We start from the raw sequence: 288,358 nt of genomic DNA on the forward strand, positions 1-288,358 counted from the left end.
AGACTAGAAAACTGTTTTTATAGGAAAGATTTACTTCTTCATTACAAAGTTCAGATATTTGTTACTTAGGTGAAGTGATGATGTTTTGGGGGAAAAAGTATGCAAAGCTGTCTTCGTATTATAGTGTGTAGCCAGCTCTATTCTTCTTAAGAGGCCTAGCTGGGCTTTGGAGCAAGTCAGGATCACCCGTAGTCAGAGCTGTGTGTGGAGTGGGTAGATTATTCCTATCCTTCTCTTTGTCTGCATTAATTGTTACTAACTGAAGGGCACCTGGGTGGCTCAGCTGGTTAGAAGGCTGACGTTTGATCTTGGCTCTCAGGTCTTAATTTCAGGGTTGTGAGTTTGAGCCCTGCACTGGGTTCCTTGCTGGGTGTAGATCCTACTTTAAAAATAAATAAATAGGGGCGCCTGGGTGGCGCAGTCGGTTAAGCGTCCGACTTCAGCCAGGTCACGATCTCGCGGTCCGTGAGTTCGAGCCCCGCGTCGGGCTCTGGGCTGATGGCTCAGAGCCTGGAGCCTGTTTCCGATTCTGTGTCTCCCTCTCTCTCTGCTCCTCCCCCATTCATGCTCTGTCTCTCTCTGTCCCAAAAATAAATAAACGTTGAAAAAAAAAATAAATAAATAAATAAGTCACAAATTGGGATAAAGTCATTTCTCTTTGATGGATTAATACTGAGCATGGTAATTTCAATGCCTAATGAGTGCCTTCTCCTCTAATTGACAGGGAAGCACCCTTTTCCCCATCTCTGGGAGAATACATCCCAGAGTTTAGATCATGGTGAGTCCACTTTGTGACATGATCAGTCTTCCCAAATTTTTGAATGATGACTGTGTCCACTTCCCTTCTCTGTTTGTTCAAGATTCTGTCAGCATGAGGTGCTCCCTGCAGGCAGTGGCGCTCTGGGGGAAGAAGGCCCCTCCGCACAGCATCACTGCCATCATGATCACTGATGACCAGCAAACCATTGTGACTGGAAGTCAAGAAGGTCAGCTCTGTCTCTGGAATCTCTCACCTGAACTAAAGGTTAGTGAAAGTGATTAACATTGAAACAGAAAGCACTCCCAATATAAACACAATTTGATTCTTCCTGCAATGACAGTGGACGTTTTGCATGATTGTTAAGTAGGTGATTACTGAAGTAATAAATTGGTTTTACTTCTGAATTTGGAGAAAATGAAGTACTATATGATGGATCAAGATCCTATTTGAAAATTTTATTATGAATATTGCTAATCTTAGCTACCAGCTAAGTGTTATCACCCTTGAAGCTGTGCTGAGTGTTACCATTTTACATCCTGAATTATATGTTTAAGTAACTGAACTACAGACATAGAAGTATAATTCTAAAAATTATGGCTCGTTAATCTAAACAAAGGGCACCCTTGAAAACCGCTATTAACTAAATGAGTAATATCTTAATTATCTGGGTGTTTCTGTCAGTTTGGCCTTCTTGCTATTCTTTTAGTCTCTGCTTGCATGTGATTTTTAAAGATCACATCAAAAAGCTCTAAATCCACTTTACTATTGTCGTCTTCCTATCTCAGAACCTGACCTCACCTAGGTTTTGGCCCATTGATTGGCAATTAATTGTCCCTGTCCCAAGTCATAAACATTTAACATATTGGAATAGATATTTGCTTAGTGCTAGCAGCCTCTAGACCCAATTTGAACATTTAAACTAATTATGTACTTAAAGTATACTGCCCTCATTAAGAAGCCTTTTAAAGATCAAAGACTATTTTTAGCCTTTAAAGTTTGTCACTTTAAAACCTAAATTAACAATTAATTGTAATTCTATTTTATAGTGTAATTAATTAACATCTCCCATCACGGAAGAGTTACACTGCAGGACTGCCAAGAACTGCATAGCAGAGCAGCTCAGCTCAATGTTTATGAACATCCCAGAAAGAAGGAACTGGTCTTATTGCAACAGTTGAGCTTTGAAAAAAGTGGCCCACCACATGTATTATCTCTTAGAGTTTAAACTCACACTTCTAAATGGCTTCAAATGTCTTGCTACTGTTTTTAATATTTCAGTAGAGTGGTTTCTGGCTGGAGTAGTTGTGTTATATAATAGGTAGGATGCAATAAGCTTAAGAAATTTGGAATCTTAGCATTTGTATCTTCTTACATACGTTCCTTGTATTTATTCAGCATTTATTCAACATGCATTTATTGACTACATATAAGTTAGGCAGTACGCTGTGTACCTTGGTTCAAACACGAGAAGACTTGGTGCTGGCCATCAAAGGGGCTGCAGTGCAGTAAAGGAAGGATATTGGCTAATGCTGTGCATTTATGTGATAATACAAGGTACTCTGAGTACCTTGATGGCTGAGGGATTTAGATTTAAAAAATTAACTAGCAAGAACTAACACCATGTGCTAATTAAAAGCAGTGGCAAAATTAAGGGATTTTGAGATGATTTATGCAAGAAGATGACATAATACTATATTATTATATTTGTGATTTAGACTATCATTTGGTATTAATGTCAAGGGCATACTGACGGCAGAGGGAGAAGAGATAAAGGACAGTGACTATGGTAGGAGCCTCTATGTTAATTTAGGCAAGAAAGTTTTTGAGTATGAACAAAGTCAGTGACAGAGGGGAAGAAAAGGAGATGAAAACTGGGAAGATACTAAGAAGAAAGAATGGGAGGAACTGAGCAAATGATTGGAGTGTGGGTAAATGTACAGGAACAGTCAAGGTTACCTTATAGATTTGGGGTTTGAGTGGTGGGTGGGACTGGTGGTGTGATGGTGTCCTGTATTTGTATAAGGAATAGAGATGATTAAAGAATAAGAACAGGAAGGGAAAGGAGGTGATTTAAGTTCTGGACATCTTGGAGCATCCAAGTATTTATTAGGGGATTAATAACATAAAAACATCTCAGTTTTTCCCTGTCCATGGGTGGTGGGACTGTAGGGTACCGGGAAGCTAGAGAATAAGTACCTCCCTGTCCTGGGCTTCTCAACACATGCATCCCAAGCTCAGGGTCCGACTCCCAAAGACCTCTTCGTGGGGTCTCCCAGTGAGGAGCTTCTCCAAGGTTTCATGCTAAGAACTACTTCACTTGTGTTTTCTGGTATTTTTAACACTTTTAAGCATAGAGAAAGGTGAGTTGAACATCCTTCCAGATATATTCCCTGAGTGTTGCTGTGTTCTATTTTTCTTCCTATTTAATACTCAGAAAGAAACACAACAATGACAAACTGAAGAGTAGCAATATTGTGTATAGGAAGAGAATGGAGAGATTGATCAGGTTCTAGTTCTGATATTTACCAACTATGATGTCAAACAAATGACATATTCATTGAGCCTTGATTTCTTCATCTGTGAAATGGGGGATGAGACCCTGTTCATAGTTGCACTAGTGCCTGGATATGGTGGATGCTCAGCAAGTTGTGTGTTCCCATTTGTGCTATTGGAAGCTCTTGGCATTGGGTGGGGTTGGCAACGCTTCATACAGGTAGAGCCCATGAATGGAAGTAAAGGTGCCGTGGATTTCATCATGACAATGAGCAGGTATGATGGTGGATTTTTGTTGTTGTTATTCCTCACAGCAGTTCCAGAATATGATAAAATGAAGAGATTATACCGAAGAGTAAGAGCTTATTCAACTACATGTGGGGAGTTAGTAGCAGAATGAGGACTCCATATGCAAAGCAATGGAATTCCTTTATGCTGTTTTATTCATAGTGGATTTTCTCTAGGAGAGGGAATGTCCTTGATTTGCCCCGTTTCATTGCTTAATTTGGCCTGTAATATATGGAAAGGTGTTAAATGCCTGGGGGTATGTGTTCTCAAATGTGATGATGGGGAAAGACAGTATGTTATTTTCTGAGATGGGACCTTCTGGATTTTCCAGGAAAAAGGTGGAATAAGAACTTGGGTTTTAAATGGTTCTAACCAACCACAAAACTTCTTTGTAGTACTGGAAATTTAATCTAACATCTTTTAGAGAAGTATTGCTGATTATGATAGAAATAAGATGAAGGCAGAGAACAATTGTGTTTTGAAATAATTTGTACTCATTGATATGATTTGGTTATCATCTATGGATATGTTTACGTAGTTCAGAAAAAGCATAATGAATATGAATTAATTTGGAAATAGATTATTACCCATAGGACAAGTTTTATTACAAATTTTCTAGTCATTCAAATTAAATTTTTGGTCCCTACTGACAACCTCTTCTCCATTTGAAGGGATCTTGCATGTTTCCTGTTTTGTAATTTGATTTTCACAATCTTGTTTTTTTTTTTTTAAATTTTTTTTTCAACGTTTATTTATTTTTGGGACAGAGAGAGACAGAGCATGAACGGGGGAGGGGCAGAGAGAGAGGGAGACACAGAATCGGAAACAGGCTCCAGGCTCTGAGCCATCAGCCCAGAGCCTGACGCGGGGCTCGAACTCACGGACCGCGAGATCGTGACCTGGCTGAAGTCGGACGCTTAACCGACTGCGCCACCCAGGCGCCCCATCACAATCTTGTTTTATAAAAACAAAGAGCACTGGACATCTTTCACACATGAGATAATGGAAGAATTAGCCTTCAATGCCATATTTTTAAACTCATGTTTAAAAATCGGTGTTTTTAAATAAGAGCTTAGTTAAAATCTGACTTTTAGAGTGGAAAAATTAGTTTTTATTAGTTTTTATTTCTGAGGCAAGAAGCCACATAAGGTTACAGTAAGGTTTAATGATTACAAAAAGGGTAATGTTTTCTTTGTATTATTTTGTAAACTCATTTCTGCATTCTGAAATTTGCGCATTAACATGCTGCTATCATTTGAGGCACATTTTGTGCATAATAAACATCAACACTGACTTACTTGTATTCAAAACCTAGATGTTGTAAAACAGGTCTGGTGATTGTTTAGTTGTCAAGATGGATATAAAACCGAAAACAAAAACCAAAAAAATGTGTACGACACAATTCCTGTATCTGGGTATTTTTTTAGGGGTGCCTGGGTGGCTCAGTTGGTTGAGTGCCAACTTAGGTTCAGGTCATGATCTCACAGTTCATGGGTTTAGGCCCTGGATGGGTCTCTGTGCTGACAGCTCAGAGCCTGGAGCCTGCTTCGGATTCTGTGTCTCCCTCTCTCACTGCGCCAACCCCAACTGTGCTCTCTCTCTCTCTCTCTCTCTCTCTCTCTCTCTCTCTCTCTCTCTCTTTCAAAATAAATAAACATTAAAAAAGATTTTTTTTTATTCTGTGGATTTTCATGTGGCATAAATCAGTTTTCCTAAAATGTATGTAGAGCAAAAACATAACAGGATTTTCTAATCAGAATTATGAATAGTCACATAAAATGATGTTTATATTCTTAAGAAGTTTACAACTGTTTAAAAGCTTACCCTGATCATTTTCAGATTTCAGCTAAAGAACTTCTGTTTGGTCATTCGGCTTCTGTAACATGTTTGGCAAAAGCGAGAGACTTCTCTAAACAGCCCTATGTCGTTAGTGCTGCTGAAAATGGGTATGTAAGATGTGTGCAACTTTGTAACCATCTGTATTCTCTCTACCTTTTTAAAACCAATTAATGGGATACAGAATTCGGGAGTTGAAGGAAATCTTAGTGATTATCATGTTCCTTTTACATATAGGAAAATTTTGATCTTGAATGGTAATTTGTGTCATGATCCCAAGGAATGTGATCAGTACTATGTTTCCCAATTTAATACTCTTTTTTTTTCCGGATTAAGATCAGAATAAACACCCCAACTTGTGTATCAGGCCTTGTGGCAGCCTCCCTGTGTAAAATATACTGGCAATGCCACCTGTTATAGAATCTGAAAATGGAAAAGTCTGGGTGCTTGTCTTTTTTCAAGTTGTAACTCACTTTGAGCTCTTAAGCAAACTATCCAAGCCTTCATAGTTTTGTACAACAACTCAATAGTTATACTCCTTATGTAATACACTCGTCTGATATCACTATAGAAGAAACAGAAGAGAGGACTCAGTGGTAAGTGGGATGATGGGAAAAAAGGGAAATAGAATGTGATTTGGGTGCAGTTTCATGGAAGCAAGCTTTATTCCAATGAAATAGAACTAAGCTGTAAGAGAAAAACCTCACTGATGGAAGATCTACTGGGCTCAGCTGATGAGTTATTTGCCAAAGTAAACCCAGGAATGCAGAATCGATTCAGCATGCATTTGTGAATTAGGGATTGGATTACAGGTTGAAACAAGAGAAACCCCTCCTTTTTGTTTTTAATCTGAGAAGAAATTACATGGCTCTGAATTCTGAGAACGAAAAGAATAATGAGTGTCCACCTTGTAGAAACTTAATAGTTTAACAAAATGCTAGTGAAACAGATATCAAAGCTGTTCTCATAGCTTATAGCAAAGACATAATTGTTAAACCTAGAGAGATTGAATTTTGGATGAGGCTAAAGTGAAATGCACTGGTACATTCTTTTTTTTAACAATTGCTAGTAGCTTTCATATGCTAGGACTCCCATTCCCAGTCTAGAGAATTTGGGAGATGGCAATTTTTTATTTTTCTGAGTCTACTTGGAGAATTGAGAAAATTAATAGCTAAATGAGAAATAGCTCTGGAAAGTAATTGAGTTCCAGCTTGAGGTTTTTGCCCATAGTAGTATAGCTCCAAAAAAGAAACTAAGGTTAATGGGCATATTCTTGATGATAGATGAATTTAGCTGTATGACCCTGCAAATATGATTATTAAAGAGCCAAAGAGTCTGGTTTGGTCTTTCTTTTCCAAGATGATTTGAATTTTCTAGAATTCTGTTCCTTCAAGATGCAAAACTTAGCCTGCATCTGTGAGATACTTTTTAGGTAGTATCTATATTTCAGCTGTTGCATACTTAGCAAATCTTGGTTTAATCTGCTGGAAGTTATTAGTGTACTAGGCTTGGTCCATTATGCCTCAAACAATGACTTTAGCTTTGAGTAGACGTGGGAATGACTGTGGACTTAGCATTTCTGCTTCCAAGTTGATCAAAGAGGCACAAAATTGCTTTGACTTAGTATTTCATTTTTCCCCCAAAGTATGATGTCATCAATAGGCATAAATCCTAAGATTCAGGAATCCCAATGAATCCCAGGATACATGAAAGGAAATAGATACCTGGAGGCCTGATGTTGAAACAGACAATGCCAGAGAATGCCAGAGAAAAAGAAAATCCTGAAAGGAGTTAGTGGGAAAAAGCAGATTTATAAAGGAATGTAATTAAGCTGACTTCTCAACAGTAAAATGGAAACTAGACAGCAGTGAAATATCTTCAAAAAGCTGAGAGAAAATAACTGCCAACTTAGAATTGTATCTCTAGCGAAAATGTCTTTTAAAAAAATAAAGTCACAATAGGCATTTAAGACAAATGTTAAGCATTTATTAAGTATTTAAGTAATTAGTACTTAAGTATCTATATTATAAGTATTAATATAATGCTAACTATTTAAGTAAGTATTTAAGACAAATACTAAGAATGTTCACTGCCCATAGACCCTCTATAAGCACCAGAATTGTAAATGACATTCTTCAGTAGAAAACACAATGATTTCATACAGAAGAGCTGAGATGGAAGAAGGAATATTGCAAAACACACACATTTTAGAAAATGCAAATAAATATAGATTAGAAGACAATAATGTTTATATATACCTCCCACCCCCCCACCGCCATATATACACACAATCTATAAATATGTCAATTCTAGTCAACAATCACATAGGATAGTGTAGTGATCAGATTCCACATGTTCTTGTTCTAGAGGTGGGTAAAGATGTTGAATAACTTTAGGCTTTAAGCTAGATGTACAAAAAAAAAAAAAAAGCTAGATGTACATATTTCCAGGGTAGCTGCTAAAAGAACAGATAGAAGAAATCAAAATAAAAGAAATAGAATACAGAACTTCCAATTTGGAAAAGAAAAATAATGTTATTTAATCCAAAGGAGACAAAATAAATGGGGCAAATAGAAAGCACAGAATAATGTAGTTGAGATAAATCTGACTAAAACCATAATCTCAACTGAGACCGAGCCCTCTAGTTAAATCACATAGATGGTCATACAATTTAAAAGACAAAAACAGCATAAGGACATAGAAAGGTTAAAAGTAAATGGATGGAAAAAAGATTTACCAGATGAATAATGACCAAAATGTTGATATTTGCTATGTAAATATTTTGTTAATAAATACATGTAGTTAATAAAACCTTAAGGCAAAAAAAAGCCTTGGCATTGATAAAGGGGGTTATTACTTATTAAAAAAACTTTTAATCACAAGCGAGAAGTAAGAAAGTTGGGCAAGTACCCAGTCTTAGAGTCTTCCAGGGCAGTGCTTCTCCAACCTGAGCTTGCAGTAGGACCACTTACAGAGCTGGTTTAAATAACAGACTTCTGGCCCCACTTCCAGAGATATGGGTTCAGTAGGTCCAGGCTAAGGTTCAAGAACTTGCATTTCTAACACGTTTCCTGGACAATGCTGATGCTGCTTGTTCAGAGAACACATCTGGTATAGTGAGTACTGAACATGGGGGCAGTGAGAGAAAGTGTGATGTCAAGAATGACTTGGGAAACTCATTGGTGATGATACCATTCACTGAGAATAGAAAACTAAGGCAGGCAGATGTTTTGCTTCATTGTGAATATGAAGAGTGTGAAGTCTTGCAAGTCATTTAGGTAGAGACATCTAATAGCCAGTTGTGTATGGAAATGTAGAGCTCAGTGAATTGGTCTGGGATTCCAACATCATATGGGTGCTACCTGAAGTGATGGGTAGATAATTCACCCAGAGAGAGTGCGAAATATGAGATGGTAAGAAAGCCTAAGACAAAACTAAGGGAAACCAGCATTCCAGAAGCAGAATGGAACCTGAGAATGCCAATGAAACCCTAAAAGTATAATGGAAGATAAAAGAGAGTTTGAAGAACGTAAGGGACTTGGATTCAAGATGGCAAACCATGTTTATCTCCTCTCCCTCTAGATGTTTTATTAAAATTATAATCGTAACAACTTTATAGGCAAATAAATATAAGAATAAGCATGGACCAAAGAAAATAGTCTATTTCTGAAAGTAGAAAAGTGGATATAAGAGTGGTGACTGATCTGCTTATCCACTGGATGAATTTTTATTGAGCTGCTGAGGTAGAGATACAGATTGAGTAAAAAGGGGGGGGGCTTTTCTTAAGGAAATCAGTGGGAATTTAACAATTTTCTAATTTTATATGTTGCAGATACTTTCCTCTGTGTTCCTCTTTTAACTGAAATTAAAAAAATCAAAATTTAAAATTTTGGCAATTGTTAAACAATTTTTTTGAGTTAAGCTTCCTTTTTAATTGAAGATGATTTAATCTATGTAAAACGTTGGTAACAGTATTTCAAAAGGAAAAGAAGCACACATTTTAACAGTTAATTTTCCTGTGTTCTTATTAAATATGTAACTTGTACTGTCCAGCTAAAATGTCAATGCTATTTTTGAAACACAACACATTTGCTTTCTTTTCTTAAAAAGAACTGCTAAGCATAAGAGTCATTTTTGCTTTGTGGTATTTTTGTATATATATTTTCTTACTTTAAGATAGAAAATAAATAATAAGCAACAATAGGGAAAACATTAGAATCCAAGAGAAACATTGGTATCATGGAGAGAGCTTTTACTGATACAGGCTCCACCTTGGAAATGGGATTTTTTAGCATGGCTTGATGTCTGTCCTAGCCACAGTATTTTTAAAAAGTTCCTCTGATAACTCTCATGTATAGCCAGTTGAGAACCACTGTTTAGAGATAGCCTTATCTAAAACAGATTAATGAGGAGCTTGCAAACCTACATTGGGACTCCAACACAGAGCCATGGAATAGAATCTCTATGATATTTTTGAAATATGCACAGGCGATGTACAGCTAGAGTTGAGAACCATGTTAATAAACTCCAATTCCTTATGAGCTAAACTTTTATATTAATAGTGACTTAAAGTTCTATTTTTTTTATCTTTGACACTTTTTTTTTACCTTTGGATATATATTTCAATTTCTACCTTTTTTCCTAGTTTTATTTCACACACACACACACCACACACCACACCACACACACGTGTGCACATTTTCCCTTTGTTTTATTGAGTTACATGAGTTTTCATATGCCTCAAATCCTTTTTGAATACGTTTGGATATAAACAAGAGAAAAACTATGGATATTTGTGTTATATCTAGAACATGATTTCTCACCTCATTACCTAAGGACATTTTGGAGCAGGGAGAATTCTTTGTTGTGGGGCCCTCCTGTGCATTGCTGGATATTTAGCAGCATTCCTGGCCTTTCCCCACTAGATGCCAGTAGTGTGTTCCTGGTTGTGACAACCAAAAATCTCTTATCATTGTCGGATGTCCTTTGGGAGACAAAATCGCCCCAGGTAGAGAACCACTGATTTAAAGATTGATTTCCAGTGTTTGGCCAGAAAAACAAAAAGGCTGGCAAACACCAAATGCATCTAGCATTTACTATGATTAATTCGTATCTTTTGCTTCTTAATAGCAGCTTCTCCCTTAAAGCTAATAAAGCTATCCTTAATTTTTTCATGGAAAGTTTTGCTTATGTGTTGGAAGTGTGAAAACTGAAGAATATTACCAAACAACTCTAAAACAGCCATTCTGGTTTTTGTGAACTGAAATCACATAGATTTAAATTGCCCTGTACTTGGATGCATTTTATCACTGTGTTTCCTAATGGTATGTACATCTTTGTAACATATATGCAACCAAGTCAGAGTTTTGTAAACAATTAGAATTTTCTAAACATGCAGCAGCAAGTGTGATTTCAGCATTTCAGGGTAAGCAAAGAAATAAACCATTATCAATTATAGACCAAATATAGCCTCTTGGTGGCACTGTTTATTTTTATAAAAATGATACCTCGGCTCCAGAAGATGCAGCCCTTGATGCGTTATGCTTTTCAGAATATGTAGTTTAAGTTCAGTGAAATAAACCATTTTCAACAGGATGCAGTTTCCATGGAAAGATTGTTGTACTGTCACTCTAACAGACTGTGATAGCTGTATCCACACAATTTTTTTAGGTCAGGTTGGTGCTAAGGTAAGGTCTGTAGGCTGGCGGCAGGGTGTAATTACCCAAACAAAAAGACACAGATACAGTATGTCATCCCTGCTAATGACACCAACATTTTCTTGCTCAGTAATCTGTAACAAAAAGCCACATAAACGATCAGGTTGCATTTAAGTGCAGCACTACAGAAAAACTTGGTGGCACAAAAATTATTTCAGCCAATTGACTGGAAATGACAGAGAATAATACCAAGTTATCTCTGCTAGGGAGATGTGTGTTTGGAATGTCACGAACGGACAGCGTGTGGAGAGGCCACACTTACTTAGGAACCTGCAATACACCATACAACAACACATCACCACAAACACACACACAACTGTGTAGTACATTCAGTCCCTTCAGAACATTTCTGGATTCTACAATTCCTTTAGAGCATTTTCTAGGCACACATTTAAAGAAATGTCTTTGGGGGGATATTCTTTTCTTTAATTTTCTTTTGTCCCTGAAATAGAACATTGTCAGTTATCATCTGTTACTTTGGCATTTTCCCCCCAAAGTTAACTATTCAAGAATTGTTTTCCTGATTCTTCCTTTATTTTTGTGTCTTTCTAACATAGGTACATTTGAAAGACAGTTTTTTTTTCTTAGTTACACTCCAAACACACACACACACACACACACACACACACACACACACACAGATACACACGTAGAAAGATTCGGTTTTAATGACAAATTATTTTATAAAAGCAAAAAAGGTTTTCTTGTCTTTAATTTTAACTATTTTTAGGTGGATAGGTTCTTAATTTCTGAATTTCTTATTTAGGAAAAGAGAGCAAAAGGTATAGCCATACCTTTATTTCCTAGTATTTAAAAGAGATTTTACCTTTTGGTAGATGGACTCCCAGCATACAGGTAAGGCAGTTGCATTATACCAATGGTGGTGACAGTGTTTTTTAATGTTTTACTCATTGCTTTTAGCATTGAGGATTTGCACTGCAATATTCACAAACTCCTTTCTGGTGCCAAAATCTTAATAGTGAGAGAGTCTGTCTGGAGTAGAATGTGTTACTCAATCTTTGATAAAAGCTGTTCTCAAAACTTTCTTGGCACTAGAATTCCTCACACACTCTTCAAACATTTGTTTCTTATTAACATGAAGCAATGTTGCCAGAAGAACCTGATTTTTGTTGCTATTTCTACATAGCATTCTAGAAATAAACAATTGTGAACTTTCTATGATTGGAATAAGAGTCATTCTTCCTAAAAAGATCCCCCTTTCTCAGGAAAAATACTGAAATACAAAGGAGACTCAAGCCCCAAATCAATACTTTAGCAATGTGGAATCATTGAACTAAAAGAAATTTAACTTGCTATTCATTCAAGTAAATAGCTTCATTGAATAGATGATAAAACTAAAATCAGAGGAGTCTTCACCATAGCCCAAATTCTGTTAATTGCTAGTGATAATTAAACTCTGGCTTTGAATTCCATTTCCATAGTATTACCATGCTCCTTCCGGATGACAGGGGAAGGCTGGCTTTTGTGTTGTGGAGAATATCAAGATGTTCTTATCATCGATGCTAAAAGTTTGGCTGTTATTCACACTTTTATATCATCTCAGTCTCCTGATTGGATCAACTGCCTGTGCATTGTACACTCCATGAGAATTCAAGGTAATAGTTGGGTCTTACAGAACACTAAGAGAATGCATATAAAAAGATCACTTTTGAACTATGTGTTGAGCTACTGGGCAAGAGCTCAGAATACTTCTTTATGTTTACCTGTTGGTGGGGATAGTTCTCTAAGCCAAATAAAAAAACTGAGAACACCCAAGCCAATGGTTCAAGTCGTTAGAAAGTCAGCAAGAGGTCAAGATGAAATGAAAAGAGGAGACCGTGTTTCCATGACCCAGTTCATCGGTACATTTCAGGAGTGACAAGCAGGCATTTGTGGTGGATTAGCAAGACGCTTGGAACTTTTGCTTTGCTGTGTCTTCTGGATGTAGTAAAGAAGATAATTCGATTTCTGTAATGAGGGAAGGTTGGCTCCGTACTTATTTCTGAAATAAGAAGATGTAATGTTGACAACATAATCATTTGCAATGTGGCTCTGCTTTTAGTGGCTCTCTATTTAGTGGCTCTCTATTACATGGGGGTCATTTTGACATTTTGAAACAAACTTAAAATGTGATCTAAAATGTTTATTTATCAGAAAAATAACCCTAAAGTTGAATATGTTCCACCTACGTAACTCTATATAATCCTTAAATGACTGTGAAATGATCTCTACAGCAACCACTTATAACAGTGGTCAACTTTTATGTGACCTTTATTGTTTTTACAGAAGATTCTCTCTTGGTGGTATCAGTAGCTGGTGAGCTCAAAGTATGGGATCTCTCTTCATCTATCAACAGCATTCAGGTTGGTTTGTGAAACTCTATTCTTTATTCTCCAATTTCAAGCATATTTATTGTTTTTTTTTAATTAATTATAAAGGTGTTACCTGCTCATTGTTAAGAGTTCAAATAATGTAGAAGTATATAAATTTTACCTCTGTGTACTCCCCCCATCACTCCTCTAATTGGTAACAATTAGACTGTCTCCTTCCAACCTGTTCTCAGGGCATATACAAATGTTTTTATGGGCACGTGCATGTACACACACACACACACACACACACACACCACACACATTGATTACATTTTAATAAAAATAAAGTCCATCATAGAAGAATATCTTTCTGACCTTACAGCAGAAAGACCCCCTTTCTTCTGAGTGTATGTGAGCAGTGGCAGGAAGATGACTGTGAACAGCTGGGGTCACATGCACTGGGAGTTGAGTATATTCACCTGTTCCTGCATCAGGCTACAATTTGAGGTGGTGGGCAAAAAAACAGTCATATTCTATATGCTGATGATAAAATTGTTTCAGCTGCCCCATGCTCTGAACTCTCCTTTGGAATTTCTTGGAAATTCCTAGAGGAAGCCTAGGAATTGTGTTGCCATAATGAGCCCAAGAAACACACACCAGCATCATCAGAAACTTACTGTGAATATGGTATTCTAGATGTTCTGTGTTGGCCATGCTTTTGTTTTTCAAAGTACTTATTCATTTTCTTTTTTAGCAGTTAAGGTACTGCAGTTGTTTTTTTTTTTTAATATGTTACTTTTTTTTTTGTTTTGTCTTTCCACCACATCTGAAAATGAAAACTTATTCCTATCTTTACATTCTCAGCATCCAGCACAGTGCCCCACAGAATGCTTGTAGGAATGATTATATATGAGGAATCCTTTAATCCAAGTGGGTTTCCTGTTCATGGTTTCTCTTGTGAAGTGATTTCTTAGTTCAGGGAACTCAAAGGAATCAGGTAGTTGTTTTCTGTTTTTTTTGTTTGTTTGTTTTTTATAAAAATGGTCTGATCTACTTCAGGTGTACAGCAGAGCAAGTCATGTATAAATTACCTAGAACCGGCACTAAAGTGTTCTCATTCCTTCTGAAGGAAAAACAAGATGTCTACGAGAAGGAATCCAAATTTCTGGACTCACTGAACTGCCGGGCAATACGATTTTGCACATATACGGAGAGACTTTTATTGGTGGTATTTTCTAAATGTTGGAAGGTATTATAAAAATGACACGATAAATTGAATTAGTTGTCTTTTATGACCCATTTGTATCAATTTTCCTCTCCCTGCACTCAGCTGTTTTGCTTCTCAGGCTATTATATATAAAGTAGATCCCAATTTTATTAGTAACAGACCATAACAATAATGAGCATTTATCTCTGGATTACTTTAAAAATTTGATGCCTGAACTTTAAAATTAAAAAGCAAACTAAACCCTTTCATCTACATACATTGATTTATTTATAGGCTTTGTTCCTTTTCTGCATAGTTGCTATATTCATTTTTAGAGAATCTACTTTCTTATGAGTATATTCACTGATCTCTCCATCAAGAAAGAAGAGCTAAGTTATTATCATTTGATAGCATCCCTTTTTCTTTAATGTTTCATATAACTGGCCCAGCTAACAAAACTACAGTATCTTACTTATAGTTGATACTATATTTTTGAACAAAAATATAAAATATGTAGTGTATCAAAATGTTTCTGCTGTGTAAACTTTTTGTGTAACAAATTTTTAAAAGTTGAAGTTGGACTACCATATAGAAGGAAAAATTAACATATAAATTTTGGGATTTTTGGCTTCTGTGCTTAATGGGCACATTCTGGAATGGTATAAAGTTTATTCATTAAACCTACCTTAGGATAAATGAAAAAATAAGTACTAGTAAAAAATTATCTTGGTGCATGAGTACAGTGTGTCCTGTTATTAATATCTAATATATTGTTGCATTAACACTGCCATCTAAATAGTCTTGATAAGCATAATTTATCTTTCATCTCATTGACAGATTAGATTAGAAGCTTTTGTTAATGTACATCATTAATTTTGTATTTTAGGTTTATGACTATTGTGATTTTTCCCTTCTGCGGACCGAAGTTAGCAGAAGTGGGCAGTGTTTTGCTGGGGGAGAGGTGCTTGCTGCTCACAGAATCATCATCTGGACAGAAGATGGTCACAGTTTTATCTATCAGCTGCTGAACAGGTGGGCTCAGATGGGAGCGGCATACAAAACATTCAGGTAGAAAATGAACTTTGGGAGGTTTATTATGGAAAAATCCCTGCATGCTGCCCATGATCAAAAACCAGAACAAAACAACTTTGGCACTAGAAGATTTACTCTGGGCTTGGGAGGCTTCAGCCTTTGTATGAAACAGCAGGGGATGAAGGAATGAGATTAACCATGTATAACTTGTACAGCTGGTGCTGGGTTTTCAAAAAGTCACTTGTAATTATTAACCCAACAATTTCTAACTAGAGTTTAGAAACTTGAATGGTACCATCCGGCTTTTGAAAGTGGGAGGAGGAAAAAAACGAATAAAGAACCTCAAAGTTCTCAACTCTGCTTTTTATTTTTCACCATGCAGTGGGCTTTCAAAAAGCATATACCCTGCTGATGGAAGAGTGCTTAAAGAGACCATTTATCCTCATTTACTGTGCTCTACTTCTGTGCAGGAAAATAAGGTAATGCAAGGAGAGAGTGACTGCCTCAAAGCTGCTTCACTCTGCGTCTTAGATAAGTGTTGCTTTGTCTGTAACAGAGAGTCAGACTTGAAAAAATTGAATGGAAGAATCACATGAAAGTTGTCAACGAGAAAATCAAATCTAATTGTTAATGGGTACTGAAGAGAAAACTTTGCCTTCGAAAAAAATTTAAAGCTGGAGTAACTAAATGATATATATTTGTTATAGAAAAATTATGAAAGTTAAAATTAAAATTAAAAGTTAAAAGTGGAGGAACTAAAATTCATAATTTTGCCACCATAAATATTCACAAGGAATATATTTTATGTATTTACTTATTTTAATGGGAAAATTTTCAAATATTTAAAAAGTTTCAAGAATAGTACAATGATCGCTCATCTACCCTCCATCCTCTACCACCACTCATCTACCAATTGTCAACATTTTGCCATATTCATTCTCTCTCACTCTCTCGCCCCCACCCCCCACCTTGCCACACACACACATTGTTCACTGACCCTTTGGAGAAATTATTTGATATGAAGTTATTAACATTTTGATGTGTCTACTCCAGTTTTTAAATTTTATCAAATGGTTTATATCCTGCTTTTTTAATCTCAATATTATCGTTTTCGCTTATGTTTAGCTATTCTTCTGAATAAATTTTCTTGGTAAAACAAGTATAATTGTGAGTCCTGGCAGACTTGAGGATATAATTGTGTCTTTTACTTGACTGAATTTTATCTTTACACTCTATGAAGTCTGATCATTTAAAGTTGTTTTATTTAGTAGTGCTAACCAAAATGAGGTTTGTTCTTGCTGTTATGATTGTTAACCTGTGGACTTAGTCATCAGTTAATTATCCAAGGAGGTATTTCATGGAGGATAAGGACTTTGGATTACTGACGTGTCAACTAAGGAAACGTTATTTTTTTTACGGACTGATGGTTTGCTTAATTTCGCAGTTTAGCCACTGGAGAACCTATAGTTCTGTAATTGTACCTTTAACATATCTATAGGGTTTTGTTGCAAAAACTTGATTAAAAAACTGCCAGCCCAAAATTAGAAATCTAAGTGCCACTGGGGCACAGGCAAACTTCAGAATTGTGGCATCAAACACTATTTCTAAAGTCATCTGTGAGTGGCAATGGAGTCTTGCTTCACTGTTGATTATAAGAGCAGTAGTGTGGCTTACTTAGAAAAGCATTTTTAGTTATTTTGTAAAGGACCTGCCTGCCCATTCTTTCCTTTAGCACCAGAATGCACTTTTTATAAAGCAGTTTTCCCCAAAAGCTAAAATGTAGGTAGTATCCTTTAAGATCTTCTAGTCGATTCCACATATTGGTGCTGAAGAAAAACACAGCAATTGCAAATTAACTTAAAAAGATACTAACCTTAGGGGAAGCCACCTTATTTTGTTCCTCAAAATATGAAGACATAGATCTATGGATTGTCTATCAATAATTTTTAAATATTCTTTTTTTTAAGTTTATTTTTGAGAGAGAGAAAGAGGACACATGCTATTGAGGGAAGGGGAGAGAGAGAGAGAGAAAATCTGAAGCAGGCTCCAAGCTGTCAGCACAGAGCCTGACGCAGGGCTCAAACTCACGAACCACGAGATCATGACCTGAGCTGGAGGTGGCTGCTTAACCGACTGAGCCACCCAGATGCCCCGCCAACAATTCTTGTTTAGACAATGACAGTTATTTATCTTAAACATGGGAAATACTAGGAAGCCAGTGAAATATGAATAGAATAATCGGAAACTTAAAGAAGCTAGTCTACCCACCCTCACGCTCTTGCTTGCCCTTTGTCCAGCCAGAAGTTAAAGTCTGACATTGTTTTCCTTATTCAAAACATCGCCAATATTCACTAACTATAAGATTTCTTAATCTCTCCTGAAGTTAGAAGGTAACATCTTGATGGGGTGGGAGATAAGTTTGATGAGTACAAGGAGCTTAGAAAAGGGTATTCTATAAATATGTAGTTAAGTAGACTCTTCTTTTGGAATGGCACCAATAGACATAAATCTCAGTGTGTAACAGTAACATGTTCCCACAGTTACCATTTGTGATGTTCAGAATATATCTGCTGATGGAGTTGTAGTAGCAAAATGAGACTCGCCCTTCCTTTCAGTAGCTTTGTGAGAGTCTCCCAAGGTTCTAATGACAGCTGATGATCACTGAGGCCTGTGGCAGGGGTCCTGGTTGTTGAGATAAGGTACTGGCTTTCAGAGTCTTAGCTGTGGAGTAACTCTGCAGTGCTGAGTTAAGGGGTAGTTGAGGCAGAGATAGCCTGAGGATTGCATGTAAGGAATTTGGGTGCATGAACTAAGAGTAATAACGATGATGCTGATGGGTAATTTTTTTTTTTTTAGTGCTTGTTATTATCAAATATACACACTCCTCCATTTACATGCATTCCCACCATGGCCTCACTTTGCAAATCATGTTCAGAAAGGTTAATTCCTAGGATTTGAACCTGGGCAGTTTGGCCCAAGTCTGGCAGTTGGACTTTGGAGCAAGTTTCTCAGTTGTTCCGAAAAGTGGATAATAAGAATGGTTCATAGGTACTGAGTATGTGCCAAATGCAGGGCACCATTCTAAGCACCTCACCTTTATCAATTCATTAATCCTGACAGCAATCCTATAGAGTAGGTGTTTTTACTGGCCTTCTTTCACATTTAGGGAAAATGAGACACAGAGAGGTTAAGTAAATTGTCTAAATCAAGTAATTGGTGCTTTTAATAGAGTTAGTATGTGCTAAAACCAGGAGTTGAACCCAGGCAGTTAACTCAAGAGAATTTGCTGGGGTTTTTTGTTGTTTTGTTTTTGTTTTTTAATGCTTAATTTATTCTGAGAGAGAAAGAGAGAGGGAGCAGGGGAGGGGCAGGGAGAGAGGGAGAGGGAGGATCCCAAACACCAAACAGGCTCCATGCTGTCAGCACAGAGCCTGATGTGGGGTTCAGTCCCATGAACTGTGAGATCATGACCTGAACCACAATCAAGAGTCAGATGCTTAACCAATTGAGCTACACAAGTGCCCCGAGAATTCGCTCTTAAGGGCTACTTTATTACCTCCTGCAGGGCAGGTGTTCCTTGTGATACACCCTGGGTACTGTGGTGACAAATCAGAGTTCATATGGTAAGGGGCTCTGAGGGGAGTGTCCAAGTGAATAGCAGAATCAGAGAAGGATACTGCAAAGGACGAGGGCAGAGGTGACAAGGTGTGGGTGTGAGCAAGTGATGAATGGCAGTGGCATAGTAGGTACAGAGGGAAACAGCAGCACCGGAGCATATGCTGTTGGGGGAAATGAGGCATGCTGCCTGCCACCAACCACAGGAACTGAGTAACGGCTCAGCTTCTCTGTATCAAAATCATGAGGGAGTGGAACTAGTCAGTTCTAAGGTTCTTCAAGGTCAAGAGAGTTTGAGAAGCTAGTTTGCTGGTTTACCCAAATTGTATTGACACAGTTTCTAACACCTACAAAAGTGATGGATTGAGAAGTATAAGACTTGAAAGTGCCTTCTAAATCTGTAGAAGCAACTTCCTAGGAGCTGTTTTCTCCTCTGCAGTGCTCTCATGTTGGAGGACTACCTTGGTTGTATGCTCTTGGATTCCTTTCTTCCTCTCTTCCTGTCTTAGTTTTCTTTTCTCCATAACAGGAATAATGGCAGTGTTTACTTACTCTGTAGCTTTGTTGTGAGGAATAAATATAGCAATGCTTTGGCCTTTAATACTCCTCAGATACATTACAGAACTTTTCCAATAATACATCAAAGTCCTGACCTTCAAACATATTTTCTAATGAGGAACTATCTGTCACTTTCTTAGACTTCTTTACTTCTAGCACCAGCAGTTGGCTTTCTTTCCAGGGTGACTTTTCTTTGTACATCAAAAGAAGTTTTTGTTTTTATAATCTCTTAATCCTTTTGATGCCTTGTTCATAATCTCTATATGTAAGTCTGCCCAAAGAACATCTGCACTGCACTCAGGCACTAGAGACTCTAGACCCATTACACTGATAAAAGCATGTCTTCCAGAACTCTGGTGCTTAATATTCATACTCTGCCTCAGCAAAATTATAACCTTATGTACATAAATATATATTAAATAAACTATAACTATATACTTAATTATATTAGTTTATTTGTTTATTTACTTGTTTATTTATATGGACTCATTTTTATTTCTGATCTCCTAGAATGTTTAAAATCAAATACATTAAATATGAAAAGTAGTTAACAGAAAGTTGAAAGCATGTTAATAACACAAAATTACCACACATATATTACTTGTTGCTATTGTAATTGACAATGGAACTTAAGGGACCATAAAGAAATCAGGCCTCCTTAGTGGACAGTAGGGTATGGTCATGAAGACATGGACTCTTTGCTGTCTATAACACTTTAGGTAAATCAACCTCTCCACTCTCAGTTTATTCATTTGGGAAATGGAGACAATGATAGTGCCAACCTCAGAGAATTAATGTGAGGATTATTTAGCAGAATAAATGTAAAGCCTCTAACATTATGTGTAATACAGACACAGAATATTAAGTACATGTTAAATAGTCTTAGTAACTCTCTGAAGTCTAGCTGTGGACTTTGCTTATTTATAATTTTTTTTTTGTCTTGAGTAAGAGGTAATGTCACTTAAGTTACCTGAAATTTTTGAAAGATCAGGAAGCAAATGGAAACAGTTCAGTTAATCTATGAAGTCTTGTTCCTCCATTTGAAAATAGTGGTTGTCATTTTATATTCAGATATTTTTTTCTACATAAAAGCTAACTTTTTGTTTTGGACCAGGGCCTTTCCTTTGTTATGGGCTACATGAATGAAAGGAAAGAGCCTTTTTATAAGATACTATTCTCTGGAGAAGTCTCGGGAAGAATTACTTTGTGGCACATTCCTGATGTTCCTGTATCCAAGTTTGATGGCTCTCCTAGAGGTAAGACAGTTTCTAATCTATTTCTAATCACATGTCTTCTGAGAACTAGTTTATAATTAACTCAGTGTTTTTTCTCATTTGAGTAACATGAGGCTACAAATAAGACAAATTTTCTCATGTACCACACTATGCATTAGGTGCCAACATAAAAGGAGGTATAAACATGATGTTTCTAGATCTTATACAATACAACCGATACAATTCAAATTAACATCAATTTAACAGGAATGATGTTTTATTCAAATGAAATGGATGCTTATATATGGATGTAGGATAAGTTGACATGCCATACTCATGTTTTTGAATTTGTCATGCCCATATCCTGTACCCTTTACAACCAGTTCCTCTATTGGTATTATTACAGCTGCTTGGAACAGGAGGGACAGATATAAACTTGGCCACTAAACCACTTGGCTCTTTGAATGATTAGATGATTTAGCATTTGCTTATTTTCATTTTTCTTAGAATACAAAACTGAAGTCATTAAAGGAAACATTATTGTGGAGAACCTTCAAGCTCCTGAGACTTAGGTATTCCAAAATGAGGAAGCCCATCTTACTCTTTTCCCCTTACTCCCAAATCATTAAGTCATCTGTGAATCATTGTCTTGGGCACAGCAGAAACACAGCCCTCCACATTTGAATTCCAAAGCACAACTTTCTGTTACTTAACAAATTCACTGGCATAATTTTAAGGTTCTTTGTCCCAAATGTTTTCAAAACGGTTCCTAATAGTCCTAGGTTAATAAGAAAATGGCCAAAAAAAAAAAAAAGATTTAGAACCTGGTATGGTGTATGGAAAAGTTTCTTACAAGTTCAATTTTAAGAATTAAAATGTATACCGTGCCCCTGCTAAGGCCACCTAATGGTTGCCCTAGGATTTCTCATGTATGTTCCACCGCCAGCAGTGGAATTTAAGGAAGCATTTATGTAACCTTCTTTATAATTAGAACAATAGAGAAGAGAAGCCAAGATGGCGGAACAGCATGGAAGTTTTTTTTGTGTCTCGTGTGAATGAAATAGAGCCAGATAAACACTAAACTATCCTGCACACCTAGAAAACTGATGGGAAGATTACACAACAATCTGCACAACCTGAACCACAGAACACAGTGGCGCAGAGAGATGAACTGGGTGAGACAGAAGCCGCGGAGGGAAGAGAGTGGTTTCTGCTTGTGGAGGGAGGACGGAGATGGTGGGGAGAATACGGGAAAAGCACCCCACCACCACCACCAAAAGCAGCTGGAGAGAAAGTGGAAAAGTGGAAACAGCCGCAGGGACTGAACTAAAAAGGGAGAAAGGAGAAAGGAGAGGGGTTAAATTCCATTAAGAATGTATAAACAGGGGGAGTGCAGAGTCTGAAACTCCGCAGTTTGATAACAGCAGGTGCTCTGGTGGGAAGGTGAATCCCCAGGAGCAGAGTGAAGTCTGGGAGGTCTTTGGACCACATGAGGAGAGGCGGTTCCCCTGCTGGGAGGACTCCCCACAGGCAAAGGTCCCATCAGACCCTGGAGAACAACCATATTCGCTGGTGCTGGAACAAGGTTGTGAAGAGTGAAGCCTGGAGCCAGATATGTGTTGTGATTTTCCATAATCCCTGAAACGCTGCTGCTACATGATCATGTGAACTTTTTCTGGGCTGGGCTGTCACCCAGCGGCAGTTTCTGGGCATCAACAGCAGCACAGTCCCGTGAACTTTCCTGGGTACAGCCAGCACCTGGCCCTTACTTGGTGAGACCCTCCTGCAGAGGGGTAGAACGGGTCAAAGCTGCAGTCCCCCAGAAATGAGGGGTCAGGAAACACAGCCGCATCTGAGATAAAACTCAGGAGGGAGGTGCCACCTGGCAACCTGATGGCTTGGTAATGGACAGTGTAAAAGCAGGGAGTAGACAGAAGCCAGAGACAAAGGATGGGTGCGCCATTGCTAATCGGGGAGAAGAGAGTTCTGATACTAAAGACTGGGTAGCTGGGTGATGCCATTTTCACCCCTTCCACACATGTACATACAGACCTACATGGGCCACAACAATCCACCTGAGTAAGCTAAGCAGTGTCATCTAGTGGAGAGTGGAGCCATTTCACTAAGCCCCGCCCAACTGGGCCAAGCTTGCTCTTCAGGAATACCACACGTCTCCATGCCTGCTTAGTTTATGGACTATAAATTGCTTCATAGTCTGACTTCTAGGGGAAAATGATGTAATTTCAATCGTATTTCAGTCTGTTCACTGGTCCATCTATTCAATTTTCTTTTTCTTTTCATTTCTTTTCTTTTTCTTGAATACAGAAAGAAAAAATTATTTTATTTTCAATTTTTATTAAAAATATTTTTCTTTAATTTTTCTACTATATTTTTTACTTTTTGTAAATTTTTCAAATTCTATTTTACTCCCATCGTTTCATTTTATTCTATTTTATTCTATTCATTATTTCAAATTTTCAAACGTTTTCCTTTTTTTTTCTTTTTCTTTTTCTTTTTTCTCCCCCACTTTTTCTCTAATCTATCAAGCTCCTTTCAACACCCAGACCAAAACACACCTAGGATCTAGCATCATTTATTGATTTCTCGTGTGTGTGTGTATGTTGTTTTTAATTTTTTAATTTTAATTTGTTTTTACCTTATTCCTTTTCTTCCTTCAAAATTATGAAACAAAGGAATTCACTCAAAAGAAAAAGCAGAAAGAAACAACAGCCAGGGACTTAATCAACAGAGATACAAGCAAGATATCTGAACCCGAATTTAGAATCATGATAATAAGAATACTAGCTGGGGTTGAAAATATAGTAGAATCCCTTTCTTCAGAGATAAAAACAAAGTAAAAGCTAGTCAAGATGAAATAAAAAAAATGCTATAACTGAGCTTCAATCTCAAATGCTTGCCAAGGCGGCAAGAGTGGATGAGGAAGAGCAGCAAATCAGCGATATAGACAACAAACTTATGGAGAATAATGAAGCATAAAAAAGAGGGAGACTAAGGCAAAAGAACATGATTTAAAAATTAGAGAAATCAGTGATTCATTAAAAAGGAACAACATCAGAATCATAGGGGTCCCAGAAGATGAAGAGAGAGAAATAGGCGTAGAAGGGTTATGTGAGCAAATCATAGTGGAAAACTTTCCTAACCTGGGAAATGACACAGACATCAAAATCCAGGAAACACAGAGGACTCCCATTAGATTCAACAAAAACCAACCATCGACAAAGCACATCATAGTCTAAATCACAAAATACTCAAGGAAAGAAAGAATCATGAAAGCAGCAAGGGGAAAAAAGTCCTTAACCTATGAGGGAAGACAGATCAGGTTTGCAGCAGACCTATCCACAGAAACTTGGCAGGCCAGAAAGGAATGGCAGGATATATTCAATGTGCTAAATCGGAAAAAATATGCAGCCAAGAATTCTTTATCCAGCAAGGCTGTCATTCAAAATAGAAGGAGAGATTAAAAGTTTCCCAGGCAAAAAATAAAGGAGTTCATGAACACTAAACCAGCCCTGCAAGAAATTTTAAGGGGGGCTCTCTGAGGGGAGAAAAGCAATAAATGAATGAATGAATGCACAAATTATACATACATACATACATACATACATACATAAATACCAAAAGCAACAAAGACTAGAAAGGACCAGAGAACACCATCAGACACTCCCAACTCTACAGGAAACATAATGGCAATAAATTCATATGTTTCAGTACTCTCTCTAAATATCAATGGACTAAATGCTCTAATCAAAAGACATAGGGTAACAGAATGGATAAGAAAATAAGAGCTATCTATATGCTGTTTACAAGAGACCCACTTTAGACCTAAAGACACCTTCAAATTGAAAAGTAAGGGGATGGAGAACATCTATCATGCTAATGGTTGACAAAGCCAGAGTAGCCATACTTATATCAGACAATCTAGATTTTAAAATAAGGACTGTAACAAGAGATGAAGAAGGCTGTTATATCATAATGAAGGGGTCTATCCACCAAGAAGACCTAACAATTGTAAACATTTAAGCTCCAAATGTGTGAGCACCCAAATACATAAATCAGTTAATCACAAACATAAGAAACTCAATGATAATAATACCATCATAGTAGGGGACTTCAACACCCCACCTACAACAATGGAGAGATCATCTAAACGGACAGTCAACAAGGAAACAATGGCTTTGAATGACACACTGGACCAGATGGACTTAACATATATATTCAGAACATTTTATCCTAAAACAGTGGAATATACATTCTTCTCCAGTGCACATGGAACGCTGTCCAGAATAGATCACCGGCTGGGACACAAATCAGCCCTCAACAAGTTCCAAAGATCGAGATCATAGCGTGCATATTTTCAGACCACAATGATATGAAACTCGAGATCAACCACAAGAAAAAATTTGGAAAGATAACAAATACTTGGAGACTAAAGAACATCCTACTAAAGAATGAATGGCCTAACCAAGGACTTAAAGAGGAAATTAAAAAGTACATGGAAGCCAATGAAAATGATAACACCACAGCCCAAAACCTCTGGGATGCAGCAAAGGCAGTCCTAAGAGGGAAGTATATAGCAATCCAGGCCTTCGTACAGGAAGAAGAAAGGTCTCAGATCCACAACGTAACCTTACACCTAAAAGATCTGGGAAAAGAACAGCAAACAAAACCGAAAACCAGCAGAAGACAGGAAATAATAAAGAGTAGAGCAGAAATCAATGGTAAAAAACCAAACCAAACCAAACCAAACCAAAACAAACCAAAACAAAATAAAACAAAAACAGTAAAACAGATCAATGAAACCAGAAGCTGGTTCTTTGAAGGAGTTAACAAAATTGATAAACCACTAGCCAGTTTGATCAAAAAGAAAAAGGAAAGGAGCCAAATAAATAAAATCAAGAAAGAGGAGAGATCACAACCAACACAGCAGAAATAAACAATAAGACAACATTATAAGCAATTATACACCAATAAAATGGGGAATCTGGAAGAAATGGACAAGTTCCTAGAAACATATAAACTACCAAAACTGAAACAGGATGAAATACAAAATTGGAACAGACCATTACCAGTAAAGAAATCAAATTAGTAATAAAAAAATCTCCCCAAAAAACAAGAGTCCAGGGCCAGATAGCTTTCCAAGGGAATTCTGCCAAACATTTAAGGAAGAGTTAAAACCTATCCTTTTGAAGCTGTCCTAAAAAATAGAAATGGGAGGAAAACTTCCAAATTCTTTCTATGAAACCAGCATTACCTTGATTCCAAAACCAGACAAAGACCCCACTACAAAGAAGAACTAAGACCAATTTCCCTGATAAACATGGATGCAAAAATCCTCAACAAGATATTAGCCAACCAGATCCAACAATACATTAAAAAAATTACTCACCACAATGAAGTGGTGAATCCTACCTGAATCCCTACCTGGGATGCAGGGCTGATTCATCATATTAATAAAAGAAAAGACAAGAACCACATGATCCTCTCAACAGATGCAAGGAAAGCATCTGACAAAATACAGCATCCTTTCTAGACAAAACCCTAAAGAAAGTAGGAAAAAAGTATTATACCTTGAGATCATAAAAGCTATATATGAATGCCAATATCATCCTCAGTGGGGAATATCTGAGAGCTTTCCCCCTAAGGTCAGGAACAAGACCACTCTCGCCAGTGTTATTCAACATAGTGTTGGAAGTCTTAGCCTCTGCAATCAGACAACACAAAGAAATAAAAGGCATACAAATCAGCCAGGAGGAGGTCAAACTTTCACTCTTTGAAGATGACGTGATACTTAATATGGAAAACCCCAAAGATTTCAGCAAAAAACTGCTAGAACTGGTCCATGAATTCAGCAAAATGACAGGATATAAAATCAATGCACAGAAATCAGTTGCATTCCTATTCACCAACAATGAAGCAATAGAAAGAGAAATCAAGGAATTGATTCCATTTACAATTGCACCAAAAACCATAAAATACCTAGGAATAAATCTAACCAAAGAGGTGAACAATCTACACACTGAAAACTATAGAAAGCTTATGAAAGAAATTGAAGAAGACACAAATAAATGGAAAAAGATTCCATGCTCCTCAATAGTAAGAACAAATGTTGTTAAAATGTCGATACTACCCAAAGCAATCTACATATTCAATGTAATCCCTATCAAAATAACACCAGCATTCTTCACAGAGCTAGAACAAACAATCCTAAAATTTGTATGGAACTAGAAAAGACCCCGAATAGCCAAAGCAATCTTGAAAAGGAAAACCAAAGCAGGAGGCATCACAAGTCCAGACTTCAAGCTGTATTCCAAAGCTGTAATCATCAAGACAATATGGTACTGGCACAATAACAGACACTCAGATCAATGGAACAGAACAGAAAACCCAGAAGTGGGTTCTCACAAACATATGGCCAACTAATCTTTGACAAAGCAGGAAAGAATATTCAGTGGAATAAAGACAGTCTCTTCAGCAAGTGGTGCTGGGAAAACTGGACAGAGACATGCAGAAAATTAACCTGGACCGCTTTCTTACACCATACACAAAAAGAAACTCAAAATGGATGAAAGACCTCAATGTAAGACAGGAAGCCATCAAAATCCTCAAGGAGAAAGCAGGCAAAACCTCTTTGATCTTGGCCACAGCAACTTCGTACTCAACACATCTCTGGAGGCAAGGGAAACAAAAGCAAAAATGAACTATGGGGACCTCATCAAAATAAAAATCTTCTGTACAGAGAAGGAAACAATCAGCAAAACTAAAAGGCAACTGACAGAATGGGAGAAGATATTTGCAAACGACCTATCAGATAAAGGGCTAGTATCCAAAATCTATAAAGAACTTATCAAACTCAACACCCAAAAAAAACAAATAATCCAGTGAAGAAATGGTCAAAAGACATGAATAGACACTTCTCCAAAGAAGTTGGACATTCAGATGGCCATCTGCCACATGAAAAATGCTCCACATCACTCATCATCAGGGAAATACAAATCAAGACCACAATGAGGCACCACCTCACACCGGTCAGAATGGCTAACATTAACAACTCAGGCAAGAGCAGATGTTGGCAAGGATGTGGAGAAAGAGGATCTCTTTTGCACTGTTGGTGGGAATGCAAGCTGGTGCAGCCACTCTGGAAAACAGTATGGAGGTTCCTCAAAAAGTTAAAAATAGAACTACCCTATGATCCAGCAATTGCACTACTAGTATTTATCCAAGGGATACAGGTATGCTGTTTCAAAGGGGCATATGCACCCCAATGTTTATAGCAGCAATATCAACAATAGCCAAAGTATGGAAAAGCCCAAATATCCACTGATGGATGAATGGATAAAGAAGATGTGGTATACACACACACACACACACACACACACACAATGGATTTCACACACACACACACACACACACACACAATGGATTATTACTTGGCAATCAAAAAGAGTGAAATCTTGCCATTTGCAACTACGTTGATGGAACTAGAGGGTATTAGGCTAAGCGAAATTAGTCAGAGAAAGACAAATATCATATGACTTCACTCATATGAGGACTTTAAGACACAGAACAGATGAACACAAGGGAACAGAAGCAAAAATAATATAAAAGCAGGAAGGGGAACAAAACATAAGAGACTCTTAAATATGGAGAACAAACAGAGGGTTGCTGGAGGGGTTGTGGGAAGGGGATGGTCTAAATGGGTAAGGGGCATTAAAGAATCTACTCCTGAAATCACTGTTGCACTATATACTAAATAAGTTGGATGTAAATTAAAAAAAAATAAACAGTAAAAAAAAAACCCACAATAATTAGAACCATAGATATCTATGACAATTCTTAATGCTCATCTAAGGTTTGGGCTCTAGGTTTTTCACAGTCACTGTGGCACGTGTACTGCAAGATCAAGGGTGCCCTTTAATAGAGAAATAGGTTGGCTTTAACTCACCCTCTTTGCTCCTAGATCCAAGCCTCTCTCCCTTCCTGAGCCTACTTGACAGCCAGTTCAAATGCTTGGGTGGTGAACTATATAGAATGGTAACCAGTGCTCTTAGTAATTCATAGATAATTGGGGGCTTGGTATGATTTAGAGATACCCATACCCCTAATATTTAAAGAATACATTTATTCCATTTTCCTCACACAACTAACAGACCCTCAGTTTTCCTTTTTAACACTGCTGAGACAAATAGAGAACTCATGAGACTGGACCACCACTTTACATCACTGCAAGAATTTCTCTGTTCTTTTCAGTTGACCTAGGTCTAAAATGAATGCACTAATACACATCTATTCTGAGGCTCCTTGAAGGACAGAGGACCAAAGAGATAGCATTTTGAGTAAAGACAATACATGGCAGGAGAACTTTTCTGCATATAGCCACTGTTCAGATGGCAAAAGAGCTCTGTGTACCCCAAGGGATGGTCCCTTGATAACAGTTTCCATGTCTATGATGAATTTAAAAGCCAAATTTTCCCTTTTTGTGTGTTTTCCCTTTAGAAATACCAATAACTGCCACCTGGACCCTTCAAGATAATTTTGATAAGCATCATACCATGAGTATTATCGACCATGTCCCTGGGGCTGGAACGGTGGTAGTCACTTCATCAGAGTATGTTTCAAGTCTTGATAAACTAATATGTGGCTGTGAAGATGGGACCATTTTGATTACACAGGCTTTGAATGCTGCCAAAGCAGGACTTCTAGAAGGCGGTTCTTTATTAAAAGGTCATTGAATTTTATGTAACCTTATTTATTTAATTTACTTAAGCTTCAACTTTAACAAGCTGTACTAAGAAGGTTGCCGAAGCTTAAAAAATGTGCTGACATTTACTAATTAATGTGTACATATTTGAATGTTAAAGTAAAACACATGTCTGGATTTTTTTAAAGTCATTGATACAATGAGAAATATATTTCTTTTTTCCCTTGATCTTTCTGCGCCCTTCACCAAAAGCAACTGCTATTAAGTTTCCTTATACCCTTCTTGAAATTTTCTCTGCATATGCAAGTACATAGCAACATAGCAATATGCATTCTTTTAATTATATTATACAATATATTATATATTATACAAACTATACACTTTACAGAAATACCCTGAAACATAACTTAAAATATTTTGGAGCACATTCTTTATGAGTTCATTTTAAATGACTAATAATAATTAAATTTTCATTTAAAAAATCTCTTAATAATGGGTGTTTCAGTTTTTGTAGTCTTTGGCTACAACAGAAAATGCTGAATTAACCATCTTTGTACATATATATGGTCATACCTATAGTATTAGTTGCAGTTACTGGATCAACACTTAGGAATATTTTTAATTTTGAAAATTTATCTAAAAATGTTCTCCATAGAACATCTGTGTACAAGTGTGTCCACTAACAGCCTATGAAAGTGACTTTTTCCCCATACCTTAGCCTACTTTGTGTGCTATTAAACTTTTTAGTATTTGCCGATCAGAACAAAATGGTATCTTCCTGTTTTAATTTTTATTTCTCTGTTAATGAAGTGTAAATATGTTCTTACACATTTTTGTGTATCAAAAGTGAATACCTATTAAATAAAGACTGTTATGCAGAAGTTGTCTTATTTACATAAGACAAGGAAAGGAAGGAAAATGTAGGAAGTGATTGAGATTTGGGGATGTGTAGATAATATCTAATATTTTTTAATGCATGGATCCTATTAGACTGTTAGGTCCTTAAGAGTTAAGGCCAAATCTCAATTTTTAAGACACACCTTGTTACCTTGCCTACCACCTGTTCTCAGCTTACTTTGACTACTTACTAAATGTTACTAACTTGTATTCAGTGATTGCCTAAAAGAGAGGAGGGATAGCAATGAACCTAGGAGAGGTTAGTACTGCTCAACAGCTCAACAGCTACGATTAAAAGTTAGTGAAAAAGCTTAAGACCTTAGCACTTTTTATGTAGGCTGATTTTTCTCATCCAGAAAGCAAGCATAAAGCTAAATTGGACTTGAATATCTGAATTAATATTCATTAATTGGTTTGCTAAGGGGATATAAACTGAGGATGTGCCTCCTGTAAGTGAAATAACTAATGATTCTTTGAAGTAATAATGATTCTTTGGGACTCTTTTTTAGTTTGTGTAAAGAGGGTTTGTAGTCTGTGGTCTTCTCTAATTTTTTTTGTATTTAAAATTTTTTTTTTAGTTTTAACTAATGATGAAGAGGCAGTATGGAAACTGAGTGTCAGTAGTCCTGTGTTCTAGTACATCTGTGGTATGAAATACCCACATTCCTACCAAGTGCTAGGAAACGAAGGACATTATCTTATTTATTCTACACAAGAGTCTTGTGTGAAACAAGGCTATTATTGTCCCAAGTTTTTCAGATGCAGTACCTGTGGCTTAGAGGGGAAAAGCAACTTGTCATGGTGACCCATCTAGTAAGTGACATACCTAGAAAACCAAAGCATTCATGTAATAGCAAAGCTATGCTCTTAAACATTATGCTGTGTTTTTTCACACTTGGATTCAAGGCACATAACTTCTTTGAGCCTCAGAGACTTTACCTGTAAAACGAAGAGGTAGAACCAGATAATCTAATATTTTTGGAGGCAAAAATGTTCTGTGAAACTTTGCTTTTCTTTTATACTAGACTTGGTTATGCTTATTGAAAGGGCAGCAGTGATGTTCTGAGATTAATTTTTGTAGAAGCGAAATGGATGAATTGTTCACTCTTTTAGAACAGCCTTTGTTATTTGATGGCACTGGAATTAGTAACCTGCTAACATCCTTAAAGAATTGGTAGACTTCGAACAACCGGCTTTAATGCTTCATCAAAAGCATGACATAACTTATGAGGAGACGCTTGCCTTTGAAATGGTCCACTGATTGGTCATTCATTTTTTTAACCAACAGCCTCGCTTTAATTATGTGTATCTTCTTTACATTAAAATTTTATAAAAGAAAATTTCAACACTATTTCTTGAGCAAAAATAATTTTTTCATTATTTGGTGTTTCGTTGTTTTCCAGATTCCCTTCCTCATAAAGTTCTCAAAGGCCATCACCAAAGCGTTACGTCATTACTTTACCCACATGGTCTCTCTTCAAAATTAGACCAAAGTTGGCTTCTATCTGGGGACCAGGACTCATGTGTCATCTTGTGGAATATCTTCACTGAAGAAGTTTTGCATAAATTCTTTTTGGAGGCTGGTCCAGTAACAAGTCTTTTGATGTCACCAGAGAACTTCAGAGTAAGTTAAGACAAACAGTAAAACATAACATAATTTTTTTTTAATTTTTTAAAAATTTACTTAGAGAACATGAGATGGGGAGGGACAGAGAGAGAGGGAAAAGGAGAATCCCAAGCAGGCTCCATGTTGTCAGCATGGAGTCCGACGTGGGGTTCAAACTCACAAACCACAAGATCTTGACCTGAGCCAAAATCAAGTCAGACGCTTAACTGAGACACCCAGGTGCCCCTAATTTAAAAGTTATATAACATTGCATGGGGCGCCTGGGTGGCTCAGTCGGTTGAGCGGCCGACTTAGGCTCAGGTCATGATCTCACAGTCTGTGAGTTCGAGCCCCGCGTCGGGCTCTGTGCTGACAGCTCGGAGCCTGGAACCTGTTTCGGATTCTGTGTCTCCCTCTCTCTGACCCTCCCCCATTCATCCTCTGTCTCTCTCTGTCTCAAAAATAAATAAACGTTAAAAAAAATTAAAAAAAAAGTTATATAACATTGCAGAATGTTTAAAAACAATGGGTTTTTACAATGGGAACCCATGTTCCCACAGAAAAGAAAAGTTCTATATATTCTTAATACAACGGTGTAAATTTTATGAATTCCTTTCTAAATTTTTATATGCATTTTACTATGATTACAGCTTATGCAAATAATTTGATTCTAAAGATTTTGTCAATTCTTGGCTTTACAAAAGTCAGTTAATTTACTTTCTTCCCCCCCCCCCAATTCTATGTCTTAATTTTAACAGTTTTATTTTTTAATTTTTGTTATTATTTTTTTAATGTTTATTGTATTTTTGAGAGAGAGACACAGTGCGCATGTGTGTGAGCAGGGAAGGGGCAGAGAGAGACGGGGACAAAGGATCCAAAGCAGGGCTCTGGGGTGACAGCAGAGAGCCCAATGTAGGGCTGGAACTCATGAACCATGAGATCATGACCTGAGCCAAAGTGACACGCTTAACTGACTGAGCCACCCGGGCGCCCCGTATTATTTTTTTTTAAGAAAAGTAATTGACACTCAATATGGAAGCAATTAAATATATAGGATTCTATACATTAGAAAATAACTTTTGCCTTCAATAATTTACTTTTATAACAATATTTATAGTTATTATTTTCCTTTTCTTAAATAGGTTTTTGTTTGCTCTCTTTCATTTGTTTAACAAATACAGAGCTTTAACAAATTTCTGAGCATCTACCTTGGGCAGGACAAAAGGAAATATTTACAGATAATATTTTCTTATGCAATATGAATTTAACTTCAGTTTCCATAAAGCTGACATCTTTGTTAAAATATGAATGATTAACTTTTGAGTTTCCTGAGTTTGTCAATTACTTGCCAAAATTGGCAATTGACTTGCCAAAATTATTTCTCTGTAATAATATTTAAAAACTCAGCTTCAAAGTAAACTCAGAGCAAACTTACACTGTATTTTTGTAGTAAGGCATCATGAAAGAAATAAATCAGTGAAACAAAGTTAAGGGACTTAAAAAAAAAGACTTATATATGGTGATTTGGGATACTTTGATATGTCTTTTATTCTGAAGTTCCCTCCTTTAACCATTTTTTTTTCCTCAAAGCTCCAGGACAGTAGTCAAATCCTGACCTCTTTTACTTTTGCCTCAGTCATAAATGACTTAATTCCAAGGACCATAATCCATTGAAACCAAGCCAAATAAAAAGGAGGTTTATTGAAAGGGCCTAAGAGGCAATATTTTAGACATACAAGACAAAACACTACAGCAAGGACTCTGTGCAGTTTGAACTTATATTCAGAAACCAAGGTTACTCTTCAAGTTTCCTATCCCAAAGGAGTCTGTTTTCTGTGATTTCTCCTTTGTTTCTTTTTTAATGTTTGTTTATTTTTGAGAGAGAGAGAGAGAGAGAGAGAGAGAGAACAGGGGAGGGGCAGAGAGAGGGGGACAGAGGATACGAAGCGGGCTCTGCGTGCTGACTCAAACACGTGAACCATGAGCTCATGACCTGAGCCTAAGTCAGACATTTATCCACTGAGCCACCCAGGTGCCCCTTGTGATGACTCCTTTCTCTTGCTTGTTCCTGTAACTTCTTTTAGCAATTTCAAATGTGTAGAAAAGAGAATCTGATTGTCCTAGTGTGGGTCTCTAGTGTATATCTACCTCTGGCTATAGGATCTGTGTTCACATGTTGTGTGTATGTTCACATGTTATATGTAAGTATAATTTTCCTGAAGTACATTGGGCTCTCTATTCTAGAATCTGTGGGCTGTGCTGGTTCTCTAACAGGTAATAGTAGTAGGGAGGCAATGCCATCTGCCTTATTCTACGAGTCTGGGTTCCCCATATATCACACCTGTCATTTTGTGATTTTTTTTTCCCCTTGGGATTTTTGTAGTCTCCTTAGAAAGAATTAGGAAAAATAACTTGCTCCCCAACACCCCACAGAAAGAGATCAGTAATGGGCATGGGGAGGTTCTCAGGGGATCCCAACGAGAGCTTTAAACACAGCAGCTGAAACTCTGGCTAGGTACCCTAGTGAAGGTAGGAACATCCACATTGCAAAAAATGGTTAGAAAGGAAACAAAGACGCAGAAGAACCACTACCTACTCCCCATCTCCCCCTCACCCCATCCCACCCACCCCCCATCACAGGCTGACTAACACATGGCCCTTTGGTGAGGCACAGACCTGCCCTGTAAACTCCTCCCAGATTAGCCTCACAGCAACCAGCATGGATGGTCTTTGTCCTAAACTGTGTTCAAGGTAACCACATGCTGACTTTTTAAAAAGTATCTTAAGAATCTTTGTCCTGTGAGCCTATTTTTGATCCTTGTGTCTTTGAAGCTGTGCATTCAGTTGGAACTATCTAATGCTTACCTCTTTTAGATTGTGTCTACACTGAGTTTCCTGTTTGGATTAGAATCTGAATAGTTCTGGGAACACCAAATCACATTCTGAGGCTCTAAGTGGAAAATATCAGCTCATGATACCCTTGGGCCTAAGCTTGTGTCTACAAATAGCTTCTTTTTGTGGCAACAAATTAGTTCTGGGGTTTATTTTATTCTGCATTATTTCCGATGTCTGCCTCGCTGCCTGAATTTGCTGAGTGATGGTCAAGTCCTTCATTTATCTTATAAGTAGATTTGGCTTGGAATTCTCCTTTTTCACTGTGTCTCTTGACTTTCCTAATAAGTTGCTGAATTTAAAATCGACTTGGTGTTTAAAACCCCTCTTTATAGTGTTATGTGAAGAGGTCCTATAGAAAACAAAAATGTCATTTTGTAAATGGTGTTTAAACAAAATATTTTTATGTCACTAGGGGGGGAAATCTCATTTAATTTTAAGAAAAGCATTTGATTATTCACTTACAAATAACTCTGTTTTATTTTGTTCTATTTTGTTTTCCCATAGCTAAGAAGTGATCAGGTAATTTGCTGTGTGTGCAGTGACCATTCTGTGGCTCTCCTTCACCTTGAGGGGAAGAGGTGCCTCCTGCATGCCCGGAAGCACCTTTTCCCTGTGAGGATGATAAAATGGCACCCAGTTGAGAATTTTTTAATTGTTGGATGTGCTGACGACTCCGCTTACATCTGGGAAATTGAAACAGGTAAATTGGAACACTACCCCTTTGATTCTTTACATATTTATGCATCAAAGCATTTGGCTGGGTGGAGAGTTCCAGAGACTACATGTTGACCACCTCACCTGCTTTAACCTTTGGTTGGGCTGCGTTTAATGGCTTTGGTTGAAGGCATGTATGGAAAATAAAACACAGTGGCCCAAGTCAGATCTTGACCAACTGATGATTAGCTGACAGAGCATTGCACAGGAATGAGCCGGATATTTCTGGAAGCTATAAATAAAAACATAAGTTATCTACTTTAATTATTAACAAGAGAGAAATTTAGTGTCCTACTAGTCTCAAATTATCATTAAATTCTGCCTTCTTCAGCATACTCATGATCTCAGCAACATTTTGAGCTAATTGATGATCAGTAATAATGGAATATAATTAATTACAAAACTGCAAAAAGTTGAGTCAGGGAAACTGAAAACTGAGTGGCTCAATTGAACTTTTGACGTCATCGTGTGGAGAATGTACAGTTTGAACTTCAAGGTTTAAACAAAAAGTTTTACAGTGTAACTTAAGATTGAGAGTAACACATTTCAGGCAGATGCTGGGAACTTATCAAATAAGGCAAGGTAATTAATGAACGGGAGTCAGGGGAGTGTGCTTGAGAGTACATTTCACTGAAACCATAGCATGATATTTATTGATTAATCAGTGGTGGTTTTATGTTGGGGGTTATTAACAGACTGGATAGTTTATAATATTATAGTTTAGAGTCATACTTCACCAAAATAATTGCTATTTTCTTTACATTTGACTTTCATGTGTTAATGATGATGACTAATGTACTGGTGTATGGAGGGTGCAATATAATTCTGTCTTACGTTTGTACCTTGCTTTACAGCTTTGATGGCCTTCCATATTCATTTCCCATTAGATTATCACAACTTCTAGTGTAGGTGGAGGAGGTTTTATTCCCCATTCTATTGATGATGAATTTGTAACTGATTTGTACATGTGCAAGATTACATTGCTAATAAGTGGTGAACCAGTATGAGGGCCCTGTCTTTCTTTGCACAATATGCACAAAATTAGGAGAGTTTTAGAATTCTTAGGTAATCTATCAACCTGAGTGACAATGGAGTATAATGGATAAAATGAGCTCTAAAGCCTGGGCTTGCTTCCAGGACCTGCTAACAAAGGTTGGCCTTGGGCAATAACTTGGCTTCACTGCATGTCAATTTCTTCATCTATGAAATGGGAGTAATGATACCACCCTCCTGTCAGGATTAAATTAACTAATACTCACCATGCTTGTAAACAGTGCCTATAGATGCTAAGGCCTTAGTAATAGTTAACTATTATTAATATGATCAAAGAATGTGGTAAAATCTTGATTTCTGCTTGTGGAATCTAAGTCTGTAAAACACATGCACTTAAAAATGTGTGCAATTGCATTGTTTTCAGTTGTGAATTGTGAATACTGGCTAACCAAACCTATTTTTCCTAGAAAATAGAATCTAGTGAGAATAAAGAGATTTCTGGGTACTGACAAGTGTTTACACTTCCATTGCCCCATCGGGATACCTCTCGGCCTGTGCAATTTTTTATTTATGTAGTTTTTGATGGGGTGGTCAGTAAAGGGGGGAAGCCAAACCACTAGTACGTCTTAAATCTGTATTTATTCCCACATCGCATTTTAATTTTATTATTTTTATACTCCCCAATCCATAACTAAATATTGTAGAACATTTGAAAACTACAGAAAAAAATAAAGAAAAGCAAATAATCCTATCCCACTGCCTAAAGATAACTGCTATTAATATTTTGATCTGCTTTGTCACACATCTTTCTATGTCAATAAATAGATGCGTATATTGTGTTTCAGTCATGGTCCTGGCAGAAAATTGAATTTAACCTGGGTAGGTCAAATGGAGAGACTTTAATGAAAGGACTATTTATAAGGGTGTGGATGGGACTTAGGGAACAGATAAGGAATGGATAGTGAGGCTCCCATCACCCAGACACTGGTAGTATCAGGAAACTCTTATCACTTCCCTAGGGCTGAAGCAACAAGAAGAGAAAATAGTGTTAGTGGAACCCTGTGAGAGTCGAGCCTATGGAAGAGTGGTCATTCATTCCCTGAAGTCATGGAAGACAAACAGCTCCTCCCAGAGATGCAGGACTGAGACAAAGAAAGAGTTGGAAGAAATTATTTTCTCTCTCCCTCTGCAATCACATTCATTAGTTTGATCCAACTGCAAGTCGGAGAGGAGGGACATTCAGTTCTAGGCATTAGGCAGGGGCACAGAGCAGATGCAGAGGAGTAGGGAAAGGGTGGAGTAGGTTGTCAATGGACAGTAATTGGCATTGTGGCCACTATGGACCACCATACTCTAGCTTGGGAATCTTCTATAGCTGGTCATGTATATTTTTTCCTTTAAAAAAAAGGTTTGTTTTAGAATTTCCATATCAGGAGCCCCTGGGGGGCTCAGCCAGTTAAACATCTGACTCCTGGTTTTGGCTCAGGTCATGATCTCGCAGTTCATGAGTTTTGAGCCCCGCATCAGGCTCTGAACTGACAGTATGGAGCCTACTTGGGATTCTCTCTCTCCCTCTCTCTCTCTCTGCCCCTCACCCACTCACTCTGTCTCTCAAAATAAAAAATAAATAAAATAGAATTTCCATATCAAATAATGTGTACACGTTTAGAGCCAAATAAAACTATGAAATGTTTGTTTCAAATGAGACTGTGAGGCTATTTATCTCATGGTTATCTACATTAATACTTCATAAACAACCTTAACTCAACCTTAGATGGAACGTATAACTGATGAAAATATTACTAATAATTACATAAATGCATTCATATTTGTGATGTGCCTCTTCAGTTTTTCAAAATATCCTCCCATTAGCAATCTCATTTGAATCCCCAACACTGTGCACATGGCTGACACCCTAAATTTCCTCACCATGCTCATCCTTTCTGGATAAGTTTATGTTGTTCCTTTTAGTCTGTGTTTGGTATTGGCTTTATTTTGGGTTGCCTTTAACCTCTGCAATTCCAATTTTGTTTAAAATGTGATGAACTACTTTTTCTTTCCTTAGCTGGATTTCATCTGACTAAAATACTTCCATCACATTCACTGTGCTAGATGTCTGTTGCATCATTTCTCTGTAGAAGTGAGAAAATTCAGGATCAGAAAGCTCTTCTGTTTATAGTTTCATAAAATTAGTGGAAAAATACCAGCTAAGGCCAAAACAATTCGAAAGAGGCCTATGAGGCTATAGAATGTGCTTGCTCACTGATTTACCTGGCACATGGATACGTAAATGAATGAATTAACTAACAAATTTTCTTGGACCTTAGATTGAGTAAAAATGAGTTTACCTTAACATTGACCCATGTAGTGGCTTTTACATCATGGCTGCCCAACTGTAGGTAGCTTTCTTCTCCAACTCTCCCCTAAGATTTCTGGAGTTTATGGGGCCTGTCTCATCTCCTCAGGTGTAAGTCTGTGTATTTTCTACTCCAGGCAATTTTCCTGGGTTTTTTTTCCTTTAAGCTTTGCTAGAAGGTTCATACTTAGTTCCATGTGTGACTAGACTTACTCCCTGCTCCATTTCCCCAGTACTCTGCCTCCTCTAAATACATGAAGGAGGGATAAACTGACAACAAAGCATTTTCCAGATCTTCCAGCATTAGAGCACTCCAGAGCTCATAGAGAGAAAATACGAGGTGTCAGTGGGATACAGATTTGCGGGAAAGGGGCCTAGAAAGAAAAGGCAGGGGAAGGGGACTGAAGCTAAAAGTAATTCATTCTCAACTGTGCCAGAAGCCCGCTTTGGTAGAAGGTCGAGGGTGGGGCATAGGTCAGTCCCTGTGCCACCTTCCCCAGGTGTGGAGGACAGAATATGAGAGTTTGTCAGTTTTTCACAACCCTTTAAAACAGCCTATTTTCACTTTATTCATGAGATTTATGTATTCATTTATTTATTCTCTGGGGTAGGATGCACAAGCATACTCTAGAGCCATATGTCCACATTCCTATTTTATCTCGAAATCCTAAGAAGTGTTTCTTACTGTGACAGGTGGCATAGTCGGATGCATGCCAGGGTAAAGTTTGGAGCCATAGGTGGGCATGTTCATCCCCGGGGGAGGCAAACAACCAAAGCAAGGAAGTATTTATGTAACAGTGAAGGCCCTCATCTTCTGGCTAAAAATGCAGCGCTGCCAGGTTGGGAGTGATGAGGGCATCTAGTTTCTCTTATTGATTTGCCGGATGTCCCATGATGTTTAGGCCTGATTAGGAAGGGAAAAAATTGGAGATGTCATTTTGATTAATATTTGAGCTCCCGCAATGTGTTTGGCACTGACAACTCTGGGCGGCTTTGTCACCCTCGTTGCTGTGAGACACAATAGGGATAATGTAATACTGATTTTGTTCCCCTAAAATACACACCAGAAATAAATCTCAGCTCTGAGCTCATTATTCTTTTAAGAATTGAATTTAAAATAATTCTGAGGACTTTACTGTTCACTGTACTAGATTTACATAATAGAAAACTTGTGTCATGAATTTCTCATGTGTTACTAATATAACACTTGTTATTATTCTTGAAGGTCTTCTGTTAAGCTTATGGTCTGTGTTGCAAAATATGCCATATTAAGGAATGTGTGTGTGTGTGTGTGTGTGTGTGTGCGCGCGCGCGCGCGCGCGTGTGTGTGCGCGCGCGCATGTGTGTGTGTGAAAATGAAACCAAACTTACTTGCATGAAAAAAAAAATTCTTGATAAGATATGTCAGGAAAACTTCTGCAAAGAACTGGATAGTAAAGTTTTTCAGTTTTGTGGGCCATATGATCTCTTTTGTAACTACCAAACTCTGCCCTGTGGCACAAGAGAAGCCATAGAAAATATATAAAAGTGTCAGTGAAGCTGTGTTCCAATAAAACTTTATTTACAAAAGCAGGTAGCAGGCTGGATTTGCCCTGCAGTGTGCTTTATAGACTTTTAAGAATGATGATAGTTCTTTTTAAAGATCGTGATTTTCATAATATCTCATTCTAAAGCAGCTTATAATTTTTAATCCATTATGCCATGTTAACTCTGTATGTTTATACCCATTTTGCTAGTGAGGAGATGGAATGCAGAGAGATTTTTTTGAGTCTGAAGATCCCCTGACTAGGTATAGGGCACCTGCACTAGGATGTGTGTCTCTTTGGGTTTGTTTCCCACTGTACTGTACACAGCAACACCTCTTGCAAAAGTGGGTCAGCTTTTTGAGACTGTCAAACAGGGAATTAGATAAGGAAAGGTCCAAGAAGAAAAGAAATGGCTGCCAGGAAACCTGCTGATGCTCTCCTCAAGGAGAGGGTCTCTGGCTATCTCTCACAGAGGCTGGCTCTCAATTTACACACTGTTCTAACAGCTCTGGTCATCTGATTTCTCAGATGACAGATTAGAAACAGCAAATTGCAAGTCCAGAGAGTGTTAGTGGCAGGCACTCTGACAGCACAAGTGACAGCTGATGGGAGGGAAGGAGAAGCAAACGTGTATCACTGCTTAGGGCAGTCTTTCCTGTGCCCATAGGAGGATAGTCACCCCAAAACATGATGAAATGTTTCCCCTGTTTGCGAAGCTCATAGATACGCTTGCACGGGTTATGGGCAGCTGCCAGTCCATTCCCATGACTCCTGCTGTGTGAGTGCTCCTTGCTTCAGGAAGAATATTGAAAGGTATTCCACCAGTGGTAGACTGCAGTCCTAAGGAAGTCTGAGAAGTGGCTTACAGCCCAGAGTTCAAGGGAGACTGAAGTTGTTGCCAGTGACTGGGTAGAACTCAGGGTCCATGTGAGTCTATTTTTGTCCATTTATTCCTGTTTCTGCTCAGGTAATGTGAGCTGTGTGACCTTGAGCAGGAAGCTTTACTCCAAGAGCCTGGCCTGAGGACCCAGCCTCTGGTTATGACATGGTTTCTGTGGGAAAACACATTCTGAATCTTAAAACAACTATCTTATAAACAGACCATTGGAACAAAGCCTATGCATACGAAATTAAGGAAGTCAGGAAGAAGACAGTACATCTCAGAGTTATTTTTACCACAGGTGTTAAATTTTCTTTCTTTATTTCTTTTTCTTAGTGAAATTAGTACCAGTTAGAAAATTATTTAGTCTATTATGATACCATATACATGAAGCATTTATTATTTTGTGGCTTCAAAATACATAGTCTTAAAAATATTAAAAATAAAACTATTAAGAAAGGTAAGGTAAGGTTTGTCAAGTAATAGCTAATAGGCCATAATTTTAGAAAATATTTAGCATTTTATCTTCTACTATAGATCTGAGTTTGCTTTAATTGTTTAGGGTGAGGGATATATACTTGTATGGACGACACAAATTCCCAGAAATGTGTAGTCATATTATTCCCAAGAGAGTAGAATCATGTGGTTAAATTCTTACTTTGCCACACCAAAATATCATACAAGGTCACTGCATGGAGAAGTAATTTTCCAGCCCACAAGTATTACCTTGTTTCCTTTATTTATAGTTGTATAGCATATAAAATATATATTTTTTAATTCCACTAGTTACCAACCATACCATTCTGATGGGCAGTTTTGCTTGGTTTTCTCATCAAGGTCACCCCTCTGCAGATACAGGTGCCTTGTCAGCACAACCAGATGATGACATTCATTATGTGTGTGTGTTAAGGGTAGATTTTGGGTATGCAGCATCCGGCAGGTAATTGTCTCCCCAGTATGTTATTTTCTCAAAGCCACGCTATTTTGTTGTGGTAGATTACAGATGGAACCCTCTTGGGATGATTGTTTTTAGAAAAGAAAAATAGGATACATTAAAGTGCAGGATGGGATTTTTCCTACATCACCTTTTCCATGCCCTTTTCTTCTTTATTATAATAATTACTGATGTTTTTACTCAACATGTATTTTTAGTTTGCTGCCTATTTTTTGAATCTTTATTTCCTCCTCTCTGGCCCTTGTTATCACAGCTACACTATAATTTGAGATTTTGATTCATGTAATATTGTGTGTGTGTGCATGTGTGTATATGTTCATGTGTATGTACACACTTTAGTATATGAACTTTGCAGGTTAACTACTAAAATATTTGCTCAATTGTCAAAGTTTAATGTCTCAAGTGGGAATTAGCATCCAGAGAAGTTATGATCATGAGCCCTGGGATTTAGACTGCTAGGTTAGAATTCTTGTTCTCTACCCTTTCCAATCAGTGTTACTCCAGTCTACTTTGAATTCCTCAAAGATTCACCATCTCTTCATAGAATTTAGCACTAAATAAATATTAACTGGACTTACTATAAATCCTTCATATATTACCATAGCAGTTTGCATTTATGACTCATTATTCACTCCTAATGTATCAAATGAATGTTATTGCCTAATATTTAGATACAGTAGATTCTGCCTCTGTTAATTTGTTCACTCTTTGGCAAATCATTAAATTAAATTGATCAGAGCCTTACTTGATGTGACACTTAACACAATGTTGCAGAAAAGACGTAGGACATTACTATATGTAAGAATACTGGATTTATTTTTATTAATGTCACTTATTTACTAATTTATTATTTTTATTAATTATGTATATGTTCATGTATTATAAATATATACACGTATATACATACATACACGTGTATACATATACACATATATGTGCATACATATAAACACATATGTGTATACACAAACACATGCATGCATATAAGCACATGTATGTATGTGTGTATATATATGTATGCACACATACATACATATATATCTACATACACATACACCACATGGTTGCTCTAATAAAAATGAAACTACAGCAAGAAATATAAAATAAGAAATGAGACTTCATAAAATTAAAACCTTTTGTGCATCAAATGACATTATCCAGAATGTGAAAAGACAGCCTATAAAATGGAGGAAATTATTTTCAAATTATATATATATATATATTAATATTTTAATGTTTATTTACTTTTGAGAGAGAGAGAGAGACAGAGCGTGAGTGGGGGAAGGGCAGAGAGAGAGGGGACACAAAATCTGAGGCGGGTTCCAGGCTCTGAGCTGTCAGCACAGAGCCCGATGCAGAGCTCAAAACCCACAGACCGTGAGATCATGATGTGAGCCAAAGTTGTACGCTTAACTGACTGAGCCACACATGCACCCCTGCAAATTATATATTTGATAAGGGTTTACTATCAAGCGTGTATATAAAGAACTCTTACAACACAAAGACAAGCAACTCAACTTTACAAAGGAAAAAGAACTCAAATATTTCCTTCTTCAAGGAAGCTATGCAAACGACGGACAAGCTCGTGAAAAGATTTCAACATCATTAGCCATCAGGGAAATGGAAATCAAAATCGTGATGAGATACCACTTCACACTTACTAGAATACTTATAATCAGGAAAAGAAAGAGGGGAGGAGGCAAGATAGCGGAACAGCATGGAAGTTTTTTTTTGCATCTTGTGTCCATGAAATAAACCATCCTGCACACCTAGAAAACTGATTTGAGGATTAACACAACAATCTGCACAACCTGTACCACAGAAATAAGCAGGTACGCGACACGGAGAGGTGAATGGGGGGGGGGGGGGGGAGAGAGAAGCCGCAGAGGGCAGAGAGTGATTTTTGCTTGCAGAGAGGGACAGGGATGGGGGGTGGGGGGGATATGGGAAAAGTACCCTCCCCCCACCAAAAGCAGCTGGAGAGAAAGTGGAAAAGTGGAAACAGCTGCAGGGACTGAACTAAAAAGGGAGAAAGGAGAAAGGAGAGGGTTTAAATTCCATTAAGACTGTATAAACAGGGGGAGTGCAGACTCTGAAACGCCGCAGTTCGATACCTGGCTGTGCTGGTGGGAAAGGCGAATCCCCAGGAGCAGAGTGAAGTCCAGGAGGTCTTTGGGCCACATGGTGAAAGGCGGTTCCCCTGCTTGTAGGACTCTCCACAGGCAAAAGTCCCAGTGGATCCTGGAGAACAACCACACCTGCTCGTGCTGGAACAAGGTTGTTAAGAGTGAAGCCTGGAGCCAGATGTGTGTTGTGATTTGCCATAATCCCTGAAACGCTGCTGCTACACGATAGTGTGAACTTTTTCTGGAGTGGGCTTGCACCCAACCACAGTCTCTGGCATCGGCAGTAGCGCAGTCCCACGAGTGCTTCTGGGGGCCCGGGGGCACCCAGCCATTGCTCGGTGAGACCCTCCTCCAGAAGGTCTGAGCGGGTCAAAACCACAGTCCCTCAGAAGTGAGGGGTCAGGAAAAACAGCCGCATCTGAGATAAAACTCAGGAAGGAGGTGCTGCCTGGCAACCTGATGGCTTGGTCACGGACAGTGTAAAAGCGGGAAGGACAGAAGCCAAAGACAAAGGACAGGTGTGCCAATGCTGAGCAGGGAAAACAGAGTCTGACACTAGAGGCTGGTAGCTGGGTTACGCCATTTTCAACCCTCTGGTGCATGCGCACACACCTACAAGCGCCACAACAACGCACTCCGGTAAGCTAAGCAGCGCCATCTAGTGGAAAACAGAGACGTTACACTAAGCCCTGCCTAGCGGGGCCAAGCTCGTTCTTCAGGAACACATGTCTCTTTGCCTGCTTAGTTTATGGACTATAAAGTACTTCAAAGGTTGATTTCTAGGGGAAAACGATGTAATTTAAATCGTATTTCAGTGTGTTCACTGACCCATCTATTCAATTTTCTTTTTTTTTCTTTTTTTTGTTTTTCTTTTTCTTGAATAAAGAGAAAAAAAATTATTTTTATTTTCAATTTTTATTAAAAATATTTTTCTTGGGGCGCCTGGGTGGCGCAGTCGGTTAAGCGTCCGACTTCAGCCAGGTCACGATCTCGCGGTCCGCGAGTTCGAGCCCCGCGTCGGGCTCTGGGCTGATGGCTCGGAGCCTGGAGCCTGTTTCCGATTCTGTGTCTCCCTCTCTGCCCCTCCCCCGTTCATGCTCTGTCTCTCTCTGTCCCCAAAATAAATAAAAAACGTTGAAAAAAAAATTAAAAAAAAATATATTTTTCTTTAATTTTTTCTACTATATTTTTTACCTTTTTGTAAAATTTTCAAATTCTATTTTACTTACATCATTTCATTTTTTCTACTTCATTCTATTCATTATTTCAAATTTTCAAACGTTTTCCTTTTTTTCTTTTTCTTTTTTCTCCCCCCACTTTAATCTATCAAGCTCCTTTCAACACCCAGACCAAAACGCACCTAGGATCTAGCATCATTTATTTGATTTGTGTGTGTGTGTTTTTAATTTTTTAATTTTCAGGTTTTTTAATTTTAATTTTTTTAATTTTTATTTTTTTTACCTCATTAATTCCTTTTCTCCCTTCAAAATGATGAAACAAAGGAATTCACCCCAAAAGAAAGAGCAGGAAGAAACAACAGCCAGGGACTTAATCAACACAGAACAAGCAAGATGTCTGAACCAGAATTTAGAGTCATGGTAATAAGACTACTAGCTGGGGGGGGGGGGGGGCGCCTGGGTGGCTCAGTCGGTTGAGCGGCTGACTTCGGCTCAGGTCATGATCTCACGGTCTGTGAGTTAGAGCCCTGTGTCGGGCTCTGTGCTGACAGCTCAGAGCCTGGAGCCTGTTTCAGATTCTGTGTCTCCCTCTCTCTCTGCCCCTCCCCCTGTTCATGCTCTGTCTCTCTCTGTCTCAAAAATAAATAAACGTTAAAAAAAATTTAAAAAAAAAAGAATACTAGCTGGGGTTGAAAATAGATTAGAATCCCTTTCTTCAGAGATAAAAGAAGTAAAAGCTAGTCAGGATGAAATAAAAAATGCTATAACTGAGCTGCAATCTCAAATGCTTGCCAAGGCAGCAAGGTGGAGGAGGAAGAGCAGCAAATCAGCAATATAGAGGACAAACTTATGGAGAATAATGAAGCAGAAAAAAAGAGGGAGAATAAGGCAAAAGAGCACGATTTAAGAATTAGATAAATAGGGGGTGCCTGGGTGGCTCAGTCAGTTGAGAGTCCGACTTTGGCTCAGGTCATGATCTCATAGTCCGTGAGTTTGAGCCCCACATCGGGCTCTGTGCTGACGGCTCAGAGCCTGGAGCCTGTTTCAGATTCTATGTCTCCCTCTCTCTCTGAACCTCCCCTGTTCATGCTCTCTCTCTGTCTCAAAAATAAATTTAAAAAGTTAAAAAAAAAGAATTAGAGAAATAAGTGACTCATTAAAAAGGAACAATATCAGAATCATAGGGGTCCCAGAAGATGAAAAGAGAGAAAAGGGGTAGAAGGGTTATGTGAGCAAATCATAGTGGAAAACTTTCCTAACCTGGGAAATGATACAGACATCAAAATCCAGGAAGCACAGAGGACCCCCATTAGATTCAACAAAAACCGACCATTGACAAAGCATATGATAGATTCACAAAATACTCAGGCAAGGAGAGAATCATGAAAGTAGCAAAGGAAAAAAAGTTCTTAACCTATGAGGGAAGACAGATAAGGTTTGCAGCAAACCTATGCACAGAAACTTCACAGGCCAGAAAGGAATGGCAAGATATATTCAATGTGCTGAATTGGGAAAAATATGCAGCCAAGAATTTTTTATCCAGCAAGGCTGTCATTCAAAATAGAAGGAGAGATTAAAAGTTTCCCAGACAAACAAAGATTAAAGGAGTTCATGACCACTAAACCAGCCCTGCAAGAAATTTTAAGGGGGACTCTCTGAGGGGAGAAAAGCAATGAAGGAAGGAAGGAAGGAAGGAAGGAAGGAAGGAAGGAAGGAAGGAAGGAAGGAAGGAAGGAATACCAAAAGCAACAAAGACTAGAAAGGACCAGAGAACACCACCAGACACTCCAACTCTACAAGAAACATAATGGCAATAAATTTGTATCTTTCAGTAGTCACTCTAAATATCAATGGACTAAATGCTCCAATAAAAAGACACAGGGTAACAGAATGGATAAGAAAACAAGATCTATCTATATGCTGTTTACAAGAGACCCACTTTAGACCTAAAGACACCTTCAGATTGAAAAGAAAGGGAATGGAGAACATCTATCATGCTAATGGTCGACAAAGGAAAGCCAGAGTAACCATACTTATATCAGACAATCTAGATTTAAAATAAAGAGTGTAACAAGAGATGAAGAAGGGCATTATATCATTAATAAGGGGTCTATCCACCAAGAAGACCTAACAATTGTTAACATTTAAGCTCCAAATGTGTGAGCACCCAAATATATATATCAATTAATCACAAACATAAAGTAACTCATTGATAATAATACCATCATAGTAGGGGACTTCAACACCCCACTTACAACAATGGAGAGATCATCTAAACGGACAGTCAACAAGGAAACAATGGCTTTGAATGACACACTGGACCAGATGGACTTAACAGATATATTCAGAACATTTCATCCTAAAACAGCAGAATATACATTCTTCTCCAGTGCACATGGAACATTCTCTAGAAAAGATCACATACTGGGACACAAATCAGCCCTCAACAAGTACAAAAAGATTGAGATCATACTGTGCATATTTTCAGACCATAACATTATAAAACTCGAAATCAACCACAAGAAAAAATTTGGAAAGATAACAAATACTTGGAGACTAAAGAACATCCTACTAAAGAATGAATGGGATAACCGAGAAGCTAGAGAGGAAATTAAAAAGTACGTGGAAGCTGGGGTGCCTGGGTGCTTCAGTCAATTAAGTATCCGACTCTTGGTTTCAGCTCAGGTCATGATCTCACAGTTTTGTGAGTTCAAGCCCCACATCAGACTCCAAGCTGACCGTGCAGAGCCTGGTTGGGATTCTCTGTCTCCCTCTCTTTGCTCCTCCTCCATTTGCACTATTTTTGTCTCTCTCAAAATAAATAAATAAACTTAAAAAAATTATTTTAAAAAAGGTACATGGAAGCCAATGAAAATGATAACACCACAGCCCAAAACCTCTGGGACGCAGCAAAAGCGGTCCTAAGAGGGAAGTATATAGCAATCCATGCCTTCCTAAAGAAGGATTAAGGTCTCAGATACACAACCTAACCTTACACTGACTCCACGATCCACAAATTCCTTTTTAAAGAGAATGCTAAATGAAATGAAGTGTTTCTTTCCACTTTGAATGTAGCAAATGCTTCACAGCAATATTAGCATTACCTGTGACACTGTAAACAATAGATGTCACAGATACTTTCATATTGCACCACAATTGTCACCAGTACCTCAAAGTACCATTTATGTTTCCCACTGCCATAAACTTTTAGGTATACCACTAGCTGTTGTCATTTCATGCTTTAATAAAGAAGCATATAAGTTTGGTTTTTAATATATTTTGATTATTGTGTTTCAACATAATTGATATCCTTTGTAATACTATGTATTTTATTTTTGACATTTTCCTTTCTTATTTTTTTATTTTTTAATGTTTTTATTTATTTTTGAGACAGAGAGAGACAAAGCATGAGCAGGGGAGGGGCAGAGAGAGAGGGAGACACAGAATCTGAAGCAGGCTCCAGGCTCTGAGCTGTCAGCACAGAGCCCAAAGTGGGGCTCGAACTCATGGACTGTTAGGTCATGGCCTGACCTGAAATCGGATGCTTAACCGACTGAGCCACCCAGTGGCCCCTTACTTTTGACATTTTAAACGAATATTGTGAAAAAAAGGCTGGTTCACCACCTTTCCCCAGACTGCTGAAGGGGTCCATGGCATGAAAAGAAGTTAAGAGGTTTCTGTATGTGTATGACACATATACATATATCAGAGCAAAAATACAATAATAAGTAATTTAACCTTATTAAATCAAATCCAACAATGAACACTGTATCACTGAAGAGTAGCATATAAGGCTCATTGTATATTTTTTACATTGATATAAATTATTACATTACATTATTAGACACATGTAAATGCATACACACACAAACACACGTGAATGCATGCTCACACCTCCTACACGAAACACACACACACACACACACACACACGCACACACACAGTAGTCTTCTATAATTCTAGCTAGTGAACATAGATCTCTAGTTTGGTGAAATTATATAAATGTTAATTTGATCTTATAATTTCACAATCTTTTCAAAGTGCGGAAATTCCACAGATGTAGAAAAACTCAAGAAAAAATGTTATCTACATGAGGTAGTTTCTACTGTGCCCTTTAAAATCTAGATATTGCATTGAAAGGCTATTAAAATAAACACAAATAATTTTTCCCCAAATTTGGATTTGCTTCTTTGACAATTCTTACTAGTTATAAACATTTGAACAATTATCTACATTTTATTACAGAATTATACTTCCTATGAACATGGTTCTATATTATTTTTAGATATCCCTGACTTATTTTTAAAAATCTACATTATATGATGAATTGTTATCTGGTAAAACACATACACAGGTGTTTATGTGTATGTATATGTGTGTCCCTTTTAATTAAGCTATTATTCAACCTACCTTTTTTTTTTCAATCTCCTATCATGTTAATATGTATTAAGCATATTGTTGTGATATTTGCATGATATCTTTGGAACATTTTGTATGCTCCGAAACTTATATGAAAATCAATACAGTCTCATTCAAATGATAAAGCTAAATATTTTTTTCTCTTAAAGTTACTTTGACCAATTAAGTAGTACCCTTAACTGCCTTATTGTTTACCTTGTCAATTGCTATCTTCCTGGGTTTTACTTTGGTAAAGAAAATACTTGCTATTACCACTTTTAGCTGATTTCTGCAGTCTAATTACACTTTTGGATCAAGTGCTTGTTGGATACTTCTGTTACATATCTGAATTTAATGTTCTCAGGAGCTTATTCCGCAGCAGCAGAACACATCGGGATGGTTGCTCTGTGGCTCCTTCTTAGTTTGTCCCCTTCTGCAAGCATTTTATATGGACACCTGGAACGTTAGTGGGTTTCACAGCTGCCATATTTGGCAAAATAAACCCAAAGGAGCCATCTGCCCCTCCTCATGCTGCCTTTCAATTCCCTAGCAACTTCCCAGTAGCCAGCTGCCACAGAAATGATTGGAAAGCAAGACTCAGTGGACTGTAATGATTGTTATTCTCTGGGAAAGTAGGTTCTCTGATCTGGCTAAAAGATAAAGGATATTGGATGCACTTTATTCATCTGAATGTATCAATAATATCCAACCTCTACCACTAACTTGTTAGGATTTGATGGGAAGAGCCTTTTATGTTTCTAGGGACGAATCAGGTGAAAACGAAATCCAAAGGTCAAATCCTTGACTAGGAGTGGTGAGCAGAGAGTTTGACTGTGGGAATGCCAGATTTTCTCTTGTGTGCTATAGAAAAGGTTGGTTGCTAATCTCAGCCTGTCAAAAAGTCCTGGGCATGGATTGGTCCACTATTTTCCCCAGTCCTTTTCACATTCAAGTGCATGTGGATTCCATTCCCCCTCTACATCCACGTGCTGAGAAGACAAAGAGCTTTTTGCAGCCACTTGGAAGCATCAGAGTAACAGAAGCTCCATTGAGGGACACAGGATGTCATCTTATAGTTAGTTCATCATTTAAGTGGATAGCAAATTATTTTTGCAAATTTAGTTAAATGATTTGGATAAAGTCTTTTATTTATCCATTTGGATAAAGACTTTATCCAAATCATTTAACTAAATGATAGATCAGAACTGAGAACATTTAGGGCTTAGGATTCTAGGAAAGTAACTGGAATAAGAAGATTTCACACACACACACACACACACACACAAAGATTTGATAAAACAATTTACTTTGAAGCCATGATTTGCACTGGAGGTTTAATTTTTTTTTTAATCATCACATTTTTCTTACTTCCAGAAGCATAATTTGTAAGTCTAGTTTGAAAACCCCATTGTTAATATGTTCCTTATTTTATGGCCATAATTTTTTATTAATTTTGTTGTCTCCATTTCTTACAACTATGATCATTCCCCCAAAATTGGTCTATTAGCAAAGCTATCCATCATCACTGATTTCATAAAGGAAGTTGTGTTTTCTTTAAAGCACTAGATTTAAAAGAATCTTTAGCATATCACAATTTAATTTAGATGACAGAGAAAAAACAATCGGTACAACCTGAGGTTTGGAATTAGATGACTTAGCTTACCTGTATAGATAGAAGGAGAAGTCAAATGCATGATGTGATATCCTACGTTATCGTAAACTGAATATCCTAGCAACTCATCTCAGAGATTATCTGTTTCATTACTTCTGGCCTCCTGGCTACTGATTATTTTCAGTACAGCTTCACATTCTTTTTGCCACAATTTAAAATCTCAAAAGCTCTGAAAAAAGTGTTTTTTATTAGTTTGTGGTAAAGCAACAAAACCAAATCTTAACTCACATGAGGTTATTTATTCCACTGAGTGTAAATATTCTTTTTCACTGCAGATAAATGACTTGTTTGATTACTGTCTGCTCTACAAGACTCTCCTACAGCTATTTAACAATAAACCTATGTGCATTATCTTATCTCTCCAAAATAAAAAAAAATCCTGAATTCTAAAACCTTGTGGATCTAAATGTTTTGGATAAGGAATTGTGAGCTTCTATTATCTTTGTCATTCTCCTCAAAGTAAATGATAGTTTCCTACAAATTGCCATCTATACCCTGTGTCTTTGCTTTCTTGTCTCCCCTTTATTGAACGTATTTTAATCTGGCTTTTGTCTACACTATTCCTCTTCTTGAGGTTCCCTCACTGCCAGGTTCATTGTCATCCTCTGGGTGGCAGGTACTTGACTTCTCTGCAGTCACTGTCACCAATGTCCTTCTTGTCTCTTTCTCTCCACCCGCAGCCTTCCATGGCATCCCCTTCCCCTGATAACCAACAGCGCCTGTTTCTCAGGTTGTGCTGATTCCTCAAGCCCTCTCTATCATTCCCTCTGTCTCTTCTCAGTGTACTTATCTTTTTGTTTGTATTTTCCTTAAGCTGTCTCATCAACAGAGTTGCTTTTTGTGTGTGTGGTGAAATATATGTAACATAAAATTTGCTATTTTAACAGTTTTTCAGTGCACCATTTAGTGGCATTAAGTGCATTCACATTGTGGAACCATCACCACCATCCACGTCTGGAACATTTTCATCTTCCCCAAGTGAAATTCTGTACCCATTAAGAAATAAGTTCCCACTCCTTCCTCCCCTCAGCTCTTGACCATCATCATTCTACTTTCTCTATATATAAATTTGATTACTCATATAAGTAGAATCATACTTATATGATATAAGATATAAGTAGAATCATACAATATTTGTGGGGTTTTTTTGTGACTGGTTTATTTCACTTAGCATAGTGTCTTCAAGGTTCATCTGTGTTGTAACATGTGTCAGATCACTCTCTATTTTTAAGGCTGAATAATGTTCCATTGTTAATTTCTAATTTAGAATCTAATTCTAATTCACTGAGTAAGATAATGGCTGATGCCAGAAGATCTATCTATATTCTTTAATATATAAATATATATATTTATATGTAATGGAATATCACACAACTATAAAAAAGGATGATATCATGCTATCTGTGACAGCATGGATGGACCTATAGGGTATTATGCTAAGTGAAATGAGTCAGACTGAGAAAGACAAATACTTTATGATTTCACTCATATGTGAATTCTAAAAAAAGAAATTGAATACACAAACAAAAAGCAGAATCAGACCTATAAATATACAGAACAAATTCATTTGCCATAGGAGAGGGAGATAGGGAGATGAGCAAAATGGGTGAAGGGGAGTGGGAGATATAGGCCTCCAGTTATGGAATAAATAAGTCATGGGGAAAAAAGCCACAGCATAAAAATATAATCAGTGATATTTTAATAGTGATGTGTAGTGTCAGATGGTAGCTACACATTCAGTGAGCATAGCGTGACTTATAAATTTGTCTAATCACTATGTTGGACACTGTCAACTCTACTCAAATTAAAAAAAATAAACATATTCTGGCTAAAGGATAAGGAAATGGTTCTATGTAGTTAGGAATCCACCAAAGGCCCCTGGCTATGTAAGAAACCTAAACAGTTCATTTGATGACAGTCCTGATCAGTAATCTCAGAGGGAAGTACTGTTTCCTGGGCCCAATACTATCAACAGTGTCTGGTGATGAACTTTGATCATTGAAAGATAAATTATATAGTGCATTTTATTTTGTAAGCCTCCAGTAAAGCATGGAATTATATATTTCAAAGGTGCCAAGAACGTTTAAAAATAAAATGGTTTAGAGACATAGATTTAGACATAGATTTAGATTGGGGTTTTTATTATCTTTTGCATAAACTATTGAAAATTTCCTAACTGATTACCTTGTCAGTCAAACTCTTGAATTCTCTTCTCCATATTGCCAGCCAAACATTACCTACTTTATTATTATTATTATTATTATTATTATTATTATTATTTTAGAGAGAGAGAGAGAGAGAGAAAGAGGGCCTGGGATCCCTGGGATCATGACATGAGCTGAAATCAAGAGTTGGCCACTCAATTGACTGAACCCCCAGGCGCCCCAAACATTATCTACTATTTTAAACTCAGTGTTAGGGCACCTGGGTAGCTTGGTTGGTTGACGTCCAACTTCAGCTCAGGTCATGATCTGCTGGTTTGTGAGGCTGAGACTTTCATTGGGCTCTCTGCTGCCAGCACAGAGTCGGCTTTGGATCCTCTGTCCCCCTCTCTCTCTGCCCCTCCTCTGTTCATGCTGTCTCTGTCTCAAAAATAAATAAATAAGTAAATAAAATAAAACATTAAAAAAAAACCCTCAATGCTGAACATGCTAGTGCTCATGGTCTGTGGTGGAGCCTGGAGCCTGCTTCAGAGTCTGTGTCTCCCTCTCTCTCTGCCCCTCTCCTGCTTACACTCTCTCTCTGAAAAATAAAATAAAAACATAAAAATAAATAAAATTAAATAGAAGTTAAATAAGATGTATATTAAGTGCTAAGCAAAGTGCTTTAGCACTTAAAAAGCCTCAGTGGTAGCTAATAGTAATTATGGTGATAATGATGATAAAGAGGAGGAAAAATATGTATCTTACATATGATTTTTTCTAAAATAATTGAGTGCTTTTTAAAGTTTATTTATTTATTTTTGAGAGAGAAAGAGTGAGCAGGAGACAGGCAGAGAGAGAATCCCAAGCAGGCTCCAATTGTCTGTGCAGAGCCCAGTGCAGGGCTCAAACTCAGGAACCATGAGATCATGATCTAAGCCAAAATCAAGAGTCAGACATTTAATAGACTGGGTCACCTAAGCACCCCTAAAAGGCATTTTTTTTCATGTGTTATATGATTGTTTATTACCAGCTATTTAACAAATATCTTCATGGCTCCTAATAGAGCATGAGGATGAGAGAAGGGGTTATTAAAAAAGAAGTAAATGTCTAACCAGTCTTCACATTTATTAGTTTTTATGACTTGATGACTCTATGTGACTAGTTTATGAAGCAGGAAATTTCACATGAAATAATTAAAAAAAGAATAACAAATTTGAGGTCTAAATCTGGTCCAAAGTAAAAGCATTGCTGCAAATCCTAATTGTATTAGCTTTCTGTTGCCGTGTAACAAATTTCCACAAATGTAGTCACTTAAAGCAACGTCCATTTACAGTCTCGATTCATAAGTAGGAAGCCCAAGTGAGATCAGCTAGGTTCTCTGCTTGGTCACAGGCCAAATTCAAGGTTCAGCCACCTGGGATCTCAGCTGGAAGCCCTGGGGAACAACTCACTCACTTTCAAGCTCATTCAGATCCTTGGCAGAATTTAGTTCTTTATGGCTGTAGGTCTGAGGTCCTTGCTGGTTGTTCACCAGCTGTCACTGTCTAGAGGCCACTCTGACCTTTGTATGTGGCCTTCTCCATCTTCAAACCAGTAGTGACACTTTGGATCCCTCTAATGCTTTAAATCTCTCTGACTTCCCCCTTGATTCACCAGCTAGAGAAAATTCTCTGCTTTTAAAAGGCTCACCTAAATAGGCCTGACCCACCTGAATAATCTCCCTATTTTAAGGTCAGCTGATTAGAAGCCTTAATTTTATTTGCCATGTCACGACATAATCGTTGTAGTGCTATTCCATCATAGTCACCAGGGAGGGCATCACATGAAGATCTGGCCACTGGGGATTATTCTTAGAATTCTGCCTGTCATATTGGTGTTCAGGTAGGATTCTTTCTGGAGGTTCCCATGGCCGAGTGAGTCCATGGGATAGAAGATTGAAGAGATGGAAAAGATTATTGGGTAAAGGAACAGGGAATGAAATTTTACAGATGGCCTGGGGAGCCAGGACTATAGTGAGGGTACACAGAGCATTGGTGCTTTCGAACTAAACCCTGACACGCCTGCTGGAGCTCTGATCACCCATTATTTGCCTCAGGGAAAGACTCCCATGTCCCAAAGGGAAAACTGATTGCAATTAAATGCTTTTGCCTCCCAGCTCCACTGTACCCACCCCCCTAAAAAAGGAGACTTTTCATATGCCCTCACCCATTATCCAGCACCTTTTTCAGGAGACTGTACCCCATTTTTTTCTTTCCCAATATAATTCCTCTATCCAGGCAAAATTCCAGATCAACTCAGCAAGATATTTGCCTAAGTGAAGAAATGATAGAATCAAATCTCATCAAGGATATTGTATTCTCTAATTAACTTAACCTTCCACCAAGAGCATGAGAGGGGGGAAAAAATTATTCTTGAAATATTTTAAAATTAAAAAATACACATACCAGCTTTAAAAAAAATCAAACAAAACAGAGTGAATGACGTTTTGCAAAACTCAGAAGCAGTGCAATTTTAATGTTTTGTATATGATGGGTAATTATAAACTTAATTAAATACATTCTTCACATCATAATACACAAACACTTTTCTGTGCCTATCACCTCTTAAATTGTAAATTGTATTAAGTTTAGAGTGAGGTTAAAAATTCAGTTAGTCATAGGAGATTCTATGGTGTTAGCACATGTTTAAGTAAATACCTTGTAAAGAGAATGTTAGTTTAAAATTTATTTAAAATGAATGCATTATTTGTATTCTGTATACATCTCAGCAACCATACACCCTTATGTGTGTCAAGCCTTTTTTTTCTTTCAGCCCACCCCCACCCCTTTATTCTGTTTTTCTGGAGGTCAGCAGTCAGGATTCAATGTGAGAGTTGAGTGTGGCCCAGCTGATAAGTCCCAGTATTGCTCTGAATATGCTGGAGGCAGTGACAGAGCTGGCGTTAAGGTCGTGGTGGTCAGGGACTTTGTAAAAATGTATATACCCTTCAGGTGTAGAAGTTTGACTCCAAGCCAATTGTAAGTCTGTTATCATATTAGGACCTCTGTATGGAACAAAATGAGCCACATCCTTGACAACCTATTTTACAGCTGAATATATTTTATTCAAGTATATTAAGGAGTGGCCGTATGTACCTTTATGCCTAATTTAATGTTTTCAGGTCCTTTCCTTTTCCCCACCCTTCCTTTACTTTCTAGTTAGCTACGTTTGATACCTTCAGGATTCTCCATCTCTGGTCAGAATCTCCATCAGTTATACATTTTCTGGATAAGATGCAATAATTGTGAAATGGTTTTGTTAGTAAGGGGACACCCAGTCCATCTCCATACTCTTCTGTGAAAAAAGGCAATGAACTTCGTGTGTAAGAAGATAAATGATAAATCTTACAACAGACCCAGTGGTCAAATTCCTTGATAAGTGGATTTTGATGACAGCTGTCAGTTAGCTGTTTTGCTGAAACCTGATTTCATGAATTTGACTGCTAAATTTGATAATGAGGCCTTTTTTATTTTTTTTACTATATTCTGTTTTAGAGATAGGTACTCTGAAATATTTCTGTCCTCTCTCTCACAACCCAATATCGTGGTGGAATCAGTTATAAAATGCTGGCCTGAAAAGAGACTTAATTCTATAATGTATCCACGTACATATTTTTTGTTTTTGTTGTAAGCGTTCTTCATATAAGTACAATTTATATTCACTGCTAATTCCATAATAGGAATTATTTACCAAATTTTGATTTTTCACAATCCCCCAGTAAGCTGAATATTTAATTGAAAATGTTTTTAGGAGTATGTGGGTGTCTCAGTGAGTTAAGCATCTGACTCTTGATCTTGGCTCAGGTTTTGATCTTGGGGTCATGAGTTCAAGCCTCATGCTGGGTTCTGTGCTACAAGTGGAGACTATTTAACCAAAAAGAAAAAAAAGTTTTTTTTTTTGGTGAAACAAATTGTTTAAGATTTGTAGGTTTAACTGATGGTTACCGAGGGTGGAGGTACTTAGATGAAGGGGATTATGAGTACAGTTATTCTGATGACCTGAGTAATCACACAATTGTTAAATCACTATATTGCACACCTAATATGAACTAATTTAACGACATATGTTAATTATTCTGGAATTAAAATAAAAAACACAATAAAATTTGTAGGTTTACAATATATATGGTTTTAGTGGCCTGGGAGGATTTTATGTTCCTGTAGTAATTTTATTCTGAGGAAGATGTTCTCCTGCATTGTTCTGAGGAAAAGCACCATGGATTATAGTAAGTTAGTCACTGTGTCACATTTATTTATGTGTAACTTTAAGTAAATAAAATGTTTCTGTACATTGTGATACAATGTTACTCTATCTGGGTATTATTTTTGAATCAATTTATTTCTGATCATTTGCAGACAGATTCATCAGGTGACTATGATTTCTTTTTTAATGATTTCTGTTCCTTTTGGGATAGTAGCTATTCCTTTTCCCACTGATTTAGTGGGTCTAATTATTAAGTATTAGGATAGAATTTGGCTGGTTGGAGATTTAAAATAAATAATTTAAAACTATCCATTAATTGGTAATAGGCCACGATAATTTTGTTGATCTTGGAAAGTAACTATTAGTGAAAGCTGAAATAACTGTTTAGATAGAAGATAGCAAACATTAAAAATATGGGCCAATTACAAGAGACATAAAATCAAAGGAGCAAGTTTTGGCTATTTGGAAAGGAATTAATGGTTGGAATATTACTATTCCTTCTTCCCTTTCTTTACGTAGACATTCAAGTCTGTTACATCTTTAAGCCATATTTTATCATCTGAAAGTATTCTCTTTACTCTGCCTTGCTCTTCTCCCACAACTGAAAGCAGCATCCTTCATGGTAACACATCTTGCTTTAAGATAGCTTGGTACTTCAAAATCAAATTTCATAACAGGCACATCACAAAGTGATTAGTTGCCATATATTAAAACTCATATATCAAAACAGGGAAAAAAAGAAACCCTATAGGTATCCTATATGCATCGAGAATCCTAATGCATTTATTTATTTTTTTAAGTTTATTTATTTATTTTGAGAGAGAGAGAGAGAGAGAGAGAGCAGGGGAGGGGCAGAGAGAGAATCCCCAGCAGGCTCCGCATTGTCAGTGTAGAGCCCGATGTGGGGCTCAGGCTTCTGAACCATGAGATCATGACCTGAGCCGAAATCAAGAGTCAGACACTTAACCAACTGAGCCAGCCAGGTGCCCCTGCAATGCTAATGCATTTAAAATATGGCTGTCCTTTAGAAACATACTGATTTACAACGGTTTCTGAGTCTTCCTCTTTTCCTCTTCTTTCCTCTTTGTGTACAGAAATTTCTAAAGGTTTTGTGCTGGTGTCTTGACACATCTCACTGCAAACTCTCCTGGAGATGATATTCTTTCGTTGAGATTTAGTCCGCACCCAGTTGCTGCTCATGCCTCAGCCTTTGTCTCTGTGCTTCTACCACTACCTGGAACTCTACACTGTTAACTTTACATATCTGTTTGGATGTTCTCCAACTTGGCCTTTTCAACAATAGAAGAAACATCTCTGTTCCCTCTTTATTAGGTCCTTCAGGTAGCTAGGAAGCAGTTTGAAGCCGAATTAAGTTGGTTTTATCAGAAAGAAGTACTTATTGTAAGGACTCAGGGGTGTGCTGCAGAGACTTCAGAGGGGCAATAGTCCTTAGAAAGGACTAAACACAGAACTAGAAAGTTGAGGGTCTGTCTCTCTCTCTCCCTCTCTCTGCCTCCCTTTTCTTCCCTCTCTGTGCATTTTCTGTCTCTTCCTGTGCATTTTCTTAGTCTTTTCTCTCTGTATTCTAGCATATTCTGCTCCTTAGTCCATGGAGCATGAAATGACCACTCCATAAGTCAACATGTTGGATTTAGAGACTGATTCACTGTTTCCAGTTCCAAATTCTCGAGGCATCAGGAAGGACCTGGCAACATAGTGGAGAGGTAGTGCAGGTACCAGGCATGTGAATGACACACTGTTCCCAGGGCTGACAATCTCTTGGTGCTGGGGTCAGCGTTTATAATGAGTATAGTTTGGCATTAACTCCTGTCACACTGGACCCTGTTATGCTCTGATGCCTTCATAGCCTTCTCCTTCCACTGCTATAGGGAAAGGGTAACATTTAACTTATTCATTCGGTGAACAGGTATTGAGCCCTGCTTTGTTGCAAGCGCTCATAGAATATATACTTGCCAAAATGTGTATCTATGTATCTATCTATATCGATATATAGATATATATAGATATCTAGATATAGATAGATAGATATCTAGATATAGATAGATAGATAGATATTGATATAGATAGACATATCTATCTATCTATATCAATATCTATGTATCTACCTATTATGGTAAGGAGGCAGCCTTGAATTTAAGTAAGCTAATAAAATACACCAATTACAAATGTGTTAAGTTCTGTAAAATAAAGGGAAGAAGCTGACATAGAAAACAATGCAAGAGAGGATAAGGATTTTCTTTAGAAGGCATCTCTGAGGAGGTGAGATATTCAGCTAATACTTAAAGAATGGCTAGACCTAGCAGGCAAGGATTTGTTTATTCCAAGGATGTTTTTAAAAAGATCTGATTTGTGAGCAAGGGGAGGATGACATGGGAGGAATCAGAGGCAAGAATATCACTTATAGGTCAAGGAGTTTGGATTTAATCCCAAGTGTAGCCACAGTAAAAAATCATTAGCCAGGTTGCTGATGTCATATAATCCATTAAGAAGTATTTATCTATCCTTTAATTTAGGCCAGACTTCAGCCTGGTTTACTAAAGAGGATTAAAAAATAAATCAAATATATAATCCTACTGATTGTGATTATAACCTAGCCTGAGAAACAAGGCTGATTGAAGAGACATTTGAGTCGCAGGTAGGAGACAGTGGGGGCCCACTGTGGTCATATGCCCAGTGACCTCAGGCCTGGGTGTCAGGCAGATCCCAGAGCCACAGAGCCAAGAAAGTTTGTTAAACTGCTCACAAAGGTCTGAATGAGAACTTGTCATGTGTCAGAGGGGGGCTATCATGTAGCACAGCAAACACTGTGTGCCAGAACCTTCTAAGCCTTTTAAAATATCTACTCAATGGGCACCTAAGTGGCTCAGTCGTTAAGCCTCTAACTTCAGCTCGGGTTGTGATCTCACAGTTTGTGTCACAGTTTGAGTCTCACATTAGGTGAGCTGGAGCCCTGCTTCGGGTGAACACGAGCCCCTCTTTGGGTAAAACACAAGCCCTGGTGAGCCTTGCTTCTCTTTCTCTCTTTCTCTCTCTCTCTCTCTCTCTGTCTCATTGCCCCTCGCTCATGTGCACCATCTCTCTGTCTCAAAAAATTAATAATAAAATAAAATAAAATATCTGTTCAATATAATCCTCATAGTAACCCTGTGAGGTGAGAATTATTATTTAAGCCCATTGCACAGGTGAGGAAACAGAGGCACAGAAATGTAAAATGACTTGCCCAGAACCACACAACTGATAAAGGAAAACCAGGATTCACGTGCAGGGCAATCTGGTGCTGAGTCTTCTTGTAGCCACCGTGCAGTGATGTCTCCATGCTGTCATCCTTGACAAGTAGAGAGGACAATGGCTGGACAGGGTTGAAAAGGGGGGGGGGGGTCACAGGGAAAGTTTTGGTTAGGAAAAAAAAGTGATTAGGTATGCACTGTTGGATTGGTGGTAATAGCAGGACATACAAGTGGAAATATTGTCAGTATGGGCCTAGGGCTCTGCCGGGAGGATCTTGCTACTCCTTGTAATTCTGTGCACTTGCTTTTCGAAGGAATAAGCAGTTTGGGGTCAGTAAAAGTGTTTCTAATGCTTACTGGTGTCATCTTTCCTTTGTTAGGACGCTAATTGTTGTAAGCTGTCTTAGGATTGATTCCATCCTCAAGGGTACTATTATTAGTTTAGGATTAGAATAAGTTGTATTAAAACTCATACATTAATGACAAAATAATAGAAAAAAATACAAGATACATAATTGCCTAGAAAGCATTTTAATACGGTGCGATTTTACTTGTAATAGATTTTATGGTATTTTTCACATAATATCTACCCTGAAAGAGGAAATGATCTTATCATGCAAGTTAATATGTAATTCATACATGTCTGTCCTTATCATGTTCAGATTGATTCAGATACAGAGTTAAGTGTGAGTTAGCTTGTATTCTCGATGTAGCACAGTGCAAAGAAAAAAGAAAGTTCTAGTAATCATTGAGTTCACTTTGGAAAGCAAAAGTTCTCTTGAAATTGCATGTTGAATTAAGCAATTTTGTAAACCTTCACTTTCTGGTATTTCTTTAATATCAAGAAGCAGTGACTATTCTGTCTGTTGCCAGAGACAGCTTATCAGAGTTACAAAGGCATGCTCTGTTGGACCTTCTCAGGGTCATGCCATCCCTCCTAGGTTAGTCGTTTTGCTATAGACTCTTCTAACAATTTAAATATGTCCCTGGAGTTATGTGAATTCCTTAATTTCAGGATGTATTAAAAAGAACATTCTGTATCAAGAATGTTTTATCTTGGTATATTAATCTGTCTAATCAAGAGGGAGAAATGACCCAGTAATTTGAACAGAGAACGTTTAATATGAAGAATTATTAACTATCACAAAGAATTTGATGAGGAATTGGTTGATAACAGCTAAAGAAAACTCTAAAGAATACAGGAATAGAAGATTTAAGAGGCAACCACTACTCCTAGAACTGAGATAAGCTGCCCATGGAAGAGATTCCTTAGGGTGAAGATCTTGATTTTACTGGAGAGGTCATAGCTGTGGTCACTGGAAGGTAGAGAAGCTGGTGTGGTGTGGTGGGGTGTGGTGTGGAGGAGAGGGGTGTGGTGTGGAGGAGAGGGGTGTGGTATGGTATAGTATAGTGTGGTGTGGTGGAACTTGCAAGAAATATGCTCCCTAGGGTGCTAGGGCAACCTGTTCACAGGGAGATGTCTCACTGGGAGTACTGTGTCATACAACCACACAAAGGGTGTGCCAAAGGGGGCTGCTGCCTGCTGGGTGCTGCTGGCTGCCAAGTACTACAGGCCTAGTGCTGGGGAAGCCGCTCACGCTGGGGAGAACCTTTTCTTCTACTAGGATTTTCCATGATGATTTATCCTCAAAGGTTGACATTGTACCAGCTGTTGAAGGAGAAATGTTTAATTTTTTTCTAATGTTTATTCATTTTTGAGAGAGAGAACATACAAAGGATGAGCGGGGGAGGGGCGGAGAGCAAGGAAGACCTAGAATCCGAAGCATGCTCCAGGCTCTGTGCTGTCAGCATTGAGCCTGACGTGAAACTCGAACCCACACACCATGAGATCATGACCTGAACCCAACCAACTGAGCCACCCAGGTGCCCCAGGAAAAACATTTAAAAGAACACATATCCATTTTCACACAGCAGGCAATGAAGGATGAACCTGGGACTAAGCAGCAATGCATTGATATCTGGCATACCTGGGAATCCCTATCTATCCATCCTCAGGGTTTTGACCAAGGGCTTTTAAAAGCTATTGTCCTTCCTTATGTCTTATTTGTGCCTCACATAATTATCTTCACATATTTTACAGTTAATCATGATGGAAACTATTGTTCACAAAACCAAGTGTCCACCATTTTGTTAGAATGCGAGATTTTTTGTTTGCAGTGAAAATAGCTTTGTGTTATTTTAAATATTATAGCAGATTAGTTTTCAGATATTTCTTGCCTCTGCACAACCGTTAGATGTTAAGTAAGCTAGAGAGGGGCCAGGACTGATCCATTCTTGTTTAGTATAAATTGCCAGCATCTGGCACAGTGAATGACCCATAGTAGATGCTAAGTTGATTATTTATCTATCCATGAATGAAAATAGATTACAACTGCCCAAGTTCATGGGTAAACTGTTTTCATCACTGAGAAATACAAGAGATAGTTATGTTTGTGTAAGACATTAGGTATAGAGTAATAAATGTGTGTATCTAAAATGTATAGTATAGGCACATATCATATGTATCAAAGTACAGTAAATTCTTTCCCAAGAATTTTCAAAATCATTTTTAAAAAATCATAGTTTGAGAAGCCACAGAAAACCAATGAGGAGAAAATATCCATGGTGATACCATATGCAAAGAGAGATATCTCAGAAAGTCAGTGAATTTTGTTAGGTGTCACAGTTACAAGTTCTGGAACATAGTCCTTTTCATAAAGGAGTAAGAAGTATTATCTTTGGTTTGAGAAACTTTTGTTATTATCATCCTTGGGAGAAGGGGTTTTCTTGTTCCTGCCTGCTTTATTTGTTCAAGATATACCAATCTTGACTGGACCAAAAAGCCTAGAGAAATAACATGCTTGTGAGTTTGTATGCTAAATGTGTCAGTTAATGAATGCAGAAATGTTATAATGAAAAAAAAATCATTGTTAAGAGACTAGAGATGAAACTTCAACCCAGTATTTTAGCATTGTAGCTGTTGTGATTTAGAATCCAAAGTACCAACTAATGGTAGTTTAGTTGCTATAAAGGAATGATACGGAAGAGAGAAGGAAAAATGAGAAAAGACTGGGTAGTTGTAATCTTCTACTTATCTAAAGACACAGTGGTATGGAATTCTTTCTATATTCTTATTGTAATTCCCTTAAATTTATATTTTCTGAATACTATTAGTAAGAATTACCTTTTTCTTTCTTAACAATTAGTACAGCTACTTTCTTACTGATAGGGAAGGAGTAATATGAGACAAAATCTGTATTAAGATTGTATGTCAAGTTAATTTTCTTTAGCATCTTTACTTAGTAGGATATAGGTTATATATTTAACATAGATTGAATAATGCAAAGGAAGAGACAGTGGTCATGATTAATTCATATTTATTTCAGTGAGAGTTTGGCATCATATTTTATAAAAGCACTAACTCCTTGTGAATTGTGTTCTGATACTTTTGCTCTGTTTTGTACTTGTTCCTTTTAACTTTAGATTGAAGTTACAGAACCTTGAAATTCTGGAACTGGAGGAATGGCAGAGAAGAGGGCAAAGAATTGTTGTTGTTGTTGTTTTTCTAATAACATAAACAAACGTCAAAGGACGTAATAGCAACAATAACAACAACAATAACGAATTTCTAGAGTGGCCTGCATTCCTGAAGTTGTGAGGGCCCCTGAGTGAAGGAGGTAGTAATACAAAGTATCTGTGTTCTTACGTGTTCCATCCACTTAAATTTTGTATATATATATTACCAACAGAATCTCTTTTTTTAAGCAAAAACCACTGTGGTTCTCTGTTGTTTGTGAGTTGAAACACTAGGGGACAGCACTAAAATATTCCATAGTTGGTTGTTATTGATCACTTGCATACTGTATAATAAGTAAGAGATTTTACTGTTAAAGACATTGAATGCCCTGTTGATTTCAGTGGGTAAAAACGCACAAAGGGGAAGATAAGCTTTCAAGTCCATAATTTCAGCCTTTGTAAGATGATGATTTGAATAATTTAAAGAAAGCTCCTAGGCTGCTTTTTCAGTTGTTAAGAAGGCATGATAACTTAAAGAATTGTGATTTTTCTGATAAAAGTGTTTTGTTCTTTTCATCCTTTTGGGATAAATATTTTGCATATTTTTTAAAATATGCATATTTTTAAAAAAATTTCTAATCTTGTTTTTCCAGGCACTTTGGAAAGACATGAAACAGGAGAAAGAGCAAGAATAATTCTCAATTGTTGTGATGATTCACAGCTTCTAAAGCCTGAATTTGCACTTCCAGTTACCTCAGAGACACATAAGCACAAAAGTGTAGAACAGAGACCCTCCAGCTCCTGTCAATTTGGGCCAATACCTTGCCCTGGTCTGCAGGTGGAGTCTTCATGGAAGGTAAGTTCAAACCAAATTGCTGCTCACAGAAAACATGATCAACTTCGAGTAAGAAATCATATGCCTTCATGAATATGAGGCAATTAAATATCAGCACAAAAACAAGAACTTAAGAGATGATTGTACCAGACAGACATATCTACCAAATGATCTTGGGTGAATCATTTTAAGTGATTATTATGCTTGGTATAGCATTCTTTATGAAAAGATAGGTTCCAGCTATCATAATTGAGTCAATCTTATATTAACTCTTGACTTCCACATGGTTTTCAGTTGGGGGAGGGGCTGTATTCTGGGCTCTGCATCCATTTTTTCAGTCGAGTATAGATGACCTCTTCTTTAAAATGGTTATTACAGATAAACCAAAACAGTGTTACAAAAATTGGATCATTGTATGGACAAGTTTTTTGATATACTCAGCACCTGTAGGATCACCAGCTCTTTAGAATTCCAAGCCTCAATTAATACACAGTGATGGAGTTTGCATTTAGTTTCATAAACCAAGTCTTCACTGAAATTTGGATCAGCTTTCTTCTTTTCAGTTTTAAAATGATATAGTATTTTATCTGATTTCTTTAAGGAACTTTTCCATCTTTTTTGTCATCTACATTTCTAAGTTATCCCTTCATCATGTTGTTGTAATTATGTCATTTATATGTATATATCTAATGGAGTATTTTTCATGTAAACATATTTTCCTAACATTATCTATGTCTTTTTAATGACTACATCATGCTCTATACTTTGGGTATACTATTACTGATTAGATTATTTTCCTATGGATTAATATATGGGTTGTTTTTTTATGTTTCACTTTCATGAATAACATATCTATGAACCTTAAAGCTTTTTTCATATTCAGTATTAATGGGATATATTTCTAAAAATGGGATCTCTAAATCAAAGTTTAGCTAATATTATTAACATTTTTGATTATTTTAGTAGTGTTATGAAGACTGCTAAAATATTATTAATAAAGACTTTAAATAAGGTTTTGTTTATCTCACATCCATGTGTATGGTTAGAGGCAAAAGGATGTGTCATCTTCAAGAAAGATCCATGGGCTGCTGAAGCTATGCCTCAGAGTACAGGGGGGAGAGGCAGGGGTCCAGTGTGCTTTTTGGGTTCAGAGCTTTGATTTAGATTTATCAGTCTTTTGAGAACTGAACCACACTAACCAAACACCCAAGCAATACATATATAAAGTAGAATGACAACTGTCCGATCTACAATGATAAATATAATTGACATTTTGTTCACCCCTCAGCATATTCTCACTGTAGCAAAGCTACAGGTAGTTGGGGAGAAGAGGGAGATGAAGTTTTCACACAGGGCTCCTTGACGAGCATGGAGTCAGAGGCAGGAGGTGCTCATTCACTGAGCTCTGAGAGTCTGATATACGTGGAAATATACAATTGGTATACATTGATATAATCTGATATACAATGATATATCAAGGCTGATAAACATTGAAAAATTCCTAAATTTTGGATTTTTAAAGTCTCCATTTAGGCCACCCACTTTTGTTTATACTTTCCTCCTTCAGATGTTAAAACTAGTCATCAGGCTTTACAGCTCCTCGTTGTTTGTTTTCTCATTTAGGCAAATTGGCTATAGATTGCCAAATGTGCTTTTCATGTTTTTGAAAGGGGTCATATTTTATGAGGAAAGTTATGTCAATATGATGAAACTTTAACATTCACAAATGAAAATTACAGTCATAAGGCCTTAGTCTCCAAAGGTGGGAAACTGAATCATATGTGTTGTAAGATTGAGGTCAAAAAAGCCCAGTGAGTGAGCCCAGATGGCCACCAAGCATTCCCATCTTAATGTGGCTCTGTTGCTTTCTATGCATAATAGACTGTGCATCTTATAGTGGGAATTATAGGCTAGAATAGTAGATGAGAACTTGGGGATGTCTCTGGACTCGTGCATGTCAGATGCCTAGGGTCTGCAGGAGCAAATCTCATTCATCAAGTGCCTATTTTACTAGTTTAATTCCCACAAGGTAAACTGATTACTATTTCTTTCAGTTTCTTGGAGGACCTCAGAGTTACCGTTTAGGTAGTGGTAATAGTATATATAGATTTCATTTTCTTTATGTAATTTTGTTTCTTTCTTGACTCCAGGAAGCAATAAAATGCCAGGGTCTTGTTTTCCTACTCTTAGGCTTGTTCTGGCTTTATTTCCTTGCTACTGCCCTTTGCCTTTGATGACTGTGATTTCCAACCTTCGTTTTCTTCAGAGCTTAATCAGACAGGCCTATCTCCTCCTTTGTTCTATACACCATGCTTCTATTATTATTGAGCTTACTGCTAATTAGAGCTTTTTTTTTAATTTATGCTTTCCCTAAGTTATATCTTCGTCAATTAAGTGCTGCGTATCTTCCTTTCAGCCTTTTTGACTTAAGCTGTTGAGATTATTGTATCTTACTCTTATTTACAAATTGAATATGCACGAAATTTCAGGAGTGCTTATAAATTCCCCATTCTCCTTATTGTTGCTATAATAAAATGCTTCGTGTATTTTCATAAGAGAATGAGTTAGTTTTGAAGAAGAGGATTTGAATCACACTTGTTTTATAGGTGGGAAAATGAGGGAGAGTAACCCTGTGAAATGCACAAATGTCTAAAAGTTACTTTGTGTTTCAGAACTTTTTTTATGTGGATTTTTGTGACATGCACTGAAGTTTTTTCAAAGGGTACAGTGGACTGTTTAAATAGAAAAATACCATGTTAGATCTGTGTGGTGAGCTACTTGTGTTTTGAAATATTTGGGATTTATTTGAATTCTGTATTCAAGTTTTCTTCTTGCGTTTGAAGAGTGCATATAGATTTGGAAACAGATTTTACAGAGAACAACAAATACAATACGACGCTTTGAAAATGGGTCCAATGAAATGCTAGAGGAGTTGAATTTGTGCAGCTAGACAAAGAAAAATCTTTGGGGTAGGAGAGGACCAGAGTCTTAAAGGATTTAAAGGAATACAATATCATATTAGTGATGGGGAACTGCTTTTCTCCAAGTCTGCTGAGGATAAAACAAGATAGAAACTGTTTAAATTGCAGTGGGAGGAATTTAGCTTCAAAGTAGGATATAAACAACCTTACTAAAATCATCTCTACATGGCAGAAAGCTTAGTAGCTTCATCATATTTTAAGGAGAGAGAAGGTCTGTTTTGTCTGTCGGTTGGTTTTAAACTCCTTTGTTTTTTGTTTGTTTGTTGTTGTTGTTTTTCATTTCTTGTCTATAAATGAGTAATAAACAGGATTATTTTAACTGTCACAATTTAGACCCATTGTAGTGTCCAGGAAATTTCTTTAAAAAAAAAAAAAAGATTTGCTATAGAATGGGGCCCCAAGAGCTCCCCCTAGTTGATTGTTTAGTGCTGCACTCTTTAATATGGTAGCCATTGATCACATGTGGCTATTGAACACTTGAAATCTGGCTAACACACATGTTAAAAATGACCTTTGTATATATAGGGTTAAATAAAATATAGTAGTGAAATCAATTTCACCTGTTTCTGAGTGTGTGTGTGGGGGGGTGGGTAATATGGCTACTGGGCAGTTTACAGTTATATATGTGGTTTGTATTTTATTTGGATTGGACAATGTTGAACTCCACTAGGAATAAGCAAACTTTTTTGTAAAGAATCAGGTGGTAAACATTTTAGGCTTTGTGGTCCAGATTTTCACTGTTGTAATTACTCAACTCTGCTGTTGAAGCACAGAAGCTAAACAATTCTTAAGCAAATGAGTTGGCTTATAGTTGGCCAATTTATGATCTAGATAGTCTTCTCTACAGTTAGAGGTCATGAGGCACTAGGAGGAACTGACAAAACAGCCAACACTTCTCCTCTCCCTAGATATCTGGATTTTTAATAAAACAACTTATTCCAACTTACGCACTATGTGGAATGCAATCCAAAAGACTTTGCATCGAGTCTGTTTCCTGACAGAAACCATGACATGCATATGTTTTGGAAATCTGCCTTTTTAGGAAAACAAACGTGCACATTATAGCTCCCAATCCAAAGAAGATTTTGTTTTTAATTTTTTTTATGTTTATTTACTTCTGAGACAGAGAAGAGAGAAGTGAGACAGAGAGAGACAGAGCATGAGTGGGGGAGGGGCAGAGAGAGAGGGAGAGACAGAATCAGAAGCAGGCTCCAGGCTCTGAGATCTCAGCACAGAGCCAATACGGGGCTCGAATTCACAAACCGTGAGATCATGACCTGAGCCGAAGCCCGTCGCTCAACTGACTGAGCCACCCAGGCGCCCCCAAAGAAGATTTTTTAATGGCATTTCCTTTAAATGATGTACTTACACATACATCTTTATCCAAACATAGAAAATTGATTGTAAAGAATGCATTTACATTTGTTTATATTCCAGTGAGCTTTCTAGAAATATGTTTGTATTTTTTTAACCTTTACTTGACCTTAAGTGATGTCTGTTTTGTTCCATTTGGTGAAAAATCTTATTAGAACTTTATCCTGCTACGACTCGTAAAACAGGGATGCTGCACTGGTAGGCCACCAATAAAAAACTGGACCCCACTACTAATCACTTTATCAAAATGAAATGTTAGTTCTTTCATATTTTATGACACGAAAACGTAACCAAAATAGATTTAGAGCAGTTTTTAAATAATGCCTTAAAACGTCACCTGCAAATTTATTTATAAATATGAAATAATAATTCATGTGACATTACATGTTGTACATTAGCTCAGTTTTATTGAATTATTTATATTTTACTGCCAATATTTAAATCACTACAGAAAAGAACAAATAGTATGTATTTGAAAACAATTCATTGCATTGCAATGGGATAAACCCTTAATAAAGAATGATAATTTTTACTTTTTTGAAGAGTGATTTTTGGTATATTTTTTAAATATAACACACAGTGTATAGCTATTTGTTTTCTAATGTAAAAAATACTTTGGTTTTGTATAATTTTAAAAGAAAATAAATTTTTATTATTAGATATGCTGGCATTTCACTAAAATATAGGAATTTCTCTCTGGACGAAGATTTTTGTTCTGAGTATTTTCATCTAGTGAATCTCAGCATAAAATTTGAGCTTCCTAAGTGACAACACACTTCCTAGTAAGATAGGGAAATAGTAGCAGAGAAATATACCAAACTGATTCGCTCTTTGAATACATGAAGAGATGCAAATTTTTGACAGTGTAACCACTTCTATAACATGTAATAGTTAAATAAAAATTTCTGTAATACTGAATAGCTTTTTTAATGGCTCCTTTATGAAGACTGTCACTTTCTCACTTTGTGGCATCAGTTGAAACTTTTCGATGCAAAGTTACCTCAATGGTGAGGGAAAGTATGAAAAGCATAGCACAGCTTTCTTTCAAAACTAACTTAGGAGGTCTCTGAGTCACTGTGAAAAGTAGGAAACACGCCATTAAATGACTCCAGCTGTCTCTCTTCACCCAGAAGCAACCATGGATTTCCTCACAGGACTTCAAAGCCTTGCTTGTATCTAAACATTCGTTGGCCATGTAAATTAGAGGCACAAAAGGAGAATGCTCGTATTTCATGGTGCGTGGCTGGTTTAAGTCCCGCATTGTGCTGCACGTGCCGGTGGGGAGTGCCAGGAACAGAAGGGCACTGTTCTGACTCGTGTGACAAATGTAGTTAACACCAGATCCATATTAATGTTGTCAAGTTCCCTTGATGTATTTAAACAGATTTTAATTATTTTCAGCGTCCAAAGGCCTGAAATATATAGCCTAATGGTTCTTCAAAGAAAGCTTACTTAATGTGTGAATGTAAAGCCTCTCATAAAAATGAAACTTTTATATTGGCCTTAGTCATTGACATAGGTTATTCATCAAGTCAGCAATTTGTGTGGCAAAGTGCCATTTGAATAGTGTATTGTTAGGATACTTATGGTCCACTTGACAAGGGCTCTTGCTGTAAATAGTGCAATTTGACTCCAGCTGTTAAAGAGTGGCTTTGACAGCAGCCAAATAGAATGGAGATGCCTTACTGCACCGCCGAAAAATCAATATTGGGTTCTTGTTCATGGTAACCTGTTCTTTTCTCTTCTGTAGATTTATAAACGACTATCAAGGGCTTATAAGTGGAAGTTTAAATATTATTTTAAATGCAATTCACTTCGAGTTTTAAATTAAGACTTGTGATAAATGGTACAAGTGCAGAGTTTTAGGATATTATTTCCACCCCCTGGTTCATGTTTAGTCACAATTACAGTTAAGTTGAATTTGGATTCTCTAGCTTCAATGGAAGAGAATTAGTGTAAAACATGGTCTCAAAATTGTGTGCCTATTGTATGTTGCCAGTGCAATTATTTCTTCTTTTTGATTTTCTTATCAATTTATCTGTGTCCCTCCCACCTTCTCTGCGTGTATACCTTTTTGTGTGGACAGCAGGGTTCTTTGTGGCTGTGCCCATAGCAACACCCACAGATGTTGACAGCCAGTAATGTCCCCAGCGTTGTCAAAGATTTCCCTAAAGCATAGTCTTGCTGGTTTTGAAGAGTCTTCTAGCAGTTTTCAGCAATACAAGGTTGCTATGATACCTGGCTGCTGGTAAAAGATACTGAATCTGTTAATTTCAGTAACTACGCTCGCGGAATCTTTTTGCATTGGGTTTCTCTGCCCTTGCTAGCTGTTACGTTTAAGATTACAGAAGAGGAAGTGAAATTATAAACTCAAGAAGAGAAAAAAAATGTTTCAAGAGTTCACTTTGAATTCTAATATTGAATAAAAGGAAAATTTTCTAGGTATAAAAAGCTTTTAGCTGACTGTTGATTTCCTAGCATTGCAGGTATTATTTATTTAAATCATTTCTAGTTCTGTGTGAATATAATTTTAATTTTTATTGCTGTTTACCTGAGATGTCATAAGCCTTCATCAAAGGTATGCTGAGCAGGACTTGAAAGAGCTGTCATTTTTAACATGAAAAATGCTGGTATACCACATACTTTCTCAAATGTCTTTTCCAGTGAAGGCTGTTAAAATAGCTGTCTTCCTATTACTGACCAACTCTGCATTTATCGAATTTGTGGCTGAGGTAGCAACTGAAAATTCATAAAGCTGATAATATAATTGTATACAAAGACCTTTAAGGCTGATTCAAGGTCAGTGTTATTGTTTTTATAATTGCTGATAGGCAGTCGTGATTTCTGGGAGAAAGGATTTGTTCTGCATTGCTTTTAGCTGGTTCCAAAAAAAGGTTCTCTCTTTTGTTAATTCTAAAGTAAACCTTTTCAGTGAATAAATGTTTATATCATTTCTTCAGTACTAGTTTTCTCTTAGATTTAGCTTAGTTCCTCTGTCCTCTTCCCCCAAGTATTCATCAGCCCTGTAAGAAACACAGAAATCTAAGATCATAGATCTTTTTTGAATTAAATATTCTAGTTGTTGTTATCAGTTCACTTGCAGGGTGGATACTCCAGAATAGAAATGTAAGTAAAAGTTAAACACATCAGGCATTGTAATTTTTTAGCCTAACGTTGGGACAGCGTGGCATAATTTATTAAAGTATGACTCTAAATTGCCTCCATTTACATTAATAATTTTGTATAGGTGTTATAGAAACTATGAATTCTGTAATCTTGTCCATATCATATTACTGCCCCATGACTGTTTAGGGACTTTTTCCTCCCTCATTTCTTCTTTTCTTTCTTACTTTCTTCTCAATTGTAAATTGCTTTTGCTTTTTGAAAATCTGTGACTTTTCCAAATTTGTTAAGACCCTGCTTCTTGTAGGACCCAAAAGTCTTCAGCCTACTGAAAGAGGTCTATATCTGCTGGGATCAAAATTCATCTCAGTGGATTTGGACGTTCTGTTGTTGGACCATTTGCCAGTTCTGATGACAAAGTGATGGTAAATGTTATCTTTTTGCAGAAACTTGGAGTTTCCTCAGTGACCAAGGTATCGTCCTAGATCAGGAATATCTTGTGTTTATATCCTCTTCTTTATGACTACCACAATGGATGGTATTTTCAGGTGTAAAAAATGAAGTTTCTAGAAATTCAGATGTTGAGTTAACTAAAAGGGTTAGTGGCTTATAACAGGAAAGAAAAGAAGAGAAATAAAATCTTTCTTCTTGAAAGCTGGTAATATCACTTATTGACTGAGAGTACCATCTGGACCCATTTAAAGGAATCCCAACAGGAACACTACTTCTGTACCAATGACTTATGTTGAAACTGGTCCTGAGAGAGCTACAAAGGCAAAAATGTAACAGGAAGCAGTTCTCAGAAAAGAAAGTATTTATTCTCATGGAATGTTTCCCCTATGTTAGTAAAAACAAAATGTATTAAGACTTTAGCTTTATTCACTGGAACTAAAAGAGCATGAACTTATTGAGGAATATATCCTGCTAATATCCTCATCCATTTTTCTGTATTGCATTTTTAATAGTGACATCCTTAAAGGCATAACCAGTTCTCTGCATCCCCAAATGGCACTTATGTCATTAAACTCACATAATGACATAAATGACATTATTTGCAATTCTCTGTATACAATGAAGCTCATATTACTCTGGAAACAGCTGTTTTGATACTAAATTAAAACATCCTGCATAAGCTTTGTGTCCAAGTATGATCATTCCATAGAAAAAAATGGTCATAAGAAACTGCTGTGAGGGGCACCTGGGTGGCTCAGTCGGTTAAGCTTCCGACATTGACTCAGGTCATGATCTCTCAGGCCGTGAATTTGAGCCGTGTTGGGCTCTGTGCTGACAGCTCAGAGCCTGGAGTCTGCTTCAGAATCTGTGTCTCCCTCTCTCTCTCTCTCTCTCTCTCTGCCGCACCCCCACTCAAGCTCTGTCTGTTTATCTCTCTCTCTCCCTTTCTCTCTCAAAAATAAATAAACATTTAAAAAAAGAAAACAAAAAAAGAAACTGCCGTGAGAGCAGTGGCTTCTTATGCACATACTGAACTCCGTGCAAATTCGCATAGGAATGGCACTTGTAAATTTTGAGTTTTTTTGGTCTTCATGTGTTGTCCAAGACCTTCTGGTTTCTAGAGAGCCATTAGGAAAGCTCACAAACTATAAAGTCATACTCACCTTTATTACTTTCTTCCTGTTTGCACTAGAGGTCTCTGGTCATTACACAGAAGTTGGTCCTCTCCATTTACTCTGGCAGCGAAAGTTTTGTTTTCCCTTTAGCCCCCTGAAGTAAAATATTAATCTGAATGCATAAAGAGTAGTAATGGAGGAGCACAAGTTCACCAGATCCTTTATTTCTGGTTTCGGCACTGTGCCATGTTAGAGCGAAAAGTGATCAAGTTGCTGTTTTCTCTTTTCTTCTCTTTACCAGGAGGATGTTAGAGCCCAGTCTCGATTGAACTATACAGTAAATTAGGTTTAGATATAGAACTGGGCCTGTTGGTTCCTGTCTCTGCTCCGTTAGTCCCAGTGTAGCTGAATGCGCTGACGGATGGACCCTGCAGCCAGGCTCTTACTGGCCAAATTTCTCTCACTGCCGGGCTCCTGTGTTATCCTGTCTTTACTTTCCTACCCATTTCCTTGAACGTTCATTGACAGCTAAGCCAGGCATCTGGTATACTAAAAGTCAGTTTGGGGTTGTTTCTATATCCTTGAATTTTAGGGTTCCCTGCTTTTGCTGTGATTAGTTGATAGGATTTAAGCTTTGCTTGGATCTCTGATTTTTCTTTTCTCCGAATACCCTACTTAGTATACCTCTTCCTTACAAGTTGCCTTTCCAGGAACCAGAAACCTCAGGCTCGGCTCTCACAGATGACCACTCCGGCTTCTGCCTGAACTCTTCAAAATGATGGCATTTTAGTTTCCTATTGCCATGGAACAAATTACTACAATCGTAGAGGCTCAGAGTCATACACATTTACCATGTCATAGTTTATCTAATCGTGTGCCAGGAGTCTGGCATGGCCTGGTTGGATTCTCTGTGCAGGGTCTCCCATGGCTGAAATCTAGGTGTGACCTGGGGTTGCTCTGCCACCTGAGGCTGGGGGCCCTCTTCCAAGCTCATTCAGGTTATTGGAAGAATTCAGTTCCTTGTGGTTGTCGGACTGGGTCCCTGTTTTCTTGCTGGCTGTCAACAGGGACCACACATACCTTGCCAGATTGCCCCCTTAATCTTGAAGCCAACAGTGGAGAAATTGTTTTGTATCAAGTCCCCTTATAGTCTGAATCTCTTACTTCTCCCTCTGCCAGCAGCCAAAAATAACCTCTCTGCTTTCAAAAAATCTATGTTATTAAATCAGGGTGACTCATATAATCTCCCTATTTTAAAGTCAACTGATTTGGAACCTTAATTACATCAGCACAATCCCTTCACAACAGTACCTAGATTTGTGTTTGGTTGAATAACTGGAAGAAGATATATTTTATGAGGTGCTGAGAATCTTGGGGGCAGTCTTACAATTCTGCTTATAGATGGAAAGTAATTCTAACTCAGGGTGGCTGCTGTTTCTGTTTTTGTTTTTGCTTAAATTTTCTTTTTTCATTTTATTCATTTGAATGAGAGAGAAAGAGAGAGAGAGAGTGAGAGAGAGAGAGAGAGAGAGCGCACGCAAGCTGGGGAGAGGGACAGAGGGAAAAATAGAAAGAACTTTAAGCAGGCTCCATGAAGCCTGATGCAGGGCTCATTCCCACGACCCCAAGAGTCAGACACTCAATCAACTGAGCCACCCAGGTGCCCCAGGGTGGGTGCTGTTTTAGGACTATTACCTTCTCCTCATTCTGAAACATTTAACCCCTGCCTAAGTGCCCTGATTAGCTGTCCTATTACTAATCATTTCTGAAATTTGAATCAAGACTCTTAGGACCTCTTCATCCTGTCTGTTCCTTCAGGGAGTTGGCCTGTGCTATAGGAGATCTCTCTCTTCTGTCTCTTAAGCCAAACCCTGTTTTACCAAAACCATAGCATGGCAGAGATTATGTGATCATACAGCAGAGTATGGAGAGAATAACATGGGTCCTGTCTCTTTCTACAAGATTATATCATGAGGCTTAAACAAGAAAATAATTTGTCAGTGGGTATGACTCTCTGAATCTAAGAAGATTTTCACAAAATTTGTTATCATATGATTAGCAGTCTAACATCTTTAATCACCAAGGGCCTATCTTGGTCCTCTATTAAATTTATAGATGATAACAAGTTGTCTTTACAGTCTCTTAAGCATTATTTTCCTTTTTGCCTTTGATGTTTAGCTATGTTAATAATCAGCTTAACCAATCTTTAGAACATTTTTTTACCTTAGGTATTAAATTTCTGGTGTTATCAAGGATGCCTACAATTAGTAGGACAGTAGCAGAAAACTACCAGTTTTGAGTATATTACATTCAAAAATTTAATTTTCCTTTTTATGGTAATTCTGTTATTCATGATAAATTCTGCCATGAAAGACACACCTGACTTAAATGATAACCCCTCTGTGGTACTCAAGGAAACAGTTGGGATAAGATAGAACAGATTTCATGAGTTACACCAGAAATGAGTTTGCAGATAATGAACAGCACCCACATGATGGTTTGCATCACTGTTCTTCCGGCCAGTTATGGGACTACAGCTTGATGGGTTTTTGCCTTAACCTAATATTCTATATCCACTGATTCTAGGACTAAGCTCTTGAATTTTAAAATATATGTTCTAATTCTTTATCAGAATAAGAATTCATGAATTAATTAAGCCTGAGGATTTTTGGCCCTTATTTTATCTATCTGAAAAGAAACCATTATAAGTGGTGCTTAATTCATAGGCAAAGCATGAAATATATCAGAACTAAACAATATAATCTACAAGATATTCAGTACTTCATTATGTAGAAATGATATATTATGCCCCTTTAAAACTTTTACAGCCCTCTTACAGTTTCCTGATGTCTTTTTAATAAATCATTTAATATGATTGCTTTTAATTGCCATTTTCAGGATATGCTGACTTTCATTAAGGGTAAACATTCAACACCATATTATAATTAAAAGTCTCCTAAAAAGAAAAAAACAAAACAAAACAAAACTTACTTCACTTGCTTGAAAATTAGAGCAGGTATAGTCAGTAGTTCTTGAGTGATACTCGGGAAAGAATTTAAATCGAGTTTTTGCTATCCTCTGGTGACTTTGTTTCCAAATTTTGTGTCCAAATTCCGGACATAATTAAAACCTATAAAATATCCCCTTTAACATTTCAAAATGTTCATAAAATTCACATTGCTAATCAGTGTTATTATTATGTAATTTTTCTTGTATCTCTTAAGGTGGGAACTATATATTTTCTTTTCTTAGCAAGAATACCTTCTGAGTTTTAAATTTGATTTTGACCCTTGTCTTGGAAAACAAGAGCCTTGAGAAGAAAAGAGCTTTGGAAATGGACATTCAATTATTATTAATCTCAGTTATATTCATCCTCAGAATAAAATCCAAAATTATATTGAAAAATGTCACCTGTAGATTTGGGACCATAACACAAATATTTAATTGCAAGCTACTTGGCCTTATTTAAGAAAAACAAACAAACAAACAAACAAACAAAAACACCCAGTTCCTGTTTCCCTGACAGCTAGTTAACTGCCAGAATCTTTTCTCTCTGGTTCTTTACCTTGAAGTGTAAGCTTCAATATCACTTCCTTTAAAGTAAGTATCAGCCCACGTTCCATTATTTTCTTTCTCAGCATCCTTCTTATTTCATTTTGTGTCTTCTGCACCACCACCCCTGCCCCCCGACAGTATAAGCTCAAAAAGGGCGGTGACCTGCTCTGCTAGTTTAGTACAGTATCCTCATCACCTAACACAAGGCAGGCATTCAGAAATATTTGTTGAATGAACACCTGGACTGACAGCTGATAAAGTATAAACATGAAAAATAGATGGTAAGAAGGTGGAAGATACAGCCTTTTTTGAATTGTAAGAGAAAAAAAGTTTAAATGACTTCTAGAAATATAATATGTATTTATTTTGCTAGACAATTGCTTTAAGTCCAAATTGGGTTTACGTATTATTTGATCTTACGTATTATTTGACCTAGCAAAAAAAAATTGTCAATAACAACATAGGAAAGAGGCTGTGGAAACACAACAGCTACCCCACCAATATTTAAACACCAGCCCCAATCAATTCAAAAGTTTATAAGGCATATTGATATTTAGACCAGTCCAAATCAATTCAAAAGTTTATAAGAAAAGATTTATTAAATACTGGTGATGAAATTTAGGATGTGTAGCACATTGGGAGGAATGATTCACTGTGGGTAAGATGGGCACAATGGTGAGCTGATATAGATTCAGAAAGATTAAAAGGCAGTGTGGTTAAATGGTTTCTTACACCACCAAAGTTTATATTATTGCCCTGTTCACTTGCCCTTAAATCTCAGACTCTTTTTTCTAGTAACAAAGTTATCTAAAATAAGCACTCAAAAATAGCCTGAGGATTGTAGCGTATATCATAGGCCCTCTGCTTCCCTCAAATAATTACTTTGCTAAGCCCTCCCCTCAATACAAAACCCCTGAAGCCAACAACAATCTAATCAACAGGTTTGTAATAACTTTTAGAAATGTAAGTGTAATAAATATGAAGAGGCCTGATTTATGTTTCATTTCCCAGATGCAGAGTCTCTGGCACAACCTTGCATCCTTCAAGTGGTACACATTGCTTCCTACTTGCCTAGATTATTTGCAAATTGCTGAACCCTCTCTCTGAGAGGTTGGTGAGGGGGGATGATTCCACTCTGTGATGTGTATGACAGTCAGTGCTTTTGGTTAACTCTTTTTTGTGGGAACATGGGGTAGCGTGCTGGATTAGCAGTCCCAAGAGATGCCAAGCCTCCTAAGATTTGCTCTTCTTCCCTGTCTCCTTTCCTCCAGGGAGGAAAGCGTGTCAGTAAATGCAGACAAGCCAGTTCCCCTCCACATGGCTGCCTGGCTGACTCCACTCTCCATGTGCCTTATCTCATGTATAAGAGATGTTCTTCTCTCCACCTAGTCAAATCCTACCCATAGCACAACATATACATGCACTATTTAATATGCACCTACCAGTTAAACACCTGTAAATGAACTATGGATTACCTAGTTATTTTGCAACTATTTGTTTTTCTTAGCTTCTCAATTAGGCCTTAAGATCCTTAAAAACAAAGAACTACTTTGTATGTTAACTTAAATTTTGTAGCATAGAATACAGAAGAAAATATTTATTCAGCAAATATTCATTGAACACCTACCACGTGCCAGACACTTTTCCTGATACTAGGAATTTTCAACAAAGTCCTGGTTGTCATGGCACTTCTGATTTGTGTTTTGAATAGATCACTTTGGTTGCTTTGGGGAAAATTGGATTAGAGGATAGGGGTTTGGAGAAGAGAAAACTATTGTATAGGTGCAGCAAGAGAAGGAAATTACTAATGAGCGCTGAGTTTCTGAACATCAAATGGGAAAAAGCCATGATACAGCATGTGTGTTTTGTACACCTACAGCCCAAAGTGCTACCGGAGCCTCTCTATATGGCGAGACCAATGCTAGCCACAGAATGTGGAAGCGATATTAGGTCTAAATCTTGATGGATGAATAAGATTTTGCTGTGGGGAACAGCAGATCCAAACCCCAAAATATAAAGAGGGGTGGTGAACAGGGGACTGATGAGAAATGACATGACTGGACATAGAATACATAGTAGGAAATGGTGGAAGATGACTGTATCTTCGAGTCCTGAAGGAAAAGAAAAAGAAGTCTTTGAACCTGGCCTTGGACTTCTGAGAACAACTTATATTTGGAGTGGAAAATCCCATAAAACAACCAATACAAGCTTTAGAATCCTCTGTTAAAGTATAACTTAACCTGAACTGAGGATATTTAACAACTTAAATTGCCTGCTTTATATTTATATCGTCATACTGCCTACAAAAAATATTTTTTATCTATTTAAAATTCCTGTGAATTTTGAATAGTCCGGGGACAGGCAAACTTTTTCTTAAAGGACCAGATAGTTAAATCTTTGTGAGCCCTAGAGTTTGTCATAACTACACAACTGTGCTTCTGCAACACTAAAACAGCCACATAGGATACGTAAACGAATGACTATTTTTGAGTTCCAATTATATTTTATTTACAAAAAAGAGGTGGTAGGCAATATTTGACCTATTGGTCATGATTTTCTAACCCCTGCGGTAGGCAATATTGTGATTAGATTCTATTATAATTCAGTGTAATAGGCTACAAGAAGAGAAATGGAAGCTTTCCACTGGAAAAACGGTATTTGGTTATTGTCATTAACAAATATTCTTACAATGCTCCCTCTTTGCTAAAAGTTATAACAGTTTTAAATCAATTTTGGAACCCTGGGTGGTGAAATCCATTTTGGCTTTTTGAACATTTTTGTCATATTTCCCTTAATGCTTATTTCTTCAAGGTAGTCTACAAATTTGATCTTGTCAATCAATTACTAGAAATGCAGTTATTTATTGCGAAATGGTCATTTGAAAGAACTCTTTTCCATAAACTTTAAATTATATATTTCTGAGTGAGTGTATTCTGTAGGTATTGATTTCAATTTAATAAGTATATGTTAAATTGAATTGACTAAAATAGCTAGTGGTCACACAGAGATATACACCTAAAATAAGTGTTCGACTGGTTATTTATTCTTTATGTAAATACACATAAGAATCATTCCAAATAGAGGAAGCACTTTTTCCCCCTTTGGTCTACTTAGTGGTAAACCAATTCTGATTAAGTTATGTTTCCTTCAACCTACATCCTTTTCTGACCTTTTGGCCAATAATAAGCTTATTAGCATGATGTTTGGAAAGCATCAGCATGGTAGCACTGACTTACATGTCATAGTTGGGAAGCAAAGGTGTTTGGAGTAAGTCAAATCAGCACATCTACAGCACATCTCTTTTAATTAGTTTTCATCTCTAGGGGGTAAGTACAGAGTAATTTAGCAACACGTACTTGTTGTCTTAATTGACAGTTATACACAGAGAGAGGTACAAAAATTGAAGGAAACAATTGCTATTTAAAGAGAACATATAGGACATATGGGAGCATATTTTTCCTGCCTCATATATTTTAGCTTTTTAATGAAATTGCTTAAATTGCTTTTAAATTCAATACTGAATACTTTTTTTTTTTTCAATCAGTGTCATTGAATTTTTTTCTAGGATGCAGATTAAACCAAAGTTGAATTATGAAGGATTTATTCAAACATTTGTGAACACCTTTCAGAAATGGGGGCTAAGGGATGGTTTTATGTCTTTCTAGTAGTTTCTAAGAAAAGCATACAGCACATAAGCAAATGAGATCACATTTTATAGGGCGGAAAGAGCACCAGAGTGGAATAGTCAATTTGTGTTCTAATTTCAACTTTGGCACTTCAGTAGTTGTGTTGATTACAAGGTTCCTGGCACAGAGCTCCCAAAACCCTTGGAGTTTCCTGCAATGAGAGTCCTAAAACTGTCTTTTGTTATTCATAACAAGCCTTTCAAACACACCTGAGTTTATGTTAATGAGGTCAGTTTTGGAAAGGCCCTGGATGGGGGCTGGTTGCCAGGAACCAGGCAGGTGCTTAGACGGTTGGAATTTTCAGCCCCACCCAATGACCTCAGGACAGGGAGAGAGGTTGAAGGTTGAATTAATCACCAACGGTCAATGATTTAATCAACCATGCCCATGCGATGTTGTCTCCATAAAAACCTAAAGGTCAGATTTCAGAGAACTTCTGGATTGTTGAACACAGATATGGGAGCCGGATGCTCTTAAAGAGGGAGTGGAAGCACCCTGCTCCTTCCTACATATCTTGTCCTTATATAGCTCTTCAACTTGACACCTCATTTGTATCCTTTAATATCCTTTATAACAAACTGGCAATCTAGTAAGTAAACTGTTTTCCTGAGTTCTGTGACCTATACTGGCAAATGATCAAACTTGAAGGGATGGTCATTAAAATTCTCTGTTGATAGCTGGTTGGTCAGAAATACAAGTGACAACCTGGATTTTTAATTGATATCTGAAGCGGGGCAGTCTTGTGGGACCAAGCCCTTAACCTATAGTGATGTTATGTGCAGATAGGTAGTATCAAAATTGAGCTAAATTATAGGACACATGTCCCATCTGGTGTCTGAGAATTGCTTGGTATGGGTAAAGCTTCTCACACATCGGGTGTCAGAACTATTGAAAGTACAGAAGTTTGAGTATGATAGTAGCAGAGAAAAGAGTAGAGAAGAAACACGATAGTGTTTTTCCTTTGTAGTTACCTATCTATTCATTCATCTATTAATAAATCAAGTTGCATACGGTCTAAATCAACATAGGCTAACAACAATGCCCCAAATCTCATTAGCTAAAAACAACCCAAGTTTATTTCTTCATTTACTCCATGTACCAATCTGAAATCAGAAGGGGGTCTCTCTGCTCTTCATGGTCATAACCAAACTAATGAAGCAGAAGCCATGTACTGGGAAAGACAGATAACTGAATTATTTAATAGTTATACTAATGGCTACACAGATACTAACTTCTAAGACACTTTTATCTATAAAATTATAAGAAGTTTTGTGGAAATGCCTAGTTCCTTTTTTTTTCAATTTTTTATTTAAATTCCAGTTATTTAACTTACAGTGTAATATTAATTTCAGGTATAGAATTCAGTGATTCATCACTGACATATACTACACCCAGTGCTCATCACATGCTCATCACACTCTATATAGAGTCCATTTCCTGGTTTGCCTCTCTCTTTTTCCCTTCTATGTTCACTCTTTTGTTTCTTAAATTCCACATATACGTGAAATCATATGGCATTTATCTTTTTCTGAATGACTTATTTTTTGCTTAGCATAATACTCTCTAGCTCCATTCATGTCATTAAAAATGGCAAAATTTCATTATTTCAAAAATTCACATCTTCTTTAGTCGATAAAACATTTGGGCTCTTCTCATAATTTGGCTATTATTGATAGTGCTGATATAAACATTGGGGTACATGTGTCCCTTCAAATCAGTATTTTTGTATCCGTTGGGTAAATGCCTAGTAGTACAATTGCTGGATCATAGGGTAGTTCTATCTTAACTTTTTGAGGAACCTCCATACTATTCTCCAGCATGGCTGCATCAGTTTGCATTCCTACCAGTAGTACAGGGGGGGTTCCTCTTTCTCTGCATCCTTATCAACACTTGTTTTTTGTGTTATTAATTTTAGCCATTCTGAGAGGTGTGAGGTGGTATCCCATTGTAGTTTTGATTTGTATTTCCCTGATAATGAGTGATGTTGGGCCTCTTTTCATGTATCTGTTAGCCATCTGGATGTCTTCTTTGGAAAAATGTCTATTCATGTCTCCTGCCCATTTCTTAACTGAATTATTTGGTTTTTAGGGGGTTGAGTTTAATAAGTTCTTTATAGATTTTGTGTACTAACCCTTTGTCATTTGCAAATATCTTCTCCCTTTCCATAGGTTACCTTTTAGTTTTGTTGATTGTTTCCTTCACTGTATAGAAGCTTTTTATTTTGATGAAGTCCCAATTGTTTATTTTTGCTTTTGTTTCCCTGGCCTCAGGACACATGTCTAGTAAGAAGTTGCTATGGCTGAGGTCAAAGAGGTCAAAGAGGCTGCTTCCTGTGTTCTCTAGGATTTTGATGGTGTCCTGTCTCATATATAGGTCTTTCATCCATTTTGAATTTATTTTTGTGTATGGTGTAAGAAAGTGGTCCAGTTTCATTCTTCTGCATGTTGTTGTCCAGTTTTCCCAACACTATTTGTTGAAGAGACTGTCTTTTTTCCATTGGATAGTATTTCTGGCTTTGTGGAAGATCAGTTGACCATACAGAGGTGGGTCCATTTCTGGGTTTTCTAGTCTTTTCCATTTTTGTGCTCGTACCCTACTGTTCTGATCACTACAGTTTTGTAATATAATTTCAAATCTGGAATTATGCCAGCTTTACTTTTCTTTGTCAAGATTGCTTTGGCTTTTTGGGGCCTTTTGTAGTTCCATAAAAATTTTAGGATTGTTTGTTGTACTTCATGAAAAATGCTGGGATAGGGATTTGATAGGGATTGCATTAAATGTGTAGGCTGCTTGGGTAGATAGAGATTTTACCAATATTTGTTCTTCTAATCCATGAGCATGGAATGGAAAAGACCAGTTTCTTTTCAGATTTATACTTCAAAAAGTTAAGAATCTCCTTGGATGTTATGATTATGGATAAGGTTAACTTTCTTTTTGTTTACCTGTATTTTTAATACTGTGTAAGTAGTATTACTGTTGTTTATTAAAGGCAGAAACAATATAGCAAAAGTTGAATTTCTTTTTTTTTTTATTTTTTAAATTTACATCAAAGTTAGTTAGCATATAGTGCAACAATGATTTCAGGAGTAGAATCCTTAGTGCCCCTTACCCATTTAGCCCATCCCCCCTCCCACTATTCCTCCAGCAACCCCTGTTTGTTCTCCATATTTCAGAGTGTCTTATGGTTTGTACCCCTCCCTGTTTTTATATTATTTTGGTTTCCCTCCACTGTGTTCATCTATTCTATGTCTTAAAGTCCTCATATGAGTGAGGTCATATGAATAGCAAAAGTTATTTTTCCACAGTTAAGTTCTTATTCGAATGACCCTTATTTTACTAATTTTTTAAATCTATGAATATATGTAAATATCTTTAGCCTCTTCAGTAATTCAGAATTTGATGTCTGAGTCAACATTTGATATATTCTGTATTATTATGATTTTATAATAGTGACACATATCTTTTCAAGTTTCCAGACTGAGTCATGTTATTTTTTAGTCTTTTTGTGTGCAGAAATGATTCTGCTCCTTCACATTTTGTTCCTGGGATCTGGTCAGATTTATCAGCATTCTAATGGAGTCCTCGCTATAGTTTTGCACCAATATAAACAATTCTTTCTATTTTGTCTCTAATAATGTGATGCTCTATATTTTAGGGGAATTTGGGGGCTTCAATAGAATATTAAATAGGTTTATCAGCTAAGACCCTTAATTATCTCTAGATTTTGTTTTTGTTTTTGATTTAATATCTTAGCTTGAGCTGCTCTCACAAAATACCATAGACTGGGTGGCTTGTGAAAAACACAAGCCAAAAACAGAAGTTTATTTTTCATAGTTCTGGAGGCTGGGAAGTCCAAGGTCAAGGTACCAGCTGATACGATTTTTGGTGAGAACCCTCTTCCTGGTTGTAGATGGCTCTCTTTTTGTTGTATTCTCATGTGGGGGAAAGAGAGCTAACTGGCTCTCTGATCTGTTCTTGTAAGGGCACTAATCCCATACACGAGCCCTCTACCCTCATGACCTAATTACTGTCAACATCCCCACCTCCCAATACCATATATTGAATTAGCATTTCAACATATGAATTTTGGGGTGACATATTCAATCCAGAGCATTTGATTATGTGAATTAGTTTCCATAATTCCTATGTGGCCATACCTCATCTTGCCTTTTTTTTTTTTTTTTCCTGAATTCTCTAAGAGTCTTTCTGGAAGTTGATTTCTGTCACTAAAGTATTTCACTGTTTAGAAAGGCGATTGTGTTGTGCATTTGCTTTTCAGAATTACTTATAAAACCCTGAAACTTCAAAGCTCGTATTTGGTTTTTATCCCTTTTCAGAGGGTGAGGACACACCTGTGATTGTGGTTCCTTGTAGGGAGGATGCATTTGTCCCTGATATTTGTCTCTATTCTGTTAGTCTGTTCCCAATCTAGGGTGCCCTGAAACATCTTTTCTGACCCCCCACCCAGGTGATTTTGTTTATCTTCTTTTTCTTTCTCTATCACTCCTTCTCTCCCTGAACTTGTTAGCTCTTCAAAAGTGCTGGGTGGTTTAACTCTAAATCAAGTATACCTATTATTTCTCACTTGCCAGCAACCAAATCTGTTTACCTTACAGAAATTTATTTGATTGCTTAGAGGTTATTTTGGAAATACTATAACAAAATAATAGCTTTATGGACTTTAGAAGCACAAAATATAGAAATAAAAAGCTTTCTTTCTAATGTTTATTTATTTTGAGTGAGAGAGAGAGGGAAAGAGAGAGAGCATGAGCAGGGGAGATATAGAGAAGAGGGAGAGAGAGAATCCCAAGCAGAATCTGCACTGTCAGCACAGAGCCCAACGTGGGACTCAGTCTCAGGATTGTGAGATCATGACCTGAGCCAAGATCAAGAGTCAGATGCTTAACTGGCTGAGCTACCCAGGTGCCCCAGAAATAAAAACTTTATTTTTTTATTTTTTATTTTTTAATTTTTTTTTCAACGTTTATTCATTTTTGGGACAGAGAGAGACAGAGCATGAACGGGGGAGGGGCAGAGAGAGAAGGAGACACAGAATCGGAAACAGGCTCCAGGCTCTGAGCCATCAGCCCAGAGCCTGACACGGGGCTCGAACTCACAGACCGCGAGATCGTGACCTGGCTGAAGTCGGACGCTTAACCGACTGCGCCACCCAGGCGCCCCAAGAAATAAAAACTTTAAAGAATTCAGTAATATTCTTATGACTGGGGCTTTGGTCATTTTTTTTTTGTTTGTTTACTACAGTTAGAAGGATTTTTTTTAAAGATTTTATTATTTTTAAGTAAGCTCTGCACTCAATGTGGGGCTCAAACTTACAACCCCAAGATGAAGAGTTGCATGCTGTACTGACTAAGCCAGCCAGGCTACCCATACAATTAGAAGTTTTTAAGAGCTGGCACTAATAAATTGAACATGAAAGTTAAAAAGCAAAAACAAAAACATTTCTTTTTTTTTAGTAATTTAAAAGTTGACTTATAGAGTTATAATTGTGATTTACAGAAAAATAATGACATTTCAAGAATGATACAGAAATATAGATTTTTAAAAAATAAACATATTCGTTGCCAGTTTCCTTTAAGATAGTATTACCACACATCCAGTTTCACTGAGACATTCTAGTACATGCTTATTTTTCCAATGTAATTAATAGTGTACCTTTTCACTCTCAAAAGTGGCTTGGTATAAACTATAAATTATATGGTCACTTGTAAAGGAGACTAGGCTTCTGTTTAAGTGAAGAAAATTTTCTACATCTGCTACTTTAGGTTAAACTAAAAATTTTCAAATATTCAAATAACCATAATGATATGCTAACATGAACAGACTGATGAAATATAAAGCTGTTGCTTAATCATTTTTCTTCCACCTCCAGATATGTAAAAATACTAGACTCTTCTTCCAGCAAGTGAATGATGTAAAGAGAGAAAAATTATGTCTAAGGCAAATTAAAATCTGCATTTTTACTTCATGCAGCACTTATGTCTTAGTTTTTTCTGTGTATGGTATAATTGTTTTGATGCATCATTAATTTAAAATAGAAAACATGTAGTAATACCATTGCACAGTAATGAAAAGTACACCCTGCATTTTAAATAGGCTATTATGATACTAATTAAAATATAACCAAGTAACCCTTATAGAATTCTGCTCTTCCTCAGATGAAAAAACAAAATCTACAATTAAAAAAGAAGCAAGCAATTTTATCCATTAGCCAGAGTCAGAGTGTGCACTTTAAACCTGGAGATTTTGTAGGATACACTAACAGTATTTTACACTCATAAACCAGTTTGAAGCCTGAAACACAATTTCATTTATCTTCATATTCTAAGCTTTATAGTGTCGCAGAAAGTGTCCATCTGTTCAGCTGAGATTGCTTCAAATAGTGAGTGGTCAGAAAGACTTAGATGATAAAGGTCAAAAGAGCCTCTTGACCCTGTGATACTTGCCAAAGCAATTGGAGCGTCGGGACTGATATACCGTTAGATACAGTTCGCTAAAGCAGGCTCCACTTTAATTGGTAATGATAGCAAGAATACACAGTAAAGTCATTGCTGAAAGAAAACAAAAAGTATCCAATATAGTAATTTATTACCAGTCAGTGTGTTTCCCCCACCAGGTTGTTTTACCCCTGCAGTGGTGAGAGAAAGCAAAAAGGTACTCTAACACTTAGCTGAAAATGGATGCCCTGCTGATACCCGGGATGTGTGGTGGCCCCATGATTGCCCATGCCATTAGCTTGGTAATGTTGGCTCTATTGTAAACTCAGCTCCCCATGTTCTTCCTGTGCATCAGCTGCAGATTGAAGGCTTTCTCCTTTGTCTTCTATTTGTGCTGCCAATCACTCTGCTCTCCACGACCCTTTGGAGGGAGACAGTTTTTACTACCAACTATCTCCAGCAACCAAGGGCTCAAAGGATCTAAAAATGAATTGCTGGCACTTTCATTTACACCTTGTTGTTTGATTTATGCATTGTTGGGTTGCTTGTTCTTTCCTATTGTTCCACCAATGGTTCTGCATACTTTTGTAAGATCTATGCATTTTGTAACTGGTATATCCCTACCTGCTTATGGTTTTCTGTAAAATGAAGTCATTTGTTATAACTGTTGAAATGTGTTTGGTGCAATATGAGCAAAGCCCCGTGTAGATCTTTTTCATTTAGTCAATCAATAAAAAAATCCTTTTAAAAATAGTTACTGGTTTCTGTCAATGAAGATAAAATTCCCATGGAGAAATATAAATGAGCTCTTTTGAACATCTAGATTTTTTTCCTTAAAAATATCTTAAGATAAACTATATATAGCATCGAGAAAAGATAGATTAAAGGAGAAAAATTTCTAATTGCAGGCACAAACATAATAAAATAAATCTTATCTCACATTTCCAGTTGTATATGGGAGATGCAGTTTGTATTTTAGTTTGTTTTTTTGTGTCTGCTTTAAAGTGTTTACTTCACCCTAATTGAATGAATAAAAATCAGTAAGCATATGGATACTCTTACCTTCCTCAAATACTTGATTTTACTTCAAGGATCACTTAATTTTATGACTGAGATATACCCCATTTTCCTCAGGTTATGATAGAAAATTTCTTCCAGGAATAATTATATAGAAAGCAATATTAACTTAACATTTAAACACAACACTTAAACTTGATTATGTTTTTATAACTGAAGGTCCAAGTAAGTGCATTAAAAGTTTGTTACCGTGTATATTTTTAATGGATAAAGTAGTCTTTCCCACATTTATCTTCCATGTATAAAATTCAACAGCATGTTATTATAATTCTCCATGAAACTTTCTTTTCAATTAAAGTTTAGACATTTTAGGTTAGATCATGGAAATTACTAAATTGTTGAAGTGTTCTTTTCTTTCTTTCTACACGCAAACATACACATTTCAGCTTTTAATTTAAGCAAACACTATTGAGGATTATTCTGAATTAAAACTAGACACATGAGCAGTTAGAAAGCTCCAGACCAGATTCAGGCTGTCCTCCACCAGCTGCTTTTATTTTGACCAGGTTCTCAGCACTGTATTCGACTGCCCCAAAGGCAATTTAGTGGGAAGCATGCCCTAAGCCAGCTCCTACCTATTTTAGAAACCAAAATGCTTTGTGCTTCGAAAGAACTAGGAGCTTCAGCTTTGAAGGCTAGAATGGAGCTTTACCACCTTTTCAAGGCCAGAGGAAGGCATTTCAGGGAAAAAAATAATTCTAATATCCTGTTTCTGCACTTTGAAGGATGATTTGACTTGCTGAATTAAAGTCTTCTACTCAATAAGCACTAAGTTATTATTACATTAAGTAATTAATTTGCTGCTGGTATGGAGACCAGGCACTCATCATGCTCCATGTCTTACGGATTCATAAACCAAAAAATGTCCTAAGTCCATATCGAGGTTAGCTCTGAATTCAATTTTTTACACCAAGTATTTCTGAAGTGAAAATGTGTGAAAGCTTTTGATACTGGATAAATGATAATTTATCATTACACTTATTAAACAATTCCTTTATTTTTCTTTCTAACTTGTATTTTCCACCTTCGAATCAAATTAAGGACAAGGCAGCAGGCACAGGGAGGAGCCCATTCATCAGGAATGTGTGTCTTATTAGGAAAATAACTAGTATGTTAGGAAAGAGGGTAAACCAATGTGGGACTCTCCATCAGCTAATGGAAATGTGTATATTAAGGGAGGTAGCAGAGTTCCCAGAATAAGTTGAATCCCAATGGTAAACAGCCTCAGAGACAAGAACATAGGTAAAATAGCATTTAAGTTGTACTTTCCATGAAATTTTTATGTGGTAATGTGTATTAAATCAGTTAAAGTAGATGGCATGTCTTGATATATTTGAGAGGGGGAGAACAAATAAAACCATTTTTTTTCCTGGATATCATGTCAGTAATATATACGGTAATTTGACTTTTTCAGGTATGGTTTGTGTTGTAATTTAAAACTTTCCAAAAAACAATGTAGCAGTATTGGTTTTCATGTATCACTAATGGATCAAGGCTGAATTTTAGGAAATGAGTGCTTGACAGTCCAGGGAGGACCCTGACATTTATGGATAGTGAAGAAACCTCTCTCACTGTTCAAACCACAGCCCTTGTGTTAGCTTCCATATTATGATGCTGCTGTTTTGCTCCTTTCTAGATCGTAAAACAGAAACATGTGTGTATGTCTGTGTGTATAAATTGCTCTTTCACATAGATATGAAATTATATTAGAGACTATTCTACAAGTTGCTTTATTATGTCAAAAATATTTGGCAGACATTCTCCTATATTAGTATGTACATACAGACCTGGTTAGATTTTTACTGACCCTCCGATAAATCCTATTTTAGTTTTTTCTCTCAGAAACTATTTGATGAGGAAAACTACTGAGGGTTATAAATTAATGTGCACTCTTTACTAGTTTATGTTGTTAAAACAGACCCAGTATTTTTTTCAAATATCTGTTATTATTGCATAAATTACATTTGAAAGACAGGGATTAGTGTGGGGTGGTTACTCAGGGGCGCCTGGGTGGCTCAGTTGGCTAAGAGTCGAACTTTTGATTTCGGCTCAGGTCATGATCTCATAGTTGTGAGATCAAGCCCTTGGTCAGGCTCTGGGCTGGGGTGGAGCATGCTTAAGATTCTCTCTCTCCCTCTCCCAGTGTCCCTCCCCCATTCATGCGTGCATATGCTTTCTCTCTCTCTCTCTCTCTCTCTCTCTGTCTCAAAAAAAAAAGCAATAATAATACCAATTTAATTTATAATAATATGCCATCCCTACTATTATTAACGTGTTTCTTTTTTTCTGACAATATTAGCAAATATCACAGGTAAAGAAAAAGAAAAAATAGGAATGGAAAGAATGAAACGAATCCTCTTCATTCAAATATAATAGCGGATAATCTATATAAAACATGAATAGAACAGGAATGCCTGGGTGGCTCAGTCGCTTAAGCATCTGACTTGATTTTGTTGTGATCTCACAGTTCGTGAGTTTGAGCCCCGCCTCAGGCTCTGAGCTGGCAGGGTGGAGCCTGCTTGGGATTGATTCTTTGTCTCCCTCTCCCCTACTTTCTCTCTATCTCTCAAAAATAAATAAATAGGGGCACCTGGGTGGCTCAGTCGGTTGAGCGTCCGACTTCGGCTCAGGTCATGATCTCACACTCCGGGAGTTCGAGCCTGGTATTCGGCTCTGTGCAGACAGCTCGGAGCCTGGAGCCTGTTTCCAATTCTGTGTCTCCCTCTCTCTCTGCCCCTCCCTTGCTCATGCTCTGTCTCTCTCACTCTCAAAAATGAATAAATGTTAAAAAAATATATATATAAATAAATAAATAAACTTTTAAAATATAAAAATGAATAGAACAGAAAATCTAATGAAACAAGAAATAAAGTTAAGCATGATAGTGCCGAAACAAATTTTATGTGCTAATACAAAAAGCAAAAGTCAGAAAATAACAATGAATATAAAAATTCCATTGATATAGCAATAAAAAAAGTAACAGGGATAAATTTCATAAGAAATATGTAAGAACCATATGAACACATGTTTTAAAAATCACCCAAAGACAAAAAAAAGTCTTGATTCAATAACATTGTGGAATACCAGAGGGAAACCTCAGTATTTTAACGATTTCCATAGTCACAAATCTGTAAATTTAATAACAATAACTTTCAAAATCTCCTTGGTGAATTTTTAGGACCTTAATGATTTGATTATAGAATTCTTCTGGAAGAATAAATGTATAAAATGAGGTAAGAAAAATTAGCAAAAAAGGAATGATGGGCATGGGGTTTCCTTCTCCGATATTAAGTACATCTATCTATCATCTATCCATCTATCTACCTATCATCTGCAGTAGAGTTCAGAAGTAACTCAAGAACAAGCAAAAGATAAATGGGAAAGGAAAAAAAAAGTCTAGGAATAAGCATGTATATAAATCATAAGCTGACCTTTGGGAAAAGTGCCATTTAAAAGTGTAAAGTTAATAAGTAGCTTTTGTACAATTGAGTGTAATTCTTGGATAAAATATAGAGTGATATCCCTACTGTCTACCTTTCACAAAAATAAACTTCAGATGAATAAAAGTTTTAATATAGGAAGATAGATTACCAGGAGAAAATAGGTAATGATATTTTTAGTAATTGCATTGTGAAGGTCCTAAGAGTAGCAAAATTCGCAAAAGATACATGAAATAAAAGTTGTAGTTTTTACTATTTACATTTTTTAATTGTGGAAATTCTCAAAATCTATAAATTTAAAGCCTAATGAGACTTGAAAATATTTAAATATATTTGAGGATTAGTATCTTTACATACAAAAGGGCTCTTACAAATTGATAAGGAAAAGATAAATGTAAATTAGGAAACAGGCCAAATATTAACACTTAAACTACAGAAAAATACCAATAGTCGTTAAGTTTTTCTCACTGAAAAACATCAATACAAATTTCCTATCATATTAATAAATATTAAAAGAAGTGCTAAAGTCTTTAATGGTATGACAAAATAACTTAGATACATTCACTTTTGGTTAAAGTATGTTTTGAAACAATCTTGCTGGAGCATAGTCTAAGAATTTAACCGACAATTTAAATAGTTTTCCATCTGAAATTTCATTTCAAAGACTTTTAAAAAGACCTAGAAAAGCGTTCTATGACTTTAAGCACAAACATGTTCAGAGAAGTGAAAGAAAACCGTGGTTTTCATTTGTAATCTATAGGGAAATGGCTTACTTAAGGAACACATTTGTCCTTTTCCAAATTACCCCAAATTCTGCATCAGTAAAATTTTTGAAGAGTTATAGTCCAAAGTCAGGGCAATGACATCCAAGTATACCAGGAGCCAGGAGTGGAGGCACACTAACAGAAGCTCTGGGTAGACAGGAACCCACTGACGAAGGCAATCTGTTATGGGGCAGGTTGACTCTTGACTGACCCTGTAATTAGGTGCTTAAATGGGCTAGTGTTGTGAGGCACTTATTTTTCACTTAGGCGACAGTTTCTTAAGTGAATTTCTCTGGTCACACAAAGGTTAGAGATGGGTTTATGGAAACGTGCATCACTAACACCCAAGGGCTGAATCCCAAGTTACCCTAAACAAAAGCATCCTTAATGTATTTTTTTTTATGTTCTGGATTTTGCTTTTTTTCAAAAAGACCTGGAATAAAACTTTCAAGTATTATTTTTCAGTATTGAATATTTACTAGAAGGAGAATGCCATGCAGTCAGTACATTTACCCTCCACGGTTATATGACTCAGCTTGTCTGACTCTTTTAGGTACAGTGAAGTATTCTGTAAAATACCTCAGGTTTTATGATGCTTAACAGAACCAATTCCTGCTGGTGGAATGCACTGAGGCTGAGGCATGGTCAGCTTCTTTAGAGATTGGAATGGATGAAAATAGTGATGTGTGTGTGTGTGTGTGTGTGTGTGTGTGTGTGTGTATGTGTGTGTGATGATAAAGGCGAATGTTGTAAAAGAAATAACAGCATCATGAAACACCGAAGGAAAGCAAGATTACAATTAAAAAAGGAGATTAGAAAAGGGGAAGTCTCTTAGGGAGGTGAGTTTTCTTTGGGAGTAGATTTTCTGTAGATGACTACTGGGGCATTTTCAGCATAAGGACACACGGAGGCAGAGAAATCAGAAAAGACTGAAAGGCCAAGACAAATGATTAATAGCAGCAGAATCAGGCAGCAGTGGCACGTGCCCATCACAATTAGAAGAGGAGGCTGGAAGGGATCTGAGTGAGGTCACTCAGACTTCAATGTGCATGCTTCAGGGACCGTGTCTGTCCTGCTCACCATTGAGTCTTCACATGGCCCAGCGCCTGGCACACAGTACATGCTTAGTGAAGAGTTGATGGGTACATGAATAAATGAATGAGGGGACACAGTGTGAGAGACACTGAAGAAAGAGAGGATTTAAGAGAAGAGGAGGAAAAGATGGTATTCTGATGTAAAGCCTGGTTCAGCAGAAGAACGTTGCCACCAGCGTGTTCAGGAGATGAAGCCAACTTTCTTTATTGAGGAGGCTGGTGTTGCAGGAACTATGGTTTAATACATGTTTTAGATAACAAATAATACCTCCGTGATATTTTAAAGTTAGAAACAGTTTCTGACTTTTCAGTATGCTTCCCTGAAACTTGGTGAAATGTGTATGCCAAAGAATGTGATTAGGAGGAAGTATACAACCTTGATTACAAATCTAGAAGGGTATTTCATTTGTTAAAATACCACTAAGGGCACCTGGGTAGTTCAGTCGGTTAAGTGTCCAACTTCGGCTCAGATCATGATCTCACAGTTTGTGAGTTCAAGCCCCAAGTCAGGCTTTGCACTGACAGTGTGGAGCCTGCTTGGGATTCTCTCTCCCCCCCCTCTCCCCCTCCTCTCCACACTCTCTCTCACCCTCTCTCTCTCTCTCCCTCTCTCTCAAAAGTAAATAAATAAAAAAAATACCACTCACCAAATGTCTTTTTTTTTTTTTTTTACTTCCAGGACCATGTTTAAATAAACCTTTGCCATGTTGCTGTGGAGTAGAAATCTGTCATTGTTCTTTCTGGTGTGATTTTTCTATCCCAGGGTAATCCTCTGTTGTCTGCTTGAAAGGAAATCAAAGCTCTGCTAGATTGAAAGCAAACCTGAGCATCTCTGACTTTGCTAAAGCACCAAGAATATTTGGCAGGGACAGACTTGCCTTTAGAGGGCACCCACCAAAGTGGCACTTGGCTTTTTCCCTCATCCCTGAAAAAAAGACTCTGTCTCATGTTCCAGTGAGAGACTGCACACACCTATCCTGTGATCTTTTTCTGGCTCTTTGTTGGTGAAGTCCTGACAGTAAAATTGAATTTTTGTTCACTTCTTGTCTGAGAGTGAAAGAGAAACCAACTGCTTTCATTGATCAGTTAGTACTATTTCATGCATTCATTTTCCTGGTTGTGTAAGAGACATAATTTTTTCATTCCATGAATATTCTTGAATACTATTTGCAAAATATTTATTTGCAAAGTAGGAAAAGGAGGAAGAGGAAAGAAGAAAGAGAAGGAAAAGAAGAATCTGACATGAATCCTGCTCTCAAATAGCTCACACCAGAAAATACAGTTTCTGGGGTTCAAGGAGCTTCACTTTGGGGGGAAAATTAAGCTTCCACACATGAACACTTTGTGACTACTGTCTGAGGATAAAAGCGTGGTACAGAGGGGCGCCTGGTGGCTCAGTTGGTTAAGCGTCTGACTTTGGCTCAGGTCATGATCTCACAGTTTGTGAGTTCGAGCCCTGTGTCAGGTTCTGTGCTGACAGCTCAGAGCCTGGAGCCTGGTTCAAATTCTGTGTCTCCCTCCCACTCTGCCCCTCCCCCTTTCATGCTCTGTCTCTCTCTGTCTCAAAAATAAATAAACACCAAAAAAAATTTGTTTTTAAAAAGTGTGGTACAGAGAGTGATGGCTCAAGAGTTGAGGGAGGAGAGAGAGAATATGGGGCTGCAGTGAGCAAGGATACAAAACTGAGGGAGGTAGGATTTGGTGTAGAGCTCAAGAAGAGGACAAGGATCACCACTGAAGAACAAGCAGAGGGGCGCCTGGGTGGCTTAGGAGCTTAAGCATCCAACTCTCGTTTTTGGCTCAGGTCATGATCTCACAGTTACTGAGTTTGAGCCCCACGTTGGGCTCTGCACTAGCAGCTCAGAGCCTGCTTGAGATTCTCTCTGTCTCTGCCCCTCCCCTTCTCTTTCTCACGTGTAGAAATAAGTCAAACGTGCAGGAGGATCAGTCAGAGAAATGGGACCAATTGAAGGAGGAGGGGTAGCAAAGGTTCACAAGAGAGGGAGAAAAGGGCTTGACTGGAAATCTGGGTGTACCAACCCAGTGAGTTTGGACTTAATTCTACAGGCATTTGGGAGCTTTTGAGACTCTGAAACTAATATGCTCCAAGAATTTTCCTTTTCTTTATTTTTTATTATTCATTTATGTTTACCCTGAATTACTGCAGCAGTGCTGTGCAGGCTGGGTTTGAGGCAGGCTACAAGTAGATGTTCTGGGAAAAGGCCACGTAAAATGATGAAGGTCCATAGACTCATATGGTAAAGATGTGGAAGGAAAGAAATGTTGTGCAGAGAACACGTTTTCATTAGTATAAAGAAGATCTCAGATGGACATGTAAAAACAGTTTTATTTCTCCTCAATTATAAGATAATTTGTCCAGTATAAAACTAATAAGGATGCAGCAATAAAAAAGAGTGCAGTATTTATACGTACTACAACAGGAATGAATCTCACAGCATTATGCTAATGTGAAAGAAGCCAGATGCAAAAGTCCACATATCGAATGATTCCATTCACATAACATGTCCAGAAAAGGAAAAGTCCTTTCTGGAGGCAGAAAGTGTATCAACGGCTGCCTGGGAGAAGGGATAGGAATGGGTTGTGGCAGCAAATAGTCCCAAGGGATCTTTTTGGGGTAATGGAGATGTTTTAGAACTGGATTGTGGTAATGGTGGCACAGCTCTGTAAATTTACTAAAGATTATTGAACACTTACAATGATGAATTTTATGGTATGCATATAGCACTTCAATAAAGGTGTTAAGAAAGACAAAAGGGATTGTTAAAACATGAGTTTGGAGTTAAAATGCCATGGCGCTGCATGTGAGGCTTTAATTTTTATACGAATTAAGTAATAATAAAGCATAACTTAAAGCCAGGCCACATCAATGGATGCATTGAAACAATAAAAAAGAAATAAGCAAGCAGCCTGAACATGAGGATGGATTATATTCCCAAAGTTTATAAATTGGTTGCTTGGAGCTTTGACTGCATTTTTTCAAAAAAAAAAAAAAAAAAAAAAAAAAAGGCAACAATGGCATCAAGGGTGTTCAATTTCTAGGCCAGCTCATTAAACTTCCTTCCTGTCTGTGTGGACGTAGGGCTATAGAGGGTTAGGTAAAACTTGCCCCAAGGTACCATTAATTTAACATTTTCTTAAGTGAAGGGATCTACCTGAGTTTGCTCCATAAGCTGAGATCTGAGTTGAAAAATAGTCTTATAGGTATAGTTGTTTCACAAACTGTTGGCATATTTATTATTCATAACTGTTTCATAATCTGCCTTTACAGCATTTTTAATATAGTTATCATATTTTCTTAATATTTCTAATAAATTCTTTTTCATTTATTCATTTTATTTTTGCTTTTTTTCTTTCATATCTTCTTGTTCATTTTTGTATTAATTCTTTAATTTTTTTTGTTCATTTTTGTCAGTTTATTCTATGGCATTGATTTCACCTAGAGTAGATATATGTCGCAGCTTTTATTTTTTAGCTGTCTTTCTGATTATTAGTTTTCCTACACTTTGATATTTTGGTTTACAAGCTAATATCTAGAGGAGATTTTTTTTGTGTGTTTTGATGTTTTTTATTTTTCTCTCTCTCCCTCTGTGCTCAGCTGATAGTCTCTGTTGGTTTTACTGTTGCTTTTGTCTACTTCCTCAAGGTCCTGAGTTCAGAATGAGGCCTGAACTGTACTGATAGTGGGTGTATGTCTGTCTAATCACTGAACTAGCTTTTGGGTTGATTCAGATACAAGTGATATCACAATTTTTCTAGGTCATCCACCCCTGCCCCCAGACCTGACATTATCCTTAGGAGTCAAATTCTAAAGCCCAATCACCGGCTTGTAGATCTGATCTTAGCAGACCTACGACTTTAGCTCTATTCAGCATTTTGTGTTCCTGTTCTGTGTTTGGTCTTCAGAGATGTTTACTTTCTTTTTGAGCTTGGCTAACCCTTCTTGTGTGTCTTTTAAAAAAAATATTTCGGGGCGCCTGGGTGGCGCAGTCGGTTAAGCGTCCGACTTCAGCCAGGTCACGATCTCGCGGTCCGGGAGTTCGAGCCCCGCGTCGGGCTCTGGGCTGATGGCTCAGAGCCTGGAGCCTGTTTCCGATTCTGTGTCTCCCTCTCTCTCTGCCCCTCCCCCGTTCATGCTCTGTCTCTCTCTGTCCCAAAAATAAATAAAAAACGTTGAAAAAAAAATTAAAAAAAAAATATTTCATCTATTATTGGTATACCTTTGGAAGAAACAGTTTGCTTCAAATTCTATACACACACACACACACACACACACACACACACACACACACACTGGAATACTGCTAGGCAATTAAAAAGAATGAAATCTGGCCATTTGCGACAACGTGGATGGAACTGGAGGGTATTATGCTAAGTGAAATAAGTCAGTCAGAAAAAGACAGATATCATATGTTTTCACTCATATGTGGAATTTGAGAAACTTAACAGAAGAACATGGGGGAAGGGAAGGAAAAATAAGTTACAAACAGGGAGACAAACCATAAGAGACTCTTAAATACAGAGAACAAACTGAGGGTTGATAGGGGTGGGGGGTTGGGAGGGTGGGGAAAATGGGTGACGGGCATTGAGGAGGGCACTTGCTGGGATGAACATTGAGTGATGAATCATGGGAATCTACTTCCGAAGCCAAGACTACACTCTATATACTGTATGTTAGCTAATGACAATAAATTATTTTTAAAAAGTCAACTTATATTTTTAAAACCTCTACATTTTTTTCATAAAGCAAAAGCAAAAAAACTACCTGAAATTTTTAGTAGCAAAGATGTAGGCAGGTAGCATAATTTCTTTTTTTATAGAGGTACCATGTCCTCTGCTTTTTGTGGCATAAGTTTTGAAGATAACTTCTTATATGTTAGATTATATATTCATCTACACTGTAAAATTATTTCTCAGAAAATTTTCTACTTCAGGAAATTACGTTACCTTTTCAGTAAAACTTTTATCATCTTTTATTGAAAAACTTTTATTGTTATAAATCTTTTGATGTGGATACTTTCCCTTGAGGATAGACACATTTTGTAAAATTCCTAATATTTTTTTCTTGCATAAGCTACACCTGTAATACATCAACTGTGACTTCCAATTTTTGTTTATTTGATGAATAGAAATAATTTAGAAATTTTCAGAGCAACTAGCAGAATACTTGTATATATTTTTATGATTAGGTTCAAATCTATTAAAGTGGCTTCATCCATATCTCATTAGCCAGTAGTTTTTAGAGTAACCCCTCACCATAGAGTCTTTCAGATTACCACACTTTATTTTTTTTAGGTACTATATTTTACATGCAGAGTGCTTCAATGTTTACATAACTTATTAAAATATGCAATTAAAGTTATAAGTACACCTGGGAAAAGAAGGTTGAGAACAAGAAGAGGTGAAATTACTGAAAAGTAAATATTCTAGTTCCTGTGATTAGCACACAGAAAGTAGAACGTTATCAGTAGTCAGAGGAATTGAAAATGACAAGTTCATCTGATGAGTTAACTATTAAAATTAAAAATGAATTTTATTTTTAACTTTAAAAATGAAATTAAATTGTTAAAGTAATGTAATTTATTTTATATTAACTAAGTTTAGATTATGATTACAATTATACACTAATTCTTTTTTTTAAATTAATTTATTTATTTTTGAGAGAGAGAGAGTGGGAGGACAGGTGGAGGGCAAGAGAGAGGGAGAGAGAGAATCCCAAGCAGATTCCTTACTGCCCAGCACAGAGCCTGAATGAAGCAGGGCTCAATCTCATAAACCTGTGAGATCATGACCTAAGCTGAAACCAAGAGTTGGATGCTTAACCGAATGAGCCACTGAGGTGCCCCACACACTAATTCTTTAAATGACTATAGAACAAATTGTGTGATTTGTCTTGTGTAATTTTTTTTTCTAATTTAATTGTATGGCACACAATATGTCACCCTTCATTTTTGAATTTCATAATATAGAGTTATTTTATAAAAAGTATTGAAAATATAAGTTTCCCACAGGCCTCTCTTATATACTTTATATTAAAAGATTTGTCATTTGAAGCATCTGAATTAATTTTCTCTTCTTCAGTTGTTAACTGCTCTCCTCTGCTGCATCCTTGTCAGTGGCATTGGGTGTGACGCAGATAGTTCTGGCCTCCCTGTTTGCATGCAGTGTAATCATTCATTTTTGTTTTTATTTCTATTATTTTTAATTTTTTTAATGTTTATTTATCTTTGAGAGAGAGAGAGAGAGAGCGAGCATGGGCAGGGTAGGGGCAGAGATAGAGGGAGACACAATCTGAAGCAGGCTCCAGGCTCCAAGCTGTCAGCACAGATCCCAATGTGGGGCTCCAACCCAGGAATGGTGAGATCATGACCTGAGCCCAAGTCAGACGGCTTAACCGACTGAGGCAACCGGATCATTTACTTTGATTTTTAGCAGCATTTGCCATCTACTCTGTGATTGGATTGCATCATTTGATAATCAGTGACAGCCTGACTAATGGGTGGAGGTGGGACTTTATGTTAGAAAGGAGGCCGTGTTTGGGTCCTGGTTTTATAAGTGATCAGTTCATTAGGGAATGTTTTTATGTAATGATGGCTTTTTCATTTTTATACATTTCAATGAATATGGTGTTTCATACGATGAATGCTTAGCTAATGAGACCCCTTTGTACATCTTAGAAATCATAAATAAGAAACATTATTCTATTCTTGGGGAAATTCAGTCATATAATATCATCAGAAGAATAGTCAGGGGGAAAAATGTACTTGGAAACCCTGACTTGGCTATTTAGCAAAAGGTTAACTGAGCAACTCACTTTACTTCTCTATTCCTCATTTTCCCTTTGTTTCAGATCAGATAATTTCTAAATTCTTCCGGCTCTAACACAGCCAGATTCCAAGAATATTTTTGCAGCTATCATCTATATGTTTTTTCACATAGTGTTTAAATATTTAAATTAATTACTATTGCACAAAGTCACAAAAGTGAGAAGATGAAGGTGGTTCTAAGCATCAGTTTTACCAAACTTATTTTGTGGTTGTGGTAGGTTGGGCAGGTCAGATTCTTTCACAACAAACTCAGTGGGGGATCCAATATGTTTTCAGAGAGAAGTTTTATCAGAACATGTTGTCAGACAGTGCATTTCCACCTTCAAAGGCAGGGGGTAAAACCAGTCTTGTTTAACCATTTTGTCTTTCTGAATCAGATAGAAAAAGATGAGGCACAAGCTGAACACAGCAGGACACAGGAAAAAAAATAAATAAATGAGTAGACTTTTTAAAATAAAGATGTTAGACTTATACCTTAACATTTATTACATTTTTTCCCCTAAACTTTTGGGTCTTTTTGCTTCTCCTTTTTATGTGTATATTAGGTTGTTGAGAGTTTGAATTTTGTGTTGTTGACCTTAGTTTTACTTGTCATTTATTTGGGTTCTTGCGGGTAGTGGAAGAATAATTTGTGTTCCGCTGGCCATCTGGGATTCTACTTGCAGGCTTTCTGACTCAGTAGCTTTTCCCAAAGTCTGTGTACTCAAACAAAGAGCTGGGCTCTGTGTGCCTCTTCCTACTCCCCACCTGCTGTTTAGAGCATTCACATGTAGATATATCAATACCATTTTACTCCCCAGGCTCACAAAGTTCAGAGGTTGGAATGGACCATTGTCTCTTAGTGCTACCCTCTCACTGTCCTGATTGTTAACAACACCTGTCCTGCTTCAACCTGGAACTTCAAACAGTGGAACAAAAAGCGATGGGATGTTTGGGAAAATACTAGCACCTTCTCCATGTGTGCAAAGACTGGACAACACATTTTGGGAAACTGTCAGAAAATCACAAGGCATTCTATAAACAATACATGAACTAATAACTTAAAATTTATATTTAGCCCGTACATTTTTGCAGCGCCATAGATTGAATGAAATACTTTTCATATGTAGTTACTTGCTCTAGACTTTTTAATTGTAATCAGACTGATGAATGTCTCTAAAACAGTTCTGTTAAAATGATAGTTTATATAGACTTTATCATTCTAAAAGTAACATAATTATATTTATATTTTTGCACAATATTCAGTCATGATTTAGCATTCTACTTTGAATAGAATCTGCATTTGTGGAATATATAGTATATATACTACCATACAAATACGAATATAAATAAGGTTAACATTTTTTATAGCCTTTGCTAAACATTAGTAAAAATTGTGCATGTCCAATCTATTAATGTGAAAACAAGAATTATTATTATTGGCATTTGTTGTCACTCCATATTACTTAGGTTCAAAATGATGCTAATATTGTTTTTAAAGTCCTTTGGTGACATGACTTTGAGGCAGTGAGAGACAGCATGAGCAGGGGAGGGGCAGAGAGGGAGAGAGAATTCCAAGCACTGACAGTGCGAAGCCAGATGTGGGGCTCCAACTCATGGACCATGAGATCATGACCTGAGCAGAAATCAGGAGTTGGGACACTTAACCGAATGAACCGCCCAGGTGCCCCAAGGTTTAAAAATTTTTAAACAATGATGATTATAGAATTATAATTATAGAATTATAATATTCAATAATTTAAAATATAGCAACGTTTTATACTTATAATCTAAATTGACTTGTTTCCAAATGAAAACCAACTTTGTTGTATGTTAAAAAAAATTGGAATAATGTTTATGATTTGAAAATTTTCTAAAGGGACAGCAATGTAGGATCTTTGTTTACAGCAGTGCAATTGGTCTATTTTGGCTGTATGGATCACAAGATACAAGGAGAAGACCAGACCAGGGAACATGTCATATTGCTAGAATCATGGCTACGATTTTGATTGTCCTAGTAATTGAGGAGTCTAGACACTGGCCAGAGATTATAGCTTTGGGGAAGTGGAGCTACATAGGAGTGTGGCAGTCTGTCTTCCACATGCTTGATTAACCCATAATTCATAAGTAATCATAGCTAGTTTGTTAATAGGTGACTTCTTCGCTTAAACACCCCTTTGAGGCTCATAACTGCGATTAGAATAAATCTGAGACTCAACAGAGTTTGCAAGGCTTTAATGTAATCTGGCTCCTGTCCTGTCTGGCTCATCCTCCACTCCCACATTCTGCTCTCCAGGAGTACTAAAATTGCCACAGTGCATGCTCTCTACACGTATCCTCACCCCTCCTCCAGCCATCACTCCAGGGGTCCTCTCATGTTTTTCTCTTTGCCTAGAGTACCTGGTCTTGCATTTTTCTTTAGTTCATTTCTTCTGAATCTTTCAGATTGCAGTCTGTTGTCACTTCTGCTTAGACTCCTTGTGTTATCAAGGCCGGATGTGAGGTAACTGCTCCAGACCTTCATAGTTTCCTACATTTGTCCTTACTTTGTCCTTATCCTAGCTATGTCATTCTTGCTGGGACCTACCTCTCTCCCCTCTGAGTGTAAAAAGTGGGAGCTGCATCTTTGCAGATGCTGAGTCTTGTTCTGTATTCTGTGGACAGCTACTCATACCAGGTTCTACTCAGTAGGCACCCAGCAAGAACCTCCTGAATGTCTGCTGAATGAACAGAAACAGAAATAAACCCAAAACATGGATCTGGGAATGGTAGCCTCCAAGAACACGTGCATCTCAGTTAGAGAAAATGATACTGAATGTTTTTAAGACTCTTGATACATGTCATCATGTTTTGGAAAAAGAAGAAGGCCATCTAGATGTCATCAGAGTCCTGTTAAAATGAACACTGAACAGCATGGGATACTCTACTTTTGGTTTGTTATAAGTTTGAGAAAATTTTAGCAAATTTAAGGGTTCAAAACCAGTATAATATGTAAAATTTTATACTTGTTTCCTTTTTATTGAGACAAATGGCTTAAATACTATGCCCTGCTGTGATATTTTTGGTTTTATTGCTCATTTTATTTCTTGAAATATTAGTATTTTACTATTAATTTTTATGAGTTGTTTATATACCTAAAATACTAACCTTTGATTATTTATCTAGTAAATCTTCTTACGCTTCTAAATTTAATCTGGTTAATGTATTTTGGGGGGAGTAAAGCACAATGTTAAAAACATCTAGGTAGCCTTATTACTTTTCAAATATAATTTTGTTTAGTATGGTAAAAATGCAGGTTTTTGTAGAAATTTGAAAAATCTATATAATCAAGGGGCACCTGGCTAGCTCAGTTGGTAGAGCATACAGCTTTTAATCTCGAGGTTGTGAGTTCAAGCCCCATGTTGGGTGTAGAGATTACTTAAAAATAAAATCTTTAAAAAAATAGACAAATTAAAAGGAGATGTTAAGAAATCTCTGCAATTTTATTAAAAATGGAATTGTGCCTTTTAAATCTAGGTATTTTTCCATAGAAAATATATGTGAATTTTTTGCCATGGCATTATATACAAAAACTCTTTTTAAGAGCTGCTTAGTATTTTAATGTGTGCAGATATCATAATATATTTAGCCAAATCTATACTATGGGGCATTTATTTTCAGCTTATTGCTATAGAAAGTTCTACAATGAATATTCCTTCTCATGTAATTTTGTGTATCTTTGTAATTTGACACTTAGAATAAATCATTTTTAAAAGAATTTCTATATTCAGTGGTATATAATATGTTTTTTAAAAGTTTATTTATTTTGAGAGAGAGAGAGAGAGAGAGAGAAAGAGAGATCATGCATGCATGCACACAGAAGAGCAGGGGAGGGTCAGAGAGAGAGGGAGAGAGAGAATCCCAAGCAAGCTCCATGGTGTCAGCAAATAGCTGGATACAGAGTTCGATCTCATGAACCATGAGATCATGAGCCAAAATCAAGAGTCAGATGCTTAACCAACTGAGGGACCCAGGTGCTCCAAATGGTATATATATTTTAAAGTTGTTGATACACTGCACCAATTGCCTTTCATAAAAGAGGTACCAACTTACACCCATTGTATAATGTAACAGAGCGCCCATTTTCTCTATTGCTTATTGAAACGAAATACAGTAGTTCCTCCCTCATCCGTGGTTTCACTTACCCATGGTTCAGAAGCAGATGATCCTTCTCCTGACATATTATCAGAAAGTCAACAGTAACCTCAAACTATGCCACAGTGCCTATGTCATTTGCCTCATTTTACTTCCTCTCTAGGCATTTTATCATTTCACATTATCACAAGAAGTAGGGTGAGTACTGTACAATAAGAGATTTTCAGAGAGGGACCACATTCACATAACTTTTATTGCAATATATTCTTCTAAAGTTCTATTTTATTATTAGTTATTACCATTAATCTCTTCCTGTGCCTAACTTACAAATTAAACTTTATCATAGGTATGTATGCATAGGGAAACAGTAAATACAGGTTTCAGTGCAATCTGTGATTTCAGGCATCTACTAGGAGTCTTTGGAACATATATACTATGGATAAGGAGGAGCTACTGAATTTTATTTTTTTAAAAAAATTTTTTTTTTCAACGTTTTTATTTATTTTTGGGACAGAGAGAGACAGAGCATGAACGGGGGAGGGGCAGAGAGAGAGGGAGACACAGAATCGAAACAGGCTCCAGGCTCCGAGCCATCTGCCCAGAGCCTGACGCGGGGCTCGAACTCACGGACCGCGAGATCGTGACCTGGCTGAAGTCGGACGCTTAACCGACTGCGCCACCCAGGCGCCCCCTGAATTTTATTTTTTGACACTATTTACAAACCCAATTTTTATCTATCAGTGGGGCTAATAAACATTTATACTCCCTGGGTATCTGACAGTCACAGATACAGATTCTCTTTTGAAGAATGCATCTTCAACCCATGACTCAAAGGATTCTCACTGATAACGTTTCACGCATGCATACACACAGTTACAAAACATAAGGAAACAGAAAAGCACCAGCAAAATCAAAAAGCAGAGTCACACAAAGATTTTAAAAATAGGAATTACAGATACACCATACAAAAATAAGTACTTAAAAAAAAAAAAGCAGGGCTCCTGGGTGGCTCTGTTAAGTGTCCGACTCTTGGTTTCGGCTCAGGTCATGATCTCACAGTTGGTGGGTTTGAGCCCCACATCAGGCTCCACACAAAGTGTGGAGCCTGCTTGGGATTCTCTTCCTCTCTCTCTGCCCCTCCCCTGCTTGCTCTCTCTCTCTCTTTCTCTCTCAAAATAAATAAAGAAATAAACATTAAAAAATAAATTAATAAAAATAAAGGTTTAAAAATATGAGTAAGAAATAACTGTAAAAATGTGTTTTTTAAAGGGACCAAATAGAACTTATAGAGATTAAAATGCAAAAATCAAAATTAAAAACTCAAGGGGAAATTAAATGTGATAGTAGAGACAGGTAAGAAGAAAATAGGCAAGATAAAAGAGAATTCTGAAGTGATGCTCAGCATGTGGCACAGAAAGACACAGAGATTAAAAAAAAATGAAAAAAGATAGAGTGTCTGACAAACAGTCAGCTCATCAAAGTCCTGTACAGAGTTCATGGGATGGATAGAAAAAATATGCAAAAAGGTAAGTCTGAGAACTTAACAAAATTAAAGATAGGAATACTCAGATACAATGTAGGATTGGGGGAAAGCATCCCCATCTAAAAAGAATTCTAGTGATTCCATGACTCTATGCAGAATATTAAAGACAAAAAGATCTAAAAAGCAGCAGAGAAAAGACAGATGGAGTGACAGACTACCAGCTGACACCTCAACCGCATTAAAGGAAACCAAAAGACTACAGAATAATGCCTTCAAAAATGCTGTGAGAAAACAAGTCCAATTAAAATAGTATACTCAGTGAAGTGACCTTCCAAGAAAAACATTATTCCATTGAGATGATCTACAAAGTCAAAATTTGATTCTTTGAAAAGAATATCAAAATTGACAAACTTCTTTGTGGATCCTGAGAAACTAACAGAAGACCATGGGGGAGGGGAAGGAAAAAAAAAAAAAAGAGGTCAGAGAGGGAGGAAGCCAAAACATAAGAGACTCTTAAAAACTGAGAACTGACGGTTGATGGGGGTGGGAGGGAGGGGAGGGTGGGCAATGAGCATTGAGGAGGGCACCTGTTGGGATGAGCACTGGGTGTTGTATGGAAACCAATTTGACTATAAATTTCATATTTAAAAAACAAAAAAAAATTGACAAACTTCTGGCAAGAAAAAAAACAACAGAAGCAACAAACTAATATCAGAAATGAAAACAGACCCATAGCTACAGAAAGTTTTAAAAAAATGATAAGCAAATAATATAAACATCCCTCTGAACAATCATTAAACGAGCAAAAGAAATTAAGCATGGTCTAAGTAAGCGTGAGATACAATCTGGAACTTGACAAGCATCCTCAAATTTATATGAAAGAATAAAAGATCATAGGAAGAACAAGATAGGAGAACCTATCCACCCGATCTGAAGTCTTTTTGTAAAGCTATGGATACTATGGAATGTCCTGAGTCCTAGGTAAATTGATTCAAGTCCCAGGCAGCAGATCAGTGAGAAAAGAAGAGATTCACAAATGATATTGGAATATTGGATATCAAGGTAAAAAGTATGAAAATAATTTCCTAGAGTAAGCACACCACAAAAATGAAAAAGTATTAAAGAATCAAAAAGTGTGTGAAACTTTAAATTTTGGGATAAGTATATGCGAATGTTTTTATTTCCTCTGAATAGGGAAAGTTTTCATTTTTCTTTGTAAAGAAGACACAGAAAGTAAAATCTTTAAAGTAAATGTTTCCTAAGTTTGACAGTAGTAAAATAGGAACTCAATGTTTATCAGAGAACACTTTTAAAAAATAATGTAAAGACAAGCCACAAATAGAAGGTATGTGGATCACATAACCAGCAAAAGATAACTTCTGGAATAAATACATAACCCTAAAATCAATAAGAAAAGGATAAATAGAAGGTTTACAAAAGCCATAGGTAGGTACTTTATAGAACAATCATGAAAAGGCCAATGAACTATTGCCTTGATACTCAGTTAATGGTAATAATTAAAGAAATGAAAATTAAAACTACAAGGGATACCAAATTATACCCCCTATATTGACAAAAATAAGATCCTGTATTAATGATGATGTGGCATAGGGAAACTCATCATACAATGGTACTGAGATTCACAGATTGGTACAAATCACTTGGAAGAAGAATTTGGGATAATCTCCTAGTTAAAGAAGTGCATGTCTTATGAATTATCACTGTCACTCTAGAAATTTTTGCAAATGTGAACCAGAAGTCTTTACCAGAAGAATATTCACACTGTAGCTTTTTTTTTCTTTTTGCAATAGTAAATCTTGCAAATAATTTAAATGGCCACTTAAAAACAATAGATACATAAACTGTATTATCATATAGCATAATATTTTACAGCAGCAAAAATTAAAGAACTACAGCTATAATCATCGAATCCTAAAAATACAAATTTCAGCATAATAAAGCAAATTGGAAAAAATGTTAATATTTATATCAAAATTCAAAAAACCAAAAAAAAAATAGTCAGTTGGACTATTTAAGGTTAAGACATTAAATGAAACCAAAGAGGGACGCCTGGGGGGCTCAGTTGGTTAAGTGTCCAACTTCAGCTCAGGTTATGATCTCAAGGTCCGGGAGTTCAAGCCCCGCATCTAGCTCTGTGCTGACAGCTCAGAGCCTGGAGCCTGCTTCAGATTCTGTGCCTTCCTCTCTCTCCACCTCTCCCCTCTCTCAAAAATAAATAGACATTAAATAAATGAATGAATGAATGAATGAATGAATAAATAAATAAATAAATAAAACCAAAGAAATCATAAACATGAAATTCAAGATATTGGTTACCTCTGAAAGTAGTCAAGGGTATAGAATCAGGTCTGGTTCTATTTTTTAGTTGGATGGGGGCACTTTGTTAACATTCCTTTAATATTTCATAAGCATTATTTACTATGCAACGTATAAACTATAGAAAAAATAACATAGGACAAAAATGTAGCACAATGAATTACCTCAAAGCAGACACCTACATAATCACTACGTAAATCACTACGTAGATTAAGTAATAAAATATTCAGCACTGTAGAAACTATGTCCTTCTTATCCTCAAAAAGTAACTACTATCCTTATAGATTTAATATCTGTGCATACATCCTTAAACCCTAGGGTGTTTTTCCTCTATTTTTTTTGTTTGTTTATTGAGAGAGTGGGGGAGGGGCAGTGGACAGAGGGGCAAAAGAAAGAATCTTAAGCAAGTTCCATGCCCAGCATGGAGCCCAACTTGGGGCTTCATCTCATGACCAGTCTCCAGATCATGATCTGCGCCTAAATCAAAAGTAGGTTGCTTAAATGACTGAGCCACCCAGGTGCCCCTGCCCCTGTTTTCTTCAAACTTAACATGAATAAAGTCATACGGTTAATTATTTTGTGTCTGGCTTCTTTGGTCAACATTATGCTGGTAGAATCACACATTCTCCACGTTGTTGAATGTCTATAGTTTTGTCATTTTCACTGTTGCTTATTTTTTCATTGCCTGGATACATCACAATGTCTCTATTCATTCCATTGTCGGTGGGCATTTAGGTTGCTTCTAGTCTGGGGCAATTATGAATAATGATGCTATATAGTTATGCCCATGTTTCTTCATATACAACATTGATGTTAGGTCCTAAAAGAACTAAATTAATGGCTTACATGTTATTTTGTATGTACTAAACATTACATAATAATAAATAATGTAAGAAGCCTTCTTTGCCAAATTAGTAGGTAATGAATGCTATTACTATTTTAGTTTCACATTTTGGTTACTACTGGTAGTAAACATTTTATTTTTTTTTCTTTTCCTACTTTAATTTGGATGTTATTTTTGTGAATTGCTATTGATGTTACTTGCTCATTTTTCAAACTGTATGGTACTATATTTTGATTTGCAAAAATCGTTTATTAATAATTATACTAAACTTTGTACTTATTAATGGAAATACATTTATTTTTTTTTAATTTGTCCCATTTTTTTTCACCTTTAAATTGTTATAATGGTTGGTTTTTTAAGCTTTCTTTTTTATGGTCATAAATTAAAGATATCACTGCAAAAAATTGCAAAAAACCCCTAAGGTATAAAAACCCTTTTAATTCTCTCTTTCCAATTAACTATTGTTAATTTTGGTGCATGCCTTTTATGACTGTATATAAAACATATATTTTATATATATAGCGTGTGTGTGACTACATATTATATATATGTTGACTATATATATTAACTGTACATAATGTATGCATACATTTATTTATATATTATATAAAATATGTAAATATGTTTTAAATATATGTGTATATATACATATACTTATGTATATTTATATCAATATATACAATTATATAGTCACACACACGTAGTTTTACAAAAGGAGGATTATTTTTTCTGCTTAACAGAGCACACAGCACATTTTTTCCTCAATAAATAAAGTTTTACATCATCATTTTAAAATATTTTAATGTTGAGGCACTTGGGTGGCTCAGTCAGTTAAGCATCCGACTCTTGATTTCAGGTCATGATCTCACAGTAGTGAGACAGAGCCCCACTTTGGGCTCCCTGCTCAGTGCAGAGCCTACTTAATACTCTCTCTCTCTCTCTCTCTCTCTCTCTCTCTCTCTCTCTCTCTTCCCCTCTCCCCATTTGTTTTCTCTCTCTCTCTCTCTAAAATAAAAATTTTTAAACATTTAAAATATTTTAATGGTATTCCATTGCATACATACGTTAATCATTCATTCAACACATACTGACTGAGTCCCTTAGTAACTGTATAGCAGCATCATTTTATAGGCCTTGGGGGCAAAACAATGCACAGAATTCCTGCAAAGGTGGAGTCTGAATGCTACTGGGGAAAATATACAGTAAACAAATAATATTTTATGTTATACAAGGTAACCAGAGGTACTAGGAAGAAAAAAAACAAGGAAGAGGATGGAGACTAATGGGTGTGAGGGGAGAGGGCACTCAAGGAAGGCCTCTTAATGAACAGAAACATAACTGAAGTATGAGAGCCCACCATGCCAATATTTTGGGCAAAATCATTTTAGGCAGAGAAATAATAAATGAAAGTTTGTTAGGCAAAGCTTACAAAAAAATAGTTATATGATATTGGTTAACATTTAGGTTACTTCCAAATATTTAAAATTTTAAACAAATTTGGTGAGAAAATTCTTGTCAAGACTTCCTAAATTCTTGCAGATGTTCTATTTTTCTCCTTAATTTTCAAACCCACTTTTTCCCTGTTGTATATTCATGGCTATGCTGATAGAAAACATGAAATCATATATTAGAGGACATAAATCTGATGCCGTCTTACTCCATAGGCCTAATTCACATTTTTTAAGAGGAAAAATAAAAGTCTTAGGAAGAAAAAATAACTTTTTATGAAATATTAGAATATAGAATGTTTAATTTAGAGGGGAATGTTTAGAGCTAAGACAAAAAAAATTGAAATGATTTGCCTTTAGTTGTACTGCTACTTAATACTTTCTTTTTATGCCATTTTAATATCATAGACACTTTAATAAAATCACTTAAAAATAAGAACTTTGACACACATATATTTTTTTAAATCTCCTTTAGGTTGCTGATGTCAAGCCTTTCTCAGGACCTTTTAATGTCTTGCCTGTGAAGACAAGATGGAGTGACATTGGCTTTCATATCCTTCTATTTGATCTGGAAAACCTTGTTGAACTTTTGCTGCCAACTCCAGTCTGTGACGTTGACCCTTCCAATTCATTCTATGGTAGTGAGATCCTGAGAAGAGCCAAAAGCACAGTTGAGAAGAAAACACTGACTCTGAAAAGAAATAAAACTGCCTCTGGTTCTCTCTCAGCAGAGGCACAAGCCAAGCCTGTCAGTGAGAACCCAGCCCAGGGAGAGAATACTGCCAAATCCTTAGGAGATAATGAAGGCATTAAAAGGCAGAAGAAAATAAAGAACTCCAAAAAGATGCACCCCAAGCCATCAAGAAAAGTGGATGCCAACATCACGATAGACACAGCTAAATTGTTCCTCTCTTGCTTTTTGCCGTGGGGAGTAGATAAAGAATTTGATAATCTGTGCATTAAGCATCTAGATATTTTAAAGCTTCAGGGTTCTGTTTCTTTAGGACTTGCCTCAAATGAAGATCACTTCTCATTGATGCTGCCGGGTTGGGATTTATGCAATGCCGAAATGAAAAAAGACTATTCAAAAGTAAATTTATTTTCCAAAAAAGTTTTGGACTTGTCAAATAAATACACGTCCACTCTTCCAAACCAAGTTGGGATGCCAAGAGGACTGGAAAATAATTGTGATTCTTCGCAAGAGTCAAACACCCTAAACACTATAGTTTATTTATTGAACAGACTATTTGCAGTTAATAAGTTAGTTAACACACCTTTAGAGTTGGCATGTGGAATTGACAGGTAAGACATGCATAAAGATTTTGACTATTGTTATTTGGGACATTAAAAATTATCATTATTTGCTGTATTCATTCATCTCTCTAACCTCCCGCCCTCCTTTCCATCCTCCTTTCTTTTAGTCTCCTAAGTGAAGACTAAATATGCAGCAACTCCTTTAGCTTAAAACACATTTAAGAAAAATCTTGCTATTAATTCATTGAGATTAGAGGATAATCTTGGCAATAAATCTATATATTTTAAAATTTATTCATTCAACAAATATATATTGCTTTCATAATATGTGCCAGGAAAATCATAGTGTTGGATGATGAATGAAATAATAGATAGGTAGATAGAAAGGTGGATGATAGATAGATTGATTCATACACACGTTGAAATCCATTTTACTTGCTGTGAATTAAATATGAACAAAGAACATTTAAGTAAATGCCAATAATAATGTATTTCATATATCATCAGAAAAAGTTTTAAAATTTCATACCTGAAATCCCACCATTTAATTTATACTTTGGTGTATTAAACTAGAGGAAGCTATCAGTAATTCATTTACAAAAAGTACAGTTTAGTAAAAATAGCTATTGTTTTTTGCATGTTTAATATCTATTAGTCACCATGTAAGCACTTACATGATTTCATTTAATATGCAAAGCTGGCATATAGGTATTATTAATTTGCTCCTTGTAAAGATGAGGGCATTGAGTCTTGAGAATTTATCTTCAAGACAAATTCACCTCCTTAGAGGCTGATTCAAAGCAGAGCTCCATTCTAATTCCAGAGCCGCATTAATTACTAAACTTAACTCTGTGTGTTTACCCTCTTCCACTGCTAAAATTAGTATAGCTTTTCATTGTATGATGTTAGAGGATTGAATTCAGGTGCTTACTGAATATATCCTTAGCACTAGCCTACAGAGGAAGTATAAATAAATGTCTTATTTGGATAGGAACTAATTCAAATGATACAAATAATACACATGAAATAAATAGAAACACTGAAGTAGGGCAAAGGAATGAAGAAAAATATTTGTAGTATAGATAAGTATTTTGGTGGCCAGAGTAAAGAGAATAATTAGTGTGAGATGAAACCAACAGAAAGCCTTCACAGAAGAGACATTGTCTGAAGTGCCTACTACATGGTGGTAAATGGTCCTTGACATTTCTGTTATGTGATAGGAGCTCAGTTCAACATGTATCTGTGCCAGGCACTATATAATAGGCACAGTTTCTGCCCTCAGTAGACCTAGCAAGTTGGGTAGCAAGTCTATGTGGATTACATAGGATTCAGTGTTATGCTTCCTTCCATTATAATGATTCTATACTATAGCATTTCCCATTTTCTGTTCTGTGGCCTTAAGAGGGAGGAAACAGATTGGTAAATTTCTGTGATTTGCATACTTAATTTTCCTCTTTTCTTTTTTTCTGTTTATAAATATAAAATATAAATGTTATATATACACACACACATTTAAATTTCAAATAGGCTTCTTTTATTTTCCCTTCTAGTACTAAGAAAATTACAAAGCACTTAAATATGGTTAACAAAAATCCCGTCAGCCTGAAGCCAGAAAACCTGGGAATAAATCCTGGTTTTGTTGTTTAACTAGCCATGTCGCTTTGGACAAGTCACTTAGCCCCTCTGGGCCTGGCTTTCCTCGTGTAGGATATGAAGTGGATGGGATAGGTGACTACTAAGATTTCTTCAAATTCTTAAAAAACTAGGCTGCTAACAAATTATATTTGCTTAATCATGACCCCACTAAGTTGATGAGTTACTGTTTGCTGGAAGTTTTCATTCTGAGTTTGCTCCTGATAAGAAGTACAGAATGTAGAGGATATGTCTGGTGTCCTAAAGGGAGATTAAGGGCTTTCAGCATGCTTTCCACTAAATGGCCTTAAAATTGTTGTCATACATTAGTTAATTCTTTACAAAATTCTTCATTAAGAAAAAAATCATTGAGTAGAGGTGTCAGGATTAGAGACTGCCTCCGTAAAATAGTCACTTCAACTTTGATCTGCTGTCAGGGACTGTATGTCATTTTTTAGGAAATCAAAATAACGTGTATTGGATTTGTCACACCAAATCCTTCCAACAGATTTGGCCGTTTCGCTAACATTTCACTGTGGTTGTAAAGGTTGAGAAAATCCTTGTGTACTTAACAACTGGGTACATGACGTAAATGCATTTTAAGGAAAGAGCCATCTGCCTATGAGAGTATTCCTGAAGAGTATCTCAAAGTTCCTATGATTAAATCACTGGCACTAGTGTAAAGCCTGCCTCCATCAGGTCCTTACTGTACCTGGGGAGAACTCTTTGGCAGATATCAACATTTTAGGATTGAAAAATTCATTGCATTAGCCACAAATTACAGGATTTAACATAGTGGGACTCCTACAAAAGTGAGTCACAAGGTAATTCTGGTATAAACTAAGGTTCACAATTCAATAGGGATTAAGGTTCCGGGTAGGAACAAAGTGGGGAAATAAAGATTTACCAAAGACATTAATGTGGACAACATTGGTAAAAATAATCTGTGTTCAGTTCCTGAATTTTTTGAAGTGGTCGTGCACTCTTCAATTGATTTCTAAAAATACTTTTCATACATCTTTAATAATATCCTTTGTTTTTTTCCCCCACAGGTCTTTCAAAATGGAATCTGTGCACAACAAGGCAAGAATTCCCGGGAATGAGATTTCGAATATTTCAAGTTTCTATGGTTACTTACGAAATGGTAAGGGAGTTACAAATATAGCCTCATTTTTTTTTCTTCTATGAAATAAAATAACTTGCCTATCCATAACTGGATAGCACTCAACAATTTAGAAGGAGCATTACGTGTATTTATTGTTTGATTTAGTCTTCATTTCACATGGCTATACTTTTATATTCTGCCTGTATTTTAAATATACATGATTTTTTGTTAAAATAAATAACATTATAAGACATGCAGTGTGATGAATTTCATCAAATGATCTTTGAAATGCCTGAAAATCTGAAACTTTTCAGCAAAAGAAATATTTGGTTATTAAATTAAGGTCACATGTGATTTATGGGAAAGATTATTACATCAGTATCTTTATTAGCAAATAAGTGATTATTATATTAGAAAATTTTATAGCTTTTTCAGAAGGTTACAGTGGTCTTCGAATTCTTCTGAGAAATAGTCTTAGTGCTTATATTTTCTTTTGATGCCAAATCGCTAATTTATCCTCAAAATCTGCTTTTCTAAATTAAAAAAAATTTTAATGCTTATTTATTTTTGAGAGACAGGGGTGGGATAGGAGCATAGAGAGAGGAAGACACAATCAGAAGCAGAACCTAGGCTCTGAGCTGTCAGCACAGAGCCCAACATGGAGCTTGAACCCACAGACTGAGATCATGACCTAAACTGAAGTTGAACATTTAACCTACTGAGCCACCCATGTGCCACATCTAAATTTTTGACATCTCAGTAAGTGGCAAATCTGCCCGTCTAGTTGTTCAGGCCAAGAACTTTGGTGTCGTTTTGACTTTCCCCTTTTTCTCATACCCCACATTCCAATCTTTTATTTATTTATTTTTTTTAATTTTTTTTTTTCAACGTTTATTTATTTTTGGGACAGAGAGAGACAGAGCATGAACGGGGGAGGGGCAGAGAGAGAGGGAGACACAGAATCGGAAACAGGCTCCAGGCTCCGAGCCATCAGCCCAGAGCCCGACGCGGGGCTCGAACTCCCGGACCGCGAGATCGTGACCTGGCTGAAGTCGGACGCTTAACCGACTGCGCCACCCAGGCGCCCCGCAATCTTTTAATAATAAACATGTTAGTTCTACCTTCAGAATATATTCCAGATTCTCTTTCTCTCTACCTGCATGACCACCCCTGAGCCTTCATCCCCTCCTGCCTGGACTACAGTAACAGAAGCCTCCTAACCACCCTTGTGCTCCTATTCCTGCTTCACACACTGTTCACAATCAAGCAGCAAAAACGACCTATCAGAAACTATGTCAGAACCTCATGCTTTTGTTCAACACATTTCAGTGGCTTCTGTTTCACTCTGAATAAAAGCCAGTCTCTAGGACAGCAGACAAGGCCCAATATAACCTGGCTGTTCTGCCTCTGTCATTGCACACACACCCTCACCTGACTTCATCTCTTTGGGGTTCCCCTTGCTGAGCGTGCTCCAGCTACACTGGACTTTTTACTCTTACCCAAACATAGGGCCTTTGCACTGGCTATTTCCACTCCCTAGAATGTTCTTTTCTCAGATTCCAGAGGTCAACCTGCTGCCCCCCACCTCCACCTTACATCCTTCCTTCTTGCTCAAATGCCATCTCATCGACGAAGGTGCCCTCCTTTTTCCCCAGCACACTCTACCCCATTCCCTATTTTACTGTTTTCCAAAATTCTTTTCATTTCCTGATGTAATATATATATATATTTTTTTCACTTGCCATCTACGTCCTGCTACTAAAATGAAAGCTCCATGGGGGTTATTATTTATTTATGACAGTTTTTTTCACTGCTGTGTCTCCAGTTCCCAGAGCAATGCCTTCAAGGAATTAAATACCTTTGGATTCATGGGTAAATAGTAAATAGTGGCTGAAGTTTAAGATCTAGTTCTGCCACTTACTACTTATGCAATTTGGGGCATTTCTTTTACTCCCTTAAAAGTTTATTTGCTACATTTGCAAAATGGGAATGAGATTCTGGACTTGACATGCACTCTGCCTCCAAAGTTGTACAGTATATGATCAGTACATTAAGATGCCCTGAACAATGGTACATAGGGGCCCTCTCAAATCTATTGAAAAGAATATTTTGAATATTTTAAAGTGAGAGTTTATTAATAGCTTCCAATTTTTGAGTAACTAGTATATTCAAAGAATTATGCTAATGATTTTACACATATTATCTCAATATATAAACAATCTCACACAGTGGGAGGGACTATCTCTGTTTTACCCTCAGGAAAATTGGGGCTCAGGGAAGTTAGATGACTCACTCAGAGGCAAACAGCTGTTCAGCAGAGAGGCCAGGACTCTGACCCCAATGACTTGCTCTTTCCATTAATGTCAGTATACTTCTCAGTTATGATTACAACCAGTGTCCCCTTCAAATGGTCCCAGTCTGGATTGCCTGCCTTCTCCTTAAACTGTAGCCCTTAACAGGACATTTATCCTCATTTTAATTTTTTATGACATTAATAAAGGGATTAGAATTCAAGGCATAATATGAGTGGTTTCTGCAGAGACCAAGAGAATTGCTAACCAGAGCCATGGAGGCTCCAGGTGCCCCAGCCAAAGCCAAGAGCAACTAGTGTCATTATTAAATAATCTCCCTCGTGTTTAGAGGTCGTATTTATAGCATTTAAGATTCACCTAGGTCCTAAGGAAACATGGTTTTGTGTTTTAATAACTGGAATATGGGAGGTGAAGGGAAAGGAGGGATTCATTTTATGCTATTAATTCAATAAAGTCAAAGCCTGGAGAATAAAATAATACTTTGAGGTGCTCATTCTAAAGGGTTGACAGGAACCAATACCCACTTCTGTCAGCAAAAATGGTGACTCAGTAATATTGGTAAGCCTGGGGTGTTTTCTTTTTATCTTTCCCCCTGATGTTGCAATTAATTCTTTAGCTTACTGACATTGGCAAGAAAAGTTGGCTCTCATTTCTACCTCATATTAAAATTTTAACATCACATTAAAGTGCACTGTGAAGTACCCCATGATGCCAGTAAGTAGTTACAGTTGAGACCCATACTTAGCTTTGATGGTGGAGTCACAAGGTCAACAGAATAAGGGGGGGTGGGGAAGGAGAGAGATCAAAAGAAAATTTTCTTTTACCTGCTGTGCTCCTGAAGAAATGGAGAATATGACTTCAAAATCATAGTGTTCTATCATACTTACATGTTTTATGCGCCCATCTTGGTCATTTAAAATTCACATCATATGTTCCTTCAGGGAAAAATAATGATAATAATGAGTCAGAAGTTTCTTATATATTTTTTTAATATTCTCAGTTGACTGAAGATAGAAATATGTTCAATATTTTCTATCACATTTCCATTGACCACTAATATGATATATAAAATATATATAAAATACAAAATATTTATAAATTAGATATTTGTACATACACAGACACATATATTAATATGTAAAATGGTGATTCTATGAAAACCATACTGGAATAATACTAACTTAAACAGTTAATACCAGAATTTCAAACACATATTAATACATTAATTTAAATAGACAATTACAGTAATTTTCCCTCCAATGCAAGCCATCATCATTTTTCCTTATCTCACTCCTAGGATCTGGCACCTAGATAATATACTTTAGCCATCAGAAAGCCTTAATTGATCAATTTTTCATTTGGATGATAATATGTACATTTTCAATTAATGAAAAGGCACTTATTAAGTGCTCTTTTGTGTAGGGGGCTGCTGGACACTCTACCGATCAATTTAAATAAACCAAGCTCTAGCTCACTCTTAAAATTTCACACTGAACATTAAGGCAAATAGATAGAAAGGACATTCAAAAGGGCAAACTTAAAAGAAACAATACATAACAAAATGAGTCAAATTAAAACATAAGTGCTATATCTACTGATCAGAGTAGTATAACTGGGTAAGGACAAATCAAAGGAAATCTTTTATACGATTTCTGTGTGATAGATACTGATTCATAGCAAGGTAGTATTTCAGGACCTATTTGCATGAGAAAGGAATTGTAAAAATTTGGCAATCTGTTTTGGGTGGGAGTATTAGTCATTGCATTCTGCTGGCAAAAACTACAAAGATGGGTTTAAGGTATAAAGATGAATTTGATTTGATATGAATATGTATTAGTATAATCATTAGAAATACATATAAATTAATAAATGGTTCTTGACTCTGGTTATACATGAAAATCATCTGAGGTACTTTTACAAAGTACCAATGCTTGCCCTTCTCTCCCCCCTGGGACCTAAAATCAGAATCTCTGAAAGATGGAACCTGGACATTGGTGTTTGTGGAAAAAAATGCTTCCCAGGTGATTCTAACATGCAGCCAGGATTGAAGATCATTGGGTAGCATCCATTTTTTAATACTCTCAAGCTATAAAATGTATTCTATGTATTTCTAGGTAAAAGTGAATCCCATATACCTGAAGCTGACATTTCACTTTTGAAGCTAATTTCCTGTTGGAGAGACCAGTCTGTGCAGGTATGATATAGTGCATGTTCCTGAAGTTATTAGAAGAGTTCCTTGCTATTCCTTTCTATCCAATGAGTGGTTCATTCATACTCCTCTTAACCTGAGAGAACCAGTAAATGGGTACTGCTCTCCTCACAAAATATTTCCTCCCAGGCATTTCATTTAACAGGACTAACACAGAGACTAATAATTGAGGGAAAAAGTGGAAAAAGACATATGCAAGGATGCACCAGGTTAGGAGGTATGAATAGAGGGGCCTGAGGAGGGGATGTTCCTGTTGTTACAGGTAACTTACTGCCTATTGAAGTGTCATATTGTGGCAGAATTGTCTATTATTTGATTTCAAATTGTGCCATGACAAAAAAGTCCCTCAGCTTGAGAATTTGGTGTGTGTACTTAGGAATCATTTTTCTATCTTGAGAGTACCTCATCTGTAAGCTGCTTTAGAGAGCTGGCTTCCTCATGGCCCAATTTAAGCCCTTCCATCTCTTATAAGGCTTTTGGGGATCCTAAGAGCTTACCAAGTGGCTTTGTACATTGTACAATAAATCTAATCTGAGCATTGATTAGATGAATATTTATTGGAACTTTATTCTTCATTAGTTTAAGAAATGTCAAATTTGCAAAACAAGCATAGCAATAATTCCAATTACAAGTGTTTATTCTTAGTTATAGGAAACCAAGTAAGTTACTCAGAACACACTGTGGAATTGACACCACAAAACCAAATAAACACAGTTGGAATGGCTATTGAAACTTCTTACCGTGGCCTACAGGTTTATACATGATTTGCCACTAACCTAACCTCTTTGCTCATCATTCCCCCGATGCTCTAAGTAGCCACATTGACCATTTTATTTTAAAAATACAGAAAGCTCATTCCCACCTCAAGACTGTTCTCTTGGGCAGGAATTCTCATTTTTTCATTCATTATTCAGGTCTTTGCTCAAAAGCCAACTGCTCAGAGAAGTCCTCCCTGATTACCCACCAAATGTCACCATACCCTCCCCACCCATGCTTCCCTCCAGTCACCATCACATTACCCAGTTTTACTTTCTTTGTTGCAATTGCTTTTAATGGAAATCATACCCTTTGCTTTTTTGCTTGCTTACCTTCTGTCTTCTTGCTGTTCTAGAAACTTGCTGAGAGCAGGGACTTGGTGTGTCCCACTCACCCCTCCTTCACCAATACCCAGAAAAGCAGTAGTCACAGCAGCCTGTCAATAATAGTTAACGAATGAATGGATAGCTATTCAAAAAGCCTCTGTGACAATCAAATAAACATTAGTACATGTTGACTTTACCAGCATATTAGTAACCACACTAAGAGTCTCTGTTAAAGATAAGATTTCCACTCCTACCCCCAGCCTAACAATTCCTCAACAAGGGGAAAAAAACCTTAAGGAAAAGAATTTAACAGAAAATTTATCCTGAATTGCTCTAACTAAAGATATTTTGTAATGGCTCATTTGACCTTCAAGTAAATTTTAATAGGGTTTGGACAAGTTTGGACTAATGGACCTTTAAGGTTCTATGATTCTATGACCTTGTGTAAAAGTTTGGCAGTGCGACAAATGTTACTAGAACATTTATTACTCACTCTATAGGAAGTCTAAGCTTCAAAGCTCTCCTCTTGACTCTGCCACTAACCTGATAAATAACCCGGGGATATAGGTTTAATTGTTGATTATTTATTTTATGCTTGAGATTCTCTCTCTCTCTCTCTCTCTCTCTCTCTCTCTCTCTCTCTCTTTCCCCCTGCCCCTTTATCCCACTCATGTTCTCTCTCTCTCTCAAATAAAATAATTAAATTTAAAAATTTTGTTAAAAAAGAAAGAAATCCTGGAAAAGCAACAGTTAGGTTTTAGAGTTGCTAATTTGCTGATACTTCTCTAAATTCTCTGGATTTTATAATCTAACACCAGTGGGGAAATCATGACATCCAGGCCTCTGGGGAGTATTGCTTTTCCAGGAGCTGCTGCAAACACATGAAAAATCAGTGTCAACCTGAGTGTTGAGAAAATGGTTTTCTACTGGAAAATCTGGACATTGGAACCATAAGCAGGACACAGGGGCTCTTACGAGTCTTCATGATGCTCTGCTATTTTACAGAACTTCACTGAGTCAAAGTTTTAGTAGAAAACCATTAAATTTTTTACCTTGCCTATGGCGTAGTAGTATTTCTAGAAATAAGTATGTGGCCCAGATTTGTGGTTGTCTCTTTCCAGCCAGTGGATTTGTAAACCTTCTCTTAAACCTCTGTACATAAAGGTGTAATACTTTGCATAGCTGTCTTTTCAGAGAAAATTATTTATATGCATTTAGAAGACAGCTTTATAGTCATAGTGCTTTCAATTCTCTCATTACTTAAATCAAAAAGTTACATAAAATGTTGTTTAAAAATTTTATATTTTGTTGGAGTAAATTCTGTCTTTACTATTTATAAAATGTATCTACTATATTTATATACTAGAGGGATTTAAGTATTGATAGTCAGAAATTATCAATAAAGCCTACTTTCCACACTTTCTACTTTTGAATACAGAATCTATTTCAATTCCATTGGCATTTATTTAGTACCCACTGTATACCAGATATACACCAGATACACACAGATATACCAGATATACACCAGATACACACAGATATCACCACTGTGATAACATTATTACATGCTTATAAGATGTACCATCTGTCTGTGGATTGGAGGCATGCTGAGTATTGATTTCACACTGAGCACAAAGTGTGTGTTTGAGTTTGTTTCTAATTGGGTGTACACCATTCAGTATTCACTTTTAAGTTTTATGGTTCTGAGTATCCTACTGATTATGGTTTAATATGTTTTATTCGATTATTTATGCTTCCTCTTATTATTCAATGATACTCATACTCTTTACTCTTGCAATATGCATTGGTAGTGACAAATATGTCAAAAAGCCCCCAAATTAAATAGTTAAAAAATATGGTCATGATATATAAATCTATATAAAGTAATTAGGAACATTCAGTGAAATTGCATACATCCCTGTATATTTTTAGGAAAGAATATTGACCCAAGTTGTGATAGGATATTATATCCAGTGTATAGGACATTCTAACTGCAATTGTAAGTGCTCCTCAGGTATGGTAATCCCAGTGTGAGAAGGGAGACATGATCCCATGGGAGCATGTGGCCAAACTGCCCATTTTGAAGGATAGACCACAATCCAGATCTATTCCAGGATATCCTTCAGTATCCTCCTGATTCATAGGTGGAGACAGAAGCAAATTCCATACAGGTTTCAGTGATTGAAAGCTCTCATCATAGCCTCACCCACCATCACAGTCTTTGTTTTATAAGTGAGCACATGAAGTCCCAGAGTAGTACATGACTTGGCAAAAGTTTCCTTTGTGATAATTGTCATAGTTGGATCAGAAACTCGAGCTTTCTCATTTCTGATTCAGAGCTCTTTCTGCCACATCTTGGAGGCAGTGCTATCAAATAAAATGTGTGACAGAGTTAAAACGAAAAAAATTCAGTGATGTAAAACTGTTCATCAATAATTGTCTGTCCCATCAGATGACATACCTAATAAGCATGGTTCTCTTAATATAATATGGAATAATATGTTAGTAAATATCATATCTAATAGTTAATATATATCTCATCACACGGTAGATATTAACAGCCATGGCTCACCAGTATTGTGATATACAGAACTGCATGCTGAAACCATGGTGTGCAATGGCTATCACCATGTTGAGTATTTCGTCACATGATGTGCATGAGCAAGCATCATGTCACAGGCTATACTGTGACAGGAGTTACTGCAGTATTAGTAGCCTTGATAGGCAATAGTAAAATCACATCTGTCATTAGCCTTTTTTCCACAACCTGACCAAGCATTTGAGTATGAGCATTTGAGGAGACAAGAACAGGGGGGGTGGTCAGGGATCAGGAAGCTGCCCTGAGACTTTTGTGTAGCTCCCTATATTTAAAAGTCAAGTGCCTTTATCCTGCCCTGGCAGTTCGGTGAACATGTGCCATCAGCATAAGTTCTCTGAGTGTCCCTGGAGCCTGGAGATAGCACATGCTACCACAACACTTACAAGAGACTGAACAAATATTTAGATGAATGCCTTTTCTGCTTTTGGTGTCGGCATCTCCAGATCAGTAGGCTCAGTTGGTGCTGTCCCAAAGCCCTAGCTCTAGGCATCCTGTGGGTAGACTGGGGATAATGCAGAGGGGATAGTGGCAATGGTGGATGAGTAATCTTGACAGAGGTCAGGCTTTTGAGGTGAAGAGGAGCAGGCATTGGGGTGTGGCTGTAGGAAAGGTTTAACCGTCAGCCAGAGGAAGATAATGGGAAAGTGTCCCAGGGTCACCTAGGTCAACGATGTCCTTCCTATTCTCTCACTGACTCAGCTCTTGGCTTTCCTTGAGTTCTACCTAACTGCTGGACCTTGTCACCTATCTTGCCAGGAAGAGGCCAAGGTACATTGTCACTGGCTTTTTACTGAGGAGTGAGAGTATAGAACCTTGGGAGGACATATACTACAAAGGATGCAGAATTAGGGGTCAGAAGACCTGTCCACCATATCTTTGTGGAACTTGGGATGTCATGTCTCAGGGTTTTCATTGAAAAAAATGAAGACATTGGATTAGATGCCCTGTGACAAGCATTCCCCTCCTGGTTCACCCAATCACAGATCCTTCGCTGGACATGTACAATAACTGGAAGGCAAGCTTTGCAGTAATTTTAAACTGTGCAAAACCATGTGCACATATACACAGTTTAGTGAGATTTATTCTTAAAATCTTGCCTTTAGCTTTCTGTATTAAACCTAGTTAAAGTGTTTTTAGCTAAACAGTGCTTTAGAGCTAGACATTATTTGAGGAGCTAAACTTGTCTTTAAGAACAGTATAATACATTCACATTAATTTTCTTTGCCTTCTGGTGGAAATGAAAATACCTTAGGAGAAAGAACAAAGAACTGCTTCCAACTTTTCCTTTCAGAATCTCTTTTTTTTCCCATTAAAAATCTGTGCAATTTATTTTTTTCACAATGTGTAAAAAATTTATTTTTATTTTTTTATATTAAATATAATTTATTGTCAAATTGGTTTCCATACAACACCCATTGCTTATCCCAACAGGTGCCCTCCTCAATGCCCATCACCCACTTTCCCCTTTCCCCCACCCCCATCAGCCCTCAGTTTGTTCTCAGTATTTAAGAGTCTCTTATGGTTTGCCTCCCTCCCTCTCTATAACTCTATACCCCCCCTTCCCCTCCCCCATGGTCTTCTGTTAAGTTTCTCAGGATCCAGAATCTCTTATGTTTGCTGAAGGGTGACGGTTTCGGTTCCAGTGCTTAGTATCTGCATTTCAATGGTTTCAGAGGCTAATTGTAGTGGAATGGAGCATTACAATTTATGTGAAACCTATTTAAGTCAGTTTTATATAAGACCCCAAGCATTTGTAATAATATTAAAAAATATATTTAAAAAAATCTTTATAGGTAACTGAAGCAATACAAGCTGTTCTCTTGGCAGAAGTTCAACAGCACATGAAGACCTTGAGTAAGAGAGCAGGCAACAGTCAACCAGTGTCCATGATAGAGGATGTTCACTGTGAGATGAGACAGATTCTGCAGGAGACGGAATGGACCCGGGAGGAGGTAGAGTTACACTGTACTACAGACACCTTGCCTCTGCAAAGTAAGTGCAAAATTTATGGACATGCACTTTCATCAGAACTTTTCTACTACTTAGAGCGCATTGAGAATATGAGTTCACAATATATCATTTCTGCAAAGACCGAGCCAAGTGCCCTGCTTCTGACCTATTCTGCTATCAATTTCTTCTTATAATTCTCAGGTTTCTAAAAAATTTCTAAATTCTGTTATAATCAATAAATACTTCCCAGAACAAAAATTTATATTGTTTATTAAAATGTTTTTAAATGAAGTAATTAAAAATGAAAACAGGATTAACACTATTGGCTTAATGGGATATACATTTTAAGAATACCTTGATAGTAATGGATCCTAAATTTGTTTTCATTTGATACCTTGATAATAGCCATGTGCCTGGTTTCTTTTCCTTTTTAGAAAATAAGAAATGTAGTACAAACTGAAATTAAACTCATTGATAGGTGGACCACTTGATTTTATAACAAATTTTGTCATTGTAACTTCATGATGATAATGTGTATGGTTCATGGATAGCAATTGAATCTCAATTTCTGCTGCAAAATGTTACCTGATTTTTCAGTCCATTAACTGTGACTTAAAAAAATAAATTAAAAAAAACAATTTTTAAAAGTAAAAGTATAATTTAAAATATAATTATAATTTTCAAACTCAGTAAGCTTTTGCTTAACAAATTAATTTATGATCAAATATATATATTTTTTCAGGGAAAACACGTTACAAACAGGTTATTAAAAATTATTAGGTATTTCTTTTAGCTTTCAAAAAGAGATTTTCTTTTTATTCATTTGGGACTCAGAGAAATGGTACCATATTTAAAATGTTAAATCCTAGGACAGGTGTCATTCTTAAAAATATATTACATTTAGTTCTTATTATTTTTATAAGATTACTGATTGGATAGCATTATGTAGTGAGAGAGGATATGTAGCAGAGAGAGGCTTCTTCTGGAAGGCCAAATATCAAAATAGATAGAATATTTCCTAATGCCAAGACAGGCACTGAGGATGGTCAATTCAATAAGCAATTTGATAAAGCTCAATGGCAATTTCAAGTCATTTGTTTGTCTGTTGTCCAGAAATTAGTTTTAATTATCTGATAAATTCACCCAGTTGCAGGAGCTCCTTTTTGATCATATCACATAATTGTAGTTGTATTACACCTTTCAAGCAAGAAGAGAAAAATTCCTTTCTAAATTAATTTTCAGTGAGTGCATGTGGGTTCTTGATTCATTCGGCAAGCACCCACAGGGTCATTAATACATTTCTTCCAACTCCCCAAAGACAGCTAGTATCATTCATCATGTGTTAACTGTCATTATGTGGCATTTATATGCTTTATCCCTAAGTTTGACTGTCTAACTTATCCTTTGGCCCATAGCCCTCTTTTCTTGTTGAGAAATTCATGGCAGGTTATCAAGGTCAAACTTTTGATAAGTTTTGCTGTCACATAGCTTATCCATTATTTGAAATTTCACTAGATTGGGCCCTGTTCTGTCCCCAACTAATTCTTGGGTATTGGAAATATACGGTGGAATTTAGTCTTATTATGACTGAAGACATCTGGAATTTAAGTTAGATAATTAACTATCTTAATATCTAAGATATTATTGATCATTATTGAATGATCCTTTGCCAATGTTAAAAAAAATTAGAGTTCGTGATAATTCGTGGATGAAATTTGGAAGTTTTATTTAAAAGAAATAAGACATTCCCAAAATGCTGAGCATGTATCTTCTTGGGAAATAGGGTCTGTTGGAAAATACTAACCATAATTGAAATTAATGGAAACATATAACATGCATTGAAGAGGAACATTTCCAAGCAATATTATGTTGGGTATTAACATTCCCTTTCTTTCTCTCTTTTTGGAACAAAACAAAACACCTATGTTTTAAAATATTCAGAGGAACTTAGTCACATTACAAGAAAAGTTTTGGACCTTTATTATGTGGTATATAATATATTACTTGTTGGAATTTTAAAAATAGGTAAGGAAAAAGCTATTTTATTTATTTCAGATATTCTAATTCAAAGGTTAAGGAAATGATGTAAGAACTACTCACCAGGTGTGATTATTCCTCGAATTTTACAGGCAGATTTACTTTGACCCAGTGTCACCACACCTATCACCAAATATTCTTATGATAAATGATTTATGTTGTTTTATTTTCAGGTCCTTGCTCATTTGTCCTCTGTGAGCTCCCATCCACCTGCCCACCCCCCTCCCCCCAATTTCTTTTATTCTTTCTTGGTTTCTTGATTTCTTAATGCATCTTATTTGTAAATCATTTGGAAATTAACAGATGAAGCCCTTCTTATGAACAGATACTCATAAACTTCTTTTATGCCAAAGTGGGGTATATTGGGTTTATTAGCATTATAGCAATATGGCAATAATATATTATAAGGAAAAATAGCAACAATTATTGTTTTCTTAATACACTCCAACACTATGCTAAGTACTTTATGAATGTTAACTCACTTTTTCCTTTAATTCTCACCTAATTCACATGAACCCTGTCTCTCTTTCCAACATTTGAGTCATTTATGTAAACAGTTTTACATTTTTTTAAGTGTACATGTTCAGGGAAATGAAGTTTCTGAGTAGCTCTGAAAAGAAACTACTCACTGAAAAAGAGAGATTCCCATGGTGCTACCTAAGCTTATCTTGAAAAATTACCTCTGTATGTTTTATGACATATTAATTATGTATCTTTCACAGATACATTAAAATAAATAGTATTTGTAAAAAAGTCTATTCACTATGCCAGCTTTCTTGAATGCCACTGGTGGTGTGTATCTTGTACTTTGAGACATTGTTCATATTATGATCCCATTGTTCAAAACTGAATGAAGTGGGGCTTAAAAGAGTTTATGTGCCTTGTCTAGAATCACAAAATAAAAACGGGGAGGCAAACCCAGATATTCTCTTAAACACTGTGTTCTAATCCAGTCAACTGCATTTTCCATACTGGCAGCATGAAGGAAATTTGCTCTAAATCAGCATGATCTGAAAATTAAATAATTTATTGAATGGTTTTCTTAGATTTTTATTCTCCTCTCATAAATCATACTTTCTATTACCAAAGAAAATGCAGAGTGTTCAATCATTGCCATCTCAGCCCTCATAATAAAGAAAATCACCAGGTTTCTTGAACTATTTGAACATGAGATGCATCTACAAAGCAATGGAAATCAAGTGAAGTGAGAACTGAAGTATAATGTGTGTTTGAACTTTACAATTTTGTATCTTATTTATTTTCAGTGTTTTCACTTGTTATATTTCACAGCATGTATTTTACTTGAGATATTAATATTTGTGTATCAGTATTTTATGGGAGAGTGCTGGATTTTATCTGGGTTTACATTTTACAACAGTTACATTGCTCTCCTCCTTAATCTGTTTAATAGGAATTCGCAGAATTAACACTCACATTTGAAACTAAGATTCATTGCTTTAAAAACAGGAATAGTTTCTATTATTAAAATGCATTTGAAAGTTATTTCCTTTTATTGTTTTTAATGTTATCTGGATCAGTTGAAACAAGTGCTCTAAATTGTTCCATCAAATAAATTGGTTGAAATAGAAATGGAGGCTTTGTAGATAAAACTGCCACTTGGAAATTATTGGCTGAATTTAAATTCATGTTAAACTGTGTGGTTGTGAAAATGATGCATCAAATATGGGTATTGCAAATAATCTTTACTACATGCATCATTTTCAGAGACTTATCTACAAAATTAAATAATGAAAATGTACTCTTTGTTTAAATAAAACCATGCATTTGTGGTAAATAAAGGTAAATAAATTCAACAGAAAAGTTTTCTAGTCCTGGTGGCCATCAGCAAAAGGACTGGATCAGGACAGGTTTCCTTCTGCCTTTTGAATTTCGCAGAAGGAAATCTGTCTAGTGGTGGAAAGGCTTTGAAATAGAGTTGACTACCTCACAGGGAAACTTTCTTGACTTTCTTTATTTTATTTTATTAAAAATTTTTTTAATATGTATTTTTGAGACAAAGAGACAGAGCGTGAGTGGGGGAAGGGCAGAGAAAGAGGGAGACACAGGCTCCAGGCTCTAAGCTGTCAGCACAGAACCAGATGCCAGGCTTGACCCCACGAACCACAAGATCATGACCTGAGCCAAAGTCTGATGCTCAAACCAACTGAGCCACCCAGGCGCCTCTTGACTATCTTTATTAATAGCAAATGCAACTTCCACCCTCTGTGAACTCCCCAGGCTAAGTGAGAAGGCCAATGCATTCCTCTTTAAGGCTACAGAAGCCATTTAGGATAGGTCTGTGTGATGAGCATAAGCAAGAAGCAGAAATGTAATGGGAGATACATCATTGAAGGCCTTGAGTGTCATAGTAAGGTCTTAGGCTTTCTCTCTGAGAGAGATAGGAAACAATTTGAGCAAACAAAGGACACATATTTTAACGTTGTCTCCAGTTCAAGGACCAAGGAGAGAAGCAAGGAGACCAGTTGGGAGGCCATTATGATAACCTAGATGATGGCAGCTTGGAACAAATATGGTGGCTTGGATGAAGAAGTGATCAGATTATGAACGTATATTGAAGTATAACTTACAATATTTGCTGATGGGTTAGATACAGATGAATAAGATCATGAAAGTCTATACTTACGTTTTTTTCAAACAAAAAATATTTGATATATGGGTTGACTTGGGTATCCTGACTTGACTCTTATGTCAGGTAGTGCAGTGTCACTCACAAGTGGTATTCCAGGTGTGCTGAAGGAAGAGTGGAAGACCTACTTTACAGAAGGCTGTCCCTACTGTGTTCAGTTTCAAGTGTCCCTGCCTAGATGACCCACAGATTTTATTTTCTAGTATTAACTAAACTAACCCTCAGAAAATGGACAAGAATTTCTTGCCAAGAAACCATGGACTGAAGATAATACTGGTAGTGCAAGCTTAAGCAAATAAGATGTAAGTGGCATTGCCAAGTTTATCTTAAGCTCTATCAGGAGGTGTGTGTGTGTGTGTGTGTGTGTGTGTGTGTGTGTGTGCTGTGTGTGTGTTAAAGACTTCTTTTTGAAATTTATAGTTTTGTGTATTTCGTATAATACACATAATGTTGATATACTAATAGCATGTATATTATTCATAAACAAGCATATGTGTGCATATATAATAAAAAGCATATATATATATGCATATATAATATATTTATTTAATATACTAAATAAATGCTTCAGAGATCCTCCTTGTTATTTTCTGCATGAAAGTACCCCAACCATAGCCCTTGGGTGGATTAAGCGAAGAAGGCAGATGTAATAAGCTTTTGCTTATTCAGGGTGGGTAACCTGATATTCCACATGGCACACTGTGCTGTCTCCAAAACTTTGAATAAAGCTTCCATGCATATCTCCTCTGTATCACTCCTCTATGCCTCTATGTCCCGATCCAAGAGTAAGGGGTGTCACAGTGAATCAATTGAAAATCTCCAGTTGAAGACACAAACTAACATCAGGGTAGCCATGAAGTGTGTCCAAGGCCACAGGAGCCTGCAGGAGCACATCAGAGAGGCCTCAAACCCACTCTTTGAGGTTTTAAAGGCTTCTTAGAAAAAAAAAGATGCCTAATCCAAGACCTGAAAGATGAACATGATTTAACCAAGTCAAAAGTTGGAGTGGGAGATGGTAGCTGTTTGCTAAGAGTACTAGAGACACGTATGCCTTTTTCTTCCTCCCAAGAATCATCTGATTAATACATGTGTGAATGAGGAGCCTGGACATCAGAGAGAAACCCACAGGCCTTTAATTTCTGCTTTGGAAAACATCTGTGTCCTCTTTGAATCACACTGTGCCAATGCCTTCCTTTTCTAAGTCTCAGCCTTCCAGAATAAGGACAATAATAATGACATGACGAACAACTAACATTAATAGCTTACTGTGTTCTTAGTGCTTCACATACCTTAAATTATCTGATCCAGGCAACAGTTCTGTGGGGAGAGGTAGTATCATTATCCCCATTTTACTGATGAAAAAAATATATAAAGAAGTTAAATATCTTGCCCAAGTTCTCATTACCAGCAAATGACAGAACCAGGAGTCAAAACCAAGCAGTCTGGTTTCAAAATGTAGGCTCTTTGTCCCAATTAACCACAATTCTCCTTCACCGCCTCTAAACTTGGCAAGTATTTACCAAGTGCTTCCTGTAGGACAGTTATAGAGATAGGTATTACCTGGGTTGGGGCAGATATTTGGCAAAACAACACGGGAAGAATCTCATGAAGAAATTCATCAGAAAATATAAAACACCTAATTTCTACTAACCTTTGGGTATGGCACTCTAAGCTATTCCATTAAAGACATACTTAATGCTAAAGACTTTCATTTGGAATATAAATTTACATAAGTTTTAGTGGTTAAAAAACAGAAGGTTTTATATCTGGGAACTAGAAATGCCACATAATATCTTACATAAATATCAAGGTATTCATATGTTAGATGAAGATGAATTTATTTGTGATAAGCGATTAAATTATTTAGCACCTAGAATACATTACATACCTTTCAAAAAACATGGTTGTCATTTGGGTTTAATATATGTCCTGTATTATTTTTAGCTTCCTGTAAAATTGATGGAGAAATTTCATCACTTCCCTTTTCCCCCATATAAATTCTTATGAACTTCTCCACTGTGTCTGCCCTCTCTGTATCATCTTAAAGATTGCATTGCCTTAGAAAGACTGATAGAGTTCACTGTTCTTTTTCCAAAAGTAGTTTCATCTTTCACAGAGATTGAGATTGATGATTTTCATCTTGGCATATGAACTAGAGTATTTCATCGTCTTTTTTCCTCATGAGCAATCAGAATGCCAAACTGGCCCGACTGCACAGAGACAGTAGCATCAAGGAATTGACTTAAATATTTCCTTGGTAACAGTTGTGCAGGCACCACTTTATTGATTATTGTCTGCATACCCATTTAAATTTATTGACAAAGAAAAAGTGATCTAGATTCTGTCGCTGAAATCGACGTGTTTTGTACTATTGTTCTCCGGAGCTCAGACTGGTCTCCCAACGCTGACCCCTCGAGGACAGAGGTCGGGTCTATTTATCTTTTTTCCTCCCATCCCCTTGGATGGTCCTTTACCTAGTAGCTGGTAATAAGTATTTATTGAGTGGATGGATAAATGGATGGGCCATGGAAAAGCTTGCACTAAAGATTCAGCCAACTCCTAATTAGTGACAGAAAGAGGAAACAAGGAAAATCAGCTGATTGCATTTCTTTAGCAGCCAGATATACATAGTCTTGAATATTCACTGAAATTGTGTTTTCTAAGCATCATCATCCTAGGACCGTATGTTATACACAGCAGGTTGCAAAAATTTAAAAATAGACACATGAATGGATCTAGTTTGTAACCATCCAGAAATCTTCTCTTTCCTTATGGCTTATTGTTTGGCTCGTCACTAGTCATTTTGTCATGATCTAATTTCAATCATCTGACATTTTTAGAGAGCCCCAAGCCTTGCCTAAAACTTGTCTTCTTATTCCTCATGCTGCTACACCTTCTCCATGAGACTATTTAAGGAACTGCTGCATCAAACACTATTTCCTCAGTATTTGGATTCACAGGCTGGGTTCTGACTTATCTGCCTCTCTTTGGACTTCTAGCTCATTCGTGATCTCTTGTAGCCGGTAGCCCTTATGCTGCTAACTAGGAATTCTATTTACAACCTACTCAACCGGGTCAGCCTCCTCCCCATTGATTTGATCCCTGAGCCTGGGACTTGGTGTGATATTAGTTCCTCCATCAAATCCAATCCCTTTAGCCAATATGGATGTGCATCCCTAGTTCTAGAAATTTTGGTACAACTAAACTCCTTGAGATAAAAAGCAGGGATTTATTCAGCTTTGTATTCTCAGCAGATAGCACAGTGTCTGGCACATGCCAAGACAATCTGGCTGAAGAATGGTGGCTGAAGAAAAAAAAAATTATCCATTCATCTCCACATGCCATTGGAATATCCCATTCAATAAGAATGTCATTGTGACATTCTGGCAGGAGCTTTATTTTCCATTTTAACTCATCAGTGCATCTGTCCAATTTTAAGTCTTGGAACAATTTGAATTAATTTCACACAAAATCTCTCATTTAGTACTTATTATATCTAAAGTTCAATGGAAGGTACTGGACTTTTCAATTACATCACTTTTTACACTTCTTGTATATCCTTCTAAAGTAGTGTATATCATCTGGCACTCTAATTGTTTGTTATTTGCTTTCTTTCCCACCTCTCTAAACTCCTTGAGGGCAAAAGTTGGAACTTATTAATCTTGTGCTCCTAGCTGCTAATGCACCACGTGGGGCATGATGGGTGCTCATTAAATGTTTGTTGCCTGAGTGAGCAGATGAATGATAAATGACAGTGGCAGACATGTATTAAAGAACTAGTCTATAAGGCAGAATGGAAGAAATGCTAAACAATATGTTAATGGTCTCTAGGTAGGAAGAGAATGGAAAAGATCATTATAGGGATGATTTTTTTCCTAAAGTGTTAATTCAGAGGCATTTCTTCAAATTTATCTATTCAGTTTAAGAGCAATTTATCTGTCTAGAGAGCCACCAGAAAAAATTAATGCTGACAGATGTCTGAAGGCAAACAAACAAACAAAAAAAACAAGGCAGAGTACTTCATTTTCAATAATAAGCTACAAGAAATGGAGACAGTTCAAAGAAGAGTTGTTACCTTTTTTAAAAAAATCTTTTACCCATTACAGGTGAACACGGGCCTTTTATATCTATTCTGGAACACCTGTCTGCCAGCCAGGCAGCCCTGCTTATCTGGGGGCAACATAAAAGCACTCCCTAGCGGAATATACGTAAGAGCATGGTAATGGTGGACATTTTTCCAGCCTCCTATGTTTCTTTTCATCTGAATGAGGTCTGTTTTGGAATCTTAGAAAAAGTTTAAGTATTATGGTTTTCAACTCTCTCAATCCTAGCACAGACTACATAGCCAATAGTATGTGATGCCCCCTTATAAGCCTAAATGAAGTTCTTAAGTAATATGACTGCTCTACAGTTTACAGGAAAAATCAAAAGAATAAGTAATTTATAATGAAATAATATGGATCTCAGTAGGTAAAAGTTTGGGCATGACCACACTAAAATATATAATAAAAATGCTGGCCTGGACACATCCCACTGCTGTTAATGCAGACTCCCACACACATGTGGTAGTGTTGTCAGTGACGTGGGTGTTCAAATGGATTTTATTGGCAAAGATGTGGACAACAGCAGCAGAAAAATTTGGCCACTTCTTATACAGGGTTAAAGGCCTTCTTAAAAATTTGGGGGTATATTAAAACTTTGAAAGGTCTGTGTAAACTAGTTAGATTCTGGGCTCAGGAAATTATACACAGGGCTTTTACTTTCATAAATGTCCATTGGAATATGTGAAAAACATGTGAAATGTCAGGACAATTTTTCACTGTGAAGGACTATCCTGAACACTGCAAGGCATCTGGCATTTCTAGTCCCTGACCACTAAATGCCAGTGTCTCCATAATCATTGGGGAAAACTGGTGTTCCTTGGCCCAGCAGTTTCCAAAGCCTTCCCCCAGGGGGGCAGTACCAACCCTGCCGAGAACTACTGACTTCAAGAAAGGGATTGATTCTTCTACATTCTGAGGCTTTCCTTGTTTCTGCCCCTCCCCTCTTTTATGCACAGAGAGATAAAAATCTAATTAGTAACCTCCAACTAATTCAAGGAGTTCCTTTCTTGGATCTCTCCTGTTTGTTACTTCCTCTGTGCTCCACCCACTTTGTGTATACTTCTGTCATAGCACTTCCCAGGCTATGTAGTAAATTATCTTATTGCAATTGTCTCTTCCATTAGAAAAAGATTTTCTTGTCCTATTTTTTCACTTTTATCTATATGTCCTACAAGCTTAGTTCCAGGCCTGGCATAGAGTCAATTTGTTGGCTGATTAAATGAAAAATGTGTCTTACTAAGCTACTAAGCATACTCCATGGAAGTCATTGAAGAAAAGTCCAAAATTTTCAATTGAAATTATTTTACAATACAGAATAAAACTGGTTTATCTTAGAATTTAATAATTCGATAAACTGGAAGCACCTGGCTGGCTCAGTCAGTGGAGCATATGACTCTTGATCTCGGGGTCATGAGTTCAAGCCCCATCCATGTTGGGCACAGAGGCTACTTAAAAATTAAAAAAAAAAACTAAACTAAACTAAACTAAATGAACTATTTCCTAATTTGTAAATTGAGAAAACTGGAAATGAGAAAAATGGTTGAAAAAAGATACATAAGTTCATTTAAATGATAAGGAACATAATTCCAAAACCTTGGCTTAGAATATACTAATTTTTAATGTGTCTCATCCATGCCATTAATACTTAAAGTATATTAAAATTATATTTTGAAATGCTCATATCTCTTGATATATACAAGATATATCCCTTGGTGTCTCTGCACCAAAGTAGGGAATAACCAATTGGATCAGTCCATCCATCCATTCATCAATTTAATCTGTCTCTTTTGAATATGTTATATGATAGGAATTGTGTTTCTCAAGCTATCTACTAGGAATCTGAGCAGACTATGATGCAGTTTCTACTTTCCAAAAGGCAAAGCCCTGTAAACATAGTGAGACCATGATGTGGTGTGAGATACTAAAGTTCCCATTATTGTGCAAGCATGGAGAGCCGCCAGGTGCCTGAGAATGATTTTTTTGTAGGTTTTGCACAGGAGTAGACATTCACATGTACTTTGGAGAATAGCAGTGTTGCAGACATGGAGAGATGAACTGCTTAGATCACTCTACTAGAAAGGTCTACTTGTCCAGCTGTGAAGAATGTGGCTAGTTGACAGCTTCCAGCTATTGGCATCTCCAGGATCCATCCCCGTTTTGGAACAGACGTGGTACTCTTCTTGGGACAATGACTGAGGAAGGTAGTGGTACAAGAGCCTAACTATTTTTAGTCTATACAGACCTCCTCTAACAGCCAGTCTTTGCTTTGGAGTTTCCACTGGGATGAAGGAGACTTTTGTCAGATCTGCATAGTGAATAGAGAGCTCCTTGCCCAATTCTGCTTTTGCCTCTCCCCCTTTTTTTTCTTTCACAAGTCTTAATCTCCAATAAACCTTTTGCATTCCTAACTCCATCTTAACATCTGCTTCTGGAAGGACCCAAGTAACACCATTGAGAAGAAGCTTGGTGGAGGATATCTCAGGCAAAATATTTAACATGAGGACAACACAGAGGAAATGGGGATAAATTTGGTGTTCGCAAGATAACAGGAAATGAGGATGCTCTGGTTTGGATTTGGAAGCTGAGGCACCTAGAATGTAAAGGTTGTGGTTTGGGGCTTTTTCCTCAAAGATAAAGGGAAGCATTAAAAATGCTTTTAAGAGGAGAAGTGAGATGTTTTAGTGTAGAGAGTGAGTAAAGCAGGAGATAGAAAGAAAGCCCGTGTTTCTGTTTAGAATTTTATTTGTAAAGCAGAACTTACTTTTCTTAACTTTTTATTGCCTCTTCATGAAGCTAGGTTACTGAGGTGGAACATGAGTGCTTCATGTCTCACAGGGAGAAAGAGGGTATGTTCACATTACAAAGGGAAATTTTGCCTCCCTGCTTTTACACCAAACACTAAATGTCAATCAGGATCATCAGAGTCCAGATCCCATCAGTAACACCTCCTGAGTTGCTATCGTTCTTGTTGCTATTTTAAAGGTATTTATCTTCCTTTATATATGACCATTATCTCAATCTCCACCCTCCTTAAATCAGTTCTTATTTTTTCCCCAATTTTTATGCATTAAAATTTGGTCTGACTTCTCATCTCTTTTGGATGCATTTGTATCATTACCATTTATTGACAAGTTTGGGTTTCACCATCCATTTTTTTTTTCGTGTATGTGGATTTATGTAGACATTATTGACCTCCTTTTCTACAAACATCCTTAACTAAAACATTAAGTAAGACCAGGCTTATTAAGTGTTTGCTATTAGACAGTTTCCAGGAATAGGATGTGTTATTTCTCTTTACCATTTAAAAACTCTTGATTTAATGAATAGAATTTTAGCAAAGCAAGGTAACTTTGAAATGTGCTTTTCCATGTGTTTATATTAATATCCAATGAATAATTTCGCAGGTTAAGCTTCATGATCCATCTCTTCAAGCCATCTACTTAAGTCTAGAGTCATTACATCACCTGCTTCCCTTACACCATTGATTTATGTTTCTTTCAAACTGCTGAGATTGGGAAGTATCATTTATTTTTTATATGACATACCCTGCACTATGAAACAGTGTTTCAGAAGGTAATGGCAAAATACCTGTAACACAGGACAGCACTGCCTACTCACACCTGTGTGAATCAGTAACATACCTGTTAACATTTGTCTGTTCTTGTAATATCGGAAGGGAATAGAAAGTTTTAATTGTCCTTTTTTTCTGTAGTAAAGATGTCAGGGGAATCTATGTAATAGTACAACTCAGATAACATAAGGTGTCTGTGTTTAATATTGAGAGATACAAAGGAGTTTTTAGAATTTTCTTAGGGATCACACATTTCAAGCTCTCTAAATTAGCTAAAGTCTATTTACATTGTACTGTGAATAAATGGCCATTTCAGGACCCCCCAAATATCTATTTGAACATTATTTTTAGAAACAAAAAAAAAATTAGCTGGATTATTTTCAAACTATTAGCATGATTTTCCTAGACTTAAATAACACCTTACGTTTTTCAAAAGGTTTTGGCATGTATTTTTATTTCTCTTAGCAGATGTCAAATGAGGTGAGCCTTTGACCATTTCAGTGAGAGGAAAACCAGAGCATGACAGACTTAAGTACCTTTGCTATGTTGTTATGACTCATTAGAAAACAGCCTTAGACCAGATCACATTCTCCAATTTGCACATCTCAGATTCTTCTCTATAAATCGTACTACATCATGGGCCATCATGTGGAAATGGAATTTATAAAAGAGTAAGCTCATTTATTTATGAAAATTGATATGTTTCCCTCTAGCTTATTAATTCAGGCCTTTCCCTAGGAGAACATTACCATTTTTATATTTCCAATGGCTCATTTTAGAGGAAAATATATTGCACATTTTAAAAAATGAGTTAAATTATTTCTACCGTTAATGGTAATCTACTGTTATGATATTCATATTATAAAAGCCAACTATTAGTCAAAAATATAGTTTGATGAATGTAGTATATTTATAAATTAAAGATAGTCATTTCATTTCTTCCATAGTAAATTTGCTTTAAATATTAGTTTATTATATATGTTTACTTGTATTACAAATATTTCCAGTAAGCAAACACAAATCATTTTTATATTTAGCATTTAAAATGTATCTTAACTTGACCATTAAATCATCTATTAAATATTCAATTAAAGTGGGTTTTGATCCATTTTTAAAAATTAGTGGTCAGGTATTCGGGGAAACAAGCTTGCAAGATATTTCTAAAACACAATTCACTTCATTTCTTGTTCTGTGTATTTTGTCAGAGAACGCCTTAATGTAACAGAAATCAGATTTGGTGTGTATTTTTACACCAAATCAAATTGTGCAGGCGCCACCCTCAGCTTTCTCCAAAACATTATAAAGGATAAGATTCCACCATAATATAGCTTAAGAAAGCGGTAGCGCCCTGGACGAAGTCCATACGTGAAAAGGGGAAGCTACAGGAGTATGTTTTCCTGGAAAACCATGTGTCTTATAACACCATTACAGACTGGACTTAAAAGTTTACTTAGCTGAGTTCTGTCTTCTTCTGGAATCTGTATGTAAGGGATGTATGGTTTCTGTAGTTATTCTGTAGGCATAAATCATACGTATAAAAGGCATTGAAAAAATGTAAAAATGAAACTGATATAGTAGTGACTAATGGTATAAAGCACTTAGATGCTCCAGTTATAACTATATGAAGAGGGTGAAGGCATCATAAGTCATCTTATTTATTACAACTGGCAGGTTTCCCTTCCTCGTGGTATTGCCTGTAGTCTCATTTTCCCTGTCTCCTCCATGCCCAATCTTCATTTTCCCAAATTTACAAGCCATAATTATACATTTTAGTGTTTTTAATCTATTCTTTTAATGTACAGCAGAAATTCAAAATTATTCATTCATTTTATCAAATCAGATATGAAAAAGTCAATTAAAACTCCATAGGCTTTTTCTAGTATGAAGTGCTTTTTTAAAACACAATTTCCAAAATATTCCATTTTTGATTCCTGGAGAAAGAGAAAATACGCTCTCCCCATATACATAGTTGTTGAAATATCACAGAGTTACTACAAAGTAATTTCTACACTATAAAGAAAATTATATTCTTTTGATCTTTATATGCAATTATCTGTAATTAAAACTTGGCAAAATATTAGAAAAATAAAGCCAAGCTTCACTAATAAGCTCCTATCTCCTATGTAAAGCATGAACATATGTAAAGATTTTTATCAATGACTAGTTTCTTGTTGTTGAGAAAAGATCTAAGTTGGTGTTTAAAAGCTTTCATAAGCATCTGAATCTTTTGTAAAAATAAAGCAATCAATCAAATAGACAAATGTTATCTTATTAGTTTAATTTATAATAATTTACATATTACAAAGTTAAACACTTAGTTCAAGGATATTTCAATGAATTATGAGATTTGAAATTAAGATGGGTAGAGGATAGTCATATAAAATTTTTGTCTCCCCATCCAATTTATTAGGTATATTGCTTTGGATACACTATAGTGAAAAATGATGATTCATCCTGGTAAGCAGATTAGTACTTCAATAGCACTTGTTTGTGTGTTTTTACATGAGTAAAACTGCCTACTACAAACATGGAAACACACATGCAACCTCTTTAATCAATGGTGCGTTTATAAATTTAAATATAAGTACATAGATAAATCTTGGATCTGCACAGAAACCGTTATTTGGCAGCATAAATCAATGTGTTTATAGTTTCAAAGTGTATTAAAAATTAGTATAAAATTTGCCTTTTAAAATCACAATTCTTTAATAATAGCTAGGGTACTTATTTTAAAAGATGGTTTGAATCCGATGATTATGTAGTTCCCTCTGAGAAATGCTGAGATTCTATGAAATGCAGGTTGGAAACCGCTGGACACTATCATGTGGAGAGGCTATGTCATTTCTTCTGTACACCCTGCACCTAGTATGTTGCAGCGTGGCAATGCCACATACTTGCCTAATGACCCCTGTTCTGTTTTTTCAATGGCTACTTTTAGTTTTATGTTTTATTAAAAATAAAGACTGACCTCGTGGCTTGAAGAGCCTCAGCTGTTGTCTAGCTGCCTTGTTTCAAGACTCAAGCTATAAACCACAAACTGTGTCACCTAGGAGTGTGCCCTTACACTTCTCCTGTCTCAGTTTAGTGCCCAGTTGGTGCCAAGCAAGCTGCTGACTTGCACAGAGAGGAATTCCAGGAAGTCGTCGGAGTGGGCCATTTTCCAATAATGCTCCCTGGCATGGACCCCGTGAAGGGTTCTTTTACAAATGGTTATTACACTGAGATCATGATGAGATTTCCTAGAAGTACAACGCAATGCTTTTCACTAAAATTCCTAATTTGAAACTTTTTGTAAAAACGGAGGTTTCCCTTGCATTTTTAATGTCACATAACCATATGTCAGTACATTTTAGTGTCCCCTTAAGATATGGAAGTGCTTAGATCTCTTGGAGATGCGCTTTTTAAAATTAATTATTTTCACTTCGTATCTGCTTTAGATGTCAGGCTTAAATTATACTGGATTTTTATGTCTTTCTTCAAGATGGCTAAAGAGCACAGTCTTAGTCTAAAGCACATAATAATGGTCTTCAGCTATAGAGGTGATCATCATGCTACACAGAGTAAAATTCAGGTGTAGAAAAATAACAGAGTCCTCAACTCTATTTTGGACTAAGAACTGACTGCGGCTGCTGGCCCTTACTCCTTGATCTTTCTGTTACAGGGATCTGGTGTTTACTTAATTTTGAATGTCTTTTTTGGTGGAAGGAGGGGATTAGAAATTAGTATAGTACAAAGCATATGAGTGGTACTCAGATAATAGGAGTCACAGGACCTTTGAGTCAAGATTCTTTGTAGGTCACTTAGTCTAAGCCCTTTGTTTTTCTGCCCAGAAACTTGAAGATCAAAGAGGCCCAGTGACTTACTTAAGGTCACACAGCTAGTTAAGGAGTGAGACAGTATTCAAACCTAACTCTTCCCAATTATTTGTTGATTTTTTTTTAAATGGTGCCATTTAGTGTTTTCTCTTTCCCTCCAGATGCTCTCATTTGCCAGTCAAGTTTGATATTTCCCCAATAAGTGGCAGAGGAGCCACACACACAAAAGATATGGAAACTACCTATAAATCCCAATTAGTGGGCTTTAGAGCATCAAGGTCTAGATGAAACTTACAGGATGGAACTTTTTTCTCTTTTCTCCCTTCTTGTAAGCTTCCATCTTATTTCAGCAAGACTATAACTAATTTTGGCCAATGTATTCTTAGAGTAACATGTCCTAGAGGAAATTGCTTCCAACAGCTAAAGTGGTCCTATAAAAAACAAATCTGTTCATATTAACTCTCCTATTTACAACCCTACAGTTGTTTAGTGCCCTCCTTCTTCTCTAGGCTCAACCAAACATTCAGACTCACAAGAGGATGATGCACCACACCTCACCTTGTGTACTAAGAGGGACAAAGATCAAGAACCACCGCTGTCTTCAGGGCAGCAATGGGCCTTCCTCATCTGGGGTTCCTTGCAGTTGTCCAGAGGCTCACCTCTGGGAGTCACCCCACAAAACAGCTTTATAACTCTGGCAATAATTCCTTAGGCATGGCTTGCCAAGTTCACTCTCAGGGAAGCCTCAAGTTATCATAATGAACACTTCTATGGTTCATGTATAGTCCCTCATAGTCCAGATACAGTTTACCAACAAGGGGCCAGTTTTATGATCAGTAATGTCACCCTGAGATGTAATTAACATTCAACCTTTATCAAGTTGCCAAGGGAATTCAGCTAGAGCTAACCAAAGGTCAAGTTCTTTTCCTTGACCAAAGGTCAAAGGAAAAAAAAATATTTATTTTATTATTTTTAAACTTTTTTGTGGTGTTTTTAAAAAGTCTTTTTTTTTAATGTTTATTTATTTTTGAGAGAGAGAGACAGAGACAGAGAGAGACAGAGAGAGAGAACGAGTTGGGGAGGGGCAGAGAGAGCAGGAGACACAGAATTGGAAGCAGGCTCCAAGCTCTGAGCTGTCAGCACAGAGCTTGACAAGAGGCTCGAACCCATATACCATGAGATCATGACCTGCACGCTTAACCTACTGACCCACCCAGGCATCCTTAAAAAAATTCTTTAAACCCACATGGCTTCCCTTTTCTTTTAGGGTAAAGTGCATATTATTTAAATGATTCACAAGGATAATTTTTACCTGGCTGCTGGATACCTCTCTAGTCCTATCTTGTGCACTCCCACCCACCTCAAACTTTACAATGTAGCCAAACCAAGCCCTTTTGGTTCCTCTAAAGGACCTGTCCCCACTTGGCTCTCGGGCTTCACATATGCTATTTCATCACTCATTTATTTACTTAAAAATTTTTTCAGTGCCTCTCATGAGCCAAGCATTGAGCAAGCCTCTGAGGATACAACGGTGAAAAGGACAGCCTTGTGGAGTCTAGAGCCCCTCCCTGAAAGTCTTTCCCCTCTCCCACTGTTGCCTGAGAACTTCATGTTCCAAATGGAATATTACATTCTCTGAGATGCACTCTATCTTCCCCCAAAATAGGTTGGGTGGCCTACCCTATACTTCTGTCACTGCACTGACTGCCCTGTAGTTGTCATTGCCTGGTTTCTGGTCTACTTCCCATGAGACTATGAGCTCCATGATTGGAAAAGAATATAACGTGCTCACCATTATATTTCCAATGCTTAGGTCAGTGGAAGGCATTTAACAGATTTTTTTTTCAGATTCTTAATAAATATTTGATAAGCAGATGTGAAAATTCTAGGAATTCTAGAAATACAATATGCATTTAAATCCACGAATAATGTACTTCTAAAATCAAAAATTCAGGCCTGTTATAAGTACTGAAGAACACATTTTGGAAGCAGATACTCACCAAAATCTGTGATATATATGGAATATCTTTATTTCAAGAAATTGTATTTATGAATTAAAAAGAAAAGCAATAATATAGAAAATTTAGCAAATATATTTTTTTAACGTTGGCCACTGAGAATCAATCAAATCAAATCAAATAAAGCAAACTATTATAACTGGGTTATTCTAAAATCTAAAGCCAATGTTAACATTAGTGGAAAATAAAGTGGTCAACAAGGGCTTCAAAAATTCAGAAACAAGCCTAGGATTCTTATTTTCACTTAATGTCTTTGAAGTTTGGTTTGGCAACTAAAGAAAAGAAATTATTTTCCATTAAGAAATCATATACAGATGCAACTGTGAGGATAAACATCCTTTCCTGGAACTATTTTTCCTGGAATTTATCACATGAATTCCAATATAAGGTAGTATTACATCACACAGTAGAATATACCTCCAGTTTTCCAAAAGTTATGAAAAAATGCTCTCAAATATGGTAATTTATTATATCAGCCATCTATAAAATCAAAGAACATGATATTGAGTCATAGCTCAGAAACCATATCTTTGATTGACTGAGATAATGTAGTCTAAGACATTATATTCTGATGGTCTGAGAGTGCAGGATAGAATTTGGAATAGTATAGGTCAATGGATAGTTAACATGCCCATTTAGGCTTTTTCTTTCAAATATCAAATATCTTAAATGAGCTTTGGAGAGGTGCTGGACTACATTCAATTTGCAATCAAATTCCCTTAATAAGATTTTACAGTGCAGAAATTCTTCCTTGCTGATTAAACTGAGAGCCATAATTTTGTGAGTCAGGTACTGACCAAAGTCCTTACATAAGAGAAGACAGCACACTGGAACCCAGCCATGAACAGCCTGGGTGCTTACAAGTAGCATCCTAGTCTTTTGGAAAGAACAGTGGATCTTTCATGCTCACATGCGTATGGTAGTACTTCTAGACTGCCAAGTCTTCAAGATCTGTAGTACAAGTCCAAACTGCTTCCCTGTATGTGTATTTTGTTTAATTTACACAGTGCTTCGTAGGGGTAAAGAAAAATAATTTAATTGACAACATTTAAAAACCAGGAGATTTCACAAAATATTTTGGATTTCTGGGCTTCCCATGAAAAATAGCAAGAAAGGCCATATCGAGTTGTCATTTTAGCGTGATGATGTTAAGTTGGAGAGGAGTAGCAGAGGGCTAGGAGAAACAACCTTTCCCTTAATTTTTTTTTTAATGTTTACTTATTTTTGAGACAGAGAGAGACCATGAGCAAGGGAGGGGCAGAGAGAGAAGGAGACACAGAATCTAAAGCAGGGTCCAGGCTCCGAGCTGTTAGCACAGAGCCTGATGCAGGGCTTGAACCCACGAACCATAAGATCATGACCTGAGCCAAAATCAAATGCTTAACCGACTGAGCCACCTAGGCACCCCAAGAAACAACCTTTTCCAAATGAGTGTGCGCTCCAGGTCATCTCAGTCCCCACAAAACTGCTGTATTCAGTTTTTACTAGGTTCTCACAGGAACTGAGTTTTTGCCTTGCTCAATACCATGAAGAGGCAGCGTTAGCTTGAAAAATTCTGTGTGTGTGCATTGGTAGGGTTAGAGGAGGAAGGGAAGAAGAAGGGAATCATCATTTAATGGGCATCTAAATTTCACCTAATAAGTAATAGTCACTGCACAAGTTACCATACATACAAAAAGCAATGAGACATGAAGTACATTAAGTGTGTTCTTTGCTTAAGTCACTAGGAATGGCTGCCCTGAACCCACCTGCTTATGGAGAGTTACTTACTTCTCTTTTCTGAATAACCTTAAATTTTCATTTCAAAATGTTTATCTTACTGATATCTCAAGGAATCTGTGAAAAATGCTAACAATGGGGATTCCTTTCAAGTGTGATTATCTTGGGAGATGTGGAGAGGCATGCACTGATTGACTTGACCCTAGCCAAACTACTGTATTTGAGGTACAGCCCTTGGTGCAAAATCTGACAAATTAACAATTACACAATGTCTTAAGAGCTATCTGAGGGGTGTAATTACAATGTATTCTCATGGGTGAATGGAGCAGGCTTAATGTTGGGGTGGAGCCAGTTTGTGAATGGTTTTGTATGTTATACTGTAGGAAGTTGTCAGGCTTATGATTTAGTTATTTCTGAGTACGGTAGATGGATCAAAGATCGAAGGGGCTAAAGCAGGGAGACTAGTTGTCTCATTGGGCTCTGGAGATGTCTTCTTCCAACCTGCTGAAGTTATTGGCTGTCAGTTCTACCCTCTGAGATAGTTGAATGGGCTAAATGATTGTGTAGGCTTAACATTAGTAATTAAATATCTGTGTCTCATGAGCATTTACAGCAGCTATTAAAATGCAAAGGGTTAACATTAATCCAATTATGGGCCTCAATGTTCAAATTCAAATTTTTACCATTCCCCAACTTTAGTAGCAGCCCAAAAATTCTTTGTGCTTTGCACACATTATCTAATTTGATTCCGATAACCACTTTGTGAGCTAGAACTATCATCTCCATTTTATAGATGAGAAAACTGAGTTCAGTCTCCCTTATAAGAGATCTTTTTGCATAAAAAAAGCAACACACAGGCTCAGGCTATACTTTTAAAATATCAACATTTAAGACTTTTAAACCCTAGGTTAATTTTTACACCTGGTAATGAAGCTGTGTTAGGGAATATACAGGGCTACTAGATTTCAAAATGAGGATGTTTGTGTTAGTAATTAAAACTTTATTTGTAGAACAAGCACAGTTTATTTCACTGAAAGAGCATGTAACAAGTACTATTGATTATAGCCTAATACATAAAGTGTCAGTACCCAGATATAAGGCACCTCCTTGGCATATTGTAGAAACTGGCCACGAATCACTTCCCAGGAACATCAAAGATTAAGTTAACATTTACATCTTTGGGTGCCTGGGTGGCTTAGTTGGTTAAGCCTCTGACACTTGATTTCAGTTCAGGTCATGATCTCAAGGCGGTGAGATGAAGTCACGTATAGAGCTCTGTGAGGGGCGTGGAGCCTGCCTAAGGTTCTCTCACTAGCTCTCTTTCTCTTTCTCTCTCTCTCTCTCTCTCTCTCTCTCTCTCTCTCTCCTTCTGCCCCTCTCCTCTGCTCTACGCTCTCTCTCTCTCTCAAAAAACAAACAGACAAGCACAGCAAAAAAAACACATTTACACATGGAAGTGCATGTTCACTTCGATACAGCTAGTAGTGATACTCCTGTTGAGTTTGGAACACGTTACTACTCACATCAAAACAAAACAAAACAAAACAAAACAAAACAAAAAAACTACCACTTATTTCTTTATATTGCTTTTGAAATATGTAGGTATCAAAGCATAGCATATATACATAAATTATATACACACATATGTACATATAAATTTAAATACATATGTACAATATTATGTTTAATTTTCAGCAGCTTGGTTAGACACATTCTAGGACAGTATCCAATGGAAGTTTTCCTTGCATTGAAGTGAGGGCCTAATGTATGAGTTATTTTAAATCCTACGCAGCACTGCCATCATGGATACCTATGTTCTCCATCTCCCTCTCCATATATACATTTCCATATCTGAGTACAGAAAAAATAATTGGAATATATCCTATGGAAATTTTCTGTTAATTTGTTTTATAGAAATAAAAAAAGGAGGAGAAAAAGTTCTGGGTTTTGTTTTATTTATTATATAAAACTAATATTTTGGTTTACAAGTTATATAATGAAAGAATTTTTTTCAAGGAAAATTTGTGAATATGAAAGTAGACTCTTGGAGAAGTTTTAATAAGATTAAAGGCGCTAGAAACAGTTGAATAAGAAATCTAATTTTAAAGACACTAAAGCAACATAATTTTTTCTTCTCTATTCTGAGAGGCATATTTTATACATTTTCTCCACATTTTATCATTTCAGAAATCTGGTGCCTCTTATAAATCTTAGAACATAAGTTCAATGAAAATAAAGATTTTATCTATGTTTGTTAATTCTATTTCCCTCATACCTATGTCAACACTTGTCAACATTAGGCTGTAAATAAATATTTGTTGAATGAATACATGAATCTAAGTTAAAGACAGTTACCAGTCACCTACAGAATTAAGGTCATTGCCTATGCATGAAATTAGCCATGTGTAGAAGGGATCTCCTCATGTAGTTTTCACCTTGGCTGAATTATTTGCATTAGCAGCACTACTTTTGGCTAAATTTTAAAGTAAGTTTGGATTTTTAACTGTCACTTAAAGTATCTTCAGAAGCATTACACTTTGATGTAAAACCGAAATGCAATGCCCTTATATACAGAAGAATGCCTGTCACACCAAGAGATATGATTGAAGACAGTAGAAATAGGTAAATCTTTTATAAGAGACCATCAAATTTTCAATCTGGAGCTATCCTTACAATCGACTCACTCATTATAAAGGGCTAAGAAGTTTCCAGATGGCGTTCAAGAGGATCTGCTTAATACCTGGGAAAGGTCACTTAATTAAAAATATTTTAGAAATAAAAAACTGTGACATTAACACAAAGGAAATGCAAGTGAAATAACTGATGTCCAAATTGATAAAGCAGTGAACATTGCAAGCAAGAATAGTGAAAAGCAGTTTATCAAATGATATTGTACGGAAAGACAACAGCCAAGAGTGAATCAGAAAAATCCTAGCCTCTGAACACACACAGTATAGACTCTAACATTATTAGGATATTGGAAAAGAAAGGGAATTGTATTATAAGAATAGCATGCCATTGTGAGATACAAAATGTGGACAGTAAATGTAGAATTTCTTTCAGCCTAACAAGGGTTATACAATTCATGACACATTTGGAATTGATGGTATCTTACTATAAAGGAAATATACACACACATTCACATAACACATTTGGGGATATCATTTGGGACAAAATAACGTACTTAGCAAATGAAGAACAAAGTTAACTCAGTTAATGTTTGAATGTCACAGAAAGAAAAAATAAAGTTTTCTTTTTTAAAATTTTTAAAAATTTTTTATTTATTTTTAAGAGAGAGGGAGAGAGATAGAGCGTGAGCAGGGGAGGACAGAGAGAGAGGGAGACATAGAATCTGAAGCAGGCAGGCTCCAGGCTCTGAGCTGTCAGCACAGAGCCTACCGCAGGGCTCGAACCCACGAACTATGAGATCATGACCTGAGCCAAAGTAGGACGCTTAACCAACTGAGCCACCCAGGCACCCCCAAAATAAACAGTTTTCTAGCACAACATTTGCTCTCAGAGTTGGTTTTCACTGTTTGGAATCCATGAACTATGGGAGAAAGTCTCTGATCAAAACTTTGCCACCTTTATCTCCTCCCTGCCCCAAGTCGATGAGCCCTGGTATTCCATATAGCAACATAATACTGCTGTCCTTTCGTTGGATTTCCAATTAATAAAAAAAAAAAACAAAAAACAAAACAAACAAACAAAAAAAAAAAACTCCAGTCATTGTGGAAAATTAGTATTTGTGGTGAAATGATAAAGATGTGCTTGTCCAGAAGGGATAGCCCTACTTGCTACTGGATGCTGATGAAGGTCAGGAGCATTTCCAAAAGAGCAATACTGGGAGCACAGCATGGATACTGATAAAAGACCCAAGGCTTTTCTTTACCCCAGTATCAGTCATTGTTACGCAGAGGGACATGCAACTTCCTGGGAATCTCTAGTCAACTTGGCTTATCTGGCTGAGGACAGTTTTTAGAGAAAGGTCAAGAGTTTCTGGCAGAAGTGCTCCCATTCTCTCCTGCAGAGATTTTTTTTTTTATCTTGATGAAGTCCATTTTATCATTATTTTCTTTGAGAGGTTGTACTTTTGGAGTCAAGGCTAACAGAAATTCTGCCTAGCCCTAGATCCTAAAAATTGTCTCTTGTTTTTTTTTTTTATTAAAAAGTTTTTAAAAAATATAATCCTTCAGTGTGAGAGAAAGAAATCATAAGAAAAAAAGAAAAAGTGAGATAGTATGTACCTACAAAAGCATTGTCCTTGGTGGAAGACCAACTCATATCTACTGTATTATTGAGTATGAATCACCTTTGCACACCTTTTACTGAAGACCAGAAAGTCTACCTACTTTAAATGTTCATTGTTTGTTTTTTTTTCTTTTTTGGTTCATTTTTGGTTAATTAATCATTACTATAAAGATAAACAAGTAAACCAAAACAAAAAAAGTAAAGGCATCTGGAACAGCACCAATTATATTCACTCACTCACATAATGTCATCCTGGGGCATGGGGCACATGATAAATGAGATCATTACTCTTGTGAGAGCAGACCTGAGTACTCTGTGAGGAGGGGCTTAATTAAAGCTACAGCAACTATATTTCTTTAGGATATCCAGGTGGCTTATTCCTTGGACTCACATTCTACATTGGTCTGGTGAATGCAAATAAATGCCTCATAAGCCAGTGCAGATATTTAATGGAATTCCTGACATATGAAATTCTCATGACTTGAGAGGGTGATTAAGAGTGTGACTATTTGGGCCACCTGGGTGGCTCAGTCAGTTAAGTTTTTGACTCCTGATTTCAGCTGAGGTCATGATCTTACAGTTCATGAGTTCAAGCCCTACATTGGACTCTGGTGCCGACAGTGCAGAGCCTGGTTGGGATTCTCTCTCTCCCTCTCTCTCTGCTCCTCCCCGATGTGTGCGTGCATTGTGCACACACTCTTTCTCTCTAAACAAATAAGTGAATAAAAACTTTAAAAAATTCTTTCCCAAGAAAAGTTTGACTATTCTATGATGATAAATCAATCTTGGCTGTCTGTTTAATACTGAGTTTTAGCCAACAGACACATGCTTCAATAGCATTATAGTAGACAACACTCAGGATGCCTGTGGATGCTTCCTTTTCTTTACAGCCTGCCCGTGACCTTTCAGAGAACCTGTACCTACAGTGCAGATACATGAGCTACTTACTGGTCATGTAACCTTATGACCCCACTTATCTCTAATTGGACCAGTAGTGGCTAGAGATCTGGGACAAAATGAAATTTTTCTGCCCCCAAAATTGGAAGCTGGGAATGTAGAAGCCCAGTACGGCTTCTATTTGATATAAATCAGAATGACCACATAAAGGCAGGGATGGGATGGCTATAGGAATTCAAAGCATAGAAGCCTCATCTGCAGAGAGAAAGAGGAATGATCACGTGCGCAGAAAGGAGCGGACTGTAAGTCCTGTAAGGAGGAGAGAAAACCTTGGACTTGTGTGTATGTTTCAGTGAACTCCTTACTGTGCTGAAATACTCTGAGTTCTTCCAATTTTTCTAATTACCCTCAGACAAATTGGTAAATTGAATATTATTTTATAATTTAACTATATCTTAATTAAAAATGTCCTCTACTCTGCGCTAGAACCCAAAGACAATGGAAATTTGTATGTGTCAACAGTATCTTTGAGTTATATATGCTTATAACATCAGTTGCCTTGATAGAAGCTAACTGCCCAACTTCTGGGAAATAATAACCCTAAATATTGTGTGATATTTGAGTGAGATGGTCTATAGTCCTGCTAGAGAGGATTGTTAGCGCTTTTAGAGCAGGAAGTGAGGAGAACTTTCTAAACTATGAAGTGGAATACTGACTAGACAAATAGGAATGATTTACTTCAAAAGATAAAATCTTAGTATGAGGGACATGACTAGTGAGCACCCTAGTGAAAGCAGGGAGGTCTGTTGGGATTGTTCCAGAAGCCAGAGCAAGGACCATTGCTAGACATGTAGGGAGGTTTGTGTACAGTATTCAGGGAAAAATATTCCGATGTAGATCTGTTGTTGAATGATGAACTGGTCGGCCTCCTGGTGTAATGAGCTCCCTGTTACTGTTCAAACAGTGCCAATCAAGAAGTCGGAGTTACTGCTTTGAGTACGAGATTGGTTAGAAAATCCCTATTTTCTACTGCATAGGAATTGATTTCACTTTTCTGAACATGTTAAGAGTCTGCAAAAACAAAGGTATATGTGCTTAAGAGGAAATGCCCTTGAAAGCTGTTTATTTCAGGGTATCAGCACTGAAAAGAAAGAAAGAAAGAAAGAAAGAAAGAAAGAAAGAAAGAAAGAAAGAAAGAAAGAAAGAAAGAAAAGAAAGCTGCTGCTTCTAAATGTTTACATAAATGTGTGATTCACACATATGTGATTCACATATTAAACAGTAAATAATTCTTTCACATTTGATGTAAATACGCCCACCTGTGTTCAAAAATCAGCTATTTATTGCCTAATATTTAGAATTATATGTAGAGTTTGCTTAAAGAAAACAAACTTAGGAGAAAAAAGTGTCTAAAATCAAAGCTTGATTTGGAACACTCTAAGTAAACAATATTTTTTTATTTTTCTGTTTAAGGCAACTATGTTTGTTATGTCTGGGATAATGAGCAATTGACTTTGAAGATAAAATTTTATAGAATGGAGGAATTTTAATTTTAAGATATTTCTAATAAAGCTTAGAAAGAATTATTTCAGGTTTTTTTTTCTACTTATAAAATAGAAAATCTGGTCTAATAATTTAAAATTGTTTATTAAAAATCTTGCTATTAATTTTATTTAAATATTAACAGTATATATTAGATACTTGTTTTTTTAGAATCATTTACTAATACCACAATTTTATTTATATAATTTTCAGGGCTTCTGTTCCTAAAACAATCAGTTTAGGCACATAAAAAATGTGTATTCTGCATTTCAGTCTAATCCTAAATTTTCAACTTTGGTGTATTCAGGAGTGGAAGGTGATTTGCTAACAAAAGAGAATATTATTTGTAATTTACAAGATAGATTGTATAAACTGTTAAACAAGAAAATCATTCTCATCTCTCCAGGTCATGCCACACACTAGTTATGCTACTGAGATTGTTCAAGCCACTTTCAGACACAATGTATTCCCTTTGAGAAGAGGTTTTTTGTTTTTTTGTTTCATTTTGTTTTGTTTTGTCTTGCTTTGTTTTCTTAGAAGGGAACTGGGGAGAGCAGGCAGGTTGGAACTTCTTGAGACTGAATCCATCAACTGACTGACAGCACCTACATATTCTTCCCCCCAAATATATCGTATGAACTGCATATTACACAATCCAGGCAGTCTCAGAAAAATCTATACTCATTTCTCGATTCCAAATGTGAAGGTCCCCCTTAAACCTCGAAGACTCCTGGAAGGATTTACAGGGAAAATATAACGAGACTGATTTTCTAACACATGTTGGACACACAGCTCACATAAACCTTCGGGTAGCCCTCCGTAGATTTATATGAGGTGGTGCAGGAGAATTCTCCTAGCCATTGAGTACGACTCTCCTGCTTCTGAGTTATGTCAGGTACATAGGAATCACTCCCAGACATTCTCCCGAGACTACAGCCGTTGCCTTTAAATCCTCAATTTGACACTTTTCTGCATGGTTATTAGAGCTTTAAAGAAATGTATCAGGACTCTCAGCCAGCTTAGGGAAAGCGATTTTCCCCTGGACTATCACCTCCGCAAGACGGTACTGGTGGAGATGTGTTAGTAACCTATTTCTCCCTTGTGTTCAGGGAACATTTTACGAACATTACTTTCATAATACATGAGAGATCTGAGACATGAAAAAAAAAAGAGTTATTAAGAATTTCTTTGTAAAGTAATTCAAAGTGTTTTTGTTTCAGTTTGTTTTTATTTGGCTTGGGGATAACATTTTCTTCTGGTTTTCTTACCTTTTTTCTTACCTCTGGTTTATTCTTAGTTTCTTTCATGTTCTCCTCATCTGTTCCTTTAATGTTGCTCCCGGGGTGAGCTCATCCATGCTCGTGACTCCCCAGCACAGTGGCCATATGCCCCCAACTATATCTCCAGACCAGACCACTCTCCTGGTTCTCAGACAGTAGAGACATTCTTGACTTCACCTCCCACTGGCACCGCAGACGAAAAATCAATTTCTCCCCTTACATCTCTCCCTTGCTTCCCAATTGTAAATCTTTTTGGGTTCCCAGTTTTGGCAGATAATAGTGATCAATTCCTTTTCCTTATCTTCTGTGTATAATCAATTGCCAAATTCTGTCAATTCTACCTCTTTGGTAAGTCCCAAATGAATCTACTTTTTTCCATCATAAACAGGATATTATCGTGGTTCAAAGTACTTGCTCTGAACCATACTTCAGTGGATTTCAGTCCCAGTTTTGCCATGAGCTACCTGCAGAAACATAGACCACTAATTAACTTATGAGCTGCAGCTTTGTTTTGTTTGTTTATTTTTTCTGTGTCTGAAACTAGAAATAACAATAGCTACCCATCAGTGTTGTTGTAAGTAATAAATGTGATAGTAGTTTAGATGCTCAGCACAGAGTCTGGCGTATAATATACACTCGATGAAAATCCTTGTCTGTTCACCTAATCCATAGCAGGTTATCTTTTCTTGGCTAACTGCTGAGCTTCTAACCACCCTTCTTTCTTCCTATCTTACCTACTCCAATGCATCCGTTCTTCACATTGCAGTGAGGGGTATCTTTCTAAAATATAAGCCTACTCAGGTCATTCTTCCTCTTAAAACTCTTATTTACTCCACCGTGCCCTCAAGACAAAGGTCAAACTTCTTTATGGAGAATAAGGAAACAATCCTCTCATACCTTGCCAATGGGATTGCAGATTGGTACAGCCTCATGGAGAACAATTTGGCAAAATATACCAACATGTTAAGTGCTAATACCCCTTGACTCCAAAATTCTGTTTCTTGGAGTTTAGATAAATGCAAATGTTTGAAATGACTTAGGTACAAGTTTATTCTTTATAGTATTGTAACAGCCAAAGATTGGAAACAAGCTAATTGTCTACCAGCAGATGAATGGCAAAATAAATCATGCTATATGTATATACCATATACTATATGCAGCGTTTATAGAGAGTAAGATGTGGTTCAATCTCCAACATATTATCATGCCAAAAATGCAAGGTACAGAACTATGCATAATATAGGTTATTCTTTAATTTCTTGGGACAGGGTGTTAGAAATATATGTTAATACATTATTGTATATGCATTTAATACCTATAATATTGTTAATGATGTTTTCCTTCCAGAAAGAGAAATGGGTAGGCAGAGAAAGGATGGAAGAAGAATTTTTAATTGTATATCCTTTTTACACATCTCGTTCAATGCACATGTGTTCAAAAAATAAATTATTAAAAAGAGAAACAGATGTCCTTCATGATAGGCTCCTTCCAACTCCTTCAAATGGCTGTCTTCTCTTTGCCTCTTGCTTTCTGACTCAGCTATCTCAAGTCCCCAAGAACTCTCCTTCTCATTCAATTTCCTTGCTTGGAACGCTTTCCCCTCTCTTCCCTCCACTGTGCCCAGATGAGGCCTGTGAAGTTTCCATTTCTCTACTACCTTTTTCCAAAACCTTTTCTGGGCTTTTAAGATTGATCAGTTGTTTTTCCTATATACTCAGAAGCACCCACACTTACTCTTTGCACTTAGGAAATTATCTTGTAGACCACTGGTTATCTGTTAGAATCATCTGGAATGCAAATTAAAACGTTATATATCTGAGCCAAGCTAGATTTGTTGACTCAGAATCTGGGCTTGTGGATCCTCAGAATTTTCATTTTTCATAAGTTCCTGGCTGGCTTTTCTGCACACTAAGCTTTCCACTGTACTTGCCTGTTTTCTAGTCTGTCCCTTTCCACTAGGCTATCAGCTGGACTTATGCCTTCCTCATTTCATGTATTTAGCAATGTGACTGAAAAATAGGGGTGTTCAGTAAATGTTGAAGAAATGAATGCCAGCCTTCTGAATAAGACTTTGGCTAGACTAGCAAATATCATTTTTTGATGCTGAATGTGGATGCTGATGGTGAGAGCAGTCAAGTGGCTTATCTAAGGCGATACAGCAAATTCAGACAGAAAACCCAGAGTCAAAGCCAGGCCTCCAATTTCCTGAACCACTCTTCTTTTAGGGCTGTGTGGTTGACCTGGAGAGAATTTCTTTAACGTTCAATTTTTAATTCCACCTATTTTAATCTTAGGAAAGGAAGCAAAGGAAATAATACATAGCATGTCTACCAAGTAATTTACATGATATCTTTAGACAAAGTTTGAGGTATGAGAGCACAGCACACAACCAGAAATCTCAGATAGGAATTTGGACATATTTAAACATTTTTAAATGTGTAAATTTAAATTATAAGCAAGATTTCAGGTTGATATATCTAATAGTATATAACCATTGCTCCCATGTGAATTTGACTTCAAAGAAATTAATTATCATATTGGGTAATTTTAGACATGTCAAGGTGATAGCCATTAGACAACTTGTTTATTAAATTCTGTTGCAGATAAAGGTGCTGGAAATAAATTAATGACTGTTATAACAGCTGGGCTTTCTTGGTTACAAGAAAAATACCTTGACATATTTTTTGACTCTGTGATTGGTCTACATTTCAAGGGTATAAATTAATCTTCAGAAGATCCTAAAGAATATCTTCCCTGGACACTTCACTTATACATCAAGTTGGCCATGTTAGCAATCTAATCACAAACCTGTAATTCAGTGGACAACAATTTCTTATTGTGAACAGCATAGCAGCATTTACTATCATTTAGGTCAGCCCAAGATTGCTGATGCACCCTATGTTTCAGGCCAGGGATGATGGATGGCAAGCTCTGATGCCCATCCCTAAGTGATTGGGAAGATGGAAGACACACAGTTCACTGAAGCTTGCTTACTATTACATCAAGTAATCAGTGTGATAGGCAAGCCCATGCTCTTTAACCAACTTTCGGCAGGAACAGTATTTCACATTAAAAAAAAAAAAAAAAAACCTTAAGAATTGTGTTCCAGCTGACATTCCTATTACTAGATCAAACGGCTTTGCCTCAAATGTGGGTGTTAATGAGTATTTTCAAAACTCCTTTGTTACAACACATAGATCTTGCTTTTCTTAACAGCTCGAAGTACATGTGCCACTGAAGTTATCAGTAAAAGATACATATTGGTTTCTTTTAAACTTGACACAGGCCAGGAAGAGAAAGAGGCTGTTAAAATAGTTTCATATTTTCTATGCCTGATTTCCAGTGTAATAAATCAGTCTTGTTAACTTCTAATGATAAAGTTGCAAAGATTTGCCTTTGCTGAGATGGATACAAATACTATTTTCTGAATCTCATCTGACCAATATCTAACACAAATAATTAGGGGCATCTTCCTAGCTACTATTCTGTTTTGTGGGAAATTTCTTTTCAAAAGTGATGAAGAAAAACCAAGTGAATATCTTAAATTGTCAATTTTGCACTAAGAGCATAAATCACTGAGATAAACTCAACAATATTCCGTTGCTTTTATTGTTTCAGGTACTATAATTTATAACTTCAAGCAAAACATTTCGCAGAATAATTAGATGTATCTTGATATGATTTAAGTAACTTAGGGAACACAAAGCATAGAAGACCTTAAAATTGTTCATAATTGCTAATTTATTTTCTAAATAAACAATATCATAATGTAAGTTTCTTTGACTTTTCAAGTACTGGCATTGCCTGCCACCCACACCAGGTCTAATTTTAGCTTTGTAGAAAAGAGACTTTTGAAGTCCATTGATCTCTCAGGAAGGGGTTGCAGCAGTGCATAGGAAATCACTTCTTATTTGAAGCTTTATTTTATTGTTAGTTCTAATGAACATAGTTTATATATCATCATCCTTCTTTCCTATTTGTATTTATATGCACCTTATTTACATAAGTGATTTGAGGAAACTCATAATAAAGACCGCTAACATAATAACATCCATTACAGTTAATCCAGCCCAGTGATTCTTAAAGCATAGACCAGCAGTTTGAGCATCACCTGGGATCTCTTCAGAAATAAAAATTCTTGGGGCCCACCCAAGACCTAGAATCAGTGACCTGTGTTTAAAAAAACCAAAACCAAAAAAAAAAAAAAAAAAAAAACCCAGGTGATTCTAATCCATGCTAAAGTTTGAGGTCCACCTATAACTTCAGAATCTAAACCAAACCTAGGAACTGAAAAATTAGTGTGTGTGTGTGTGTGTGTGTGTGCGCGCGCGCGCACGCACATGTGTATGTCAGGAATAGAGGTAGAAATTTAGAGAAAATTATTTCACAGGTGGAAAGAAGCTGTAACAATTGAATACACAGAGATATAAAAGTGTAAGTTTATAGTCAGACACAAGTGCTTTTGATTCCTGGGTGTTCTGTTACTAATAAGCTATCTGACTTTGATCAGTGTATTCAACCCCTCATAGTCTCAGTTGGCTGATATGTAAAATAGGAAAGGTAATATTCCTCTGAGGGTTAAATGAAAAAAATACGTAAGAAAAATTTAAGAGTTCCTGGGTGGCTCAGTTGGTTAAGCATCTGAGTTTTGATTTTGGCTTAGGTCATGATCTCTTGGTCATAAGATGGAACCCCGCGTTGGGCTCTGCACTGAGCATGGAGCTTGCTTGGGATTCTCTCTCTCTCTCTGTCTCTCTCTCTCTCTCTCTCTCTCTCTCTCCCTCCCTCCCTCTCTCTCTCTCTCTCTCGCCCTCTGCCCCACAAACTGCTTGTGGGCTCTCTCTCTCAAGAAAAACAAACATTAAAAAAATTTAGTGCAATGACTAGCATGAGATATATGTATATTAGTTTTTAACTTACTGTTTGTTGCTCTTAATATAAAATGGTAATTAATATAATTTACACCATTTGTGAACAACACAAGTGAAACTTGAGGGCATGTGCTAAATGAAATAAGCCAGAGAGAGAAATACAAAACTGCATGGTATTGCTTATATGAAGTCTTTAAAAAAATTAAACTCATAAAAACAGAGTAGCAGTGTTTGCCAGGGGCTGGTGGTGGGAGCGGGAAAATGAGGAGAGGGTGATAAAAGGGTACCTACAGATTTTCAGCTACAAGATGAATCAGGTCTGAGGACCTAATGTAAAACACATTATTATGACTTATTAACAATTATTAACACTGTATTGTATAATTGAAACTTGCTAAGAAAGTAGAACTGAAATGTTCTCAAAAAAGAAAAAAAGGAAAAACAAATATGTGAGGTAATGGATGTGTCAATTAACTAGATGGGGGGGGGGGTCCTTTCATAATGCATACATATATCAAACCACTACAATGTACACTTTAAATATCTTTCTGTTATTACTTGTCAAGTATACCTCAATAAAGCTGGAATTTAAATATGTATATATTATAATCTACCTAAAAGATACATATGACTAGTTGAGCTTCCTAGCAGCTGCTGGAAAAAGACAAACACAACAGGATCCATAGCTTTGATCAGAATGGTGGTACCTACCTCCAGTTGCACATATGAATCACATGGGAGCTTTAAAAACAAACAATAGCAATGCTAGAAATTTACCCAAGGGATACAGGAGTGCTGATGCATAGGGGCACATGTACCCCAATGTTTATAGCAGCACTTTCAACAATAGCCAAATTATGGAAAGAACCTAAATGTCCATCAACTGACGAACGGATAAAGAAGATGTGGTTTATATATACAATGGAATACTACTTGGCAATGAGAAAGAATGAAATCTGGCCATTTGCAGCAATGTGGATGGAACTGGAGGATATTATGCTAAGTGAAATAAGTCAGTCAGAGAAAGACAGATATCATATGTTTTCACTCATATGTGGATCTTGAGAGACTTAATAGAAGACCATGGAGGGGAGGGGAGGGGGGAAAAAGTTACATAGAGGGAGGGAGGCAAACCATAAGAGACTCTTAAATACTGAGAACAAACTGAGGGTTAATGCGGGGTGGGGGAGAGGGGAAAGTGAGTGATGCACATTGAGGAGGGCACTTGTTGGGATGAGCACTGGGTGTTGTATGGAAACCAATTTGACAATAAATTATATTAAAAAAATAAAGAGGTCCTCAGGTGAACCTAAACACAGGCAGGACTAAGCACTACCTCATTAAAGCAGAGCTTTTCAAACCTGATTATTTATATGAATCATCTGGGATCCTGGTAAAATGCAGAGTTCTTACTTTTGTGGGGTGAGGTCTTAAAAAGTCTAAGAATCCAGTAAGTGCCAGTTACTTCAGTTAGCAAGAAACTGAGGTATTGAGAAATATGTGAGTTCCTAGAGAGAAGCAAACCATTTTCCCCTTTTCAGCTGTGAAAAGAAATAGAGCCCAAATGCAGCAAGGCATGTACTTGTTTTATGGAGAGGAATATTCTCATTGCTTGAACAAAGTAAAACTGTCATACTTTGACTATGTTTTTTATAACTACTTTGCTTTATATTTCTACATTCAGGAGATGAATATAGGTTCTGGACAGATTAATAGCTTTAAATAGCTTTGTTTCCTTCTCAAGAAATTGAAAAATAGAAGAAAATTCCTATTTTTTTGGTAGCGGGGGGAGAGGAGGTCTAATATTAGGTTTCGGTTACACACTTAAGTTTTAGAAATAAATATATCCTTATCATAATTAATTTAAGATGAAATCCTTTTGTTCAAAGTGCTACATCAGTTTACTCATTTATGAAAGATAGAAATCCAAGTGTTCTGAACAATGCAATTTATGATACTCAAAATAAAATAGTCTAAAGGTCAGTAAAATGTTTGGCCCTAAAATGTCAATAAAGGAGTAGAACTTGAAGATTTCTAATCTTCTAATCTCACACAAAGGATTAAGGTAAGAATATCTTTACAGCGTGAGCTCTGTTTGGAAATGATGTACAAAAAGATAGTATGGAAGACTGTAACCTTTAAAAATGATTCTAAAGCAAGTCTTTCTCTTCTTTCTCATTTATTCTCTCTCTCTCTTTCTCTCTCTCTCTCTTTCTTTAGAGGGCACATAAGAATAACTTAAGAAGAATGGAACATGGTTATTTTGAGATTAATAAATTTGGTTAGAATTTATTAACTCTAGAAATGATCAATGCATTTTATTATTTCCTGTTAAACTCCATAACAAGACAAATTTCAGTTTTTGAAACCTACTAAAAGCAACTGAAAAGTTGATGGCCTTTTCTTAAACAATACTCAGAACAGTGTCCTTGCCCTATCTAAAACTCATTCACTATTTTAAAGCACAAACTTACAATATGAATCAATACAGCACCTTGACTCTTGGGGGAAAACTACCTTACATATTAGGGTCATGGTACTGACCATCCTTGCTTGGAGTCTTTGGAGTTACAAGATGGGCAGGAAGAAAGAAGTGGATCAGCATGGGAAGCCTGCCATAACACAATTCATGGCAGTTAAAACAGTTGCTGGTAAGGACAAGTAAAGAATCTGAGCTTTTAACCAGTGTGATCTTCAGTCCTTTATAGTAAACCTTTAAAAAACAATGTGAGGATGTCAGGTCCTTATGTTAAACACAATGGCTGGTTGGTCAAGTCAACCGTGTGCATCAGAAAGTGGCAGAATATGGAGCAAAGCGCAACCTCAATCTGGGTCGTAATAAAGTAGCTGTTCATCTGTGGTCAGAGAGCGCCATGAAAGACCTTGAGTTCCTTCACTTTATTTTGCAGAAAGCCATTGGACAGCTTTGCATCATCTAGCTCTATCAATCAAGGACCTCAACTGCTGCTCGCTGCTGAAAGCTTTCCTGTTTGGCTCTGTTTTTTCACAGACAGCTCAATAACTTGTCTGTGGAGCTGTGATAAATGTGCCATGTGCTTCTAAACTGTCTCTTTAACACTGGACTGCATTTCAGCTTGTAATGCTTGTGACTAATTGCTTGTATCAAAGGCTTTTTATTTATTTGTAATGATTATCCAATAGGCTTATCATTTATGTTTCTCACTTCTCTTCATGAAGTGGTTTTATTTTAAAGTTGCATACAGCAGACTGTCAGCTAACTTCTAATGTAGCAGCTTTTGCTCAATGAATAAGCTGTCAAGTTAAGAGAACATAATTGGCAAACCCCAGTATATAGTCCGAGCAAGTGCAAACTCCTAATGATTTTTTCTTTCTCTTTTTGTGATCGCCGCACATCAGCCATAGTTTTAAACAGCAACTTTATGGCCACCTACTGTGGCTGTCAGAACGGAAATTTCGTAGTGGTTTTGTCCTCTTGTGTAAGAACAGTAGTGAGGATCACAAAACCTTCTTATTTGGGCACAATTGTCAGTTTCTGCTAAGGAGGCCTGGAATAGAGCTATTATGGTAAATGAATAACTTCTCACTTTGAAAGAAGGTGGTTCTTTCAGATCAGGTTGGAGGTCAATGACAGGGCAAGAAAAGGAAGCTCATATTGCAGCTGTCTGCAAATGAGGTTTTCCTACAGATACTGTAAGAGAAAATAAGAGTCTATTGGGGAGGCTGATCTTCACATAATCTTTAAAAACATATTTTTTTAAATGAAAGGAAAATCTGCATGCTTTTTCTTAAACTTTCATTGTATCGGGGAAAAAAAAAATCCCACGAATCCATACATTTAACACATTAAATGTCATTCGTATTGAGAATGAAGAGTATCTCTTCTAGCCCTGGCTACAAGAAAGTGAAAATACTATGGCAGTAGCAGAGTCCATGTCTTTCAATTAAACAAAACAAAACAAAACAAAACAAATAAAAAAAACCTCAAGCAGAAAAACACCATACCAAGTTACAAGTAACCCATTTAAGGTTGCTATTCCTTTTTGATTTTTTTTTTTTTCTGTTGACTAAATGCTGGCTCTGCTTCATACCTGAAGATATCTGAAGAGATAACTGCCCGAGATTTTACTCTCCAAGAAAGCAGATTTGATTTTTAAAATCCACATTTTAAGTATACAAATAGAGTAAGTTAAAAAGTACAGTGCCCCATTGTTTGAAAAACCAAGGAAAAAAAAAGGAAAAGTTTCATTATGAGATTTTTATTCTAAGGCTGTTTTCTTGTGTCAGTATAAAAACTCCTATCAAGCAAATGGAAACAAAAGGTAGGTGCCATTTACTGTTGTGAATCAGAATAAGCCAGCCTCACTCATTGGCTCAATTTGAAGGAAGAAGTTGCACATAAAATCAAGAAATCCTCAACATAATGTTTTGGAATACAATATAGGGTACTCTCTTACATAGCAACCTAATGGGTGGAGTTTAATTTTTGAATTTATAAATTAGGAAATCAATTCAACATTGCATCAAACATACTTTAATGGAATGTTGAGTTGCTAAATCATCATTGTGAGAGGTAATCAAATAATCCTTGTACCTCCTTCACTCCACCCCTAAGTCATTTCTCTAAAGACCGAAGACAGAGGGTAGTATCTACAGAATAATATTTAATGAAGTTTCATCTAATGAAATTTGATACATAGAATTTTTTTCTCATTTTTAAAAAATATCAGGGGGCGCCTGGGTGGCTCAGTCAGTTAAGCGTCCAACTTCGGCTCAGGTCATGATCTCACGGTCCGTGAGTTCGAGCCCCGCGTCAGGCTCTGTGCTGACAGCTCAGAGCCTGGAGCCTGCTTCGGATTCTGTGTCTCCCTCTCTCTCTGACCCTCCCCCGTTCATGCTCTGTCTCTCTCTGTCTCAAAAATAAATAAACATTAAAAAAAAATATCAGGACTACCTGATGCTAGACTTGTAATTTAGTTTGTCTTGAACAGGTGATCTACTGGAGCAATCCCCCAAAAAACTGCTAGGTGATAGGAAGAGGTACTCTGGAATCAAATATGTCAAGGATAATGTTTTAAATGTGGCAACTAAGGGTATACTATTACAGGATAATTGTTTGCTATTAAGATTGGATAAGACATTAAAATTAATATTGGAGGCTATAAATTCCTATTATGAAATGAGTGCTGGATTCCAAAACACATTTACGGTAGCAGTGGAGTTGTGTTAATCAATGTCTGGAAAGACAGAGGATTGGGCTCCTGTCCTGAGCTCTACCCCACTCTCCATGGTTCCATGATTGCTACTATTTCGACATTGACAATAGAGGCCATTCTTTACCCACTTTTCCATATAACCTAGATATAGCAGTTAAGATACTAGAAGCATTTTCTTTCTTCAGATTTGTATAACAGGGTTGTTGATTTTTTTCAAGTCAATATCAGCAAACGTACTAAACAGCTTTCCCCAGTGCTTTTCATGGACAACATTATGGCTCATTTGTTTTCATGACCCACAAAGCAGATAGCAAGATCTGGAGGAGGAAAGTATCTGTTGTTTCACTCTCTTCTGGGCCTCAAGGGTTGACTCTAGCTGGAAACCTTTTTCATTGTGGAGGAAGTCCAGGGGACTAGTTTCTCCTGTGAGAGACCCATCAACTGGTAGTGGCTCTAGCAGTGATGTGTTGAGGAGTCTCATACTATGTCAGGGCTCAGAGAGAATAGTAATCTCTACTGTGGTCAAGATATGGGAATCCCAGGAGGGAGGAGTCAGGGAATTGGCACTTGACAATTTGGTAGGTGCTAAAGTAGGAAATATAGTTGGCATGTTTTTAAAAATGTACATTTGTATATGTGTGAGGCATTGTGTTAGTTGGATGAAAACTGTTTTAATTCTAGCACCACTGTATGTGTCACCTTGGTTAGCCTCCTTGAGCTTTAGTTTCTTTATCTATAAATTAATAGTAATTATACAAGAAATTTACATACGTAAAACATTTTTTTGAATTTTAATTTCACTGTACAAATATTAGGTGTTAGTAAATAATCTTACGGCTAATAGGAACCTTGGAAATTATGTAGTAGCCTCCCCCCTTATTTAAAGGTAAAGGAACTAAGTCTCACGATGTTTGATGGTCATTTTCCCAAGTTCATTGGTTGGGTGTCTCTTGACCTCAGCCCAGATCTCATTACACAAGATCACAAAAGGCACCATAAGAGTTTCTTCATCTTCATTCCTAGCTTATGGCAGACATTGCTCATCAATCAAGGCACTATTTCTTGTTGGATCCACATAAAGCATTAGAGATCTTCTGGACATATTCTTGCTAGCAGTTAGTATAATTGCTTTGGATGTGGCATGTCAGATGAAACTCTTAGCCATATTAATGTCCAAGGGACCCTGAAGTTCACACAAAAGTTTACATATAGTGCTCCTTACCTTGGTACTCTTATTACTGTATTAAAGGCATCAGTCAACTTGTTTCTACAAGATTATCTGACAGTTCAAGAAAATTGAATAAATGCTGAATACAAACGTCTCCCTTCACTTAGAAAACAGGAAAGAACGTCCTAACCTTATATCACTAAGTGTAATGACACTGTAACTATTCACTTTGTCCTGACTGCTGTGGCACTGCCTCTTGGTATCTAAGCTCTCTGGATAGCCTGATATATTAAGAGCTAATAAAGTAAATTACCTTTTAAAGTGCAGTTTCTTATTCTAGCCAAGGCAACCCTGGAAGTATCCATTGTTTAATTGTTGAAGACAGATTCCTACTGTTGTCAATAAACCTTTTTTCCTCTTTTCTTTTTTACCTATTCAGAATGAAACACCTTTTCATTGGTGCTCTAATAACCTGAATTCTTCATTCAAGTTATTGTATGCGTATATGCAATGTATGTGGATGTATTGTGTTGTATGTGTAATGTGTGTTGTATGACATTAGTAACTTCTACATGTACTTGGCATGTTTTATAATATACTTTATATTTTTGTAAGACTAGATTTATGTTATGCTTTGAACTAGGTTATAAAATACCCGTGATAGCAGTCTGTATTTTTTGTCTTATTTTTGATGGTTTGGTTGGGCTGCTATTGTAAATTGCATCTAGTCAAGATATTGCATTTTTGAATCATCAGAAAGGATTCTTGATGATTTCCCAGTGCAATTATATTTATTCTTTGAACTTTTATCAGTCTAGGCAGTTCACTGGGCTGGGTTCACCAGATAATTGCCAGCTCGGTGCCAAGTCAGCCTTCTTCACATGGATGATTGGGTGATATAGGTGACAGTTGATAAGTCAGTTCCATCCATCCATGTACAGGAACACTGCTGGATGTCACCCTGCTGATTTCCAGACCCTACCAGAGGCAGTGATTCTAGAAACACTTATGTGAATTCTGTGAGGTAACAGATTAGAAAAAAAGTGACTTCTTTGCAACATAATGAAAACTAAAAATGAAGGGAACCCTAATCCTTAGTTTTTAACACAATACTTTATCATTTTTTCTTATGTTGAAAATCTTAAATGGTTTTCATCATCATATATCTTCATACTCTGTTAATTTACTCAATCTCATTATTTAATTGCTGATAACATGTTTTCTCCAAGGGATGGATATTGTATGAGCTCCATTTATACATTTACCTTTTCATTATGTCGGTTAAACATTTACATTGGCAAGTAAAGGAGATCATTATTACTTGTTTTCTCCATAAGGAAATGTTGGAATATATTTTCACCCAAACATTTATCTTCAAGGAAAAGGTGTTTAAAAATTTAGTGTATATTTTGATTTTGAATACTGTAGGATAGTAGAAAATGTCATAGAATAATAATGCAGAAACACAGATTCAAGTGTCAGTTCATTTTGCTATTTGCTTAAAAACATTACCTCATTTCTTTCGTCTATCTTTATTTTGTAAAATGAAAATAATAGCCCCCCCTTTCTGAAGGAGTACTATAAGACTTTTTAGGTAATGGATGTAAGACCTACTGTATTCTTTGCAAGGCCATACTATCATGCAGGGCTGGGAAACTTTTTTTTTTTCATTGCAAGCTATATATCCAGCAAAATAATCAAATAAGGGCTCCTAATTTAAAAGAAATAAACCAAACCTCATTTTAATTTACTTTGCAGTGTGGGTGATAGGGGAGGGGCAGATGAGTTGAGAGAAATATGACACAGTAGATTGTTTGTTGTTACATTAATAGGGATTGGAAAACGGCAAAGAAGACCACAAATAAGAAATAGACTTGGAGTGCCTGGGTCGCTCAGTTAAGTGACCGACTCTTGGTATCACTCAGGTCATGATCTTGTAGCTTCATGGGTTCAAGCCTCCAGGTCAGGCTCTGTGCTGCAGTGTGGAGCCTACTTGGGATTCTCTCTCCCTCCCTCTCTCTCTGCCCCTCCCCCACTTGTGCTGTCTCATTCTCAAAATAAATAAACTTAAATTTTTTTTAAGTTATAAAAAATTCAAAAAAATAAATACATTTTTACAGCATAATGGATAGAAGGGATAAAAGTGAGAAAGAAGCACATGAACAAACAGGAGAAAAACTAATAAGATGAAAATGTTAAGAATGATAGCCCCAACTTGTGACATTTTAATAGATTATAGCTGAAGACCCTCAATTACATGTTGCCTTTTACTATTTATAAGAATAAATCAGGGTATTGCCTTTAATCTGCCTTATTGCCTAGATGTAATGAAGTAAAAAGACTAGAGGTTCCTCACCCCTGCTCTAGATATTTGATATGGATTTTTGTTTTTTCATTAGTCTTCAAAATCTAAACAGAGCTCTGTTTAGTAGTTCAAAATCTACTAAATAAAGCCTTGGACCAGATTTGTCTCACAGTTCTGCTAGATGAAAACAAATTTAATTATTGTCGTGTTAAACTAGTTTTATTTTGCTTTGTTTTTGAGTGACTGGACTGGAACATTTGCCTCCCCTCCCCTCCCCCCTCCCCAAAATGGTTCATTTGGTGTATAACCCCAGATGAACATTATGAGAAAGGACTCCAGAAAAGAACAGACTTCATTTACTGTTTATTTACTGTTACTGGCCACCACCTACCACTGGATGGTCAGGAATGTAAAAGTACTTAAATGCAGAGAGAGACCAATGCATCCTCAGCCTATACATTTTTATGAGCACCTGCTTACATAAGGGCAAAATAGTCTTCATTTAGGAAAAAGAAGCAAACCTAGTCAAAGGGGTTTAGGGAAAATGATGTCTGGGGCAGCTGGCTTTATTCTTTACTGTAAGGCCCTCTTGTTCCATCTCCAGTGCTCCTTCTGGCTTTACAGTACAGAAAGGGGAAGAAAACCTAGAACCTGGTAGTAAAAGGTATCTAGTTTCAACCCTACTATTCCTTACCTCTTCATCTAAGGTCAGTCCCCTAATCTCTCCATATCAGTTTTCCAACTCCAAAATGAAGACACTAATATCTGCCTTTTGTCCAGTGGTATGATGGAGCCAGCTAGCACTGCCTCATGAGAGCCAATTGTATGCCTCTCTGCCCAGTTCCATGTTCAGGGATGTCACTTGGTAGCTTGAAGTTGGTTATGGTGGAAGAATTCATACCAAGAAAATCAGCAAATGGTTCAAATTAGGGTTTAGGGGTTTTGTTTTTGTTTTTCTTAGAGCAGATTGTTAAATAATCCCCAGCAAACAACTAAGGTCATAATGAGATAAAAATGAAAGGAAATGTGAAGTACTTAAAACGGACTAAGAAATGCTCCACAGTACCCACAGTCAGGTATCATTTTATTCTCCTTAAAGCCTGTAAATTCACTTTCTTTATTTTCCTGTCTCACAGTTCAGCTGGTATATGTGAATATAGCAGGAGAATTCCATATTATTAAGGAGAGTGTAACCTTACCATAAATCTAAGTCAAGTGCATTTACTTTGAAAACTTGTGACTTTGTAGAAAAGTTCAATATGCATAGGACACAATGTTTTCATATAACAAAATGACACTCACCAAGACCCTGCACACCAAAAGTTCAATATATATTTATTTAGTTGAATCAAGTTGAATAAGCTTGAAACCAGTTGAACAACCACCTTTGGCTGCCATTTTGCTTTTCTCATTTTGGCAGATATGGGAAATTGTGATGAATGTGTGGTGGTGCCATTTTCTCCGAATCCTCCACTGTTAGCTTTTTTTTGTTTCCCAGTTTGCGGTAAACAACAAACAGTTTGTTCAAAACATTCCCTACTCAAATGTGTTATATTATTGTAAGGGGAGATAATGTTATTTTTCTAAGTGGTCCTTCTGCAATTCACAAATTGTCAAGAGTTTAATGTGAAGAGTGAAAAAGAATATCATTTTCAGTTGAAAGCTAAAAGGAGACCTAATAAGATAAATGTAATTAGCTACACTGGAATTTTGCCAGACTCCTGACATTTTTTATTTAAAAGAATACCAAGAAAACACAAATTAAATGTACTATTCTTAATCAAAGATGTCAAAATGAGACATATTAAAAGATATTTATTAAAATACTAAAAATATTTACCAAACTGGCTTTACAACAGCTGATTTTCCCCAAAAGCAATAATGAAAATTTTAAAGATTAAAATTGTAAGGATAGATACTTTAGTTTAACTGTATTTCTGTTTTTGGTTTTAGTGAAAATTAAAAATTCTAGATTAGATTACTGTGTAATTCAAATAAGGTTAAACATTTTAACTAATTACTATATCAGAAATATCCATATAGCTTAATACTATGTACATCTAAATCCCTTATCTAAATACAAGGACTATTTGCAGTCAAATTAAGGGCAAAAGTCACACCTTTAGAGATAAGTAGGTTCATTTCCGTATTCGGAAAATTCTTATAAACATCACCTTATAAACATCATCATATAAATGAAATAAATATAGCAAAAGAAATTTTTACTTTTTGCCAATGCTAAAATAATAAAAGAAATCAGCATTAGAAGAAAGATCTTGGCCAACCCTTAGGTTTCCATTAAATTTACCAACTAAATAGAAACATTTAAGAAGCAAGAAAGGAGCCTCCATAAGAGAACAGAAATATTTCTATAAATATCTCTTTACATAGCATAACCGCTTTAAAAACCTTTTCTCTCTTGTGCTACATAACACTAAAATACTACAGCACCTACAACCTGGGTTGAGGCAGCTCATTAGCTGAGCTGTCTGTGTGTGTGTGTCTGCCATCAGCATCTGGTGAAAGGGGAAACACTGACCCTGCCAGATTTGGGTCATGAGGTCAACAGGTCTCATTTATTATTCAAAATTGCTTTCTGACCTCTTATCTACTAGGTCAAAGGACGGTGTATTCTAGTTGGTTGAATTTTTTAATGATGAAGCCACTATCTTGCCAGATAATAAAATTACTTCTCCTTTCTACAGGCATTATTATTTTCTCCTCCCCTATCTAAAAATGTAATATTCTGAAGCATTGGCTATGGAGAGATCCTCAAAAGAAAGGCATTAGTCTTTATTTCTCCTTTATTTTTTTTATAAGAGTTCTAGAGATTTAAATGATATTGACTGTTGACAATGGTTGAAATGATTTTCTTGGCTGTAATTTTAATCTTTCAGCCCACTTCCTGTAGGTCTTCTGAACTTCACATAAACTAATACTCACCATGCTGACTCTGACTTTCAGTAGTCATAGGTTTCTAAGGCAAAAGAGGATGGACTCAAATGGCATTAGATTTTACTGGTTAATATTTGCTTCAATAAGAGAAATAAGTGATAAACATATAATATGTCCTCCAATATATAATATGACAAGATATAATATAATATGTTTGGGAGCATTCTTTTTATTAAACACGTTTTTCATCATCCAATAAAAAGACTTTTCTGAACCACCTTGTTATTTTCTATGTTTCTTATCATAAAACATAAGGAAAGAGAAGCAGTTTAAGACCCATTCCAGTAGAGAATAGATTTGAAAATATTCAGACATCTAGCTTCATAATAGAAAATTATCTATAAACATTTAACAAGCAATACTACAGAAGATTGAGACTCCTTCGATAGCAGATTGCATAGCTGTGCAAATAGACAATCTTCCTAAGGAATGATTTTATCTTTTGGAAAATAAAAAGTCAAAGGTCACATTGGTCCTGCCCTTGAAGCAGACATATGAGATGTGACCATGTGCTTTGTGACACTGCATATGATGAATAACTCTGACAAGCTAGTAAACAAGTAGTGGAAACTATGTGGCATTCATGAGCCTAGTGAGGCATTAATATACCATACAGCTAACGTTACAACTCTAATCATGGATATATGGTTTTGTTACCAATAAGAAATTACCTGACACTGAATCTGTGTCTTTGTGTATTTATACATAATAGTATATACATGCACACACGCACACACACACACACACACACAAATGTAAAACAATTCATTTGGGGATAATCTAAAAATGTCAGGTGACACTTATGGGGCATTCCAAACAACCACATTCTGTCCTTTCTCTGCATATGCTCAGCAGCAGATGGCCAAGTGGTCACTCCACTTCCTCCCTCACTGACCCTGATCTTACAGGACTCTGATACCAAATGGAGACCAACTGCTAGATAGGGTCAGAAGCTTCCTGCTCAGCAGATTGTGTGTGCATGCTCATGTGTATGTGCATGCACATCTGTGTGTGTGTGTGTGTGTGTGTGTGTGTGTGTATTCTAAATCTTCTACACCTGAGTCATCCCTCTACATCTATTTTTACTATTTCTTTGATGCCTTTCATTAGCAGAATCCTCTTCCAATGAGTGTTTGTCCCTGGTTCCCTGCTTTTTGTCCAGACCATAATGTTTGAATCTTAAAGTGAAATTGTTTTATATGGTGACTTTATGATTCATAAGTGGGATTCTGATTTTCTTATTTGATTTGTAGATAGCATTGTAATTGTGTGTTAGCACAGGGAAGCGAATTTATGGTAATAAGTGTGTCCAGTTTATACCCTGGGGAAGGAAGAGATGACTTTCTCTCTTTACCCATCCCCTTACTCGGTACTTAAAATGCATAAAGGCACTTCCTCCAGAGAAGGTGCTGGAAGGAGGAAGGTGGAGAATGGGCTTGATCAAATTTCCCTTCCAAGACATTTTTTTTTTTTTACACAGCAGTCACAATATTCTTTTAAAAGTCAAAGTCTAATCGTGCCCCTCCCTGCATAAGTTATTCCAGTGTCTTCTCATTGCATTTAGGATACAGTACAAAATTCTTAACGAGTTCTATTAAGTTTATGGTCTGATCCTTCTGTGTCTCCCTGCCAGCTGCTTCCCCATTTTCTGGACTCTAGCCACATAGCCTTCCAGTCCCCAGACTGGACCAAGCTCTTTCCTGCCTCAGGGCTTTCACAAACTTCTGTAAGGCACTCATTCAGCCTGTGATCTTTTCCATCAGGTACTCTTCACGTAATTTCTACTCATTTCAGGTCTCACTGCACAGGTATCTGCTGCTGCCTTCCCTATCACTTCATTATTCATTCTCACAGCACCCTGTGATTGTCTTTCAAATCACTTGCTTTCATGTGTAATTAGTGACTATTTACATTGTTTTATATTTATATATTTATTGTAGGTCTCCTAGCAAGATTCTAAGCTTTATAGATGATGGAGATCATGCGTGTTTTATATGCCACTCCATCCCCAACACCTATATTCCAGGACCTGTCACATAGCCAGTGCTCAGTAAATATTCCTTGAATTAATGGTGCTTTCATTCTCTCTTCTTCTTGATTTATAGCACTTCTAGAATGGAGTCCTATTTATCTGGGAGACAATATATTTACAGAAAGTCACTGACCATTTCCCTAACCATTTCCTATGGAAGAAACCAAAACACATCTTTTTCTCTGCTGGACCCTGGTGGTGGTTGGATGGGGCTTTGAATGGGAAGACAAAGTAATTTTTATGTTTAATTTAATGCTTAATACGTGTAAGGATGGAGGGAATTCTATGTTATAGTCCTAGGTTTAGAGGATCTGATGAGCTCTCAATTAACATTACTGCCATCATTATGCTGTGGAAACTCAACTGGGGCTTGATGAGCCAACCAGAAATGTTCAAGACCATGAGTCTGCAAATGATAACCTGTACTCCAAGTCTAGCCTGCTGTCTGTTTTTGTAAATAAGGTGTTATTGGAGTACAACTACACCCATTAGTTCACGTATTTGCTGTGGCTGCTTTTGTGCTACAACTGCAGAGTTGAATAGTTAGAATAGGGACTGTATAGCCACAAGTCTAAACTACTTACTATCTGTCCCTTTAAGAAAAGTTTGTTGATCCCTGGACAAGACCCATGACAGGGGGAAGCAACTGTAGAACATAGATTATGGCTCATCATGTCTATTTCCTCAATACTTTTCACAGTACTTGTCACCAAGGAGTATTCCATAAATAGTGATTGAATTTAATTAAACTTAGATTTTTCTAGCTTAACTGAACTTCTGATTTGTGGAACTTGTATTACTAAGAAAGACACCAATGGTTCACCCAGGAAGATTACTATGTATCTTCATGAATGAAAAGTACCTATGTGAATGAAAAGGAAAGCAAATAATGACAGATGGCAGAGATAAGTGGGAAATCCTAGACCTAATCTGGGGCTTAAATACTTGAATTTTGAAATGTATTATGGAGTTGGGCACAAGAACAAGGCAAAAATCTGGGCAATAGATCATGGTTCAAGGGTAAAACACAGTCAGGAGAAACAAACTGGCTTCTACATCAGGAGCCCTGTGGTTACCTATTGTAGATGTTGAGAAGTAGCAATAAGAGGACAGAATGATCATGAACATCAGGTCCTGTAAGGAAAGGGATTCTGAAACTTATAACAGGAGACTCCCTGCATTCAAGGAATTTACATCTGGGTTGAGAAAAAAAAGACGTACAAGGAAGAAACATTTAGACATTAAAATATGAAATATAATGAGTTTTAGAAACTCTTTAGCAAAGGCAAAGTATTATGAGAAATTAAGAAGTAGGGAGGCACATAGACTCAAACTGCTTAGAAAAATATGTTAATTGGTACTTTTACTTTCCACAACATTTTTTAGAGTAAGGGAAATAGATAAAGGACGGGACATTTATTAAACATTTGTGGTATATGCCTGGTACTGACGAAGGCGCTCTAAGTAGTTTATCTAATTTAATAGCGATGAATTTGCTACAGTCAATAGCTCCCATTGCTGGAATCACCTGGGCTAATTGGAATCACCTGGGCTTCACTCCCCTCCCCCACCCACTTCAAGATTCTGATTTAATTGCTTTGAATTGGGCTAGTTGTAGGTATGTTCATAAATCGTTCTAGGTGATCCTAATGTAGAGCCAGGTTTGCAGCCTCTGCCTGATGTGTATGATTCTTGCCACTGCTTCTGTGGAGACCCCAACATTTACTGTGGAGGAAAGAGAGAAGCTAGGGAGATAAAGGGTATGTCGGGACCTCAGACCAGAATTCATGTGGCCTTAATAGAGTAATCAGAGCTTTGTCATTCAATTCAACTCAATTATAAAAGCAGTCATTCCAGAATATCTCTTAACCTCTTATTTAATTCCCTTGGGTGCAAGACACTACCTTTTCCTAACTCAGTATCCGTCATGGTAAGAGAGAAATGCAGACAACTTGATCCTTCAAATGTTGTTCTATGTGGAAAGAAAGCACAAATCAGTCTTTTAAATGATCTCTGCCTTCATATCTCTTTATACTTGTAGGCACAAAGCTAGATGAGCACTTAAAAATGGTTCAAAGAAAGAGGGTAGAGTGGTTCAGTGGTTCTCAGATTCAAGTATGTGTCAGAATCACCTAAAAGACTTGTTAAAATATATTCCTGTGCCCACACTCAGAGTTGTTGAGTCAGTAGGTCTGGGATCTGACTTGAGATCTGCAAGTCTAACAAGTTCCCCCAGTGACGCTGATGCTGCTGGTCCAGAGATTACACTTTGAAGATGAGTGCTGAAGTCTGTGAAAGCAATGAAGGCTTGGATGGGCCTCCTTCCCCATCTCATCCCTTCCCACTAACCACATGAAATACATGCTTGTTCTGAGGTCTCCTGATTTCAGTCCAGGCCACAGCTAGAATAGGAGCATATGATCACCACCCCACAAGACAGATGGGCTGTGCCATTCCCTGCTTGTGGGGCTTGCATTACTAGGAGCAACAGGCTAACATGAATACTGACAAGATAATTTCCTTTGGTAGGAAAGGCATCACATGCAAGGTGGAAATTGCTGATTATAAAACCAAAGCCTAGGCAAATTTAAGAGTAAAACTTCACCTTAATAATGGACTTCTTAACCATTAAGGTGCTCTTGTCAAAGATGACCTTTCTTTGCAGTCTATGTACTTCATGCCTTTAACATAAACAACAAAAACCTCTTCAAATTGGCTTGTTTTTGAAGCCAAATGTGTTTGAGTAGGACACATTACTTTAACTACCTTGAGTTTAAATTTCCTCATTGATAAATGGGGAAATATATATCTACTTGGCAGGGTTGTTTTAAGTATTAAAGGGCATGAAGTGTGTAAATATATATACATATACAATAGCTTCAATAACAAAAGCTTCTGAAGACTGACTTAATTTTTAAAGAGTTTGTTGGGGCACCTGGGTGGCTCAGTTGGTTAAGCTTTTGATTCTGGTTTTGGCTCAGGTCATGATCTCATGGTTTGTGGGATTGAGTCCTGCCTCCGGCACTACGCTGACAGTGCAGAGCCTGCTTGGGATTCTCTCTCTCCCTCTTTCTCTGTCCCTGCCCTGCTCAAACACTGTCTCTTTGTCTCAATTTAAATAAATAAATAAATAAAGTTTAAACAGTTTTCTACCTTCTAGTTCTCTCAAGAAACAAAATAGTCTAATGTCCCCTTGCTGCATATTCCAAAAGCACTCTGTGGTCACCTTACATGACATTCATCACATGTGATTGTAATTCCTTGCCCAATATCCCTTCCTTGTCAAACTTTGAGATCTATAAGGGCATCAACTATGCTTTTCCTTTATTTGTATTACTTCACCTTCACCTTGGACAGTATCTGATTTACTAGGGTCCCCAAAATATGTTTGTTGTTGAATTAATAAAATGTTGAATAAATAAAAGGTTGTTGAATGAAATAAAAATCTATAAGAATACATAATGCTGTCCATACTTAACTGATGCAAACTCTTCTTACTTAGAAGTTTGTATTCTTTATACTCAGGGCACAGGTATTAGTTCTTTCTCTCCTTTAAGTTTCCCCAAGATGTTTCTAAAGCTTCTTGTCTGTCATTCCCAACCTTTTCTATATTGGCATTAAGAAGATGACCACAAAAATGTGAGCACTATTTGCACTACTGGTTATACTAATCTGTCTCTGTTGACTGTGTTCTAAAAATGTCTTCTTAACTACTTAACGACCTACAAGCCCCATCTGGCAAATGGCTCTTCCATTTTTACGTGGCTGGAGCTGGTTTTTAAAATCTTATAATCACTTTTAAACTACAAAGCTATATGTAATATTATACAATCGAGCTATACATTTCCTCCCCCCCCCCCCCACACACACACAAAAGCACAGTTCATGGCATGGTCAGAAAATCATTAGCATTCACTACAGAGAGTTCCCTCAGTGCTTACTTTTTTCTCCTCACCCCAATTCCTGTTGCCTCTATAAATTAGTAAATGGAGCTTATTAAAGATTAATGCCTACCTTTCTCCTTTTGGTGGCTAACTCTCTTTCCTCAAAATCACTCTCTTTGAAGTCGGCCACAATTCTGTACAAGGTGCAGATGCCCAACAGGAATTTCAAGCCCAGTGTGTGGTGGAGACAAACCATGCAGCAAGGTAGTGTTCACACCCTCAATCAGGCCTGCTCTGTTTACTCTATAGGGGAGGGTGGTGCTGCACCTTCCTCTTCTCTTTGCAAAGTCTTATCTCCGAAAGACATGTACAATGGGTACATTTAGATGGAAGGTCTGGAATATGACACAATGCTAGCATGCACTACTTTACCTAAAGGAAGGAAGTTTCAAGTAGGAGGTGATCAGCACATAACTTTAAACTACTGTTGGGATTCAGCAGAGTGGATGGATGCCCTATGATCAATTTTATACTTGTCATTTTTCATTCAATAAGGCTGTCTCACATTCAGCATGGACGTAATACAGCAGACAAATTCAAGTGGTCAACTGCACAGTCATGCAGCTTATCATATCAGCCTTTTGAAATCAGTGACATTTGTGGGGTTTTTTTTGTTGTTGTTGTTTCCCAACACTAATTGCTGCCATGAGAACACCCCATTTTCTTTGTGCATTGCTGCAGAGACAACATAGTCATTTGTACTCCCACTTCAGATGGCATAAGCATGCCTGAAGCACCTACTGGCAGATCAGTTCTTCTACCATTACTACAGTATGGACAAGGGGTGGGCAGTTGCCTGTAGATCAACCAACCAGTTAATCTTCTGAGTCTCAGAAATTTAAGCTCGGCTAGGCAAGAACAGAATACATGGATGAAAACCATTCATTCCAAGCATGACATCCAGTGGAGACTAATACAGTTCTTGTGAGGAGGAGATTTTGGACGTTCCCTGTTCCTGTCTACTCTGGGCTGTTTTCTTGGTCTGCCTTTTACCCTATATTGAGTATAGCAAACGGTTGATGGTTATTGTGTAGAATCATGACATCTGAAATATAAAGATTACCGATGAGATACAGAGATTGATCACCATTGGGTACCCCAACTCCTCACACAGTTCCTGGCACCCAGTCAGTGCTTGCTGTTCATAGAATTAATGATGTTATAATAGTGCTTTAGGCACTCAGCAATAGTACAGCATGAAATACTCATGCAATTCATTTCAAACAGAAATCATTTCCAGAAATTTTGATAAAAATATTCACTCTATTTGTTTAAATTTTATGTTTAAAATCTTTATAGTATTGGTTTTGCAGGGGTACCTGGGTGGAGCAGTAGGTTAGGCACCCGACTTTTCATTTTGGCTCAGGTCATGATCTCATGGTTCGTGGGATCAAGCCCCGTGTCAGGCTTTGCACTGACAGTGTGGAGCCTGCTTGGGATTCTCTCTCTCCCTCTTGGTCTGCCCCTCCCCCGCCACCTCCCCCCCCACCGTCTCTCAAAAATAAATAAATAAGCTTAAAAATTGTTTTGGGGGGCGCCTGGGTGGCTCAGTCGGTTAAGCGTCCAGCTTCGGCTCAGGTCATGATCTCACAGTCCGTGAGTTCGAGCCCCGCGTCGGGCTCTGTGCTGACAGCGCAGAGCCTGGAGCCTGCTTCGGATGCTATGTCTCCCTCTCTCTCTGCCCCTCCCCTGCTCATGCTCTGCCTCTCTCTGTCTCAAAAATAAATAAAAACATTAAAAAAAATTAAAAATTGTTTTGGGTGGCTCCTGGGCAGTTTAGTCAGTTAAGCAGCTGATTCTTGATTTCAGCTTAGGTCATGATCTCAGGGTCATGAGATCGAGCCCCACATTGGCCTCTCTGCTGGGCATAGAGCCTACTTGAGATTCTCTTTCGTTCTCCCTTTGCCCCTCCCCCACTTGTGCATGTGCACTCTCTCTCTAAAAAAAATGTTTTTGGATATTTTCTCATATTTTGATTACAATTCTTAGGAAACTGAGTGTAGTCAATTAAACACCAAATTATAAATTCAGATCTAAGGCTATGCTCTTCCACTAAAATAGCATCTCTGTGACTTAACATCTCTGAACATTTTTTTAAATAATATGCCATAGGACTAGATTTACATAGTTAAATAATTCAATTACTGGCTCAAAGCTTTTTCTTTTTTTTTTTTTAATTTTTTTTTCAACGTTTTTTTATTTATTTTTGGGACAGAGAGAGAGACAGAGCATGAACGGGGGAGGGGCAGAGAGAGAGGGAGACACAGAATCGGAAACAGGCTCCAGGCTCTGAGCCATCAGCCCAGAGCCTGACGCGGGGCTCGAACTCACGGACCGCGAGATCGTGACCTGGCTGAAGTCGGACGCCTAACCGACTGCGCCACCCAGGCGCCCCGCTCAAAGCTTTTTCTTACAAGAATAATTGTATCTTATCCAACTCTATTTCTTCAAATCTACTTTTGTGTCTTTTAAGAGTGATTAAAAGTTTTGTCATATAAATTTTGGATATTTCTTATTATTTTTTAATTATTATAAATAGATCTTTTTCGTTATATCTTCTAACTGGTTTTGTTTGCATTTTTGAAAAGTATCAATAAGGGGCGCCTGGGTGGCTCAGTCGGTTAAGCGTCCGACTTCAGCTCAGGTCACGATCTCGCGGTCTGTGAGTTCTAGCCCCGCGTCGGGCTCTGGGCTGATGGCTCAGAGCCTGGAGCCTGCTTCCGATTCTGTGTCTCCCTCTCTCTCTGCCCCTCCCCCGTTCATGCTCTGTCTCTCTCTGTCTCTAAAAATAAATAAACATTAAAAAAAATTTTTTTTAAAAAAAGAAAAGTATCAATATATATATCATACTACTTAACTAAATTCTTTTTTTCTTTTCTATGTAAAGAAAAACTCCTATGAAAAGGAGTTTTTTCATAGATTCTCTGGGGCTTCCAAATATGAAATTGTATCTTCTAATAAAAATTGGGTGTACAACTCCATTTCCAGTTACTATGTTTCCAATTGTTTTTGTTTGGCCAATTGCATTGATGAATATTGCTAACATGTTATATGGAAAAAGTAAGTATTCTGTTGTTTCCCTTACTTTTGTGGGAAAGTCAGTGGTTTTTCTTTAGTAAGTAGGATGCTGGCTTTGGGGCTGAGGCATATATATTTTATCATATCAAGGAAATAGCCAACAACCATATTTTATTATGTTTTTTTTCACACAAATAAGTATTAAATTTTATCAAGTAAGTTTTCTTTCCCTATTTCTGCTCTGGTGGTTGTCTATTTGACATTTTGACCAGTAACAACTTTTAAAATAATTTGTATAGGGTTGAGCACCCTCTTATCTCTTAGGACTTTTTAAAATTCCCTCTCTATTGATAGCTATTTTCCCTTTTTCATTATTTATATTGGGTGATCATGAATTTCCCTATATTTCTTGGTTAAATTTGTTAGTGCTTATTTTATGATTATTTTTTAAAAAACAACTTTTGGATTTCTTTCTTGGTTTTTCTGTTTTATTTTTCTCTAGCTCAATATCTTTAGTAATTGTTTCATTTTGGTTTCTTTTGGTTTACCATATTTTTCTTTATGTACCTTTCTGAATTGGATATTTAATTCATTTTCACTCTTATTAATTGGCTCTTTAATGCTATAAAATGTCCTTTCACAACAGGATTAATTGTGCATTAATTTCATAGATTCTGTTAAGTTTTATGTTATGTTAATTACTGTAATTTTGAAAAAGTTATTCAACTTGTATTGGATTTCCATTTTGAGCCAAAAGTTATTCACTAATACTTTTTTAAATTTCTGGGTGGAAAGATTTTTTGTTTTCTTTTTTTTGATACTTATTAATTTCCAATTTCAATGTATCATGATCAGAGAATATTGTCTGTACTAGTTCTATTCCTTGGAATATTGGGAAGTTACTTTGGAGTTTAAAATGTGGCCAATTTTCATGAATGATTTATGTGCACTTAAGAACAGGTATTCTGTCTATTATTAGCATTCAGAGTTTGATTATTAGACCTACCATATTGATTTAGTTGTGTAAGTTTTCTATATACTTGTCAATATTTTGTCTCCATTGTCTGTCTTAGATTGGGAGAAATGTGTTAAATTTATCTGTTACTAGTTTTTGTTTTGCTTTGTACTTCCTGTAGTCTCCGTTTTATTAAAGTAGCTGGGTTATTATGTGCACATATATTAGTAATTGAAATAACTTCATTGTAAATTGTAGTTTTTAGTATCATAAAATATCCTTCTTTGTGTCCTTATATAATGAGCTCTGGTTTACAATGTATCGTGTTCAATAAAACTATGACTGCTACTTTTTGTTTTTAATTTGTTTATATCCTGTCCATCCTTTTATTTTTAATCTCTCCTAATCTCTGTTTTTAGTATGTCTCTCTTATATAACACAGTGTTAGATTTTACTTTGTTAACCAGTCTGATCATCTTTTCTTCTGACAGATTAATTAACTCCATTAATATCTATTGATGATGTTGGTAAATTTGTGCATATACACAAATAGATGAAATTGTACATATTCTATCACTATATGGTCTGTTTCATTTTATTTTCTTCAAAATCTCTCCCCTCTGCTTTTTCGTTGGGGGGAGGGTCAGGGATAATATTTGAGAAAGTTTATTTTTTTGTTCCAATGTTTACCTTTATGCTAATACCTTTATATAATACTTTTTTATTTTGCCATTATTGATTGGTTCTCAACTATGAGCAATATTGAAATAACTTTGCTAATAACATGCCCGCTCCTTCTCTCCCAGCATCTAATTTGAAATAATATTCTTTTAAATTAAACAAACAAACAGAAACAGAAACAGACTCATAAATACAGAGAACAAAGTGGTGGTTGCCACAGATGGAGGGATGTTGGGAGGATGTATGAAATAGGTGAACAGGAATAAGACGTACAAATTTCCAGTTATAAACTAAATAAGTCATGGGATGAAAAGTACAGCACAGGGAATATAGTCAATAATATTGTAATAACTTTGTATGGTGACAGATGGTAACCACACTTATTGTGGTTAGCATTTAGTAATGTATGTAACTGTCATGTCACTATGTTGTATACCTGAAACTAAGATACTATTATATGTCAAACATACTTTAATAATAAAAGAAGTAATATTCTTTAACTCTCAGGTAATACCCATAATGTAATCAGTGAGTTTATCTTGCTTTTTATGCACTCTCCTTATCCTTCCAATTCTATTTTCATGGTTGATCTATCCCTGCATTGTCAGAACATACAGTCATTTCTAAAACAAGCACTCAGTCTTAGTTTTATAGGTACACATGTATATTTGGTGATTACCTACTGCTCTGATGTTTTACCTTACCTCTGATGTCTGTTCCGTTATGCTGGTTGTCTAGAACTCATTCTCTAGTAGATCCTTTAGCAAAGGATTATTTGAATAAAATTCCTTAAACTATTGCATGCTCATCTCAGCTTACAGCCTTTATGGTTAAGGGTCAGTTTTGCTGGATAGAAAATCTTAGCTCAAATTTTTCCTTCCTTGGATTTTTAAACCATGTTATTCCATTTTCTGGGGTAAAGAATTCTCATCAAAATCTTAGGACAATCTGATTTTCTTTCTCTTAGGAGTAATATGACCCACCTCTTATTCTGTTTATATTTTGAATTTTAAGTTTGTGATACTGCTCTTGTTAATAAATTCATATTGATGGGATTTCATGGAGTATAAAAGACCAAAAGCAAGGCAATACTTACTTAATACCTAAATGTACTTCCTAACAGCTTGCCAATCACTAAGACTCTGATCCAGTTATTTGAGCTGCTTTTACAGAGGAATCAATCATGTAGGGATCTGACCATTTTTGTGACCAACTACATGTACAGAGACAGGAGGAACAGCAGTAAAAATATCTGGATCAAACTGGACATGTTTTTAGCCATGGCTAAAAACAAACCTGTATGATTTATGTTTATGAAACATAATGATGAACAGAAATGTATAATTTTTTTCAAATTTGTGATTAATTTAGATGTAAACATGATTTTTTTTTCTTGATTTAACCTGATGTCCAAGGAAAAGAATTGTTTTATTGTTATTATTTGATATGGTGCGATCTACCCTAGAAATGAATGAGAAAGGGAATGTCAGTCAGTAACAAGTAAGCCACGATTTCTATCTTTTGTTTTGTGCTCCATCCAATGACCACCCTTCAGGAACGCTTTTGTCTTGATGGGGCTGAGCTGGATTAGACTTTCAATTTCAATCCTAGCACATTCCTAAAATATTATATGTGAATGGAAACCAGTAAAAAGACTGGCAATCCAGGATCATACATAAGTGATGGTGAAAGACTGTTTAGTTTGCTTGCATTATCAGAAGCCAGTTTTACTTCTATCATATTCTGCACTCTTGATAGGAAAAAGGAGAATTACAGATGACTTCAGCAGAATTTCATTTGGTTATAGATATCATCAAATGGATACAAACCCACATGCTCTTTAAATGTTTTTTTTTTAATGGGCCACTAACATTATCTTCTTGTTTCTGCAATTCTAAGTGAAGTTCAAGATTATATAACTATTTAAAATATTTCTTTTATTATTAGGTCAGAGAAATTAAATATTACTATATTGCTAGTATAATAAAGAACCTTGATCTGAAAGAAAGAATATCTTACTGCCATTTACACACATTTCTGAGCAAGGACATATTTAGAAATAGTAATAATATTGGATTAATTTAGGTTTCTGCTTTCTAGCCACTAGTCCAATCACTTTGCATGTTTTAACTCATTTAATTGTAACAACAAATCTATACTTCTGGTAGAATTATTACTGTTAATCATATTACTACTACTACTATTTTGTAGATGAGGAAACTGAGACATAGAAAGATTAAGCAACTTGCCTAATTACCCAGTTTGTGGATGAGCCAGGATTTTATTTGAATTGGCTATTTTAACAGCATATGGATACATTTCCATAACAATAAGCTACTTGTCTTTCAGTTGTGAAAGCTGTCTTTTTTAGCAGAGTCCCAAAACTGAAGGGTGATCTTAAATACTGGAAACACTTATAAAGCTAGGCAATTACAAAAGAAAAGCAATATATGTAATTCTTTCAACATCTAATCATACTATATCTTTCAATTAAATCATCACTCTTAGAAGTAGAATCCCTGTATTGCCAAGTACAATCCTTGCCAAATATCCAGACACAATCATGGGCTTTAGGGATTACAAGTCACATAATAAAGGATAATGACCTAAAATTAAGCACACCAACATAGAAAGCAGGGACTGCCATGCTCTGTAGAAATCAGCAATCTATTAGATTTAATGTGAGATTAAGGATCTGTGTAACCCGCAATTATGCTGTTTTTCATTAAGGAAAAAATGTGATGATGGTGCTCAGTAAAATTCTTTCTTCTATTTACCACTGTTTAATTGGATTGGGGACTGCTTAAACATCTTTGGGTTGGAGCTTATAAGAAGATGATCCCAGCTGTTTTTCAAAGCTTAAGGCAGCAGGCAGACAACACAATCATGTCAAAGCTCATGCAAAAGCCTTAATCCTACTTTTTTTCCACCAAGCAGCTACTGCAACCCAGTGTTTAACCTTCTAAGTACTAAATGTGCTCTGTCACTGCTTTAGATTTGCCACGGAATTGTTATTGTTTAATGCTGTTAGCTTCACTGCCATTAAAACATCTTCTCAGTTCTCTGCTTTTGGAAACTGACCATGTTACCATTAGGATTCTCAGCATTTTATGCCTTAATTTAAAAATAGTCAGTGGTTCGCCACACTTCTAAACTATCAAATCGATAATAGTGACTTGTTTGCTCATACATTTACCCACCCATTTATTCTTTTGATAAATATCTAACCCTTTTGTGTCTTTTCCCCAAGCTCTACCATAGACACAGGAGAGCAGGCTTTGAGATGGTAACCAACTAGCTCCACAGTGTTGAAAGTAAAGAAAATAATTTGGAGTTCTCTTTTACTTTTTTTTTTTTCCTAGCAACATTTTGCCTAGTGCAAATATCCAGCATCTTAGAACTATCAGCTCTAGTTTTATCTAGATCAGCAATATCATAGTATTTAAAGAGTAAAGGTTAAATGGTCAAATTAGCTTTCCCTATAGCTGCACATGCTACTTGGATGGTCATGCACTTTCTTTCCTCTTTTCCTTTGGAGCGTGAGTAGTAAAGGAAAAAGGGAGTGGCTCTCTGATTTGCCCCAGTGGCGGTGAGCAGCCAGCAGAAAAGCAGACACAGTTAATGCTCAGCTGCTCAGACCAGTCAAGCAAGCTACTAAGTCCCAGCTGTGCCTCTTAATGTTTTCTGATTGCACCTACTCCTCAATCTGTGAACTGTTTTCTGGACTCAGATTCATCAAGCGCTGCCGCTTTAAAAACTCATGTAGGCAGGCATCCTAGGATATGCCATTATAAGCTGCTGCCAGGGGATCTTCTAGGAGATAAATGGAATCTGTGTGAAGTAAATTAGTGTGAACCAGTCAATCTGGGTGTCAGCCTTGAGCCACTTCCATGGATAACTAGCTGGCTGACTGGAGGCCAGGGTCTTCTGCCATATGTGGGTTGGAATCTCTGAGATTCTGTTCCTCAGGATGGGGGAAGGTGGGCAGTGGGGATGTGGGGCTGTTTATTCTTGGAAGGGCCAATTTGATCTGTGTATAGATTTGTCAATGAAATGGACCTCTGAAGCATTTGTGTTTACCTCCCTACTCTTACTGTACCGAATGTCTTTAAGTTGGACTTCTTTACCATAGGAAATATGAGAGAAATGCCCTGGAGAGAACAGCTGCCTCCCTGTTCGAGCTGCCATTTTGCAGACTCCAACTGTGCTGTGCTTGGTTGGTCAAACCTCCTATCTGAGATCTTTAGGTTTTAAAACAAAATAATAACCATAATTTGGCAAAATGAGTTTAATCCAAATCTCCTCTCCCTATTCGCCTTTTGAGGAATAAATCTATGTGATCTTTAATTCATGAAGAAAGGGAGGTTCTATGCAAAGCCTGATGATCATGGTTCCCTGTAGATAATCAGCATGGAAAATCAAATTTTCACCATTAGAGGAGGGGGAGAAAGCCTCTTAATAGCAATAGAATGAGAAAACCTTTTAAAATATCTTAACTGTTCCATGGGAAGAATTTAGAGACAAAAAGCATATGAACCAATAGAGTCATAAGAATTATTATTTAATATGATTAAGTGGTAAGTATAAATGGTTCTATTATGTAAAAATCATGTTTCCATAATTCAGTATTGCTTTAGAGATCATAGTCTGTTCTTACATTAAGATCACAAGAATTCATTTTATATAGCTAAATTATGACAAATCATCTTTATTTCTTTTTTCTTTATTATATTAATAAAATTTTTTATCACCTTTCTCTCTGTAGAATCAGTGAGATGGTTAATCGTAGAATGCAAATGTATGAAATAGAATGAGAATAAATTTAGGCCTTATATTTGGGGAATATTTTTTAAAGCTTTCCCTCCTCCATCTCCAGGGAAGCATTTTGCCTTTCAGAGAGAGAGAGACAAAATTACCTTGGAATAATAACTTGGGTAAAACAAAAACTATTTACATATTCAACAAATAATTTTCTTTTTCTTTGGTATTTTCTTCTTCTGGTCACCTTTCCCAGACTCATGTATCTGTAAGGTAGCTTTTGAGTACTTTATGTGAAGGTACCACCATTATGGGGTCCATAGAGACACATTCCATATATAAGATACATTTCAGTATATAGAGTGTGTCTGTGGATGTTAGATAGCATGAATCATAGCAAAGATCAAACTAAATGCTTTAAAAATTGAGTGACCCTTTCCTTGAACTAATGAAACAAAAATGGGATGTCCTGTGAGAACAAAATTTGTTTTATGCCTGTACATTGAGTTCAGAGAAATGAAATCCCTAGTGTAAATTTAACTTTATGATTTATGAGAGTGAGGAAAAGAGAGTGGAAATCGGTGAATTTTCCTTCTGTTGTAGGAGCTAGGTACAATATTTTGCAATGGATGACTTTTACTTTAAAAAGCTCTTTGAAGGTAGGGGAAGTGACCATTGTAAAAATCATGCTTGGAGTGCCTGGGTGGCTCAGTCAGTTGAGTGTCCAACCTTGGCTCAGGTCACGAACTCACAGTTCGTGGGTTCGAGCCCCGCATTGGGCTCTGTGGTAACAGCTCAGAGTCTGGAGCCTGCTTCAGATTCTGTGTCTCCCTCTCTCTCTGCCCCTCCCCTGCTCACGCTCTGTCTTTCAAAAATAAATAAATGTAAAAATAAAAACAGATTTAAAAAAAATCATGCTTTTGACTAGAGATCTCCCTCAACATAGTCCACCCATTGTCTACATAGCCTTATTCCATACAGAGCAAGGTGACTTACTCAGCATTCACTGCCAATGGATGCATTGGACTCATAATATTTGTGGAACAAGAATACAATCTATGAATATCCAGCTGTCTGGGACAAGCTATGGAGGACAGAAAAAGGCACACTGAATCAGGCCTGTAATTCTTCTAGCCCAGGCTTCTGATTGCAGCACTTGAACTCACTAGAGAAGCACAGTTGTTCTCACGACATCAGTCTCAAAATTTTAAGATGTGTCTATATATCTTTCTTCCTTATTAAATGTAATGCAGTGAGGTAGTCAGACATAAGCGATGAGTGGGATAAGAAGAATAACACAGGCCAAATACAGTGCTAAGAAACACAGAAGAAGGGAGAAAAATTAATGTTATCTGGTAGGTTGATAAAGACTTCATGGAAAAGGTTGCATTTGAACTGAGTCTTGAATAAGGGGGGAGCATTTTGTCAAGTGGGGAATTGCATATGGGGTGACAGAAGATATCTCAAGTTGGGGATCTTCACACAGGCACTGATGTAGAAAATAAATGGCATACCCATGGGACAATGAGTGGCCTCATTCAGCTATAATATATGATATCAGAGTCTAAGATAGGGAGGAGCGGAGGAGGCCAGCACCCAGTGAGAAACCTCTAAGTTTGAATTGAGGCTGTATTATGAAAGGTCTTCAATCCATGGCTCTAGAATTCCCCATTGCTGACTGAACAGAAGTGCTTGCAGGTTTTTCTACACAGAAGCCACATGATCAGACCCTGGTTTTAGGGATATGACTCACTTCAATTTAAAGAGTTACTGGAGGGAGAGACATCTCTTACCAGGCTATTAAAATAGAGGAATGACCCTGGAACTGGAAAGTAGGGTGAGAGCATAATCATCTTGAGGGGTTGGAGGAACTAGAGGAGAGAAAATGGCAGTAGTAGGCATATATAATTTCTTGGGAAGTTTACAAATATCAGTCACCTTCTTCACATTTACTTCCATGCTGGAGTCTTTGGTCCTCCTAATTTCTTCTTGAGATATTCTGATATGATATAGACTCTCCTCCCTCATAATTCTTCCCAGACCTTTGGTTGGCTTTTTAAATTCCACCATATGCTATATTGGCTACAATCTCTGGAGGCACATACAGGGTTTCAGATCCAGGGGCTTCCTGGGCTCACTTGTTGGTTTTCTTGTGGTTGGTTTATTTTTTTTCCTTAACAAGGAGCACAAGCAGGAGAGAGCACAAGCAGGAGAGGGGCAGAGAGAGAGGGAGACACAGGATCCAAAGCAGGCTCCAGGCTCTGAGCTGTCAGCACAGAGCTTGACATGGGGCTTGAACTCACAAGCAGTGAAATCACGACCTGAACTGAAGTCAGACTCTCAAACAACTGAGCCATCCAGGCGCCCCTGGATGGTTTTTTTTTTGTGTGTGTGTGTTGGCTGTCCCCTTCCTAAAGTGCCAGCCTTTAGTTAACCATTTGCCTACATTTTTACATTGGCCTAATATCCTTGAGTCATAGTCAATGATAGCTCAGAGCCATGTCCTTGTTATTTATACTTGTTACTTGGATCATGTTTCCTTTAAATAGCTCCCAGAATTTACTATACTGAAATGTGTACACAGCATGTGTTCCCAGTGATTCAGCCTCACAATTGTTTTCCATAGCTAATCTAATTAGTCTCACATTTCACAACTCAGGAACTCTTAGTGTGGTCTATAGTCCTAGAGATTTACTATGTATTCTTCCAAACAATTTGTAAAAATTTAGGAGGAGGGATATTTTACAGTGATCTAGGACACTGTTTTATACTGTCTTACCTAGAAATATCTGTCCCTTACCTTTTGTTACCTATTACTTAGTTCTTTCATTATAAAAACATCTTTTTTGTATAGAACATAGTTTTTTCAAAGTCTCACTAGATTATAGGTACTGGCTTCCCTTTATCCATATGCATGTTTGCTCATTAAAATGTTACTTTCTTTAGGTATGTTTCTCTTACCCTTTATTTGGCGATGCCGCTGGCTTGCTTAGTATGAAAATGAGAGTTTGTATTACTTATCAAGGTCATTTCTACATTTTGGACAACCATCTCTTAGACATATTAGTACAAATACTGGATGTTATGCAGTGACTCAGCTTGAGGATTTGAGAAGGCATCCTTCAATGATTTATCCCCCAGCAAAATTAATATTTTGAAATGAGTGGCTACATTTTATATGCATAACCATAAGAAACAATCAATGCCAACAGACTACCTATGCTTTCTCTGCCTGGTATGAGGGCATGTATAAGAGAGTGATGCTTGCCACTGATTGTATTATAATACAGTGGTTAAGCACATTATTAGCATCCAAGCATATCTTACATTCAATTTCAGTAAGTTCTCAAGTCCACTAACATAGCATTTGATGTCATTTAAATAAAAATAAATCATCTTCAGAGTAATGAAGCCTAATGATACAAAATGCAGTAACTTAGACCTTTTCTTCCTTGCATCCTTCTTAATGTTGACAAAGGAGTAGAAAACTAAGGCATAGTCTAGATAATTTGATTTCCTTATTTTCCATTTCCTATCTAGGAGATGAAAGAGCTCTGACACTTGATTAACCATCTGAGACAAACGTTCTCCCCTGAGATAGAGATGACTATCAGCTGGGAATTTGAGACTGCCTGCCAACTATCCTCCCCATGCTGATGGTGTCGTCTTAGGTTCAGCCTATGGAAGGGTTGCTGCTCTTATGAATTCCAATGGTCGGGCCATTTGACAGTTTCTTCTCCCACCAATTCAAGAGGAAAAATGTTTTTGGCATTTTTCCTCATGGATAACTGTAGACTTTGCTGTTTTAAATTGCCCTATGCTGGGAATCCTTATCTTAAGTTCATATATAAATCACATTTATCTCTAGTCTCAAATGCTAGCTTGATGCTCTTTTGATTGAAGGGTATCTTTTGTTTTCCTGACCTTCTTTTAAATTTTCAAATTCAAGCTGGGAAGTTGACTATAAATCTCCTCTATAATTCTTCCTTTACTGACTGTTCTTCAATTTATCAATATGTAGGGATATATTTGTTTTCAGCTTTGAAATCTATTCCTGCTTTCAACTTCTTGAACTTCTGAACAGCAAAATGAATGCATTTGTGCATTTACCATAGGATTTGGTGGTCCTTACTAGAAAAGTTAAATGAATTTTGCAGAACCTAAAATGGCATGAAGAGTGTGAGTTAATTTCTATATATTCTTAGAATCCATCCAATCCATCCATCACCTATAGTTCCTTTTAGTGAGGACAGAGTCCTTTCAGATAAGATGTTCCTGAGTCTCTTTGTCTTGAATAATTATCTCTCAGTAAAACATGGCAAGCTGGGATTGAGTTTGCTGATTTGACCAGTTTATTTCTTGCAACTAGAAATTATCTTCTTTACCCAATGATGATACATAAATATAAAAAATAATAATAATGTTTCCTTGAGTTATTGCCACTCTGAATTTATTCATTAATGTTCAGGAACCAAAGTTGAGCAAATTATTTTGATTTGATGTTTTTCAAAATGGTGCCTGCTCACCTGCTCACCCCCTGTCTCCTGGGAGCACTGCTTGCCAAGGAAATGGTACTATAAAGGAGTACATAAAGAAATTCAGGCAAAACCCTCACTGGTAACTCAAGAATTACTCTTTTGGGGGCTGAGGAAACACAGCAGAAAGAGAAGAAAGAGTTGCATCATTACCTGTTACGCTCCTTTCCAATTCCCAACTTACCTTACACATTTCCTTTGTCATACCCTCCCACTCTACCTCCAATCTGTCTCTGTAGTCTGTTTCAGTCTGAGAGTCTAGATAATTTGATTAGAGTTGGTTTTCATGTCAGGCTTGACTAAGACAAATGACTTCATTGGCCCCATCCTTACATATAAAAGGAATAGAAATAGTTGCCCTTTAAGAGATTTGACTTGAGGAAAACACAATTAATTCCACAAGAACACCACACCTCTGCATTCATTTCACAAATAATAACTGAGAGGCTCATCATGCCTAAGGCCTGAAAGCCAAGACGGACCCAGGCCTCAGAGGAGTCCAGCACATATGAAGCCTAACCTAACTTAGACCGTGTAACATCCAGACCAGGGCTCATCTGCTGTATCTGTGCTTCTTGCAATTATTACATGGACCCAGTTAAGTTAGTTTAGGATGATTTATCTTGCACCAAAGTTCATATTTGCCAAATTGATTGATAAAGAGAGGGATTGTTTAAATAAATGAACTGAATAAGTACGATTCGAAGAAGGGTAAGATATAACTGACTTTTTTTTCAAGGTTTGTTTTTAAAGATGTGTTTTGCACCGTTGGTAAACATCTGACAGATGCTTTTCTATGCCAAGGAGTCACCTTGTTTGTTCTCACTAGTAGCCATGGTGCAGCCTCAGTTATTTCTCGGTCATCTTTCCATAGGGCTGCCTGACCCTAGCATTGCAACTACCCAAGTATCCCTCTGAAGCTGCCTTGATGTCCTCAGTCAGACTGGACATTGCCACTTGCAGAAAAATACCAATCTTACTTAATTCCGAAAGAGCTTTAGAAGTCATTATTTCTAAGGCTCATGTAGTAGCCATTTACCATCTTGGTATCTTGTTCAATGACACACTGAGTAGTTGATTGTCTTGAATTGTTAACTGGAGGAGTGTTTGAGTTTCCGAGCCAGAAGATGTCAAGGAAGTTGTCCGGTCCATTTCTCTTATTTTGTTAATAAAAGGACCTGAGTCTAGGAGAATAAAATGACATACTCAAAATCACAAGGTCACACTATTAGGACCAGAGGTGGAATTAAAAAACAGATCTTCTGAATCCTATTAATTTCACTTTTGTCCAGTGCAACATATTATATCTCCCCGGGAACTCAGAATTTCATCCCTATAATGAAATTGTTGATACTCATTTTTGTTCCAATTCATATATATATTTGGATGCCAAAAAATGAGGAATTTCATTTTGCACTCAGAAATAAGGAAGATAGAGCCTCCTTCTTTATGCAGGCTGCCTATTGACATTAATAATAGATTGCAGGGTTGTTTGGGTATGTTTGAGCTGTAAACTCTAGGCCTGACCTTGAGATTTTCCCCTTAAACTATAAGTGAAATTAACCTTTGGTTTTCAATTTTTAGGAAAGCTCATTAGCAGTTTCACTCAGTCATTTAATAAATACTCTAAGTATGTGCCTTGTGCCTTACATAGGGCTAGAGACGTATGTGCTTATTTATCAGCCTTACCAAAGCATCCCACTGCCCAAACATTTGGATGACAGAGGAATTTCTGTATCTGAAAGGAATAAAGCATTGTTTAAAAAGATTCATTAATTGATTGTCTTTTTTAGCATTCACATTTTCCTTCCTCCAAATTAGTTGGCTGTTCCACTCATGCATTTAACTTGTAGAAGTCAGCTATAGAGAGATTTTTTTTCCTCTTAGACTAAGTAGTCAAAAATCTGATCCTCTGTGTGTGTGTGTGTGTGTGTGTAATATACATACATTCAAAATATTTAAATTAAATATAATTTTAATTCTATACATCTAGTAAAGATACCAAAATAATAGTTACCCTTCCCAGCATTTTAGAAAATTCATTTTTCTACCAGTTGAAAATGTCATCCTTAAAGCAATTCATACTAGAAAATGTCATCCAGAAAATATTCCATGTCAGATTAGAATTTCAGAGAGATAGCAAAAACACCTAAGTTTAATGTTAACTGAACTTGTCCATAAAACAGTTATTACTTAGTTATAAAGAAGCATTAGATATTTTATTTAATTCTGGGCATCTTTATCTGATTTTTTCCCCAGTTTCCAGTCCACACTGACAAAAATAAGCCTGAAGCCTGATGCAGGATGCAGTAAAAATAAGCTATTATTATGCAAATATAATTAAAAGGTCCTATCACTTGATTATCTCAGTAGATACTCTTAAAGTAGGGGTAATAAGTACATAGTTCTTTAGCTAAATATGTTTTCCTGATGGGACATCTGTCCTGAGAGAACCACTTTGTAAAGTGAATTAGGGGTCTATTCAAATGGCATCCTCTTTGTTTACAAATTTGGTGTTAGCACTTCAAATCTTTTCACTGATTATGTCTCCCTCTAATTTAAAATATATAACAGTCTTTGGTGATCTGTGACTGTTGCATTAGTATTTACTTCTTGAATTTAACGTAGTTTTTCTTTCTTCTAAGCCTGCAGAAAGTTGTTTGTTTGTTTGTTTAGTTGATTCATAGGGATGCCTTAAGATTGCCAAGAGACCTAAACGATCAACCAAGAAAGTGATCAACTCTTAGCCACCGTATTGAGCTAGTAGATCTGAACTCAGGTCTTTGACTTCTCCACTGCTCATTCCACAAATCTGAGTGGTCTTTTAGTCTTTCCTGACTTCTGCAACCTTTACATTATTTTTGTCCCCTTGAGTAAGATGTCATTAAGATTTTTTCTGAGTTTTATCTGCTACTACAGTGGTTTATTCTACTCAGACCAACATTTCAAACTGTTATATCTTTTTATTAATGGTTTTCTATAAATATCCTCAATACTTCCAAAAAGTCCATACATATGATGGATGGGATCTATTTTTAAATCATTCATAAGTCATTGTATTGAAAACACTATTTGTAGTGCAGATTTTATTCACATTGTAAATGACATGGATTTTTAACAGGGGCTCTATTTAGTCTACAGAACTGGCCTAGGTTGGAAGAACCAGCTGCTGTTAGTGGAGATGAATGGAGATTTTTCCAGTGGTCACTCTCTTGTCTTACTGGGGGGTGGGGAGAATAATTCTTGGAATTATTTGCTGCCTAGAGTTAGCCACCTTTAAAAGCTAATACCATCTTTCTGCAAATGATGGCAAAGGGAAGGAGGGAATTTTTGGAGGTTAACTGAAACCAAAATAGAGTATAGAGGGAGATGGAGGAGCATAACCAATAACCACTGTCACCACACGGTGACCCTGTCACCACATGGTCTTATGGTAAATCCTTCTATAGTGTCTTTGTCATACAATCTTCTGAGTTTCTTTTACCATTGAACTATTCATTTCTTTAATATCTAGAATTATATTCATAGTTAAACACATTATAGTCAAACACATCCATACAAAGTACATGGATTTCTCTGTTTCACTACCAAAGACATTACAAAGATATTTAGAACACTGGTGTTTCCGCTGTCAACATTTTGAGGTACATGATGAGTAAATGGAATAGCCTTACATCTTTCGGTGGTAGAACTGTCAAGAAGAGTTTGTCTTTTTTGCCCCACTTCCCCCAAATGTGGACTGTTTCAGAATCCATTACAGGGGAAATAAACAGTTGATTTTAAGTTAAGGATGAACCTAACAATCATTTGCACTATATTGATGTCAAAAGTATCTCTCTAACAAGCTTTAAAATGCATCTTCAAAAACTACTGAAAATATCCGAGAACTTTAGTGATGAGCTACAAATGGACTTGGGTATTGATAAATAAAAGTCAATATGTATAGTGAAAGGACAACTTACTGTGATAAATGGGCCCACCATCAGTAAAGATCAAATTATTGACTATCTAGGGCAAGGAAAAACCTGTCTATAGCTAACTTCTACAGGTGAGAAGAATTAGCCACAGCAGCAATTTAGGGAAAGCTCAAAGAGATATGTTAAGAGAATTCATTAAAAATGCATATAAAAGTAGGCAGCAACATTCTGTTAAATACATTTGTGACACTAGGCTAATGTATTTTTTGACCATGCCTGGGTTCACACCTTTTTTTCTTTTGCCTTGAATGAGCTCCCTTTGGGCTACCCATACTCCTTTTCAAGGAATTCAAAATTCACTCCCCAATCCTCCTATTACAGGAGAATTACTGCTGCATTCCTAAAAAGTATGTCACTCTTGGAATATTGTCTCTAATGCTCCTACTAGTTACTTTTCATTATACCTCAACTAGATCACAAGTTGTATGAGGGCACATTTGAAATGCCTTTATTTTCTTTTTACCCCTCCCATGGTCTAGCACAGAGTTCTACCCATAATAAGGGCTAGATCAATATTTGTTGATTTCATTGTTTTTGAAATGATTCATTAGGGAAGCTCTGGTCACACATCATGTCAGAGTTTAATGATGAAACATCACAGAAAACACCCAAAAGAACAATTGCAAAGATTAGCCTATCAAAAAAAAAAAAAAAAGTGAAATCGCAATAATTAACTTCTCCAATGTCTGCTGTTCCCAACTGACAGAATGAAGGTATTCCCTATATAGTAAATTTAACCAGGTACTCTATAAATTAGCCAGTAAAAATGACAAATCATGTTCCATCTCAAATTTGGAAGCTGAAATGTAATTAAGCAAAATATCTGAAGAATAATACCCTTTCTACTCTCCTACCCCTTCACAAAGACACCCTTCAGAATCAGAGGTAGAGACAAAAATAGCTGCAGGGTACCTACTAGTGTGAGTTTAATGAAGATCATGCAGCTACAACTATACCTAACTTTCTGACTTTCTTGAGAGGTTTGGGATGTCAGTTCAACCTGGGACCACTTTATTGTCACTAAAAATTGTTACTGGCATTTGCTATGTGGTTCTAATACCATGCTCTCCTCCTTGAAGTCCTTACATCTAGAAAAGAGTCTTACTGGAAGAATAAATGAATGAATCAATGAATGAAAGTTTTAAATTATGAAAGAACAATGTATGGGATGACAAGTGGAATGCATGTGCCCAAATAAACACAGGTGCTAACTCATTGGCTGTTAATAATAGATTTAGCTGTATGATGAATCCCCTAGTAATCCTCTATTAGAAACACCAATGTAAATATTTCAGAAAATTAACAAGATATTTAGGGATAAAAAAATTAAAACAGTCTAGTAAATCTTGACCAGTGTAATGGTTTTCTGCAACTTTGATACATTTAATTATCTGCTTAAACATATTACAAAAATTGATGGGTTAAAAAATAATCTGTAAATATGATCTAAACCGAGAAAAATTAAATTAAAGGGAATTACACCAATAACTACTTAGGCCATATGTGTCTCCCCTCCAAATTACACACTACCCCACCACCATTTTATAAATATGCAACCTTTGTCTCAAGTGGGCCTAAACAAGAAACTGAATGGATCTAGTTGAAGATAATTCAAAGCACATACCCTCGTGGGCCAGGAGGACATCTAGCATGGTACCTCTGTTTCATTCATTTGTTCACTCATTCATTCCACAAATCCTTTAAGAATACCTCTGATGGCCCATGGCATACAGAGATGAATAAAACAGACATGCTATGTACTTCCATATTTTTTTTGAAAACTTAAATGCCAGAATTTCATACGTTTCCCATATTTTGTTCTCTAATAAAAGGTTTTAGAGAAGCACTGGATTCAAACTCTATGCTCACACTTTGACAGAACAGAGGAGAACTGTGTTCTGACAGGTTGGTGAAACTCAAGAGAATATTTGGATCAGAATTATGTTACTAGTCTCCTTTAAGGTGTGTATACAGTAGGCCTCAGGTTACGATCACCAATGCAATAAAAACTCCATGGAAAGAAGATGAGGAGTGTGGGTGGTGTGAGTTCTGCTCATGCTGCTTTAGACCTTGGGTTGTGTTCCTTTGTGTCACTTATTGAGTATGTGTGTGAAGTGACACACCCTTCAGCCTCTGTGTTTGCTCTATCATTTCCTAATGGAGGTTTAGGAACAGTGGCCAGGCCTACTCACTGTGCCAACAAACATATTATTTCATGAATGGCTTATATATTTTCTTTTTTGTTTTTATGGCCTATAAATAATATGTCGTGTGTGTTATCAAGATCTGAAGAGACCGTAGTAGTGTTTATTGCAGCAATTTGTGATAGATAAAATTAGCAGTAGTCAATAATATACATATTTATGTAGTTTGGCTTCAAACAAGTAAGTATGACAATTTATATTATTGGGGAATTGCTCTGTTTTGTTATTCACAGAGTTTTTTTCATGAAGCCAATATCCACTCTTCCTGACAAGGGATTCCTTGAACAAATATAACATGGAAATACATTACTCAGGGAGATAAGTTAAACCAAGTATTACAACTTGTGCAAAAATGTGGAAACTTGAGACTGTTTCTCTAATGAACTAGTGGTATAATGTGTTTATAGAAATTTTAGATTTCTGTGCTCATTTCTATTTCTGTTCATAATTCCTACCCAGATAATAATGACAAGTTGTTTGGAGACAAGTTGTGTGAAATCACCGTTCAAACATTAGTCCTTCTTATTAAACATTTGCGAAGTATTTATTCTCTATTTTAAATTTTATTTGTATAAGGCTTTTATTTTTTGTGTGTTTAGAGTTTTTAATTTGATGAAGGAGAAACAAAATGTATAAAAAATGTTCACCAGCTATGATTTGTGCGACAAAAGGAACCATTGCATCCACACAGAGCTTGTCTTTCTAACTAACCAGCCCAACGTTCCGTCTGTGTCCTGTGGCTGTTAATTGACTATATCGTTTTAGATTTATGCATTAAGAATACGATTTCTACTTTGAAGGGATCACTTTGTTACTTTGTAGCTTTTAAGCTGATGCCATGAACTTATTTTTCTTGTAAGATAAAGTCTCATCTATAGATTTTGCAACTAATTACATGTCTGCCAATACATACTTAGAGGATACATTTTATTTCAATTTATTATTTGTGTTTACATAGTGTGTCCCTGGAAATATCTGTGGAACTTAAAGGAAATGTTTCAGTGGTGTTTATTACTACTTTTTCACTGTTCTCTCTTTCTTCTCTCTCTCTCTCTCTCTCTCCCCTTTTAATAGCTCCAGTCAGTCCGGTCAAGCATGACAGCGACTCAAACTCGGCAAAGTTCCAAGACACTGAGGACATGCCTGACAGATGTGTCTTGGAAGAGTCTGAGAGTCCAGGTGAAAGCCATTTAAAAATAGTCAAGTATAAAATGATAAATTTGACACAGCTTTGGGGTCCTTGGAAGGGGGTGGCGGGGAGGACATTGTAATGCTGTTTTCTCTTAGCAGCTGCACTGTCAAATTAATGGTCACCTCCAGGGGTCACAGTGTGGAGCTGTTACCTTTTCCTCTTTCATCAGGAATTCAGTTGGAGGAAGTACAAAGGCTTTATGACTGAGAAGGGAAGCTGACACTATTAGTTCATTATCATCAATTTTAAGCTAAACTGGAGAATAGAGGCCGAGATTGAAAACTGGAGAAGTGGCAGCATTTTAAATATTTCAAATAATGGGATCAAGCGGAAGGAGAGAGTTAGAGACAAAAGAGACACAGATTGCCACCATTACAATCTATTTACCTTTCTAAATACAAACAATGCTCTCACCTGGACGAAAGTGCTCTAATCTGGACGATTTTAGCATAACAGTAATGGACTCATGGACATGTCAACTGTTTGGAACAAACAGAACAAAAGAAAGTAATAACCCTTCCTCATGCTACATCCCAAGTTGCTTATGTTTGTATTTTCTTTGTAGAAAGAATAGACAGAAATATACTGGAAGGATAGAGCCAGAAACACTTATGCATGGATTTTTGTTTCTGCTTCTGTCTTGTTTCAAAACATGCCTAGTCTTTAACAGATAACTAATTAAAAGGAAAAAAAAAAAATCCTGTGGAGGTTGAATGACATTCCTGGATCACTGCAAAGCCTTAAGGTGCTAGAAGGTACCTTATTACCATGAGTGAAAGAGTTAACTATCTCCCCCCACCGAACAGTTTTTCTTCCCTGTTTTCTCTGGCTGCTGGGTACCCTCGACCCTCTTGCATCTTTGTGTGCTGATCCTTGTATCAGATTTTTGATTCATCCTCTCTGTGGCCTGTCAGCTTAGTTAAGAGATTTCCAAATCTTGTAGCCTTCGCTGACAGGGGGCAGCTGCAAACAGTCCCCTGATCCTTCCCCGAGGAGAGCTACTGAGATTTAATTTTCAGTGAAAGGTGCAGCCTGCAATCTATGTCAGGTCCCCTAAGTCATCTCGGAACCCCAATAGGCCCAGTGGCGATGGCATTGTATTTCAGTTCCCTCCACTACACCAAGATTCCTCAAAAGATGAACTGCTGCAGTGTGTCTGTTCTCAACCACACTTCTGCTTTAGCATCCCGTGGAACCGACAAATGGCACCTTTCACAACGACAGAAAATTTTAATCAGAACGTTAATCCCACCCCCTGCCACGGTATCTAAAAAAACAAATGCAGGTTAGTCCCACTCTAACAGGGAGAGAGTAGTGGTAGCATTAAATTTCTATTAAATTATTTATAAATTGCTTTTAGTTTTGACAAAGATTGCCTAATAGTGACTAGATTTTTAAACTGTCTTAATACATAGTTTCCTATAAACCCTAAGCAGTTAAATCCATGAGTCAAGTTTTTACTTGTGTCAACTGTTCACTGTTTTGGGCAAGAATAGATTGGCTTTATGTCATTTCAAAAGTAGTATAAATTTCGGTCATCCCTCAATATGAGTGGAATTGTAGTAAAATTCAAATATAACATAGTTCATCTGATTGATATAAACAAAAGCATATATCAAAACAAAGATTAATTAGTAAAGAGAGGTACTGATAAAGAATCTTAACTTAAAAAGTGAGTACTGTTCTATACATCGGACATCATTAAACGGGTAATAAAGAATGAATTACTCTGGCTTTTTCCTCTGTCCATTCCTGCATTTTAAGACATCTTGCCTTATAGGCCTAGAAACCTCTGGAGAGTTCACTACTGGTCTCACTGCCTTCCACTGAGAATTTGTGGCTTGGTTGTCATGGAGACATCGTATTTCTCCAAGAATTGCTCATATTGATCCGTGGCCAGGCGTAAATGGCCAAGCGAGTGTGAGGAATAAAGGGGGCTGGGCAGTCCTATAAAATGACCAGGGCTTGTGGGTTGGAAATAAGCTCATAGCAAACACTTAGGTAAAAAGAAAGAAGCAGTTTTATTTTGTTTCAGGATTTCTTTCTGTACTTTGGGCCATTGTCTTCTTTCACTATGAACTGAAAGAAACTTGTTAGTCACTTGTCATGTCAGATCTTTGGTGCTTGTCCTGACACAGCTGTCAGCCTTCCAGCTCTGTGCAGTTCAGGGACACACAACAAAGAGGCAATGACATGAATTATTTATTGCTCCTTGTGTGGATAAAATTCTGTGATAAGAAATTAAGACACTTCTGACAGAGGTGCTTGTTTAGTAAGAAAGATTTTGATGAGAGAGTGCATTTCCTTGAAGTATGAGCATTTGAGAGGGAAAATTCCTAAAACTGAGCACGAAGGAAGATATGAGAAATTGGTGGCATAGAGGGACTTTCTCGAACTGTGAAAATATGACTGTCCACTTCTCAGTGTCCCACAATTAACTAAAAAAATAGCAAGGCATTCAGATGGAGGGGCTCCAAAACTATAAACATCACTTTGGTGGTTTGGGTACCTCTTTTTACCACGTATGAATGGTGTTCTTCTGGAAAGTATATTTAACCACTTTTGTTAGAAGAAAAGGCAAAATTTGGGGGTTTTAAGTGATAAGCTTTGGGAAGGTGCTGTCAAATCAAGAGAGGTGCTTCCATAGCTAAGCTTATAACTGCATTGGTATATTCATTATTCCCTATATGGAAAGGAGTGCATTTAAATCTGAATGCATCATTCTCACCGGTTTTCACCTGGCATATCATCGTTCATTTAAAAGTCCTTCTAATATACATGTACATGCAAAATCCCCCCGTTACAAAGTTGAATGTGGTCAGTCTTCTAGCTTTAATGGATATTGACCTTACATGGTTTTATCTATGCAACTCTAAATGACTAATATATTTATTACATCATTTTTAATGAACAAACCAGTTGTTCAAACAGCACATATAAAATGAAAACAAAAATCATTTTTCCATCCAAGCACAGTTCAAGAATATTGCCTCATATATTGTTCTTTCCAAATAAAGTCCTTTCTTTGCAAATCCTCTAAACATAATTTTACTTTAAACCTTAGAGTTTCATATTTGTGGTACCAATTCATTTGCATTTGCAGAGAGGAAAGGGATATTGAAGCACAGAAAAACTTTAATAGTTTATTCTTTAAGGTAAAGTCAAAGTTTCTTAAACATTGGTATAATATTTTAAAATTCCATTGGTAAAATCGATTTTTTTAATTTATGTAAAAAATAAGATTGACTTTATGAATTGATTATCTTTGAACGCAAAAGGTTTTGAACTCAGTCAGAAGATTGTTTACTTTCCCACTGACATCACTGCTTCTTCAGGAGTGAAGTGACTAGGATGACCCATTTGTAAATGGGCCGGAGTGTGCATACAGGTCACAATTTAGAGGACTGGTGAAGTGGTTGTTCACCTGGTCTCTGGAGCACTCTACCTATTCATCATGCCGTTGTGATCTCTTTATTGGTTCATGCTGTATACCCAGGTGAGTGCCTGCAGTCCATTAAGGTTGGCAAAGCAACTTTAGACCAGAGCATTCTTACTGCTCTGACCCTGTCAGTGAACCTGGAGGTCTTGTCTGTTAGGTTAAGGTCTCCCTCAGCAGTGTCTTTCCTTTGGAATAATTCATTAGCAAAGAGTTTTGACTCACAGGTGAATCCCAGATTGAAGTTTCTGGCTTAGACTCTGTGAAGTCTACTTGCTTCTTCACTGGCATTTATACATTCCCAAAACCTGTGGGAATAACTTGATGTCTAGTAATAGAAGCACTGAGATAACGTTGTGAACTTACAGCTCCCTTTGTTTTCAGATTTTAGGGCCATTATAACGGCTTTCTTTCTTTGGCTCTTTAAAGCCCCATCACTTCTGAATCTGAAAGATGCTATCACAAAAATAGTTTAGTGCAGTCTTTTGCTGGTTAACTTCTTGTTGACTGCTTCATACACAATGATTAAAGCTCAATTCCTATTCTCCAGAATATAATAAAAAGCGTTCCTTGTCCCTCATCTTTGCACTCATGATGATAAAAAATTTAGTGTGACATTCACAATTTTTATCCAAGTGTTAATGAGAGACCTTGAGCTTTTATCACCTTATTGGCTTGGAAAATTAAGGATTTTACTTCCTAGTGCACTAGGGACAGGGCACTTAAACATAGCTTCAACTGAAAAATAGCAGTGACAAGAGAGAGCTTGAAAGTACAAAAAAAGGCAATCAGATCAGCATTTTCACGTCATTCTGAAGTAGTTTATAATCAGTATGCATTCTGCCATTAATAGAACATTTTAGTGGTTTTTATATAGCACGTTATGTGTATAGATCTATATACATCATTGTCAATCAATATTGCATTTGCATGAATCTGATGAACAAAACTAGGTTTCTCACAGTTTCCAGGGGATACTACATTGTGAAAAGCCAAGATGGAGGGTTTTTTTTTTTTTCTTTTACTATTCTAGCTCATGAATCAACAGCAAAAATCAGGTAACAGAAAGTAGGACAGATTCAGGACTGGAGTGTTGGAGATGGCTGATGATGATGCATGAAGCAGAAAAAATGTGGAATGTGTGAGCAGCCCATCAATCATAGCTATCGAGAACACACTTCTTAGGGTTAGTGCTAAAAAAAAAATGTTCTAGAAGCAAGAACAATTTCAGTAGTAAAAACACATAAGCCCTTTCTTCTAGTTGAGTTTAACAATATGAACATTTTTAAAAAGTTACCCAAATGGAAAAATTTAAGCATTAAGCTAATAATTTTTAAAAGATGTAAAATTCTAGACATAAACACACACACACACACATAATTATACATGTAGCTATATATATATAAATGTATAATATATATTTAACTAAGCCAAATAACCAGTTTTTTGAGTCTTTGCCAGTAGGTGTAGGAGTTATTATGTTTGCATGGTCATGTCATTAATATAAATGTATTTAGAAATAGTTAACTAAGGCACAATGCTCCAGTATGTTTGATAGTCAAAATAATTTAAAACAAGTGATAGTTTTTAGGCTACAATGACAAGCATCTAAGTAGTTTGAAAAATAAATGCTCTTTTGATTCTTGAATTCAAACCAGTTTATAAACTACCATTTATAACACTTGATCCTAAAACTGCAGTTGTGGGTTTCCTTGAGAGAAACTGACCTACTTGAAATTTATGAGGGGCGCCTGGGTGGCGCAGTCGGTTAAGCGTCCGACTTCAGCCAGGTCACGATCTCGCGGTCCGTGAGTTCGAGCCCCGCATCAGGCTCTGGGCTGATGGCTCGGAGCCTGGAGCCTGTTTCCGATTCTGTGTCTCCCTCTCTCTCTGCCCCTCCCCCGTTCATGCTCTGTCTCTCTCTGTCCCAAAAATAAATAAAAAAAAAAAAAAAAAAAAAAAAAGAAATTTATGCAAATTCATTAATTTCAAATCCAACTCATCTTGTTGAAAACTGTCATCTTTCTTGGCAATTAAAAGAAAAAAACAACTTGCAACCTGTCATAATAATGTGTACAATCCATTTGCCTGAAGCCTAGTTTATAAAAATATTTTTATTATAGTAACATACTGTATTATAGCATAGAAAAGAAATATAGAAATTATAGGTAATTCTTTCCTTCCTTCACTTCCTTTCTCATTCCTTCCTTCTTTTCATCCTTCCCTGTTTTTGCATTCCCCTCTCACCTTCTTCCTCCTTTCTTCTTTCTTACTTCTTTCTGTATTTACTATATAACCTGATAATCTGTTTCCTTTCTAGGTAAGCCAAGGCATCATTCATGGATAGCAAAGGTGTGCTCCTGTAAACTGTGCTAAATGGAATCTTATCTATAGGAATTGGATTTGGACAAACTATGAAACCCAAACATGCCATTTGTTTATTGTTGTATTAAAAACTATGCTGTTATTGGTCATTACTAGATTGTAAGTAGATTTGCTAATGCCTTAGAAAGAGTGTATTGAAAATGTAATTACTGATTAAAAATATCCAAATTGATCTAATTTTTGAAAAACATTGTGGAAATCATTCTATATTCTTGCTTCTTATTTTCCTTTAAAATTTACAACAAGCAATGCCAGTCTGCAGACACAAATTTTAACACTGTTTTAGATTTTCTTCTATCTTTTCAGTTCCTAAATGATACAGGCAACATTAAAACCACATTGCTTTTAAATAAGATACAATGCTTCTAAATTTAATGATGCTTCAATGTATTTAATCTAAAACTTTACTAAATTTATTTGATCTGCTAGGTTAGGACATTTTGTTTTAGTATATGCTTTAATATGGCTCAGTCACCCTGCAGTAAATCTCATCAAAGCATGAAATGTTGTCAACAAATAGTGAGTTCCATTTAGTCATCAATTAGCCCAAATAAGTGATAGACAGTATAACAGGGACCAATCTTATGTGGTCAGGTTCATTTGGACTTCTAATGATATAGAAGCTAATGTCTTCAGCCAAAGGTTGATTTTGTTGGCCATACACATGTAAACTATACATCTACTTACGGCACATCACAATTGATCCTTATTAAGTATAAACTCTTGTAGTTCTTTTCCCAGAAAGAAGCTTGACTAGCAGGAATTTTTAAAATAAAATATGAAAGCAATATAAATAGGAACAAAGTTCTCATCTATTAAAGCCCTTAGGGATCTGATTTATTTGCTGTGCCTTATATTGTATAATTCCTGGATTGATAGAAAATCATTGAAAAGTAGTGTGCATATAAATACAAATATTGCCTAATCCATAAAAATGGAAATAAAATGTTAAAAATGTTAAAGATATTATCTACCTACCTACTTACCTACCTACCTACCTATCTACCTACCTGTCTATCTATTTATCTATCTAATAGGGAAGTTCCAGTCACTTCAATTCAACAAACATTTTTGAGGGCAGGCATCTGGTCCTATGCTGGGATGCAGTGGGAGATTAGAGAAGAGAACTATATATTGGAATAGCTATATATAATGGTCTCTACCTTTAAGGAACTTATAAGTAATGACTGACCTGGATGAATATACCAAAACATAGACATCCAATGAGTGTGACTCCTTTAAAGCAGACATAAACCTGTGTTCATTTTTTTGTCTCCTAGTAATATGACATCATTGCTTGAAATTGTTTTTGAGTTGTACTTCACAAAGAGTAACATATTATCAATATGAATAATCATGGAAAATTGTCATCTTTTGAAAATCAACATATATACCCACTCCCCCCCCCCAAACACACACATTAGAAATAGTCCACAGCTACTTGGAATAAGTTTCAAAATAAAGGAAGGTAGCAAGCTAGGCAATGGAAACCATTTTCTTTTTTCTTTTTTTTTTTTTTAATTTTTTTTTTTTCAACATTTATTTATTTTCGGGACAGAGAGAGACAGAGCATGAACAGGGGAGGGGCAGAGAGAGAGGGAGACACAGAATCGGAAACAGGCTCCAGGCTCTGAGCCATCAGCCCAGAGCCCGACGCGGGGCTCGAACTCACGGACCGCGAGATCGTGACCTGGCTGAAGTCGGACGCTTAACCGACTGCGCCACCCAGGCGCCCCTAGAAACCATTTTCTTACATGCTGTGCCCTGGCTCTGTAGGTCATTACAAGAAGGTCTACCAAAAATATTTTTATGATGGCACTTTCAAATATGTATATATTCTCTCAAGAGGGCAATTTTAATAGTTAAAACTTATTTGAATGCTTAAGTTCTGTTATATTTATTAAAAATAAGCTTTGTTTTTATAGCTATGTCCTATTATTCCCTTTTCAATGAAGAATAAAAATAAATTTAAGCAGTTGCCATATTTAGCATTTTCCGGGACTAAGGAAACCAATATTGAATCCTTGATAAATATTTTATGATGTCACCAGATATAGGAAATTAGAATTGGCATAACGCTGACATTACTAAATGAGGTTTTTAAGATTTTTTTGGAATCACATTTTGCAGTTGCTAAAATTTAATAATTTGTATTAAATGACTAATTATAATCTTCTTTTATCGATATGAATTCTGGAGGCCAACACCATTAACTATTAAAGCTTTTAATTCCTAAAAATGAAGTTTTAGAGAAAGACATTTAAATAGCATTCTCCAATATCCAGGTGCAAATGTGGGCAAGTCCACCCGTCTGTTTAAAAATGATTTCCTGGGGCGCCTGGGTGGCTCAGTCGGTTGAGCGGCCGACTTCGGCTCAGGTCATGATCTCATGGTCCGTGAGTTCGAGCCCCGCATCGGGCTCTGTGCTGATGGCTCAGAGCCTGGAGCTTGCTTAGGATTCTGTGTCTCCCTCTCTCTGACCCTCCCCCGTTCATGCTTTGTCTCTCTCTGTCTCAAAAATAAATAAACGTTAAAAAAAAATTAAAAAAAAAATGATTTCCTTATATTGACTTATGTTCAGCATGTTTCAGCAATGTTTCTCATAAGGAGAACTTGAAATAGCAAGTTGCCACCCAGTTAACTGGATCAGCCACATGGTGACCCTAATCCCTTGGTACCACAGCTAAAAACTCAAAATTCTTTGCTTCTTGAATAGGTGCTTATCCTTTGTTGGCCTAGCAAGGGAAGTAATTGTATTAGCAAGCAGCTAATTTGTTTGTATCCAGTGTCTTCCTTGTTGTTGTCATAAATAATTAATTAAAAAATCATCTTGTGTTTCTTTTTTGTCATTAATCTTGGTGATATTTAGGATTATCTATTTCCCTCCAAGGAGTATCATATTTTCAAATTTCCAAGTGGGGATTCTGTTACTAATTGTGGAATTACATACAGGCTACTCTATTGCTGGGGAAAAGTTTAAGGGCCCAGGCCTCACCACCATATGTTCAGGTAGCTTGTCTTTGCTGTACTTGTCAGAGAGCCTTGCTTCCCCCTGGATGTGGAGAACATCCCCTCAGGGCTTGGGCAAAGGCAGTCCACAAGATGGTCTCTGGAAAGCAATCTGAACACTGTAAAACACTTCAAATATAAGGTAAAATTTATAATATTCTAAACACACAATTAGAGAGGTGGCCTCAGACCTGAAACATTCTGTTGCTGTATTAGAAACTAGTTAAGGCTGCTTTGAATGTGTCACTATTAGAAAAATGATAGGAAAACATTTTGCTGAATATTAATTAACATTCTATCCCTAGATAGTAGTACTTGAGGTGATTTTTATTTCCCTCCTTGCACATTTTCCTCTGATGTTCTGTATTAAAAAAAAAAAAAACTTTTATAATTATTCAAGTGAACATTTTAGAAAAGATAGTGTTTCTCTTCAATCTTTAGAGGACATGCAAGAATTGAAATTTTAAGAATTGACGGGGCACCTGGGTGGCTCAGTTGGTTAAGCATCCAACTTGGGCTCAGGTCATGATCTCACGGTTTGTGGGTTCCAGCCCCACATCGGGCTCTGTGCTGACAGCTCAGAGCCCGGAGCCTGCTTCAGATTCTGTGTCTTCCCCTCTCTCTACCCCTCCCGTTCTCATGCTCTGTCTCTATCAATAATAAATAAATGTTTTAAAAAAAAAACAACAAGAATTGTGTTATGCCATGTGTTTAAAATGAAGGCTCAGAGTACATTAATGCCAATTGATTCTGAAGTCTTATTTTCACAGAATGGACTTATTCATATAATTTTTAAAATTTTATATTGCATACATTTGATTATACAGTTATTTAAAAGCAGTACTATATATGCTGTGATTCTCCATGAAGTCTTTTTGTACATGTCAAGGACCCAAAGTTGTATCTAATTAAATATGAAAGTCCTTGCTTTGTAAACATGTACGTAGTTAGCATCGTAAAATAATTTCAAAACAGCACAACTAAAAAAGTTGCCAAGTTAAAGCTTTCTGGAATGGCTTGCTTTCTGATGAAGTTATGTGGCCTTGTCCCGAAGACACTTTGTGCTGTGATTTCATCAAGGACCTTACAGATGGCATGTATGAGAAACATGCAAACAAGAAATGAACAGGTCTCTCAGTGTGCGCATGCCACGGTGGGGGTGGGGGGTGGGGTCCATTCAGCCTGAAACCCTGGAAGACATCGTGTGTCACCTCATCTCATCTCATTGGCAGGGCACAGACTGCCTTGCCACAATTCCTTTGCTCCTGCCACCCTTCAACCAACTTTCTCAGATCCCATTTTATTTTAAATTTTGATATCATGGATTTGGGGCATTAATCTGACTTTTTAAAATTTTGTATTAAAATACATTCATCCCGAGTACTGAGTTCTTTTGCCACCCCCCTAGTCTTAGGCCCTGTTTATTAAATCTGGATAGATACACCTTTATCCCAAAAAGTATACCACAGGTAAATAGACTGGAACAATCACATCATTGTGAGAAAGATTATAATGATACAAACCCTGTGAAAACTAAAGCCATAAACCATTGAGAATGTTTGAAATGGCTTACTTCTAGTGGTGTACAGGGGGAAATATTGGGCACCTATGGTTCTTCCTTTTGACAATGTTTCTCCAAATGCCTTTTTTTCATTGCACAGAGCATGTTTTCCTATCATCAATTTTAAGGATCCTTTCTGTCGTCAACACACTACTAATTGGAAAGGTAGCAGTAATTTTTCATTCAAGGATCCAAGGTTTTTAACACCAAAGATAATTTGTACCTGTTTAGTACAGCCCTGCCTAAATCTGCAAAGTGCCAAATGCCAGCAAAACACCAGTATCCATAGCATTATGCAATAGGAATAATTGGTTGGTACATGCTTGCAAACCTATCATTTATTCACTTAGCAATTATTTTAATTGCAATTATCTGTAAAGTCATCAATTGGCTTTTCGATCTTGCATGTGTATTTTCAGGGGAGGAGGTGTTTTCACACAGCCTCAGTAACGGAGCATCATGTCCTAGAATGATGCCATCTAAGATAAAAGGACGGTCTATGACGTGTTCTTGACACATCACAAGTTTCCTCTAGACTTTTAAAGAGATTTTCTGTTAATTGTGCAGTGGCAACTACATTTCCTATCAGAAATAAACTCTCTTATCTATATGAAAAGACTTCTTCCATCTATGTTATCTCTATTTCAATTTACAATCATAATCAAAAGAGAAATAGTATTTAAATTTTTCTTTTTGTATTTTAGAGGGTTCCAGGGAGGGGAGGGAAGGAAAGAAAGATCAAACCTATAACAGTGAGATTAAGAGCCTTCATCCTGTCCCTAAAACAATCATAGCCACAGGGACCAGGTTGCACTTAGGACCGTTTTAATGATAAGGAAGATTTCCTTGGATCAGCCTCTATTTCAAATGATCAGTGTATTTTCGCCAATCTAAGCAAAACCATCTGGTCCAATTTATGGAAGAATTTCAGACAGGAAGTGAGGCAAATATATAAAATATTATCATTTCAGTTGTCTTTCAGATAGTCAAGAAACAAATTTGGGGATTTCTGAAGTGTGATTCCATAGAAAGTATATTTCAGTTGATTCCTGTCTGCAAAGGTATGAGGTTTTGTTTGTAGGCTTCCTGCCATGTAGGTGGCAGCAACACTCAAGGCTAGAAATTTTCTTTCACATTCTCCAAGCTCTAGTCTAAACCACATTCTTACTAAAAACCCTTGTGGAAGAGAAAAGGTTTAAAGTGTAGAGACAAATTTCTCTATGTCCTCACATATCTCTAAAACACTATTTTAAGGTTGTGCTAAAGCGGTTCCCATAATGTGAAAACATTCATCATTTCCCTTAATACAGAAGTCATATTCTGCTCTCGTACATGTTGGTAGTATTAGGCTTTTGTTTCTTTATTTACTAGGATCTTAATTCTTTACCTTCTCTCAAGCTAAAGCTTTTCTCTCAAGAAAAAGGAAGAAAACTGGTTTATTCCATGACCACCTAGGCTTTTCTGGGAAATAGCAAAAGCCTCTCCTTTCATTCTTTGTAAACATCTATGAAGCCAGGGAATTTAGTAATTGTGGATTTTCCTTTCATCTTCCATATGAAGCTATTTCCTCTGATTATTCTAAATAGAGGAGATTGCATTCAAGTTAGGTGTGTGCAAATCAAATGAAGGCTATGTCCAAGCAGAGAGGCCCATGGCACCTGAATGTGGGGCCAGAAGACAAACAGGATTTACAGGCTAACAGTGAGGGTGTTGAGTCATTGCATGGATATGGATCATTGCCTTGAGAAAGGCAGTGGCTCCTGTACCTAGGCAGAAATGAAACAAGGATGCCCATGTCTATGTTAATAAGTCTGTTCTTCTTTAGTATTGGAAACTGATTATCAGGAAGAATTTCTTCAATTTCTAGCATTTTGCAAAAATTAGTACCTGTTATAGCAAATATTGGTAGCTTTTGTGAAGGAATCTTTAGAGTGTTCTTTTTATGTAGGGTTGGTCAACATGTCCAAAGTACCATCCATATATACAACTCCAGGCTCAGATAAAGCTCATAATAATTAAATTCCCAGGCTATAAGGAGGTCATTGAAGGGTTTGAGGAAGGTGAGGAAAGGGTTCTGTATCTAATACTTTTCAATCTCATTAATATCACTTCTAACTTCTCTTGTCCTTCATAACCTTGATCACTTTCTGCAAATATCTATGTAATTCAAAGCAAGTATTTTTCATTATACCAGGCATTGAACGTGGAATGTGAAGTACTGGCATTGTGTCTCAGCCCCTTCACTTTCTTACTAGCTGAGTGACATTAGAAAAGTAATTTATACAATACTCAGAAGCTCAGTTCTCTTAACTCTGCATTAAGACTAATAATTTCAATTTCTCAGGTACCATATGCCCGTATTGTTATTATTGAATGTAGTATTACAAATAATTGAAATCAGTACACATGCCAAAAATGCCTATTTTTATAATAATATTAATTATCATCAACCATCATGGCACTATAATGCTTGAACAAGCTTTTTACTCAGATTGGGAGAGCATTTTGGCATAAACAAGCTAAACAGGTTGGTTTAATGAAAATTTCTTCTTTTAAAATGTTTCATGTTAACTAGCACTCCCAGGATCAAGGGCTAATTTCAGTTTTTGACAATTTATTTAAAGGTCAAGGCTTTCCCAAGCTCAGTGGATAATAATAAATAGTAAATAGCTCATAGTTTTTCTTCTGGGTCCTGAAAGATAATCCTCTGAGAAGGTTTTGTGTCAGAGTAGGATAGGCCATGGTCCATCTAAGGTTGTATAAAATGACAGGTAGCTTTTCTCTTCTATCAGTCTTCATATTATCAGATGACACTAGCAAACATGTTTCTATAGCTTTACATGAATGTGATGAATGGACCAAACCTTAACATGTAAGTACTTGTAAAGAAGTATACCACAACTTAGAAAGTCAATGAACCCCTGAAAGATCATGGGTATAACCAAACAGCATATATTAAATTCTACCTTCCTGCTAAGGTTGGTATATATTAGAAATTTCTCCCATGAGGCAAAAATCTGAAAATTGATGAATAGGTCAGAAAACCTGAGTCAAGGAAGGGTTAAAGTGGGGCTGACCAGAAGTGGCATCAGAAGCATCAAACATAAGAATGTACCTAGAGAAGGATACTCATCCTTATTTTTACTTTAATAACGTTTGGTGAAACATCTTACAACATTTCATTACTTCTGTTCCCTTCCACCCTCTTCTCTAAGTGGAAAAAAAGGGTGTTGGTCAGGAATAATAATAAAATGACCAGGAGGATTTTCAATTAAAATGGCAAATTAAAGACACAATTATCTCCATCCTCTCCTAAAGCTTCACTGGAATAATGGGATAAAATACAAGAACCCAACAAAAAAATAGAGAATGGGGAAAGGAATAACAACAGCAAATTTTTAAAAGCCAGAAAGCAAATAAATGCCACAGAAGATGATGCCAAGAAATGAGCTGCTTGGTGTTGCAGGGGTCCTAATGGCTCAAAAATCGGAGTCAGCTGTGACTTTTGTGGGGGGACAGGAAAACTGTTTCAAAGAAAGTTAATCACCTTGATTCTCACTCTGACTTCTTACCCCAGTTAATACCTGGGGGTTCCCTCCCTGGTTAGGCTGAACAGGAAGGATTATGGTTCAGGACAGTAAGACTAGCTGAGAGCAAGGACATCATCCTGAAAAAAAAAGGATGGGTAAAAATCTGTACCCTGATGACCACACCCTCACCCTAGCTCCCTTCTGTTTTGCTCCAAAGATGCTGATAACCATTCTTCTTAACACTAGACAAGAGACAGATGACTCTTTTATGATAAAATAACAAGCCTGAGGCCAATAAGCACTTGAAAAGATGCTCAACATCACTAATCATTAGGGAAGTGTAAATCAAACCCACAATGAGTTACCACCTCACACCCATTAGAATGGCTACTATCAAAAAACAAAACAAAAACGCAAAATGACAAGTATTGATGAGGATGCTGAGAAATTGGAACTCTTGTGCTACATTGGTGGGAATGTCAAATGGTGCAGCTGCTGTGGTAAACAGTATAGCAGTGCCTCAAAAAATGTATAATAGAATTCCAATATAATCCAGCAATTCTACTAGTGGATATATGTCCAAAAGAATATCTAAAAGCAGGATCTCAAAATTATATTTGTACACCCATGTTCACAGCAGCATTATTCACGATAGCCAAAAACGGTGGAAGCAACTCAACTGTCCATCAACGAATGAATGATAAGATGTATATACATACAATAGAATATTGTTCAACTTCAGAAAGGAAAGAAAATCTTATGCGTGCTACAACATGGATTAACCTTAAAGACATTATCCTAAGTGAAATAATCTGGTAAAATGTCCAATAAAATGACAAATACTGTGTAATTCCACTTACTGAGGAAACTAGGGTAAAATTATACAGACAGAAAGAAAAAGACAGGTTACTGGGAAGGGGAAGAGAAGGAGGGAAGGGAGGACTGAGGAGTTGTTGTTTAATGGGTATAGAGTTTTAGTTTTGCAAGAGGAAAGAGTTCTAGAGATTGGCAGCACAACAATGTGAATATACTTAACACTACTCAAGTATACACTTAAAAATAGTTAAAATGGTAAAATTTATATTATGTATATTTTACCACAATTCTAAAAATTAAAAAAAAAAAATACAGCCTGAGAACAAAAGACCTACAGATGCTGACTACTCAGGCTCTTCCAGTGAAACATCATAACCAGAAAACCTCATAGGGAAGACTAGCACTCTGACCTATTCCCAAACACAAAGTATTTTTGTGCTTCACTAGCTGGAAAGCCAAAGATCACCAAATATATGAATAAAGCTTTTAATTCAAAAGAGAGAAACCAAAACAAACATGCAGAAAGAGCAGAAACAGGTGATAGAGGGTAATGTAAAAAAAAAATCCCAAAATATCTATAATTAATGTAATCAGAGAGATAAGTGAGGAAATTACCTTCAAGAAACAAAAAGTAGGGGCGCCTGGGTGGCTCAGTTGGTTAAGCATGTGACTTCGGCTCAGGTCATGATCTCACAGTTCGTGAGTTCCAGCCCCGCGTCGGGCTCTGTGCCGGCAGCTCAGAGCCTGGAGCCTGTTTCGGATTCTGTGTCTCCCTCTCTCTCTGCCCCTCCCCTGTTCCTGCTCTCTCTCTCTCTGTCTCTCAAAAATAAATAAATGTTTAAAAAAATAAAAAACAAGAAACAAAAAGGAGACTATAAAAAAAGAACATTCAAGAATTTAAAAATATGTGGTACCATTGATTTATTCAATTCAACACACCTTTTCCCCCCAATTTCTACTAGGTGCCAGGCACTGTTCTAGCCACTGTGAATGCCGCAGTAAATAAAACATACATATGCACATTCAAAAGCTAGCACTTTTTTTTTCTCTAAAAAATGTTTGCAAGATATAATTGGGGAGGGGCGCCTGGGTGGCTCAGTCGGTTGAACATCTGACTTCGGCGGGGGTCATGATCTCACGGTTAGTGGGTTCAAGCCCCGTGTCGGGTTCTGTGCTGACAGCTCAGAGCCTGGAGCCTGCTTCAGATTCTGTGTCCTCCTCTCTTTCTGCCCCTCCCCCACTCACGCTCTGTCTTTCTCTCTCAGAAATAAATAAACATTAAAAAAAAAAGATATAATTGGGGAGACCTCCCAGGAAGAAACTAGGAAAAAACAGTTAAAAAATGTACAGATTAATTCAATTAGAGCTCCAATATTAAAAATATTAATGAGAGATCCAGAAAAGGTAAACAGAGAAATTAGAGGGAAGAAAATCATGGAAAATAAAATCATGCTAATTTTCCAGAAATGATGAAACAAATTCCAGATTGAAAGAATCCATAGTGTGCTCCTCAAAAATTAATGAAAATGATTCACCTGAAAGCATATTCTAGTGAAAGTTCAGAACACTGGAGGCAAAGGGATGATTTCAAAAACTTTAGAAAAAGGAAGAGAACTTTAGCCCAATGTGAATGATAGGCAATCAGAATGGCATTAGACTTCTCAAATGCAATTCCAGATGCTAGAAGAAAATGGGCAGTGCCTTAATATCCCCACGAAAACCATTTCCATCCTGGAATTTGGTATTTAGCCACTCCATCTATCCTATGCACCGTTTCTCATACAATTACTGGAGGATATAATTCACCTACAAAATGGAGTAAGCCAAGAATGAGCAGCACATGGAACATAGGAAAGAAGAAACCCCCAAAGGATGGTGAAGATAAATGGCATGTGAACTGCTGTATACAGGCCTAGAAAGCAACCCACCAGTTGTAGCAGAAAGTGCGGACGCTAGTAAGGAGGGCTCCATAACAAAGCCAGTAAGCCTTACTAAACGGAGAGCAATTTTAGGGTTCTATTGATGAGCTTGGTAATCAGTTAGTGACAGGGATTTTGTATGACAGAAAACTAAGCAAAAGAAGAGATGAAATGTAATCATAGTATATTACATGGTCCAATTGTGAATAATACCAATAATGATTATTACAAAGTAATTATTATTCTAATGAGAGAAAGAGGGAGAGAGTCAGAGAGAGAGGAGAATAGCCAAGGAATCACTAAAACTGAGAATTCAATTAATCTGAAAGAGTGGGTAAATTCTCACTTCACAGATTCAAATGATTGTATATTGAATTTATTAACAAGAAGAGTTATCTGGAATCTTGGAGTGTCTTACCTCTGCTTGCCCTATATGCAGTTCTATCTTTGCATCTCTCTGGTTGTTTAGGATCATAGCTCAAGAAATTACCCAGATTGTACAGTTCTTGTAAACCCTAGCCATGTCCCCCATTCCAAGTTCTCTGACAGTTGGCTGTGACTCAGTCTGCAGAGCGACCCAGCAGGCATGGCTTCCAGGCAGGGGATTTTCCTGCACATCTGGCCATAGTTGTTAATGATCCTCCTTTGTAATGTGATTAATGAGCGTAATGTGTGATTAATGAGTGTGAGATAGTGAAACTTTAAACAGCTGAAAATAATATTGAGTAGGTAGCTATTCATAAGGTTTGTTGTTTTTTTTGTTTTTTTTTTTTTTTTGGATAGCATCTAAGAACATTGGTCAAAATATTCTATGCTACATAGTTATCCAGTGGACTAGAAGGTCACCTTCTGCATCTATGCTTGTCAAAAATTTACTACAGGCTTCTTAGAAGAAAAGCTAACTAGTGTACAAAGTAGCCTTAAAATACCACACTGCAAATGTGAAATTTCTCTGGCATCTCAAAGTTTATCTTTAAAGAGTCATTTGAATTTTGTACACGTTTACTTTTGTGTTTGCTAATTACATAAAATATTAACAGCTAACATTTACTGAACATTTTCTGTGTGTGCTATGCCTAATAGTTTACATATTGTTTCTCACTCAATCTTCACAGCCATTTCATGGGATAGTTTCAATGCTCATTTTATAGGTGGGGAAAAACACAGAAGGGCTAAGTAATTTCCCAAAGATCACACAGCTCATAAGCAGTGACAAAAGTGTCTAAATATGACACTGTAGTTTGTATGCACACAGGTACTGCATTCAGACCCTGGAATCATTTAGAGTCTTTTATAACTGCCTGTCTTATCTGTGGTTCCCAAGTTTTTCATTAGGCTTATGAGAACTACAATTTGAAAAGCATGAATCTATTTTATCTACTTCCATTCATTATGGTAAAAACTAGTTGAATCAAGAGCAAGAATGTTACCACTTTTAAAAAATATTGACCAGGGCGCCTGGGTGTCTCAGTCAGTTAAGCGGCCGACTTCGGCTCAGGTCATGATCTCGCGGTCCGTGAGTTCGAGCCCCGCGTCGGGCTCTGTGCTGACAGCTCAGAGCCTGGAGCCTATTTCAGATTCTGTGTCTCCCTCTCTCTGACCCTCCCCCGTTCATGCTCTGTCTCTCTCTGTCTCAAAAATAAATAAACGTTAAAAAAAAAATAAAAAAAATATATTGACCAGCACATTGTTAATTTGATTAAAAAGAAACAAGAAGTATTGTCATAATCACAGCATTAATACTACAAGTACCTTTGTGTCAGTTACCTAAGAGCCCTTAGAGAAAGGGCTTCAAAGCAGTAGGCTAGCGCTAGGTCGTCTTTTACTCCATTGATAAGACCCTCTTTGCTAGGCTCCTCAAGCCATGTAGATGGCATTTACTGAGAGCCCATGAGGCCTCAATCACTTGACTAAGCTCTAAGAATGATATTTGATTTACTCTCAAACACAATTCTTTGAGGCAAGTATTAATCTTATCCCTATTTTACAGATGAAAAAGAGAGCAGCAAATGAGAGGATAAGTAATTTGCTTGAGCTCATACAACTAGTGAATTATAGGACCAAGAGTCTTGCAAGCTCAGAGAGCTGGATTCAGCAACCCATGCTCTTAACCACTATCTTATATTGCTGACCACTTCCACCACCTTTTATCCTCATATGTGACAATGCAATAGCCAAAATTAGCGGCCATTTTCAACCTTCCATTTTTTAGGTGTCTTTAGTGGCATGTGCTTTCCCATCCACTCCCATATAGAACTTAACTTTGCATCAACTGCTAACCTATGTTGGAGGGATCCACAGGTAAAAATTCTGTACTTCCTTGGAGCCCTCAATGTGACGTGCACCCAGTGTGCTCTTGTGCACACAAGAGCTTTTGAGCAGGTAAGTGGCCTTTTGAGTTACAAAAGCTAACTGGAATGGACTTCTCAGCCAGGATATCAAGGTACTTTCATGCATTACATCAAAGTCTCTCTGTGGTGTTTCTTGATCAGAAAACCAATTTAAGGGTGATTTCAGCTCTTTCAACAAAATTCTTAGCTCAATTGTCTAAGGCAGAGGTTTCTCAACCTCAGCACTATTGACATTTTGAGCTGGCTAATTCTTTGTTTGGTGAGGGCTGTCTTGTGAATTGTAGGATATTTAGTAGCATCCCTGGCCTCTACCACCAGATGCCAGTAACAGTCCCTTCCCATGACCCCCTGTAGTTATAACAACCCATTTCTAGACATTGTTAGATGTCCCCTATGGGACAACATACCCCCAGTAGAGAAACACTGGTCAAAGGTAAAATTCTTCCTATGAAATTCCCAACAAAAAGTTCATAAAGTATGTTATTGAGCTTTATTTTTATTTCAGAAAAATACCTTCTAGCCTGATTTTGACATAAAATTTACTTGGGTTATTTTTACATACACTAAAAGACTAAGAGAAAGTAACCACTATATTTTTTTCCTCTTTTCTCTCTCTCTTTCTCTCTTTTTTTCAGTGCTTACTACTTACCCTCTTATAAGCTGGTACCTCCAAATCACATGTTCCTCATACACAACTTCATGTCAACTCCAAACCCAAAAATTCACCTGAAAAACCACCATCTCCTCCTGAACATCCCAAAGGAAACTTAAGACATTGTGTCCAACACTGAACTCATTTTCCACCTCTACAAATGTTCTCTTTGTTTCTCATTCCCAGTGTAAAGTTGATGTCCAAATATTTTTTTTCTGTGATTTTTTAAATGGCTTCCCTATCTGTTTTCTGGCATCCTCACTGTTAGTTCAGACTTATTTACCATTAAAATTGCCACAGGAGCCTTCTGGCTAGTCCTCCTCCAGTCCATCATCTGCATTGTTGCCCAAGCCAACACTCTAAAATACAAATCTCATTCTTTTATTCCTTTAAATACAGTCCAAATCCCCTTGGCTGGGCTGGTGAAGCCCTTTATAAAGCATCCCTTGCTTTCTACCATCTTATTATAATAAATTAGTGAGGATTCCATTTGCTGCTAGGATAAAGGCATTCTGAGAACTTGAGCCAGAAACTAAATACATAAAATGTATTATATATCCCATCATATTGAAGTAATGGTTTGTGCCTAGTGTAATGGACTTGAAGATGTAAGCTCCTTTAGGTGCCTTTTACATTAGAAAAGGTGAATTTCAGCACATACTCTCAGGCCTGCCAAAAACTCAATTTTATTTTCCCCATAAATGAATTTAATTTCTATTTTACATTTTCCTCCTCATTTTTCCAGGTAGAAGAAACATAATCTCAACTGGTTCAGGCTTTCTACTTTTTCCCATATATCACACCTAAGTTTTGAGAGCTTAGTTGGGTGACCACATAATTTTTAGTTTTTTAGTTTTAATTTCTTTAGTGAGAAGAACCACTATTTAAGAGTTTTGCATGAGGCAACTAATATAAATCAAGGAGATCCTAGAAAAATGGAGATATATGGTCACCTTCAACTTAGGTAAGGTAGGTCTAGTAGTTGAGGGTTGTTGGAATCTGTGAACTATTCAGTAATCATCTGTCTATACTAGATGACAGATAATATTATATCCGGATACAACAATGTCCAGAGGGGAAAAATGTTCTGCCTCATTCCTATCTGGTCTTTTGTCATCTGTCCATACGTATCTCAGCTGTTTCCACCCTCTTTTCTAGCAATAGGCATTTCTTGTCTGGCTCACTTTCAGGTCCCTCCAAACTGAGGGAGATGGACAAAAATGACCTGAATCTCCTGCACTTCACTGACATGGAACGTGACTGTCTCAGGCATTTCTACTCAATCGTGTCTACGTTGTACTGCATGCAGGAAACTTCTGTCGAGCTTGCAATCCTCATGAGCTCTACCTCAAAATCCAGATGGAGTTAACCAGAGTTCTTGAATTCTGAATTTTATCTCAAGTTTCTATTGTGCACCCAACCCCCAACTAGGAAACAGACTGTGGATGAGACACAGGATTGCTTTTTAGGAATCCACCTACATCTAAGTTATTTGTCTTCTCTTTGCCCTCCCCATGCACTCTTTACCCCTCTGCAGTGAGATAGCCCAACTTGTCTATTTTCTCAGATCTGTTGTTTGTGAAATAAACATTATACCCTAGATGCAAATCTTACTGAAGCTCAAAGGTATTTTCTTTGCTTGTGTGTCTTGTCATCTTTCTCCTAACATAATAAATGCTGCTGGCAATAAGGGGGGGGGGGGAGCAAAATGTATAAGAAACTAGAGAGTAATACAACTCAAGTTATTGATGAGTATAAAAACATATTATGTTTTCAATTACAGAAGGCAAACGAATTTTAGAGCAGAGGAAAATAATATGGGAATTGTGATGGTTGATTTTACATGTCACCTTGGTTAGGCAATGGTGACCAGTTATTTGGTCAAACACCAGTGTTGCTGTGAAGGTATTGTTTAGGTGTGATTGATATTTAAATCAGTAGACCTTGAGTAAATCCTATTACCCTCTATAATGTGGGGGAGCACCAACTCTTCAGTTGAAGACCTATTTCCTGAAAGAGAAGGAATTCTTCTCAAGACTGCAATATAAGAGCCCTGCCTGACTTATCAGTCTGTTGCCCTTTCCTTCAGATTTCAGTTAAAAAAAAAAGTAGATTTTAGCACTAAAAAAAGAAGTAAAATTAATTTTAATAATAAATTTTATTTAACCCTATGAATCCAAAATATCATTGCAACATGTAAGTTATATAAAAATAATGTATGAGATATTTTATAGTCCTTTTTTTCATACCAAATCTTCAAAAGTCTATTCATATTTTACATGTATGGGACATCTCAATATGGACTAGCTATATGTGGCTAATGGCTAACATACAGGACAGAGCAGATCTAGACCAAAACACGTATGAAAAAGAATTAAGGAGGCATTTGTGCATTATCATGGATTTAGAGATTATTAGAACAGGTAAATTTATTTGAAGTTTAATCCTTTGATTTGACTCCATTACACAAATAAAAAAACTAAAACTCATAGAAGTAAAATGATTATGTGGAAATCATTCAGTTAATCAGACTGGCAGAAAGAAGACAGCAACCCAAAATTTCTTATTTTCATCATTAGCCATTAAATAAAAATTTTAAAAGAACAATATATGATAGGAAGCTATATCATAGCTTCAAGCAATCAAATACTCCAATCAAATGAGCTTAAACAATATCTTAGATAATCTTGTTACCTAACATAACAAGATTCCTACCTTGGTTGCTTCAGAGGCTCCACAGGGTCATCAAAAGTTCCAGTTCTTTCCATCCTTCCTGCTCTGCCATCTTCTATGTGGCAGCTTTGCCCTCAGCTGGCCCCTCATGGTTTCAAGCTAGCTGTATTAATTCCAGACAAAATCTCCAGTGAGAAAGATGTGTTAAGGGTGAAAGGCACTGTCTCTTTTCATGTCTCCTTTGTAGGAGGGAGTGAACTTTTTTGAGAAGCTTCTAAACAGAATAATTCTCTTGTTTCAATGACTGGGACTGGAAACATGCATATTCCAAAACCAATCGCCAACAAGATAAATAAGATTAACAGAATTCTAGATGATTTATTTGAAAGTAGAATGGATTTGGGAAGGGGAGACCAATGGCTACCACAACTCTGATTAAACTGAATAGCTGAAAAACCAATTGTAGTGAAAATATAGTTATATTCACAACCCGAGAATTCTATAGAAAGCTGTCTTTTTTTTAGCCCCAAACTCCATTTTGATGTAATAAACTAATGGCTCAACAAACACACATGAAATGACATGCTGCTATTTCTTAACCCAAACCCCAGAATTATAAGAAAGAAAGCTCTAGTTATGTTAAACCAGAGATCTGACAAGTCTTTATTGAGGGCTTAGTATGCAGCAGGTACTGGTTTAGTCATTGCCACATGTACCACGTTTGATCCTTATGGCTACCCAGTGGAAGGACTGTTTTTTGTTTTTTTTTTTTTTCAACCTTGGATTTTTTTTAATTTTTAAATGTAATTAATTTACTTAGTTTTTCAAGTTTTATTTAGAAATAATTAATATACATCACTATAAATTTAAGACAAACAGCATGATGGTTTGATTTATATACATTATGAAACAATGACCACAACAGGTTCAGCTAATTGAAATGACTGTTAAAATCATGTCCCTAATAGCTTGGGTCTTAAAGAAGTTAGTGATTCCTGTTTGAGGTTATATGGAGCCCATTTACTTTTTTTTTTTTTTTTTTTTTTTTGAGAGAGAGAGAGAGCTTGAGCAGGGGAGAGGAGCAGAGGCTCCATGCTCAGCACAGAACCTGACACGGGGCTGGATCCCACACCTCTGGGATCATGACCTGAGCTGAAATCAAGAGTAGGTTGCTCAACTGACTTAGCCACCCAGATGCCCTGAGCCCATTTTCTAATCCAAGTGTTTTACTCTAAGTCCAGTGCTATTTCTACTCTACTAATCGACTATTAAACTAGTAAATTTTGTCAGCATAGCAGCTTAAGGTAGGAGACAGCACTATTATTTTCTCTTCTAATTATTATAAATAAACTTTGTGAAAACTTAATCAGAAGAGATTCCATAAATAAATCACAAATGGAGTACAATTATAGGAGAAGCATACTATAAAGCAGAGGTTGGCAAACTACAGCCCAACTGCTGCCTGGTTTGTAAATAAAGTTTTATTGGAACACAGCCACTTATTTACCTTTTTTTTTCTGTGACTGCTTTCTCTCTACACAGGCAAAACTAAACAGTTGCAACAGAAATCCTATAACCTGAAAAGCTGAAAATATTTACTATCTAACCCCTTATAGAAAGTGTCTCAACCCCTCATCTAAAGGAAAACTCTTAGAATTTGAAATCAAGAGACCTGAATTTGAAATCTAATTCTGACTAGATTTAGTGGTTGTATACTCTGGGGCATTTCATTTAACCTTTCCAAATTCAGTTTCCTTCTCTGAAAAGTAAGAATCATGCCTAATTCAAGAAATTTTGAGGGGTGCCTGGGTGACTCAGTCAGTTGAGCCCAACTCCTGATTTCAGCCCAGGTCATGATCTCATGGGCATGAGACTGAGCCTGTGCATTGGGCTTTGAGCTGGGCGTGGGGCTTGCTTAAGATTCTCTCCCTCCCTCTCCCTCTTCCCCTCTTCCCTCAAAAAATGAAAGAAAAAATAAAAGACATTTAAAAAGAAATCTTGATAATTATATAAGCAAATGTATATGACAATGGTTTGTGATCCAAAAGTTGTAGCCAGTGCATAATAAATATGAAGAGTAGTTTTGTCAAGTCTCAGAGAAAAGACAAAGGAAAGTCTCATTTCTCTGCCATTTTGAAGTTTTCCTGGCACTAAAGTGGATATATAAGTGGATATTTGAGGCCAAATGGAGATTAAATTAAAAAAAAAAAATTGGGATGTTTTGCTTCCCAAGACAGCACTATTTGTTTGACTGAACAATAGCTGACTGTGAAGAGTTCAGGGACACCAGGGTAAGGTGATGGGCATATCTCTGTAGTGGCTTCTTATAGATGGTTAAAGAATAGATAGGAAGCCAATGGACACATGTTGGTAGTAAAATTGGCCAAGCAAATGATGCAGAGCCTAGATGACTGCCTAAGGATATTTTAAAATTAGTTTCTAAATATAAAGACATTAAATTATATTGTCTTTTCTACCAATAAAATGTGTACAATTCCCAATTATAGTGGATGCACTGTCAGAAGGTAATAACATTTAGACTATGAGTTTTAAAAGCAATAATGTCACATATAGTAATTTTAAAAACTACTTCTTGTGGTCTACCTTCATTTATGATGCACTCATGTAAATTTCTTCCTTGCTGTTGACCTTGATCACAATACGAAAAACAGTCATCCTTCTATTTTTAAGCCTTGTCAGCAAATATCTTCCTCTTTTGTTCTAGGCCACCCTGGATTATGGAGAAAAAAAACACACACAAAAAAAAAACCCCAGTAAGATATGGAGCAAATTATAGCAAAAAAGGCCATTTACACTGCTATTCTGACTGCTATTACCAGCAATAACTATCATCTCTAAGCTTTTCAACAATGAGTCCACACCAATAAGTGGAAACACTTTTTATAAGTGCTGTATAGTAATACCTGACATGTATATAGCACCTTTCATCTGTAAGAATCCCAAAGTGCCATGTGGAGTATCCTGGAATCACTTCATCTACTAGAGAAATACAACAATCTCTGGAGTACAAAGCAGCAACCTTTCCATACACATAATGGTCCCAGTCTTGGCTTGGGGAGATGGCAAGAGTACATATGTTTTACACTTCTAGCCCCTCCAGACCAACATGCCTTACACTCTTGCTTCATTTGCACAACATGTGGACCCAGAGATAAACTCCTCCATTTCTACTTTTTCTGTGGGAAAAAGTGGGAAGGCTGACTCTTGAAAACCTTGGGGACCTAAGGAAACCTTTTCTAAGTGCAGATTTGTTTTGACTGCTCCTTATTTATAGCAGAGTTTGTGGAAATTAATTAAAACAGAACAATTGTAGAAATAGTAGAATATTAGAAATAGTTTGAAGCCTGAGCCAGTTTGATGCCAGTTTCTGTTACTTCCAGCTGTAGATTTGGGGAAAGTTTCTTAATTTCTCTCAGCCTCATTTTTAAAAATGCAGATGCTAATACCTACTCCAAAATGAGCTTACAAATTTAAAGTGACTGTCAGAGTAGTCAGGATAGTGTAGGCACACAATAAAAGTCGTCTTCTTCATTTCCACAATGTATATCCATAGGAAACATTCCAAGTTTGCTGATTAAATCATGGGGGTTAAAGAGAGCAAAGTTTCTATTATTTCTTTTTTTTTTTTTTTCAACGTTTATTTTAGGGACAGAGAGAGACAGAGCATGAACGGGGGAGGGGCAGAGAGAGAGGGAGACACAGAATCGGAAACAGGCTCCAGGCTCTGAGCCATCAGCCCAGAGCCTGATGCGGGGCTCGAACTCACGGACCACGAGATCGTGACCTGGCTGAAGTCGGACACTTAACCGACTGCGCCACCCAGGCGCCCCTCTATTATTTCTTAAAAAGTTAACTTTAGTAATGGTAATACTACAGATTAGGAGTCAGGAATTTGATTTAATAATCTTTGGCTGTGTCAGTTATTTGATGCCTCTAAATAACTCTGTCTACTTAAAAGAAAAACATAATATCCCCTACTCTCCTCACTGAAGACTTAGGATAAATTGAATACTGTTTGCAACACAGCTCTTCTTCCTCAGAAAATGGTGCCATGGAAAGACAACACAACATTACTCTGATTAGGATTGTTGACCAAGACCAGATTTGAAAGAACTAATGAGTAGAAAGGAAAAGATTTAGAAAGGTTATATTGGAGCACAGGGGTTGCTCAGTCCGTTAAGCTGACTCTTGATCTCGGCTCAGGTCATGATCTTTTGGTTTGTGAGATGAGCCCCATGTTAGCGCAGAGCCTGCTTAGGATTCTCTCACCACCCCCCTCTCTCTCTGCCCCTTCCCCCGCACACATGCACACACTCTCTTTCTCTCCCAAAATAAAGAATAAACTTTAAAAAAATAGAAAGGTTATATTAAAGTCACAGATGAAAAGAAGTACATATCCTATCTTGAAATTATCCCCATCTCTTCCCTACCCTCACTGTAAAAGTTCAGAAGGATGTAGAAAACCAATAGAAGGTAAGCCACCTACTTTTCCTAGACTATGTAGCATATTCATTAAGCAAATATTTATTAAGAACCTATTATGTGCAAAGTATGGCAATATTTCATTCTTGGACCAAACTAAAAGATATTCAGCTCAACTAATATTCCTTGATATCTGCTATGAGCCAAGTACCATGCTTAGATTTAGAACTAATAAGCTAAAAGGAAAAAAAAAAAGGAAAGAAAACAAAGCACTTCATCCTCAAAGAAAAGATTTCCATAGATAGATACAGCTATGTCATACAAGGCAAGATGTAAAATGTATGACATAATTGTAAAAAAGCATGAGCTTTGAAATTGGCTAATTGCTTAAAAGACAGCCTCACCATTTATTAGCTATTTGACTTTCTCTAAATTCTGTTTCCTTATACTTAATTTGCAGAGATATTTTAAGCATAGGATAAATTTATATGTGAAAGTCTGGCTTGGCCTACAGTATTCACACAATGTATATTAACTTTAAAAATACTATAAAATATTGTCATTATTATGTACAAATAATTAGAAACATAATGGATTTAAAGCAGGGACTCCCAATGGGGGATGATTTTGTCCCCTAAGGACTTTTGGTGATATCTGAAGATATTTTCAGTTGTAGAACTTGGGGAGGTGGAGGGAGACTACTGTCTAGCAGATAGAAAACGGCCAGGGATGCTGTTAAACATCCTGCAATAAACAGGACAGCCTTCCACAATAAAGAATTATCCAGCCCCAAATGTCAATAGTCCCAAGGTCAAGAAACTCTGATTTAGAGAAAAGAATCTATCCATCTATCTATCCATCTATCTATCTATCATCTATGCTTTCATCCATGTTTCTATCAGTCAAAAGTGGTTTTGTCAGCTAAACTAATTTAATTGCTGTTAGGTTGATTGAAAATAAAAAGAAAACTACATCTTCTAAAGTGAAGTTCAGAACAGATCTGAATCCTAGAGGGTGAGAACAGAACATAAAATCCAGAAAAAATCTTGGTACTGCTGGTGATCAAAAATTGAAGTCCATTATTATTAAGACATTAAGCTTAGAAATAAGGGTATTGCTGCTGGAAAGTGCAACAATATTAGTGATATTTGCTACTCTGCCATGAAGGAAGAACAGGAAAAAAAAGGAAGAAAAAAAAAAAGAAGAAAGAGTCAAAACAGAGGCCAGTAGGGCCAGGGAAACTCATATGGAGAGTGACATGTTTAAAACCCAGCCTCAGGACCCTGCTGCTTTACTAAAGGGAAAATGAGAAAACCTGAAGAACCATAGAAAAAAATTTCTGGTCTGTCTCCTTGGGGAATGGGGCTTCTATTCAAGTAAATAATTCTTTTATGATATAGAGAGTGAGAAAGAGAAAGATGTAACAATGCAATATCTCCCATGGGGCAGATGGTAGGTAGAGAGGCTGTGAGACAACTGGTAGCCAAAGGTCTGCTTTGGGAGGACAGGGAGGCCCAGGGAAGCAGCCAGGAGCCAAAGGGAGTGCAGTGGAGTCTAACCTGGAAGGGAGTCAATGTATAAGGAGGGAGCAGGCTCAGTGGATTGTGTCTTGTGTAACCACAGTGAAAAAGGTTGCAGAATAGAAGAAAAATCTGGCTAATTTAAGGAGTGTTGGACAAAGGAGAAGTGATCTATATTATAAGGTTTCTCCCCAGGGCCCAGTGCCCTAGTATGTAGTACATGGAAATTGAGAGTAAACGTAGAGGTAATTCCTAAGTGCCATTAGAATACACCCAGAAGAGGACAAGCATCCCAGCCATCTGAGACAGTAGGACTAAGCCACTCCTCGAAGTATTGCAGTCTAGAGACTTTTCACCCACTCATTGTGCTTTTGGAAGAGTAGGTAATCAGATTCAGCAGGTTTAATTATAATTAGTTCTCAAATTCACATTTCTTAAGAATGTACAAAGGCAGCAAATATTGGGCTTCTGCCGTGAGCTGATACAGGCCCCAGTATTTAAAATTAGAGTTGGTGGTAGAGTGAAATGGGGTACGATGCTGGTGGTGGCATAGGGCAGGACATAGGGAGACAGGCACAAAGTACACATAAGACACTGAATCTAGAGAAGAAAAAGACCCAAAAAATAGACCCACATAAACATAGTCAACTGATCTTTGACAAAAAACCAGAGGCAATACAATGAAGCAAATGCAGTGTCTTCAACAAATGGTGTTGGAACAACTGGACATCCACATGCAAAAAAGGGAATGTAGACACAAACCTTACAGCATTCACTAAAACTAGCTTGAAATGGGTCATAGACCTAAATATAAAATGCAAACCTATAAAACTCCTAGAAGATAACATAGGAGAAAATCTGCACGACTTTGGGTATGATGATATCTGTATAGATTCAGCAATAAAGATAAGATCTGTGAAATAAATAATTGTAAAGCTGGACTTCATTAAAATTAAAAGTGTCTGCTCTATGAAAGACAGTATTAAGAGAGTAAGAAGACAAGTCATAGACTGGGAGTAAATATTTGTAAAAGACATATTTGGTAAAGGACAGTTATCCAAAAAAATATAAGAACAAAAAAACCAAAATCTCTTAAAACTCAACAATAAGAAAACAAACAATGCTATTAGAAAAATGGGCCAAAGACATTAACAAGACACCTCACCAAGGAAGGTATGTAGATGAAAAATAAGCACATGAAGAGATGTTCCATATCATAGGTGATCAGGTAAATGAAAATTAAAACAATAATAAGGAACCACTATAAACACCTATTAGAATGGTCAAAATCTGGAACACTGATAACAGGAACTCTCACTCATGGGTTTTGGGAATGCAAAATGGAATAGTCACTTTGGAAGATAGTTTGGTAGTTTCTTACAAAACTAAACAAATTCTTAACATACTATCCAGCAGTTACCCTCCTTGGTATTATCCAAAGGAGTTGAAGGTCCACACAAAAACCTGGGCAAAGATGTTTATAGCAGCTCTATAGCTGCACAAGGATGTCTGCCAAAACGTGGAAATGATCAAGAAGTCCTTCAGTAGGTGAATGGATAAACTGTGGTATATCCAACAAAGGAATATTACTTAGTGCTAGAAAGAAATGAACTATCAAACCATGAAAATACATAAAGGAACCTTAAATGCGTATCACTAAGTGAATGAAGCCAATCTGAAAAGGGGACTTACTATATGATTCCAACTATATGACATTCTGGTAAAAGCAAAACTATAGAAATAATACAAAAAATCAGTGATTGCCAGGAGAAGGAGGGGTAGTGGGGTGGGCAAGAAATAGAGGATTTGGTGGGACAAAGAAAATTCTGTGTATGATACTGTAGTAATGGATACATGTCATTATACATTTTTCCAAATGTACAACATCAAGAGTGAACCATAAGGTAAATGTGGACCTTGGTAATTATGATGTCTCAATGCAGGTCCATCAGTTGTAACAAATGTACCACTCTGGTGGGGGATGCTGATGATAGTGGAGGCTATGTTTGTGTCAGGGCAGAGGATATATGGGAAACCTATGGACCTTCCTTTCAATTTTGTTGTAAAACTAAAACTCCTCTAAAAAATCCAAGTGCTGATAGGGGCACTTGTACCCCAATGTTTATAGCAGCACTCTCAACAATAGCCAAATTATGGAAAGAGCCTAAATGTCCAACAACTGATGAATCAATAAAGAAATTGTGGTTTATATACACAATGGAATACTACTTGGCAATGAGAAAGAATGAAATATGGCCCTTTGTAGCGACATGGAAGGAACTGGAGAGTGTTATGCTAAGTGAAATAAGCCATACAGAGAAAGACAGATACCATATGGTTTCACTTTTATGTGGATCCTGAGAAACTTAACAGAAACCCATGGGGGAGGGGAAGGAAAAAAAAAAAGAGGTTAGAGTGGAAGAGAGCCAAAGCATAAGAGACTCTTAAAAACTGAGAACAAACTGAGGGTTGATGGGGGGTGGGAGGGAGGGGAAGGTGGGTGATGGGTATTGAGGAGGGCACCTTTTGGGATGAGCACTGGGTGTTGTATGGAAACCAATTTGACAATAAACTTCATATATTGAAAAGAAAAATCCAAGTGCTGAAAAAATAGCTAAAAGAGGCATCTTGATGTTTACCAAGCTAAAACATATATTATATATTTTAAAGCATCAATAATTAAAACAGTGTGGTATTGACTCAGGATGAGACAAATTGATCAATGGAATGGAACAAATCTCCAGAAGAAAGCCTAGGTATATAGGGAGATTTAAAATATGATAATAATGATATCTCAAATCAGTGAGGTGAAAATGGACATTTTAATAAAAGGCATTAGCATCACTGGGTAGCCATTTAGGAAAGATAATATTCTATCTGTGCCTCATATTGTATATCAGTATAAACTCTGAATGTACTGAAGTATTTTAATTTTTTTAATGTTTATTTTTGAGAGTGAGAGAGAGAGAGACAGAGAAAGACAGAGTATGAGCAGGGGAGGGACAGAGAGAGAGGGAGACACAGAATCAGAAGCAGGCTCCAGGCTCTGAGCTGCCAGCACAAGCCTGATGTGGGGCTCGAACTCACAGACTGCAAGATCATGACGTGTGCCAAACTTGGACAGTTAAGCGACTGAGCCACCCAGGCTCCCTGCACTGAAATATTTTAAATGTAAAAATAAAATAATAAACGTATTTATAGAATGAATGTGTGAATTCTTTCATAAACCAAGATTAGGAAACTATGTCTTGCATGGCAAACAAAACAAAAGCCAGAAGCCAATTCAAAAAGAAATCAGCAACTGGGAAAAACATTTGCAACCCTTAGAAAATGGGGGGTGGGGGTGGGGAATGAGTAACATTTCCAAAGAACCCAAAAGAAAAACAGCTAAAAGATCTAAATAGAGACCCCCCCCAAAAAAAAAGAAAAAGAAGAAATACAAATGGTCCCTAAGCATGAAACAAGAGCACGATTTCACTTAGAGAGACTACATTGACATTCTATCTCTCAACTACCATATGGTCAAAATTCCAAAAGTGTTCACAGCACACATTGTTGGCCAGACCGTGAGAAAAGAGGGGCTCTCCTGTCATGCTGGTGGGAGTACAAAATGATACATCTAGAAAAGGAAAATCTTCACTGCGTTTGGCAATGTCTACCAAAATTACAAAAGCATTTACCCACTGAACCAGAAATCTTACTTTGGAGACTCTCATTCTGGCATTGCTTGAAATAAGAAAAGATTGTGCAAGACAGGGAGAAAAAGTGAAATACATGTTCATGTTCACTTGTATTTAGATAAAGTAACATCAAAAGGTTGAACAAAAAAGAAAATGGTTATCTATAGGGGAGATTTCTTAATATCTGCCTTTCATATCATTTTTATTTTGTAAATGTATTAATTATTTAAAAACCTCAATTAAACATTTATTTCTAGACTATTGCAATTTTTAAAATCCAACCAGTCTGCTGCCATCCTAACCACTTTCAAAAACTTTTTGATCAAAACATAAACCTATTGCATCAGATGAAAACTATTTTTTCATTGCCTTCAGGAAAAAAAAATCTCAATTCCATATGTGGCATATAAGACCCTTCCTGATTTGTTCTTCCATATATCAGTGTCTACCTACTTTCTTTGTCTTCATCCAGCAGATCTCATTTTTAACTTGCCGCTCTGGGCAGTTTCTTTCCCATCCTTCCTCTCTCCCCCACACTGGATTACATTTCTTAGTCATGTTTCCAAGTCATATTCTCTTTGTTTTTTTTTTTTCCTTCCTTTGCCTGAGTCCCTGGAGGGTAACATAGTACATCTTAGTCTCTAGTCTTTGGTACACAGTAGGCATGTTTATCCTGCATCTGGATGGGTGGCATAGACAGTGTGCCAGTTAGTAAGTTACTGTTTCTCAGCACCACATCCACCCTTCTCTACCCTACTTTGGGTCCCTGTGGGGTGGAAGGGTGCAAACGACGTATTTCTGCTTTGCCAGTGGCTCCTTCCTGGGTGCATCCAATAGCAGTTGCCAGAGGGAGACTGCAAGGCTGCTGTGGAGAGAAGGGACTTGCTCCTTCCTTCCTATAGGTTTCCTGTTCTTGTCAGTGGCCCCTCAGCCTCATTTCTTCACCCCAGTAAGCATCCATATTCTGGTAACAGCAGCTGAATCCTGTTAGTTTTTCCCATACTCGAAAAACCAGCACATGACATCTTTCAAAATCCCCGGCTTCAGCTGAGTAGCACCCCCTCCTCAGAGGTCTGACTCTCAGCTCCACAGGGCTCCAAGCTTCTAAGTTGGAATAATTATAGCCTCTCCCCTTGGTTCCCTCGACCAAAGGGCTTGAAGCTGCTCTTTGCAGTTGCTACCTTCGTAATACCTCAGAGTTTCTTTGCCTTTTCAGTTTTTCAAAACCTAACAAACCTTTATATCAAATTCTCTCTGTTAAAATAGCCAGTGTGGCTTCTGTCTCTTGCCTGGAGCCTGGGTGAAGCTGTTCATGCTCAGCATATCTACACCTGTTCCTGCTGTGACCTCAGATGGGATTTCTCCTCACCACTTGCTGCACCAATGAGTCCTGGGGTAATTAACACCTCTGGTTCTGTACCACCTCCACAGAATCCTCCACATATTGAATAAGCTGATGGTTTCGCTATCTGGGGCTCAGTGGAGAGAAGGACCAGATCTCAGCAGTTTCAAGCATGGCTTCTCTTCTCTGTCTTTTGCTATTTTGTTCTAATTCCTATCTCAAAGGACCCACACTCATTTTGGTTTAATTCAAGTGTCCAAGTACCCTCTACCCTTGACCATTTTATCTGTCTCCTTCAGGTATCCCATGTTTCACAAAATATGCAGTTTTTGAAAATTTTCTCATACATAACAAGCACAGCAGAGGGACAGTAACCATAGTACATAGTATTTATTAAGCATTTATCATAAACCATAAAGGTGAGAGATCCTCCTTTAATCCTCAAATCAATCTTATTTTATAGGGTGAGAAGGCTGAGACAAAGACAAGTACAATCATTTTCTCAGGGCCTTAGACAAAACCAAGATTTGGCCCAAGGCAGACTGACCTATCGCTTCCTTAATAACCATCAGAGTAACATTAACTAGGGAGATATCAGTTGATTTTCAAAAGACAATGGGGCTATGAAATCTTAACTAGAATTACATTGGGGTAGGTGTGCATGTAGAAGGTATATAAGCTCTAGATTTTGAGTGGCATGAATATTTAGAATTTGGGAAAGAAAAAAAATCATCTGTGAGGCTTTTCTGCAACATTGTAAAACCAGAGGTCAAGAGTGGGGGAAGGGAGGCACTGTCATAGAGAAAAATATATACAACTGCCCATTTCTCTTGGCAGTACCTGGATGATTGCTAGCTCCTGGCATTAATCACCTGTCAGAAATTACCTTCCCCACACCTGACACCCCTACCTTGACAATTTTTGCCTCCTTGCTCATGAGTGATGGGATGATGGTTAGGCCCTATCCATCATGCATTTTGATCAGACTGTCATTCCTAGGTGACTCACATATCCTGGCTGGGACTAGGCCCCAAAGATGTCAGCCCCAAAGTGATATCTTGTGATGGTTGGGTACATGGTTCTGGGAGCAGATTGATGGTAATCAGGGTTTGCTGTATGTCAGCACCAGGTTGCCTGCTATGACACATGAGCTGTGCACTCATATATAAGTACAGTGTGTAGATGATACTGGCCTGGGCATACCTCTTTAGCATAAGGATGAGCCTAATTGGATAAGTGCTCAGCTGTGCCTCTTTCGGGGTCAAGGACGGGTCAGAGAAGGACAGAATTCTAAACTAGTAAGAAGGCAGAATTTCTATGTTGTGTGAACAAATGACTCATAATGCCTATTGATGCCAACCTTGGAAACACAAGAATTGAAAGTGTTAGAGAAGGTCTATAGGACTCTGAAGACCAAAAGCCCAATGTAGAAAGATGGGGAGAGTGAAATCAGAAACATCCAAGAATGGACCTTGCTTTCAGAAGAAATAACCGTTTGCAGTTAGCATTATATGCTTTGGGTAATTAATTTCATAAGTCAAGGTCAGTGAAATCTTTCTTCAATGAGGAAGCCCAAAGACATTATGGTTATGATTATGATTATTATATTTTTAACCATTTCAGTGTCCCTGATTTGTAATCAGCATTAAGTACTGCTGCTCTCTTTCCTTCTTGAAACATTTTTCTCCTCCTCATCATCATTTATTTAATAACCTAGACCCACCTGAAATTCCTTCTCCTGTCTTGAATCCTTATTGAGCCATTCTTATTTAAATTTATTTGGTGGTTTTGGTCTTATTATATAACTCTGTACTTTATTTTCATAGTACACTTTACTAGGTATGTTTTATTGGGACAGGAGTCTTTATAAACCTGTCATCTAAATGTATCGCTGTGTTTGTACCATTTCTCTCCTAGTTGATTAGGAGGTTTTTGCGATTAGGGATTATATCTTATCCATTTAGACCTAGTGTATACTTTGGGAATGTTTATTGATTGATAATATTTATGCTTTTGTCCCTGACAACACCTAACACAGGGCTAGGTACATGCTTATGGACAGGTTCAGGTAGGGACTGATGTCTTGTTTAGAACTGTGTCAGCAAGCCTTCCATAGGACATATTCTGCACTTCTTTCTAGATACACAGATGCCATTTCTATTCTCGAGGTCACGGAATCCAGCAAATTGAAAACATTTCTTGGGTCTTACTCAGTAAACTCTTTGCAGTTGAAATGGTATCTGTTTCAAATGCCACTTATAGAAGCCAATAATAATACAAGAGCTTGATCTTGACAGCAGAGAAATGTGTTAACTTTCCCAATGTGCCCTATTTACTGTAATCTTGAGTGAATTTCACTTTTTTTTTCTTTACTACCACTACTTCAAACTCTCTCATTTGAAGAGTAATTTCTTTGGAATACTGCCCAGGTTAACCAGGGGCCTCTTTTCCCGTTTTGGCTTCTAATGTTGTCCTTAAACTGTCCTTAATTTCTTCTTACTTTTCTAATGTTTACTAATAATCTGTTGTTCTTTTACTCTGTTCACTCCCTCACTCATTCACTCACACATTCTTTCACACACCAGCTGTTGCCACTGACACTCCTTGTTTTACCTTTTACTAGATGTGATTTTGGCTTTCTCTGTGACTCAGCACATCCATAAAATAGGGAAAATATCAGTTCTGCCTTATAGGGTTATTATGAAGAATAAATGCGTGTGTGTGTGTGTGTGTGTGTGTGTGTGTGTGTGTATTGTCCAAGTATGTAGCACTTAGAACCCTATGGTCAAAATAATCTGAGAAACCTTAAACTGAGCAGGTTAACATTCCCTACTGTTCATACCCCATTCTGGGTTTTGAATAATCTCTCATGGATTACTGCTATAGGTAAGTATACCTAGCACATTCTAAGGATTTGTTATTTTTATATTCAGAGAGAACTGCACCAAATGCATTGGAAAGGGAATTCTAAGCTTCCAGAGCATTATACCACCCCAAATAGGCCAACAACAGATTAATATTCCTCAAATACAACTTTTATCACACTATTCTCCTCACAAAGCTTCTCTGGCAAAGGGAAGAGAACATTATGGCAGAGGACTGGCTGATGTGCAAATCCAAAGATCTCAGCATAAACTCAGCTTCCATGAAACACTTGCTCATTCGTTGATCTGCTAACTTGTCCATGTCAGATAATGTACAAGTAGCTCTGTCTGTGATCATGATTCCTTGCTGGGTGCTAGGAATAGCAAATCTGAGATGCAGAAAAATGTAAAGGGAGCAAATTAAAAAAAAATTTTTTTTAATTAGCAGGTGTTAAGCTAGCATTCCCAAACTGAATCCTGAGGAATTCTTGGAATATTATATAAGGAAAGAAGAATCCTATGGTCAAAATATCTGAGAAAGACTCTCTGCCTTTCATTCTTTCCCTTTCTGGTCCAACCCTTCTACTCTTGACAAAAGAATCTTTCTAAGACATAGATCTGGTCACACCACTTCCTTGTTTGAAACCATTGGCATCTCCTCATTACCTATAGCATCAAATCCAAATTTCTTAGCATGTTTTACAAACACTTCAGGATCTGGGCCACAAACTGTGTTTCCAATCTCTTCTCCAATCTCCCTCTTCAAATATACCATATACTCTGTTCACAGAGATTTGCAATTCCTTGACATTCCATGGACACCCATTGCTTCTGGTCATACTATTTTCACTGCCTAGAATGACATTATCATGTTCTTACATACAAACTTAGTTAATCCTCATAGCAACACTACAGGGTATGTACTATTATTATCCCATTTAACAGTTGAGTAAGCTGGGGTGAATAATTGTTGAATAACTTGGTAGAGGTTATACAGGGCATAAAGTAATTGATTTGAACCCAGACAGTCTAGCTCTGAAGCCAATGCCTTTAAGTCTTTGGCTTCCCTGCATCTGGGAAGCTGACAGAGAGAGACAGGTAAACTACTAATCCAGTTCAAGTTAAGCTCCTTTTGACCAAATATACATTCTACTCCTCCTTCCAGAAGAAAACATAAATTATTATGTTTTCTCTTACTACGTGCATACATATAATGTTATATGTATACACTGTAACTTCTTATCGTCCTCAACAGCAATGCCTGTTCAGTTGTTTGCCCCACAGGGCTGTGAGTTCCTTATGAATAGAGATCTTTTAGAAATATTCTGACATCAATCTCTATTTTAACAGCCAGGCACAACACCTTAAGTTTCATGTTAGGCACTTAAATCTTTATGGAGGTGAATTAAAATGAATCTGCTTGAAGGTAATAGGAGGCCCTGGTGACAGCTTGGTTATGATTCTGCCCAACAGTTCCCAGACACACGACTGATAAATGCAAACTCCTTGTCAAAAATTACAGTGTCTGGTAAGCTATGTGCTGCAAGCTTTTCTGAACTGTAAATGTCACAGCAAGGTTTAGAAATGGAACTCAAAACACTTTTGAGAAAGTCTACCTTAGTCAAGAACTCTTGCCCCCAAAGTGGCTTTGGAAAATCAATTTGGCTTCCTGTCTGGGATGTGTTGGTCACTTCTAATACATGTAGGTGTCTTCGGTATGCAGAAGCTCTTCCACAATCCTTTCAATATCAGAATCAATCCCAAGTGCCTAGATCTGGCTTCGTTCAGTGTTGCAAGTCATGTGAAGAGCTCTCCAACAATCTAGAAGGCAAGATTCACACACACATTTGACATCTACTGAGCACCTCTTACACACTGGGCTCTGTTCTCAGGCCAAGGATACAGAAATGGACAAGACACAGCCATTATTCTAAAAATAGTTCACAGTCTTACAGAAGGCAGGCAAGGAAGTCAATATTATGGTATGTCACATTGTAGAGCCATGTGACAGGCTGCTTAGAGAACAAGAGGGGGTCTCTAACCCTGTGGGATTAAGAGGCTTTCAAAGTAGCTTAGTTTTGTAGGGGATGCTTGGCTTGGGACTTTAAGGTAATAGAAATAAGTCAGAAAACAGAAAAATTCAATTGCATTGCTAATTCTTCCCCCCTATATCTCTTGAATGCATCAGCTATTATCCCTTTTTTTTGGTCTGCCAGAATAGCCTAAGTAACTGTTCCACCCACTTTCTCTATTGTCTTTCTTTTATTCATTCATCACACAAAGCCAGAACAATCTTTTTAAAACATAAATTAAGCCATGTTACAACTTTGCTTAAATCTAACCGATAACTTTTGATTGCACTTGGAATAAAACTCCTTGCTATGAGCTATAGGACTGCTTGATCTGAAGCTACCTCTTCACCTTCACCTCATGCTATGTCCTCCACACCATACTCCAGCCACACTGGCCTTCATTAACTCACCGAACTTTAGAAAATCTTCCATACTTAGAACTTGTATATGTTTTTTTCTTGGTCTGGAAGTCTTTGTCCCAGGTCTTCACCTGGCACATACCAAATGTCACCACCTCACACTCATCATTCCCTTTTGTCTCTATGTTAACCCTCTGTTTATTTTCCCTTCCCAGCACCTATCACAATCTATAATTATTTTATTTATATTTATTTATTTATTGTTGTTGTTGGTGTGTGTGGGGGGGTGTTCTGTTTTTTTGTTATCCCCACTCTACCATAAATTGCATGAGGCCTTGGATCATGTTGCCTTGCTCACCATTTATTATTAGCCCTTGGCTCAGTGTCTGACACACAGTATATACCCCCAAAATATTTATTAAATAAGTAAAGGAAGGCAAGGGGGCTTGCAGACACAGTCCACTTAAGATCTACAATAATTAATTGTGATACATTTGTGGTGTTGGGGGGATGTATGAGTGTTAGGACATGAGATTGAAGAGGCAGCCAAAGGTTAGGTTGTGAAGAATCTTTTATGCCATTCAGAGTAGTCACAACGTCATCCTCAAACGATGGGGAACTGCTGAGGAATGGTAGAGCAGTGAGTGTCTTGACACATAATGAAGTTTTAATGTTTTGTCCAAGGTCACCCATGTAAGAAAATATGATCTTGGGAACAAATAATGCTTAGCAATTGCCACTCACTTCTCTATGGACTTCTGCAGGATTTTGAAAGAAAATGCTTTATTCTACCATTGGCCTAAACACAGCAATCATTTCTTACTCCTTGATAATTGCTAACTATATTATTGCTTTTTTTTTCTTCTTCTGGTGAGGGATAACTTTGGAAAAAGGCAGTAGGTAGAGCACTTTCTGATCTTATTTGTTAAATGGTACAAACATTCAAGAAAAAGTATGACCACTGTACACCATTCTTTGCCTCTATTCCCACCTGAAACATAAGACAAAATTTATATGTTATCACTTGTCATTTTCACACTCTGACAAACTCTTCTAATATTTCTATTACCAAAACACTGTAAAGTGTACTAAATACACATGAGATAGTGAAGATTTTATGTTGCTTTCTAAACCGACTCTATTGCAAAAGAACCAAGCTAGCCAGCTTGGTCTCCCAAGATATATTTGTGCAAGGGTTCGGATAACATGCAGTGTGTTCTGGGTTCTCCCTCTGCCCAACCCCAATTATTTGAACAAATATGTCCTTTTGATTAATTTCTACAAGTTTCAGCTTTACTTAGGAAAGTCATCTGCTTTGGGTATTTTTCTAGGAAAAGCAACATGTTGAATCTGAAAAAAATTTTCACTTGGACAATATTTATCAAAAAGTAAATTATTAAGAGAGTCACATATTAATGACCTAAATGGAGTCCTATTATATCCTTAAGAATATATCTGGTGTAATTGAGCAGTGCTACCTAAGAACCTGCTAATTTTAAACTCAGACCACAAGTTAACAAATTTGCTAATACCCTTAAATCTAATTCCTGGCAATGAATTATATATATATTTTGTCTTTCCATCATTTACACCAGTTTTTAGAAATTCTACTAATAGTTTGATAGTTTTTCTACCAAATTTAAACAGAAATAATTCCAAAGTATTAAACAGAAGATTTGATTTTTAGCTTTTATTAGCCATAGTTTTTATATCTGAGACACTTCTAATACCTCTTGCATCCTCATCAGAATCTAAACAGTTCCAAAGAATATGTACAAATACTCAGCTTAAACACCTCCTTCCTACCTGGTCCCCAAAGCAAAAGATGGTAATTGTTAGGGGACAATTTCTCTTCAGGAGACCATCTGGATCTACTCCTTGGGGCAGCACAACAGACCTTTGCTCTTGATTATCTTATCGGTTCCTCCAGTTGGATGCATCACATAGAAAACTCTCCTATATGAAAAACTAGAGGAATTCAGGATCAAAATATGGGCCTTTTGCATATATTTTATTGGAGTCTAAATTCATATTAGATTTCACAGGATATAACATATCTGGACCTATAAGGCTATGAAACGCTTTTGCTTTTAGCGCTATGAATTTCTCAACAAGATTTGAACATTTCTGCTACAGTAAACATTTAGCTGCACTAAAGTAGTTCCCACAAGGTAGCTCACTGTGTTTCCATCAACATTGAGCATGCTCTTCACTCTGGAAGAAGGTGAAAGTCTATGACATGGTAAGTGGGAGTGGGGAGTCCAGACTTCACTTTCCACTTTCATTTTTCAAGAGCAAACCTGTTATTGTCAAGTAACTCTGAAATTCCACTTTGAGATGAAACTGAAATTGAGCTCTGAAAACCTCCATTGAAAAGCACCAAATTACAGATGAATTTATGTTTAAATACCAGACTCACTTGCTTTCTGATAATTCCTTATAGATGAAGAGAGGGAAATGTGTGCGTGGAATCTGGGATGACCATTTAGCCCATCCCTCTTTCTCCAGTCATAACCTTATTGATTTCCCCAACACTATGGCATTTTATATGCCATAAGTAGTATGTGTATCTTCTATTGGCAAGTTGTTACAGGCCATACAACAAAGAGTAATGTTTAAATGATCTTCCTTTCATTTAACCTAGCTAAAAATATTGAATATTTCAATTATCTAAACATGATGATACACTGTTGTATTGAATATGAATGTTTAGAATGAAATTAGAAGGTATATCACAGATTTCCCATCAAAGACCATACCAGATGGCTTTGGAAGGAAAAGACAGTAAGAAGCGTGGCTAGTTTGGGAGAAGGAGCATTTCAATTCCAATAAAGCATTTTGGGAAGTATGGGATTTTTATAAATCTCCTACTATAAAACCCTTTCTTAAATGAACCCAAATATTTGGTTTACACTGAAATATTTATTGTTAAATTACTTAGTTCTCATAATCAGAAGATAGAACATTTCTTTTAAAACAATGACTGCTTTTAATCTTATTTTAAAGCCAATTCTAAGTCTTAGTCAATTAAATAGGCTCTGCTAACAGGTACATTCCAGGCTACAAAGACAGCAGATAGGAAATGACCAACTCAGTGAGTGCTATGAGAGAGGACAGTGTTGATCATTTCCTTCTGGCCTCTCCATGTCCACTCTGAGTTCTTCTCCTATCCTACTCTGCCCTGTAAGGCTGATACATGTGGACAGCACTGACAGGTGCCCTTGCCCACAGGCTTTCAGTTGGTTCTACCAATAAGAGGCACTAGCAGTTGACAGAGGGTGGGAAGAAATAAAAATGAAAGAGCTTTCTCTCAGCTCCACCCCTGCCAGGTCATGGTGGGCTGGCCTAGTCTCTATACCAGACAGTAATTCTTTCTACACAGAGACCCTCAGTGGGTTTTTGAAACTGTTCTTCCCTGTTACTTTTTCAGAGTAGTAACTGTGCCCACTATTATTAGACCCTAGGTCCTGTACAATTTATTTTTCTAAGCCCCATTCTATCTTTGAAACATTTCTATACTACACTCAACTCAATTATGAAGTTTGAATGTGCCTTTTCTTTCTTGCCGATAAAAAGACCAGAGGGCTCATGAACTAGTAGTACAATCACATTCTCAGAAATGTGGCAGGCTCAAGGTCCTTTTGCACAAACTTTTAAAAAATATAGACTTCATGTTTAATAAAAGTTTTAGGTTTGTGCAAAATTGAGAGGAAGATACAGAGATTTCTCATATATCCTCTGTTCCCATCCATGCATAGCCTCCCCCATCATCAATATCCCCCACCAAGTGATACCATGCTTTCACAGAAAATGAATATAGAAAAAATATAATGATTGATGCATGCCATTATACATTCATCCAAACCCACTGAATGTACATTACCAGGAGAGAACCCTAATGTAGGCTGTGGACTTCGGCTGATAATCACGTGTCAATGTAGGTTCATCAATTATAACAAATGTACCATTCTGGTGGGGGATGTTGATAATGGGAGGGGCTATGCATATTTAGGGGCAGAAGGTATATAGGAAATCTCTGTACTTCCTCTTAATTTTGCTGTGAACCTAAAACTGCTCTAAAAACACAAAGTCTTTAGAAAAGAAAAACATTGACAATTTATTTTAAATTTCAGGAGTTTATAAGAAATTCAATGATGTTGGGGTGCCTAAGTGGCTCAGTCAGTTAAGTGTCTGGCTTTTGGTTTCAGCTCAGGTCATGATATTGTGGTTTCATGAGTTCAAGCCCTGCATCAGGCTCTGTGCTAGCAGCATGAAGCCTGCTTGGGATTCTCGCTCTCCTCTTTCTCTGCCCCTCCACCACTTGCATTGTCTCTTCCTCTCTCAAAATAACAAATTAATTAAAAAAAAAAATTCAATGATATCTATATTTCCACTACGGAATAAAATCTTCTCCCTAAATGAGAGAAAATAAGGAAGAATTGAGAATAAACCCAAAGGGATATACAAAACCAACAAATTCCTGTTTTCCTGTTGGTGGAAGTGTTTTTAACAAAACTAGTTTCGATGGTCTGAAAACAAGAGACAAGGCTCTGAGCATGCTGCTTCACCATGAATCCTAGGACCCAAGAATATCTGGAATACAAGGTATCTGAGATATTTCCTTACATCCCTTTCCAGTTCTTGAATACCTGCATTGGCAATTCTGCCAAAGGATGGCTCAGCCTTTGTGAGCACATTTCTGGTACCTGGGAGCAACCTATAGCTTGAGGCAACTCATTCCAATGTGAACTGATCTAATAATTTAGAAAACTCTTCCTTCCATTGAGCCTCAATCAGCCACCCTGTGGCTGCCACACACTGAATCTCGTTCAGCCCTGGAGGGCGGCATGGAGTGAGTCTAATCTGTCTTCCCCTGACAGCCTTTGCAAATGTGAAGACAGCAATCATGTTCACCCTACATTTTTTCATCCCCAGGCCCAAATCCCTAGTTCCCGGTGGTGAAGGCATGATCCTCTGGACATACACAATATTAATTTTATCAATGTGCTGAGCTGAAAGTTGTGTTTGAGATGTGACCCGACCTAGCACAGAATGGTGCTATCCCCTTGTACATTCCAAATAGTGTATTTCTATCAATGCAGCCTCAAAATACATTATTTTTAAAACAGCCCCATTATACTGTTAAATGCTAGGAGTATGAAGGCATGGTTTTTAATATGATGGGTTAAGAGAACGTGGAAGAAGTTTTACAACATACCTACATATGTAGTGCATTCTATCAAAGTAGACAGAATGCTAAAATGATTAGGGTAGTAAAAACATAAATTGTGAAGTTTGAATTTCTTTGTGAATTTTTGTATACAAATTGGTGTTAAGGTGACTCACATAAAGGACCTAAGACATGGTGACAATCTGTCTTTCACCCAGTGCTAGTTCTCCTTTCCTAGGCATACAAGCTGTTTCAGAAACTCACCAGCAAAGTCCTGTAGTCAGAAGACCTGAATTTCAGTCAAGTTCACTGAAGCCCTGAAGATCAATTCATACTTTGGAATTATTCTCTATAAATTGGAGATAATAAACTTTGCCGACTTGTGATTATGAAATTAGAGAGTGTCAGGGACAATGCTGTGTGGAATCTAAAGCTCAATGCAGACAAACATGCCCCATGCAAGAGGAAGAGCAGGGACAGCTACAATGGTGTTCTTACGGTTATGGGCAGGGGACAAGTTCTCTATTTGGTAACATTGCTGACCATTACCTAGCGCAGGTCTTGAGAGACGTTTGTTCTTTTTCTGACTTTACATATACACTAAAAGCCTGGTAATAAGTCAAAATTACTCCACATAATTACAGGATTTTGTTTTCTGCCTTTTAAATGGCCCATTTGCATACCAGAAGAAGCTTGATCATTGGTAAGAAAATAAGCTGGAAAAGAAGGAGAAGCTTTATGTCTAAACTCTCATTCATTGAGCAACCACATAAAAGTAAAGTAAGAGAAACCAACTTTTCTTCCATTCCTGAGCTAGAGAGATACATATGCTAATGTTCTGGCTACTCTATCAATTGAGTTTACCAACACTCAGCAGGGCCATTTTAAAGACAAGCCTCTGTGGAAACAGGAAAGAATGGAGAGGCATTTTCATAAGCATGTTGAATGTTGGCACCAGTACAATGTGTCCTTTGAATCGACCTGAGCACAAATTGACAAGGGAAGGCTTTCTGGAAGACAAGAGGAGGTGTCTGTGCCAAGCTGCAGCTCACTCAAGTCTTCTCTACTAACTTCTCAACCTGTTTATGAACAACAGAGGACTATTTTTTTTTATGTGATAGTTTCTAAATCCGATATTTTCTATCTAACCAGGTGTAGAGACCAATGGAATCTTATTAATCCAATTGATATTTGACAGTTTTCTAGTAAAATTGAAGCACATATGGAGTGCTAAAAGCATTCAGAATGATGCCTCAGTGCTGCCTAGAGGTTCAGTGGTAGCTCAGAAGACCAAAAGATAGTTTCTGCAGTCATAGTGCCAACTTAATTACCACATTTAGACCAGGTTTAAATAACTTAAATGAGCTTATTTATTAGCTAGAATTGTCTAGAAAAAAAAAGGAAAAGTTACAGCCATAGTCCAGTTAATTTTAACACTCTCTCATCTGATTCTCTGTAGACCTTACAAGGTTGTCAGTATATGAATTACCATCCCTGTTTCCATATGTGTAATCTGAGTTCCAAAAGTATTAGACAGTTGCTTCAACACAAATGGAGTGTAAAATATATAGGTTTTCAAAAAGTTTTCTTGGAATGACTGAGTGGACTAAATGAGCAGTTAGCAATAGGCTCAGGTAGGGCTTGAGCCAGCTCTGGGTTCCAAGTGTTTTCCCATTATACCACCATTGTTCAAATTTAAGGACTATGTAAACCATTTGCAAGGAAGGAAACTCTATTGGAATTAAATGTATTCTAATGTTATAATGGATAATATGGCTCTGGTATTAACTTTCCAACATTCCTCAGTAAGAACCTGGTGAGATCATTTCACATTTTCTTTTGTCATTAAGGTTTTACATTGCCTGCTTGTTACATGCTCTTTGATTTTGCTTCATGCCATTCTGCACTTCACTTACCGCTTCCTCTTGTCATTAGCTTTTCAGAGCAATTGCAGAGAATTCTCAGCCTTCCTTCAGCAATTGTGCCTCGTTCAGATTTTAAATTGATTTTTAGCTATTCACACTCTGACTGCTAGTGTTCCTGCCTCCACAATTCATGATACTAGAACAGAGGGACAGGCTGTTAAACATACTGACTACAGTAACCTTATTTCTGTGTTTGTCCTGTGCTACAATCCCATTTTGCATCTTTGTATTTTGTGATCCACATTTCTGTACAGGTGCTGCCTTATGGAGTGTTGGGAATGAGGGGCAGGGTGACCACACTCTACTCCTCTGGTAGGGAACACTTGGAAGAAGTCTCAGAATAAAATAGGCCTTTCCTTGAAGCATGTGATACATGCTCCTTTCTTCTTTTGCCCATAATAGGGGATGTGGGCATTCCCTACTGTGGCATGTTTTTAGGTAATTGATGTTGCCACTTCAGATTAAGATGAAATTTTGGGTGTCAGCTATGAACTGCTTCAATGGCTGTGATCAGTTAGCTCTCAGTTTACCAATTTGTGTTCCACTGAGTTGAACAGTAAAAATCCTTGGTAGTTTACCTGAAAGGCCATGAAGATGACTTATGGGCCACAGCACACAATATTTCTTTTCTGTACTTTATCTAGACAAATAAGTGCTTATAACTCTGGATTCAGGAAAGACTGTTTATTCTTCAGAACTGACATCCCATTAAAAAGAAAATAAAGTAAGCATCAGGATTAGTCCCCTAAGCTTCCATCAACAATTTTGCCATGAATGTCTGTGTGTTTTTTCCCTGTCAGCTCCTGACACCCAAAATGCATTTTTCTATAGAAAATATCATGTTACTCTTTTTTCTCCCCTCTACATTTGCCAGTCTTCCCTGACCTCTCACAAAAATCAAGACTTACATCTTAAAAATCATAATAAAAGAATAAGAAATGAAAACTCTAGTGGAGTCAGAGTGATGGCAATACCTTTAGCAAAAACCTTGGAAAAGAGGGACCTGACACAGTCAGGCTGAGCACACTGACTTTAGGGAACCAAGGAGAAGTATGAGCTGAGGGAAAAACAAAGCTCTGTTTCACAGTGCTAAACAAATTTTACTGGAATAGGCAGCTTCTTCCTTATACTTACCAATCATATCAGCCTTTTAGTTATCACTTATGTGAAATGAAGTCAGAGAACCCAGGATACATTTTAGTTAGTCAAGTATATATAATTCAATGTGTCTAAGTCCTAGATTGCAGGAGAAAAGAATTTGGAAAACCAAAAGGCTTGTTATAGTGGGTAGCTCACTAGCTAGGATCTGGGAGATAGAATCGCTATGACAGATCTGGATTTTATCTGGGGATTTAATACCAAATCACCTAAATTTGTTCTTTACACTGAGCAACTGAGATTGAGGACAAAGTCATTGCTCTTTTCAGGCTGTCCCTGGTGCTTGTTTTTAACTGATAGCAATTGGATAAAACTGTTTGAAATGGGAGCTTTGTTATCCCCGTTTCTGGTCCACAGCCCTAAGGGATGGTCCTATTAGATCCTGTTGGGTGATCATAAAGAGAGAACCCATCTTGTCTTTGACTCCAAGGAGAACTCAGGAAGGTAGATGGGAAGAACAGAACACTCCTTTTGTTAAGAAAGAAAATACAGATAAAGAAGATGTGGTATGTGTATGCAATGGAATATTACTCAGCCATTAAAATAGGATGAAATCTTGTTATTTGTGACAACATAGATAGACCTAGAGGGTATTATGTTAAGTAAAATAAGTCAGAGAAAAACAAATACCATATGATTTCACTAATGTGTGAAATCTCAAAACCAAAACAAATGACAAATAAGCAGGAAAACAGGAACAGACTCATAAATACAAGAGAACTGGCGGTTGGCAAAGGAGAAGGGGAGGCAGGATGGGTGAACTAGGTGCAGGGACTAACAGATACAAACTTCCAGTTATAAAATGCATAAGTCACAGAAATGAAAAGTACAGCATAGGGAATATAGCCAATAATATTGTAATAGTGCTGTAAGGTGATAGATGGTGATTATACTTACAACAGTGAGCACGGAGTAATGTATAGAATTTTTGAATTACAGTGTTATAAACCTGAAACTAATATATTAACTATACTTCAGTAATAATAAAAAATTGAAAAAAAGGGTACAGATTTTTATCAGAGCACAGGATGCTGCAAGACAGAGGCAGGTGTTCTAAGTGGCCTGGTATCAAGTGATTTAAATTTGTTTGCTGTTGTTGTTTAACTTTTATTTATTTTGAGATAGAGAAGAGAGTATGAGTCAGGCAGGGGCAGAGAGAGAGAAAATCCCAAGAGGCTCTGCACTAAAAAGTATGGAGCCTGATGCAGGGCTCAAACCCACAAACTACAAGATCATGACCTGAGCTGAAATCGGACACTTCACTCACTGAGCCACCCAGGCGCCCTGTTTGTTGTTCTTACTGATCATTTGTATTCCAGAATTCTTATACAGTAAACATATGTTCCTTACATTATTAAAAAGAGTAGTAAATTGAAATGGGTATTTGCAGAGTGTGTCTATAATGTTGCAATACTTAGGAAAATAATTCTCTATGAGGATTACCATACAAGTCATTCTGATGTCAAAAGTCACTCTTACTGCTGTTAAGAGCCTAAAATCTGAGTTTGAAATTGGCTATGTTTTTCTTCAGGAATTTCATAAATACTGACCACTACCATGTGGCAGATATTTGTGTGAGCCTGGATATATGATGAACAGGCACAGTCCTCAGTGAACTTACAGGAGCTAAAACTGGCAGGCATCACTCAGTTTCCTCTCTTGTAACATGGAAATAGCCACATTTCAGTAGGTCATTGTGAAGATTAAATTATTTAACATATGTGAATTCTCCAAGGGTAGAGCAACTATTCAATTAAATGTAGGATCTGAGAGTGTTTGAAAGCAAAGATGAGCGATTAGAATTTCAGGAGATAAATATTAGCTCACTAATAGAAGACATCTGGTATGAAACCCATGTATCTATGTTACTTATTATCAGTTTATGAGAAAACACAGTAACTTGTTCAAATATAAGCTGTTGAATTTAGCTCCTATTTTGATTTACCTTTCCCACAGACCTATTGGTACAAAATATCCAAGTGATAGAATGCCGTTAATACTCACTTCTTATCACCTGAGGGGCAAGTCAGTTTCTAGACATCCCAACTCTTCATGGTTCTACCTAGAAGATCAGATAGATGTCTTGGGAAAATTAACAAACTATTTCACTAATGTCTTTCTCATGGTTTTAGCCACAGGTTCCTTTTTCATGGCAGCCTTTACATAGAGCCATGCGAATAGCAAACCATGTAGAAATGAATGAGAAAATGAAGACATTTAAAAAAGAAAGTCCATGAAAGGTGGCTATAAAAAAAGGAGGTTCAGATTTCCTTTTGCAGAAAACACATTTTAATTTCCCCCAGTCACTAAATTAAGTCATTCTACCCTGTGAAATGTTGTACCATTTTTCCCTCTGAAAGCTCCTTAAAAAAATAAAACAATCTTTTTAAAAAATCATTTTTCTTAAACTGACTCAGATAAATTCACTATCCAAACCCTCTTTTTCTGCATCTCCTCTCCACACTAGGTTCCCTGGGGCAGAGAGTTGTTTCCCAGAGTACCCAGGAAGCTCTGCCAGGTTCTCGGCAGCCATTGGGCTTCCGTGCACAGCAGAAGCCTCTTGTGTAAAATGAGTGCTTCCTTTCCAGAGGTCACAAAGCCTTTAGGACCCAGCCATGCACTGAGTAAGAATTGTGGCCGGCAGCTGAGCAGTGGAGTGTAGTACAGAGAAAGTGGACTAGGGGTTTTAGGTCAGGGGCCATCAATAGATGTACAAGTGGTTAAAAAACTTCTTTAAATTCTTGTAACTATATATTTCCACAATCTGTAAAATGGGAAGAATATTGTCTACTTCCTAGGGTTATGACTAGGATTAAATGAGAAAACATAGGTAGACAGTAAGCCTGGACAAATACTAGGTGATTTTTAAAATCTTAGTATTGCCTGGTACTATGGACTGAATTGTGTCCCTCCCCCAAATTCAAATACTGAAGTCCCAACCCAGTGTGACTGTATTTGGAGATACAGCTTTTAGGAGTAATTAAGGCTAAATAAGATCATAATAGTAGGATCCTACTCCTATAGGATTGGGGGCCTTGTAAGAAGAGGAAGGAAACACTTAATATAAGATCTATTGTCTTAGAAATGTTTAAGTATACAATATGATATTGTTAACTATAGGCACTATGCTGATGGTAAAACTCTAGGACTTTTTTGTCTTGCATAACTGAAACTTAAAACCTTTTGACTAATACCTCCCTGATTCTCCCTCCTCCTAAGTCCTGGCAACCACCATTCTACTCTTTGCTTCTGAGTTTGACTATTTTAATTAAGAGTTCTTATTATACATACATACATAATAATAACAATAATAATAAATAGAACAGGAGGAAACTTTTAGATGTGATGAACAGATTTATGGTATAGATTGTGGTAGTGGTTTAATGGGTGCATACTTATTTCCAAACCGATCAAGTTGTATACATTTAGTACATATATGCACAGCTCTTTGTGGTCAATCACACCATGACAGAGTGGTTAAAAAAAGAAAGAAGAAGAACAGCACAAGCACAAAGGAAAGGACATGTAAACACACAGCAAGAAGGTGGTTGCCTGTGAGCCAGGAAGAGAGCTCTCACCAGAATCTGACCATATTAGCACCTGGATCTCAGGCTTCCTTGCAAAACTGAGAGAAATAGATGTCTGTTGTTTAAGTCACCTAGTCCATCTATGGTATTTTATTACAGTATAATCTTGCACTTACCCCTTTTGCCAAACATACCACCTTGAAATTCTCTTCCTTCAGCTCTTACAACTAGTATTATGCAGTTGTTAAGAGCCACTCTAGACATTTACCAACTGTGTGACCTTGGGCAATATGTTTAACCTCCCTGTCTCTCAGTTTCCCATCTTTAAAGCAGGTTAATAATAATACCAGCCATATGGGGTTGTTGTAGAGATGAATTTAGTTCATGGACATTCTGAATGAAAGGCAGATAAATAGCAGATTGTCATTCCTAGAATGTAAATCCTGTAACAGCAGTAACATTCTTTTTTTTTTTTTTTTTTTTTTTTTTGCTTCCCAGTGTATCTCAAGCACCTGGAATTGTGTTTGGCACATAGTCACACTACATAAATATTTCAGAGTGATTGAATCAATGGTCCTCCCACCTTTCTGACTGGCTTTCCAAGCTCTCTATAATTTGACCATACTTAAGCTTTCCAGCCTTATTTCCCTTTCTAATCAACTCAGAAATGTATAGCTATATTGACTGACTAGATATTTTTTTTGTCTAAGTCCTACATTTCATATTTTATTTTCCTTGTTCCACCTATTTCTTCTACTTGCAATGTCTTGCCAATTCCCAACCTACCTCAGCCTCCTAAGTCCTACCCATCTTCAAGAGCATCTCAAACTGCATTCATGTTAGTAAGCGTTTATTAGATTTGATAGAACATCCTAACTTCCAGAAGATTCTTCGGCTCCCCTTTATATTCGCTATCTCTTACAAAGGTAAATGTGCAACTCCTCTACTTTCTGCTGCACACACAGACACACATAGTCACAAACATAGCATCCCAAAGGCTCCTTAAGGAACAGGAAGTGGGATTCTCAGGGTCTTACCTCCTCAGACCCTAAGAGCCCTCTCTGCTCTCAAATGGAAACATCTCATAAGGCCTGGTTTGGATTTCTTCAGCACCTCTTCACAACTTTCCCCAAGGAGTACTACTTTACCAAGACAGAGTAGAAATATCTAGACAAGGTTATCGTACATTAGAATTCACTGCTTCAGTTTGGGGAGTACTTTTCTAATACAATTTGAGATGACCTTAGGAGAAACACAGAAGGTTATAAAGTTAGAATTGATTCTCAATGTGTGGAAGGTGATGCTCACAGATGAAGAGGATGCCCCCAACACCTTAGTTCTTTTTTCTGCCCTCCTCTACACAATCAAGTTCATGACTGCCTAGTGCATCCCTGGAAAATGAACAGGCTCTTTCTATTCTGAAAGTCATCAGAGATTATGCCAAAATTTAATGAAAAAGGGGCAAGAGGACAGAGAACAGAAGTATCTGAGAGACCCAGATTCCTGCAGTAGCTTAGCCTCCATGGAATTTGGATAGAAAGCTCTATAATAAGTTTGATATGTTTTTATTTTCTTCTCTCCTATGACTGTTCTGCTACCTATTCCCCTCCCTGAGATGTGCCCCCCCCCTTGTTAAAGTAGATTTGTTTGATCAAATCCTAAGCCTGCTTACACAAACAGAAGGTGGAGGTTAATTAAGCATAGCTATTTGTTCTTCTGGGGAGACCAGAGGCTCTTCTCTACCAGTGCCCCCCAAAGACAACAATGATATCATTTCTACATTCTTTTTTAATCTTTTTTAAAAATGTCTATTTATTTTTGAGACAGAGTGTAAGCAGGGGGAGGAGCAGACAGAGAGGGAGACACAGAATACGAAGCAGGCTCCAGGCTCTGAGCTGTCAGCACAGAGCCTGACATGGGGCTCAAACTCATGGACCATGAGATCATGACTTGAGCTGAAGTCGGACACTTAACCAGCTGAGTCACCCAGGCAACCCTCATTTCTCAGTTCTTAGAGCCTTTCCAACTCCTCACAGTTGTGAATGGATGCATTCTGAGGACACAGTTGCCACCTACTGGATTAAACATGCCTTTTCACCATGGTAAATGGGTTGGAGTATAGTCTCATAATATCCAGAGACCTGAGGCTGTGGCTACAAAGTTGCCCCAATTTGCTCTCTGGGTCTGTCTCTGTTTTGCTCCATTAATTCTGAACTAATTGTTGCCTTATCTAGGAATCTGATGAGTATCATAATTAAAGCACCTAAACTTATTTTTCCTGCCAGAATATTCATATCAACATTCCATTAACTCCCAGAGAAGGTAGACATCACACATAATTAGAAGCATTGCAATAATGCCAACCTACATTGATCTCATGTATTCTAGTGTACAGGTAACTTTCATACCTATAACTGCAGATTACACTCATAATAACTCACTCCATAAGGAAAGCCTGGAGACTATAATTAGCCCTTTTACAAATAAAGATTCTTAGACAGTTTGGCTAAGTGATTTTGGCTTATAAAATGGCAGAAGCAAATCTTCTGTTGAATAAACAGAGGGAAGGATCTCTTAGGAAGAGAGTGGGAAAATGTAAGTAGGTCCCAAAGAAGAATTTTATGAGGTGTTAGACAAAAAAAAAAAAAAAAAAAAAAAAAAAAGAAATCTGATTTACCTTGTATCAGATTGATTTAATTAATGTGTAAAGATTTCTAAATGAAATAACCTGTACCACTCACCTTTCTGGTCTCTTTCAGTCTATTGATAGCCTGCCTGCCCTTCTGTTCTTACCACCACCAACATGCTGCAGGCACAGAAATCCAACCTAATAGTATTATGTCATGTCATGTCATCTTGGATCATATCCTATCATTTCTCCTGTGTAAAACCCCCTGATAGCTTTCCATTGCTCTTAGGATAACGTCCATGCCTTCACATTGCCGGTAATGAGAGCCTGCACGATCCCATCCCTAAAGGTCTGTTTCTGTTCTATCTTATCTCCCATTCATCCTCGCTCTCCCCAGTCCAGCCATACCTTCAGTTCTTTGAGTACTACTCCCCCTCCACATCCAGACTCAATTATAACTTCCTCTGGTAAGTATTTCCTGACCTTCCTAACTAGGATGAACAACACTCTTATGGGTTTGCATAGTCCCATGTCCCTGCCCTTGGAGAGCTTAGTAATTTCATGTTTATTTGTGTGATTAGTTGATCCATTTCTTGTTTTTCCCCTACATGGAGAGGTAGAGGTGACCAGTTGGGCTCACTGTTGTATCCCCATACCTGCCACCACACCTGGCATAAGTAGGCACTTAATAATTAATATTGACTGAATGAATGAACAAATGAGCAAATAAATGGAGAATGAAGGTGATCCTTCAAACTAATCCTCATTAAAATGAAAAGTCAATAGAAAGCTATGTCCCTCTTGGTAAGAATCCCATCTACTTCTAAATTTGTTAAAAAATTTTTATAAGTAAGAGTTTAGTCTTAAAGAACTACTAAGGACTTATGTAAATGTCTCCTCTTTTTTCATTTTCACTGGGAACAATCTACCTGGCCCTTTTCTTCTCCCTATCCCTCACTTTAGGAAGTAACCAAACCATTTTCTTTAAATGGCAGTGAAATACTGCTGGTGAGTAATTCCCTAGCAGGCAGCTCTTCAGGGTCAAAAACACTGCTCAAGTGCCCACCTGTGTGTGGGTTTTAGAATCACTCATCCTAATACTTGAAAGTGAGGACCTCAGTGGGGTCAGATGTTGGAAATGACCACCTTCTTCCAACTTCCCAGCTCTTTGTTAAGAACCCTACCTTGAGCTTATTTATACTGAGAAAAGCTTTTTCAGCAGACACACACCTGTTCCTGAACACCTGAGAGTGAGCTGTGGGGTTTCCTCATGAAAGGGTCTGTTCATGCAGAGCTCAGTGAGTCTGACTCAGAAAGAAAAATGAGTAAAGGAAATTTCCCCCCCCAAAACACAGCTCTGTCCAAAGAATGTGCTGATAGAAGAGAGTTTTAAGGCAAAAGAGGCAAAGCAAATAAGAGGAAATGATCCAAAAACCATGTTGAACAGAGTTTTCTTTCCAAAAGCAGATATGAGGGGCGCCTGGGTGGCTCAGTCGGTTAAGCGTCCGACTTCAGCTCAGGTCACGATCTCGCGGTCCGTGAGTTTGAGCCCCGCGTCGGGCTCTGGGCTGATGGCTCAGAGCCTGGAGCCTGCTTCCGGTTCTGTGTCTCCCTCTCTCTCTGCCCCTCCCCCGTTCATGCTCTGTCTCTCTCTGTCTCAAAAATAAATAAACGTTAAAAAATTTTTTTTTTCAAACCTTAGAGGAGAAAGCAGGAAAGACCTCTCTGACCTCAGCCGTAGCAATCTCTTACTCGACACATCCCCAAAGGCAAGGGAATTAAAAGCAAAAGTGAATTACTGGGACCTTATGAAGATAAAAGCTTCTGCACAGCAAAGGAAACAACCAACAAAACTAAAAGGCAACCAACGGAATGGGAAAAGATATTTGCAAATGACATATCGGACAAAGGGCTAGTATCTAAAATCTATAAAGAGCTCACCAAACTCCACACCCGAAAAACAAATAACCCAGTGAAGAAATGGGCAGAAAACATGAATAGACACTTCTCTAAAGAAGACATCCAGATGGCCAACAGGCACATGAAAGATGTTCAGCGTCGCTCCTTATCAGGGAAATACAAATCAAAACCACACTCAGGTATCACCTCACGCCAGTCAGAGTGGCCAAAATGAACAAATCAGGAGACTATAGATGCTGGAGAGGATGTGGAGAAACGGGAACCCTCTTGCACTGTTGGTGGGAATACAAATTGGTGCAGCCGCTCTGGAAAGCAGTGTGGAGGTTCCTCAGAAAATTAAAAATAGACCTACCCTATGACCCAGCAATAGCACTGCTAGGATTTATCCAAGGGATACAGGAGTACTGATGCATAGGGGCACTTGTACCCCAATGTTCATAGCAGCACTCTCAACAATAGCCAAATTATGGAAAGAGCCTAAATGTCCATCAACTGATGAATGGATAAAGAAATTGTGGTTTATATACACAATGGAATACTATGTGGCAATGAGAAAAAATGAAATATGGCCCTTTGTAGCAACGTGGATGGAACTGGAGAGTGTAATGCTAAGTGAAATAAGCCATACAGAGAAAGACAGATACCATATGGTTTCACTCTTATGTGGATCCTGAGAAACTTAACAGGAACCCATGGGGGAGGGGAAGGAAAAAAAAAAAAGAGGTTAGAGTGGGAGAGAGCCAAAGCATAAGAGACTGTTAAAAACTGAGAACAAACTGAGGGTTGATGGGGGGTGGGAGGGAGGGGAGGGTGGGTGATGGGTATTGAGGAGGGCACCTTTTGGGATGAGCACTGGGTGTTGTATGGAAACCAATTTGTCAATAAATTTCATAAAAAAAAAAAATTTTTTTTTTCAAAAGCAGATATGAATGTATATTTTTCTGTTGGATTCCTTCAGACAGAGAACTGGAGATCAGCAGATTAACTGGCATTTGCACAATGGTCTTTAAGTTGCTAATTCTTGGTGAAGGGAAAGAAGACTTAAAATCTGCTAATTTGGGGCTGTTGTTGGTTAACGCCAACATATTTGTGTCAGGAGTCAGGAAAGGATTAACTTTCCACTTGATCTGTGGATGTGCCTGAGGGGCAGCGAAGTTTTGAAGGAAACAGACCATTGGAGGATTTGTGTTTCGCTCCATTAGTTTGGACCTAAGAATCTAAGAAGACGCTTGTAGCACCGTCTTTCCTCTTAGCAGACTTTTTGCTCTGAATCATCGCAACATGTAAAGCCCTGACACCTAGGATATCCTGAGGGGGAAAGCAAGAGAGAAGGATGTAATTGTGCCAATTCATCTGGCCAGGAGACTGAGGGCACAATGTCCTTTGGGCAGAATAAATTGTTATTTTGGGACCTTGTGTTGATCATTTTGGCAGTAGTATCCTGGAGGGACAAATCCAGAGTTGCAGAAAGATGTTTGGGTGCCTGGGGCAGGAAGTCAATTAGTTCTAAAGCTCTCCTTTTTCCCACCCATATTTACACAGGGTGAATATCCATTAGAGTTCCAATTTAATGAACTGGTGTCTGGTTTACATTATATTGCCCAATTTAAAAAGCTTATGATTACATGCATGTAAATAAAAATAAATTATTACCTTTTATAGTTTGCAGTATTTCATTCACAGCAAAATGCTGAAATAAAAAAAAATGTATGTATGTATGCCTGTTCTGTAGTTGCCCAATGTTTCATGATATTTAAGTTCTGGTTCTCTTTGTCCCCAGTTTCTCTTCCCATATTTGATAAAAATCTTCACTTATTGTGTTTTAGAAAGAAACATTTTGTTGTTGTTGCTGTTGTTGTTGTTGTTGTTGTTGTTGTTTTATTTCTACAAGGCCATTTGGGTCTTATTTCCAATTACCATTGTAATACAACCTTGAATTTCTAGCTGCCATCCACCATCATTGTAAAGCTTAACACACTTCTCAGATTTAAAGGCTAAGAAATTCACAATGTAAGCACTTTCAACTCTGAAAGCAAAGAAACAAATGCTCCACCAATAAAATCTACTTTAGGAAATTTTCTTTTCTGGAAAGTGTTATTTCACTGTCCTAAATCTTTCAGAGCACTATAGCTATATACCTTACTCTCTAGTCAGGCCCACTCCACTTCTGTCTGAGCTGTGGCCATCACACATGGCCCTGAGGTGAAACACAACAGAGACGACAGCAGTATACGAGGTACAAACTGAACAGCAATGTCCTGAATCATTCAAGTTCACCAGGAGGATGGGGGTGCGGAGATTGAGGTATTGGGGCTATGTGACTCTATTTTTTTTCCAGCTAATGATCTTATATTTTCTAAAGATTGTTGTCTACCAGCTTATGTTCCACTCTTCCTGCTCCTTTTCCTCCCCTTACTTTTCTAGACCATCTCTAATTAATGCAATAAAAGATCCACCACAATGGAAGTGGTGATGGAGGCTCTGGACTGGGCAAAGCCCTAATACAGAGGCAAAGTGCTCAAGGGACTGGGGAAGGAGAAAGATAAATGAGGTTTCTGTCCACCCAAAATATGGACAAATGCCACCACATACAGCAAAAGACAGAATGGAGTTAACCACAGGAAGACAGGACTATTTCTTTTTTGTGTACTTTAGCACACACCTTTCATATGTAATCAACTGAAATAAAATAATATTTGCCTCACATTTTCCATTATATAATAGGTTTTTTTCCTACATTCATGTAGAAAATGTTTGTCCTTCCTGGTTGGCATAACCTGCCTAATGCAATCTCTTTCATCTCTGTTGATATTGACCTTTCACCTGAGATACATTCTTCCTGGTGTGACCCATTCCACATGTCATTAGAGCATCTCAATGGTTAAATTTTTACATGATGGAGAATGTATCATTGAAGAGCAAACATTTTTGAGATTTTTTTGGATCTGTTTTAAAACTGTAGCTTGGATATTATCAGATTCATATGTTTACACTGTGCTGTGTCCCACGCAACTTGTAAATATTTGATAAATGTTACCTTTTAATTCCTGATAACATTATGAAAGTGTTAAGAAATGTTGTGGCCGATAACCTCTTTCTGAGCCTAAGATTCACATTTACCATGTAGTTATTGATTGACTAGAGCAAAATGATTTTGTTTTCAGGGAAACAGAGTCTCTCAGAGGCCACGTTCAAACTTTCCCTTCATTTAATTGTATGTTTTCCAAGGACAGAGATAAGATTTTTCCCTGTTCTGATTCTCAAGCAGGTCAACCTGGGTCTACTAAGACCAAATATTTATGGACATATGTGAGTATGCAGTTCCCTAATGACAAATGTGTGATAATATGTCAGAATGAAAGATTTTTGAGACAGTAATGTTGACTGTCTGAGTTGGGCATTTACTTAAGCTGTGTTGCTGGGAAGCAGGTACCTGGCCCTCCATCAAATAAAGCTTTTTCTAATGAATGAGTTCACATTCTGAAGTGTAACCTCCAGAATCAGAACATTCAGGTACTAAGACATCATCCTGGGCAGAAACAGTTGGAAATGTTTATGTAAGCCTGAGAATACTTTATTTCAAGCCTATGCTACACAGTAAATCAACCTTTCCTGGTTTAATTTAATGAAGAAAGCATCAAATAATACATTTAAATTTGATGGGAAAATGTTCTTAAAATATGCATACTATACTATATGATTCTATTTATATAAGGTGCACAGATACAAAACTATATTTGATGCTATCAGAAAGGACATGATGGGGCAGATTCTAGGGTGCTGGTAAGGTTCTGTTTCTCAGTCTGCTTATTGTTTACTTAAGTGTGTCCAGTTTGTGAAAGTTCACTGAGTTTTAAAGTTATTATATATTATATGTATTATATCATTTTTAATATATATTCCACAAACATTATACATATACATTGAAGTCTGCGTATGTCTTCGTAGCTTTTAGTTCTATTTTTCTTTAAAGAAATATGCATTCTCTTTCAATCTCAAAGGGATCTTTTAAGAAATGTACCCTCTTTGAAGTGGGCATGTGTACTCTTACACATATTTCTTGAAGGAACCTTATTATACCCAACTTACTTTTTGTGTAACTGTTCATATAAAGGAAAATTTATTCTTGCTGCATCTCACCAGGCTCTGAGCTCCCCAAGGCAGGGCCATGTCCTGTTTATATCCTCGGAGCCTGGTGCATGGTAGGCAATCAATAATTATTGAATCAGATGCAAACGATTAGGTAGAACAGCATCCTTGATATTCCCCAACTCTGATCCCCAGCACCTTCAGTCTCTTTCCACTTGATAGTTCATAACACTGGTTACTAACACAAGTTAAAGCGTAACCATCTCTGCTGTGACCAGGTCATATGATCTGCAGGGATCCAGCCTCAAATCAGGAGATATTGCACAAAGGCCAGGAAGCAGCCAAGGACGAGAACTGAGTAACTTCATCAGAGTTGGGTAAACAGCAGTTAGCACAATGGTCGCACTAAACAGGACAAGCTCAAAGTGCAGTGTCATGGCCAGATGGCTCCTTTCACTGGAATGGGCACAGGTGCCCCTTAGAGACCTGCCTTGCAGGAATGATTACAAAGAATATTTACCAAGTGATTTATGGCTTATGTGTTTTGTCTTTTTTAATCTCACAATAGCTTTGTGGTATAGGTAATGTCATTCCTGTTTTATAGATGAGGAGACAGATGCTTGGTAAGTTTAGCAATTTATCCCTAGTTTCCAAGTCAATGACAGAATTGTAACTCAAACCTAGGTCTGGCTGACTCTAAATTCCATGAACTCATGGCATTACACCTTTAAAAAGGAACAAAAAAAATCATGAAAACTCAAAATTACTCTGATTAAGCTCAGAAATCAAAAAACAAAAAAGATGGGGCCAGATATTGCATTATTATTTTTTTATTTTGTGGATTACTTGCTATTAGAAAGGAAAGTTAAAAGAGGCATTTTCTCTATTTTCTTTAATGTCTGTTCAGGGCCTGTGCTATATGTATCTCATTTTAACCCTGCCAGCAACCTGGGGAAGAAGGTACTACCATTACCTCTACTTAATAATGAGATGATGGAGGATCTTCAAGGTTAAATAACCTGCCCAGGGCCACTCAGCCAATAAGTAGCATTTTTGGATTGGTAACTAAGTCTCTTTCACCTCACAGTTGACTTTTCTTTATAGAGTCAGCCCTGGTCTATGGGTAGTGGCTGCCTGGAGTTCTGTACAGAGATGGATTGCAAGGCACTGCAGAGCCCCTCTGGAAAGAAGGCTGGGATAGATTAGTCATGCCGCTTATTTGCCATCCCTGTGCCATACTGTTCCCACAACCCACTTCTCTTATGCCCTTAGGGATCCACCTGTGCTTAATAATCACAAACTTTCTTATGCTTCTTAACCTGCAAGACACAGACATGAAGCCTACATCCTACTGAGCCATCTTTATATTTGCATCCTCCAAAGACATTGTATCCATCCCATAACCAAGTAGCAGATGTAGACATTGGTAATGTTTCTATTTAGGCTTTCATTTTGAGTAAGGGGACATTTAAATTATTAAAGTAAAGATAAGCTAAAATTAATATAATATCAGTTCACTTACAATAAAAAGGCATTAAATATCTATACTCTTTTGAGAAAATCAGAAGCAGACTAGGGCAATAAAAAAGGAACTAAGTCTCAGGCCCAAATTCCAACTTGACCATCACTGGTTCTGCAGCCCTGGACTGATCATTCAAATGCATGGATTATAGAGCCAGACCTGGGATTGAATTCTGGCACTGAATTTATAAGTGCTATGATTGTATGCAGTTGGCTATTTTCTCTAAAGCTTTGTTTTTTCATCTTTAAAATGTGTATACCAACAACTACCTCATTGGTTTGTGAAATCCATGAAAATGTTGTATGTTAACTGTTAAGCACAGTCCTTGCAACATCGATGTCCTTAATAACTGCTAGCTGTCCTCATCCTTCCTTATCACTCAGTTTCCTCATCTATAAAACTTGACTATAAATACAAATCTTTCTATCCTTCACAGAGTCCATTTACAAGTTCACACTTTATAGAAATAAAGGATTTTATGTATTACACATTATTCACATCTCAAAAATATTCAACCTATTAAGGAAAGAGGATGCCTCCAAAAAGGTAAGAGGTAATAATACATAATACACATTTGCAAAACAAATGAGGAATAATACATGGGAATGGGAAAAATCTTGGAATAAATGAAGTAATTAGAACTGAAAAGTTAGTGAAAGTGTGGATTTTGAAGGAAGAGAAAGGCATGCCCTGTCACAGAACACAGAAAAGGAGGTGAAGTTTCATTCTGCTAGAAAGAATATTCTGCTCAGATTCAGAACACATGATAGTGAGTTCTAATACTTCCTGACTTTTAACTTTTCTCAAACTAAAATATGTGTATCCTTGTAGAATGGGGGAAATTAATTACATTGGCCTTTTTAGGGACTGAGAGAATAAAATCAGATCACACATGTGAATTGACTTTAAAGAGCTGAAAACCAGTAAAGAAATAAAAATTGCTATTTTTAATTGATCACACAAGGCAAGGCCAGAGCTACAATAAGGCAAATGACCTGTCTAGGGTGCAAAATTTACGAAGGCACAACTCTGAGATCTTGCTTTTTTAGATTTTGCACCCTCATCTCCTCACTTGCCTCACCCTGATCCCAGGCCAGTGAAAGGAGACAGCAAGCCCAGAGTAACATTGTAAAGATAAATAATGAGACATGAGGGCACAGTGATAAATCCAACTAATAACAGGCTACAAAGAACAAAGCATGAGTCTGGACCCAATGAATCAGTGAAGCAAGCTCAGGTTTTGGAGAAGGGACATGGTAGTATTTTCATAGCATGAGCATATAATGTGACAGTTCAGTTGGATTCTGAAACACACAACAGCTGATCTATATAAGGGGTCAATATTGCTCTGCTTTTTTACGGATTGGGAAGAAAATAAAATTATATATAACATTTTAAGTCAACTATTAAAATTATGAATGAATATCACCCTGCACTTATAAGAATTAATAATGCTGCTTTTTTACTGCACTACATAACATAGTAGTAGTATGGATTGCCAGGGAACTCAAGCCAGACAAAGAAACACTAGCTATCTGCCATTGGTACAAATTGGCTCACTAGAAAGGGAAACAGAATTTTGACAAACTGATGCTTTTAGCACAGTTATTCTTGAAACACAGTACCACTTACATGTAAATTGGGACCACTGTTGATCTGCAGCCTACAGAGTGTCAGTGTACTTGTGGTCTAGATATCTAAAAGAGGAGATCTTAATTCTGTTCTGAGGACTGAGAAAAATATATAGAGTCATGGAGGGTCAGAGGACTCAGGAACTCATTTTTGTCTGTAATTGGAAAGTTTTATCCATCATATCTAAACTTATTGATTAGTAATGGCTTCCAAGAGCACCATCAAATGGATTCTGAGGCCTCAGCTTGGCTCAGCAAGAAAGAGCCACAATTGACTAACAATGTCTGTTACAAGTGTTGCAAAGGTGAGTGGTGGTGTATGTTCCACCTAGAGTCCCCTGATCTAGTTCAGTCCTTTTGCTTTACAATTAATAAAACTAACACCCTAAGAGGGGAAGAAAGAATCAAAGCCACACAGAAGGTAAATTAACAAGTCAGGAATCAAACCTAAATTATCCAGTCCAATGCAATTCTTTCACAATCCATTTCCCAAATATGTCACAGAACATTTTCATTTGTTTTTCGTTGAGTCTATCTTTGCTTTATATTTTGGTGCACAAAGCAAGATTCAGCATCTGAGTAATGCTTTTCTTCAGGATATTTTTACTCTAGCTTAACCACATCTTTTCTAGGCTACGTGATTAGAAATGCAGCATAATGGGAGCCTTTGCTAAATATGAAGCAGATTCCTAGAAAACAAGTAGGCATTGATTTATTTTTATTGATGTGCTTTTACTAACTGACAGGAAGTGTTCTTTGAACACCTCTCTCCCAACCATTCCACTCCAATAAGCCACTGAGTTTGATCTTTTCCAACACATGGTCCACCCACTGTCTGGAGAGTTGAGAGCCTGACCAGCCACAGTGATGAGTGGGCCAACAGGCAACCAGTCTCCTCCATTAGGACGGTAGCTTCCTGATGCAGAACTTGCATCGTGACCTGAAGATAGTCCACCCGTTTGTGGAAGTGTGAACAGGAAATGGACTGGGATATGGATACCTCAGATAAGCCTTGGTCTTTTATTTTATTTATTTTTTTTAGTTTATTTATTTATTTTGAGAGGGAGATAGAGCATGCAAGCAGGGAGGGGCAGAGAAAGAGAATTCCAAGCAGGCTCCACACTGTCAGCATAGAGCCCAACGCAGGGCTTGAACCCATGAATCATGAGATAATGACATGAGCCAAAATCAAGAATTGGACAGTCAACCAACGGAGCCACTCAGGTGCCCCAACTCTTAGTCTTTTAAAAAGAAGAGATTCAGCTAGAAACAAACTTTCAGATGAACTATTCACACATTCACTGTATAAGGAAAAACAGTTTTTGGAGGAAATGGTATAAAATAAATGGGGGGAAAAAGCTGATTTTGGAGTACAGACATTATCTACTTAAATGTCATTTAACATTAGGCATTGTCTAAAATCTCCAAATTCCATGTCACATCTGGAATCAACAGTACAGAAGCATATGACGTTCTAAAGTCTGAGTTGGGAGGGCATTGGAGCCTTTGCTGTTAGAAGCAGAGTGACATGGCTTCTTCTAGGCTAGAAAGAGCCTGAAGTGTCAATTTGTTCTCAATTTACCACCTAAAAACAGGAAAAATTCTAATGAAATGTGGAGAAAAAAGAATGTCCTTTTTGAATGATGTTCTTCCCATCAAAGAGTTTCTTGGGGCTTTTTTTTTCTGTGCTTTTGTTTCGTTTTTTAATCAATACAATATCCAAATCCATTACCAATTGAATAGAAGGGAACCATATTTCACCCATAATACTACCATCCTAACACAACCATAACATCCTTCTGGTATGTTTTCCTGAGCTTGCATTTTTTCCAATGGCTATAACTTACTATTTTTTACTTAAAACTATAGTATATGCTTTTTCATATTTTTTGAAGTATTTATTTTTTCCAAAACCAATATTTCTAATAGCTGCGAAACATGTTATCCAATGTATATGCCACACTTTGTCTTTCTAATTCTTTATTGCTAGTCATATAGGTATTTTCAATTCTAAATAATACTTCTAAGAACATCTTTGTGCAGACATCTTTACTATATCGGTGAGATTCCCTGAGCTTAGATGTCATTATTTTTTCCCTTTCATTCTTACTTCCCATTCTCATTTTCATTCCCAAAATAAGCAGTTAGGTTTTTGTCCTTGCTATTGCTTATTTGTTTATGATTATTTTGTTCATTCTTTTTTGTTTGTAAATGGTTAAATTATTTAAACTATTTGGAGTTTTGCTAAAAACCTTGTCTGCTGTTTTCTCAGTTATGGTCTGGCCTGAATTAATGAAGTTTTATCTTCCCATATTCATGTGTGGGGCCAACTTTTCTATAAAGAGAGATAGTACCTGGATCTTCTTTGAAGGGTTTCACTGACGTTCTAGGTAAAACACTCCTTTGTGCTGGTGGCCACAGCAGGGACATCACTGAGAGGCTTGCCTGAAATAAAAATGGTACTTTTATAGCTATGGATGTGTTTGTCCAAAGAACATTTAATCACTCTGAAGGTTTTTTTTCCCTTGTCTGTAGTAAGCAGCATTTTGTAACTGTAGAGTTCTGCTAATGCACACTTCTGCCGGGAAGCTTCCCAGGGTGGGGCACAAAAGATGCTAAGTGGCAGGGGGTGCGATGGGAGAAAGCCATTAACACTCTAGCAGCGAGGTCAGATTTGATGTTTCCTTTTGTTTGCTGGATCCAAATTAAGAAGCTGCTTCTGTACTTTCCCTATTGCCTCCCCCCTAAACACACTCTTGGGTCATCCCGCTCTGGTCACATCTTTTGACAATTAGCCACCCATTAACAGGATGATTGAAAAGCAGCCAGAGTGGTTTACACATAAAGTGCTTACTCTTTTCCAGGAAGAACACATATCTCTACAGTTTCATTAATGCTTTGGCCGATTAGTACACAAAATAAAATACTTACACTCTAGAAAGCGCTAGCAAAAGGAAGAAAGTGGGGTGGGAAGGAAGAAAATTAGGGAACAAAAATAACCCTTAGAGGCTTATCTTCGTCTTCTTCTTTCCTTTCTGCAAACATGCTTTAGAAAAGGGTAGGGGTAGGGGAGGGTGGGGGTGTTATCTTGCTTCTATCTTTTGCTATCTTTATAGCCAGTATTACCAGCCATTTTACTTGTACTTTACTATTATTATCTGGGTGATGGCTGTGACATGTTGATCATATATGGCAGTGAGAAAATTGATTTCCCTCAACAGAAATGCTTCCAATTTTCCCAGGGCCATAATTTTATGTCCACAACAAAATAAAAGGGTCATTTTCCTTAAGATGAGGGGAATTGAAATCTTTGATAAAAGCTATGGTAAATGTTGTACTTTTGATTGCGGAAAACTGCAGTTTTCATTAAACATCTGGCCTGTCTGATTTGGGGTGTGCACTGGGGGCAGGGAAGAGGGGGTTTGCAGGCAAAGAATTGTTGTTATTTTTCTTTTAAAGAGCTGAATTTGCTTCAAGAAAGCCCTGTAAGTCCACAGCTTCCCTCTCAATGTTCATATTTCCCACTAAAGGGAAGCTACAGGGGTGTTGCTTTGAGCTACCTGCCAAACAAGTGAGCCTACTCAAAGAAGGCCCAGTCACACAGATGGGGCCTTCTGAAAGAATGAACACCTGTGCCTCACACAGCTCATAGTGAGCCTGTCATAAATGTACTAATAAACTCACTGATATGCTTTGCAAGCCAAAGACATTTTTATACCAAAGAAGGTGGAGGGGAGGAGGACTGAGGCCAGGGACAAACTGATGCAGCATAGGCACAGGAAGAAGAAAAACAGGCTGTTTTCTGACTGCAGTTACAACTGCTGCTTTGTTTGGTTAGCAGGCTTTACCTAATCTGATGGAAACTGATTTCCAAGTAGCTAGTGGAGCAACATTTACCAACAAATATTTAGAATTAGAGACCTTTGCTTCACCCTGGGTCTAGGCACAGGGTTAACTATAAGCCTCCTACCCAAGTGTTTTGACATTTGATTTGCCAACAGAAAAACTTTTATATAATGGCTATCGACACATGAGAAAAGATTTTTTTTAATCTCTTGATTTTAAACCCCATCTTTTTTGAACTAGAAGTAAACTGTGCTCTTGTGCATTTTCCATGTAATCTAAATAAACAAATATAGCTTTTGTAATCAGAAAAAGTAATTTTTATTGTGGGGTTTCTATGGACTATGAATAATGAACAGTCATTTGTTTAGAAAGCAAAATTCACAATCCATTATGAATCTAGGAGTACATTTTTCTAGGAAAAAAATAAGTCAAAAAGTAGTGAAAGTAAATGAATAATTATAGCAATTTTTCTCAAAGTACATATTGCAAAGGAAAATTGTCTTGATGTCTCTTGATTTTTTGTCTTCTCACTACTTTTATAACTCTGTAAAAGTAAAATGTGAAATCCTCATATTTATATGCTGCAATAATTGTTCTGTATGTGTTTTCATAGTTCCACTGATTTTCTCTCCAAATCAAGTAGGATGAGTTAATGTTGATAAAAAAAACTTAAGAAGGAAACATAAGCAAAGAGGTTTTATGATTTATTTTCAAAGCTATGGGTTTAAAGCAGGGTTCAATAAATTATGGGCCAAATGAAGCCTGCCACTGTTTTAGTATGACCCCACTAGCAAAGAATGGTTTTTACACTATTTAATTGTTGAAAAAAATTTTTAATTTCTTTTCTTTTTTTTTAATATTTATTTATTTTTGAGAGAGAGAGAGAGAGAGAGAGGGAGGGAGGGAGAGGGGCAGAAAGAGAGGGAGACACAGAATCTGAATCAGGCTCCAGGCTCCAAGCTGTCAGCACAGAGCCTGACACAGGGGCTCAAACGCAGAGACTGTGAGATCGTGACCTGAGCCAAACCGAATCGTTCAACCAACTGAGCCACTAAGGCACACTGAATAAAATTTTTTTAAAGAATCATATTTTCTGAGATAAAAAAATACAAAGATCCAATTTCATTGTTGTCCATAAATAAAAATTTAGTGGAATATAGTGACACACATTTGTTTACACACTGTTTATGGTGGCTTTCACACTATTAACAGCAGAGTTGAAAAGTTGCAATAGAGCACAGGGCCCTGAAATATTTACTATGTGGCTCTTCAACTTATGTATTTATTTACCTATTTGGAAACTTAATAATTTATTAAGTTTCCAAAGTACTGTATGTGTATGAATTATAACATACTGATAAATATTGCTGTCATATAGGCAGGAACTTTACCTTTTTGTGAGGATAAAGCTCAGTGATAGGTGTGAAGCCATGAAGAAATCCTTCCTTCCCAACTCACAATTTGGACAAAGTTGAGATCTGTAGACATTGCATCTGTGGTATAAATAGTGTTTCAGTGCCATTGAGGAATCAGTCTTGAAAAGTGACTGAGACATTTTCAAGGGATCCTTCAAATAACAGAAATTCTGAGAGCACTTAGAAATGTCTGCACCCAGAGGAAATCTAAATGCTCACACTTTGCTGGCTAAGAGCATTCATGTATCTCTATTCAGAGGTGCAGATAACAGAGGAGGAAACTCACTTCACTTCTTGGGAGCTGTGCTCTTGAATGTCCAGTTCTTTTTGGTGCAGTTCAGAGGACAAAGATTGTAAATGGCTCTGAGGACACTGGTCCAGGCAGGGTGAGTGACAAGCCCTAAGTAAGCAATGCTCATTTGAATCCGTGGTCCCACCCCTTTAATGTGAAAAGGTCTCTGCATTTAGAATAGTAACGATGAATTAGAGTAACTTGCCTGCCTCATTAACATGTGGTCTGATCTAGGTAAATCAATTTGGAGGATGTCAGCGTATTTAATCCTTCCCAAGGGTGAGTTGTGGCTTTTTCCAATTTGTTGACCTTAGGGCTACGCCCAGAAGAATTTCCTCATCTCTTCTCGAGCCTGCCTTGGATACTAAGTATGTCTGTGCTGAACCAGGGACATTACTGAGATCCTTTGCACTTATTCTGGCAAACGTGGTGGATTAGTACATGCTGGAATGCCAAAGACTACGGAGGTATCTGTGCAGAAAACTCATCACATCACATTGAAAGTAGTGTTTTTCTGCTGGCATAGAATCAGCCTCCTTGTGCAAACTGCACTTCTTAAGGGTCAGCATCTGAGAAACTGCAAAGCATGGTTATATCTTTAGGACAGAAAGACTTGCAACTACACTGGGAGGTCAAATGGATTTTTCAGTATTTCTACAATGCCCTGAATTTGGTTCAGTGAGTATGTGATTTGCATGGGTGGCCACGTCTCCAGATCAAAATCTTTCATACTGCCATGCACATCTACTCAGCATTGGTCCCCAGCTGATGATAAATACATAATGCCTACAAAAACCAGTGGGATGTGGTGCTCTTGGATCTCTTGTCCCCTTGGCCGAGAGTGCCCCACCCAGTAGTAACATGTAACATGTAGCAAATCATGTTTTCTCAAATCAGTGCTCCAAGATATGATATGTTAATAGTGTTCCATTGGGGAAAAAAACTGCTCCATTGACAAACAACATTGGGAAATGCTGGATTGAATCATGTAAAAGATTTCTTACTGTAGTATTTTTCAGAGCCTTTATACACATGAAGCATCTCTAAGAGGATAATACTATGTGCATTTCCCAGGGCGCCTGGGTGGCTCAGTCAGTTAAGTGTCCAACTTTGACTCAGGTCATGATCTTACATTTCGTGAGTTCAAGCACCGTGTCAGACTCTGTGCTGACAGCTCAGAGCCTGGAAGCTGCTTCGGATTCTTTGTCTCCCTCTCTCTCTATCTCTCTCCCACTCACATTCTGTCTCTATCTCTCTCTCTCTCTCTCAAAAATAAATAAATATTAAACAAATTTAATGCTTATTTAATGTAATGTGCATTTCTAAAAACTGCTTATTCTGAAATAACCTTTTTCAATCAACCATTAGATTTCCATGGTACAAAATTTACGAAATGCTGAATTAAGGAGAGGAGAAGCTCTTGTCTAACTAGTGAATGGAAATTACCTAAACTAATAAAACCAGAGACTGTTAATGGTAGAATGGATCTTAATGATTATCAAAAGGTCTCAACTATGAGCAGTTCTCAAGTCTAGAAGATACTACCGTTATTGCAAGTTTATGTGTTCACATATCTTACAAATGTATGTACTCTAATTTTTCAAAAATCAGGTAAATTGATCCTGTGACTAATAATGAATAATTTGTTTATGTATTTATTTATTTATTTAAATGTTTATTTAAATGTTTATCTTATTATTTTTGAGAGAGAGATTGAGAGAAAACACAAGTTGGGGAGGGCAGAGGGAGAGGAGAGAGAGAGAGAGAGAGACAGAAGCAGGCTCCGACTCTGAGCTGTCAGCACAGAGCCCGAACAGGCTCCAACTCATGAACTATGAGATCATGACCTGAGCTGAAGCCAGATACTTAACCAAGTGAGCAACCTAGGTGCCCGTGATGAATTTATTTTAAAGCACTAATGGGGGTGCCTGGATGGATCAGTTGGTTAAGTGTCAGACTTCAGCTCAGGTCATGACTTCACTGCTCACAAGTCCCAAGTTTGAGTCCTGCATCAGGCTCTGTGCTGACAGCTCGAGCCTGGAGAATGCTTCACATTCTCTCTCTCTCTCTCTCTCTCTCTCTCTCTCTCTCTCTCTGCTCCCCCTCTGCTCATGCTCTGTCTCTCTGTCTCTCAGGAACTAATAAACATTAAAAAAAAGTTTTTAAAAAGACATTATTTAATCTAGATGTAAAGTTTAGCTCCAATTAGGATAAATACAAGAAGCCCCAAATTAATAAAGAAAATAAGAGATAGTGTATCTAGGAACACAAATCTATACTTAGTAATCTGTTACTTCAGTAAAATTACGGATTGTCTATGTCATGCATTGAGGCTTCATGCCCAAAAGGACACAGTGCTTCCTCAAGTTTATGAACTAGTTGGAGAGATAATTCAAGAGAGAGTGGTTGTAGAGAATGACAAGTGCTACAGCAGATATATGTACAGGTGCTCCATGAAAAAGGAGCCTTTTTCAATGATGAGATGAGGAGGGCCGGATGTGAAATTAAAGTAAGGCTTTTTCAGAAAGCAACTGGCTCTCTAAGATCCAAAGGACATTATGATGCAATCAGATAAGTAAAGGTGTGAAACAGAGTTATTTGCTAGAGAGAACAGCATGTAGAAAAGCTTTGAAAGTGACACCAACAGCAACATTAGTTTGGTAAACTTAAAGTAATTCACCACTTAGAATGAGTTTGTTAAGGGTGGTAGGGGAGAAAAGACAGTACGTGCAGGTACACCAGGTGAAGCTACCTGGGTAAGCAGCAGTCAGTCATTAAAGATACATTAAGATGAACTTTATTACAAAGGCAATGGGAAACTCTTGAAACATTTTAAGCAGAGAAGTAACATGACTGTAACATATTTCAGAAAGATCACCCAAATTCTGTAAAGAATTGAGTTTAAGGGGTATTGAGAGTCAGTTGGAGAGAGAACAATTAGAAATCAGCAGTGATCCAGAAGAAAGTTATTTAGTGTAATGATGAGGGGCTGGAGATTAAAGGACAGGCTTCAGAGATAAAGTTAAACTCTGTAGGAGTTTATAGTGACTGACTGGATGTGAAAATTGGGAGACAGAGGTGGACTTAAAGACAGTACCTGGGTGCTTGGGGGGCTCAGTCAGTTAAGCGTTCAACTCTTGGTTTTGGTTCAGGTCATGATCTCATGATTCGTGAGTTGGAGTCCCACATCGGGCTCCTTGCTGACAGCACAGAGAGGCTGCTTGAGATTCTCTCTCTCCCTCTCTCTCTCTGCCTCTCCCCTGCTGGCTCACTCTCTCTCTCTCAAAATAAAGAAATACACTTAAAAAGAATTAAAGACAGTACCCAGGTGCTATCTTAGACACATGTGTGAAGGGTGTACCATTTACTAAACCAGGCATCATGAGAAGAACAGATATTTCCTTTGAGGTGGGGTGTCGTGGGCTAGATAATACATTCTGGTTATTTGTATGTTTAATTTTTGACTTAGTTTTTTTGTACTATATTTGAATGCAGGATTCAGAGGAGGAGAAATTCTAAGTGATGAAAAGGCCCAGAATATGCCCTTGGAAATTAATGGCTAGAGTGGAGATGAAGGTTACTGGAGTATAAGAGATCAAGAAATGGATTGAGTGAGGCTACATTGTTCTTAAGAATTCTCAAATCCTGAAAATGACAACAGAGCTTGGGACAGAGATACAATTCACTGACCCAGGGTTAAATCTTCAATAAATGAGGAGGAAGTAAACCATGAGGCTAGAAAATGAGAATGACAAGAATCAAGAGTGATGTGGCCAAATATCATGAGTAGTCTGAAAGGACCAGGGATTTTTAACAGGATAGAAGTGTAATGTTTGACAAGCTATACATTTTGGAAGTGAGATACTTGGAAATGTAAGAAAGATAAAGGCATCTTCTTGAGGGAATTTCAGGGATGTTGGTGTCCTCAGGAAAGAGCATTTCACAGTTAAAGCTAGCAGTTAGGGAACATATTGGTGGAGAGCCTGAGAACACAGGGAGGTTTTGTGCAACGTAACAGAAAGTCTAGAGAATTTACAGGATTTGAAAAGTTTTGAGAAGAAGAGAATCAGTGGGAGGTTAGATGAGCAGAGGAAGTACAAGCAATGTGAAAGGATGAGAGTCTGAAGGAAAATGGATAAACAGAAGGTGAGTCTTAAGCAATGACTAGGATAACAGTGCTGAAGAATATTGGTTTAGGGATTAGTAGATTTCTTACAGCTGCTATAACAAGTTATCACAACTTACAGGCTTAAAACAGCACAAATTTATTATCTTACAGTTCTGGATTTCAGAAATCCAAAAACCAGTCTTACAGGGCTACATGTCTACCATAAGCTCCAGTGGGAAATCTGTTTCTTACCTTTTTCCAGATTCTAGAAGCTTGGCCTTATTCTTTGGCTGTGGTCTCCTTCCAGCAATACCATTCTGACCGCTGTCTGCTTACCATTATCACATCTCCTCCTTTGACTCTTGTGCTTTCCTCTTCCCTTTATAAAGACACTTGTGCTTATACTAGGTACCCTGGTTATCCAGGATTTCCCACAACAAAGGATTAATCTATCTTCAAAGTCTTTTTGCCATGTAACCTATAATATTCACAGGTTACTGGGATGAGAGTTGTAGACATCTTTGGGGGGCTGTGTTTATGCCCACCACAGGGGCCACATAGTGCCCTGGTGAAGAAGGGACGAACAGAGCTAGAAATGGCAGAGAAGAGGGTCAGGACCTCTCAGCAGGGGTTAACCAAGACCTGGAATGTTTGTGTTTTCCAAACATTCTGACATAGATGGGGGGGCTGCTGAAAGAATCATGTGCATTTTATATTCTCACCACAAATTGGAAACAATGGCCTCCAAAAGTTGTCAGCAGAGACCTGAATTGAGAGAATGAGCTTTCAAAGCCGCTGGCAGCCACTGGAAGTTCACATCAATCTCCTCAGGAAAAGTTGAAGTGAGATCATTCATTGCATTTACTCATTCTTTTAACAAAATTCTACAGCTATGATGGCTTGGTAGAAGATAAAAATAAACAGAGCTGTTTTTTAAAAGTACATTGGCTGGTTGGGGAAAGGAGGTAAGGTGTGAACAAACTGTGGAGTCAAAAGTGATGTGGAGCCTATTCCAGGACACTGAAGAGATGCTTAGGCTACTAATAATGTCTTTATCTTTGAATCATTCCTTATATCTCACCAGTCATTAAATCCTACATTTATTCCTTGGAAAATTCTTGCAAGTACATTCCTTTCTTCTAATTTTGTCAGCTACCATATCAGTCCACATTAACCTAAATTTTAATCTTAATTTTTCTCAGAAATGGAAAAATCAAGGGGTGCCTGGGTGGCTTAGTTGGTTAAGCATCCAACTTCAGCTCAGGTCATTATCTCAGCGTTCATGAGTTTGAGCTCTCACACAGAGACTGCTACTCTCTTTGCCCTGCCCCCTCTCAGAAATAAAACATAAAAAAAAAAAAAAAGAATGGACAAATCTAAACAAAAACAAAAATCTGGGTGGAGAAACGATGGGTTACATTTGGTATATGCTGATCTAAGAAAACAGCAGGATAAAGGCTACAGAACTAAGTTGGAGAAGCAGATTACAAAGTCATCTACACAGCAATGGTACAAAACTCCCAAATCTCAGGGTGAGATTCTGGAGAAATTAAAGCTGATAAGCAAGAACTGAGGTCCCAGGGCACTTGAGTGACTCAGTCAGTTAAGTGTTCGACCGTTGGTTTGGGCCAGGTCATGGTCTCAGGGTTGTGAGATTGAGCCCTGCGTCAAGCTCCGCATTGGGCACAAAGCCTGATTAGATTCTATCTCCCTTTACAGCTTGTGCTCCCTCTTTCTTTCTAAAAAAAAAAAAAAGAGGAAGAACTGAGGTCCCCCAGATCATAACTACACTCATTGTGATGAGCATTGCTTAACTAAAGAATTGTTGAACCTATGGTGTACACCTAAAACTAATATGACATGTATATCAATTATATTTCAATAATAAAAATTTAAAATTACAAAAAACAAAAACTAGTGGAGATTGATTCTTTCAAAGTTCGGAGGTCAGAAATCTGAATCAAGTTGTTGGCAGGGCCCATACCCTCTCCAAAGTCTCTAGTGGAGAATCCTTCTTTCCTCATCCAGATTTTTAGAGGCTCCAGGCAATACTTGGCTCCTGCAATACATAACTTCATGCTGCCTCCTTTTTTTTTTAATGTTTATACATTTTTGAGAAAAAGAGAGAGAGCTGTGAGTAGGGGAGGGGCAGAGAGAGAGGGGGTACAGAGGATCAGAAGTGGGCCTCCATGCTAACAGAGCAAGCCGATGTGGGTCTCGAATCCACAGCCTGTGAGATCATGACCTGAGCTCAACCAAGTTGGATGCTCAACCAACTGAGCCACCCAGGCGCTCTCAAGCTGCCTCCTCTTCACAAAGCCTTCTACCACTGTCCTCTCAATATCTTCATGATTTTTGCTTATAAGAACACTTGTCATTGGATTTAGACCCAGCCACATAATATGGGATGATATTATCTAAAAATAATTTAATCAGATTTAATAAGATCTGTAAAAACTTTTTCTCAAATAAGGCTACGTTCATAGGTTTCATGTGAGTGCATTTTGGGGAGCCGCCATTAAACACAATGAAATCCTCTCACTGCCATCCCAAATTAAAATCCATCCCACATGCAAAACACTTCACCCAATACAAAAAATCTCCCAAAGTCTCAAGCTTTAAAGAATTAATTTTATGTTCAAAAACCTTACCTAAATACCATAAGCTCAAAAGTCCCCAGTCTCATCATCTAATTAAGGCAGGGTAAAATTCTAGGTATGGGTTCATTCTGAAGCAAAAAAATCTCCTCTATTCCATCTTAGTAACAAACTTTTTAGAAACAAAAAATTTCTGCTTCCAAAGTGGAACAGGTATGAGATAGATATTACCATTCCAAAAGGGAGAAATTAAAAGGAATACAGGTATCACTGACCCCAGGCAAATTTTAAAATCTTGCATGTCAAATTTCATTATGTGTCAAGGCCTAGAAGAGCCCTGTATGATTTCATATATGTCCTCGTACCTGGATGCTCCACAGTTGACTAATTATTTACAAACAAACAAACAAACAAAACAAACCCAAAAACTGATGTCCCCACATGAGGAGAAAAAAAAATCAGAGAGGTGGGGAAAAACAGGGAAACCATTTATTAGGGAAAAATTTTTCACAAGATTGAAAGAATGTGAATAATATAAGAATTGCAAAGAAAAGACATAAAGGTCAAATGACATCCTTTGGATTAAGCTGGAAAGAAATCATTATAATCTTGAAAATATTACTATGGCAGATAATTAAGGATAACATGTATAGAAATTTTAGGTTCCTTCAAGATGATAGTATTTATAGGGGTGACTGGGTGGCTTAATTGGTTAAGTGTCCGACTTCAGCTCAGGTCATGATCTCATGGTTCATGAGCCAGATCCACTCATCTGTTGGGTTCTGCACTGACAGTGCAGAGCCTGCTTGAGATTCATTCTCTCTCTCTTTCTCTCTCATTCTCTCTCTCTCTCTCAAAATGAACTTAAAAAAAAAGATAATGGTATTTATAGACAAACTCCATCTTGGTTCAGGCTGCTATAACAAAATACCACCAAATGAGTGTCTATAAACAACACAGATATATTTCTCACAGGTTTGGAGGCGGAAGTCCAAGATCATGGGCCGTCCCAGTCAGGTAAGAGTCCTCTCTGGTGTCATAGACTTCTTACAGTGTCCTTACATGGTAGAAGGGGTGAGGGAACTTGTGGGGTCTCTTTGTAGGAGCACTAATCCCATCCATGAAGGCCCTCATCCTCATGACCTAACCCACGCCCAAAGACCTCACTTCTTATTCATCATCTTTGGTGGTTAGTATTTCAACATATTAATTTTGTGGGACACAACATTCAGACTCTGGCAACCCCCAGTTCACACTCCTAAAGTTACTTATATAATATGATTATACATGACATGGAATAGCAATAATTGGAAAACCCTGGGAGCTTCCTGTTTAGGTAAAAAGCAATTAGGGGAATTTTCAACCTAAAATTATTCAGAAAAACGCTTGAAGAGGAAATGTATTTAATGATAGAATGAAAAGAAAAGAATGGAAGTGTCTGGACCCAGGTCATATTTAAGGTTCAGAAAGGAACAGTGGAAGAATATTTGGGCCATAAGTTTGTGTGGTTGTGTGTGGTGTGTGTGTGTGTGTGTGTACGATGCGTGTGTGTGTGTGTTCACCAGCTATAACAATATTGATTCCAACATACTGTTGAGTGTCTCTTAGAAAAGCAATCATCATGTGATCTTCAACACTATTATGGGAAGTTTAATAGTTTTATATAGTCATAATAATGGAACTCAAGAACCGGGTCTTCCTCTGCTTAACTTGACAACACTTGCATTAAGATAATTATATACCGTGACATCCAGGGTTAGGCTAAGTTAGGTTCCTAGACTCATTTGCTATTTCCCAAAACTTTGGGTTACTGAAGACCAGGACAAAAGATCTCCCAGAGGACAACTTCTTTAATAAATTATTCTCCATCACTGCCTGAAGCATCCATGACAGTAGCTGATGTGCAGCAAACAGTGGAGGCCATGAAGAACTAGAGTGAGGCAGAGGAAAAGGATCACATTAAACCAAGAAGGCTAATTTCTAGAGACAAGACATCGAATAAGAAAACTGTGGTTCACTGGTTTGAAAGATGCACAGAAGTTCTCAGAAAGCATTCTGATACATTAGTAATGATAACCAGGCAACTGGAAAGTGTGGTTTACACGGGCTGGCCTGTCCAAGTGGATGATACCCTTGAGTGGACAGAGCTTAGGTGATATCAGAATACAGATAGAGAACGGGCCTGAGTGAATGGGGCATGAAATGGCCTATTCCATCTTATAAATATAATTTACTCCACAGCACATTCCTTCCTACTGAACACCAACTGGTCTGTGGACACTGGAATGGGGGCAGGAGAGAAGCTTTAGTTTTTCCGGAGTACGGGTTTCAACTAACATAATGACTGAATCTTAACTGTGTATTTAAAATGATCTTTTGGGAAAAAAAAAAAGTCTGTACATGCCCATGTCTTTCACCCACACTCCTTCCCACCATCTCCAGTTTTTTTTTTCCATGGCACCTGGCATGAATAAATTGTACAGTGTTTTGGTAAAGACTTTGGTATAGTTTCAAAATCCATCTCTTTCACTTACTAGTTTTAGTAAGTTACCCAACTCTCACAGTCGGAGTTTATTCATCTGTAAATGACACTAGTAACAGTGTCTCCTTCAAGAGCTGTTGTGAGATTATATGAGATAATGGGGTGAACTGTTTAGCACAGAGTCTGGAATACAATAAATGCCCAATAAAGAGTTGTATTGTTATTATTGTTATTATTGCTATTGTTATTATTTTGTTACTTAAAAATAATAGATTATAGAAAGAGAATCAAACCAGAGAATGAGCCTAAGATCAATTCCCAATAAATTTCTTCTAGCCTTTTGATTCCTATCTTTTAAGTGGGAGTAATATCTATACCAACAGATCCTTAGGTTTGTTGTATGAATGAGTATAATAATGAATATCATACTTTGTATAACAAAATAAATAAAATCTTGAAGTGTAAGATATGGAAAAGAAAGAAAGACTTACATCAATAGCTCTTCTGCTACTTCCAAAACTAGCATAAGGCAAGTTAATATAATTAAAAATACGATATTAGTTAGTTGAGACATTATTGGGCTGCATCTATTTATCCAATGGAAACATAATGGTTATTATTCTGCCAGAGATTTTCAAATAAGTTGAATGAGTCTGTTTTAAGTCAGTTCTTGGATTAAAAAAAAAAAGTCTTGAAGTTGCATTTTATTTAATTGCCTATTGATAATATAATAAAGTTCAATAGATATTTTCAAATACCTACTATGTACTATGCATAATCTAGTAGTAAAAGTTAGACATGGGGAGTTAGGACCCTTGAATTGGACCTTTTGTAATAATTGCAGTGACATTGACCTATAATGTATGTATTTCCGTTGAGTCATCTATTAAAAGACTATTATGATACTTATCTACTATGCAAAGGAACTATAAATTGGTTTGAATGTTAAGCTTCACTCAGAAAAAACACTATCTAAGCAAAAGCCTCACCATTGTGTCATTCCTGCATTTGGTGCCATGGTTAATAGATGCAAAGTACAAACCACTGAATTATGTATTCGCCAGTACAATTCTGCCCCAGAGCAAGGTACTGTTGGAAGCCAGCCCAGCGAAGGGCAGCAGAAAAAGTGCCTGGTTTTGAAAAACTAATGAGGAGAGGACACAATATGAGACAACGAGCAGACCCACAGCAATACACTCCCAGCTGCGTCCACTGACACAGCCCCTGCTATTGGTTATTTTAACCAAACTGGTTGACTAAGAATATTAAGAAAGGGGCTCACAGGAAAGGCACACAGACCACTTCATGGAAAGATAATCTGACCAAAGGTAAGCAATCCATGTGTGGGCCAGAAAGCAAAAGAGGGTTTGGCTTCGTTTGCAAAAGTCTCTGCTGTATGAATGGAAATCCCAACACAATAAACAACTCTGATGCATCACTTTACAGTTTATAAAGCCCTTTCACACACACAATTGCATTTAACTCTTATTAGTCCAATGGGTCACAGCTTTTTGCATGAGCCTACATTCTGGGATGGCAGAGAGTACAACCCCTTCCAACTGGAGCTTTCAGGTTTCACCCTGCTGTTAGTCTTTAACATAAAACTCCTGTATAAGCTGCCACCTTCCTCACCAGCCAGAACAGTACACCTCAGGACTGGCTGAGGTCACAGTCTGTTGCTCTTGTTAGCAGACAGGGGCATAATATTTGGACACAGACTATCCTACGACTACACTCTTGGCACCTTCAATTTATCCATACATCCCATTTCTCCTGCCCCTTTTCTTATATGTCACAAAGCTACACAGTTGGGCTGCATGATATCTTCAGATCACCTAGGTTCAGTTGGCCTTTTCATAGTGTCATAATCTGAGTGTTGGAAGAAACATCAAGGGTCATTTAGTTAAACTGTCTACCCATAGTAGAATCTGCTCCCCACCCCTACAGCACTGCTGACCACTAGCCACTCAGCCCCAATGTGAAGGGCACCAGTTGCAAGGTACACTATTCCAGCAGATTACGTTTTCCTAAAAGACCATAATGATACTTCCCACCTACTCTTCTTACAGTGTGCTTTGGAGGCCTCCCCCACTGAGAGTGAAGCCTAGGGCTCCTCCAATTGCATCTGCAAGAGCTCGGGACTGCTCTAACCAATAGGGTGCAGCAGGGTGATGCTCTGTGACTTCTGAGGCCAGCTCACAAAAAGACAACAGCATTCAGCTAGCTCTCTCCTTAGGATGTTTGTTCTGGGAAAGCCAGCTATCATGCTAAGAGGAAGCCTAAACTCACCACACAAGAGACCACAAAGTTTCACCTGGAGAGAAACTGAGGCCTTCAGCCAATAACCAGCAGCACCTATTGGACATGTGAGTGAATGACACTTTAGATGATTCCAGTCCCCAGCCTTACAGCCACCCTATCTGCTGCCAAGTGGAGCAAAGATGAGCTACCCATTCACATGCAGCTATATCTCTTTGGTCCACAGGGCTCCAGAAGCTGAAACTGAGGAATCACCCTGGAGAAGTGTTCTACTCTTGGAGACCGGATTTAGATGATGAGATCCCAGACTTTAAACTGAGGCTTCAATGGGATAAAATCTGTAGGGCTAGAGGGAAGGCATGAGTATATTTTGCATGTGTGGGTATTTGAATTGTTATGTCCAGAAGACAGATTATGGCAGATGTTATTTCATACAAGCAACAATGTCTCCATTTCCAATAGCTTACAATGTGATGGCTCCTCCCACTGAAAGGTGAGGTCTTTGTTCTCTCCCCTTGAGTTGGGGCAGTGGCTTGTGATTGCTTCAACCAATAGAGTAAGGCAGAAGGGATGCTACGTGACATCCAGGGCTAGATCTTTGCGGGACACTGGCTCCTCTCTGAGAAAGCCTCCTATCAGGCTGTGAGAAAGTCCAAATTAGCCCAGGTAGAGAGAACGTGTAGACAGGCCCCAAGAAGAGGAACAGAGGCCCCAGCCAATATCGAGGTTGAGTAAAGAAGCCTCCAGATGATTCAGGATGCCTCAGCTGCTGCCATGTGGGACAGAGATGAGCTATATACATCAAGCTTTGTCCAAATTGCAGGTTCATGAACAACAGATAAATTCTGTTTTTGTTTTGAGCCACTAATTTTGGGGGTAACTTGTTATGCAGCATTAAATTGCCATAACAAAGGTAAATCCCTGTATCAGAAGGCAGAGTCTGGCATTGGGAGGTAGAATCCGAAATTAGAGTAGAGCCCTGAAATGGGAAACACCTTATGCGAAGGTTAAGCCCTGTATCAGGAGGAAGAAACACAAGAGTTATGGTCTGCTCTGTACCCCTCACTGGGAGACCTGGGACAAGACATCTGAATGTCTCAAGGTCTTAGGTGCGTCATCTGAAAAAAAGACATGGTAACTTCTTTCACCGAAAAGGAGATACTCTTGAGATTACGTTAGATTCTGCCCCAGACTTTGTGATTCTAAATTGTCATTTATTCATTCAAATACTCATTGTGACCTGAAACTGTGATCAAACTTAGAATTTATTTCCAAATGGAAAGCCTCCACTGAGAAATGGGGTAGAAAAATAGCATCAGTAGTAGTAAAAAAAAAAAAAAAATCTCATCACTTCCTTTTTGTGTCTTCTAAAATATTCCCTCACCAATCTTCACCATACTCTGTTCATATGTACATCTTTAACTGAGGTTACTCTTAAAGGATAAGAGAAAATACAAATGTGTATATTTTCCTTTCAAAAAAGTAGCAGCAAAGAATGAAATTAACTCTTCTCTTTTGCAATTAGTCCCTATGCTACTAAGAAAACATCCTCATTTTTCTGAGTTCTTGTAAATAATATCCTTTGCAAGCAAAGATCTTCATTTTAAGTACAAAGCAATATTTTCAAAAAACTAATTTTCCATCTGAAGATTTTATTTTATTTTTTCAATATATGAAGTTTATTGTCAAATTGGTTTCCATACAACACCCAGTGCTCATCCCAAAAGATGCCCTCCTCAATACCCATCACCCACCCTCCCCTCCCTCCCACCCCCCATCAACCCTCAGTTTGTTCTCAGTTTTTAAGAGTCTCTTATGCTTTGGCTCTCTCCCACTCTAACCTCTTTTTTTTTTTCTTCTCCCCCATGGGTTTCTGTTAAGTTTCTCATCCATCTGAGGATTTTAAACGTGACATTATTTCATCTAAAAATCTCTGACATAATAGAAACACAGGAGATTTGCTCAGTGGTTTGTCACAAATGAAGCAAAGGTCATCTTCTGAATACGACCCAGGTACCTAAATTCTGAAGCAAAACTACCAAATATTGTAGAATTACTGGGCTGTATAGAATGTGCTCCTGTTGTTGTTCCTGAATAAGAGGTTTAGATAAGGATGTGCCTTATCACATACTGAATTTACTCTCCAAATAAAAGAGATCCTGCTTTTCTGGGCTCTGTGGCTTCAGATTTACCAAGTGAAAGTAGCACCCACATTCCAGATGATAAGCAGCTCTTGAGGCCTCCTACCTCTCCTCTTGATCTGAACCTCCCTTCTCCCATTTTTTGGCACATCCTTAACCTTCTCCTCAAAAAGACAGATCTTTAAGATTTTTTTTTCCAGAATTGATCATTTGGATGTCAGGTCGTTTTGGAACCAGTGATTAGTGAATATGATAAATTACCAGTAGTGGGTTTGCTTTTGCAGGTTTGAAGTTTTGATGCATTAGTTATTTCCACCCAGGAAAATTATAACTCTGAACCACATCAACTTGTAAATCTCCAGATAGAAAACTAGATTGTTATGGATATTGCTTTGTGTTTGGGAATGTAGGTCCTTTACATCAACAAGATCTAAATTTGTATTAGCACCAGCTATGTTTTAAACTATTTTCAAATATTTTCTCCTCAATCTATTTGAGCCCAGAGATATTTCTTAGAGGTTAAAACAGGCTGATTTTTAAAATTCCGTATTCCATAAAAATTTCAAGGTGTAGGCACAGAAGACTGTGTCCCTTTGTTTAAGGTACACGTGTGATACAGGATAATTTCTTGGAGGTTTGCTCCAGAATTGGCAGGTCTGTTTTCTCTTTGTCCTCATCTATTTGTCCTTCTTGTGAAAGGGTCTTCAGACAATGGAGTTAACAAACTGCACGTAAAGCAAATGCCTAGATATTTATATTCCTAGGCTGTTGTTTACACAAATTTTTCAGTGTTTGTGATTATGGGTGTCCCTCCCTGAGATGTGAGAGGTTGGGGTAGGCTGGTTTACATGAATTCCTCTCTGGGAATACACACGGATTCACATTAGAAGCAGCAGGAGGATTTTCAAGGGAGAGAATTTCAGGACAGTGTACAGAATCGGAGCCGGGGGGTCATGACCTTGCCTATTGATCCAGCCTCTCTAATTTCCACAGCTTGCTGAGGCTTGTTCTTCCAGCCTGCTGGTGTACATTAGAGCAGAAATCCATAACATGGCCATGTTCATCCAAGCACAGGAAGAAACTAAATTAAATGTTAAAAAACAATCTGAGGCCAGAGTTGGAGACAATTCATCATGATCCTAGATGCCAGGCAGGTGGGATGACCAAGGATTCCTCAGCCAATAGACCCCCAAACAGAATATGGAAAGGCCTTGGTGCCTCATTTGTCAGGTACACAGCAGAGAGTCTGAAAACGCATGAAGGTCAGCTCTTTTGGCTGCAACATATTTTTCCTCAAGAATGAGATATTACACATCTGAAAAGTGTAACTGAAGTAAATTAGCAGAAAGAATTGGGAGAAATGAATGGAATTCTTTATGAAACGCATACTTGGGGCAGTGTTTGGCAAATTCTCAAAGCTAGGGATGCTTCTGTGGCATTTTCATCCCACTGTATTCCGGGGCCAGCCAGTTCAGTTTTTACTGTAGGAAGGAGAATGGCTCGCCAGAGTCCTGACCTTTCTTCTGGGTGACAGAGATTCAGAACAATAGCACCTCTGGCACCTCGAAATGAAGTCAGTGTGTTAAGGTAAAGGACACCAGACACCCTGATGTTCTAAAACATCTGGATGATGCACTTCACTGTTCACTTTTCATCTAGATATTTCGCCTCAAGTAGACAGAGCTGAAGGCAGCATGCTCAAGGCATACTGGACAATGCCGAAACTGCCCTTTTCTGCTTCTTCCGTTGATCTCATTTATATTGGACATGGGGCTCATGCCATTTATTTGCCATTTACTTATTGATTAATCTAAAATGTTTAACCTGACGGAGGCATCACAAATGGCAGGTTGTTCTGCTGGGAGCTGCCTCAAATGCTGGGATGCATTCCTCAAAAGGCATTATCCAGGTAAAATCCCATCCTAATGAATACTGCAGCAGCATGGCCAGGGCCCTGTTTGGGTGGTGGCGAGGATGCGGCAAAAATGATTGAAGGTTGGCAGAATTGTGCTAAGTAATAACAAGGGCAGCATTGCCCTGGAACAAATTCAGGCAACCCTCACATATAGCATCCGCTCACCCACAAAGAAGTGTTCTGCAATTGTACTTCAGGTTAAAGTTCTATTTGTATGCTAATGTCTCATTGGGCTGTCCCAGGAGAGTTCTGAGGGGAGCGGGGCACGAACTTAAAGGGAAGCGGGGCACACTTGAATCTGTGAGCCAATAGAAATGAAACCAGAGTGTGAGAGCTATAAAAGAGGCAGTGAAGGAAACGGACGCTGCAGGACAGTAAAGGACTTGCCCCCAGACACACCTGGGGCTATGACAGCGTGCATCATTTACTGAAGTGCCATGGTTCAGAGCATGCACTCTGCAATCAACAGTCTGCATTCTCTGACCCGTCTCAACGGCTTACTCCCTGTATGGACCTTGGACAAATTTAATTTATCTGTCTGTTCTGTGCTTTCTCATCAGTAAACTGAGGATATTAAGAGTATTCTAATAGTGCTGTGAGAATTAAGTGAGATAATGTATCCATAAACCTTTACCAGTGCTTGGCACATAGTTAACACTCAACAAGTAATATTGATGTTATTCTGTGCTATTTTTCCCTTCGAGAGCAGCTAGCCCAGCATATCTTTTATTTATGTATTCATTTTAAGTAAACACATCTGTATGGAAAAATGTTCAGACATTAAGCATAGAGTGGGGTGAGTTTTCACAAACTGAACACCCCTACCCAAATGAAGAAGCAGAACTTTATCAGAACCCCAGAAGTCCACCTCCTGCCTCTCCAGTCTGATTCCTCCCAACGAATGTAACTACCGGTCAAATTTCTTTCACCGTCTGCTAATTTCCCCTGTTTTCAACTTTATGCAAATGGAATTGTGCCGTATTTACTCTTTTGTATCTGGTTTCTTCTCCTCGATACTATTTGTGAGATTTATTACTTGATAAAACAGAATTCTGTTCATTCTCATTTCAGAGATCCTGCATTTCCTTATTACAGCCTCACAGAACACTTAGGTCTTCTAAACAGTTGGGAGCAAAGTAAGAAACAATTTGTTAAGCAAAATACAGTACCAAAGCACTTAAAAAATATATTTAAGGGCAGTTGGGTGGCTCAGTTGCTTGAGTATCCAACTCTTTGATTTCTGCTCAGTTCATGATCCCATGATTATGGGATTGAGCCCCACATCCGGCTTACTCACTGAGCATGAGCCTGCTTAAGATTCTCCATCTCTCTCTCTCTCCACACACACACCCTTCTCCCCTGCTTATACACACTCTCTCTCAAAAACTATATATATATTTAAATTAGAGATCATTCCAAGTTATATCTAAAGGAACTTAATTCTCAGTCATTTGCACAGTGGAAGGCTTATTGAATAGGGGAAAAGCAGATGTTTCAGAGGGCACCTTCCCTTCTCCACAACCAACAATGTATGGCTTCCATTGATGCACAATCATAGAGTAACTAACAAATTCTCATAGTACTCTGAGCTTTGCTAAATCTGGGTACGCCAAAGACAGTGCTTGCATGAACAGCATCTTTCAAGGATATGCCACCAGAATAAATGTTTCTGAAACACTGAGTAAGCCTTGAATCCTCATTTTCCAGATGGGAAAACTAAGTTCTAGAGGAAATAAATCCCTCCCACTCCAGAGTCATATAGTCAGTGAGTAAGAAAGTTAGGGCAGAATGGAAAGAAAGTAATAGAGGAGTTGGGATGTTGGCTTTAGCTAGAGCAAAAGCATAGCTTCTGAAACAAGAGCACGACTCCCTTCAATCTAGCCTAAGCTTGTTCTGCATGAGGACCATCCACCCTGCAGCCCAAGTGATCTTTTTACAGCATCATGTCCCACAGCCTGCTGTTTTTCCCAATTACAGAACACAATGAAATACTTCTTTTTGTTAAAAGGTAAGCATTCTATACTTCAAGACCATAAATATTAGTTGCCACTTAAATGTAATTTGAATTTTCAAAAGAAAATTTGGTTATAGCCTCCTCCCCCCATAAAATCATTATCTGATGACAGGACCAGTATTTGTCACCCTATGGTAAAATAAGAGGTTAGCATTTCTTCAAGTATAAGTTGATTTCTGTGGTCAAGTTTAATGCAGGAGACGCATTAAGAAGTGAAAGGTAATTCAGTTACATAATTTGAATCACAAAGTTCTATCAGATCATGTGCATAATATCACAATTGCTATTCTGTTTCATTGAGTCCAGTTGATACTATGCTGTATAACCTAGTCTTAGAAAATAGAACAGGGCCATTTATTTTTAAGATTCTCAATCCTAGCCAAAAGGTGAAGCAGACTTGGACAGCCATCATTGGAATAGTCTTACATCTCTGCCCGTTAAGCAGAAGTCAAAATCATAATATAGAAAATAATTTGACCTTGCTGAGAGTAAAAGAGAAATGCACAGAGCCCACCAGAAATAGGAAAGATGAGCTCTGAATCTGGATTTATCCATGACATGTCCTTTAATGAGAGAGATTAACTACTAATTTAGTTTGGTTCCTTTGCTTCTATTTCTCCACCCTGCATAATCTGATCATACTTCCCTACAACCAAAAAACTCAAACTGGAAAAAGCATATTTTTATCTAAAGATACCATACACTGCTGATGTAATGCATTAGTTTGTTTTCCAACAGGAAAAATAGTTTATGGATTTGCATGTCAATACTTTTAAATGTTTTTAATTTGTATGTTTCCATTCTCATGTTTCTGTATTCATTTGGAATTCTCATTCTATAAAAATTATCTCTTCTACAAAATGACTTTTTGGATACTTTCTCATATTTTATAAGTTTAGTGTTTCAATGTAATTTCAGGTTTTGAAACTTTTTTTTTAGAGAAAGAATAGGGGCGCCTGGGTGGCGCAGTCGGTTAAGCGTCCGACTTCAGCCAGGTCACGATCTCGCGGTCCGTGAGTTCGAGCCCCGCATCAGGCTCTGGGCTGATGGCTCCGAGCCTGGAGCCTGTTTCCGATTCTGTGTCTCCCTCTCTCTCTGCCCCTCCCCCGTTCATGCTCTGTCTCTCTCTGTCCCAAAAATAAATAAAAACGTTGAAAAAAAAATTTAGAGAAAGAATAAAAGAATGAGAGAGTATGAGTAGGAGAGAAGGGCAGAGGAAAAGAGAGAGAGAATTGTAAGCAGGCTCCATGCCCAGCATGGAGCCCAATGCAGGGCTTGATCCTATGATCCTGAGATCATGACTTGAGCCAAAATCAAGAGTTGGCCGCTTAACTGACTGAGCCACACAGGTGCCTTAAATGTAACTTTTCTTTTTTTTTGAAACTTTTAAATTTTTTAAAAAATGTATAACTTAGCCTCTACCTACTTCTAAAATTAAAATGAAGTGTATTTTGAAACCTTGGCATAAAACACTTTTTCTTCCTCTGAATGCGTAGTGAATCAGACTTGCTCTTTTCTATTCAAACAAGAAACAAATGAAGACAAACCAGAAAGATGCAAAGAATGTATGTACATATATATATATATATATATATATATATGTGTGTGTGTGTGTGTGTGTATACATATAAAATATATATTTCCATATACATTTTGTTTCCTTCCATTTGAAGAAAAATGGAAAGAAAAAAGCAGATTGCAGGCAATCATTCTGCATCAATTCAGCTCATTTATCACCGACTCAAGACAAGTGTTAAAATTATGGACTATTCCAGGTGCCATTGCCTGCTTATGTGCATTTGAGAAAACAGGTGGGTCTCTGTGAGGAATGAAGTGACTACTATAAATTCGTGGCAATTATGAGGATTAAAACATAGCTCTTTTGGCTACAATCACTAATCAAAGCAAAAACCTTATGTGTGCTGAGAAAAGGACTGTTTGTCTTAAGGTGGGTCTCACATTTTGTCTCCCCCTTCCCCTTTATACACAGTGCCATTTTCTGATTATAATCACAATCAGGAAGACTCATCTTTTGGAATTAAGGGGGAAAAAAGTCCTCTGGGACCCACTTGGGCCATATCTACATGTCATGCTTATGACTCTATTGATAATTTCCCAATCAAATAAGGGTTGTTTTTTGTTTTTTTTTTTGTTGTTGTTTTTTTTTTTGTCATCATAAGGGCTGATTGTCATTAATGGTGAAGCAATCAATGGGATTGATGTTATTTCAGGCACCTTAACAACTGAATTGGATCAACCATGCATGAGTCCATAGATAGCTCATTGACTGGCTGTTATTGTGGCTGATAAAACCAAGTCAGCTGGAAAAGAGCTCTTTCAGTCTAGCCTTGTAGAGAAACTTTAAGTCTTTACTGTGGAACCATCCAAGATGATTGGCCCTTTGAAGCAGCCAACTGGCCTAAGCCTGGAGGGATTATGGACACAAGAGGCTCTGGCACAGAGAATCAAGTCAAAGACAGCCCCAGCATTTGCAAATATGCACTTGAAAGCATGCAATGATTGGCTTACAAGGGCAGAATTAATTAAATCTATGGACATTTAATTCTCTTCTGGTGAAATGGTAGTCAAGAGAGAAAAGGATGCACGGATGAACTACTTCAATGGAGCAGTTATCAACCCAGGTTAGTAGAAGAAATCTTCCAAATGCCCAGGTCCAAGCCATATCCTATTGCAGGAGCACCTGGTACAGCCCACAGGAGGAATTGAGCTATTTAAGCTGGAACAAGGGGAGCACACTACAGATACCATGCCCAGAATTCTGCCAGACTGCTCAGAAGGAGGAAGAGGAATTAAGATTCCTGCCTTGCACATTAGCCCTGGATCTTGAGAATGAACTCCTCTATATAAACTGGCTTGACTGTCACAGTTATCCATGGAGGCAAGCTGCCTTTTTTATGGAAATGCCCCTTTGTACACCAGGAGACCCAACCTGGAAAGGTCTGGAATGTGAGCAGACCCAAGGAAGCTCTTAAAAGGGAAGTCCTGGTAAGCCTGGGACATTTGGTTTACATGGGGCAGTTTTGGCTTATACCTGTTGCCTGGCATGAATGCCATTATTTCTAGATAGTATGCTAGAGTATACAAAAGAATAGATACCACTACTAAGCATTGCTGTCCTGATAGTGTGTATCAAAGGTTGACCCCACTGAGAAGGAGAAAAAGGTGGGAAGGGGATGAGACACAGAAGTTGTCTGAATATTATGCTTAACTTAACCCAGTGTGTTTTAAGATACCTCAGGGAATCCAAAAACATTCACAATTATTGTAACATGCCAGGCACTTTTGCCTAGGTACACTGTTCTAAGGTCTTATGTTTCATTTTACCGACAGTAAAATTAAAGCTCGGAGAGGTTAAACAACTTGTGTTGGCTCACACAGCAAACACAAATTTGGCTACAGCTCATGTGGTTCCCATCACACCTTACCAGAACACACTGATGGCCTTCATATCCCTTCAGGCCTTTCAGGCTTTTATTTGGCCCTGGAAGCATAGCTGAAAGCTGGCCCTTTCCATTGAAGTTAAGAGTTCTCTCAGCTTTGTTCTTCCGGCTGTTAAACTGAAGTCTTTCTGAATTTTGGGAAACTTTTTCTATCCAGGCTTTTAGGATGTATCTCCTTATCCCCATTCCCGGACTCCCTGAATCTTTAGTCAAGTTAAACAAGAGAAAAAGGAAATTACAGTAACTAATCTAGCAATGCAAGCATCTAGTAATGCACACACACACACACACACACACACACACACACGAACACGTACACATGCACACACAGACATAAGTACCTGCTAGCGTCGCCAAACGAAATGAAAGAGCCCAGCTAAGTTTGAATTAAGATAAACAATGAATATATTTTTATATAAGTACATCCCAAATATTTCATGGGATATTCTTATCCTAAATCCTTACTATGAATATCTGTAATTTAAATTTAACAAAGCATCTGTTATTTTTCTCTGATAAGTCTGGCAACTCTTATTACCTGCCCTTTCATCTAATATTACACATACCATCAAATATAGACTAACAAATACACTCATTCACACACACACAGAACTATACAAACTGTAAATGGAAGGAGTATGCATTTGTTCCACATAATTCAGATAGAAAAAATAACTTTAAACAAGCTTTATATGCTCCAAGTAAAGTCATATATGGCTCTGAGCCTCTATTCATAGAGTTGTGATATTCTTTTTTTTGTTTATGTTTATTTATTTTTGAGAGGCTGCAAGTGGGGGAGGGGCAGAGAGGGACTAGAAGATCAGAAGCCTGCTCTGTACTGACAGGCTGACAGCAGCAAGCCCGATGTGGGTCTCAAACTCACGAACATGACCTGAGCAGATGTTGGATGCTCAACTGACTAAGCCACTCAGATGCCCTGAGTTGTAATATTCTAATCTCAGTCATGTGTTTGGAAACCCCATCACCTCCCTAGGGTTATATAGGAATCTGGGAAAGAGCAGCCATGTGGCTGTGGAAATATGGGAGGACCCTCGTCTTTGGTCACATCACCAAAACAAGGTAGCAGCTTCATTTAATGAATGAATAGCACCAATAGTAGAACAAAGATCCTTCTACCATGGCTCCCACCCACACCCTGATCTCCTGGCAGCCAGTCAGGCACGATTCATAATCCAGCCTCCTCTGGGTTCAGGGTAAGTATGAGACACAGCCCCCACTCCTTTACAGAAACATGTTATGCCCTCTCTTAGGAAGACTATGTCTCCTAAAAAATCCAGGTTTATGTTACCTATTAGCTAAAAGTTAGCAAAGCAAACCTGTTTTTACTCTTTCTTGGCTAAGCGAGAACACTAATCTCCAGGATACTTGAAGCTGTTATTTTTGGTAGACAGAAAATAGAATGGTGACTCCAGAGGAGAGAGAAATATAAATTTATGATTAAATACACTATGAAAACTGCTGCAGATATATATTCAGGAACTCAAAAAAAAAAAAAAAAGCTTTACATGTCATTCACAATGACCTTTCTATTATCACCATGTTATAGATAAAGAAACTGAGATAGAGATGAAATAACTTGCCCAAGGCCACTTAGCTAGTGAGTTGCTATGTGCAAGATGGTGTGTATGACAGAAGTGGAGTAGGGGATTGGGGAACACCAGGGAGCACCTCTGGGGAGAAGGCTTGAACTGA

General features: G+C 37.2%; 1 protein-coding gene across 1 annotated transcript; it reads left to right on the forward strand.

Annotated features, from left to right (window-relative positions):
* Positions 1-863: 863 nt before the first annotated feature.
* Positions 864-204,703, forward strand: WDR72 (WD repeat domain 72). Its single transcript, XM_032593637.1, has 20 exons — positions 864-1,024; positions 5,381-5,487; positions 11,301-11,348; positions 11,386-11,417; positions 12,537-12,710; positions 13,381-13,457; positions 14,536-14,655; positions 15,500-15,645; positions 16,028-16,124; positions 20,933-21,074; positions 29,547-29,774; positions 32,052-32,272; positions 35,654-35,849; positions 65,751-65,953; positions 112,595-113,421; positions 116,058-116,149; positions 120,537-120,616; positions 126,106-126,304; positions 197,815-197,919; positions 203,689-204,703. The coding sequence occupies exons 1-20, from the start codon at positions 872-874 to the stop codon at positions 203,742-203,744; spliced, it is 3,303 nt and encodes a 1,100-aa protein (XP_032449528.1). The 5' UTR covers positions 864-871; the 3' UTR covers positions 203,745-204,703.
* Positions 204,704-288,358: the final 83,655 nt, after the last annotated feature.

The sequence above is a fragment of the Lynx canadensis genome, chromosome B3, assembly GCF_007474595.2.
Source record: "Lynx canadensis isolate LIC74 chromosome B3, mLynCan4.pri.v2, whole genome shotgun sequence".
Classification (NCBI taxonomy): domain Eukaryota; kingdom Metazoa; phylum Chordata; class Mammalia; order Carnivora; family Felidae; genus Lynx; species Lynx canadensis.

Excerpts from the sequence above, each read along its gene's own strand:
- WDR72 (XM_032593637.1), top strand. The coding sequence starts at position 872 with ATGAGGTGCTCCCTGCAGGCAGTGGCGCTCTGGGGGAAGAAGGCCCCT. Across the intron at positions 1,025-5,380 it reads ATCTCTCACCTGAACTAAAG|ATTTCAGCTAAAGAACTTCT; the intron begins GTTAGTGAAAGT and ends GATCATTTTCAG. Across the intron at positions 21,075-29,546 it reads GTTTGATGGCTCTCCTAGAG|AAATACCAATAACTGCCACC; the intron begins GTAAGACAGTTT and ends TTTTCCCTTTAG.